Raw genomic sequence first — 288,358 nt, 5'->3', positions numbered from 1 at the left:
ACTAATGTCATATGTGATATGAATACACCACAGTTACACTTTTCTATGGTGTTATGAATCGAAGCCCATACGAACTTCTATCCGATCAGGCAGTGAACATCATACTTATATACTGTATCATTCAGGTTAAAATCATGATATATATTTCCAAACAAGGTAACCATCCACAACATATTACTGTTAGTTGATTTGACTTGGTTATGCATCTCAACTTTGTGGTATATCTCTGACTGTTGAAGTGGTGACATCTACTCCCACTTGAGTGATTACCCCAAATAAGTCTGGATTTACACGCCAACACAGAACTAAAGAAGCATCGTATTATCAAAGATGCCATCTTTCAGCTAAGACATGGAACTGAAAACCTATCTATCCTCTCAGGTCAACATAAAGAAGGTCATGTCATTATTTTTAAAAGAGCAAGTAAGTTCTTTTGATGTCCTTGTCTATATATATCCTTCAAAAACATCACTACACCAAACATCACTGATGTTTAAGTGACAATTTGTAGTGTTTAGTTATTATTTCCAAATCTTGGAAGCTTGTCATGCACAGATTGGTGGTAAACTAATGGGGCTAAAGATCAATAAGTCCCCTGGACCTGAAGGGTTGCATGCTAGGATTTTAAACTAAATAGCTACAGAGATAGTAATGCACTGGTAGTAATCTTTCATGAATGTTTTGATTCTGGAAGAGCTCAGAGAATTGGAAGATTGCTGATGTAATGCCATTATTCAAAAAGGAAGCCAAAAAACAAGTAACTATTGACCAGTTTGTTTAATATCTGTCATTGGAAAAATATTAGTCTATTATTGAGGATGCGGTAGCAGAGAATTTTGAAATACATAATATGATCAAGAAGAGTCAGCATGGTTTCGCAAATGGGAAATCACACCTGACAAGTTTATTAGAATTCTCCACAGATGCAAAAATCAGGGTAGATAAATGGGAAGGAGCAGATGTAACATATTTAGATTTTCATTTTGTGTTTGAAAAAGGTTCTACAGGTAAGGTTACTGAATAAGTTAAGAGCCCATGGTGTTGGGTATAGTATAGTAGCTTGGGTAAAAGATTGGAGTCAAAAAGTGAGGTACTGGAAAAGCACAACTGGTCAGGCAGCATCTGAGGAGCAGTAGAGTCAACATTGTGAGCATAAGCTCTTCATCATTCCTGATGAAAAGCTTACTCTCAAAACGTCAACTCTCTTGCTCCTTGGACGCTGCCTGACCAACTGTGCTCTTCCTGTGCCCCACTTTTTGACTCAGATCTCCAGCATCTGCAATCCTCACTTTCTTCTGGATAGAAGCTTGGCTAACTAATAGAAGATCGAATTTAGGTAAAGGAAGCATTTTCAGGATGGCAATCCCTGTAACCAGTGGATTGCCACAAGGATGAGTATATATTAGTGACTTGGATGAGGAAAGGAGGAATATGCCATCACCAAATTTGCAGATGACACAAAAATAGGTGAAAAGGCAAGTTGTGGGAATGAGAGTGGAGAGAGATACAGACAGCTTAAGTGAGTGGGCAATAACCTGCCGCTTGGAAAATAACATGGGAAAATATGATGTTATGCACTTTGGCAGAAAGAAGAGATGGATATTATATAATCGGGAAAGACTGCAGAAAGCTACAGTGTAGTGGGATTTAAGAGCCCTCATCCATGAACAAGTAGTCCTCTGGACCAGGAGGCTTGCACTTAAGTCTCATCTAGTTCCAGACAAGTGTCATATATGTCTGAACAGGCTGATTAGAATATCCAGTAACAACTAGTCAATCAAAACAAGTTAATGAGAATTAGAACAAACTGGAAGGATTGTCAGAATTTTTTATAGTTTTTGCATTTCAACTGAAAAATGAAAAGTGAGGACAGGATACCAGGACGGTTGATTATTTCCAATTGTTGTAACAAACAGAAGGAACATATAATGATGTTATGGACCAAGCCAGACCCCTTAAAACATTTCACCAAGGTAGCCCAGACCCTAACTTTGCTATTTGGTTTAAGCAAGTGTACAGGGGATATTCCAGGAGATAATCAGCTGGTCAAACTACTTAGTTTTAAACAAAACAGAATTTATTTACAACATTATGGATGGATCACAAAGAACTGAAAACAGAATACTGAAGAACTTATCCTATCCAAAAACCCCAACAGACTATCCCAACTTAATGATGCTGTTCCAAAATACTTGCCACAATCCCTATAAACAAAAGGAAAAATCAAACAAGTTCTTACAGGAGAGAAGTCAGAGAGAGCGAAAAGGTCCAGTTGCCTTTCTTCTCTCTCTCTCTCTCTCTCACACACACACACACACACTGCTGCATTAAAACCAAACCAGAGATAAACTGAGCTGGGAGAACCAGCCACGCCCCTCTTATTATACAAGTGTTTTTTTAAAAAAATCTTCTGCTCAAGGCAGTATCTGTTAGTTGTAAAGAAATTAGCCCTAAAATCTGGGCAGCATGGTGGCTCAATGGTTAACTATGCTGCCTCACAGCGCCAGGGACCTGGGTTCAATTCCTATCTCAGGTGACTGTGTGGAGTTTGCACATTCTCCCCATTTAGCTGATTTGGCCATGCTAAATTGCCCATAGTGTTAGGTGCATTAGTCAGGGGCAAATGTAGGTGGGTGGGTTACTCTTTGGAGGGTCGGTGTGGACTTGTTGGGCCAAATGGCTTGTTTCCACATTGTAGGGAATCTAATCTAATATTTAAAATTCATTGAAACTCAGACTTTTCGGAACTGGTGTCATTTGCAACCTCTCTGAAAAAAACAAGAACAACATAACCTTGTTAAAGGAGTAGCTTATTCACAATGTCCAAAGGTTTTCTGGCCAAGGAGTACTCAATTGCGTGCTCCCAAAAAACAAGTCATTACTTGAAAAGAATCATAGATAGGAGTGTCAAAGGTTCAAGTTGGCGGATAAAACAACTCTGGACCTTATTGCCAGCTGGCTGATCTTTATGTTCTTCCTCAGTGCAATACAGCAATGTAGCAATCTTTTGTTGTAATTTCCTTCAGCAGTTATACCTTGCCTTCAAGGAATAGGGAGGAAGATGGTTCTTGTACTTTACTTGACAGTCTTAAAAGCTGTAAGAGTTTTTTTCACTCTAATCTTTCCCAAGTTACCATGGCAAATTGCAGTACTTAAACGAAAGGTCTCAACTTTCCAGTGTCTGCAGAATGTGGTTGTGTAAAGTAGGAATTGGGCCCCCAGGCATTTCAACAGAAAGCAACACATTTTTGAGCAACAAGTTGCAGATTCAACAGCGAACATCACTCCTACTGAACCACTGACAAAATAATCCCAGGTAAATGTTTGCATTTTGTACTGGAAAGGACTGTTGAATTGAGCGTCATTTAGGCTTAATGTAAATTATTACTGACAGCGTGCTTGCTCAAATTAAAGGTGGCCCAGATTGTGTTAACAATCAAAATATAGATTTTAAGCATTGTTCCATAATTTTAAAAGTTCCACAAACCACGAATCAGAATTGTTTCATTGGTATTCGGAGGAACCAGAGGTGGACTTGTTGCCAACATGTTTCATTTTTACTTAGACCTCCATTTTGTTTACTTTGCTAGCAATAAGGAACAGAGCTGTTTACTCCTATCTATGTCAGAAGTCACAGTTAAACCTATTGGACTATAACCTGGTTTCATGTAACTTCAGACCTTGTTTACCCCAGTCCAACACTGGCACCTCCACATCATTCCAATCTGTGATTCTTTCCAAAATAATTAGTTTTTTCAGGGGGTCGGGGGTGGAGCAAGCAGAAAAAAAAAGCAATTATTTTGAGTACTGTTTGGTCAGAAAATCTTTGGCCATTATGTCTGTTCCTTCTGTTTGTTTGAACAATTGAAAATAATTTTAACCATCCTGCCATCTTCAGAGCCTTCTTGTCCTCACTTTTTTTTGTCGAATTAAAAAGCCATAGAAAATTCTGACAATCATTAGTTTGTCTTAATTCTCATTTACTTGTTTTAATTGACCAATTGTTACTAGTTAAGTTTGGGATAGCTGGTCAGCTTGGTCAAGTTGGACCAAAGGGTCTGTTTCCATGTTGTATGACTCCATGACTCTATAAATCACAAAAAGCCATCATACAAATTCTGTGGATAATTGGGAAGCAAATAGACTATTGGCCTCTACTTCAAAAGAAACTGAGTATAAAATAGGAAAGTCTTGCAAACCTCATCAAGACACTAGTCAGAACACATCTGGAAGAAGGTGAACAGTTTGGTCCCCTTATTAAAGGCAAAACGTACTGGTATTGGAGGTAGTCCAGAGAAGGCTCACTAAGTTGACTCCAGGTTGAAAGGGTTTTATAATGGGGAGATGTTCAGTACGTTGTCTGTACTCATTGAGAGTTCAGAGGTATGAGAGAAGAATGAAGCAGCATAGTGGCTCAATGGATAGCCACTGCATGATGCCAGAGACTGGGGTCCAATTCCAGCCTTGGACAACTGTCTGTGTGGTGTTTGCACATTCTCCCCGTGTCAGCATATATTTCCGCCAGATGCTCTGGTTTCCTCCCACCATCCAAAGATATACAGGTTCGGTGGATTAGCCACGCTAAATTCTCTGTAGTATCCAGGGATGTAAAGGCTAGGTGGATTAGCCATGGTAAAATTGGGGATAGGGTAGGGGTCTGGGTTTAAATGGGATGTTCATTAGAGGGTTGGTGCTAACTTGAAGGAATCTGAGTAATCCAATATTAAGGACAGAAACAAATTGTAGCTGTAAGAACTGCTCCTTTTTTTGAGGTATTTTCCCAAAATGCAGCGCCTCACGTTTATCGAAATTAAACTCCATCTGCCACTTCTCAGCCCATTGGCCCATCTGATCAAGACATTACTGTAATCTGAGGTAACCTTCTTCACTGTTCGCTACACCTTCAATTTTGGTGTCATCTCCAAACTTACTAACTATACTTCCTACGTTCACATCCAAAGCACTTATATAAATGACAAAAAACAGTGAACCCAGCACCGATCCTTACGACACTCCACTGGTCACTGGTCTCCAGTCTGAAAAGCAACCCTCCATCGCCATCCTCCATTTTCTATAAGATTCTAAGGGTGCTTGACAGGTAGATGTGGATAGGTTGTTTTCCCTTGTGGGAGAGTCTAGGACCAGATGGCATAATTTCAGGAGGAATTTCTTCTGTCAGAGGACAGTGAATCTGTGGATTTTTTTACGACCAAGTGCTGTAGAGGCTGGTTTGTTAAGTAGATTCAAGGCTGAGAAAAACAGATTTTTAATCAGTAAGGGAATCTAAGGGCTATGAGGATGAAGCAGGATAAGAAAGATGACAATTATCAGACCAACCATGATCTTGTTGATTTGTCTATTTCTACTCCTATGTCTTATGCATTTATGGCTGCCCACAAAAGCATGTTATTGGCTGTAAAGTAATATTAAAATACAATTTCATTTGGGCAGAATTTGTGAACAATAAATAATAAGTTTCACATGAATAATTTAATATCTTTGTAGCTCCTCCCACTGTTTTTAAACTCAAATTCTGATAAAACTTTATCACTGTGAAATTCCTCAGTAATTCTATAGAATCAGTTGTTGTGCCTTAAAAGGAACTTGGGATACACCATGCTAATGGTATTTCATCCATCCAATAGGGAATTTGTCCAGCTGATTGAAACAAGTCTCAAGCAAATTCTGGCCATACAAGGTGAAAAGCTTCATTGGAACCTGCAGCTTGGATAGACAATAGATGCTGAGTCAGCCAATAACGCACAGATTCAGTAATGAATACATTGGAAGTACAGTACTGAAACAGGCCATTCAGCGCAATAGGTCAATGTCACAATTGGTCTTCTCCTATAAACACAGGATGTGCACATGGTGTGGAGGGGGGAGGGTAGGTCAGAGGACCTCCTCATGGGTCTGCTCCTGAGCCTGGCCAAACTGGTCCAGGCAGCGGGCCGTGGAGAGGGACTTTATGACTGATTGTCTGCCCCTCTTCCATGGTTAGATTCGAGCCCGGGTGTCCCTGGAGAAGGAGAACGTGATGTCTACCAACACCCTCGAGGTTTTCAGGGAGAGATGGGCACCACAGGGAGTGGAATATTTATTTCCCCTCCAACTGTATTTTAATTTAATCCCTGCCCTCCCCTTCATTGTTTTGATCACCCTTTGATGAGAAGGGCATTGCTAGTCACTGGCCACCCTGGTGTTTCCTTTCTTCCTGCTGGTGGAAAATGAATAAAGATGTATACACCTGTTGTCTTTCACTGTGTCTCACACCTGCACACACACACTGTGGAAAATATAAGCACTACCGCTGTTAGGCGGTACAATTTAAAAAAACAGGATGTGTTTATTCATAATGTCATCACCAGGTGGAGCACTGAAAAAACACGAGAAGCAGCATTGTGTTCTGGACAGTTGACATCATCAGTTTTGGCTGCATGGGAAGTGGCCACTTGAGCATCTGGGTGGGGAGTTAGATCTGGGCAAGGGGAAGTAGCAGGGGCACTAAACCAGTACACCAGCAGTGGTCTTGACCACTAAGTATGCCTAATCAACCTCAATGTCCCCAGCATCCCCAACCTGGTGACATCAATGGTACATGCACGATCAACTGCACCCTGTGGCCTGCAGCAGCCATCAGTCTGGGTACATGGGGTGTAGAGTTCTTTTAATCCTTTATTGATAATAACTTTGATAAAGATATCTTTCTTTTGGTTCACCTTCATGTGTATATCTAGCTTCCTCTTAAGTAGATCCATGATACTTGCTTCATCCAACTGAAATGCTAACGATTCCACATTTCCACCACAAAAAGAGATCCAACTCTTCACAGAAGTAGCCTGGCCTGTTTTGTATTAACAGAATATCCTATTTTTACATCAGAGTTCCAGCATTTACAGAGCTCCTTGTTTATTCTACCATCAAAGGATAAGTTATTTCTACTATTTAAGAATGCAGGACGTGACCTGCAGTCGCTTGGTTGTTTGTACCACCATTGTATGCAGTTGTCATTTCCTACAATTAAAAGTAGTCTAAATGGTCTGGTGTGAGCCTGTAAGTTTGCAAACACTGATATTTCAGGGACAAGTTGAATTCTGATACAATTAATTTATTAGTCTGCATAATCTCATAATGGAAACCTGAACATATCTAGAGAATTTTAGGTTTTTTTTCTCTCTAACCACAACAAGACAACAGAAGCTAACATTTAGATCATATGAAAGTCTGCATATAAAGAGGGGAATTTATTCCTTTTCTAGGCACAATGAAGTCATAGTGTGACTAAATATTAAACAATTCTACAGACATGTTTGTGTATTTTTAATACCTTCAGTATTTGCAACATCCTCCCTGCACCCACCACTCTTCCACTTTTTAGGTGCATGTACCACCCCCAGAAGCAGCCTGTCTATTGGTCATTAGAAGATTAGCCCATGTGACTTCATCACTGATTCGCTTTTTCTTTCTTTTGTGACAAAGCACCTGATACCCAGGCAGCGTAGTAGAGATTAGGAATTAGCTGTGAGGAAATAATGGACTGAAACCTGAGTCATTCCATTCTGTAACATCGGTTTATCTTACTCATGTGTTCCCCCCTTTATCAATTGTTAATTACTTTAGCTAAGAATTGCCTTAGATCAATAAACCAATTGTTTTGTTCAAATGGTTACTTTGTCTTTGCATTCTTGAAAAATAAAGGAAATAGCTTAGAATGGGACTGAATAAATGAACAGCTGAGAAATCACAATGCAATACTACACTGAAGAACCTCCTGTCTAGTCTTATATTCATTTTAGATGGAACAATTGAGACATTGAAATCGTAACAAAGAAAAACACATTAACAGAAGGTAATGCTTCATAGCATTTCCAATTAAGCATTAATAAAAAGGCTCTAAAGATATTACCTGACAAATTCTTACTGAAGTGACATGCAAAGCAAATGCAGCATTTTAAATTTGATCAAAGGAAATTAAGTATACTGCCCTTTACAAAAAACAAAACATGCTAAGCCATAAAATTATTCTTTAGCCATTCAAGCTTCCAATTCTGATTTACAAAGGTAAGTATTACAAAGTTTCAAGTAAAGAAACCTATCCTACACATCACAGTTATTTCCAAAGGTGAAATATAGATCTGTTAGATAGTTAGTACTCAGAAATCTTGCTGAAACCATTTGCAAAAAGTAAGTATTGGTGTAGTGTTTTTATATTATAAAGGCTAAATAGTTTTCCAAAAAAAAAATTATATCTTTTACTAGTTTGGTCCTGGGCTATACAATCTTTCCTTAATCAGGAAAACAAATATTCAAAACTGGGAATGAAAGAAAAATCCTACTTTCAATGTGACCCATGTGAAAGGTGGTTATTTGTTGATATATTCAGTAATATACTATTATTCCTATGGTTGCAGTTTTTTTACAGTATGACTGGCCTTACAAGAGGCAACATTAACAGAAACCTTTGACCTTTACAAATCAAGTCCTTACTATGATTCTGAGAGCTTAAAAAAAACTAGTTAATGGTCAAACCAGTGGGGGAGGGTAACCTTCCCTTGATACAGCTACAACTCCAGCACATGTTAATCTCTTTCTTTCCTAAATCCCCTCAAATTGTATCAACTCCCTGGGATAATATTATCTTGCTCTTTCACAAAGCAGTTATATCTTATTCAAATAAAAGTGAAGACTGCAGATGCTAGAGATTTGAAATAAAAACACAAATGCTGGAGAAACTCAGCAGGTCCAGCAGCATCTGGAAAGAAGGAGACAGTGTTTTGAGTCCTTCAAAGTAGAATCATATCAGACCTGAAGCATTAATTCTGCTTCCCTTTAAACAGATGCTGCCAGACCTCCTGGATTTCTCCAGCAGTACTTCAGATCTTATTTACCCATGTTTAGCATTAACTAAGAAATCAAAACTGAGTCATTAGTCAATCCACACAGAATTCCTAATGCAGGTCTCAGAGCACAGTTAAAAATAACTACTATTACTTAATTTTAATTTCATTTAAAATTAAATGAACCCAACGCAATTTGATACAGTGTCCTGTTAAACTAACACAATAAATATTTTAATCTAGAAAGTTTCACATTGACAATTTAAAAGTGCTATCAAGTTTGAAGTTCCATTTAACAGTATGATTACGCATCCTTCCTGAGATGAACTGAGTTCCTGTAGAGGGCGCACACTGTAAATATTTTTCGATATACAGATTCTATGTGGTTTACATTTCTTTGTCTGCACAAAATTTCATTTGTCTTTAGGTCAGCATTTGTTCCTTATCCCTAAGTGCACTTGAACTGAGCAGCTTGTGATCTGGTGTCACAAAGAGGTCAGACCAGATAATGATAACAGATTTCCATCCCTGAAAGACATTAGTGAACCAAATGGATTTATGGCACGGTTACTGAGAAGTTTTTTTTTCCTTACAAATGAATTGAACTTAAATTCCACCAGCTGCCATCGTGGGATGTGGGCCAATACCAACTCTCACATCTTCGACTGACTCTCTAGATAACGAGTATACTGATATGACCCCTATGCTACCTTTACAGGCAGGCATCTCTCTTATATTCCAAATAACTTGGCAGGAATTCGGTGTGGCATGAGTCTGCAAACATGTAAAATATGATTTTAAATTAATATAAATTGTGAGAAGAAATTCAACAACTGAAACAAGGTAAAACATTTTGGAATAATATTAAATAAATGTTCAGATTTGCAAAATTTCTTTACTAATATCTTAAAACAAAAAATATACAGCAAGTCACGATCTGCAAATAAAACAGCTAGTATTTTGGAACTGAATAAAAGTATAATATTGTCCTGACCAATTTGCAACCCTCAAACACCATTTAAGAATAGATGATCTGGTTTTTAGCGTATTGCTGCTTGGTGAGCTTGCTCAGTACAAATTGGCTGTTGAATGTCTGGATGCAAACAATAACTAAAATTTAAGAACAGTTAGTTGCAATATGCCTTAGGGCATTACATATAGTGAAAGACCCTATACAAATGGAAATCTTACTGACCAAATCAAAATGTTACATTCTTTCTGTTTTCAGATATTGTATTTTTGTATGTTTCTACAATTTTCTGTACTTATTTGTAGGTATGCAGAAATGTCTGAAAATTGCATATATTGCTGCTGCAGTTATTATCTGGTGTTTGCACATCAGGTACCCTGACAAAGTCCCATCTATCCCCTTCTGTATATTGAATGGAGAATTCACTCATTGAAGTAACACAGAAATTCCTTCCCCTTGATCCATTTAAACTGCTTTTCAATTAGTTTTGTACTGTTGGTCATCTTATGTTGTGATATGTTCTTCTCCCTTCACATGAAACAGTATTTGACTGTCAGGTGTTCTGCTTCCAGGTGTTAGAGCGTGCAGTTCTTCACATAGCCAGTAGGAAGTGCCTAGATGCAGTTTGGAGTATGCCCGCAACTTTTAAATTCAGTGGTGCAACAAGAAGTTTTGACCCCTGTTCAAATGTCACTCTTTGAATTTTAGAAATAATTAATAACTCACTCCAAGGCTCACAATGAACTTTTGAAAAACAATGAGCCTCAGTGTCCTGGGGGAAAGGAAAAAAGACCAGCTCAAGTTTCTGCCTCCAGTTGACATCAGTTACCCTCAGTAGAAAGTACTATGTGAATGGACATGAGTGACAGCAGGATTAGGCTCAGTTGTAATGCCCCCCCAGGGTGAAATAACTTCCCAGCACCCAATGTCCAGGATAATGCATGATGAATGTTCACAAAGACAAGGGACTGTGAAGTTATTAGTAGCCACGTAAGTGCAACTCAGCACAACTGATCACATTTGTGAGATTCATGACTATGAAAATAGGAACTAAGTAGCTATCTGATTCAAAGCTTCTGTCAACTAACTTAACTGTAATCTTTATCATGCATTTTTTTACATTTGGCATGCAGCAAAAAACTTGTCCATAAATTAGATGTTGATGAATGTGGAAATGTGAAGAACTTCTTTTTCATTATTTTCCATATAAATTTTAATTAAAACAAATTCTTCCATTCATTTATAAGTATAAGTATTTTATAATTGTAATGTAATTTTCTCTGGCTTATTTTGGCTAATAAATGTGAATTCATGCGGGTTCGCCCATAATCACATTCTGCAAATGCAGAAATTAAATTTACTACCTAATCAAAACCTTTGTACTTCAATGACCTGCTGTCCTGTGTTATTGTGATAGACAAAATGTATTATTTCTGAATTTAAAATTACCAGACACAAAACTTGTTTTTGCAAACAGCAATATAATCAAGCAATTACAATTGGCCCAACTTACAGCAACAGTGTAAATAATTGATACTGTTAAGTCAATATAAAATGGAATGTAATCAAGGTTCCTATCCTTATTAGTGTTCAGCATCCTTAAGTAGGTGTGTTCTGTGCAGTATAAATTTGCAATGCATGTGAATATTTCAGTTGATATCACATCTGGTGCAACTATGCAAAAAAGATCTTCAGTTAGGATATACTAGTGGAGTTTCTCATTAGAAAGCAAACACAGAACCCAACTTTTCCTCTGTTCTTAAATACAAATTTGATAGGTGACAATTGTATTGTTCCCTTTTCACCCTTAAATATTTCCACTGGCACCATTAATGTTTGTAATCTCCTGAAATGTAACTTTCAGTGAAGCTGTGCACTTTGTTTCCCAGGTTCACCTAAACAATCAACACTATGTAGTCTTAGAAGAGAAAGACTGGAGGCTATAATTTAGTATCTAAGCTGCCTTTCAGATTTTTCAAAAGCAACATTTGTCCTCAGGCTCCCAACCCCACAGTTGCAGTACAGCAGCATTTCTTTGCCAGTTACTCCAAGAACTAGTCAGAAAAAGCAATTATATTTTAAGAATGTATTTTCCAAGTATCTGTGACTTAATACTAAGAGCTAAATTGAAAATGTCAAACTTAAGATGACTGTGTGATCTTATGACATTCAAGCCAAATTGCATTTTCAAATATGATTTCAACTTATGATGAATGTTTACCACAGAGGCAAAAGTTGCCAATTGAGCCTATTAATGAAGTAAATCTAATTAAGTTGAATAAGATGCCTTTTTATTAACATTACAAAGCTTTTAGAGTACAAACAATTCAGAATTAAACTTGAATCTAAATGTTTAGTACTAATATATGGCTATCGACCTTCAGTTAGTTTGTAACAATATAAAATATTAAGTAAATAATGTTTACATTTTGCTGCCAGAGGAACAGTATGAATGGACACTGACAATGATAAATGAGAAGACACAATATTAGATCTTATCCTTTTGAAAAGATATACTCGTCATTCCACAATTACTTAGATGCAACAGATGACCAATGCCTCTGGAGATTCAAGCTGAGTAGCATGTTAACAGCTATGTAACTTGGTGCCACCTGAGTTGGATAGATCTTTTGCTCTTTCAGTTGCTCCTTCTTTGAAAAACAAGTTACCAACAGCCTTTTATTCCTTTGCATTAGATTTATTTCAAGCAAAATAGAACAATTGCTCAGGTATTAGGTAAGTATAATATACACCTATATTCAAATGTGAGAGACGCATAAATACAAAGACACAATTACCATACAGCACTTAACTCTGTCTTCCACAGAGTTGGCATCAATTCTGAAGCACAAGATTTGTATCTGCATAAATGGTAACACAAACTAAACTGAAAAATCCTAAATTAAGCAGAGATTCGGGTGCCTGAGTTAATCATATATGAACCATTTGTGCAATTCTTTCTTGTATGTTACATGTCACATAGACTCACTATTGTGAAGGGCATCCAGCTGTACATCACAGAACAAATCTATTCTCTGACCTTTTGAGAGGCAGCTCCAGAAGCCTATATTTATATGAAACTACGTTTTCTAAGCAGCTGTTAATAAGGTGGTTTACTTTAAAACAAATATTCAAGTATAAGTCTACAAATGTAAGAAGCATATCTTTTTGTTGACAGAAAATGCATTATCAATTATACCTTTAAATTTCCTTCATGGCTAACTGCATGAAATTTGTTCGGTTACAATAATATCTATCCCTTTACTTGTGAGATGGAATTAAAATAAAATTCTGGTTTAGGTTAACGTTGTTGGTCACTCAATATAAGAAGGGCTTATGCCCGAAACGCCGATTCTCCTGCTCCTTGGATGCTGCCTGACCTGCTGCACTTTTCCAGCAACACATTTTTCAGCTCTGATCTCCAGTATCTGCAGTCCTCACTTTCTCCCACTCAATAACAGAATCTTTTTCATGAAAGAGATGTAAAATATTTACATTTCCCCACATACGCCATGCTTTATGTCATATGAGCTTACACAGAACTTTTTTAAACCACTAAAATCATTTGTAATGTCTCCCATAAAGAAGATTGCCAAGTTGATGGTTTTCTGTACAGTATGAAAAAAGTTAGATAAACACCATATGCAGTAAAGCAACACAATTATCTTGAAAACATTTTTTCAAAAATTGCTTTAAGAGTTCCACATATTCAACAATATTACATTTATTCTTTCATATAAAGGCATGTTTATGAAGTAGAATAAGGATTTCATTACAAAAATCCTAAAAGGTTTGGAAACAGCAATAATGTAGCACAAGCCTGCTTCAGAGGGTGCAGGGTGGCGTGAGGAAGTAATATGAGTTTGTAACCATTTCTTGACTCACCAATCTCAACTACATTTTTGTGGTTAAATGTTGAGCAGAAGTTATGTACTTCTCACAGGAACAAAATATACACAAAAGAATCATGCCCAGCCAACATTGATAGACTCCTAACAATCAGTCTCAAGCAGTTTTAGTGAAGGCCACAGGAAAGATCCACATTCAATCTTCTGAAGCAAGAAAAGGTAGTCCAGAAAAAAAACTTGCAAAAAAAAAAGACAGACTTTGACTTATGTCTCACAGACTAAAATCATTATTATTTCTCTGTTAGGACATATCTAATGTGAGAAAGCAAATTACATGATCTGGATTGTCTGACCAAGAACATTCAAGACTTGTTTAAAATTCCCCTCTGGGGAAGTCATGACATACTGAGTTGATTCATGAATATCTATACTGACTTGACTAGAGAATCAGTCCACAAATTATTGTTTGTTATTATTTGTTTGTTATTAGTTTAGGAATGAGATTAGCTTTGTTTAATATACAGGACCCTGTTCTTTGTAATGAGAAAGATTATAAACACACCTTGTTTATATTAATGTAACAGAATAGGTGACAACCATTCCCTAGTTAATTTCTCAGGCTAATGCCTTGATCATTCAGAGTCTAGCTGTCTTGTTTAAAATGTAACAAGGCTTAGCAGTTGACTGTCAGTTATCATTAACTAGTGCATTCTCCATGGCTATCCCTCCAACAATCATAGTCAATTTGCAAATCAGCACTCTACTGTCATGTAGTATAAATGGTGTAATCCTTTTACTTTAGTCACTTTCATGGTTGTCTTTATTCAAGATAAACAGCTTTGATAAGATATATCACCTTTCATCAAAATAATTAATAAGGAGAGCATGACAGAAGGCTATCTAAAATATTAAAAGAGATAGTAAGATTTCTTAAGTATTTTTAAAAAGAAATTTTAACAAAGTGAGTATGGGTCCTGCATAAAGTGAGTTTGGGGACTTAATAATGGAAAATAAGGTCATGACAGGTGAATAAAACAGTTATGTGCATTGATCTTCATAACAAAGAATTCAATTAGCATCCAAGAAACAGCTGTAAATCAAGAAGTGAAACAGAACAAGGAAGGACACAGAAAAATACAATCATGAGGGAAGTGATTATTGAGATAAATGTGGAAACTCGAAACAGAAGTCCTTGAATCCTGATGAACTTCATCCTATGGACTTAAAAAAATGGTAAGCAAGATAATTGACGTATTGGCTTTAATTTTTCAACATTTCCAAGATTCAGGAAGATTTCATTACATTGGAAATAGTAAATGTAACTCCTTTACTCAAAATGGCAGGGAGACAGAAAGAAAGAAACTGTGGGCGAGTTATTTAAATGCCTATTTCAGTGAAAATACAATCATAGAGATGTACAGCATGGAAACAGACCCTTTGGTCCAACTCGTCCATGCCGACCAGATATTCTAATCTAATCTAGTCCCATTTGCCAGCACTTGGCCCATATCCCTCTAAACCTGTCCTATTCATATGCCCATCCAGAAGCCTTTTAAATTTTGCAATCTTACTAGCCTTCAACACTTCCTCTGGCAGCTCATTCCATACTCTGCATGAAAAGGTTGCCCCTTAGGTCTCTTTTATTCCCCTCTCACCCTAAGTCTATGCCCTCTAGCTCTGGAATCCCCCACCTGAAAGAAGTGACTTTGTCTATTTACCCTATCCATGCCCCTCATGATTTTATAAACCTTTATAAGATCGCCCCATAGCCTCCAATGCTCCAGGGAAAATAGCCCCAGCCTATTCAACCTCTCCCTATGGCTCCAACACTGGTAACATCCTTGAAAATCTTTTCTGAACCCTTTCAAGTTTCACAACATCTTTCCGATAGGGAGGAAATCAAAATTGCATGCAATATTCCAAAAGTAGCCTCACCAATGTCCTGTACAGCCACATGACCTCCCAACTCCTGTGCTCAATACGCTGACCAAAAAGGAAACCATACCAGATGCCTTCTTCACTATCCTATCGACCTGCAACTCTACTTTCCAGGAGGTATGAACCTGCCTCCAAGGTCTCTTTGTTCAGTAAAACTCCCCAGGACCTTACCATTATTTTAATAAGTCCTACTAAGATTTGCTTTCCCAAAATCCCTCACGTTTATCTAAATTCAACTCCATATGCCACTTCTCAGCCCATTGGCCCATCTGATCAAGGTCCCACTGTAATCTGAGGTAACCTTCTTCACTGTTCACTACACCTTCAATTTTGGTGTCATCTCCAAACTTACGAACTATACCTCCTATGTTCACATCCAAATCATTTATATAAATGATGAAAAACAGTGGACCCAGCACCGACCCTTGCGAAACTCCACTGGTCACTGGTCTCCAATCTGAAAAGCAACTCTCCACCACCATCCTCCTTTGAGCCAGTTCTGTGTCCAAATGGCTAGTTCTCCCTGTATTCCATGAGATCTAACATTGCTAACTAGTGTCCAACGAGGACCCTTGTCAAATACCTTACTGAAATCCATATAGATCAGGTCACAAAAATGTTAGAAACTATTCCAAAAGATATTATAACAGGGCACTCAGATAATTTTAATTTTAAGTGAATTGAGCAGATTCAAAATGGTTTTGTGAAAGGGAAATATGGTTTAACTAATTTATTGGAGTCTTTGAAAAAGTAACATATGCAGTGAATGAAGAGGAAATAGTGGATGTATAGTACTTAGATTTCCAGAAGGCGCTTGTTAGGGTGCCAGATTATTGCAGAATATAAAGACTCATGGTACCATGGGTGTTATAGAAGATGGTGTTAAAGAAGATTGGCTAGCTGACAGGAAACAGAGAGTAGGCATAAATGTGTCATTTTCTGGTTGGCAAGATGTTACGAGTGGCATACCACAGGGATTAGTACTTTACTGCTTTAAAAGTCACATGAATAAGGTGAAGGCATGAAATGTATTGATGTTTAATTTTCTGGTAACATAAAGGTACATAGGAAAAAGATAGGCAGAGACAACAAACAAATATAGATAGGTTAAGTGGGTGGGCAATGGTGTTTTACATGGAATGTAATGTAGAAAAATATGGAACTGACTATTTTGGTAGAAAAACAAACAAAGCACCATATTATCCAAATATTCACATTTTGCATAGCTCTGAGATGTAGAGGGATACAGTGACAGCAAGTATTAAGAAAGCTGATTGAATGTTATTATATAGTGCTAGAAGAATTAAATACTATGATAGGGAAGTTATGCTTCAGTTATAAAAGACATTGGTGACACCATATCTGAAGTATTGTGCATAGTGCTGGTCTCATCCAAGATGAGTGTAGAGTTGGCATAAAGTATTTACAAATGTCCTTAAATAAAAAGACCAATACTATATATAATACTCCAGATGTAGTCTCTTTATTCAATGAATGATATGACTGTGTTAGAAGCAGTTCAGAGATGGTTTACTGGCCAAATACAGGAATGTGCAGATTGTCTACTAACAAAGGTTGGATAAGTTATCCTTGTACCAATTGAAGTTTAAAAGTATTAAAGATGACATTTGAAACCCTGAGGAATCTTGACAGAATGAATATGGATAGGACTTGCCTCTTGGGGTAGAATCTGAACTAGGATCATAGTTTAAATATGGGGTAATTTATTTTGACAAAAATTAGGTACACTTTATTCTCTTGGAGGGTTTTGAGTCTCTAGCACGGTCTTCCTCAAAAGCCAGAGGAAACAGCATACAAGAATATTTTTAAGGAGATAGATTCATGATAAGCAAGAAACTGAAAAGTTATCAAAGGTAACTGGAAATGTGGAGTTGAGATTGCAACATATGAGCCAATATATTGAATGGCGAAGCAGGTTTGAGGTGCTAAATGGTCTATTACTGCTCCTCGTCCAAATGTTTATATGCTTGTAGGTATGATTACTTAACAGATTTTATTTGTATCATTTGTTCTAATGATGATTCGGTAGCTGTCCTTTTAAACCCAGTTATTACGAACCAGCCAAAATCAAAAGAAGCTTGGAGAGTCTCTTGAGATGCAGTGGTCATGTCCCTATCTCTGAGCTAAGAAGCCTCGGTTCAAGTTCCACGCTGCCCCAATGACCTCTTTAGACAGGTTTATTTTAAAAAACACTTCAAATTTTCTGATATAATGTTCCTTCCATCCGTTTTGCTCATTTGAAATCATTATCTATTGAACTCAGGACGACATTAAACTTTCTAAACTTGTGGTCAGGTCAAAGGATTTGTCCTTAATTTGATCATAACTGTATAAATATCAAACAAGAACAGAAATTGATGGAGATACTCAGCAAATCTGGTAGTATTTGTGGAGAGAAAGCAGTTAACATTTTGGGTCCAGTGACCCTTCTTCAATACAGCAAAGAAAGCAGAGTTAAAAATATCAGACCTGGCATAGAGTGATATTGGACTTGAAACACTAACTCTAATTCTCTCTCCACAGAAGCTACCAGATATATGGAGTTTCTGCTTTTCTTTAAAATTTTCAGCATCTGGAATATTTTGCTTTTCTTTGTTCTTCTAGCATGGTAGTATTGGTAGAGTGGGAGATATGTCAGGCTATGAGGTTGCAGGTTATGATTGAATCCACTTCTGCTGCTTCTAATGACTGACAACCCCTCATGTGTTGGATGCCCAGTTTGTGCTGCTAGATATTTTTGAAATCTGTGAGAGGGGACTTCATCTCCACAAGCACTGTGCAGCGATAACTCCTACTAGTGTCATCATGAATATGCACTTTAAAGGTAGATCGAGGAACAAGTTTGGTCAGTAGTAATGCTGTTGAGCACAGTTGGCAATTAACATTGAAGTCCCCCAGCCAAAGTATATCCTATGCTCTCTGTTCATCGATACCCTTCAGTGCATTTCTATTTAGCAATTGTTTCACTCTTTATTTTTGTCTTCCAAAATGAATTACTCCCAACACAAAGCCAAAATACTAAAAGTCTGAAATATAAGCAAAAATTGCTTGAATATTGGGAAATTGAATATTCCTCCCATTTGTCTTTTTGTCTCTATCTTTCTGAGATCTTTAATTGTGCCCCTCCTGGCCAAACATCAACCATGTGTATTCAGTAAATTCAAATACAATGTTCTGAGACCAAATTATCAAACAAGTCAGAAGACAGTGAAGGCTGAGTCTTTAAATTTATTCAGGAATGAGTTACATAGATTTTCAATAGATTTAGATTTTAAATTTAGATGTTATTGTTACAGGACAAGGGAGTCAAAGCTTATAGGATTGAGATGGGAAAGTGGAGCTCACAGTCTGATCAGCAATGATCATGAGTTTGTCATACATATGGAACTCTAATCTTCCAACGAGAACAACAAAAACTTTACAAATGAGCGATAAAACAGTCTTTAGCATGGACACTGTCTCAATTGTTTTTATTAGGAAGCAAGGTGGTTAATCTTTGCTGACCATGTGATGTAAGTACATCCACAGCACTGCTAAAAACCGCATCATAGTAATTTCAAGTCAGAAGAACTGCCATTATTAGGGACTAGTTGAAATTTTCTTTTCACTTTTAAACAGATTAATCAGCAGTACGCCGTTTAAGTTGATAAATAGAGTAGGTGGAATTATTATTAAATTGTTTTATATTTAAACATTAATTACTGATAACATAATCAAAAGAATTGTCTTGGAATTAGTTAGCTTGAAAATAAAAGAGCTTTAGATTAGTGTGCACAATTGAAGCTTAAAAGGAGTCAATTATGTTGTCTCCATTAATGTTAATTTTGTTCCCTCACTTTGCTCCAGGCTAGTTATTTAGTTAATGTTACTGTTAAAATTAAAATATAATTAAGGGAATAAAGAACTGAAAATGAATCAAGGAAGCATCACATCCCCACCAGCTGCCCAAGTGCCATGAAATGCCTGAAGAAACATCATTGATGCTCACACTGAATGAACATGCACTGCTTTCCATCTGCACAGCCTACAGCTATCTACCAAGAATCAGTATCATCTCTAAACATAGGATGTTTGTCTTCTTTATGCATCTGTGCATTACGCCTTCAAATGCTATAGGATTTCATGTGTACACTTTGTCATTCGTTTAAATAAATCATCGTTTTTGATCAATGAACACCAAAAAAAGTGGTTAAAGTTTAAGCGCTGGCTAAATCCAAAACACAATCATGAAATTTTCTTAAGACTATTTTTGTCTATGTAGTCATTTTCAAAATTTACTTTCCACAGAAAGATATTTTGACAGCACTATCGCTGCAGCTACCAGTCTGAGATGAGTAGTTATTGTTACAGTGCATGCACAAAGCTCTCCAAAAGTTACAAATGAAGGATTTTAATGTTACTCTTACTGCTTAAGGTCAGGTAGATTTACAAAATGTCAATGAAGTCCAACAAACCCGCTGTACTTTGCAAACAGATTTAATAATTGCACAAGAGTCTGACACAAAATGGACTCAAACCCAAGCAAAATAAGTCTGACCTGTTCCAAGAAGCCATACTTCACTTTCCCCCTATATGTAGATAGTAATAGTTCCTTTCAGATTGATGAAAAGCTAAAATTGTTTCACGCTAATATTAAACTTGTATAAGCATAAATGTCGCTCCAGCTGATAAATACAATATAATTATTTTAAAGATGTGTAAGACTTTATAATATATTTCAATTATAAACATGTTTTACTATTTTCTGATTTTGCTACATGATTAAAGTCAGCCATTGGTCATCTGATAAGTCAGTTCTAGTGTCCTAAAAGATAAACACAAAACTACTTCAGAAATGTTACTTGTCCTTCAGTATCTATAAACTAGACAACATAGGAAGCATAACATTTTGCTTTGCATTACTGTCTTTGCAATTTTTGTGAATGTGAGTACAGTGCATTACCTCTCCTTGACCTCTGCAATGTTCTGTGTGGTTGACCATGACAACAACTTCCACTACCCCCAAGATCCTACTCTTCATTGCTCCAGTCCTTTCTTTTCTAACAAAACCAGTACATATTGTATAAATATTTCCATTTCTGCATCTGCACTGCCACCTCCAGTGTCCTCAAAGTATAGGGCAACTTTCACGATTTTGCAAATGATATCCAGCTAAACTTTCTCGACAATCATCCTTCTTGATTCAGTGAATTGTGATTTGCTCTGATACATGGTATGGGAAATAGAACTTCTTGCAGGTCAGTAACAGATTGGAATCTTTTCAATCAGCTGCATCACGAATTTTGTACCCCATTCCCATATACCGCTTTGAACATAACTCACACCACTCAACCTCAGTGGTAGTCAAATTAAGCATTATTTATTCATCCAGTTAATCACCCAAGACTACTTACTTACATCCTAGAAATATTGAAAATTCTATCCATTTCAGTTACACCACTGCCACAAAATCTTTCATTATTTTACACACTAGAGTCTTGAAAAGGTCAATTTAAAATGGAACTAAAGTTGTACCTTTACCACTATATTATATTCCAGCAGGTATCAATCCTATAACAGCAGCTGTTTGCTGGATCCCGGATTCTCCTAATTTTGATTTCAAAATCAACTTCAGAAGTCTCCATCCTCCCTAACTTTCCATCTACAACCCCACCCCCTCACCCATCTTTGTTTTTCCCTCTTTGTCCTTATTCATACTTTCTGCTTTTCGAAGTTCTGCTCCCTCTGTTTCTTGCCCCTTCTGAAACTATGTATGACAGCTATCCTGGCTCCCACAACTCACATTACAAACCTATCCTCTATCTGGTAGCCCATTATATACACTATTCATTATTACACATCCCCAGAAAAATCTATCTCCTTAACAGTTAGCTGTTGGCTATCTCCAATCTGAACTTCAAATGTAAAGCTATTGAGAAGGTTTTCTACATTAAGAATGCTATTACTGTGCTATTTATTGTCATTAACAAGTTGTATGTTTTAACAGTTGTGCTTATATGTGAAACCCCTCAACAAACAAAATACGTTTAGAGGTTTTTGTTTATAAATTCTACACCTTTCAAAGTTACTGACAAAATACAGAATTCCATTTTCTTTATACTTTGTATTCCTTAGTTTAATTTCCTTCACATGGCACTGATTTTGCAGTGGCAAGCACAGACAAGTACAAAAGTCTATTTCTAGTTTAAAGGTTTTACCTCACAAGCTAGTGAGCATTTACGTCATGAAAAAGACAAACTGTTGTTCCCTCTAAAATACAGCCCTTCCCCCACAGGGCAAAGGTCACAGCAGCCAAACCCTCTTAGAACAAACAAATCAAACTCAAAGTAGTTTTCTGCACCCTTCCCGCTTTCTTCCCTAACAGCAGGATTTTATTTTTGCAATTACTTCTACCTTAATGATATCAGGAGCATTGAGAGCTAATTTAACTAGTCAATAGACAAATGGCAGAAGTAGAAGGAATCAACAAAAGATATAACATAAAGCAGTGCATAATTAGTAGTCAAATAAATCATCCTAAATAAATCATAGCTTAAATATTTGTCTTTTGTTTTTAGATTGTCTTTTTTGAAAAGTTTGATTGCTCCTGTGTGGCATGCCACTACTGATAGAATTAAATATTATAAAATATTTAACCAAAGCAAATGATTATTTTGTTAAGTGGGTAAAGTGGAAGGTTGGAGAATGTTGTTGAGATTCATTTCAGAGAGCCCTCATTTACACTTTTCATTCTGTCATTTTAAAATGTAATTTTATTTTCATGGATGTGCTTTTCATCTTGGTGGATCATTGATGCAAACCAGCCAGTTGCTTATCCACATAGGGCAAGAAGGTACCAGGTTTGATCACCAATCTGTACAGAGCTTGTGGATCTCAACTGGAGAAATGTGAGGGTATTACAATTGCTCAGTTTGTTAAAAAAAATTGGCCAAGTTTGCCATTGGTGATTGTTATCAAATGACTCCTTCTGGAAGTGTGCTTATGCAGATGTGAAATGAATACTGGATTGTTGCATTTATAGTGTCACTATGTACATGCAAATTAATAACCTCCAGCTATCATGTCCTACATTCTTATTTTATCCATAATATATTCATTTGAAAACATTTTTGAATAATTTCACTGCAGTTTTGCAAAGCTAAACTGCTTACAGAATATCTGCAGAAGGGTTTCATCAACGCATAACAAGGTTAGAAAGCATGCAGTAAAAAAATTCTAATGCTGAGTCTCTCCAGAACTTAAAAGGTGAAATGTTAGTATGGAAAATATCATTTAAAATTACAGTTAGATAATTGAAATGTTAAAATGTTAAATTTGCTGTAGTAACGTCTGATATTTTACAATGTAAACAACAATCACCAATGAAAAATTCAACTTTATTCATTCCCATGCACAAACTTGTGTATAAACTTACTTTAACTGAATTGTCACCACACTTGTCAATATATGAGGTTTTGTATGTTCCCTTTGATTTTTTTCCCCAGCTTATTTAAAGTTATTAGTGGAATTGAGCTATAGTTGATTATGGTTTGAAAACACAAATAATTTTCCTGTTGATTTTTCTCTCATTATCAGGATTCACCATGATATTACCTTCTATCTTATATTCCAGCTAAGGATTTCCAATCTGCATCTCCAGATGATAACCAAAACTAAATATAGTCCAGACTGATGTTCGAATTGTGATATTCTGTATATGAATGGACCATTGTGATATTCTGTATGGGAATGGAACATCCTTCACAAAAAAGCACAAAATTGTGATTTTGCAGTTGTTAAATACATAACTAATACCACATTCAATTTCCACCATGCAGTGGGTAAATTGATCTTTAGTGAGAGAAAGGGTGCTGAAAAGGCTCCTGCACCCATCAGATGGGGTTGAGGTTTGGGGGGAGTGTGGAGAAGTGGTACAACTCAATTTGCTCTCCAATTACCTTCACTAGAAAGTGCACTTTTTTGGGTGCAGTGACATTGGACCTGATGTAATTATCTCACTTTTCATAACCTCCCCCACCTTCCACATGCCCCAGGATTGGACAGGCTTGCCAATCTACTGTCTAAATTAACACACAAAAAGGATTTGGTATTGGGCAGAGGAGAAATAGATATTAATAGAAATAAACTCTTGTTATATAATTACCAACAGGAGGACAAAATTTGAAATGGATTTATGGAATATGGTAACATTCTTTGAGCACAACATGTTTTGCCATTCTCTGAAGTAACTCATCATGAAGTTTGCTTAATTTGCAAAATGAATATCGGGAAACCTTCTCCAACAAATACTTTTGTGCCTCATTTTTAAAAGAAAACTACCTTTATAGCTTTTGAATTCTTGTAGGCAGTCTCAAAAATGATTTTAGTAACAAGAATGGTGCATTACAGTTTAGGAAAGTTAATGTTGGAAATTACAAGTGAATTCCTGGGGCATGATAAGTTCACAAACTTGTGCATCTTTTTATGACAAAAGTTTCTAACCTTTGGGATTTTATTATAAGAGATGAAAATTATTTGACAGAACCAAAAATTGAATATGAATTGCAAAGCCAAGATTTCACTAATATCCTAAATAAATTCAATATAATATTTTACAATAAATATTCCTCAGTAGGTTCTATATCTTTAGTCACAATTTTCCATCTGATTTAAATATGACCTTGAATCCACATATTTAAGCTAATTTCTCAAAGTTGTAAAACATGTAGTCTAGTACTAAATGAAACATTTTAAAAGCAGTGTTGAATTTATATTTATTCTTGTTGCTTCATTAGCAGTCAATTCAAAAGAAAAATAGTTCAAGATAATTGCAAAAGTAAATATGTTCTATATGTAGATTTGTTTTAAATTTTTGATGCAACTCAGCTACTTGTTGATAATTGATAGCTGTGTTTTATGAAGCTATATTTGGAAAGTATTGTACATGAAAGTTTTTTTTGATGCAGTTAAGTCTTCACGACAGATAAAGAGTTATTTTATGCTGCTGGGTTCCCATAACAAACAAATCTAATTTTTTTTTAAATTGCCAAGAAAAAGGAACTGTTTACTCTTCATTAAATAGTTTCACTTGTCCTTCCTTTCTAACCTATGTTTGTTAACCTGTTTGATTTTTAACAAAAATTAACTTGAAAGCTTCTCACATCCCATTTTTGTGCTGCAAATTTTTAATTGTGCTTTCCTCACGTTCAATTCTCAACCCTATTTTTGCTTTCACTCCAGAGAAAACAGTTATTTCACAGCTCATGTACTATGTATTCCTTACATCCCAAGCGTAATTGGTAAAGACTGTGTAAACAAAAAAAAATCACTTCCGCGAATAAACTCATTCAATACACTCGCGTCCATAACTACCACAATTGCCGAGTATCACGATGCTTCATCTGTGCTTTGTTTTTGCACAATGCCTTTACTTTCCATTGTGTACTGCACGTTTTTTTGTTTGCTTGTGTAGAGGTCATATAGAAATTATATTAAGTTTAACGAAGAGAATCGTTATTATTGGATTTCGATTTTTGAAAAAAAAATGCACTAGTTGCAACGCTTATTTAGATCACAATTTACATACAAAAATAAAACGAGTAATTCTGGAATAATTCCAGAGAGGTAACGGGATTTTAAATACAATTCATACGTAGAATTAGCAATTCGAAAGCGAGAGTGAATCAAGATTGAACAGAAGTGCACTGGTCTATGCAGCGAGCCAAACTTTGAGAGGGTTAAAGAGAAGTGCGGTTTTGGGTGGATTTGAAGGAGGAGGGGTGTTTGCATTTGCGAAAGTGTAAAAATATCTGGACAGCATTGCGTTGCACAAGCAGCAGGGCTCGCCCTTGCACGGCTGGTGACGGGGAAAGCCCCTGTCAAAGCTGCATGACGTGTGAGGCAGGGCGAAGTGTGTGTGATCAGGAGTTGGGGATTCCCTCTCGGGTTGCACGGTTTCCAGGTTGTTGGGCAGCTCGGCCAAGTTTCATCCTCAACATTGCCTCTTTCCGCCCTGAACGCGGCACTGCCTCTTCAACAGCAAGGAACATTTGGGCAGGAAGTGAAATAAGTCTCGAAAAAAAAATGACGCATGTAAGGTAAGGATAGAATTATGTGACCCTCCAGTTTTATTGGCAGTCTCTAAACGTGATCTTGTCCAACCCATTCGCTGCGACGCGAGAAGCGCTAAATTGTTAACCTAAATAAAGCCCGTCTATTCCAGCGGACAAAGCGTTCCCTGTTGCAGCGTCGGGCTATCCAGAATTGCAGGAGATGAATGTTCTTCCGGGTTCACTCTTTTCGCTGTGTGTATATATTTTCTCTCTCTTTCTCTATCTCATTACTTAAAGAGACAGTAATATTTTAAAAAAATAAGAAAAACTGAACGCGTCGTAGAAATTCACCTTTTCAGGTAAAACTGAAGGTGCCAAAAACACACACAAAAAGACGAAATCCCATGTAAGTAGTTTGTGGGATTTTTAAAAATGCGAGTTAACACGTGCAAGTCGTTTGGTGGCAAAAGGGGAGGGGTGGAAAAGTTTTGTAGGTCTGTTGTTTATTTTTCTCCCTTCCAGTCTCTCTCTCTCTTTACGTGTTGTTTTGGAAGGTGGCCCCGTTGCTGGAGACTCCAGTCTCTTGCTCTTCCCTGATTGCTGAAGGGGGGTGTGTGTGAGAGAGAGCGAGCACGAGGGAGCCCGGGACTCGCTGCTCATTGTCACCTGGGGCACGAGGGGGCGTCGCGTGGACTCGGGCCACTCCGAAAGGAGGCTCAGCTCTCACCCCGGGGATGGAGATGATGCTAATGCTATTGTTGCTGCAGCCTTCATACTCGCAAAGCCAAACCCCATTCGCTGCCTTGCAGCAATTTCCCCTCTCTCCTCTCCTCCCCTCCCCGCCCATCTTCGATGCATCCTTACTTAGTGCATTCTCCTTTTTCTGGGTAATGAAGAGCTCATTTAGGCATTAAAATGCACAAGAAGGTGCATGTGCTCACTATTTTTAAAATGTATGTTTCTCGTTCACTCTCTTTTACTCACGGTACGGTGCTTGGATGCTTACAGCGGCGTGGTGCTTATGACGGAAAAGTGCATTTTCTTATGATCAGTTAGAATTAGTTGCGTTTGTACGAAGCGACTGAGCACGATTTGTTCACTTATTTTGTTTGAAATCGCCGGTGAACTTTGCTGTTGCTATGTGATCTGAAAGAGTAAATGATTTCCTTCCGCTCGACTTTAAGTGGATCAGGGAATAGAAAGTCGCCATTTTGATTCGTTGTCATTGGCAGTTTTACACGTCCGAGGTATTTAAAAATAAAGCAAGCACTTCGAGGGCATCTGTTTCCTCAATCCTTCATGTTTTTCCACATCTGTTGTTACGTGTACCGATGTAAATCGATGCATGGGCCTTTTAGAAAGAAGTTGGACGATGAGAAGTTATGTATGTTTCTTCTGCCTTCAGTGGAAAAAAAACAATTGAAATTTGTAGAGTCTGAGGGATTTTTTTTTAATTTCCCCAACAGTAAATTTGAACGTATTTGCATCCAATTGATTTCTCTTTACTCCTATTGTTTAAGGAGTTTCCGCTTCGCAGATAATTGTTCTGAGTGAGATGTCATTAAAAATACGTTCATTGAGTGTTTTTTAACTGCAAGATTAGAGGATTTGTTTTATCTTTTTAGAAAGGATTTGTGAAAGCAGTGATATGATTGCTGAAAATAGACTGCAATAATGAAGTTCTTAACTATCAAACGAATGTTATATTCATTGTAACTGTAAATATTGATCCATCACCTCATGCAAGACTTCTAGAGAAGTGTATCTCCCATTATAAAATGTAAAATTTTAAGACAATTTATTCATCGAAGCTATGGAGAAGATTTATTCTCATCTTTGTCCACCACTACCCCTCCCCAACCTCTTCACAATTTAAGACAACACACCTTCATTAGAGGTCAAATTGAAGTGTGGTTTGTGATCTGAAGTTATGGGCTACTAGTCTTGCACTCTGATTCTTTGTTTTGTGACCATCATGACTGCACTTACTATAGTAAGTTTTTATGTGCAGGATATTGAGTTCATATAGAAATGAGAAGTGCTAATAAATTCAAGCAACATTATCATACCAAATATAAAGCCAAATGTAATGCATCAGGGTAATATAGAATGTTTCAGACAATTTGAATTTGTTTGAAAACTTGGGGTTCCAAAAGCTAGAAAATAATCTGCAGTGTTTGAGGAAAAGGTGAATCAATATGTTGCAGCTTTGACACTTGATCATCAAATAGTAATCTCTCCAGGTACTTCCATTAATGTATTTTTTGAAAATATGCTAACTACTTCTCTTGCATCAAAAAGGTTCTCAGTGGCTTTGGGTATAGTGTGTATTGTTTAAAATCTCAACCAAAGTGTAGCTAATGCTTTAGCATCAGTTGAACATACATTTGTGTAATGTGTGTTTAATTAACCTTTTGCTTAATTGACATTGTATAGTATTATATTTGTTTCCTGCACTGTGTAACCAACTAAACGATTTAAAACATTTGTTTATAAATACTATATTTCCCAATTTTTAAACAATCATATGTCTTCACAGAGATTTGGTTCATAATATTTAAGTACGCATGGCAGTTTTTGTTGGTTTTCGGAAGGAAAAATTTAGAGATTTGTTTCAAGTTTGTTTTTCATGTATTGGTAGAAATTTTTTATTTTGACTTAATGTTTTTAAAAGAAACACACCATTAATCTATCTCCTAATAAAAGTCATTTTCAGTAAAAGTTATAATTTGAAAGAGACATTTAAACATAGAAATAAATGTGAAAAGATGGAAAATGTGGTCCACGGGTTTAAACACATTCGACAGGCAAAGTAAATACTAAAAACGTTTTTAAAAATATATTTTTAAAAGGAAAATGAATATAATATAACTTAGTTTTTGAAATGCAAACCATTTTGGAAATGTTTGAAGATGGAGTTGGGGGAAATAACATCAGGGTAGTTATTTTTGCAAAAAAAAACTTAAGCTTCACATATCTAATAAGCGAGTCAAATTGCAATTATGTTTTCTATCTAAGAACCCTTTTAAGTTTGTACTGCTCTATAACTTAAAAAAAAGATTTTGAAAATGAATATTTTGCCACTTAAGTATAAATCTTAAGTTGGGGATATGAAATATACATGTTAGAATAAGATTTTTTTTAACAAATATTCAATTGTATGGCGTGAAAGAGTGATCCTCTGTCAACTTTAGGACAACTTGGTGTGGCAGTTATGTTACCTCTGACTAGTAAGAATATTTTTTTTCTCAATATAAACATGCTTCAGTATTGTTAAGGTACTTGCATCTAACATACATTATTGCTATAGATTATATTTAAGCAGACAAGTTCTAATACGTTTTGACACTTGAATTCAGTAACTAATTCATTAACAAATCTCAGTAACCATGTGATTAGGTGTTACTGAAGTAAACTTCCCATTGATTGGTTTGAGGTGACCAGCTGTCACATGTACTAAACCTGCCATTTTATAATAAATGAATATTGGACCTATTAACAATGCATGCAATTAAACCTGGTATTTCAGTTCTCATTTGATAGAAATCTTAATTTCTAAAAATCTGCAGAATATGAAATTAACTCTTGGTGTATATTGTATACTCTAATAACTTTCATTTCATGGACATGGAAATACTGTACCTTTTGAGTGCAGCATTGCTTAAAAAGTGGCTGGTTTATTAAGAAAGATTCACTGTTTAAAGGGCAGTTAGGGTTGGGCAATAAATCTTGGCACAGTCAGCAATGCCCATATGCCATGACTGAATTTAAAAATAAATTGAATAGTATAAAAATTTGAAAATTAAGGTGGCTGTTTATTAAAAATAGGATTTAATTGTATTGACGATGTTTATTTGAAAAACTAAATTAATTCATAGCAATCCTGATTCAATAATATACACAGTGGGGAAATATAATAAATCAGAATTTGTCTAAGTTTGTTCTATGACTCATAAATGATCTGTTAAGTTTAGGGGCAAATGTGATGTGACTATTTAATGAAAATGTTTTTATGAAGTTTTAAAAAAAAGTTGTTGATTCACAGATCATACTCCATTGAAGTCCACACAGCAAAGCAGGTTTATTTAAGAATTACTTTGTAATAACAATATTCATAGGTTTCTTAGCATAGTCTATCAAAGTTTCAAAATGTTAATTCACTGCTGTCATTTGCAATGGTAATAGAGTGGTCATACAAATGCTGTATTTTACTACATATCAGGAAGCTGAAAAGGTTTCCTTCAAAGCATTAAATAAAGGAAAATATTTAAGTAGGAAAAAATGATGCACTTCTTTTAAAAATCCAAAATGCTTTCTCTAATGATGCAGATATTATTCCTTGGTTACAGTTGTACAATAAAACTATGGTCTCTATTAATCTATTTTTAAACGTTAACATATTACCTGAAACAATAGATTTTCTTAATTTCATAAACTGAAGAACCAGGTCCCCAGGAAGGTTTCCATGTAATATAAAATGTTGCTCTGCAAATGCATGAGGTGGGATCTGATTTGATGAATGGTCTTTGGTGTCTGTGGGTCATGTCTTTTTTTTTCCCCCTGAGGTGGAAAGGAAATGGTACAGCTTATGAGTATGGCATCTTGCAGACTGGCACTGCCATATTAATTTTGAGCATTTTGGTTATCTTAGATGTGATTCATAAAAGTGCATTAAATGCTCCATATTAATTAAATATGTAGTCTTTATTTAAATCACAGCAGTTTGTTTATTGTCAGGCATGCAATGCAAAGCATGAACATATACTGGAGTGTTTAAAAGCCCCAGCTGGCAACCAGTCCATTGATGTAACACTGTCTTTTCACTGTGACCCTGCATATCATTGATCTCCTTGCACATGTTTGATCAAATCAATCCAAGTGTTGAATATAAAGCCTTCCAGGAACTTAAATTAAGCTTATTCATAGATGTAAACAAATAGCTTTGGAATAGGACAATTTGCAAAAGTAAGATGATATCATGGAAGTGTACTTACAATGACATAATGATTTTGTATGAAGTCGCTGACCGGAGTGCTGAATCAAGGCAGCAAAATTGATCATTACTGAAACTTGTTTATTAATCCATATTTAGAAATACTACCTGGCTTCTGAGCAGTTAAAAGTTTTTTTTCCCAAGTAAGCAGTTTATTGTTTAAAAAAAAAATTGCAGTTGATTTTTAAAATAGTCAAAAATCGTCTTCAATGTTGAAGACCACCCCACAACAGTGATTTTATTTTGGGGTGGGGGGGGTGCATGCAGGAAGCCTGAGTGAGGCAACAGAACAGCAAAAAACTTGCATTTTTACAATATCTTAAGTTTTTTTAAAAAAAGTGATCATGTTAATTTGCAATATAAAAGGATTACCACCAATTCTAACTTACAGTAAAATATCCTATGAAATCATAAGTGATCAAATTACATAATTTTAATAAATTGTTTTCAAAGTTTTGAAAATGTTGCTAAAAATACAAACAGATACATTAACATTCAAATCACAAGTAGGCCATCAAGCCCCTCTAGTTTGCTCTGCCATTTTAGAAGATCGTGATTAATCAAATTATGGCCTCCTATCTTTGCAGCTCCCACCAATTAAAAATAATTCTGTATTGTTTAGGATAACATTCACAGATCATGAAGAAAATCATCTTTACTGTACTTTTCTCAGTATCAGCAATATTCTAACATGCATCTCATAATTGGGGGGAAAAAATCATGAAATGTGATTGTACCATAAGAGATGTCTAATTTTATATTGTAATATGTTATTAATCTGAATTAATTGCATTGATTTTGCTTTAAATGTTTAGATTCACCGCATTTAAAAATTGAAAAACAAACCTTGTCTGTTCAAACAGGTTATGTTCCTTGATATGTTAACTTACAATTGCATGAAATACAGGAATAATCTCATTCAAGTCAAATACATTAAATGTCATTGTGCCACTGTTATGGGTATTAGTTTAGCATGATTACATCAAATTAGAACTTAAATGGTAGGGGAATCCCATTACTTAAAAACTGGAGACTATATTTATAAATCACACAATGATTTAGGGTTAGCATAGTTACTTACATGCTGATGCAAATTGTTATTGAAAATCAAATAAAGTGGCTTACTGACATTCTACCTCTAAAAATAGTCTGTGGATATACGGGATCATCAAATTAAAGGGCATAGGTGACAAACCAGGTGGAAGGTCACTGAGCTCATTTTGAACAGGCCAGTACCAGTTTTCCTTTAGCTGAATAATTAAGCCTTTGTTCAGCTTCAAAGCCTGTGATGACCAGTTACTATGGTCAGTCCAGATTGAACTGGCAGGATGTATTTCTGCTGGGAACTAACTAATTGATGTCTTAATCTCTCCCTACGTTTCCAAGCACGTACACATTTAAAGCAATAAAAATCTTAACACTGAAAACAGGTTTGTTAAAAGAATGGCTTTAAAATGTTGTAGTTTACAACATCTCTTTGCATTTTAGTTTATTATTCATGCATATAAGATCATCTTTTACTTGCCTTACAATTTTAACACTAAATAAAAAGAAGAACGAACAAATTGTTCAGAAAGCTATGAAATGTGTTTATTTCAATGCCATTGGAGGAAATTGATAATTAAATACAACAATGAATTTCCTAAAAATGTTAATGTTAAAATTCTGATCCTGTGTATAGCAAATGTTCAGTCTTTTGGATTTGGCTTGTATTGAATCGAAAACTGACAGGCAAATAAACCATCACCACTTAAACTTTAATAGCATTTACAAGCTAATATCAACAATGCACATACCAAGTGTTTCATCTTTAGTGGTAATTAATAATTAGCATGTTACACACTTGAATTGCTTACAAAAGTGCATTGTTTTATAATTAAGACAACATGGGCAACTCTTCAGTCATTCAAACTTGATCCTTAAGAAAAAACATGTCAAAACAGTTAAACCTTAGCACTGGATAGACAATTAGTTATTCAATAATACTACAAATGAATGAATATTGTACTATGAGGTGATGTCTAAAATGCATAAAACAGAAAATCAATAATTATATTTCTGTATAATTAAAAAATATTAAATTTCTGTTTGGGTATCAATTGTTACAACTTCAATTGTTGACATTTTCAAATATTTTTGCAGTTCAATTTAAAAAGAAACTAGTCACATAGGAAGTAAATGTTATAATTTGAGATCTGGTTATCAAATGATGATACTTAGTCACGAATGTATATTAGCTATTCATCTTGATAGCTTGACCTCCCTTCTGTTCTCTCTTGCTGCTCAGTGCATGCTTTAGAAACATTGTCTCTTTCAGAGCAAATATGTTGCTGTATTAGCAAAATGAACTGCCATAATCCGTAGACACCAATAAGTTTTGACAGATTAACTTTTGTTTTTTAATTTATCATTCTGGAGATGTTTTTGTACCAACTGTCCTTTGTTTTTGGACATGAATTGTTCACTTTCTAAACCAGAGTCTGAGAAACAGTGTGTAAATATTAACATGTTACTCTGAATTGCCAGATTGTTTCTATGCAGTTATCAAAAATCAACTTCAGCAGTAGCATGAAATCAGTTAAATATTGTTGTGGCTTGCAAAAATATGACTGCTGATCAAAACTTAGGAAGTGCTTCTGCATAAAACATTGAATGAATGAGTAAGGAAAATAATATTAAAGGTTCAAGTCTTAAGATTTTCGTTTGGGTAAAACAAAAAATGATATTATTGGATACTTAAATCCATGGTACTTGTAAATTAATCTCACTTAAACATGGTAAAGTTCTTGTGACTACCATTCCAACATCTTGCTTTTAAGTACCAATCATCCTCTTGTAGTTTTAAGATAACCTCCTGTAATTATTTAATGCTCTCTCTGTTGGAATAACTTACAAAAATGATGTTTGTGAGCTCTTAAACATATTCAGCTTCAATTTCCTGAAATTAAATAGTTTTCTGTTTTACAGTTTGTCCTTTTGGACATTAATTCTCCTTTATACAAAATATATTTCCTGTAAAGATACATCTCTATAATAATTTAATTGTCCTTCTAATTTGCCTTTTATTAAAACTTGACTCCTGCAAGCTGGCTTAATACTCAGTATTGATTATGGGCAATTTAAATTTCAGATTGTTTTACTATTCATATTTTTAAATTCAGTTTGTCTTTAAGCTTTTCAAATTTAATTGCTTCCTTGTAAGTTTCTGGTTGAAAAATGTTTGCTTACTGACAATTATTGCATTTTCTATGTAATCAGTCTCGCACACACTCCCAAAACTAAATCAAGTTCAAATAACTTCGTGCATATAGAAGATCTATTTTATGTAACTAATTTTTGGTCACTGACAGTAGTTAGCAGCAAAATAAGCCTTATTATCTTATGAAATAAAACAAGCAGAGGTACATTTAAGCAGTATATTCTGTTCTAATTAAGTTTCTGACATCAGCAATGTGTTTCAAAATGTTGAACAAGCAGATAAAATGCACAATGAGGTATTTTGCAAATAAGTCTAATCATTAGGGCAAGATTCTATGCCAAATATTCTCACAATGTAATATTACTTGGATAGATAGGATTTAAATTATATCCTTTTTTAAATTCACTTGAGTGCCTACTATTCACTTAGTTTCATGCTTAAAAAGCTATATCCAAGTTTATGGAGACAGGAGAAAGCAATGAAGCCACGTCAAGATGCTTGGTTTTTTTTGCAGAATGTAATCTAATTGGCAGGATATAACTTCTGGTAGGAAATAATACACTTGTGTAATTTCTCACATACCAGCAAAGCAATATGATGCCAACAGTGTTGGTTCAATGCCTATCACCATTTTGAAGTTACCACTAAGGGCTTTCCTTCTCAACCTCTTCCCTCACCGGAGGTCTGGTGGCCCTTAGATTGAATCACCACTAGTCACTTTTCTCTAATAAGGGCTCAGCCCCAATGGTCTGGTAAGACTATGGTGACACAACAACGTGGTATACCTTTTTTCATTATTAGCAACTCTAGGATTGGTACTTTTGTCAGCAACTTATCAACTTTCCTATTTTAATCCAGGAAACATTATTCTAGTTTCTGAACCAATGAAACTGATAGTTTACCATTTTTAGATTTGCTGTTCATTGTTTAGCACCAATGAATATACACAATTTGGTTTTAACTGTCAGGTCCAGTGAACCTTCTCAATGGACCCAAAATGTTAACTCTGCTTTCTCAGTGCTGCCAGACATGTTGAGTTTTTTTTCCAGCGTCTGTAGTTTTTTTTTTCATTTTAACTGTCAGTTCTTTTCCTCTCAGATACTGAAACCATACCACATCTACAATTCAAAACTTTTGCCTATACAATTGTTACCATTCAATTACTTTCCAAATGTATGTTTTTGCCATAATTTATACCTGTACATGATTTAATCATATACTGTAATGTCACCCAATCAAATCTGATACTTCCCAAGTAGCATCAAATATTATGTTTGAAGTGTTCAAACTAGTCAAGATTTGACCTCAATTTGTGTTATTAATAGATCTCAAAGAAATTTTTTAATGTTGGCCATAGTGTCCTAGTTTTGAATAAAGAAAACCAAAGTTGCTACTGCAGAGCACTACTCAGTGCCTACTGTTGAAAGTGAAGATGCCACATAATTGTAATCATTCCCTGGCTGTTGTGCCCAAGTAGTCTACCTACACTTAGGTGATAGTTCCGAAACTAAGTGATCATCACATGAAATGCAGAAGTCTGACAATCCTCAGTGGGACCACACACTTCCTAAAAGTCAATCTCTTTAAAACTGGAAGGAAATTTAGTGGGATGGGAAGAAGACTGCTACCAAAAAAATGCTTCAGGTTTATTTTTAATAAATTATGTTTAGTTAAAACGGTGTGTTTGCAAAGCAAAATTTAGAATGAAACCATTTTGTCTTTAATTACAGCTGTTATTTGCCTTTAGTGCTTGTTTCAACATAGAAAATGTTGAACTTGGTCATTATGCCTTTCAAATCAAATTGCAGCAAGATTCCATGGATGACAGAAGGCATAATAGTTAAAAAAAACTCCCTAAAATGAGGTTGCATTCAGTTTTGTTATAACAAATGATCAACGTTCTTCACTGGCTACTTAAAATCCCAGATTCCACCACTACTTCAACTATCTTTAAAGCTAGCAGTCGCTAATTTCTCATCATATGGTCTTTTTGGGAGCGAATGGAGAAAAACTCTGTCATTCAGGCTAACATTGCAAAGTCTACTTGAAAGTATGTTACATTTTGACTATTACCTGGAGTTCTGACTCTAATAATATTCAGTAGTAAACGAGTATATAAAATCAGACTGACAGCATTTTACGTGTAAACCATTGTACTGAACCTGCCCTCTAGTATGTTTCCATGGGGGCTTTTATTTTGCAAGATTTGGAACTTGAACGGCATCTATTGAGTTGCACTGAAGTAAGCATGTATATACAGCATATCTACCAAATAACCCAAAAAAAGCCTTTTCTCAAACGATCTGCTTCATTATTGAAGGTTGTTTTGACATGAACATTTTTTTTTAAATGACCTTTTTGATTTATTTAAGTAGCAGTTTCTCTTGGCTTGTCTATTGTTCAGTTATCACTTTTGGTCTGAATGTATGTTGAGGGCAGTTGCACGTCAACATGTTATGTAGAAAACGGGCAAGCGCAGTAAAACCACCCTTACAAGTTTTCCCGCCCACAGTACAATACTTGTGTATTTATCGACTTTAATCGAATGGGTAAACGTCGCCATAGAAACATGAGCACAAGAATGTTAAAGGGGCAATATATTTTACATTAAGTTATTTGGTTTTTAAAAGTAAATTAGTTCTTTAGGCACCGTTCTGCAATAGATTCATAATGAATTACTTTAAGCTTTTCTGCACTTGAAAGGACTGGTTATATTTGCACAGTAATGTTTTGACAAGGATACAATCTACCATTCGGGGTTAGTCTGGGAAACGCAGATGGAAGCATGGTCCTGGGAACTATTAAGGTGACTACGTAATATTAACAATAGATTTTTTTTTAAAAACTCGCGCGTCTTTCAATTAAAACGCCAGTTAGAACCAACAATCTTCGCTCTGTCCTCACTTTCACAAAATAACATATTACACCCCCACCCTTTACTTCATTCAAAGATCAACTCCGTGTTTTTTTTTCAAGCTCTTCAAGTCCTATCTACTATTGATGGAGCTATTAAAGACCATCATTGTCACCTCAGATTTAATCTTTTTGGGGAAAATGTGGGTTAGACGGAGGATTAAAAACAGCTGGACTACCGTACAAAAATTACCCCTTTACCCCCACGTGTACCGTGGGGTCCTGAGGAAATCGTCGGTTTTTAACAAGTGGTGTTTAAATCTTTCCAAGCAAAATTATCACTCACGAAAGAATGCTGCAACACGTTTCAAACTGCGTTTGAAATAGGGTTGTCCATCCATCTGTTGCGAATTTACTGTGCAGCATGTTTCCTTACAGATCGTATGTAGGCTGGCTGATTTTATTTCAAGACGAGAGAGCTATTGTATCTAATGTTATAAACGAGCTCGGCCGTAAGCATGCAAGCGATGGCTGCTCACTGCACAGCGTTCGTTTACCTGGTTATGATCTGTGACGAGATCATTCTCGTTCGAGCATTCCATATGCCGGCAGTCGCCTCGCTACTCCTTGTCTTACATTCTCACTTAACCCGCACCGTCTGTTTCGAGTACTGTGTGCGGGTACAGATGGAGAACATCCCCCTAAATCACTGTCAGGAGTTCATGTGTATGTTGGGACGGGAGAGAGGCGGGTGTGGGTAGGAAAGATAACTTCCGAACGTACCTGACGAGATGACTTTGTTTTACCGGGCTGATCGATTGGCTGTAGACAAGCAGGCGAGACATCACGAGTTACCAGGTGCGATCCTGCGTACAGCGTTCTTTAAATAGCCCCGCAGAAACTTGAGCCTGCTCACAGCGCCGTCTACCTGGTCAATTACAGACACAGAATTGAACCGTTGGCTTAGATCTACCTCTCCCAATATAAACACCACCCTGGTCTTGAAACGTGTGCTGACGTGTAATAATGCTCAGGTCGTTACAAGTGATCGCCATAGGAAAATCTAATTATTAACGTATCGGACTTTAAAAAATACATTTTGGAAAACCAAATGAAATGTTATTCTTCCAATATTTAATAATAAGGGTTTAAAGTGAGTGCATTTTAGAAAGAAATATGAAATTTGTGTAAGGTGGTGAGGGCAAACACCCGCAAACTGATTACTAAACTTAGTGATCTGAACTAAGCCCCACTCCCTGCAACTGGATCCTCAGTTTCCCGACCCACAGGCCACAATTAGTGAAGATTGGAGATAATATTTCATCCTCACTAACACTCAACACTGGAGCTCCCCAGGGGTGGGTACTCAGCCTCCCACTGTATTTGCTGTATACCCATGACTGCATCACCAGCAAGTTGGCTCAGTGGTTAGCACTGCAGCCTCAGGGTCCCAGGTTCATTCCAGCTTTGGGTGACTGTCTCTGTGGAGTTTGCACATTCTCCCCGTGTCTGTGTGAGTTGCCTCTGGGTTCTCTGGTTTCCTCCCACCGTCCAAAGATGTGCAGGTCAGGTGAATTGGCCATTCTAAATTGTCCATAGTGTTAGTTGCATTAATCAGAGGGAGATGAGACTAAGTGGGCTAGTCTTCGGAGGGTCGATGTGGACTTGTTGAGCCAAAGGGCCTGTTTCCACACTGTAGGGAATCTAATCTTTAAAAAACAGACTAATGCCACTTAAGTTTGCTGATGACACTACAATAGTCAGTCAAATCTCAGATGGGGACGAAACAGATGGGGTGTGGAAGATCCGGAAAGATGGTGCACCGAGAACAACCTAGCTCTCATTATTGACTTTTGGCGGTATGTTACTCATGCCCCCCATACACATTAAGAGCACAGAGGTGGAAGGGGAGTGGTCATCCACAACAAGCTTTCTTGGACTCTTCACGTGGATGCACTGGTTACAAAAGCCCAACAACATCTCTTCTTCCTCAAGCAGCTGAGGAAATTTTGGCACGATCGCGAATACCCTTGCCAACCTTTATAGGTGCACCATTGCGAGCATTCTGTCAGGATGTATCACTACTTGGTATGGCAACTATACCATTCAAAATCAGAGATGGTTACAGAGAGTGTCTGTGCCGAGTTCACCACTCTCAATGGCCAACCTCCCATCTATAGAATTCATCTACCAGGCCTGTTGCCAAAGAAATGCTGCCAGTATTGTCAAAGTTCCATCCCACCCTGGCAATGTTTTCCTATAACCTCTACCATAGGGGAAACAGTTCAGAAGCCTGAACACACACCAGCGGGTTTCAAAACCGTTTCTATCCTACTGTTAGAATACTGAATGGACTGTCAAACTCTTAACATTCGCCTGTAACTGTTTTTGTGTTTCACTGTTTACCTATTACTTACCTAACTATGTGCTCTGCCTGTATTGCTCGCAAGACAAAGCTTTTCACTGTGCTTCCGTACACGTGACAATAAATTAAATTCAATACACTGGTTGGAACGAATGAATAGACTTTAATATGCACGAGCTTTGCGAATGCAAGTGCTATCTCTATGCGTGAAATACTGCAGTAAGTTGAATGGGATCAACAGGCTAATCATTGGTTTTCATTGCAAACATGAGCTCCAGAGTATGTTTGCAGAGAAGAATCGACTTAAGTCCAGGAACGCAGGGAGTTCTTGTGTTACATTCTGCTGGTAAAATATAATCCATTATTAATAGACTTGAAAGAATATACACTGCTTTATCAGTCGGGAAGCAAATCCGTATTGTGACTGGAATGTTCCGGTCGCGATGGTGTGAAACCGTCCAAGAGACGGTTAAAGTTTGAACTAATTAAGAAAACGCCTGACTGTACTAGAGAGTGGAATAGTGTCTGTGAATACTTCCACGAGAAGATTGATTTTTCACTGAACATTTGTTTTTGTGTACAGTTTGTCTGGAGAGCAAGGTAATCGAAATAGTCAAATATTCGGGATGCAATGAGATAAGATTCCATCTCTGGACACATTTTTATCGCATTTTTTCATTAACCGTAAAAGTTGTGAACTGTGTGCAAGTATTTATTGTCCTTTTTAATGTCAAACTGAGCAAACGTGTTAATTTCCAGGTCTCTCCGAAGAGGATGAGCTCATCCCAGATGGTTTCCTGTCCTGATGCAGGTTGGTCGTTCTCTTAAAACTTGCGAAATTTGTCCGTTCACTTGTGACGATATGAAGCATGGTCTAAACTGCGCTCTTAATTCTCCAGGTTTGTAAAGATGATGATATGCAATGAGTCAATTTTCTGACTGTCCAATGCCTCACGATTAGAGGCTAAAAGTACCGGTTGTCCGAAAATGTAATTGGAAACTAATAAATTACGCTAATGTATGTCGGCAAGGCGATAAATAAAATGAAACGGTTATCATAGACCATCCAGGCGATTACTAATTCACAATGAGTCATCGTTTGCCGACTCACTTAAAAACTGAAAACTCTCGTTTTCTCCAGACAGCATAGCTTTGTAAAAATGTTGTCGGTTGACCCACTTTTTGGGTTGGGTTGGGTGGGGTGGGTGGGAGAGTGACGGTGGACGTTGGGAAGAGAAGCTAAGAAGCCGAGTGTAAAACTTCAACTAATATGACAGTGCGACAGTTAACAAATTGATTTGTGAGCCGGTGACTTTTGGGGGAGGGTCGTAAGGGAATGGGAAGAGGAATTGCTCGATGTAGTCGAACGAGTGCCGAGGGTCGAGTGCTGACATCGACAGGGAATAGAGACACTGCGCCGCTCTCTCTCTCTCTCACTGAGAAGCGTGTTCTCGGTTCCATGGACGTGTCTGGGCAGAGGCTGAGCGCGATATCAACTCTCACCCACTAGAGGCGATAACGCGCTTGATTTTTCAAACCTTAAACTGGGTGAAAACCCATTTCGGTTCTTAAAATAAATCGATCGTAAGTTAGTGCCCTCAGACCGGAGTACAGTCAGTAAATGAACATGTTGGAGTGATACTGGTTGGCTTGCCTCGTTTCTTATTCAACTATTTTAAAAAAAGACTCCACCCTGGAAAACGACCGACAGCAGAGTTACATGGGGATTGCTTCATTCCCGCGGCTCACAATCCACTGGACTCATCTGGTAGCCAGAATTGAGGAAAAAATAACTTTCTCCAACTCCTTTATTTAAACAAAATCCAATTAGCTCATTTATTGAGGGATTAGTATAGAGCACGGAAACAAATCTTTTGGTCTAACCAGTCATGCTGATCACAATCCCAAACCAAACTAGTCCCACCTGCCTGCCTTTGGTCCGTATCCATTCAAATCTTTTCTATTCATGTACTTATCCAAATGTCTTTTAACTGCACCCGCATCCACCACTTCGTCTGAAAATTAATTCTGCGCGCACCTTTTTCTAAAAGCAAAAGTTGTTGTCCCCACTTCTTTTACAAATCTTACCCCCTCACCTTTTTTTTAAAAAGCCCCAGTATGCACCAAACAATTCAGAGACCCCTCCATGATCAAACGGAGGGAATTACCTGATACTGGGCCTTTTAAAAGATTTCAGGGTTCTGAAGACAGAAAAGCTTTCATTTTCATCACCACCCAGATCACAACTTGCATCATAATACAATGCACATTATAGATTTATTTGAGGAATCAAGTTGATGGATGTATAATAAAATGTAGTATAGGAAAATGCAGTATAATAAAATAATCAGCATAGTTTCAGAAGGAGAAAATCATGTGACAAATCTTATTCGAGCTGTTTTGAGGAGGTAACAAGCGGGTTATACAGAGTGGAACCAGAAGATTCCCAAAAGGCATTCAATAAGTAGCCGTGTGTGATTACTTACTAAGATAAAAACCCATGGTGCTGGTTGAAAATTGGAGGTGTAGTGGACAGTGAAGAAGGCTACCTCCAGAGTACAATGAGATTTTGATCAGATGGGCTAATGGGCAGAGGAGTGGCAGTTGGATTTTAATGTCTATAAATGCGTGATGCTGCATTTTGGAAAGAGAAATCTGTGTAGGACTTGTGTGTCTTTAATGGTAAGGTCCTGGGGAGTGTTGCTGAACAGAGACCTTGGAGAGCAGGTTCAAAGTTCCTTGAAAACGGAGTTGTCGGGAGATAGGATAGTGACTAAGGTGTTTAGTATGCTTTCCTTTATTGGTCAGTATAGGAGTTGGGAGGTTGTGTTGCAGCTATAAAGGACATTGATTAGACCACATTTGGAATATTGTGTTTCTGGTGTAGGCAGGATGTTGTGAAATTTGAAAGGGTTCAGAAAAGACTTGCAAGGATGTTGCCAGGGTATGAGCTATAGGGGGAGGCTGAATAGGCTGGGGCTATCTTCCCTGAAGCTCCAGAAGTTGAGGAATGACCTTACAGCGGTTTTGAAAATCATGAGGGACATGGGTGATCTTTCTCTCAGGGTAGGTGAGTCCAAAATTACAGGGCATAGAATGGAAATAAAATAGTGTGGAATCTAGTAATCTGGAATATAAACATGAAAGGGCAGGGACAAATGTGAAATGCTGCATTTTGGAAATGTAAATCAGGACATGGCTAATACACTTAATAGTAAGGTCTTGAGTGTTACTGAACAATGAGACCTTGTGGTGCAGGTTCATATTTCCTTGAAAGTGGAGTCAGTTATAGGACAGTGAAGTTGATTGGTATACTTGCCTTTATCAGTCAGAGCCTAAAGTATAGGAGTTGGGAGGCCATGTTGTGGCTGTACAGGAAATTGGTTAGGCTACTATTGGAATAGTGTGTGCAATTTTGGTCTCTCTGCTATAGGAAGGGCACTGTGAAGGATTTTGGAAAGATTTACAAGAATGTTACCAGGGTTGGAAGGCTGGAGTATAGGTAGAGGCTAAATAGGGTGGGGCCATTTTCTCTGGAGTGTCTGAGGCTGAGAGGTGACCTGCAGAGGTTCATAAAATCATGAGGGGCATGGATAGAATAAATAGACAAGGTTTTTTTTCCCCCAGGGCAGGGGATGTCTAGAGCGAGAGGGGAAAGAATATACAAGGGGCAATCTTTTTCATGCAGAGAGTGGTGTGTGTATGGAATGAGCTACCAGTGGAAGTGGTGGAAGCTGGTACAATGCCAACATTTGAAGGGTGTCTGGATGGGTATATGAAAAAAGAAAATGGTTTCAAGGGATATGGGCCAAATGCTGGCAATTGGGACTAGATTGATTTCAGATTTCTAGTTTGTGTTGACTAGTTGGACCAAAGGGTCTGTTTCTGTGTTGTACATCTTTGATTCTACGACTCTAGCATTGATACCAAAATCACTAACTAAAGAAGGAGAGTTGGAATAAAGGAGGCATTTTCATCATGTCTATCTGTAACTAGTGTATCAATGGGATCAGTTCTGGGGCTACAATTATTTACTACTTATATTAAATATTTGAATGATTCAAGTGAATGTACTATCACCAAGTTTGTGAACGGCACAAAGAAAGATGGGAAGCTAAATAGTGTGGATGACTGAGTCCACAGTGGGATATAGAAAGGTTAATTGAGTAGGCAAAATAGATTATGTAATTTGGACAGAATAGAGGTGAATATTAAATCTGATAAAACCGCAGAAAACTGAAGCACAGTGATTTTGGTCCTTGTGCACAAATCACAAACAGTTACCATATAAATGCATTTGTCTTCCCTATTACCCATTAAAATGAAAAGAAACATTTCAAAGGGAATAGAATATAAAAGTAGGGAGATCTTGCTAAAACTATACAGACCAGACCTGGATTACTGTGAATAGTTTTGATCCTGTTTGTCTTAGGAAGATATACTGGCATTGGAGGCAGTGTAGAAAGGTTCACCTGTTTGAGTATGGAGGGATTGTCTTATGAAGAGAAGGTGAGTAAGCTTGGTTTGTACTCATTCAAGATCAGAAGAATGAGGGGGAAAAAATTATTTTATTATTATTAATAATACTGGATGTGGAGAGATTGTTTGTTTGCCTTTTGTTGACAAGCCTAGAATCTGAGGTCATAATGTGAAAGTAAGGGATCACCTGGTTAGGACAGAGATTAGGAAGAATTTTCACTGATGCTAGTGAATCAATGGAATTTATTAACACAAAGGCCTGCTGAGACTGGGTCATCAAGTACATTCAACGCTGAGGTAGACATTTTTTTTAATCAGTCAGGAAACCAAGGGCAATGAATGAAAAGGCTGAAAAGTGGGGTTGAAGGTAAACAGCCATGATCTTGTTGTGAAGCAGACTTCATGTGCAAATGGTTTCTAAATGATCCCTGCCATTATTTGGTCTTTATTAGAAACCATTAATACACTGCATCCCTCTTGCCTCACCCAGAAATTGAGGTCATTTGGTGAGGCTTTTACCAAAGGGAACAAATATACTTTTGCAGAGTATGTTAGGGGTACCTTCCCACCCTACTGTTATAAATGTCAAGTATCAAAATCTGGGCTCAATCGCTGGTGGATTTATAACCCAGCAAAAGTGTTGGTTCAAACTCTGCATGAAAAATTCTGAATTCAGTATTCTAATTTCATAATTTGATTTTTTTTTCAAAAAGCTCACTGGTTTGTAGTATAAATTTATGCATGAGCATTCTCAAGGCTCAATTTGTAGCAGTTGTACAAAAATGGTGTTGAAAAGAGTTGTTAAATATTTGTTACTCTGAAGTACGGTTTCATGAATGCTACATGTTTGCCTAATGCCAAAATGATATTAAATATATACACTGTGATAATTTACAAGGCATAAGTAATATTGATCATCTATCAAAAGTTATAATTACAGTTTGCAATTTAATGAGTGCAGGCAGCTACTTAATATATTACATGTATATATTAAATGGCCTGCAAGGAATATTGTTGAGGTGAAACAGAGTTTTACTTTTATTTCTACTTCTACCACTACTTGAAAATGGACATACCAACTGTGATTAAGAATGCATATATGTGATAGTATTTGCTATTTTATGAATGTACTTATGTTATCAATGAAACTCCACTTGATATTTCAAAAGCAGATCAAATTTATTTAAATAGGTGTGTGTACAAGAGTGTGTAAATATGTCTAAGTATGATGCTCACGTTCTGATGCATAGTCCATTAAGCTCACATAACTGTGTGTATCTGTGTTTTGTGGAATTTTTCTGTCCATCAGAATCGCCCTTTTTTTTTTCTTTTTGTTCAATTTGTAATCTCTCTTTGTAGTGAAATAATCAATCAGTTTTGTAGCTGACTCTAGGTATCTTAATTGGCATTCAAGTCTCAAATATGCATGGTTTGGGTCATGTTAACATTTGCTAAGTTTTTTTGAGGGTGGTAGTGGGAATAGCTGCAATGATATTTACATTTGAAATCAATTTCAGTGTACTTTAATACATTTCCAGATAAAGTTGGATATTTTTGTTGCCATGTTTGTTTTATGTAATATTAACCACACATTGAACATGTATAATTGCCTCCCTTTTCCCTTCCACATCACTCTGAAACTGCTATCTTTTCCTACACTTTGCAAGCGTATTATGAAGCCTCCTGTCTGGTACTTTCTAAACATTAAATTCCATATTCTTCTATCAGCTTAAGCAATCATATCAGCAAAAGAATATCACTGATATCCACAATCATTCACCTGATTAATGATCACATCCACATGCTTGCATGGTTTATTATCACACCAGGAGAGCTGTATTTATCCAAAAGGTGAATTTCAAGATACTCTTTCACAACTTTCATTTATATTGTAGGGGTACTTTTTTTGATTTACCACCTATGTTCAATCCTGCTCTGTACTTTGGTTTTCCCAGGGACAAACTAAGTATTCAAGAACTGCCACTTGTTCAGGATTAAAAACAATCCAGGACTTCAACTCCAGATAATTGAGTATTGATTCCTAATAGAAATTTTCTGTGTATGTATATCATAGACTGCACGGAAACAGACCCTTTGGTCCAACTCAGCCATGCTGACCAGAAGTCCCAACCTGATGTGTTTGTATTAGCCAACACTTGGCTCATATCACTTTAAATGCTTACTATTCATATACCCATCCAAATGCCTATTAAATGTTGCAATTGTACCAGCTTCTTCCACTCCCTCTGGCAGCTCATTTCATACGTACACCACTACCCTGTGTGAAAACGTTGCCCCTTAGGTTGCTTTTATATCTTTTTCCCCCCCCCTCCCCCCTCCCCCCTCCATTCCTAAACCAATGCCATCTAGTTCTGGACTCCCCCCACCCCAGGGAAGAGACTTTGTCTATTTACTCTATTTATGTCTCTCATGGTTTCTAGAGGACCTCCCTCTAGAAGGTCAACCCTCCGCCTCTGATGCTCCAGTGAAAGTAGCCCCAGCCTATTCAGCCTCTCCCCCAAATCCTCCAACCCTGATAACATCCTTGTTAATCTTTTCTGAACCCTTTCAAATTTCACAACATCCTTCTGATAGGAAGGAGATCATAATTGCATGCAATATTCCAAAAGTGCCCTAACCAATGTCCTGTATAGCCGCAACATGACCTCCTAACTCCTATACGCAATGCTCTGACCAATAAAGGAAAGCATAATGAACACTTATTCACTATCCATCTATCAATGACTCTATTTCAAGGAGCTATTAACCTGCACTTCAAGATCTTTGTTCAGGAACACTCCCTAGGACCTTACCATTAAGTGTATAAGTCCTGCTAAGGTTTGCTTTCACAAAATGCAGCACTTGCATTTATCTAAATTAAACCCCATCTGCCACTCACCACATTGGCCCATCTGGTCAAGATCCCATTGTAATCCGAGGTAGCCATCTTCATTATCCACTACACCTCCAATTTTGGTATTATCTGCAAACTTACTAACTATACGCCTCCTATGTTCACATCCAAATCATTTTGTATAAATGACAAAAAGCAGTGGACCCAGACTCTTCCTTGTGGTACTCCACTGGTCACAGGCCTCCAATCTGAAAAAGAACCCTCCACCAACATCCTCTGCCTTCTACCTTTTGAGCCAGTTCTGTATCCAAATGGCTAGCTCTCCCTGTATTCTGTGAGAACTAACCTTGCTAATCGGTCTCCCATGAGGAACCTTTCGAATGCCTGACTGAAGTCCATGCAGATCACCTCTATTGCTCTGTCCTCATCAATTCTCTTTGACACTTTTTAAAAAAAAACTCAATCAAGTTTGTGAAACATGATTTCCCACACACACAACCATGTTGACTATACCTAACCAGTTCTTGCCTTTTACAAATACATGTACATCCTGTCCTTCAGGATTCCCTCCAACAACTTGGCCATCACTGACATCAGGCTCACCAGTCTATAGTTCCCTGGCTTGTCCTTACCAACTCCATTTTTGGTTTTAATTATTGAACAGGTTACTAATGACACCCCTGTTGCCCAATTTTTAATTGGCAGAATATAATTAGGTTAATTGCTGTTAATGTCCAGGTTTAGTGTCTACTTTGACATGTTCACTGAGATGGCCCAAGGGAAGGAAAGGAAATTAACTGTTTTCTCTCTCCTGCTTGCTATTCTATAACCTCTGGTGCAAAGTGTGGATAACAAGTTAGAAAAACAAATGGTTTGACTGTGATCTGTGATTTTACAAAAAAATTGTTGGGACTTACCAGTTTGCTGTATATGTCACAAACTTGGGCAAGATACTGGAGGCATGGTGTATTATGTTTCAAAACAGGTCAGTGTCTTTTTTAGGAGAGAACTGAATTAGAAATCTTACAACAAAAATGCTGCTGATGTACACTGCTTGGGAACAAATCTGAAGAATAGCTACTTTGAGGTATTCGAAGGATATCTTTGGAAATCTATTACAGGAAGTACTAGCACCTTTTTGATAGAGGAAAAAGAATTGAGATGCTGTTCCTGTGTACACAATGCTCTGCTCATAAACTCCAATGTTCTTGGAGGCAGCTCTAATCGGCAAAAAACTGCAGAAAATCTAAACCTAACAAATGAAACATGTTAGAAATACCCAGCAAATCGATCAACATCTGCAAGGTGAGAAAAAGGGTGATAACAACATTTCAAGGGTTCCCTTCTTTAGAATTATTTCAGTTTTGATTTTGAAGATATGTGGGAGACAGGAATGTAATGGCAGGTAGTTACTCTGGGGAGACCGATTTTAAATCCTGGCATGATAGCTAGTAAAACTTTCATTCTAATTGTAACAAATTTAAATTATGCCTGTTGTGGTAACGTCCCATCTCTGACCTGAGAGGCCCTAGTTCAAGTCCCACCTGGTCCAGAAGTATATAATAACATCCCTGTACAAGTTGATTATTTTCTTAAAGAAAATGAATCAACAGTTGACAGCTAGTCTGTCATGTTGATGAAGTAACTGCAATTGATAATTGTAAAAAGTTGTGTGATTTGTAGTGATTCAGGGAAGGAAATCTGCCAACTTTAGCTGACCTGGCTGATGTGAGACTCTAGAGCCTTGGCACTCTTAACTGCCCTCAGGAATGGTTTAGGAAGCCTCCCAATTCAAGGAAAATTAAAGATCATCCAAAAATGCTGATCTAGCATGTGATGCCCAATCCCATGAAATAATGCATTGTGTTGGGAGGAAATTGATAAACTAATCAAACTTAACAGGAAAAAATTCATTGGTTCAGATAAATTTCATCTGTGTATAGATTTTAAAAAAAAACTCTAAGGCAGAAGTAGTAGAGATATTTTAAATGTTTAAACAAAAACTACGCTCAGAAAAACTTATGCTGGACACAGCTAATGTTATTTATTTTTAATTGTAAAGGGAGAACCAGTTCAGGGAATTATAAAAAGTTAACTCAATAGTAAGGATAGCAAAAATAATGGATTCTTCATGCAATCTAGAAATAATATTATAATTGTATTTCAAAGGGGAAATGGAATTAGAAAATTCTGTAAATACCCAGCAGATCAGGCTGTATTTATGGAGAAACAGAGTTGGTGAACTTGCTGTGTCGTTTCATCCAAAGCTCATCAGTTTTGAATTTTAAGGGTTTTAACATAGACTCATGAGTATGACCATAAAGTTTCAGACCGACAGAGAGCTTACTTCTACCTAATATCTTAAAAAGAAAAGTCAAAAGGTTCTCAGACTTACAGGTTCTGCTTAAACAGATTTTGCTTGCTTTTTGTGTATATATAAAAATAATATATAATATATTTCAACTAGTGTCTTATGGGTGTTGGTTTTGTGAAGTTCAAAAATTAACTTTCTGAAATCATTTTTTTTAAAACCATTATACACCTCCTGGAGTGTTAATGGAAACTTGTTTATACTGTAGGGATTTGGGATCATAGAGAGAAGACATTTAAACCATTTAGTTGAACAGCAGCAGGAACGAGCAAGATTTAATGTTAAATTTGGATCAAAAGCTTTAGGGCAGTTCAAAGGAGATCTGATGGGGGTCAGAAGCAAATATATTCTCTTTTAGAAAAGAATATTGCTTGGAAAAGTTCAAGGAATATATTACCTCTGGGAAGGAGTGTAGTTGTAAAATTTCCAGATGAGGAGAGGTTGGTTAAACTCTGCAGATTATTAGAATACCAAAAAAGACTAAGCTCTCAGTTGTGTAAGTGATTTAAGGTGAAAGGCTATGCAGCCCACAGGACAGGAACTGAGAAGACTCAGTTAAGCCAAACCTACAGCTTTTAAAGGGAAGAAATGTATCTCTGGAATTTCCTTGTGCAAAACGAGGATGTTTGGGTGTAGATGAGACCTCCATTTACTATGTTTTTCAAAATTTTTTTCAAACTCTGTATATTAAACATTTTTTTAATTCTTAAAACCAAATCTAAGCTGTGTACACTTAATTGAAAGACTACCACATGCAGGGAGAAAAAAAAATGATCTCTCAAGCCAGATTTCATTGTGGGAGTTGACTTGTCCAAAAATAACATCAGCTGAGTCCATAACCAAGACAAACTGCATTTTTTTTTAATCAGTGCAAACTTTCTGATTAGTGATATTTTGTTTAAGAGAAATAAATACAATTAAATGTTTGGACAGATTGTGAATTTCTATGTCCAGAATCTGAAAAGCAAACATGATTCTTTAGTTTGTGATCTCTTCGCATCCTACAAATCAGTGCTTCCAGCCTCAAGTGGCCTGGCACCAGTGTTGCCCAATCTGTGTCTCCTGACACCATAAAGACCACTTTACAACTCCAGATTCTGCAGTCATAAAAGTTATTTAATACCAAATAAGAGTAACTGCTCTTACTAATATTTCCCAATTCCACTCCAAACACAATCCTCTTAAGTTCTGGGTAGCCAAACTTCATTCAGTCAAAACACAGAATTTCTTTCTGCAGAAGTTTAAGGTCATTCCCATTATTACAAAGTGTCAGCTCTGCCCTATGATGCACCCAAACCTATCCTCAATCTTCTGTACTGCTAAACTTAGTGGGCGGCACGGTGGCACAGTGGTTAGCGCTGCTGCCTCACAGCGCCAGGGACCTGGGTTCAATTCCTGCCTCAGGCGACTGACTGTGTGGAGTTTGCACGTTCTCCCCGTGTCTGCGTGGGTTTCCTCCGGGTGCTCTGGTTTCCTCCCGCAGTCACAAAGATGTGTGGGTCAGGTGAATTGGCCATGCTAAATTGCCCATAGTGTTAGTAAGGGGTAAATGTAGGGGTATGGGTGGGTGGCGCTTCGGCGGGTCGGTGTGGACTTGTTGGGCCGAAGGGCCTGTTTCCACACTGTAAGTAATCTAATCTAAATGCCAAATATCTACTTCCAACGAATAAGTTCTGTACATCATCTTGCTGTGAAACCCTGGATTCTGAAAAGAATATGGGGAACTCTGTTATGAAGATAAAATAAGATGTCTTCTGATTCAGTGAGAAATGTCGCAAGAAGTGTGCTTGTTTGTGCATTTTTTTTTCTAAGCTACAATGAGTTTAGTATTAGTCTTCCACTTAGCACATATCCTTCACAGATCATATTGTCACCTGATGCAAAACAACTTTCAAAGAGGAAGAAAGCAAGGCATTTTGTGCTGGACATTTACAAGCTTTATTGAACTCTAATTGACCAGAGGAATTTTACAAGCACCTATAATTACCTAGATTCCCACTGGGAGTCTTTATGCCATTGCCTTGATGGGACAGGCCAGGATGGCAGTTAAATCACTACCATGCTCTAGGACTCAAGACTGCTACCTTTTGAAACAACATGATTGGAAACCTGCAGAGCATTGCTCTAATACTTCATTTCAGCAGAATATCTGTTGGTTGTATTGTTGATGTGTGTGTATATGAATGTGTGTGTGTACATATGCATCATATAAACTACATAACATAGAAATATATCATAGCAATATATTGCTAACATGTGAGTAATTAGAGTTTAGGTTTAAGTGTTTGTGAATTCAGAAACTGCTGCAAAAGTTCAGCTAGTCTGGCAGCATCTGTGGAGAGAGGTTTAGTCAACATTTTTCTGGTCTAGTGACCCTTCCTGAGAACTGATGGTAGTGAGGCAAAAGTGGTTTTATTTTCTATATCCAGAAGATAAGGTGGAGAGAAGTGGGTAAGGAGTAAACAATAGGTGGAAGCAGAGTCAAAAGAGACCGATGATGAGTTGGACAGACAAAAGGGCCAGCCTGGGAGAATGAACAGCTATTATTAAGGACAATTAATGGTTAACAATTGGTTGTGTGTATTAGCAGACCATATGATAACAAGACTTGGTGTGTGGGGGATGGGGGAAGGATATGGTAGAAGGTGCCTCAAACCCTAAAATTATTGAATTTCAATATGGAGTCCAGAAGACTGTCGAGTTCCCAAGCAGAAAAATGTGTTTGTTCTTTCAGCTTGTGCTGAGCTTCACTACAGCAAGTCTGAGACAGACATTGCCAGGGAACAAGGTGTGTTGAAATGGCAGGCAACTGGATGCTCAGGGTCTTTTTTTTTGTAGACAGAATGTAAGTATTCTGTAAATTGGTCACTCAGTCTATGCTTCAGTTCCCAATGTAGAGGAGATCACATGAGCAACAAATGCAGTAGTCAAGGTTGAGTGGAGTGCATGTAAAGTGTTGCCTCATCTGGAAGGTGTGTTGGGCCCTTGGATACTGAGGAGGGATGAAGTAAATGGCAGGTGTTGCACATTCTACAGTTGGGTTTCAGTTTTTTTTAAGAAAGTAGGTTAAATGTTTTTATGTTTGAAGATGAAACAAGATCAGTCACTATTATTGTGGCAGATCTGGCTTGCTCTTTCCAGTGCGAAGGGTTTGAATCTTCGAACTTTAAATTAAGAAACTGTGTTGGCATCTGTAATTGGATAGTTGGAGGTTGCTCCCACAGATGGATAAATAGATCACCAGGACATTGAAACAAAAAAAAACTTTCTGTTCCTACTAATTCTGTGGTTATGGCATTTGCTGATTTGCCTGGACCCATTTGACAGAACAGCAGTTTATTTCTGAATGCCTTTTCCCTTGTGTTTCCCTTTTGGCTGAGAAGCCTATCTTAGTGTTTCAGAGTTCTTCTTGGGAATCTGCCTTACACAGATTAATGCTTAAAACATTTGCTCTCCCAAAATTGTTGCATCATGCTTCATTTATTAGATATTGAGTTAGTCTGGTTTAGGCACAGTCCTACCCATTCTATATAATTAAATGTTTGTTTTAGCCAGTCGCGCTCATTGTTGGGGTTTTTTGGTGAGCTAGGAAGTTCGAAACACTTTTTTTTGTTTTGATCAGAATTTGGGAAATTCCAGTTTTTCCTTGGAAATATTCATTTGAAATTTAAAAGTATGTTTTAATTTCCCCTGAGGGATGTGTTGTCTAGTCCTAATACCACCTGAATTTCCCAAGGGCAGAATTGTGACTTCTGAATGTTTCCATTTAGATTCTCAGTTTTAAGGAGATATTAGGTTTTTTTGTGATTATAACATAGATTTTATAAAGCCAATGGTTGATCTTACATGAGGTCCTTTCATACTCCCCAAATGGTCTATCTATGGTTCTTTTGAGATGTAATTTTTGAGGTGAAATTCACAGGGCAGGCAGTGTAATGGTACTAATATAACTGATCTAAGCAATCCATTCCCTAGGCTAATGTTCTGGGAACTTGGGTTTGATTCCCACTATAGCAAATGATGAAATTAGAATTCAATAAAATTTGGAAATAAAAATTTGTCAAATAGAGATCATGATCGATTCTTGTAAAACAAAAAAGATGTAGCTATGTCCTTTTTAGGGAAGGAAATCTACCCTCCTTTTCTGCTCTGGCCTAAAGGTGACTCCATACCTACAACAAGTTTTGTGATTCAAAACTTTGACTCAAGTTTTCTGATCATTTCAGTCTTTACAAGGGCAACTGGGGACAGGCAACATTTGCTGATCTTGCCAGTGACACCACATCCCATGCAATAATAAGCTTTAGAAAAACTGTTGCCACAGGTTGCTTTCATCACCCTAGTCACTGAAGTTATTAGTGTTTTTATTTTCCTTTTTAATATCATTTTTTTTGGTATAATTTCTTTTGCAAATAGTTTTAAATATAGTAAGCCTAATTGACTAGTGATGGGCAAATAAAAATGTGATGGTTTAGTTTTGAATCGGAATGCATTAAACACAAACCACAGTTTGCAAAGACTGATCTGATTGGCACTGGTATGATTGTGGATGTTACAATCTATTTAGCTACACCATTTATATGATTAGCATAGTGAAGAACAATTTTTAAAACTGCTGATGTAGCTATGGTTGGCACATTTAGGTATTTCCACAGATGTAAACTGTCAAAACTATGTTGGTGATACAACTTGCAGGAATAATGCAACAACAGCAGAGTTGGTGCAATTGAAATATTTTGTGCAACATCAACAGATGGGATATCTTTTCATAAACAGAACCTTTTAAAAGCTGCCTCTAGCAATTTATTGCACTGATTTGGGATTCAAAAACATTGCTCATTTTATATCTTGATCAGCTGTTGTCACCACAAAGATGAAGTTGTAAGTATTGAATCAAGCCTGCTTTTAAGCTACAGATATGGAGTTACTAACACCGTTTTGATACTTAAATTATTACATGGAAGATCAGGATTGCTCAGAATGCAGTCTGATCTAGTCATAACTGGGCAGTATTTTGGTTTTCTAATTGGGTTCATGAAATTTTTTTTTTGGCATCATTTTGTGCTTTAAACAGAAAGCCCTTGTGTTTTTTTTATATCTCCACCTGATTTGTTTCTCTCTTTGTCCAGGACATACCTCGTAATGGTAGGGTTGATTTTGAGTTAATTAGCACCATATGTGCCCTCAACCTCTGTTTTCCCTATGGCCATAGTTCAACATCAGAGAGCTGGTTCTGGCTATTCATGCCCAACCCCCCACTTTTCTCTGGCTTCTACCTCAATGCTTATTTCATGCCATTTAAAAAAAATGCATGTTTTTAGGCTGCTATGTTTTTGTTAGTTACATTCACTTTGTCGGTATGTTCTGTGCCAGCCTGTGCTACTCTTTCTGTATTAAAGAGTAAATTCATATGCTTATCCAAGGGTGTTTATTATATTCCTTCCTTTCAAATCTCCACCCCTCCCCCATGTTCTTTCCCTCTTTCCTGCTGAGATACAGTTTCACAGGTGCTGGCAGTCCTCTGTTTCACCCAAATGGCTACTCTTCATGGTGAGCACAGACAACTGTTGGGAAGCTATCCAACGATAAGCAGAGTCACAGTCGAACTCCAGTTTGTCTTTACCACATCTCCAGGCAAGCATTTTGCTGAGGATAAATTGCTAGATTCTGTCGACCAATGAGAATTCCAATTTATTTTCTCCAGTATCCAGGTCTAGTGCAACCATTGATTTCCTTTCTGAGACCATCAAATTTTGTATAGATCAAAGACTGGAATCTGGGACCTTCCTATAGCGTGATTCAGTATTACATCCTGTGATATATTTTAACAATAAGATCCTGGGTCAGTCCCTATTCAAGTTTCTAAAATTTTCATGAGCAAAAGGAAGAAAGCAAAGACCCCTCTTTTTTTTCCCCCACCCACCCCGTAACTGAATACATGGTCAACAAAAATGAAATCTTTAGAATCTGGGAACAGTCCAGAAGAAACAGGCAATAAAAGAACATAAATATTGGGGGATTAGAGATTGAGAAGGAAATAAAAGAAAGATGAAAATTTTAAAATCAAGATGTTGTTTGACCAGGAGCCAACATGTGTCAGTGATTCCCAAGGCAACAGATTATGAGACTTTGTGATTTAAGACAGGGCCTTAAAGTTTACCAAGGGTTGAATATTGGAGACCAACCAGGAATAGTGGAACAATCAAATTCAGAGGTAACAAAGGCATAAAGAAGTCCCGTCTCAATAGTTTAATCATGTTGCAGAGTTGGCATTGAGTGTTTACTCTGCTTTTAGATTGGAGCAATTTAATCTAAACAAGTATTTCCAGGACAGTACTGAGAAAATACTCCATTGTTTGAATTTTTTAAAAAGTTCTAAAACTCAGCAAATCTGGCAGCAAATGTGGAGACCGAAACAGTTGATGTTTGAGTTCAACAATTCTCCAATTCTGTTATTAGAGGTGCCTTCTTTCAGATGAAGTATTAATTTGAACTGCAGTCAACCTATGTTTAAATTTCAATTGGTATTTAAAGGTACTATTTTAACAAGATTTAGATGAATACATACAAATGGACTGCAGATTAGGCATCATTTTAGTAACATGGAACTGGCTCGAGGGGCTAAATTGTTCACTATTGTTCCTCTATTTTCCCATTGTTCTGGCTAATAGTCTTCCCTTAACACATTAGACCAAAGAATCAGATTAACTGGTATTCGTTCCCTTCTCTGGGTCCATGTTATACATGAAGTGACTGCCATTCATTACGGTTTCAAATAAACAAATTGCCTCTATTTTCAAACCACGCTGCAATAGTTTTGAAATAGACTTGCTAAATAGTATGTGCAGCTATTCCATCATGGATAGCATCATGGCCAAGCCTAATCCTTTGGTTGTGAAACACTCTCGCATGCCTCCAATAGTATTGTAATCAGTAGCCTGAGTGTAGATCACCCATTCTTTGTTTCCCTCCTTTTCACAGGATACTGGTGTCATATGAAGTATCTTTGCCACAGGCTGAGATCAAATAACCTGCAGAATTCAGGAATTGAACTCTGTCACATCGGCAGGATTAATGTTCACCGCAAAACCAATTCTATTTTGCACACATTATTTTAAAGTTCGACAAATGTAGAATTGTCAAATGAGGTTAACTGCCAGGAAACTGTGACTTTAAACAAGAATTTATATTAACATCTTGGCATTCACAGCTAATTAAATACTTGTGAAGTGAGTAATATTGCAACAGTAAAGGGAAAGTGGCCAATTAAACAAATGCAATAAACCAACACTGTTTTTTGAGTAAGGGTGATTTTGGGGTAACAACTGGCCAGGACATTGAGGAAAATTCCTGTTTTCATACTTGTATGTCCACCCGAGAGCAGAGATGAGGAATTAGGGACTGAAGGGACAACTTTTTCATGCAGAGGGTGGTGCATGTATGGAATGAGCTACCAAAAGATGTTGTGGAGGCTGGTACAATTACAACATTTTAAAAGGCGCATAGACGGGTGCATGAAGAGGGAAGGATTAGAGAGATATGGGCCAAATGCTGACAAATGGTACTAGATTTAATTAGAATATTTGGTTGGCATGGACAAGTTGGACCAAAGGGTGTGTTTCTGTGTTGTACATCTCTAACTCTAAGAAAACGTTTTCAGCAGTGCAGCACTCCCTTTGTGTCAACTTAGATTATGTATTCATCTCACAAGTAGTTCTTGGAAATGTCAAGATTCTGAGTTGGAGGCAAATGTTTACACTGAACCATGACTGACAAATAAAGCTAATATTTATATGCAACGTGGAATCAGTTAGTTAGATAACCACAGTCTGGTGGAGAATGATGCAACAGTAGTTCATGGAGGCTGCTCTTCTCACCTTGTACTGTGCTAGATATGGATTGGTCCCAATCATGCTATATAATCACTCTAATAGATGTCTTAATAGATTATGGTTAAGTACCTAATGCACTATATAAATAGCTACTGTATAAATTATCTGAATCTAATAAATAATAATACCATCAAGATTCTGATCGAAAGTATGTTGCCTTTAGACAGAAACAGCAATATTACCATTATGGGCGAGAAGAATCCTGAAGTAGTAGAATAATCAAAACACTCCAATTGCCTGTTCTCCAGGAATTGGGCACTATCTGTGTTTGTTGTCAATGATGTCATCAAACTGAAATGATGCAATATATCTTTGAAAAGTATTTACTGCTGTGGCTGCAGGTAAAATGTGGTGCACAATCCCATCCCCACCCAAATAGAATGAATAAAACAAAAGTGAAAAGTCACACAATAGGCTAGAAATAAAACTCTTGGTAGTTTCCTCAGCCCCTCCCCAGTGGTATAGTGGGTCTACCACACCAATGGACTGCAGTGATTCCAGAAGGCAGCTTGCTCAGCACCACCATCGTCTTCCAGGGTAACCAGGGATATGCAATTAATAGTGGTCCAGCCAGTGATGCCCACATTACATTAGTGAATGGCAAAAAAAACAAACACATTTCCTGCTTTATAACACTAATAAACCCCAAACCTTCCGTTATAAAGCGACTTGGGATTTAGTGAGGTAACTGCAAGGTTTGTTTTGATTAGGATACAGGTTTCTTGCAAGAAAATTTATGTCGTAAAAAGTATTATTCTTCTGGACAGCTACCTTGTACTTGGAAAATTCAATGAAAAAGTGGGAGTGCTTTTGAGAGGGTTGTTTCTCCGCACTCGCTGGGAAATCGTAGAGTAGGAAACAGTGGAAAAGGGATATTTTTAGAAGTGCTTTAAATTAAAGCGAATTAAAAGTATGCAAGCTATAAAAGTAGTTAATTTGAAATGTTAAGACTTACAAGATAAGTTAGAAATCGTTTTGGTGTCAAGTGCTATATACAATTATTTTTCATCTGTAGTAAAGTTCCTAAGTTATTTTGAGACAATTAGAAAGTTTGTTTCGTCAAAGTTCAAGTAAAGCATGAAAGGTTTTGAGATTAGATTAGGGGATCCTGTGAAGCAAAGGGTTACTAAAGTTTGGACAGACCAAACGGTCTGGTTCTGCGCTATCACCTTTTGGCCTTTCTGCAATAAATCCGCTTTGACTAAAACAATGTAAAATATCGCAATTGAATTTTCCGGCCGCTGCTCACTGTTTCGCAATATTGGTAAATAGGAATACAAAATATCTCCTAACTGAGAAGGTGTCAGTTAACAACCGACTCCCGGTTCTTTAGTATCGTTCTTTACAAGATATCGTCAGATTCTCTGAAGAATGCTGAGACTATTATTTTGCATTGACTTTCTACGCTGCGTGTATTTACATAAAACGGCAAGGTCCAAAACCCGGGGGCAAGCTGCCGCGCCGGGCCACTTCCTGATCCATCGTGTGGAAGGACGTGCTGAGGTTGCTCACAGGGACTTGAAACATAACAACCATACAATACAATCAAACTGCAAACCGCGAAGACGCTGAGGGGGAAAAAATATACTTAATCGACTTCGATCTCAACGCCAAGAACGGCAGGATGTATTTTTAATCTGCACCGAGTTAGCGAATACCTGAGGCAAGGGCGGCGCGGCGGCTCGGTTGTTAGCACTACTACTTCCCAGCGCCCCGGACTGGGTTCGAGCCCATCGTCGTGTGACCGTGCAGGTTCGGTGGACTGGCCATGTGTACCTCGGTAAATGAGGGTTACGTGGAAGGAAATGGGTCTGGATGGGGAGTCAATGCCCTCGATTCGCTGAATAGCTTCTCCCTGCACTAGGGATTCAATGGAAATCCTGGATTCCATCATTTAAAGCTAGAATATAGGGAAGGAGGCGACCTTGCTCCGGATTGCCTTCCAGGTGAGGGAAGCCCCCGCCAATGTTGATTGTCCATACTCGTCAACACCAACCTGAAGGCTGCAGGATTCCTGCCACTCTGAGAACGAACAAGCAAACACGTTGTGAGGGCAAGTTTTCTGTCATAGAACCAGGAATATCCTTTGCGTCACTTCCTGATTCCCGAATAAATAACGAAAACTATTCTCTAAGAAATCCTACTTGTGCTCTTTATTCCCAACGCTTCAGGCACAAATCATTAAAGATACCCGCAAACTCGTTCGCTTCTGAACTTCTGCTGTCACCAAACCCGAGAGTGAAATGCAATTTCTGACGCATGCAGTTAGGCTTCTTTAAAACAAAAACGATTACAACAAATACCGCTGTTTTTGTTCTCCCCGTTATAGCTCTGTCTATCTCGACAGTTAGACATAAACATGGCAGATATTGTTGGTCTAAGTATGCCCTCACTCAAGGATCTCGTAACCATCACCCGGTTTTATGAATGAATATGGCTCCAAGTCACTCATTCTCACAACCACTTAGTAGCATCTTACTACTTCACATCAGATCAACCTTGATCTGAAACTAGATCTCCCAAGTCTCTGCTAGAGGACTGTTGTAGCGCAGGGATAGTGTCCCTACTTCAGAGCCAGGGGATCTGCGTTCCAGTTCCACCTGCTCAAGAGGTGTGTAATTTGGAGGTAGTGAGGACTGCAGATGCTGGAAAGTCAGGTCGATAAAATGTGCAGCTGGAAAAAGCCTGATGAACGGTTCTGGCCGAAATGTCGAATGTCCTGCTTTTCTGATGCTGCTGGACTTGCTGTGCGTTTTCCATTTTTATCGACGCCACCCCCCCCCCCCCCAAGAGGTGTGTAATATATCTCTGAACAAGCTGATTTAGAGAAATTCTAAGTCTCGCCTAAATCTTCCTTCATAATTCATATCAATCACTATCCTTTTTATTGGTAGGTACATGTATATGGGTTTGTTTTGTGGACAAAAGGGATCGTACAGAAAACATTTCCATGACCATTGCCATAAGAATGAACCAGACCATTGGGCTGTTCTTTCATTAGAGAGATGCAACTGGTGTCAGGTTAATATGAAAATCCAAGTCACTCATTCTCAAAGCCTCTTATTGACCTGTGAAGAAATCAGATCTTTGAACTGAAACTAGATTTCCAAATCCCTCTTAGTGGGTTCTTGGGCACAGAGAGGGGAATAGTTGAGGAGGGAATCCTTACTAGTAACCTCAGGTACAGTGGGAATTGAACCCAGGCTGTTTTGTGTTACTCTATCACAAATCAGTCATTGAGCTAACCTATCCTTTACTACGAGACCAAAGATATCCAACTCAACTGTGCCAATTCTGAACTAGAGCTTCTAGCTATTTGCTTGATCAGAATCCTAGGATCTAAGACATTGGTTTGGAACTCTGCTTTGGTTTTCTAATTCATCCCATGTTGTCACTATAGCTGCTGATTTGTAATGCACCATCCACCACTTTTTCCTGACCTTATCCCATCCTTATCTAATATCTTCATAATCTTCAATATTCTTACTATTTTCATGTGCCATTGTACACCCATTTCTCACCACCCAACACATTTCATTTTCCAATTCACTAAAGAACATGACTATGGAGACTGCATTTGTTGCTCAGTCCCAAATACCTTAGAAAAGTGATCAGACTTCTCTTGATTTTGTTTGGATTCTCACATAATGAGAAATGAGTGGGAATCGATTTAAGCAATGATTATGACTAATTATATAAGGAAAGATACTGAGTAGGTTAGAAATTTGAAAGCAGTCATGGGATATAACATTCTCTGATATTTTTATAATTATTCCTAATTGAAATTGAAGGGGGGGGGGGGGAGATGGATTTAATGGAACTTGGTTGAGTCTCTATAATCTACCCTGCAACCACAATTCAATGATGATGAATATGGTGATTCTATTGATCAATGGAGAAGCTCAACTAGCATTATTTTCCAAAGATCCTCTAAATCTGGTGACATGAAACATTAATCCAACAGCAATGTCTTCTCCTATGTCAGCATGCCTAGCACTGAGGCACTAATGCTTGATGCCAGATTCTCAAACCAATCATTCCATTCAGAATATCGTTATCGAAGAAAACTCGCAACAGAAAAGCTTTCAGACTGACCTCAAAGCATTCCTAAAGGGGTTAAACATCCTTACTGTCCATCTGGCTAATGGAGCCCTGACTTCTGACAAACTATAGTGGGGTAAAAAGTTGGTTAGACAAGAATTGGATTAGAACACAGTTCTGCTTTGTGCATTTGTAGAAAGGGTGTGATTGTACTAGAGTGTGCAGAGGAAGTTTATTAGGATGCTGATTAAGCTCAAGTGATTGAACTATGAGGAAAAATAAGGTAGGCTGGGGTTGTATACCTTTTTTGAGAAGTGAAGTTGAGGGTGAACCTAATGGAGGTGTATAAGATTTGAGGGGCATCAATGGGTTGGATAGGAAGACACTTGTTCCATTCGTAGAGGGGTCAAAACCAGATGGCATAGATTTAAAATTAGAGGTAGAAGGCTAAGAGTGGAGAATTTTTTTTCATCCAGTGTGTGATGGGAGTCTATCGCTCGTTGAAAAGGTGGATGACTCAAATTCTTGTAACAACATTTTAAGAAACATTTAAAAGACAATTGAAAAATTTAAATATCTAGATACTACACAGACCTGAAATTTTAAAATAAGTCAGTCATCACCTTGGTATGCTTTCAGTTGGTACAGGAGAATTGACAATGGTGGCACCTTTTGTGAAGGCTGGAAAACAAGTTTGATAGTTTGGTGTTCCCCTTTTTTTTTGAGAGAACCAGATTTAGAATGCAACATGAGTTTTGGCTTTGCCATCTTCCAATAGTTCTCCATCTCTGAGCAAACTCAGAACAAAGTTGATCCTACAACATTTCAACATATTCAACCTTTTCTTCCAGTTCATGTTGTTCTGCATTCATCCCCCTCTAAACCTCTGCTTCTTGCTTTCAGTGGTTCAAATCTTCCTCATTTTGCTCTTAAATGCTGGAGCTCTCAGCCCATGTTTCTACACCTGGATACCTCTTTCCATACTTTGTAAATATTCCTCAGAACCTTTAGTTGTCCTTATTTATCTAGTCATAGCCAGTGAATCACTTAAATTACCAACTCTTCCTCCTCCAGTACTTCACTATTGGAACACTTGTCAGTTCCTGGCTCCATCCTATTTCTCATCAGAATGTTGCCCTTCCATAACATCATCCAAATATGTTGTCAGCTTACTCAAATTGATACTGCTGAAAATGTGTTGCTGGAAAAGCACAGCAGGTCAGGCAGCATCCAAGGAGCAGGAGAATCAACATTTCGGGCATGAGTCCTTCTTCAGAAATTCCTGAAGAAGGGCTCATGCCTAAAATGTCGATTCTCCTTCTCCTTGGATGCTGCCTGACCTGCTGTGTTTTTCCAGCAACACATTTTTCAGCTCTGATCTCCAGCATCTGCAGTCCTCACTTTTTCTCCCACATCAAATTGATAACCCAGCCTTATCTCGCCACCAGCTTTCCAAATTCCTCTAAGTGAGCACACGTTTTTATATCATAGAATTCCTACAGTACAAATAGAGGCCATTTGGACCATTCAGTCTGCTCCAGCCTAGGAAAGAGCATCCCCCACCCCCACTGTTCTCCATCTCCATGGCTAATCTGCATAGCTTGCACAACTTTGGACTGTGGGAGGAAACCAGAGCACCCAGCAGAAACCCACACAAGTAGAACATGCGAACTCCACAGACAGGTGCCCATGCTTAGAATCAAACTTGGCTCCCTAGCACTATGAGGCACCAGTGCTCATCACTGTGCCACCTACTTATGTAAAGAAGATCAAAGTTAATGTATTTGATCTCTGCTACCGAGATACAAAATATATCCCTCCCCTCAGAAACATTTGATGTTTGCTTAGCCAAGATGAGTATCTGATCATATGGCATGCACTAACTAAAATCCAGCTTATTTCCACAATCATAATATCATCAATTCCATCTCCTGCCTCTGCTAATCTGCTGTTGAAACTCTAATCCATGCTCTTGCAATCTTTCAACTTCCACCGAGGAGTCATCAACAGAACGGGAGTCGCGTCTATCACATTGTATGATGGAAGAATGAGGAAAGAAAGGAAGCAAAGTTCTGCTTCACATCCCCTTGCTCACATCAAGTTCCACTCACCCATTTTGCCTGTGCTCACTGAGCTACAGCGCTTCGTGCTTTTAAAATTTCCATCTATTTCAAAATCCTACAAGCCCCATCTTGATGATCTCCTGCATCTTCACGATCCCTCAAAATATCTTCCTCTCTCTAACTCTGGCCTCGTGAGCATATGAGTTTGAATGCTCCACTATTTGATGGTAATGCCTTACACAAATGGGCCCAACATCTGGAGTTTCCCCCATTCAGCCTTTTTTTAACCTCCTGTGCTTTCCTTTTTTTTAAGACACTTCTTGAAAACACCTTTTTTGGGCATGTTTTTGTTAAATGGTCGTAATAGCTCAATGTGGCTTGCTGTACTCTATTTTTAAAAAAAGCACAAATAACCTTGATGTTTTCATACATTAGTGTTGTTAATGTAAATGCAGGTTGTTTATGTTTAGCATACCCAACATTGAAGTTCATGTCTAGGGATACTAAGAATGAGAGCAAAGAAGTTCTATTGAATGTCGCAGTATTGTCCCATTCTGTCCACTAGACTTAAGAAGGCAAGAGAATCATTACCAGAGAAGAGGATGGTGTCTCAAACTGTTTTGAACAAATGAAGCTAGCATTCTCGTGTTGCTACTTTGCCTCTCTGCTTTCCCTTCACAAAAACCACTGATGAAATCACTGTAATCTGATTTGAAATATTCAACATTATGAAACATTTCTATGCCTGAAAGGATCAATAACAAGAGGACGCACTTGTTTAGATTAGATTCCCTACCATGTGGAAACAGACCCTTTTGGCCCAACCAGTCCATACAGACCCCTCCGAGTAACCCATCCAGACCTAATTTCCCCTCTGATAACATTATGGGTAATTTAGCATGGCTAATTCACCTGCCCTGCACATCTTTGGACTGTGGGAGGAAACCCACACAGGCACAGGGAGAATGTGCAAACTCCACACACAGTCACCCGAAGCTGCAATTGAACCTGGTGCTGTGAGGCAGCAGTGCTAACCACAGAGCCACTGTGCTGCCCTAATTAATCAAAGAAGTGATATGACAAAGTAATTCTAGTGGTTCAGGTCTGGAATGTACTACCTGAAAATGCCATGGAGTCAGATACTTTTGAGACAAAAGATTGCAGATGCTGGCATCCAAGGTAGACAGACAGGCAGGACCCTGAAAGAATCCAGCAAGGCAGGCAGCATCAGGAAGTAGAGAAGTCAATGTTTGAGGTGTAATCCTTCTTCAGGACTGGGGGTGGGTCTAAGGCGAGCAAAATGTGGGGGGTGGTGTGGTGAGATAGGGATAAGTGAACTCCGGGAATGGGTACAATCTGGTCAGTCGATGGAGGGAGTGACTCTGGTTGGTAAACAGAAGGGAGTCAGGATGTGGGAAAGGAGGTTATTTGAAATTGAGTCCTCTAATGTTGAGTCCTCTGCAGTGTAGGCTGCCCAGGTGAAAGATGAGATGTTGCTCCTGCTGGTACACCACCCCCCTCACCTCCATCTAGGGCCCCAAATAGTCCTTCCAGGTACAACAGGGGTTCACCTGCCTCTCCTCTAACCTAGTTTACTGCATCCGGAGGTCCCAATGTGCTCTTCACTATCAGTGAGACCAAAGATAAACTCAGCATGTTTCGCTAAGCATCTTGGCGGGGCTTGCAAGGGCTAACCTGTCCTCCTGGTCCCCACCCATTTGAACTGTCCTTCCTATTCCTTCTCCGACATGACCATCCTTGGCCTTGTCTGTTGTCACAGTGGCTCAGACTGCAAGTTGGAGGAACAACACCTCCTCTTCTGACCTGGGCAACCTACAGCCCAGAGGACCGAACATTGGAGTTTTTCAATTTCCAACACCCTCCCTTCCCATCCCCCGACTCCCTTCCCAGCCCCTCCACCTTCCTTCCATCCCCCTTCCACTTCTCAACCGGTTTCATTTCCTCCCATCAACCAACGAGGTCGTACCCCTCTACCTGTGTTCTCTTAACCCTACCTCACCAGCCAGCGCTCTCTCTCTCTCTCTCTCTCTCCTCTTTTCCCCACCCCCCCCACCCCCCAAGAAAATTTTCTATCCGAAACATTTACTTCTCCGCCTCCTGATTGGAGATACTTTTTGAGACATTCAATCGGAAATCAGAAAGTTATTTGCAAAGGAAGAGTTACAGGCAGTTACATGGTTACGGGAAAAAGATAGGAGAGTGGGCGCCACACAGACGATGGCCCGAGCGGCCGCCAATAATTGCGCTTTCACGATGTGCTGTTGTATCTACTACGTTATTGTTTACATAAACGGAGGGTGTACTGCTTTATTAATAGATGATTAAAAAATCGTGCAGTGTGGTTGTGATAATAAGATGCTTAGCAAAATAGATCACGGCCTGTGCAACAGTCTAGATCGAACATTTTAACCGCGGAAAAAAGGCTCTCGGTATCAGATAACAGTGATTGCTTATATAAAAAAAATCAAAATATAACGCAATTTCTAGGTAACCTCAGGAATACTGTGCTTCTGAACTTTTCATTTGACACCGTGGTAAACAGAAGACGATAATTACGGACAAAATGATGAGCCCTGCGCTGCAAGGGAAGGAGGTGCGGGGTTAAGGACCGGTAATTGGGCAGCTCCACTTACACGTTCACGGAATTCCAACAGGGACACGGTCGCGAAGTTTATTCTGGCGTCGGGATCAACTGGGATCATGTTCAAGACTGAAGCAATCGCCAATCCATGGCCTGGCTGTTGGCGGCTCGGGCGCTGAATGAACCGTGTGCAAGAGCCCGCCCACAATGCGTGCTTTCCATTGGCGGTGGATCTGTTGCACACACCGATATCCCCACCAGGGTTCGGGTACAGACGGGCCCATCAATTTCACACAACGGTCCGTTAACGAGAGGGCTGCGGCATATTAACATTACCTCCTCCAGTCGATTATATTAAAATCCACTTGGAACCCATTAAATGTGGTCATTCGTTGCAAGAAAATGTGAAATCCGTTCCTCGGTTAACTGTAAATGGTCATTCATAAATTGTTGCATTAATTGCAATTGTTGCTAATCCCATAGGCAGCCTTGGGTGGTGTTAGAAACGTTTTCTCAAGTATCAGCGAACGTGAAATCGATGTGAAGGAAGGGCAGAGATGACATGTCTAACGTTTCTTACTCAAAAACAGCGTCTTATTTGTTCCTGGGGCCGAGAATTTGGAAGGAGTCACTTTTACAGGCTCTAGGCTGGTGCACGGCTCCTTTCCTCGGAATCGGGACAGTGAGAAAGCAGCGACAACCAAAGTCCCCTCGGTGTTAAGGGGTAACTTTTGCGGGTCAGCCTTCCAGTTTCTTGTCTCCTCCCCCCAGCAGGTAACCGAGGGGGCTGGGCTCTGGGCAGATGTTACTCTGCGACAATCCCTGCGTCTGGCATTCGCTGACCGTTTCACACAAATAATCTCATCCCTGTGAAAGTGGCGTAAGGAGAGGAAGCGAGCGAGAAGCTCTCTAATCGTCAAACGGACGAGCTGTCAGCCACGTCGCTCTCCATTTCCCGTTCACCCGTCCCAGAAACTGGCTCCCTGCGTGAAGGTCATGGGCGCTGTTTTCCCGCGTCGGAACGGTTCCGTTAACACCATGAGATGAAGGAGCAGCTCCCGACTGCTGCCAGCCGCAGGACCAGCCAAGGTGAACTGATACTTCCGAGACGGAGCACCTAAATTACTTCAACTTCAATCTCTGGGCAACTTGTCCCATTCTAATGACAAATGTGCGGCTCAACCCGGGACTCCCGCAGATTGTGTCGGGGGGAGGGAATGAGGGTTTGAGAAACATTTCAGACGCAAATCGTTTCAAAGCACTATCCTAGCGTCTCTGAGAGATCCTGGCTTTGAGGGGAGCTGGCCGTCTGCGGGTGGGAGGATGGTGCTGAGCACAGAGACGCCTTGAGATTGCAGCAGGGCGTCCCTCGGGGGCGGATATCCTGCTCCGATGTGCTTTACCTGCAGGCAACAGCATCACAGGCACAGAAGGCGACCATTCGACCCATCATCTCGATGCTGGCCTTGATAGGGTGCATTTCGTCTCCTGCTGCTCCTTCCCCTGGAGGGAATTTCGAAACCGAATGAAAAAAAACTTTTTTATCCGGTAAAGTGGTTGCTTGACGGACAGTCGGGGATCCACACTTTGCGTTTTCTTTACATCTCCCTCCCATTGATTCCAATAAATTCGAGTATTTCCCATCGCCTATCCTTGTGATTTTTTTCCCCCTTCTGATTCCCAACCGCTTCCTCCCGTTTCCTTTAGCTTGGAAGTTTCCCGGTGCCTGGTCTTGTCTGCGGGCTTTAGCTATCCTGAAGTTTAGCCTCCGTTTCCGAAGTGTGATGTTGCACCGGAAGACGGGGGTTACACTGCAGGTTCCTCTGTGCAGATGACAGAACGGCCACCCGCACAGTCGGAAGAATGCTTTCCCCCGGGGGTGAGCTATCCTTTTCCTCCGCATACTCGCTCAGGGTGCGCTCCTGGATCAACGATGGGAGAAACCAGCAGGCTCATTCTTCCAAGTTTCCATCCAGACATTGGCCCAAAATGTTGTTATTCCTGCTTCCGTTAATGCTGGGTGCACACATCGGAATTGTCGGTAGAAGGACCGTTGCTTGCAATAAAACTGCTGTATATTTTCGAGGCTTTTGCCCGAAACGGCGATTACGCTGCACTTTGGATGCTCCCTGAACTGCTGTGCTCTTCCAGCACCACTGATCCAGAATGCTGTATATTTTAGCTGCTTCATGTACTTGTGTAAGCCATGTATTGCCATTGATGGGTGTTCTACACGGTGGGTCACTGAGGCGGTGGAAACGACCAGTCATGATTTGGAGCTGTCGGGGTTGGACTGGGGTGTACAAAGCTAAAAATCACACAACACCAGGTAGAACCTCGGTCGCGCTGAAACTAAAGGGATCCGCCGCTGTTCTGACCCTCGCCCGCTTTCCCCAGTCCTCAGATCAGCTCCTCCCCAGTTTCTCATTTCAGGTCCAACACCAGCTCAGGCAGTACGGAAACTAGGCTCGAACACGCATTTGTGGAAGGGTTTTTTTTAATGCGATTGAGTTTCTGTTCCGTTGTTTTAATTGCGATGTGTTTTGCTGAAGTTGCTCAATGAGGCGGAGGTGCCGGTGCTGGGGAAGTGGGGTGTACAAAACTCTGCACAGCTGAACTGACCTGACCTGACCGCTCTGTGGGTGCTTCCGCTGGTTTTAAAGATCGGCATTTTCCAGGGGGTTTTCTGCTCCAGGGAGCCTGGTGTAAAATAGCAGTCAGTGGAATTTAAAAGGACTGAGCCGGACGCTCGGATGAAACCAGACCGGTAGCGAATAAAACAGATACGCTATGGATAGGAAAGAACCATGGCTGCTGGCAATCAGAAACCAAACAAATCCGAAAAGTCCAGTGTCTGTAAAGAACACTTCGGAAGAAGGGTCACTGGATCCGAAGCATTAACTCTGATTCTCCTCCTAGATCTGCTGAGTTTATGGATTCATATTAAGTCTACCAAACGACTCAAAGAATAGTTTAGATTAGATTAGATTAGACTTACAGTGTGGAAACAGGCCCTTCGGCCCAACAAGTCCACACCGACCCGCCGAAGCGAAACCCACCCATACCCCTACATTTACCCCTTACCTAACACTACGGGCAATTTAGCATGGCCAATTCACCTGACCCGCACATCTTTGTGACTGTGGGAGGAAGCCGGAGCAGCCGGAGGAAACCCACGCAGACACGGGGAGAACGTGCAAACTCCACACAGTCAGTCGCCTGAGGTGGGAATTGAACCCAGGTCCCTGGCGCTGTGAGGCAGCAGTGCTAACCACTGTGCCACCGTGCCGCCCACCCTGTGCCACCGTGCCGCCCACCAATTGATTCCTAATTTTAACGGGATGAACACAGTATGGCTACAACAAGTTGTATTTATTTCCTTTTTCCCTGTGGTAGTTGTGACTACTCACAAACATAAAAATCACCAAACCCGCAGCGGAAAATCCAGCATACTCCCAACGAGCTCACGGCTGGAGTGAATCATCTCCATCACGCTTCACTCCAACGGCAGCGAGTCGCGTCTATTTCGATTTAACGAATAATTCCGCCTTAATCCCAGGAATGTCGTGGCCAGTCCACTGCGTGGGACGTTCGCTTTTCCGCTCGGGGAGGAACTACCGAATGTCACCGAATCGCAACCGCAGTGATGTGGGCTAGCGCCGCTCCCATTCTGGGTCACGACACCGAGAGAGGAGTCTGGCGGAAAACAAGTGAGGGTGGAGCGAAGTTCCGTCGGCGCTTCGATATCAGGAACGGTCCATCGGGTCGCCTCCTGCCCACTCCAACCACCTTCCTCCCCCAGAGCGTTCTCAAAAAGGCACCCAACCGCCACCCTGTCAGTCTGTCTGTCTGTGTCTCGCCTCCCTCCAGTGCGGAGTCTGAATCCGCTTCACCGAAGCCGCTCGAGGTGGGGCTGGGGGTGGGGGAGACCTGGGCCAATTCCGACACAAGCGCTCAGGTTTCCTCCCTTGGCTGAGATTTCCGATTTGGCGTTCAGTACCGAGCTGGCAGCTGTGACAGAATCCGATCATCCTTCCTGCTTTTTCTTTATAAAAATAAAGTAATCGGATCTATACGGCCCAGTTAAAGATGGGGGGGGGGGGACTTGCTGAAAAAATTCAAACTTAAGTTCTCTGCATCAAAGGCATTGCTTTGAGGAGGCAGGCAATGGTGGCGATAGGTTGGGGACTGCTGCTCAAAGTGTCTCAACTGTGCTGCATTTGCTGAGATTGAACATTTGCAAGTGGGGCTGGATTAATTTGAGATGGCCGGTTGCATGGGCAAGTTGGACCGAAGGGTCTGTTTCCGTGCTGTCCGTTCATTTTTTCCCTGCAACTTCCGCTGAAAATATCTGGATATTCAGATAGCTGGTTATCAGCCAGGTATGGGAAGGGAGGGAGGTGCTGTATACAGTAAGGATCCTCCAGTTTTGCAGCCGAGGCGGCCCATGGTCTCTCTCTATTCCCCGGGGCCGCCCACCGCGAGATTCGGGTATGGGCCCCACCAAAGCAAGGAGGAGAGGGCGGAGTGTCTTTGAGGATGTTTTGTCTTTAGGGTGGGAGTGATGGAATAGAATCCTGAATGTCACCAGGTGGGTCTTACTTCTTCGGAAGGTAACAGTCCCTGGATCAAACTATCCAGTTCCCTAAGGCGCCTCCCCCTCCCCCTGCCCCTGCCCCCTCCCAGGGAGTAGGATTGAGTCGTGGGGACAGTTCGCGGAAGTTAATTTTCTAACTCCCAGGTCCAGTCCTTCCCAGGTAAGGTCAGCTCGGTGTAGTGGGAAGTTTACAGCGAGGATTTCAAAGGAGCAGGGGGAGTTGCTAGAACAGCTCATTCTCTGTATGTATGTGTGTGTGTGTGTGTGTGTTTCACACATTAGTGAAATAGGGGTCAGGCTGAAGGGAACGCACTGTCCGTCACACTCCCCGTCAGTGTCACGGGGGGTGGAAGAAAGTAAAGTCTTGCTCCCACGTCAAGCACTGAACTGATCTTCAGGCTTTGAAAGGACGCGTTCCGGTTTAATTGAACAGCACGCCTGAGATCTCCGGATCTCTAGTACATACCCACCTCCCAGGCAGTGCCGCGCATTGCGATTTCATTTTCATTCATTCATTCGTGTTTGAGTTAATTTCGAAAAGAACTTTACTTACATCGTAGCAATTAACCTGTTGAAACAAACCCCCCCCCCCGCGTGTACTTTGACCAACGAAGCTTTTTTTTAAATTGCAGATCGGAAACTAATATTTCCACTTATATTTGTTCTTATAAACGTTTCTTTCAAACGCTCACATGAACTGAAATGTACCAATCCTAACGAAATGTATGCAAGACAGAATAGATGTTGGATATTGGCAGCGACTGTACTCACAAAAACGAAACGATTATTCTGCCCAACTTCAGAAAAGACATGATTCCATGTGCTGTGGTACCTGAGCCGTATTAAGAGTTTCCGTTGTTAATACTTGCACCAATTTCACACATGTGGCTGGGGCTCTAGTTTGGCTCACCCGCCGCAGAATCATGAGGTTTCCTGTATGTCCCCCGGGCAGCCCGAGTCACGCGGGTCGGTGCAGCGCTGAGGGAGTGCTACACTATCGGAACAGCCTTCCGCTGAGTGAGACAAGAATTCGAGGCGCTGCCTACCCTGCCGGGAGGGGACCCTTCGGAGAAGAGCAGGAACATTCCTGGACCAATAGCCGTGAGAATAGGATCCGGTCATTGTCTCCATAACTGTTTGTAGGCACTTGCTGCGCAGGCCTGTGCCTCCTCAGGAACCACACTTCAGTTGGGCTGGGCTGGGGGCATCCTGGGGACACTGGCTGTGTTTTCTAAATACACCTTACTGGGTTATGTGTGGGTGCTGGCAAGCCCACCTTGTTCAGTAGGAATTAAATAGGTAAAACTGAAGAGGGGCTGAATAGCTATATTTCGCGCGACAAAACCCAAATCACATCTGGCGAATTGCATTTCGGACTTTTAAATTCGCCACAATATTAAACGTGTGTGTGTGTGAGAGAGAGAGGCGGGGAATAGGCGTTGACCCATAAGAGAAGCTCACTTTAACAGCACTTTTGGGGGCAAAAAAAACGCAGGCCACGTAAAATTGCGATGGTGCAATATTAAGTTTTCGCTGCGTTCCTGTTTTAGCCCGAATCAAATTTAGGTGAAAGTGAGGACTGCAGATGCTGGAGATTAGTGGCAAGATTGAGGTGCTGGAAAAGCACAGCAGGTCAGGCAGCATCCGAGGAGCAGGAAAGTCGACGTTTCGGGGCATTTCTGACCAAGGGCTTTTGCCCGAAACATCGATTTTTCTGCGAATCGAATTTGCCCTCCACCAGAAAGGCACTAGCACATGAGAGCTGGGGAATAAAGACACAAAAAAATACTTCGAGTGAACACCAATGTTTACTGGCAACTAGGTATTAAATTCGCCGAGGTTTTTTTTGTATTTTTATATTAAAACAAAAAAAGTCGCTTTCTTTGTTTTTTAAAAAAAACAGCGCCGCTGATCTTGCCGAAGCGATCTCTAGCTGGAATGTGTGCTGACCAGTTATACCTTTGCATGACTTGAAAGGCGGGTGTCCTCCCACAGGAAATGAATGACTCGATAATATCTGACACCAGTGACCACTCCGGCTGCCCCGACCCTAATTCTCCTAATCGCCAGAAACAGCCACTTCTATGGACCGGAGTCAGGGAGCATCAAATATTTTTTTTAAAAAAAGGCAAAACTGAAAATGTTCGGGGTTGTTTGCGGTCATTTGATTTTTCTTGATCCATATCTGGGTATTGAGGCCCACGTGCGTACGTTTTGGAAAGCAAACAAAAAACCCCACCCCTTTTCAAACGTTTTTAAATGGGGTGGGGGCGGGAACCTGGCCGCTGGTTCTGCAGACGGAGATATTTCAGGAATTTGGAAGAACGCTGAGCTCGCGCGTCGCGTTTTCGAAGCAGCTCACGTTGTTGGTAAAGGAATAAAATAATTAAAACTGAATCCAACAGAACTCATCATCCCCCCCCCTCCTCCCCATTATTTACTGGACGCCCGCAAATCAACAGCTGCCCTCCCCTTGCTGTTCATTTATTGATTGTAAATGAATACACCACAATCCCTGGAGAAGTCAGCTATAGATGGTAACAAGGGGGAGTTTAGGCTTCTATCGGATGTATGTGATTTCGAACGACAATAATCTCAGCAAAACAAACGAGTATTTGTAAAACACGTAAAAGACGACCGGAGCTAGTTTTCGTTTTGTTAAGGTTCGACGTTTTTCTCTCGTACAGAGCAGCTCGGCCTGAGAGAAGCCAACAAACTCAACTCTCTCTCTTAGGTCGAGTAGGAGTTGGGCCTCAGCTCACGCTCTGTTAAAATAACCTATAGGAAATTTATGGTTGAAGACTTCAAAGGAATTTCAGGACTGAGAGCTCCTACTTTACTGAATCGTCTCTCTTCTCCAAACCATTTACATTTATTGAAAAAAACACACCAGTAGCTAATGTTTGACCAACAACTTGGGAGACAAAAGTGTGTCTTGTGCGAAAACAAATAGTGATTTTTTTAAAAAAAAGAGACGTTGATGTTAAAGCGGCAAAACAAGTTATTTAAGTGCAAACTGCCCCTTACAATTGGTCAGACAAGTTGGCGCCGACACGTCAGGCCAGTTTTTTTGGAGTAAAACCGCACGGTAATAGACAATGCATGGCCAGCGCGTTCTGATACCAAAAATCCCACGTTTTATCAGCGCGCCTTTGCCCTTTTTCCCCCCCAAGCGCGCTCTGCAGCGAGCTCCCAAAGTAAAGGTATTTCAAAATCACAACAGGGGCAGTGAAGCAAATGCTTGACCTTTGAACCCTTTTCGGAGGGGAATTTCCTTTCGAACAAAAAAAGGACTGAGGGAATGTGGCAGGCGGGTGATCATCTTTGGGGTCGATATGTATTTTTGTTTCCAAACTCTGCCGTCCCCAGGTACGCGCGCCCTGAAGGCAACAGGGTTAAAATGCTGGAAAAGGGACGTTGCTGTCCCTCATTGCTTCCTACGGGGTCGTGGCATCCTGCTTCAGAAATGAAGGCATCATGTCCGGCTTGTGTGATTGACGAACCGTTTTATAGTTGAAACAGAGACCATTTGAAAATGGCATAACAAATCCAAATCATATCACCTTTTTTTTGGGGGGGGGTGATGAAACTGTTCACTTGGTGAAACCTATTGATTTCTCTTATCTTTTAATGCCAATGTCTCTATCTGAGCGTGATTTAATAAAACTAGGTAGACGGCGGTGTGTGTGTGTGTGTTTTGGGCACGATGTTTAAATCTTCCCTCCCTGCGTTTAGCCTATGGCTATCCTCCTCCACCTAGGATCAGGAGCTGGACGCCGGTCGTGAGGAACATTGGGCGCCAGGCCATGCAAATGTTTTTGGCGGCGAGTGCTCGCTGTCGTTGTCCCCTGAAGGGACTGTGACCCGGCGTGACCAGATTATATGGTGTGTTTATCACGAGAGGCGATCCGTTTTGTGCGGGTTGCGTGCGTTGACGTTTCCTTGAACGTGAGGAGAGAGAGAGAGAGAGACCCTGCAGCTTTAACGCTACGGAACTGACCGACCCATCAAACATGTCGGACAATTAGCCAGATGGAAGAATCCGGAGGGTTTGAGTTTTGGTGGGGCGGGTGGGGGGGGATGGGGACTGGGTGGTGTTGGTATGGCACCCTCATACTTGCTGCCTGCCGTGCCAGTTTCGAGCGGAGGTCGCTGCTCCGCCTGTGCAAAGGCTGCGATGTGTAATTAGCAGCAAGAAGGCATGTAATTGAGGAGTCACGTGTGTGCCAGGCCAGGAAGGGAAGGGACCTGGGGAGGGGGGAGGTGAACGTTAGACCATGCGGGCATTGGCGATCGCTACATTTTTCATCCCTGAATCCTATGACTCTAGATTGATGCAGAAGATTACCCACTCCGAGGAAAAAGTTCTCATCAGGCGGGTTTGGACACAGGGGCCTGTGTGACAACATGGCCGAAGGTTACTTTTCTTTTCCCTCTCTTTTCTATATATAAATATGTGTGGTTGTTTTTTTTGAGGGAAAAGGCCCTTTTTTTATTTGCATACTGTTCAGAGAGATCGCAGGTTGGCTTTTCCCGAACCTATTGTTGTAGATCTTCCAAAATGCGTGTACCCGCCCCCATTTATTCACCAGTTCAAAAGCTTGCTGAGGGCTATTGTGTGGAGTGTTTGTGTCCGATTTAGCACAGTTTTTTTTTCTCCCCACCCCCCGCTCACCACAACCCCAGTCCGTATGTGGAAGGCAACACTACACCTGCCCCTTAAGTTTGATTGGAGTATAGTTATAGCACGCTGGATGCGACCGTAGTCTCCTCAGTATTACACGAAGCTTATTTGAGTGGACAGTTTTTTTTCCACCTTTTTTTTCCCTCTCTGTCGCGATCGACGCTGTTGAATGTTGATTCCGATTCGCGAGAAGAGAGGAGGAAGAGCAGCTAGGCTTGTGTGATAGTGCGGGAGATGGGATCCGTTTTAAACCAGGCGCATTCCAGTTACGTACGGTTTGCTCATCTTAATTTGCTGTCTCAAACATGGAGTAACCAGACCATGGGTTACAATCGATATTATAGCCAAAGCGATGCGAAGTGTTTTCTTTCCTGCCAGAAGCTTAGACATACATATATGTATATTTTAAATGTACTTTATTCATGATTTACCCCCCCCCTCCTTTTTTGCATCAAATATATTAAACTCTCATTTTCCCCCCTCTCTCCTGTGTGTGTTGCAATTGTCCAGGAGGGGCGGGTAAAGGTGGTGGAGACGAGAAAGGAAAACAGACTGAGAAGGAAGAGTCTCCAATCCGGCAGGGAGCAGGCCACTGTAAATGGTTCAACGTTAGAATGGGTTTCGGGTTTATCTCCATGACTTCCCGAGAAGGCACTCCGTTGGAAACGCCAGTGGACGTTTTCGTACACCAAGTAAGTTTGCATAATTCCGCCTGTTTAGTTCATTTATTTCCCCCCCCCCCCGCTGAAGAGGGGGCTGGGTGTGGGGGTAGGCGGCGTGTGTGGAGCACTCACGGATTATTGTGTGTGTGTGTGTGTGTGTGTAGAGAGAGAGAGAGAGAAAACATAAAGTTCCTTTGTAAAGTGGCTGCCACGACACCCGCATTGAGGAGCTGGATTGAGTCCAGCATGAACCGTGAATATTCGTGGCTTGGTTTTTTTTCGCGCTGCACTCATTTCCATGACGATCACGGCTTTCGCCCGGCTCCAGTGTTGACTCTTAATAGCGGCATACTCTTGCCCAAAAACTGCCCCTTCCCTGCGCCCGGATTGTAAGCGGTGGGTTGTTTCAAACGGCATGTGTGTGCAATGAACAAAGTTGAAGGCAAAATGCGCACTTTGGCCATTGGTCGTTCTCCTCCGGTGTAAATATCAAACTAGCGATCTGCTTGTCAAGGTCAGAGGTGAAACCCGGAAATGCTGGGCTCAGCCTGTTGCAGGTTTTGTACAGGGAACAATTGAGGGGACGCCTATGCTGCAACGTGCTGTCTCTGAAAGCACACCTCCTCCACTGTTGGTTTAAAGACAGAAATCTTGGAAAGTAGAAGAGAAATGTTGCCTGTAATTGTATGAGGATTCATTCGCCACTGAAGATTTCTGGAGAAGCAGTTAGTTTATTAAAGGATTCTTGATCAGTGCAGCACCATGTGAAGTGTGCGAGGTGTGTCCCCTGTTGTTCAACGCTTGCTTTCTCTCAATGCTTACAATTAGATCCACAGGAAGATACATCCGTAAAACGAGATCGACTTTACTGTCATCTTCCACCCATAATCGGCAGAAAAGCGACCCAAAGATGTGACCTATCCTGGTTCCGCAGGGGGTTTCCAGGGGGATCCACTTGTACTCTGGCTTGTTGGCCATGCTGTTTTTAGCCGCCCCTGTCCACGCTTTTCCTTTTCATACATTTGGCTGTATTCGCAAGTTCGAATTTCACCTCCCCCCTCCTCCCTCTCTTCTATCTGCCTCTCTCTCTCTAAACCTTTCTTGGGTCGTTAAGTAGGGGGGTTTACGACCTCGTTAGATGGCTTTATAGAGGAACACAGCGACAAGGCAGAGGGACAGGGTTTTCGCGGTGAGGCAGCGGCACCCTCGTGTTCCTGACTGGCCAGCACTGCCACTACTGAGATACGCCGACTCGGATCTCGATTATATCTCTTTTATATCGGTTAATGCTTTTTTTCGTCATTTTAATCACAGCGCGTCCAATGAACATTTATTAAAACAAAATCTTTTTGGTTCTGCCCCAAGCAGAGCGTGTGTTTTGAGTTTACTGGAATAGTTTCAACCCGTTTTGATTGGTGAACTCATGGCTATTAAGACAGCAAAATCGCTTTTGCAGGAATTTAATTATGGGCAATATTTTTAATCATTATTATAAACTTTAAAGTAGTTTTGGATACTGCTTAGTTGTGACTCTGGTTATGCTGCTCGTGTGTTTTAAGCTTTGCGTTACCCTCGCCATGTGTTCCAGTGAACTTCAGATGAAAAGTGTTGCAGGCGTTTAGCAAATTAAAAGAGGTCCTTTTTAACGATAGTGTTCTGTAAATTACATATTTATCTGATCATTCTATGAGATGGGCAACATTTTTAATCAACACCATGACATATGCATTTTTCAAGCTTATTAAGACCATTTACGACAATCACCAGCAATTTTGGGTTGGTGCTTTTTAACACAAAAACCACCTTACATCGTTTTATCAGTTCTGTGGTAATTGTTGCTGTAAGTCTTCTGTCAGTCTATATTTATTTACTCCATTTTATAGTGCCTGAATGGCACTTTTAAGGCATAGTTGCGTTTTCGAGTTGTGAATTGTTAATTCACTTAAATAGTTTCAGAGGAACAATCACATTTAATTCTTTTAAAAAAATCTCAATTTACAAATGTCAATGCTTCTTCATGAAAATTAAATAATTCATTGTTCTTAACATCTATTTATTTGCAACTTCCTGAATGTACAGCCACGAAATTAGTTGTACTGAAGATATTATGTTGTATGCTTTAAAATTGGTGGATTAAACAAAATGCATCGAGTTTCTCAGTAAGTTGCCATATAAACAAGGGGATAAGGAATAGCATCACTGAATTGAACATCGCCTGTTACACAAAACTATGTTTTAAAGTACAAATTGTTTTATAACCTGTGCGTTGTGTTGAAAAAAATACACTATAAGAGCCAAAAATACTTAATTTATTAAGATATAAATAAGGCTATTGAAAATAATTTTCATTTTGGCTAATGCCTGATTACTGTAGTCTCAAATACAAATTAGTTTCAAATAATTCATGTAAACTTTCTTTTTCTTATATTCATTCTCAATTAAGTTGTGCAGATGAATTAGATTTTTCTTTTAAGTAGCCAGCATTGTACACTTGTCCTGCTCTTGCTCAAGATTTTATTTTCACTTATTTTTGAAAGCATTTAATTTTGGTCACAGCTGTCTTTTAAAGCATGTCAGGATATTTGACAATTTTGGCCACAGTAAACGTTTAAAATGTTTTCGTGAATTGGTGTTACAGCATAAAGAATGATTTGAAGTTTAGATGTCCATTGAATAAGTCTGCTCAACTATAACTAAATGAAACCTACAGAATTAAGCTTCCAAGAAACAGTCAAATACAAAGATATGTGGCTTAATTATAAGTTGCTAATATGTCTTTCAGCTTTGAAATATTTGGAAGTTTTCAACATTTCAATTCCACGCTTCAAGGTTATTAATCCTTCTTAAAGGATACTGTCATAATGTCACAATAGTACACAAAAATAACAAGATCCACAATGTAAAATAAAAGCAAGAAGTAAGATTGATTACAAAACAGCACCTCATACGTGTTATTTCTACAAAAGTTAATATTAAGAATACAAACATTTTGTTTAAATTATAATAATGGGAATCTCCATTCCAGATATCTATTTTTTTCTCTTGCTAATCTACTGTGCAATTTTTCTTCCTACCCCTCATCAGCTCCTGAAGGCATTGATCTCTTGCTGTCCTAAGGATTCAATAGTGAAAAGCACCAAGATAACTATTGCATTGATTTAGACATTGAGTGCCAGTAGGCTATCCAATAGTGGAGATATCCTAACCAATGCCACAGTTATCCTCCAAAAAAAATCAAACTCCTATTGGATACTGATAAAGAATTAGATATTTTTCCTACCAGCACCTTTCAACCAAGAGGTCTTATAGGCTACTTTCATCATTATGCTGGTTCACGTCCAGCACAAGCCAATAAAAAGGTTTCTAAAAATGAATTTAGATATTTTGAAGAATTCTGCAGCGGATTACAAAATAATATTTGAAGTAAATACTGATAATTTAGCCTATTTAAAAAAACTAGGAATGCATAATCAAAGTTGAATAAAGGTTGCTATTATTGTTTATGTGATCTGATTGCGTAAACACCTCTTTTGTTTATTTTTTAAGAGAGAAGTGGGATTTGAACTGCCAAAATATGAAATTGACTTGAATTAATTAGTGTATTTAGAATTTCGTCCTGATTGAAGATGAGATGGTTAAAAACATTATCTGACTAATAACAGCATGTTCACAACATGAATTGTTGAATTGTTTGTGATGCAGTGTGGCTGCAGAGAGATGTGAATTGAATTTGATGCTTTGAATTTAATTCAAATTTAGTTTGAAACTTGTGATTGACCTGCATAAATAATATAGATAAGCAGGGATCATGATCCATTTAATCTGATCTAAAGCCAATCATGTGCACAAAATCAAAGAATGTAGAGACCCATAAAAGTGTCATTGATTGCCACCATTTCATACATTGCTTCACAATCACTAATTTTCACTTTGCAGCTTGTGACTGCGAAATTTGAATGTATTGTTTAAACCTCACATGTGGCTATTCTACACTCTTAAATATACCAAAATTGCTTTTACTTTCAAAAAGCGGAAACTGCATCATGCATGATCATTATTTACCTTGAATGTTTAAAGAGAATTTTATTGATTAGAAGGATTGACTTTGCATTTCAATGTGTAAAAATAAAACATTGATTAATGGTTTTAAAATATCTGGAAGAATTACTTCTCTTAATTTGCTTACTTATTTTCTTTAAAATTTGCTAAGAAGTGGACAGTTGAATAGAGACTTCACAGTAGTGATGCTGAGTGTGCAGTACTATTGGTATAGGTCAGCAGAAAACACAAGGAAAAGACTGCAGTTAGAATATAATCCTGACATGTTGATTTCAAATGAGGTGAAACATATCATCAAGATGGTTGAACGTGCTGTAAAAATATACATGTGGTCAGTTGCAATAGTCAGTCTATCCAATCTATTGATTTTTTTCTGTGGAGAACATTGGTTCTTCTGTGTTGCCTCAAAACCACTGGTTTTTGTAAGATAAACTACAGGAAACTGTAAATCATAATTTAATTTGTAGATTTGACATAGTCAGCTCATAAAATGTCATATTTTGCATTGACATTTTGATAACTGTTATTTGATCAGCACAGTCAGCTGTTTGAATATGTGTAAATTACCAAGCTTCTGAAATATCAGGTTGTTTCTATTTTGGTACAATGCAGAAATTTCTTTGTCCCTTAGTTGTCATATTTCAAGCATTTAAATTCTTGAAAAGTACTATTACTGCAAAGACATGGTCTTAAATGTATTATGTTAAACACAAAAGTAATGGAATTAAATATGATGGGCAGAAGAGGAAGAGCATTATAACTGATACACCAATGTAGAGGCCATAAGTTAAATTAAGTGTATATGTTTAAGAACTTTAAATAATATGATCTGGCAAAATACGGTGCTTAGTTTTGAATATCATTTGCGAACAATCTAATGGCTTTAGAAATAGGGTTATAAGTCATTGTCTAAAAATGCAATAATGCTACAGACAGAATGTTTAGTGCCTGCATGGCTCTCATGTTTGAATCAAATTCACATGTTGTTGTATTGCTTAAAATTGTTCCTTATTTCTCTTTTTCATTAAAGACATTTGTGTATTCTCTCTGTGAGAACTTCTTTTTGCCTGTAAATGTTATGTGGTAATTGTTCCTTTTTAGTTAAAACTTGGTTTTCCTGGGGGTTTTAACAAATGAAGCTTTGATTTGTTGCACATAAAACCAGGTGGGGAAGATGCTGTGAATACTAAAAAAAGAAACTTACTTTTAGTGTAATAGCATACTTTGTTACTTTTTAATTTTTTGAGATGGACAATTTTATCTAAAATGTATACCAAGCTCTTGAAAACCTAACTTGGCTCTCCTAAAAGCTGCAACTATTTGGGGAATGCCATTTTTTTTAAGAATGTATGTTTAACTGATCCTGGATCAGATCTGGTTGACACTATCACTCTTTGAAGATCTGGGCATTTGGCTTCCCACCGAGCATCCAACTAAACTGTCAGTCCCCTTTGATGAGATAAAATGGATAAAGCTCCCATGCTGATAAGACATTTGGAGCTGTTCCTGTCATAAAACGATTTAAATATTTGTTCTACATTTTGTCAAAGGTCTAGTTTCATTGATTATTTGCATATGCTAATTGTGTCCTAGTAACACAGGCCCTGCAGCACGTCTTCAACCCTGTCTTTGTTCAAGGTCCTTTGCCTTCAAGTTATTCATTATTTAAGTGCCCTTGTTCATAGGTAGTCACATTCTTGGGAAAAAGATCCATTTAAGTTCAGACAATGTGGAACATTTCATGATCAAATTCTTGAATTTGTTGAGTAAATCGTTGAGCACCTTAAACTCTGTCACAACATCATTAGCAAGCTTTGTTTGTCCTTTAAAGTATTTTTTTTTGCCAGTTCTTCTTTAAATGTGCCGTACTATTTAAAAGTAAACTGCTGCAACTTGGACTAGACGACCTGAGCCTTTCAGTGTACTATTAAAATTGTCCCTCAAAAGGCAACATAAAGAATGATACCTTGATGTAAACCTTGTAGCCAATGGTATAGGTGGTTCTATACTTGTGAAAAGGTCCAAAATTCTAGTTTACAGCTGTAGTAGCAAATAACAAACCATTTTCTATAAGGCTCATCATTTTAAGAATAACTTAATAATAAAACCTTTCTTTCTGAGGCTCTCTGTCTAATTCATATTTTAGGGTAATGAAGCTAATTATTGATTTTCTGTGTTGTGTTATTTGTTAAGTTAAGGGTCATTCACAATAACATGCTTCATGATGTACCAGGTATAAATAGTCAGCTCCTACAGAGCATTTTATAATTAAGGAGAACTGTTTTTATTATGGTTATGGTTGATTTGCCTTTGTGCGCAAGGTTTTAAATTGGGTTCTGGATATTCTTTGTTGGTATCATAGAATATCAAAGATAGTTTCAAGATTTACTGTTTGCTGCCCCAAACATGGCTCCCCCTTGAAGCTTGAAATTACTGAATTGTTTGTTTTAATGAAAACTGCAGAAATAAGATTGAGTACAAAATGTGGAGATGTCATTAGTGATGTTAGTAGCTCGTCTGCATACAACAGGTCTATGCTGCGGTAGCTTGCTAATAGTACATTACTTTGACTGTTTTTTTGGTGTGCAGAGTAATGTAACCAGTAACTACCTCTGGAAGTACACTGAGCTGGCATAGGAGTGCTGTTCAAGTGGACAGTAAACACTGACAAGAATGGACTGGGTTACAGAACCTAGTTTTGTGTTGTAATTTCTGTGTGTGGAGTATAGGTGAGGAGGGCCCAGTTGGTCGTGGTTGTGATTCCCGAGTGATCTAATAATCAATATATTCTTATGGTTTGTGGGTGAATAATGGTGATTGGATGAAGTTTTAACAGGAAACCCATGACAAGTTTGTGGTACTCCAGTATATCAATGTGAAGAAATTACCAAGAGCAGAGGTTTATAAAATCATGAAGGGCATGGATAGGTCTTTTCCCTGGGGTGGGGTAGTCCAGAACTAGAGGGCATAGGTTTAAGGTGAGAGGGGAAAGATATAAAAGAGACCTAAGGGGCAACTATTTCACACGGAGGGTGGTACATGTGTGGAATGAGCTGCCAGAGGAAGTGGTAGAGACTGGTACAATTGCAACATTTAAAAGGCATGTGGATGGGTATATGAATAGGAAGGGTTTGGAGGGATATGGGCCAGGTGCTGGCAGGTGGGACTAGATTAGGTTAGGATATCTGGTTGGCAAGTTGGACCAAAGGGTCTGTCTATTTCCATGCTGTACATCTCTATGACTCTATAATTATTTTAAAAATTGAACAAATGGTGGCGGAGGGAGTAAAATTAATAAGATTTTCTACAGGATGGAGGTGAAAATAGTTAGGTTCTGCAAGGGAGATTCAATGTATGTTTGCCTTAATTAAACAAGACTTGGAAGCAGGTGTTGGCCATATATACTGGAGGGGCCTGTTTTCCTTATCAATAAGATCTGACTAATCGGAAAGCAGACCTTAAATCAAGGTCCAGTGTGCTCCCCATAATCTCTGCCTTCCTTATTAAATTTTTAACTGCACTACCTCCACATCTCTCTTCCAAAAACTCATGACCCATTTGGAAAAAAAATTCCCTCTCATAAATAAGAGCCCCCAGACCCTGAAACTATGCTGTCTAGTTCAGACTGCCCCATGAGCAGAAGCATCCCAAACTCTGTTGGAATCTTATATTTCAATAAGATTACCTCTAATTTTTGCAATTTCAAATGAGTTTAAGGCTAATCCAGTTAACCTTTGCATTTGTGGTAATTCCTGAATCCCAGTAATCAACCTAGTGAATCTTCTCTGAACCGCCTCCAATATAAATATATTCAGTGCAACAAAGATTTACACTGTACATTGTGAAGTGGTCTCAATGTTAGTAACATTTTCCCACTATTAAATTATGGCGCTAGCAATAAGGGCCAATGTTCTGTTTACCTTGCTATATTGGCACAGTAATGTATTGTGCTTTGTATATGAGGACAAACAGATCACACTGTAACACATTCTGTAGTCTAATTATATTGAAATAATATTTGACTGTTCTACTTCTCCCCTCAGAGTGGATACCTTCACTCTTTCCCACATCATATTATATATGCCAAAGTTTAGCCCACTGTTAATCTTGTTACATTTCTTTGCAAACTATTTGTATCCTTCTCAGAACTTGCCTGTATTTTCAGCAACTTTGACTGGAATACATTCAATCTCTTCAATAGGATCATTAATATATATATATTGGAATGTGATGCCATGGAGTCATTTACATCACAGAAGGAGGCTATTCAACCCGTCAAGCTCAGTGCAGTTCTCCATTGAATGATCCAGTCAATCCTACTTTCCACAGTCTTGCAGGGTGCCCAGCAAATTTCCTTTAGAAATAATGAATTGTTTCCACTTGCCCCACCCTGTGGGCAGAGAGGTTCTGGTCATGACTACTCATTAACAAGTTCTTCCTCAAATTGTCGATGCAGTTCTTGCCCAAAACCTTAAATCTCTGTTCTCTATTTCTTGCGCTGTTAATTTGTGGCAACGGTTTTTCCTTGTCTTCCTTATCCGTACCCGTCATAATTTTATACAATTTTTTAACAACTCATCTTGGTCTCTGTTCCAAGAAAGTCATCCCTCAGCAGTAATTTCTGTGGAACGTTACTCATTACAGATTGCCAATCTGAAAATGATCCATTTTTCTGTCAGTTAGCTAGTCCTCAATCCATGTTAATACCTATCAAAACAACATGACCTTTTGATCCTGTGTAGTAATCTTTCATGCATCAAATCCTTTTCGGATTTACTACATTTACCAGTTCCTTCTGTACACCCTGCTCATGAAAAATACTCATAATTTTTTTAAAAACAATTTCACATTTGAAATAACGTTTTTTCAACATTTTCATTCATGGGATGTGGATTTTTCTGGCTAGGACAGAATTATTGTCTATTCATATTTGCCCCTGAGAAAATGGTAGTCAGCTACCTTCTTGAACCACTGCAGACCTTGGTTCTTCCCGATGGAATATGACTTTCCAAATGTCCTGCTACGACTTCCTTTTTCATGGATCCACAATTTTCCCAATGCTTGATGTTAGACCAGCTGGCCTACAGTTTCCTGCTTACATAGAAACAGCATCTTTGGAGAAACAAAATTAATATTTCAGGTGGATTACTTTTCAGCAGAGCTTTTGAGTTTGTTCAGTATTTTATGGTTTTGATTTCAGATTCTCAACATTGCTTTATTTTGATTCTGCACCATTTACTGCTGTCTCCCTCTCTCAAAAAAAAAGGATATTGCATTTGTGGTTTTCCAATCTGCTGGGATCTTTCCAGAATCTAAATAATTTGGAAGATGCTCAGGTTCACAGCCCCTTCTCAGTCAGCTGTCTTCATGTGCCAAAGGACTGGGCAGATGGAACCCGATAGAAGCCTGTGCATGACTTTGTTTAACCTGCGAACCTTGGGCAACCATCAATTTCTGCATGATCTTGATAGGTTGGTTGTTAGGTTTTGCTAATAATTCAAAGAGCTTTGCTGCTGAAATTTTTATCCATCTTATGGCCTCTTGAGGTGAATAATACTGTTTTGTCTGTTCTGCTGTGAGGACTCTCAGGGTCACAGTTTAGGTGGAACCTCCCCCTAATTTTGTTGCAAGGAGTTCCTGTCAGCATCAGTGACACACACCTTCTTCACAAATCAGATTGCTGATTCACAGAATGCCTTGCAATTGGTTAAATTTCAGGCTGCATTAATACAATTTTCATTATCAGTAGCAACTCATATGTTGTAATTTAAATGCTATTCCATAAGACATAGGCCAGAAATTAGGCCAATTAGCCCATCAAGTCTGCTCCGCCATTTGATCATGGCTGATAGGTTTTTCAACCCTATTTTCTCTCTTTCTCCCCTTAACCTTTGATCCCCAGGCAATCAAAAACTTATCTATCTCTGTTTTAAATATACTCAATGACCTAGCCTCCATCACCTTCTGTGGCAATGAATTCCACACATTCACCACTCTCCTGGCTAAAGACATTTCTCCTTATCTCCATTCTAAAGAGTCTTCTGTTTATTCAAAGGCTATGCCCTCAGGTCCTTGTCCCTCTCGGCCATGGAAGCATTTTCCCAATGTCCACTCTGTCCAAGCTTTTCAGCATTCTGTAAGTTTCAATTAGATTCCTCCCTCCCCCACCCCACCCTTTCTCTCCAGAACAATGAATACAGTTAGTGGCAAACAACTTTCTTATTAGACAAGCATTATGGCTTTGGCCCATAATGCAAAACATCATATTAAGGCTGAGAGGAGTAAAGAGAAACCGAATGAAATAGGATGAAGAAATTGGGTTGATGGCAAGATTGGAGGAAAACGGTTGGACTGAAAGATAGCAGAAGTTCCTTAATTTTGAGTTTATGGAAAAGAATCAGACCCATAACTTGATTTCAACACAAATTTTTATGTATACATGGGAGGCTGGCATTGCTGGCTATGCCAGCATTTATTAACATTACTTAATACCCTTGAACTGAATGACTTGCTATGAAGCTTCTGAGGGTAGTCAAGAGTCTACCAGATTGTGTACCGGAGACATATTATAGGCCAGATCAGATAAGAATGGCAGATTTCCTTTCTTAAAGAGACACAAATGAGCCAGATGAGTATTTATGGTAATTACATGGTCATCATCAGACTGGCTTTTAATTCAAGATTTTTATTGAATTCAAATTTCACTATCAGTCTTGGTGGAATTTGAATCCATGGATTCTGGATTATTAGACCTATGCCATTAAAAATACTCCACAACCATCTCTTAATGAAGAATGGCATTCAAGGAAAACAGAAATATGAAAGACAGTACCTTTTAGAAGGAGCTTGGGATGAATATGAGTGGCTTACATACGGAAGCACACCGGCCACAGTGATATTGACTTGAATGACATAATACTTAAGGTGTCAAGTGCTTTATATAGAGCGTTAGGAGACATTGAGAGGAAAACATGTAGGACAAAAACAAACAAAATCTTCTTGGAGAACATCGAACAAAGTTACCTTGGCAGAAAAAATGTCCCTTAACACAGGAAATTCATCAATAAACCTGAATAGTCAAAAGATAAAAGAGTCATTGTACTTGAAAATAAGTTGGAACATTAAGCATTTATTTTCTTTCTCTCGTGGTTCATAGAAATCTTTAGTCCCTAAGGAACTTAAGAGAATTGAAGACTTATGATTTTGTCATACGCAAAATGATGGTTTCCCCAATAGCTCAGTGTAGAATTAAGGTTCATGTACTCCTGGCTGGTATGATCCAGGTCCTTCTGAAGAGAAAACTACCTTATCTCTCTTGAGATTGTGGCTGCTATTCACGATAAAAATGTGAGGGTTAAAAGATTTTCCAAAGTAAATTTGGTTATTTCTCAATAGGTAAATGTATGGTTGGTAAGTACCTTTCTCTTTTAAATTCCAGGAAATTTATTGGTAATTGGAAGGTTACGTCAGTTCTAGTAAAATTTATGAGCAGTAAAGAATCTTATTGGAGTAGGAGCATTTTCTCAAATTTAAACCAATAAAAGTAAATTATGAAGATGGAAAGGCTGGGTGCTATGTTGTGACAGCAGGATGTTGGTACTCCTGGATGCCAGATACAGGGTAGACATGTCTGAAACTTGGTAGGAAATTCATTTAGCCATTTGTAGGAGGGGAAGATCCAATCACCATAATTCATGAAGGTACCTTTGACATAGACTGGACAAAGAAGGAGATTCTGCATAGGTAGATACCAAATTATAAAGCAAAATCTCCAAGTTAAAGAATCTCTGTGTTATTACCAGAGCCATGCCCAAATTGGCCAAGGTCAAATACGAAATGAATCCAGAGCTCAAAAACCAGTGAGGTTTCCTGTTCATGAGTTACTGCTACTATTACTGGGTAAAGTGGGATTTGCACTGATGGAATAGTCCACAGCCGAATCATGCTGATGCCAGTATTCTCATAAGCCATGTAGCAGGGAAATAGGGAGGGATTTAAACTAAATGTTGGGGTTAGGGATCTCAGGTATTAATATGGGAAATTATAAATAGACCAAAGGGTCTGTTTCCTTGCAGTATATCTCTGTGACTCTGTGGCTCTATATGACTGGAAGGAATAGAGGAAAAAAAAGGAGTAAGCAATAGGTAAGGCCAGAGTTACCAAAATAATAAAAAGACAAAGCAAAAGGCTTCCCTAAATGGGCACAGCATTTAGAATAAAACCAATGAATTGACAGCACAAGAGGTGGTTTTTAATTATTGATGGCATTAGCACAATAGAGTGCGATGAGCTAAGTTCAGGAACTATGATGTAAATGTGGTTTGGGTTGAGGTGAGAAATGATTAAGGCAATAATTCATTTGTGGGAGAGGTACATAGACCTGCTAATGGTAGTCACACGAGTTTTAGAATAAAGGAAGGAATAATGGGAGCTTTCCAGCCCCGTCTCCTCCCTTCCATCCCTCTGACTGACCCCTCCTTCCAGCGACCAACCGAATTCATTCCTCCTATCGACCTATAGGGTCATATCTACCATCTGTATTCACATATCATCACCCCACCTCTCTGTCATTCTCCCCACCCATAACTCTTCCCCCCCCGCCCCCACCGACTTCATTTGCGACTCTCCCTACCCCCACCCCCACTCCTGAAGAAGGGTTATATCCGAAACTTTGGACTTCTCCATTTCCTGATGGTGCCTGGCTTGCTGTGCTGTTCCAGCCTCCTGCTTGTCTACGTCAGATAGGTTCAGCAAAATTCACGGGGTTGGGAGAGTCTTTTTTTGGGGGATTTGAATCCAACCACAAAGGAGACTGCAATAGACCTGGCATTGTGCAATAAGCTATAATAAATTCATGATCATAACAAAGTGCACTTCGCCATGCAGTTTGAGGAAGAGTGGAATGAATCCAAGTCAAGTATTGTAAACTAAAATAAAGCCAATTATGAGGGCATGACAGTCGAACTAGCTAAGGGATCAGTCAATAGAAATGTAGTGGCAGACATTTAAGAGGATACTTTAGAATAGATGGAATAGCTACTTCCACTGAAAGAGGAAAATTCCAAGGAGAGAATCTAGCACCTATGGTTAGGTGAAGATAGTATCAAACAGAATGAAAAGCATCTGATTGTGAGAGTATGAGTGGCAGGCCAAAACTAAACAAAAAGCAAAGCTTGACAAGAAGATGGGAATAATTTTGAGTGAGAGAAAGCTCATTAGAAATACAAAAAATAGATAGTAAGTTTTCTTTCGCTGTTATTTTAGAGAAACAGTTTGCAAAGTAAATCTTGGTCCTTTAGAAAGTGAGTCTGGGAAATAAATATTGGAAAGTAAGAAGGTGACAGAAAAATTGAGCATGTATTTTACATCTTGAGAGTCACAGAAATGTATAGCACAGAAACAGACCCTTCAGTCCAACCCGTCCATGCCAACCAGATATCCCAACCCAATCTAGTTCCACCTGCCAGCACCTGGCCCATATCCCTCTAAACCCTTCCTATTCGTATACCCATCCAGATGCCTTTTAAGCGTTGTAATTTTACTCACCTCCATCTCTTCCTCTGGTAGCTCATTCCATACGTGCACCACTTTCTGCATGAAAAAGTTGCCCATTAAGTCCCTTTTTAAAATTTTGCCCCTCTCATCTTAAACCTATGCCTTCTAGTTTTGAACTTGCCCAACCCAGAGAAAATACTTTGCCTATTTTCCCTATCCATGTCCCTCATGATTTTATAAACCTCTATAAGGTCACCCCTCAGCCTCCGATGCTCCAGGGAAAACAGCCCGAGTCTAATGAGCCTCTCCCTATAGATCAAATCCTCCAACCCTGGCAATGTCCTTGTAATTCTTTTCTGAACCTTTTCAAGTTTTACAACTTCCTTCTATTAGGAGGGAGACCAGAATTGTACACAATTAAAATTTAGTCACTAGGGAAGTAGGGACTTTGAGCAAATCTTTGAAACTACAGATTGACGAGTGCCTGTGTGCTGATAGGTACATTCCTAAGGTCTGAAAAGAAGTCATGATGTGGAGGTGCCGGCATTGAACTGGGGTGGACAAAGTCAGAAGTCACACAGCACCAGGTTATAGTCCAAAAGGTTTATTTGAAATCACTTAAATTTTGGTTATTATATATTTAAGATTTAATTGTACATCAATGTTTGTACTTGAGAGTTTTGTTTATTTTTGTAAACTTGTGAAAATGTTAAATTTCTAATAAAAATATCTATATATTAAAAAAAATTACAAGCTTTTGAAGCATATCCCCTTCGTCAGGTGAAGTGAGAGGGAAGCGCACAGAACACAGAACTTACGGGCAGAGAGATCAAAAGATCATACAAATGATGTGAATGGAATGTTGAATAATAATTCTCTGCACGTGATCAAAAGTGTCAGATGGAGTGAGTAAAGTGTCAATAACAACTGAAGGGCTAACCTACAATATGATTAAATGAGCAAAGAGATACTTACAAAAATTTAAGATCAGGTGGTGCTCGAGACACAAACCGAAGCTGGAAAAGCCCAGCAGGTCTGGCAGCGTCTGTGAAGAAAAACCAGAGGAAGGGTCACCAGACCCGAAATGTTAACTCTGATTTATCTTCACAAATGCTGCCTGACCTGCTGAACAACCACCCCCCCCCCCCCCCCCCCATGATAGGTATAACAGTTGCATGCCTAGGGTCTAACAAAAGTAATAAGTACTCCAAAACTTTACAAACTAAAAGGTTCGGGGAAGGTTTCCTTGGAATGGAAAATAGCAAATGTAGCACTTTTCAATTAGCATACCATCTATCAAGGATAAATTTTTTGTAAGTTATTATTAAAGCCACTATTGCAAGGCATTTAGAAATGTTCAAGGTCAACGTGGTTTTGTGAAAAGGAAATCAAGTTTAACCAATTTATTGGAATCCATTGAAGAAATAAAATGAATAAAGGGGTGAGTGTATTACATTTGCATTTCCAGACAGCAATTTATGTGGCGCCACATTGAAAATTATCATGGAAAGTAAGAATGAGTGTTAATATATTGGCAAATTGGTGGGTTGTGAGGAACCAGAGCAGTCATTTCTGGTTAGCAAGATGGAATGAGTGGTGTTCCATAGGGGTACTTGTGATTTCAACAAAATGTCTCAGATGAAGGGACTGATGATATGTTTGCCAAATTGGCTGATGGCACAGAGTTCACTAGGAATGTAAGTCTAAGAGGACATAAGGAATCTACAAGTCTGTATCGCTAGGTTAAGTGAGTATGTAAAGAGCTGGAAATGGAATATAACATTGGAAAATTTGGAAATAATACATTTGGCAGGAAAAATAAAAGAGAAGCAGACTGTCTGAATGATAAGAGCTTTCAGAGTTCTGAGATGCAGAGGAATCTGTGTGTCCCAGTACATGAAGTGCAGAGCATTAATATGGACATCCATTAGGCAATTAGGAAAGCTAATGGAATGTTTATTGTGAAGAGAATTGTAGCAAGGAGATTTTGCATTACTTATCCAGGATATTGTTGAGACTGTGTAGAATATTGGTTTTCTTATTTAAGGAACAATGTAAATGCATTAGAAGCACTACAGAGAAGATTTATATTTGGAATAGGTTGGTTTTCATAACAAGGGGAGTGTCAACAGGATAGACTTAGCTCCACTAGAATTCAAAAGAGAAAGAGACAACTTGATTGAAACATGTAAGATCCTGAAGGGTTCTGAAATGGTGGATGTGGAGAGGATGTTTCTTCTTGTGGAACAATCTAGAACAAGGGGTCGCTGTTTAAAAATAATGGGTAGCCATTTAAGACACAGATAAAGAACCTTTTCTAATAGAAGATTGCTTCCACAGCCTTCTGAGAAAGCCAAGTCTTTGAATATTTTTAAAGTAGATTTATACAGATTCCTAGGAGAAAGTGGGGACTGCAGATGCTGGAGATCAGAATCAAAAAATATGGTGCTGGAAAAACACAACAGGTCAGACAGCATACAAGGAGCAGGAGAGTCAACGTTTTGAGCATAAGCTCTTCATCAGGAATATGAGGAAGGCCCAAGGGGACTCTCAGCCTCCTTGTCCCTGCACCCCCAACCCCACCCCCCCACATTCAAAATGAAGAGCTTATGCTCAAAACATCGACTCTCCTGCTCCTCAGATGCTCCCTGACTGGCTATGCTAGTCTAATGCCACACTTTTTGACTTCCTTTCTGATAAGGAAGAGCATGAAAGCTGACTGAGGATCATCGGATCTATGAAATAATCAGATCAGTAATGCTACTAATTTGCACATATGTATGTATGTTTCCATTTGAAATAACGAGTAGCTGAAGTTTGTCATCTTAGAAGTGACTAGAATAAATCTCTAGTCTGTACTGAAATAGCTGATCCGATCTGTGATACCCTCCTGTATTATTCTGAATTAGCAGTGAGCCCGGACAATAAGTTTCAGTTGAATATTCAGTCACACCAGGGTGTTATCTGATCTTGTCATTTGCACTGATGTCCACACAGTTTCACCACCATCAGGATTACTGAATTGCAATTGCGAGCATGAACACAGGCACAAGAGCATGCTGGTCACAAACTCGGACAAGGCTCAGGCAAGGTGCCAAATCCAGATCCTTCCTGGTGTTAAAGGCCTGGCTGTTCATAATCTTGGCTTGCTGTATTATCAAAGGTACTGTGTTGTCTTGTGTATTGAGGGGCTTCAGTGCCTTTTATTCCCAGAGAATTTACCCAAGAATATGCATTAATCAATACTTAAAATGCATCACAGTAAACCTGTATCAAGTTGTGTTTCTAAAAATAGAAACTGTAGTATCTCGAAGACACAACAACTTGAAACAATTTTATTTTAAACCATTTGGTTCCTATGTCAGGTACTGAAGAAATGGATCAGATCATGAATAGTCGAAGTGTCTATATAAAAGAAAAGTAATTTAGTTGAAAGAGAAAAAAAATAAAGCCAGGCAGCTGACTAGATTTCATAGAAAAGGATATATTTAGTCAAACTGTTTGTGTAAGTTATGATGTACCTGTGTGATAACGTACCTTTGTGGTGGAACTTAAACCTGATTTTATGGACCAGAGGTCAAGGCAGCACCACTGCACCACAGGAGCCCTCAGCTGCGGTAGAACATTGACTTAATATTAAAAATCTTTATTGCCAATAAAATGATGATTGGATAGATTGGGCTTGTTGGTTTTCTTCTAACAGAGGAGCCTATGGAGAGATTTGATCATTGTTTTGAAGAGCCTGAATAGACTCAATAGGAAGCCCCTATTTCCCTCAGTAGGGGGGGTCAGTGACAATCAGAAATTGATGTGAAGTGATCAGTTGAAGGATAAGAGGAGAAATGAGGAAAGACGTTTCTCAATCAGAACATTGTAAATGACTGGAATTCACTGCCTGAAAGGATACAGGAGGCAGAACCTTACACTCAATTTAAAAGCTTTTTGGAAATGCACCTGAAGTCCCTTAATCCAGGGCCAGGACCAAGTGCCAGAAAATGGCTGAATGATTTGTTTCCCAGTGGGCAGAGTGGCCTCCTTTTATGTGTTTTTTTTCGCATTTTCTAAATATTCTAAATATCTGAAGAGGAAAGATATGGGAGAGGACAGCCGAGTGGCAATAAATGAATTATTCCTGAGTAAAGTCAGCACAGACAGGAAGGGTCAAATAGCTGCCTTCTGTGCTTCAATACTTCAACAGTTTAATGTTACAAATGCTGTAACAATTGAGTATGTATATCTACATATTCCTGTTGTGATTCAGAACAACTGAAGACTGGGTAAAGATTAGGACATCGGGATAAGAACTAGTAGGCTTTTGTGACTCAGTCACAATTTCCATACTTCTGGACTAGAAAGTCTGGATTCAAATCCCACTTAGATGTGATGGCCACAACAGTGTGTGAAAACATTTCCAAACAGGTTGATTAAAAATAATTTTCTTTTAAAAGCCAGTTTCCATCTGGGCTGAGCTTGTAAGGAGTCTGTGCTCATGCTCTACAGGATGTTGTGAATAAGTGGAAATTAGATCAGCATCTATCCTTTGTCGGGAGTATGTTTACCAAATTAACATAATCAAGAATGCATATACAGTAGAAAGTCATGATAATAAAACTAATTCCAGTAAATGCTTTCATCAGTGATGCAGGTGTCGATCTGGGGAAAGAGTTTATCAAACTCCATCTAGTGGTGACTGTATATGACAGCAAATTAATTACAATTGAAATATCTACGTAAGGAATCTACAATATTATTTAAATTTTCAACACTTTTAACATAAAGATTTTGTAACATTTATGTTAGAGTCCCATTAAATCTGATGTTTCTAGGTTATGTTTGATAGGAATACAATTAAGAGTGTACATTGAAAATCATAATTTGATGTAAGCCCCTTTTAAAATATTTTGATGGATTTTATACAAATTTATGGAAATCCACTGCTCATAATGAATTGATATCAAAAGATAATTCTGCAGCATTAACAAAGAAAGTGTAGAACTCATTGGAGGCCTGATCATAAAAATCCAGACTGACATTTCGGTACAGTGCAATAATAGTGCTGTATTGTTGCATAAATCTTTCAGATGAGCTAGGGACCCACTTGTGCTCTCAGATGGATGCCCAAGTTTCTGCTGAATAAAAATTAATGTAATTCTTGTAAATCCTGTGGATCCTACATTGCTTTTCAGTACAGTCAATGTTGTACCTGAGTGGGCTTAAAGTGCTTCGGGACATTCATTGCCAAAGGTGCTGTATATAGTTGGAAGTTCTTTCTCTTCATTTGTTATTAATAGGGAGACAAATGCATTGTCAGCTGCAGTAGATCTTAGTTTTTTTTAAGATTTCAAATTCTAAGACTTTTTTTTGAATGCTTCTTTCTTTAAAATCCTTATTGCTAATACTTCTCCCTGTCCCTGCACCCGCATCCTCCCCCCCCCTCCAATAGCATTGACTGATTTACGGATCTTTTATTACACAGGCACCAGTTACCCTACAGTATCTATTGAGACTTGAGAGGAGGTGGGCTGATTGACTACAAGCAGCATCACAGCTGAAGCTGCTCCTGCTGGTGATAGTGTCCCATGATTTCTTCTCTATTTTAGATATTCATGATTGAAAATAAAGGAAATTTCTGCCAACTAGGGGAAATATAATGCTAACAATACATTACCAATCAGAAAAGAGAGCGCATTTTAGAGCATGATTATTTCACACATGGAAAATAATTTATAAAAAATGGCAATGGTATATGAAATGAAGAAACTGAGCCAAATCATTTCTTATCATATCCAATACCATTCAACATACCAAATGTTATTTTTCTCACTTAGAAAGTACAAAACTCAGCAGCTTTAAAAGTCTTGGTTATGTAAAAATTAAAGTCATGCAAAATTTATTTAATGGAAACCTAACTAGTCTTTCAAAAACTTGTACTTCATTATGTAACTCTGTTCACCTAAACTGGTCTCCATTATCCATAATGTATCAACTCTGCTACATTAGAAATAATGAAGTGCTGATGATATACATAAAATCAGGTCCAGATGATGGTCTCTTTCATCTTTAGTTTAAGCTTTTTAGGATAATTTCCAACTCTAATTTTCCATTCAAAGATATGTGGGAAATTGCAGTTATCTGTGATCTTTATATTCTATAAGCAAGAAAGAAATACTGCACTTAGTGTCAAAGTGTTTTCATAAGCTTTGATGTGCACCTTTTTAGTTTGCTGGCTGTAGAAGTACTTAACCTTATTCCTCCTGCCAATGTGCACTTAATTTTCAATATTGTTTTATGTTAAGGAACACCCAATTAAATAAAAATCTCATCCTTGTTTTAAAATCTCTCTGCTCTGCTTCCACCGTATTTCAGTAATCTCCTTGAGTCTTGTGACACTCCCAAAATGTTGGTACTCCTTTTAATTCTGGTCTCTAAGCATTGGTTGTTTCTTTAACTGCTTAGTTCCAAAGTTCTGGGATTCCCTTTCTAAACTTCTCTGTGGCTCTACATGGCTTTGTTTCTTTCAGACACTAAAAACCATTGCAACTTAAAAAAAATTACGATAATCCCTTTAGTAATATTTCCTTAAAAGTGGTTAGGTGTCTTGTTTATTTTTTATAATTCTCCTATGAAATGCCTTGGGAAAGTTTAATTGCATTAAGAAACTTTAATGAGGCCGTTGTTCTTGTGATCCAAGTAACAGCCCTGAGAACTATTTTGAAAGTGTTCAGATAAGATTTTGAAAATTCTTCAAATCAAAGATTGACACAGTAAATTCCAGTCATTCGGGAGAAAAAAAGTGGTTACGTTTAGCAATGTATATTTTTTGTCCTGAATTACAAATCATTAATCATTATTGTGTGTGTTTTTGATTATGTTTGAAACTAGAAATAATTTGAAAATCCCATGGTTTTGAGGGTCATTTTGTTGATCTGAAAGTGCTATCTCAAGATTTGAACAAAAAGATCTAGTTGTGTTTCTTTTGTTCTTAGTGGTTTTAGAAAACAACTAAATGTGTTTTATTTGTATTCTTTCCTAGCTTACCTCCAACTAAATATGTTAGGAGATGGAAAATTACAAATTTGGCAAGAGTTGTTTGTGGCAAAAAAAAAGCTTTATTAATGTCTTTCTAAATGCAAGATTTAGTGTGGAGGTGAAAGATGCTTTCCATTAGTAATATAGAACCTAACAATTATAGTTTAGTCGAAGCATATACATGTTAGAAATGGACTTTGCTGTACAGTGAATATTTAAATAATTTTGATATCCACTTTTTTAATCAAAGACATTTTAATAGTTTTCTTAATCACTATTTTAGAATTTAGAAATGGCTAATGAACATTTATTGCACGTGTATTCTATTTTATTTCTTAGCTTTTCAAACTGTTTTTGAGGAAAGCTTTCTTTTAGATTTTTTTTCCTATCCCTTTTGTTTTCTTAAACCATGTAACTTGCCTAGTCAAGCGAGGCAGACAGGAAACCTGCTTCCCAGCTTTCCATTTTTGTTACTTAGAAACTAGTCTCAAGAATGAGAGTGTTAGGGCAGGTATAAAATACTACATATTTGGTGTTTTGTCAGTTAAATATTGGAAGCAAAATCGGTCATTTATGACTGCTGAAGCTTGATATTTGTATCCCTTATATATCAGTAGACCATCTCCGTGGACAAATAGCACTGTCAACCCATAATTTGTGGATATTTCACTTTTGGTGTTATGTGTCATAAATATAAAGTTCAAAATGAACCAGCCTGTTCTGAGGTAATTTTGAATGTAAAAATGGTTTATTATACAACATGGATCTCCCAAGTCTAAATTCAGCATCTTTGCGTGAGGGCACTCAGGACATAGTTGAAAAGTAAGCAATAGATGGAGATAGACTGGGATAGAATGACTTTTAGGATGGTATTTTTATTGTGTATTCCAAAAGGTTATGCTAGCTGTATTTCTTCTTTTTAATTTTGGTTTTAAATTCTGACATAAGACGATTATTAATTCAATAGATGATTGTAGTGTTGTGCTTCAAATGATAAAAGGATTAAATTCAATACAAAAATGTATTATAGAATGGAATAGAATTAAGAAATGGATCATCGTGGTTTAGTTGAATAATGGATAGATTCGAGACACTGAATGGTCTACCCTTGTTTCTGTGCTCTTGATTGTGCAAATATTGTACAAATCAAATTTGGAACAACATTCTGAATAAAACTTATCAATTCCCTACGTATATTTAAAGTGCAGTCATTTAAGATGTGAATGAATATATTTTTTAAAAATGAAAATTTATATCTTTTGTTTCATAAGTGTCTTTGCAACAGCACTTCATGGGCATGATTAAGTATTCTCTATATGACATAAGGTCTGGAAAAACAATTGCCATTCTATCACCAAGTCAAAAAGTGCTTCCTCACTGCAGAACTTCTCTTTTACAATTATTTAAACTGAGTTAGTAATTAAAATTAAACTGAGATGCACAATTGTGCATAACAGGTAAAGGTAATATTAAGCTCCAAGAGCTACTTTATTTAAAGGACAAGCTCAAGCATAAGGTTATGAATTATTGTTGGTTTAGTCTAATGCCCACCCCTTTAATTATTTCCTCTTCGTTCTCCTAGTCAAGGAATTCTGAACGAAGAAGCATTTTGCACCCTACAGATCAGGTTGCAAGCCGCCTTCATCAAACGAAGGAACTGGAGGCCAGGGAAAATCATTGCCAGAGTCACTGTTTTAAGGTGACCGAATAAGTCATTCTGCTTCTATTATATAGGAATTTGAGATTTTCACTGTTGTGTTTGGTAGCTCTATTGATTTTGCTGTAAAATCTTCACCTTGCTAATTACCCAGTGCCTTATTTAGATCACAAATGGCTGTTTTTTCTTTTATTTGCCTATTAATAGTCTCAGTACGGTACATTTAAAAACTTGAATGCTACTCGACCTTTGCTACCTTAGTTAACTGCCTGCCCATGAATGACTAATTTAGAATGCTGACCCATAATTCTCAACTGATGGGAGTAAGGAGATGAGACCAAGATTATTAAGTACTTCAACTTCGTGAAATTTACGAAGGATACAATACAAATTGGTAATTTTTTAAAAAATTACCTACAAATTGGTTTTGCAGATCGTTGGATGAAATTTAATAAGTCAAAAACTGCATGTGAAAGAAAATAGAAAATGATGAAAATAGTTTTGTGAAGAGAAAAGAGATACTTCTATACGTGTCTGTTTGAATGTTCTGTACTTCCAACGTGTGCTTTTTATAATTTCAATGGATATAGTTAATTGCTGCGGTTGATTTCTTCCCTTCCCCCCACTTGCCTGGTGTATCTCTGATCACGATCCACATGCCAGCCGACACTTTGTTCTTATCTCCTTGGCCCAAACATAGTGCAACTTTGGCTGGAGCCCGTTAGACCACCCATTACCCGGGTCACCCGATACTCCTATTTATTTAAGAAGCTTGCAGTAGAATATAGTTCAGGGTGGGGGAGGGGTGGGGCAGATCCCTTAAAGCAGAGGTTACAGTCAAGCAAGAGTTGACTGTTAAAGCGAAGCGCTTTGCATTATGAAAGGGCCGTTGTGTCGAATTCTTGAAAGTAAAGAAATGCCACACTAGAATTCTTCCTGTTGGAATTCTTCTTCAAAATGCAATCTGTGCGGTAAATGTAGGTAGCAGTACAATAGTCCTGGGGCAAAAAACAATTCTCGTATTTTTGATGTATTCAGGAGGTTAAAGTGGGCCCCCATTAAGATTAACCTCAGCCCATTATTGCTTTTTTTTCATTTGGCATTCAGACCCACCCTTGAATAGCTGTGGACAGCTAATACCAGGCTTTTGTTTCTTGCAGAGAAAGGTCTTTTTTTTAAAAAAAAGCAAGCAACACTGTTCTCAGTCACATTCTCTGGTCTGATCACATGACTTCCTTTTCAGTGAGTCACACGTAGGTTCAGGGTGAATCAGGGAATGAATTGCCTTCCTGCAATTTCCTTCTGAATTTGTCAATATCCTCAGCAAAATGAAATGTAACCGCAGCCACTTTTCAAAAATCACACACGCAATAGGCATGGGCCCAATTGTAGGTTTTCTTTTTCTCTCTGAGGGGGAATGTTTTGAAAAACACACAACTGATCAATAAGCTGCCGGTTATCTATCGACTGAAAAAAAATAATTGGGACACCGACGCGCACAAATCATTTTTTCTTTCACCTTTTATGAGGTTTGTTAACAGAAGAGCTGCTAAATGATAGGAGTAGATGGGTGGAGTGACCCGCAACCTCCCTCCTGCTTCTTTACAGTCCCCCTCCCTAGTAATGAAATTAAAAATAACCTATATCAATCTCCAGCACCCCATCTTGCTCCCCACCCCCCCCAAAAAAGAGAAAATGTGATTGTGAAGTTCTTTACATTGGTCAGTGCCTTGAAGAGTGTGGCTCCCCAGGATGACTTCATTTAAAAACAATTCGGGGAGTCAGGAACCACTTAGTGGTGGATGCATGATGACTGGGCTTGGTTGGTTTGATGCTATTGAATGAAAATTGTGGCTCAGTGCTGAGGCTCAAACGGCTTGTTAACTTTCAGGCTGCAGTTTAGATCACACTGATGCGTCTCAGTCACAAGACACAGAAAAGCAGCAATGGAGTTAGCTTCACTACAGCTTGGCATGTTGCTTCATCATCGAAGGATACACCGCGTGCGCGGAAAGATGTTTCCCAATCCGGTCAATTTATAACGCTTTGAAAGTATAGGTGGAAAGTGTCCATTTGTTGTTACATTCTCTTTTTTTTTGTTTCCGAAGGTACTTAGTTTTCTAAAATACGCAGGAGTTGTCAAACGTTCAATTGTAAGCATGTCGCGTTGCTAGGATTTAGTTCTGGGTTGAGATTGCTGGTGGGCGGCTACAACGGGGTTAGCCTGGTACAGTCAGGTCTTCATTGTAAATGGCCGGAGACGGTGGAAATTCGATCAGGCGGTCTTTGGCATTTTTTTTTAACCAAACGGCAATCACAGTTTGTAGAAAGGCTATGGATCGACTTTATGGTTGGGAATATCTGCCCTTTTTTTCAATACTGCATCAATTTTATTGAAGTCTTGAGTAACTGCAGGAAAAGGAAAGGGGACATTTTGTAAAGAAGGTTGGCCGGTCTATCTGATCGAGGATTCAGCTTTCTGAACTATGCAGCCTTCGCCGTTTCTTTCATTTAAAATTCTCTCCGGTAGGAATTGAGGAACATACATTTAATGCAAGTTTATTTACCTGTCAAGATATTTTTAATTTTTACAAATTTTTGGGAGCAACCAGCTGAATTTTGAACTCACTTCAGTAACGTTTTTTTTGTAAAAACGCGAATTAGTATGCATCAACAGAAACCCATCCTTAGGTTAGCCTCGAGTACTTCACAACCGGGTTGGTTCCCCTTTTTAAATATAAATGCCCTAATATAGGTGAACACAACAGTCAGTTCCTGCCCTTTGCAAGCAAAAAGCAATGCATACGGTGCCTTTATCAATATTGGTGATATTCATTGAAGGCTGAATATCTGGTGGAATGCCAGGAAACCACCTCATTATTCTTCAAGTAGTGCCAGGTTATCAATTGCATTCACCTGAATGAGTGTCCTGAACATTGCTCTTAAAAGACAATGTTGTAGTGTTCCCTGTCTAGATTATTGTGTCAACTATTTTTGGGGTGTATTGAAGTTAAGGGTGCAAATCTTTCTTGTTTCATCTTAACTTGCATCATGGCTTATTCAAGATTATGATTAAAAATGTTTTCCACTTAATTAATATCTCCTCAATCATGGCTCCATCCCATGCAACTTCTTCACCTTAGTGCACTGCACCTGTTAACATGTTGACAATGAATTGTGATTGACAAAAGACAGCTATAAATTATCTAAATAAAATATTAATTTTCAGAAACACTTGTGCTTGGTTGTACATTTCATAATGTAAATATGATGATATTTTTGACTAATTGATTGTATTAACTCTACTTTTCCCTGGTTCATGACTGCAGCAGAACACATGAGAAAGGTTTGCTTGCTGCTTTTGGCAGTGCTATTTTCGAACTAGCCACAAGGATAAGGACAGGACTTTAATCACAACTTGATTTACACTGGAAACCTAGAAGGTTCAAATGCTGATGACTCTTCCTAGAAATATATTTCTTGCTGTGAGATATGTATGCTTAAAACCTGGTGCTTTTCTTATATTGGCAGAGCTGAGATTAAATAATCAAGCATTACAAAGCTATGGAATAGCACTGTACAGAAGGAGGCCATTTGGTCTGCTGAGTCTGTGTAGCTCAATTGGAGAACGTCTAGCTTTGTGGGACAATATGCACAAAACTATGGGTAATGACAGTGCTTCACCAGAGGTGTCAGACTGTTCAAGTAATCAGCACTAAAATCCCTGAAGAACCTTGATCTGTGAAGAGCACTCTGCAATTAGTATATTTTTAAATAGTATTAAACAATGTCAATTTAAGACTAAGATGAGAAGGAATTTATTCTCATGGTTGAGAGAACTGTTTGCCCCAGAGAGCTGTGGGGACAGAGTCCTTGTGTATACCTAAGGCTGAGAAAGATTCTTGGTCAGTAGGGGAATCAAAGGAGCTGCAAAAATGTCAGGAAAGTGGATCTGAGGAGGTTTAGATCAGCCATGATCTTAAATGGCCTACTCATGTCCTATCTCTAATGGTTTTATGGTCTTATAAAACTGTTTTCATGGCACAGTAATGCCATTTTTTTTGTAATCTTCAGTCTTTATTATGTTGATAATGGTATTTATTAGCTCATACACTTTCACTCATACAGTCTCATTACAATGAAAAGCAGCTTCCACAAATTTTGCAAATAAAAATTTGTAAGACATTTTTGGATATTTTGTGTAAAGGATAGCCAATTTTTTTCTAAAATATGCATTTGCTTTTTATTCAAGTTTAAATAGCATTGAAAATTTGCAATACATTAAGCAAAGGGGAAGCACTGTAAACATCATAAAAAGTATCCTTTGTGTGAAGAGAAAAGTGATATGGAGGAAAAGAATTGCAAAAGTCTACACATTGGAAAAAGTAGACCAAAACTATATTTATGTTGCACTTCTCACAGTCTGAGGATATCAAATTAAGGATCGTTCTCTTCATACCAAGAAAGGACAGTAGGTATCTAGAACACTCTCTCAAAGAAGACTAGGAATGCCAAATCAATTGTAAATTTTGAAGCTTCGATTTATTCATTAGTGAAGAGAATGAGAGATACAGAGAAAAAAATGGATCTATGAAGTGGATGTACAGATTGCCTATGATGTAATCAAATATTGGAACATCCTCTGGAGGTTGAATTAACTCCTACTTTTATGCCCCTATGTAACTATTGTAATGAAGTCATTCACAGCAGCCAATTTACAAATGGTAATGAGGTATGTGAACAAATGTTGTGTTAGTGCTGTTGGTTGAGGGATTAATGTTGACCAGAGCATTCTACTTTTTGAATGATGCCATTCAATCTGTTGCATCCACCTGAACTGGTTGACATCTCAAATTTAAAGCTGGCATCTTTGGCTGAGTAGTGCATCAAAAGTTGAAACCACTGCAAACTCCCAATTTGCCCCACAAAGGGTTTTTTTTAATTGAATGTGTCATGTGTGGACCCTTCTTGAATCTGCCATTTGTTTGCAACAAGTTGTGATTCTTAACCCCAAATTTCTAGCATATGAAATATTTTGCTTTTTATAACCCTTTGGAAACAAGATGCATGTAAATTTACCATTTTCTGTGCACACATTCAGGGAAAGTTAATGCATAATAGGCGACATGGTTTAAATAATGCCGATTGCTAATACAGATAACTAATTGAGTGCAGCAGTACATGAGACAGATAATCAAAGATACTTACACATCTAACTTCAAGGTAGGGGGCAAGTTATTTTTACTAGTAATATGGCACAGGAGCATGCTGGCAGCACCAGGATTCAGACCATGATAGCTAATGCTGGGCATTGTATTTAGAAGATTGGTAACTAAAATTGACAACAAAAGACATCACAAAGTTGTTCTGAATACTTACTCCCAGCGGTGCAACTTAGCCGTTTGTTCTGGTGGATCTGTGGCCACCAGCAAATAGCAAAAATAAGCTGAGGAGACAAAGCAAAGGGTTTTGAGAAAATGTTGAATTAGTGTAGAGGGAGAAAGAAGTAAAAGTCCCCCAGAAATGTGTTTTACTGTTTTTAGGAGGAATTGTTTCATAATGGCTGTCATAATCATCAACTCACCCATGAATGCATGCTTCCTGTTTTGCTGTCATGGTCATCCTTGGGTATGAGTGACATACTATTGCTAGCATGCAAAGTAGTTGTGATTGATAACATGTAGACATGTTGTATCTCAATGCAACTTGATTGTTGGTTGGTGCTCTGAAGTGAGGGTAAATATTTGTTCCTTTTATTTCTGGACACTGATTGTGGTGCCGATTATTTAGTTACCATCACTAATTCAGTTTGAGGTCTTCAGTTACGTGCTCTTGTTTGGGGGAAGTAAGAACTGTTTTCAATTTTCTGTATCATTTTCCAGGGGGTTTCTTGTTTGCATTTCCACTGGAGTGGTGTCAGTAAGTCTGCTTGGGTAGTGGAGGCTGTTAGAAATGGGCAGAAGCTTAAGCTCTGCTTTGTGTAACTTGTTAACATGAAATTGAGATGAGCCAGAATTTAAGCAAACTCCTAAACCATTTCCATTCATGGATTCCTTTTTTTTTGATAAATTTGAAATAGATCATTCATTCATTTAATTTTGAATGATGACTTTCTAAAATAAAATTTGTACTTTGTGTTGGTTTGAGATCCTTGGTTTTAAAACCAGAAACAAACATCAAGAAAGCATTTTAACGACAAAACTACAGAACATTTTTTTTAAGTTTCCCTTATTTTCTGTAGAATGTTTTGAGTTGTTTCTGTTTGCCTTCTGCAACTGGCATAAATAGCCATTTTTCGATCTGAGCTTAGCAATTGTGTTCGATTATGTGTCACAATTCCAAGGTTTATGTTTGGTTTAGCTTGGATCTTTGGATTCTACAGTTGTGTATCTGATGAATTAAAAAGCAACTAGCATAGGGTCCTTTGCAGCTCAGTGACTAAATGCTTGGCCAGTTGTGGTATCTAGCTGAGGCTAGACTGAAATGGTTTCAGATTCAGTCCATAACGAGAGCTGACTGATCTGATTTGAATGAGATAAATGTTGGAAGCATGAAATTGAGACAGTTTACGAATGATTAAAAGAAGGACGAGCTGCAACCAGATTTTGTGCTCTTTTTAACCATGTGTTGAACCATGAATATGTTTGATTCTTAGATGAAGACAAATTGGATTTGGCCATGAAGCTTTTATGGGTGTACTGTTGACAGTCACTGTTTAGGCTCACTCATGATAAAGCAGGATGGAATATTCAAGGGAACAGAAAGCACTGACTGGCAAATCAAGACTGGCAACATTCCACACTTGTAATGCCCCACAGTGATCACTGGAAAATGTGAAGTTAATTGGTTCAGATTGTATCGATTGAATTGGCCTGGGCACTGAGAGAAGTCATTGATTATCTTTGAGTTGTTCTGTGGAATTTTAACATTGAGCAGGCAGACAACATCTTTATTTTGACATTTCACTAAGACAGTAGTGCCAACAACACAGCCAATTCTTCGTAATGCTTCATCCCTAATGAAGAGTTCAATCCCCAGTTTCCCATCCTTGATGAAAATGTGCTATCAACCAAGCCAAGCTAGCATTTATAAATTGAATTGCAAGTACATATTCCCATTTCCAGGGAAAATGGATATAATCAAATGACAAAAATATTACAAATAAAATGATTTATGATTCTAATGTCTTAAATCATGCTGACTTCACTGAACTGTATTATGTCAAAATACATAGAAGTGACAACATTACAGTGTTTTTTTGTTCTGTCATGTTGGTGCTTACCTTGCTGATGAGCAGGAATTTCAACCTGCATTGCCCCCACATTGCTTCATTTTTATATCCCATTATTTCCTATTCCTTCAGCCACATATTTAACTTATAACTATTTGGCAGTCTCTGTTTCAATCACTAATTGTACATTCCATTGTGTCTTTACTCAGAATTTTAAAAAAAACATTGCTTTCATGGTAGCAAACTTCTTGAGTAATGTACTCACAAGAGGCTGATGTAAGATGAAGAGCCACGGTCTTTTTCCCTGGTAGGGGAGTCTTAAACAAGAGGGCATAAATTTAAAATTAGAGGGGAAAGATTTAAAAGGGATTTGAAGGCAGATCTTTCACACAGGGTGGTACGTGTATGGAATGAGCTGCCAGAGGAAGTGGTAGAGACAGTTACAATTACAACATTTAAAAGACATTCAATTGGAAAGGTTTAAAGGGATATGGGCCAAGCACAGGCAAATGGGACTAGTTCAGTTTAGGATACCTCGTTGGCATAGATAAGCTGAATGGTCTGCTTGTATGCTGTATGACTCTATGCTTCTATTAATGCGAAGTGCTGCATTTCATAGAATCACAGATTGATATTGCTCATAGCAAAGGCATTTATCCCATCATACCTGTGACTATGCAGGCAGATGAATGAGGACAGGCCTTATCAGCTAATTATTGCAATTTTAAAGGATGTGCAAGAGCAAAGAGATTTGGAAGTTTACACATATCTCTGGAAGTGGTTGGATAATTTAATAAAGCTGTTTAAAAGTCTTGTAAGAAGGTATAATTTACAAAAACAAAGAAGTTTTACTCTTAAACCTGGCAAATTGTGGAATTTTAGTCTGAAAACTGGGATGTTTGAAACATTCATAAATTGCCTCTAAAAATAATGGAGAATATTTTACATTGTGTTCTGCAGTGAAAAATCCACCCCTGTCGTTGATGCACTGCCAAATGTATGGTGGGAAGAGATCTGTGGCATACCTTTGAATTCATCAGTTTATTTATTTTAATGTGCAGACTTTGAAACAAAAGATAGGCAGATATAACTTAGAGCATTATATCTGTGATAATGTATGTTCTTTGCATAGCTGTTGTAGAGCCTAACTTCCTTCATTACAATAGTAAACATTTTGGCTATTGAAATATTGATTGATTAGACATATCTAATTTGGAAGGAAAAGAAATTTCAAGTTTGGAATTCATCCCAGTTTTGTCACTATGAGCTGCTCTGCTGATGCTCATTTATCTGCTGTACATTAAGAATGTTTAAAACATAATGAATGTATAGTACAAATGTTTAGCTGTGACTGGTGAAGCTTGTTTGTAGTGCCAACCTCAATGTAAAAACATATCTAAGTAACAGAGCCAACAGTTTCAGCTGAAATGGAGTGAAAAACAGACTCCTATCGCCAGGAAACAAAAATCATTAGACTCAACATTTTTCCACAACATATTCCATCTGCCATGTTATTGCTGAATCATGGAGTCTAGCCAGAACCTCCTGAAAGTATTTTATATTTTCCTCAAAACGTGCATTCTTACTTCGTATCATCTACGGAGTTGGACATATTACATTTGATACCCAAGCTCAAATTATTGATCTATCTTGAGAAACATCACCCGACTCATCACATTCTGCCAACATGAGGATGACCCATTTCTTCTTACTTTCTGTTTTCTGTCTGCTAGCCATTCCTTAATCTATGCCAGTGCCATGGTATCTCCTATACCATGTGCTTTACTTTTGCTAATCAACTTCCTCTAGGGACATTATCAACACCCTTCTGAAAATCCAAATAATGCTACAGTCACCAACTTCCCTTTATGAAATTTGTTGGTAACATCCTCAAAAACATCAGCAAATTTGTCAGATATATTTATGCTGAAATGTACAATTGGATCATTTTTATCCAAGGGTCCATTTATCATATTCTTTATGATAGATTCCAGTAATTTGCCTGTTATTGATGTGAGGCTGATGGGTATGAAGTTGCCTGTTATCTTTTTATTCCTGTTCCTCCTCTTAACTATTGGATGAAATACGTTAGCTTCCAAACTCTAGGCATTTTTCCAAAATCTATCGAGTTTTGAAAGATGGTTTGTATTGTTTACTATAATTTACTGAGCTCTAGGATGTTAAATGGTTAAATCAAATAAAAGGACTTGTACTTCTGAAAGGTTTCTTAATTATTCTTAAGTTTGCAAAGTTGTGTGATAACTTCTTAAAATCTTCATGTTTAAGAAAGTTCATTTCAGTAACAAGCAAATAATTGACTTTTTAGCTTCTGCTGGGCACAATAGAAATTCCGTAATTTACCCAAGCGTGCTTTTAATTGAGATGCCAAACTTTGACAAAGTGGACACAGGCTTAGTAAAACCAACCTTCTAGTTACTATTATTGCCACTGATAAATTCTATACCAATAGAAGCCTTGGTTTTCAACATATAGCTGGTCAAAGCACTTGACAGTAGCCTGCTAGTCCAGAGTGTATATGTTAAGAACCATGTCCCAGTGACCCCTTGGTCTCACTTTCTGGTGCTGTGGCCAACATTGAGCTAGTGCCTTTTTCTTTTTGGGTGTATGCCCTATTGTAATTCCATTGTTTCTTTCGTGGGTTGAAACTTTTTTTCCATTTCGATCAAATTAGACTTGACTCTGAATCGCTTCCCTCCTTCTCAAGACTAACCTACTCACCACCACCGCGCCCCCTTTTCTTCAGCATTTTAAATGACAGTTGATAGGACATTACGTGGACAGTCTTTCTTCTTAGCTTTCTGGACTGAGAGTGAATGAGTATTTTGTCTTTTTTAAAATTCTTCCAATAGATGTCTGTGTTGCACAGAAGGTTACATTTGTTTTTACATCCTCAATTATTGTGAACTGAGTGACTTGTGGGACCATTTCACTGGGCAGTCATAAATCAGCCACCTTCATATGTAACTGGAGTCATATTGCAAATTTCCATCCTTAAAGTGCATTAGTGAAATAGAGGGCCTTTTACAACAATTGGTGTAGTCCCCTAGTCATGTAATCCAAATCTAATGGTAGTGCCCTGATCCTTAGGTCTTATTTATTTCTCCACATCAAACATTTCTACAAAAGCACAGGTTTTCACTTTCTACAACATTGTACCAAGTTTTGAGAAGATTTGCATCTCAAGTTGAGGTTCTGGATGTAGGTTTGCTCGCTGAGCAGGGAGGTTCATTTTCAGATGTTTTTTCACCGTACTAGGTAAGATCTTCAGTGGGCCTCTGGACAAAGCTCTGATGGAGTAGCCTGCTTTGTATTTATATGTTTGAGTTTCCTGGGATTGGTGATGTCATTTCTGTGGTAACAGCATTTCCTATGGTGATGTCATTTCTGGTTCTTTTTCTCAGGGGTGGTAAATAGGATCCAAGTCAATGTGTTTGTTAATAGTTGAAATGCCATGCTTCTAGGAATTCTCGTGCATGTCTGGCTTGTCCTAGGATGGACGTATTGTCAAAGTCGAAGTGGTGTCCTTCCTCATCTGTATGTAAGGATACTCGTGAGAGTGGGTTATGTTGTTTTGTGGCTAATTGATTTTCATGTATCCTGGTGGCTGGTTTTCTGCCTGTTTGTCCAATGTAGTGTTTGTTACATTTCTTGCAAGGTATTTTGTAAATGACATTAGTTTTGCTTGTTGTCTATATAGGGTCTTTCAAGTTCATTAGCTGCTGTTTTAGTGTGTTGGTGGGTTTTGTGGGCTACCATGATGCCAAGGGTTGAACATAGTCCATCGATTTCTGAGCAACAAACCCAAACAAGCAGACAAAACATGTCCAGAAACTCTAACCACTCTCCCCTACATCAAAGGCATCTTGGAAATGACTGCCAGACTACTCGGGCCCCTTGGCATCATGATCACCCACAAACCCATTCTTCTAAACCTCAGTTGATATTGACATAAGTCATCCAGTCTGTCCTCATACATCAGTCCTGCTATTCCAGGAATCAGTTTGATAACTCACTCCATAGCCATAATATCCTTCCTCATGTAAGGAGACCAAAGCTGACTACAAAACTCCAGGTGTGGTCTCATCAAGGCTCTTCATATGCAGCAAGACTTCCTTACTCCTATACTCAAATTATCTCTCTATGAAAGGCAGAACACCATTTGCCACTTGCTGCACCTGTATGCTTACTTTCAGCAACTGATATACAATGACAAACAAATCTAATTGCACCTCCCCCTTATTCACATTATAGAGTTGAGAGTGTATGGTGCTGGAAAAGCACAGCAGGTCAGGCATAGGGCTTTTCCCTGAAATGCCAATTTTCCTGCTCCTAGGATGCTGCCTGACCTGCTGTGCATCACATTCTCAACTCTAATCTCCAGCATCTGCAGTCCTCACTTTCGCCTATTCACATTATATACTCCACCTACCATGCATTTCCACTTACTCAACATGTTCAAATCACACTGAAGTATCTTTGCATCCTCTTCATAATTCACCTTCCCACCCATCTGCAAACCTGGAGATATTACATTGAGTTCTCAAATCTAAATAACTTAATATATATCATAAATAGCTGGGTTCTTAGCACTGATCCCTGCTGTGTCCCTTTAGTAAACGGTTGCCACTTAGTAAAAGACCATTTTATTCCTATGAACAAACAAAGACAGAAACAACTAGAGAAACTGAGCAGACCTGGTAGCACTTGTAGAGAAAGGATAGTGCTAATGTTGCAAGTCCGTGACACTTCTTCAGAACTGTAAGTCTTAAGTTAGGTCAAAGTTCTGAAGAAGAGTCACTGGACTCAAAATATTAACTCTATCTTTCTCTCTGCAGATGCTGCTAGATCTGCTGAGTTTCTCCAGCTGCAGTTTATTCCTTATCTTTGATTCCCCTCTGCCAACCATTCTCTATCCATGTCATTACCCCCAATCCCATCCATTTTAATTTTACATACTAATTTCTTATGTAGAATCAAACAAACACCTTCTGAAAGTCCAAGTAAACCAGATCCATAGGCTCCCCTTATCAACCTGATTTTATATGCTCAAAAACTTCCAGTATATTTACCAAGCATGATGGTAAACTTAACACTGTTAAACCTATGGTAAATCCATGCTGATTCTGGTTTTTGAGCATTCAATTTTCCACATGCTCTGCTGTTAAACCTTTAATATTGGACTCTAACTTTTTCCCATTGTTAATGTCAGGCTAACCAGTCTATAATGATCTGTTTTCTCTCTACCTCCTTTTTGAAACAGAGGGGTTACATTACCTATTCTCTAATCCATAGGAACTGTTTCAAAGTCTATATAATGTTGCAAGTTGACCACCAATGCATCCACTATTCTGAGAACCACTTCCTTAGGTTTTCTGGGATGTAGATTATCAGGCCCTGGGGATTTATAGACCTTTAATCTCATGAGTTTTCCCAAACACAATTACCCTAATTCGTATTCATAACTTTCGTTTTGTTCCTCTCTCTCAAGAGACCATATGTTCTCCACATTTTTGGAATGTTATTTGTGAAGTCAGAACCAATATATGTACTTGTCACACTTCATGGGTCTCAAAATGTTAACTCTGCTTCCTCTGCACAGAATGCTGCCAGTCCTGCTGACTTTCTCCAGCAATTTGTGTTTTTGTTACGTGTTTATTTGGTCTGCCATTTCTTTGTACCCTGTCATAACTTCCCCTGTTTCTGACTGTAAGGGACCTTCACTAATCTTTTTCCCTTTGCATAGGTATTGAAGCTTTAACAATCAGTTTGGATGTCCTCTGCAAGCTGACTCTCACACTGTATTTTTCCCTTCTTAACCCATTCTTTGTTGCCCTTTGCTGAAAACTACAATGCTCCCAAATCTCCAGTTTGCTGCCTTTTTGGACCAGTTTGTATGCCCCTTTCTTGAATCTAATATTATCTGTGAATTCCCTCACTAGCTGTGGTTGGGTCACTTTTCCTATTCTCTTTTAATGCCAGACATAAATGAATAATTGTTGCAGTTCCATCATATTCTCTTTAAAAGTTTGCCAATGCTTATTCGCCATCATCACTTCACTTTAAGAAACATTCCCCAGTTTTTATAGCCAGAGAATGGCTGAAAAATGCACATGAGCACTTAAAAATATAATTTTGAAAAGAATGGCATTGGTACCTTCTGCTGTACGTCTTCCTCCTAAGGTTCTTATTAAAAGCCATAGTTCCGTTCTTCTACTCCATTTTCAGTCATTAGAGAAAAAAAAACTACCTTAGAGAAGGTTAAGAGTATGATTGTGTAACCTGTTTTGGAGACCTGAGTAAAAGTATATTTTCCACTATGTATAAAATACCTGCCTGCAACATTAACACAGAATGTCAAACGTAAATGCTGCTGGTAATACTAGTGGAGGGCCCACTTCCTACGAAGGAGATGGTAGTCATTTGCACTGTATGAGATTTGTCTGGTTCAGCTGTTGTAAGTACACTGGTGAGGAAAGGTTAACTGGATATAACAAGTGACCTAACCTGTTTTAATTTAGCTAATAATCCTTTTGAATTTAGGCATGAATCACTTTGTTTGTTTCAACATGTGCCATTAAATATTAATGCCAACATGTTTAGTCTGGAATAAAAACAAAGTTAATTCTTCCACACAACAGGAATTTTAAACTGTTTCTCTCTATGCTCATGCTGTTGAGTTTCTCTGGCACTTTCTTTTTCAATTTTATATTTCCAATTCTTTGCTTTCATATGATGGTTTCCCTGAATCTAAGTGTTTCTCGGTCAGACAGAATTTTGTAGAGTACCTTCTGCAACATCTTTCAGGCGTATTATTACATCAAAGCTGATCTGTCGCCTTGGGCAGATGTAAAAGATCCCATGGCACTATTGGAAACTTGCAAAACTATCCGGAAAAGCAATGTGTTAATGAATGATGGGGCTTGTTTTGCCTTCCTTCCATCCTTCTTATGTCAGTTGGCCACACAATGAACAGTTGTTCTTCCCAGAGTTCTATTTGACGCTGCCCTCATTGCTCCTTCCACTTATGCTATTCCATGTTGTTCATTGTGTCATCTACGGCCTTATTTTACACATTTCTAAACACCCTTCCTGTTTGCACTGCATGCCTTAACGGTGGTTGATGGCCAAACAACAGAAGAGTTTTGGCAGGCAACGGAAACCATGCTTCTGCATGTTCCAAAGGAAGCAAAGGAATTTGCCTGTGAGGTGGAAAGGCTAGGTATCTGATGGGACCTTTAATCTCATTGAAGCAAGCATTCCCTGAGGAACTGCATTTGCTTATCATTGCTCTGTTTCCTGTCTTTTAGTCAAGTTTGCATCCATGTTGCTACTGTCCCTATTATTCCATGAGCCACCATTTTGCTGTCAAGCCTGCTGCCTCTACAAAAATTTCCGCGATAGCCACAATTTTCTCTTGTGGAATCCACATTTGCTTTCTTTAATTAACTCGTTTTATCCATGTGACTATTAATTTTTTTTCTGGAATTGCTAATTCTCAAAGTTTCCACATCACTAATGTTAAACCTAGTGTCCAGTATTTGCTAGGGTTATCAGTCCAGTCAAATCTGAACATGGTATACCATTTGCAATTTTCCTTTCCTTGGTACCACCCTGTCAGTTCTAAGGAAGATTGAAAATTCATGGTCACTGACTCTGCAATTTGCTCTCTCACTTCTCTCTGCCTCCTTGCTTTTGTCTCATCTGACCTTGATATCTTGTCCATGCTTTTAATTCCTGATGAAGGGCTTTTGCCCGAAACATCGATTTTCCTGCTAATCAGATGCTGCCTGACCTGCTGCGCTTTTCCAGTACCACTCTAATCAAAACTCTGGTTTGCAGCATCTGCAGTCCTCGCTTTTGCCATGTTTTTAATGCAGACAGGCCATCCAGTACCACCTGGTTTATTAATTTTAAAGCCTTCCCGTATGTGAATTCCTTCCTCTGTCACCATGGCCAAAGTAGGATCTTCTTGCTTCATAAATACAGATGCAAAGTATTCATGTAATTATCAGCTGTGCCCTCTGTTTTCATGCATTTAAGAAAAGACATTCCCCAGTTCCTCTTATTACAAGAAGAGATATTTTCTTTTCCCCACTATACGTAATGTTGCTTCCTTCTGTTAATTTTGTGACTTGTTTATAAAGTATTGGATCTTACAATGCACAATGGCTAAGGGAGTTCAACAGAAAGTGATAGGACAGGATAGAACATTACCCATATTCCATGAATGGAGAAAAGATGTGCTGTTTATAGTTGTAATAACTCAAAGTCACGCCCTCGAGGTGGAATATGTCATTCATATCCCTGACACTTACTTCTGAGTCAGTTGTTCTGTTTGGAACGTGAGCATGGCAGGTAATTTGCAGGAAGGATAGATATGGTTGAAGCATCCCTAAAGAGATCAACCATTCCTATCAACTAATGGGAGATACTGTTTTTTTGACTGACCAAGATGAAAAATGATCATGCAGGAAAACACTGAACACATTTTGAGACTGGACTAGGAACATGTAAAGACAAATAGGAGAAGTGACAGAGAGCACACCGACCTCCAAACATTTCACCTATTTGATGCTTCCAACACCAAATGCACTGCACATATCTGAAAATCATTCAGTGGAGCTAGGAACCATCTCAGAACCCATCTTCCTGGAAGTGGAAGAAAGTTGTCCTCGATCTGTGGATGTAGGAGGTACAGCTAGAAAGTTTGCAAATGACACCAAAATTGGAGGTGGAGTGGACAGTGAAGAAGATTATCTCAGCTTAAAACGGGATCTTGATCAGATGGACCAATGGGCTGAGGAGTGGCAGATGGAGTTTAATTTAGATAAATGCGAGGTGCTGCATTTTGAAAAAGCAAATCAGAACAGGACCTATACATGTAATTGTAAGGTCCTAGTGAGTGTTGCTAAACAAAGACCTTGGATGCAGGTTCATAGCTCCTTGAAAGTAGAGTTGCAGGTATATAGTATAGTCAAAAAGGCATTTGGTATGCATTCCTTTATTAGTCAATGTATTGAGGATAATAGTTGGGAGGTCATATTGCAGCTGTGCAGGAAGTTGGTTAGGCCACTTTTGGAATACTTATGCAATTCTGGTCCCCTTTCTATCGGAAGGATGTTGTGAAACTTGAAAGGTTTCAGAAAAGATTTATAAGGATGTTGTCAGGTTTGAAGAGTTTTGAGCTATAGGGAGCTGTTGAATAGACCTGATCTGTTTTCCCTGGAGCATCAGAGGCTGAGGGGTGACATGGATAGGATAAGTTAGGATAAATAGACAAAGTCTTTTCCCTGGGGTGGAGGAGTCCAGAACTAGAGGGATTAGGTTTAGGGTGAGCAGGGAAAGATATTCAAGGGATCTAAGGGCCAACATTTTCATGCAGAGGGTGGTGTGTGTATGGAATGAGCTGCTAGAGGCAGTGGTGGAGGCTGGTACAACTGCAATATTTAAAAGGAATCTGGATGGGTATATAAATTGGAAGGGTTTGGAGGGGTATGGGCTGGGGGCAGGCAAATGGGACTAGATTAGGTTGGGATATCTGGTCGGCATGGACAAGTTGGACAGACGGGTCTGTTTCTGTGCGGTACATCTCTGTGACTCCATGATGCTATTTCAGTAAACAACTTAAGAAAGTAGACATGGGTAATTTATTTGGGGTAACCAGTGAAATGCTTATATTTTAGTGTTGTTAATCGGAGTCAGGGGCAAACATAATCTTGGGGTTAAGCAGGTTTGGGGATGTGGTTAATAGTTGTATTAAAAATAGTCAGATGTAATTTTAGTCCCAGTCACATTTTTATTATTCTTCCATCATACATTCCTAATAGTGGAATGCACCTTTGTAATTTTGTGAATACCGATGTAATTTCATAATAAAATATTTTGGGAGGAGTTTTTTGAGTAAAACCCAATGTTTTGAAGTGAAAATTCAAGTTTAAGTTGAAATAACTCCTATAATTGTTGGAAATGGGAACTAACGTAAGAATATGTTGTTGGGTTTATTCGTAATTGGTCCCTGATTCTCAGTTGATTTTGAAGAATGGATCCATTATGTGAAATTTTAAATGGTGAACAAGGTATGGTTCTTATCTCTTAGCTAGCGAGTAAAATACTTGTGAGTTCCATGCCTTCTGTTCTCTCTGAAGCTGCCAAGGCTGATTAATAATCAGATCCATAAGAAATCTCAAATTTGATTTTATTTTGAGTTGTCCACATTCAGAGTTTATAGAAAGTTTACCAAAATCATATCATATACTGCTATCAGTTTTGGTCCCTGAAATTGTCCAGACTACTTCACATTATCCGGAAAAGGTTAAGGGATGTCAACAAACTTGAAGATGATGAAATTATCTGTTTTACACTGCTTCTATACTGTATCAATATCAGGTGTTAGTGTCCAGTCAAAAGGATGTTCTGCCTATCACATAAATGACTAATGTGGCATATGAATTTTTGGTGACTTATGAATGTAGGTATGAAGGCCTAATGTCCCAGAGACTAGCAGATCATATCAAAGTAATATATTCTTTGGCTATTTACAATGAGCAATGTACTGATCATACCCAAAAATGAAAGCTTGCATAACTGGCAATATAATTTCCAAGAATAAATGTAATTCAGTAATTGGACAAACTTGATACGTAATCCTTATTGCATTGAGAAGTACGCTGACAACAAATGTTGGACTGTCACCTGGACTCACTGTGCAGCACATTTGCATGTTCTGGAGGCTACATACATCAACATGCAGAGCCCTGTTCTTTGCAGATACGAAGAACATTTGGTGAAAGATGTGTGATTTTTATGAACTTTAGTGTTCATGGATCAGAAACTGAAATTAATTAGTTACTTGGAACTAAAACAATGCAGTAGAGGGGTCATTCAATCATATTTGAATCTCTGTAATACAGTGTCAGGCAAGAGTTTGAAACATTGCTGTGTATTTACAAAAATCTCTCTAATCATATTTCACACTTAATTTGGTTTTTATTTATTTATTTTGTGTAATCAATTTTTCTTCTATTGTTAAAGAAACTCTGAAACAAAAAGTGACGAAGTTTTAGTGACTGCTCACCACATTAAAAGTAAAGATCTGTCAAGGCGAGTTTCATTGCAAGGTCTGACTTGTCCAATAGTACCATCAACTGGGATCATTGCAACGTACACAAACTGTACTCATTTCAATGCAACAAAATAGGTGCCTGCCATTTTCTACTTCCTTTTTCAGGGCAATACATTGCCTAATCAAAGTCAACCTGCCTTGTTTAAAATTTCAATAAAATCTGGTAACTGTCAGTCATCATTTCTCAGCCACATTAGGGAGATTTAAACAATCCTTGGATAAGCACATAGATGGTACTGGGATAGTGGAGGGGCGCGAGCTGAGAATTGTTCACAGGTCAGTGCAACATCGAGGGCCGAAGGCCTGTTCTGCGCTGTATTGTTCTATGTTCTATCATTAACTGGTGCTTTCTCCATGATGACATCTCTTCCAATCAGAATCCACTTGCAAATAAATCAGTACTCTCTTTTCAATCCTTATGAATGTTGTTTTCACTTTATTTGTTATTTCTTGCAAATTGTCACAATATGTGTAAGGCAAAAAGTCTTTGTCATTGTATACCAGAACTGAAGTTTAATATGGCAAATAATAAATGTCTGTCTGTAATCCCAACATTTCTGTCATAATATGCCTGACATTTAAAGGGGATAATGATTTAAACAAACATAACTCCGGTTTTTGTTAATCATTAATGGTATTCTTTTAAAATGAATATTCTAATTAACCTTCAAAAATAATCCCACCATTAAAGCATTTTCACTTTGTTGAAATGGTATTAAGCACAAACTTTGTTGCAATTTCCTATTAGTGGATGATATCATGTCACAATTAAATGAATTTCCCTTTCATAATTCAGCCTCTTTAATATTATCATATTGAATATTTACATATAGTATGTGAAGTTTTCTGCAGTTTAGTTTGTATTGTGTATTTTGCAAGGCACCTTGCTTGATGATACAGAGCAGACAATTGGGTGGAGGGGTCAGCATTCCCAATTTGTTAATCTCGACCTTCTTTGAACAAAGCTCTTATTTCAGGAAGCTTGCCTTATGAAGTTTCACTTGCACAGAACATCAAATTTTAGACTTTTCAGGCTTAGTTGAAGTCAACAATAATTGTTTTGTCACTTATCTCAACTGGCAAAATATCTAGTGACATGTTTATAATCTTCAGTTATAAAGATTCACACGACAATTATTCCTATTTCACATAATCACATTACCTCTCTTCCATCCTCCCTTTAATCATTTTCTGAAAATTAAGACGTTTTTTATGCCTTCAATATTTTGATTTTAGAATTTTTTCTTTCCAATGCAAATATGATCTAACACCGGGAACTGACCAGATGCTAGATTATATCAAATTCTACACAGATTCAGAATCCTGCAATTATAAGATGTCAAATTACAATCTGTAGATTTTTGTACCTTCTAATAATATCATTGTACTTTGTCAGTAGTCCTGACTGTAGAGTTGGCTTATTTTAAAAAATAAGATGCATTGGCAGAGCTCTTGCAGTTAGACCAATTAAGCCTTGATTGCTAATGCAATGAGTGGTGGAAAGGGAGATTTATCCTTGCACCTTTCACTGATTTTTTTTAACGGAAGGTACAGAAGATAGTAAGAGTTTTATTTGAATAAATTTTGTAGTAAAACAACCTATAAATTAAATCAAATTTGCTTCCTTTTGTGATATCAAAAGCAACCTATTTAACTGAGTCAAATGCTGCAAATGGAAGGTTCCTTTGTGCCACCATTATCTGCATGCCTGTATTTTTAACAGTTGAAAAATTATCTTTGTCAATTTGCATTCCACACTGAATTACATAAAAAAGTAACACAGGACCTTGCTTATTCAGTCCAATCAATCTGTGTTTTGTTATCCTCCTTATAACGAGTCACCCTAATCTCATTTACCTATTCTGTTCCTATCTCCCTTCATTCCCCTTTGTCTCGGTCACCTATCTGACTAATTTATAAATGTTTACCTGGTCTTTACTGCCACTGCTAACTGACCGGTAGTACATTCCATAGTCTCATCATTTAAAGAACTTCTGCCCTCTGCTTTAAATTTCATACATTTAATCTTGTATCTTAATCTAGTCCTTCTTAGTGGATTCAAAAGTGTATACATTTTAGTTAAATCTTCCAACTATTTTCAAAAGTAATGCAGCCATTGTACCTTTTTAAAATAGCCATAGGGAGATTTGGTTGGGTGTGGTTACAAGAAGTGTTAGCGTCTCTGTGCTGGGAGAAGAGGAATGTAATAATTCAGTTGTGTAAAATGAAGGTAAATAGACAAAAATGAGCTATCTGGTTTACCCCACCTTGTTCAATCGGCAAACATAACAGATGTTAAACAATGATACATAGAAACTCTCTTTAAGGATTTGTTATGCAAAGTTTAAGACCAATTTAGTCTTCGGGGAAAGTTCTAAAAGAAAATGGAATAGTAGCCTTGGGCTCAACTGTTAATGAAAAGTGCTATCCATTTTAAAAAAAATGTCGACAATCTAAAAATAAGATTAGATTTTTTTCACCTATTTTCATACATACAAATAGCATTTTCCCAATTAGAGTTTCCATTTCTGGTCAAAGCGGAAAGACTGACATATACACCATGTCTTTCAGATCCACAGGGTTTTTCCAAAGTGCTTCATGATCAATGAGTGCAGTCAGTCATTTAGTGTAACACAGAAAATGCAATAGTTGCTTTGTACCCAGAATGGTTATCCAAACAACAACATGATGATAACTAGGTAATTTTTCTTACTCTGACAGAGAGAAAAATATTGGCCAGGAATTCCCCTGCTGTTCTTCAAAATAGTCCTATAAGATCTTCAGAATTTCAGAATTGTTACAGTGGAGAGGAAGGCCATTCAGCCCATTGTGCCTGCACCAACTATTCAAATGAATGTCATTAACTAGTGCCATTACCTGACCTTTCCATGTAACCTTGTGCAATATTTCTAGTTTAAAAAAATTCTTCTAATGCCCTCTTGAATGCCTCCATTGAACTTGCCTTCACCGCACTTCCATGCAGTGCATTCCAGACTGGAATTGTTAACTTAAAAAAAAATTTTCACTTTTTTTACAACTCACTTTAAATATAGAGAACTGTGAGGACTGCAGATGCTGGAGAACAGAGTCAAAGTGTGGTGTTGGAAAAGCACAGCCAGTCAGGCTGCATTTGAGGAGCAGGAGAGTCGACATTTCAGCATGACCTCTTCATCGTCGTTGACTCTACTGCTCCTCGGATGCTGCCTGACTGGCTATGCTTTGCCAGCATCACAGTATTTTTTGCAGAATTAGAATCTCTACAGTGTGGCAACAGGCCCTTCAGCCCAACAAGTCCACATCGACCCTCTGGAGAGTAACCCACCTAGATCTATGCCCTATATTTACTCCTGACTATGGGCAATTTAGCATGGCCAATTCACCTAACCTGCACGTTTTTGGTTTGTGGGAGGAAACAAGAGCACCCAGAGGAAATCCACGCAGACATGGGGAGAATGTGCAAACTCCACACAGACAGTTGCCCGAGGCTGGAATCGAACCCAGGTCCCTGTGAGGCAGCAGTGCTAACCACTGAGCCATTGTGCCACCCCCAATCATTCACCTGACCTTTTCCTGGAATCTTGTGCATTATTTCTATTTTCAAAAAATTCTTCTAATGCCCTCTTGAATGCTTCCATTGAACCTGCCTTCACTACACTTCCTTGCAGTGCATACCTGACCCAAATTTTTGACTCACTTTTTAAGTATGTACTATCTGACTCTTGAACCTTTTATGACCAAGATCAGCTCTTCCATGCCTACATGGTCGAAACCTCTCATGTTTTCAAAAACTTAAAATTAAATGACGTCTTAGCCTTCTCCTCTCTGAGGGGAAAAAAAGAGACTGTCCCAAATGCTCCAAACTATTTTCATAACTGAAGTTTCTCATTCCTGGAACCATTCTCATAAACTTCTTCTGCATTCTACCCATTGCATTCACATTCTTTATGAAGTGTGGTGCCCAGAACTGCACACGTTACTTCAGCTGAGATCTAATCAGTGTCTTTTACTATAATCTGCTTGCTGTTGTACTCTGTGTCCCTCTTAATAAAGCCTAGAAATGCTGTTTCCATCTGACTTGTACCTTTAATGACTTGTGCACAAACATGTTCAGGTCTCTCTGAACCTGCATACCAATTAGGATAGCACTCTTTAGTTTACCTAGTATTACCATATTCTTTTTAATGAAATGCATCACCTCAGACCTCTTCACATTTACCTTCACCTGCCACATACCCATCCATTCCAATGTCCAATTATCAATGCCCGTTTAAAGTTTTACACCATCCCATCCTTAGTTCACAAATGCTTCCAAGTTTTGTGTCATCTGAAAACTTTAAATTGTCTCTGCACTCCATCCTTAATATATATTAGAAAAGGCAAGGGTCCCAGCACTGACCACAAAAAAGGGAAGTTCAAATCACACCTTCCAGCCTGGAAAAATATGCATTAACAATCCCTGTCTACTTCACATTACTCGAGTAGGTTTGTATCCATGTTGCTATTGTTCACTTTATTCCAACAGCTTTAACATTTTTTGCAAGTATGTTGTGTGTATTGAAATCTGTATTAAATGGCTTTTGGAAGTCCATGTACACCACACCAACTTTCTCCAGCAAGTTAGCTAGACCCTTAGTTAACTTTTCTTAAGAAGTCCATGTTTTGCGATCCCTAATCAAGACACGTGATTATTAATTCTATCTTGAATTATTATTTTGAGGGGTTTTCCCTTTAGCAAAGTTAAAGTGACTGTCCTGAAATTACTGGTCATATCCTCTCCAACCTTTCTGAGCAAAGATGTAACCTGCCTGAAACCAATGAAGGTTTAAATGAAGGTCTGCAATTTCTACTCTCGATTCCTTTAGTAATCTTTGTATCTCATCCAGTCCAGGTACCTTCTCAGATTTCAAATACCAACTGCTTATTCAATGCTGATACTTCTCAATTCTGAACCTTTCAAATATCTAGATTTACAGCTCTGACAACATGGCTTGGGTGAGATCTGCCTCCTTAGCGAAATATAATGGTAAGAAAAAGTTGAGACTTATGATTTATGTAATGATTAAATGAAATGGAATCCCCAAACGAGGGATATCAGGTGAATTGTCCACCGCACCCTTCTCTAACCTTCCTCACACTCTCCCCAATTCACTCTCCAGTCACTTCATTGTGGTATTCTGCAACCTTAGCCAAGTTCATTGATTTGAACCAGGATTGGTCTTAGTCTACAATAAAAACAGGAAGTGGTGGAGATACTCAGCAGGTCTAGAAGTATTTGTAGAGAGAGAAACAGAGCTAACAGAGAATCTTTGAGTCTTGCTTAATGCCTTCTCAGAAGCAGAAGAATTGGTCTTGGCCTCAATCTCCAGAAGATTCAAATGCTTTGCCAAATGTGTCCCAGGTCAAGTTTGAGTCCATCCCTCCATTAAGATCAGTGGAGAAATCCTCCCAAATATGGAAGACATCCATTACTTGGGAAGCTACCACTCATCCAAGGCTGACATCAATGTGGAGATTTGACATCAACTCTGAGCGCCATCTTCAGACGCCAAAGGGTGAGAGTATTTGATTACCATGACATCTGTGCTGATAGCAAGTTCCTTGTATATAAGATGACTTCCGACTCTTCTATCTGGTTCAGAAACCTGGACTATGTAGCGATACCACCTCAAGACCTTTTGAGGTACCATCAAGGCTGTTTGAAGTGGGCTTTCTGCCTCAGCTGGGAGGACAGGGCATACCAACATCAGAGTCCTGAAAACAGCTAATAGCACCAGTATCAAGGCCATGATCACCTGAAACCAATTCCGCTGGGCCAGCTACGTGCTTAGTATGCCTGAGTTCCGACATCTTGCAAAATGTCCAGATTATAGAGGAGGAAGTGCTGGATGTCTTGAAATGGTTAAAAGTGGATAAATCCCCAGGACCCAGAAAATGGGACGGGGTAGGTTACTCTTCGGAGGGTCGGTGTGGACTGGTTGGGCCGAAGGGCCTGTTTCTACACTGTAGGGAAGCTCATCTAATCTAAAAGGTGTACCCGAGAACTCTGTGAGAAGCTAGAAAAGTGATTGGTGGGCCTCTTGCTGAGATATTTTTATCATCGATAGGTGAGGTGCCGGAAGACTGAAGGTTGGTAAACGTGGTGCCACTGTTTACGAAGGGTGGTAAAGACAAGTCAGGGAACTATAGACCAGTGAGCCTGACCTCTGTGGTGGGCAAGCTGTTGGAGGGAATCCTGAGGTTCAGGATGTATATGTATTTGGAAATGCAAGGACTGATTCTGGATAGTCAACATGGCTTTATGCGTGGGAAATCATGTTTCACAAACTTGATTCAGTTTTTTGAAGAAGTAACAAAGAAGATTGATGAGGGCAGAGCAGTAGGTGTGATCTATATGGACTTCAGTAAGGCGTTCGACAAGGTTCCCCATGGGAGACTGATTAGCAAGGTTAGATCTCATGGAATACAGGGAGAACTAGCCATTTGGATACAGAACTGGCTCAAAGATAGAAGACAGAGGGTGGTGGCGGAGGGTTGTTTTTCAGACTGGAGGCCTGTGACCAGTGGAGTGCCACAAGGATTGGTGCTGGGTCCTCTACTTTTTGTCATTTACATAAATGATTTGGATGCGAGCATAAGAGATTAGTACGTTTGCAGATGACACCAAAATTGGAGGTATAGTGGACAGCAAAGAGGGTTACCTCAGATTACAACAGGATCTGGACCAGATGGGCCAATGGGCTGAGAAGTGGCAGATGGAGTTTAATTCAGATAAATGCGAGGTGCTGCATTTTGGGAAAGCAAATCTTAGCAGGACTTATACACTTAATGGTAAGGTCCGAGGGAGTGTTGCTGAACAAAGAGACCTTGGAGTGCAGGTTCATAGCTCCTTGAAAGTGGAGTTTCAGGTAGATAGGATAGTGAAGGCAGCATTTGGTATGCTTTCCTTTATTGGTCAGAGTATTGAGTACAGGACATTGGTTAGGCCACTGTTGGACTATTGCGTGCAATCCTGGTCTCCTTCCTATCAGAAAGATGTTGTGAAACTTGAAAGGGTTCGTTGGGGTTATTTTCCCTGGAGGGTCAGAGGCTGAGGGGTGACCTTATAGTGGTTTACAAAACTATGAGGGGCATGGATAGGATAAATAGACGAAATCTTTTCCCTGGGATCGGGGAGTCCAGAACTAGAGGGCATAGGTTTAGGGTGAGAGGGGAAAGATATAAAAGAGACCTAAGGGGCAACGTTTTCACACAGAGGGTAGTGCGTGTATGGAATGAGCTGCCAGATGATGTGGTGGAGGCTCATACAACTGCAACATTCAAGAGGCATTTGAATGGGTATATGAATCAGAAGGGTTTAGAGGGAAATAGGCCGGGTGCTGGCAGGTGGGACTAGGTTGAGTTGGGATATCTGGTCGGCATGGACAGGTTGACCAAAGGGTCTGTTTCCATGCTGTACATCTCTATGACTCTATGCCAAAGCAAAACACCTTCACCCAGCTCAAGGAAGGTTCTCGAATGAAAGGAGGACAAAGGAAGAATTTCAAAGACTCCCTGAAAGCTTTCCTCAAGCAATGCAACATAGGTATAAAGGCATGGGAGACCATTGTTCAGAAGAAACTGACTTGGGCAAATAGGACTAGATTAGGATATCTGGTCAGCATTGATGAGTTGGAAGTCTCTATGACTCTTTTGGAAACTCCTATACAAAGGGGTACAATTCTTCAAGAGTATCTGGTTGCAAGAGAAATTACAGAAAAGGAACCAAAGTAAGGAATGCAAGTGGTCTCAAGACCAGGTACAATTCCACCTGCTGGAAAACCTCCTGAAGGTGTGATAAGAGATGTAGTTCTAGGATTGTGTTCATCAGCTACGCAAGGACCCACAGAACTGGCAACGTACTCATTATGTCATTATGGGGCCTAGATGTATGTAGATTGGCTCACATTTCTCAATACTTCAGTGATATCCCATTAAAAGTACTTAATTGGCCAGCCAAAGGTTGTATTATATAATATTATATTATATTATTATATCATAAATGCACTTGTTTATATCTTCTTCACTATTTATTCTCCAACTTAGTTTTGTGTCAATGAAAGTAGCATCATTGCTCCTTTCGTCCAAATGTTGGTCCTTTCTACAAAGTAGTTCATGTAGATTTTAAATATTGAGTCCCCAATACACCTCACTGGTCACATTTGGCAACCCAAAGATTACCAATTTATTCAAACTCAGTTTCCAGTTAGCTTGCCAATCCTTCATCCATGGTCTTCTGTTAACCCTTGCACCATGAGTTATTATGTGGTGCAGAATGTTGTTAAATGCCTTTGGAAATCTAAATACATCACATGCACCCCTTTATCCATGTTGAATGCTACTTTCTTAAAGAACAAACAATTTCCCTTTCACATAGCCATGCAGACCCTGCTTGGTTGCATTCACCTTTTCAAAGTGCCCTCATAAGACTTCCTTAATAGTAGATTCAAGCAATTTCCCTACGTCAGATGTTAGACAAACTGGCCAATAGTTTTCTGGTTTTTGTCTCTCTTATTGAATAATGGAATTACATTCACAGAATTTTCTGATTGGGTCATTTTTCCAATGCATCTGTTAATTCAGCAGCCACTTACTTTAAGAACCTAAGAATGCACCCATCAGAACCTCAGAATGTGTCAGATTTCAATTTTAATAATTGTCTTCAGTACCGTACCCTCTTCCTGGTGTTTGTATTTGTTTTAAGTGCTTTCTTCCCTTTCACTTCTTGATTTTCACTTATTTCTTAAGATTTTATTTCTGCCTTCTCTAATGTATACAACAACCCTGAGAAAGGTAACTCAAACTAAAATGTTAACTCTGATTTCTCTTCACAGATGTTGCTAGACCTGCTGAGCTTTTCGAGCAATTTCTGTTTTTGTTTCAGATTTACAGCATCCACGGTTCTTTCAGTTTTATTTAGATGGATGTAATTATTTATTTAGTGCACCTGTCATTTGATTGTTGGATCATTTACAAAAGAAGCAACACTAACATTTTGGTTACTCTTCCTATTTAAATTCTTGTAAAATCTATTACAGGTCGTTCTGTTATAATGCGTGTTTGTTAATGCGAATTCGCTGTCGTGCGATTGATGAATTGGGGAAATTGTTTCTAAAGTGCAAACTTTTAAAATTTGTGTAGGCTGTAACATGATTTTTCTGTAATGCGGGGTTGCATAAGAACACAATCATCATGTTATAGAACTACCTGTACGTTTTAAAAATATTTCTGTTAGTTATTCTTTCATACTCTATCTTCGCCCTTTTTTATCATTCTTTGGTGATTTTTATATTCTGTGCAAACTTCTGACCTGCCACCAATCTTAAGGAATTGTAATACTTTACTTTCAGTTTGAGATCATCTTTAAATTTCTTAGTTAGCCATGAATGTTGCATATTTCTAGTGGAGTCTTTCTTTAACACAGGAATGAATCTTTGCTGAGTAGTTATGCAATGTCTCCTTAAGGATCTTCCCACTGCATCTCTACTGACCCATCCCTTAACTTGCCAGTTCAATTTTCCCAACTTTTAGACCTGATCGTCTTTATTTAAGTCTAAATTGCTAGTCACAGACCTGCATTTCACTCCTTCAAATTGAATGTGAAATGCAGTCTTATGGTCGTTATGACATTTATTATGAAGTCATTAATTAATATTCATTCAATGCACATTATTAAATCTGGAATAGCTTGCTCTCTCATTGGCTTCTAGAACACACTTCTTTTAGGAACAGTGTTCTTGACTGCCAAAAACACTTTATAAATTCATCTTTCAGGATGCCTTTGCCAATTATTCATCCAGTGGTAAATTAAAATCACCCATGATTAAGACCATACCTTCCTCACAATGCTCCCATTATTTCTTCCAGCCTTTTCAATCTTCTACTGCAGTTACTGTCTATGTAGCTATAAATTACTCTCACAATGTTTTTGCCATTGCTGTTCCTTATCTCTACCCAAACTAATTCTTTATTTTTGTCTTTAGATTTAAGGTCACCTCTCACTATTATACTAATCCAACCTATCACTAACCTAGCTGCCTCAGTACCTTTCCTAGCTTTTTATCATTCCAAAAGATTAAATAATCTTGAATGTTCAGATCCCACTAACCTTTGTGTCTCATTGCAACTGTTTTTCTGGAATGGAAATCAGATCATAAAAACACTTGATTTCTAAGTCAGCTGACAATTCATCTGTTTGGTCAAAATATTCCAGGACTCTTTTGGACTCTTTGGAAGAGTTTCAGCCAATTGAAAAATCATTAATGTGACACCCCTTTTCAAGAGTGAGCAGCAGAGACAGCAGGAAACTACAGGCCAGTTAGCAAAAAGTCTGTCACTGGGAAAGTTAAACTAGAAAATAGCAGGGCTTTTAGATAAGCAACTCAACATGGTTTTCTGGAAGAGATATCATGTTTGACAAATCTTTGAGGGTATGAGAAGCATAGATGTAGTGTATTTGAATTTCTAGAAGGCATTCAGTAAGGTTCCACATAATATTGCACAGGCTAAGAGCTAATGGGTTTTGGGTAATGTGTTAATATGGATTGAGAATTGGTTAACACACAGTAGGTGGAGAGTTAGAATAAATAGATTTCTTTTTGCAGGTTGGAAATACGTGACTAACGGAATGCCACAAGGATCAGTCTTAAAACCTCAATTATTTACTTTCTACACTAGTGACTTGGAGTGGAGCACAGCATGATTCCTGAAGATATTTACTGATCTGTGTCTAAATTTGCTGACAATATGCAAACAGCTGGGAGGATATCTTAGAATGAGGGCATAAGGGGAATCAGCAAAGGGATATAGATATGTTGAGTCTCTTGGCAAAACATGGCAGATTGTGTTTAACGGAGGAAAGTGTTCATGAAATTTGATAAGAAGAATGCAAAAGGAGGGGGGGGGGGGAGAGCGGTGATTGCAGTTGTAAAGTATGGAGGTCTTGTTACCATTGTACAGGATGAGACCACATCTAGAGCAGGCCCCAAGCCCATATTTCAGAATGTAGTGGCATGGGAGGTTCCACTGTTACATGTGTTTCATTATCATGACTTTGCTGTAACACGATTGACGGATTGTGGACACTGTTTCTAAAGCATGAATTTTTAAAGCGTGTATTAGTTATAATGTGATTCCAGCCCAATTAGTTGAAATGGTGCTGCTATTATGCAATTTTCTTATAACATGGAATTGTACGAGAGTGGAACGTTATAGCAGAACTGACTGATTCAGAGTGTTCACTTGGCTGATTCCTGGGATGAAGAGGTTGACTTATTGAAAATGGCTAAACAGACTCGGTCTTTACAGTTTAGATGCATGAGATGTGATTTTTGTGAAACATGTCAAGGCCCCACAGAATCGTGTTATATTGAGAAGATGTTTTTACTAGTGGGGGAATCTCAAACTAGGAGACATAGTTAACAAGTAAAGGAGATACTTATTTGAAACTGAGATACAAAAGAATTTCATCCAGAGGGTAGTTAATATTTGGTAGCCTTTATCACAAGGAAATGTGGAGCTGGATCACTGAAGGTATTTCCTGAAATGGTGAGTGGATTTGGGAAATGTTGTGGAGTTGAGGGCTGGCCTGAAAGAGGAATTGAGGTCTGGGGAAGTTCAATCATGCTGGAAAAGCGCAGCAGGTCAGGCAGCATTCAAGGAGCAGGAGAATCAACGTTTCGGGCATGAGCCCTTCTTCAGGAATTCCTGAAGAAGGGCTCATGCCCGACATGTCGATTCTCCTGCTCCTTGGATGCTGCCTGACCTGCTGCACTTTTCCAGCAACACATTTTCAGCTCTGATCTCCAGAATCTGCAGTCCTCACTTTCTCCTAGAAGTTCAATCATGATCTTGTTGAATGGCGGAAAAGACTTAATGGCCCAAAAGACCCCTTCCTGCACTTATTCCTTTAATTCTTATGGTTTTCTCTTATTATGAGTACCATGGGCACTGAGATACAAAGCTTTGATATGTCTTTTTTACAATTTTTTAAACCACTGGGCTTATCTGCCTGTGCACTGTAAAGTGATTTGCTCTCTTCCTCTTCCTTTAATTTATCACTTTTTGCTTCATTGGTTGATTGTCCCACTACCTTGTTTAAAGCCCTGTCTCCTGGTTTAGTTATATAACTCATCAGATCACTGGTCCCAGCACAGTTTACGTGAAGAATGTCCCAAAGGTCCAGCTCACTCCCCAGGTTCAAAGCATCGTGGACCAGTGGTTAGCTGCCTCACATTGCCAGGGATGCAGGTTCGATTCCAGCCTCGGGCGACTGTCTGTGTGGCGCTTGCACATTCTCCCCGTGTCTGCGTGGGTTTCCTCCAGGTGCTCCAATTTCCTCCCACAGTCCAAAGACGTGCTGGTCAGGTGAATTGGCCATGCTAAATTGCCCACAGTGTTAGGTGCATTAGTCAGAGGAAAATGGGTCTGAGTGGGTTACTCTTCGGAGGGTCATTGTGGACTGGTAGGGCCAAAGAACCTTTTTCCACACTGTAGGCAATCTAATAATCGGACTTGAGACAATGACACAGAAAGAAAGTCACAATCTGTATTGGAGGGAAGGCTGCACTGAGAAACGGGACAAACCACAATCCACAGTCAGTTTAATTTGGCTACAGTTTCAACTAGTTTTTCTCTAAATTTCATTGTCATTTCTTTCCAATCCCTCGGATTTCAAACTCAGCTCCCAACTTTTAATTATTTTTTGTACCACACAACACCCTCAGTTATTGCTTCAGGGCTTTCGTGCCTGTGAAGAGACACATATACAAACCTATCCATAAACAGTTGTTTTGAATTTGAGAATTTCTTGTTTATGTTGTACCTTCTCATTGAGCATTAAGGTTTTGTTCACAGTCGAGTAGGGAGCATTTTGGATGAACTACTTCCAACACTTTTTCCGATCAGTATTGGCAGACACTAAGAAATGGACTTGTGTTTATATAGCTGTTTTCATGAAGTCTCACAGACTTCACAGCCAATGAAATACTTTTGAAATGTCCTCTCTGTTGTAGTAGAGGTAACACCAAAGCCAACTTCTGCACAGCATCCACAGCAACAGGGATTTTGTGAATGGCCAGATCATATGTTTGTCTGGTTGATGAGTTTATAAAAACTGGCCATGGATAACTCTCCTGATTTTCTTCAAAACAGTGTCATGGAACTTCCTACATTGACTTGAGAAGGCAGGCAGAGCTTCATTAACATGACCCTTCAGTGTGGAACTCTCTTAAACCTGCACAGGAGTGTCTGCATTTTGCGTACAAATCCTGAAGAGAAACTTGAACCTTTGAACATTCTGGCTCAGAGGGTTGAGAGAGCCATATTTCTATTTCTGTAAGATAAAGCAATTATACTTGTCTATTAATCTTTTCTGCAATAATATTTTAAGATGTACCTGGATCTGCACCTGTAGTGCTATAATTTGCAAGGTTGTGATCGAGGTGCTGGAAGTTGGGATTACAGTGGTTGCCAAGTGGCTTTTGTTTTGGGCCAGTGCAGATACATGAGGATGAATGGCCTCGTTCTGTATCAGAACATTCCCACAGTACTTTTTAACTTTCTCTTCCAACTTCTCTGTCAACTTCTTTGCATCATGAATTCCAATTCAGATTTCAAATGGAAACCACTTATGTAATTTTGTCAACTTGACCCAAAACTTTGAGGATTTGTGCCGTTATTGATATCATTCCATAATTTGCAACTTAATTATAATGTCGCTCCTATTTTCTCTGCTGAAAAGAATTGTGCTTCCATACTTCTGTCCTCCCAACATTCATGGTAAAATTCAGTGGACTGGATCGGTGTCATTGTGATCTCCTTTAGTACTTATAGAGTCATAGAGATGTACAGCACAGAATCAGACCCTTCGGTCCAACTCATCCATGCTGACCAGATATCCTAAATTAATGTAATCCAATTTACCACCACTTGTTCTATATCCTTCTAAAACCTTCCTATTCATATACCCACCCAGATGCCCATTGTACCAGTCTCCACCACTTCCTCTAGTAGCTCATTCCATACATACACCACCCTTTGCATGAAAAATTTGCCCCTTAGATCCCTTTTAAATCTTCCCCTCTCAACATAAACCTATGCCCTCTAGTTCTGGACTCCCACACCCCAGGGAAAAGACCTTGTCTATTTGCACCATCATGCTCCTCATAATTTAATAAACCTCGACAAGGCCACCCCTCAGCCTCTGACACTCCAGGGAAAACAGCCCTAGCCTATTAAGCCTCTCCCTTTGGCTTAAACTCTCCAACCCTGGCAACATCCTTGTAAATCTTTTTGAAACCCTTTCATGTTTCACAATATACTTGCTATAGGAGGGATTACATATAAAATCTACCATTGGAGAATGATTATGGCGTCTTGGTCATGAAGTGAGTTAATGAGGCTGAGCATGTTAAATACAAATAATTAAAATAAAATCATAGCACAGGTTAAATCTGATTCATCTGGGATTATGTGGACCAACCTACATTAGAAGAGGGTTCCAATCACTTATTTTGATGATTGTCAGGTATTTATATCAAGCAAATGGCACCAGCCTTTTGTTGGTATCTGATAAATTAAGAAAGTGTCACTGCTGATAGTATGAATGCTGGCTATTTAACATACTTTCTGTGGGCTAACAGTTGTATTGAAGTCTCGGAGGCAGTGGATCAACTTGAGGAAATGGTCTGCTGGCAAAATTGGTCCATTGACTTAATAATTAGGTTCTAGCTGATCAGGCACTGTAGCAACTAAACTCTTTCTTTGTAGTCATTGTTGCTTAGCAATTGCAACCCAATCAATGACTTGCTCCAGTCACAGACTGTAATGAAGACCAAATGGTGAAATTATCAAGCATTGCTGTATATCTGCTGAATAGTGAGCAGGCTTTGTAAGCTCCGAGGAGTGTACTTGGCAATATATTCTACCAATTTATTTATCAGTTCTGATATCCACTGCTTTTTCTTCAGGCAAATTCCATCAGCACCAATCTGTCTGCTCTTAGTGGCAGGTATGTATGTTCCAGCCAATTGTGTTTCTTCCCAAACTACTGTCAATGTTATAAAAACAAAATGTGCAGATGCCAGAAATCTCAAATTAAATGAGAACGTGCTGAAGAAACTCAGCAGGCCTGGCAGCCTTGGGGCAGAGAGAAACGGTCATGGTTTTGTGTCCGATGACACTTCTTCAGAAGTGATTCAGCATTTTCTATCCCTATTTCTGTCAACATTGTTGTTTAACCTTGAGTTTCCATCGGCAATCCTGCAAGGGAATGGATGATATGTTTTTATTTGTAAGCTCAACTAAATTGATTGAATTTCTGTGCATCCTCTTTCTTTTCATTTTTGCTTTATTGAATCGTTTGAAGAATTTGCAACTGCATACCAGAGACTTATGGATCATTATTTTTCATCATTTGATTCATACCATCTCTGGCTTGTTTGTGTAAAATCGTTCTGTAAATCGATTTGAGACTGTCTATTAATTGGACCTGTGGCTCCATTCGTAGACAAAACATAAGGTTGAGAACAGTAGTGCCTTTGCAAAAAACAATTTGAACCATGTATGTTAAATGCTTTTAAAACATTTTTTTTCTCATTTTTAACTGGGAGGATTCTGAGAATGCAACTTTGTTAATGGGAATGATGCAAGTAACTGTCAGTCCCAGCATATCTGCAGTGGTGACCAATCCAACATTTTCCAGGCAGCTAACAAGCCATTTAAGCACTGCAAGAGTGTACAAAGGAATATAGTTAAAATGCAGGATGATTTTATTTGACAGTGTGGTTCTGTTGTACTTCTAAACTGGAGAAATGGAAAAACTGATTTTTTAATATGAAAGGATGATTTAAACAAAGTTTCAAAGTTTTCAAGTGTGCTATTGTTAGAGTGCCTATTGCAAGTTCAGGAAAATGTTGCACGAATAAGATAGTTGTAAGACATTGAAATTAATGTGAGGTATTAGCATAAAAGAATGATCACTATCTTTGCCTTAATGCTGCAGGTTTATGGAAGATGCATTAGCAATAACATAACATGGTATTAAAAAAGGCTCAAAAGATTAGACTAATATTCATGGCCTGGGTTTGGTTTTCTTTCCTCCTTGCCCTGTTCCTGAGAGTAGAAAGCAAAGGCATAATATCAATGATAAAAACTACCAAGAAAATGGCTCAGGATGAGTCAAGGCCCTGCCTTTGGGCATAACATGATGTGATTTCAGACCTAATTACCCCGATATACAGCTGCATAATTATCTCATGTTCTCCCTACCTAAAGCTGAGGTGTGTTCTAACTCTCACCAACTCTCACATGCAGACATATGTTTTCTGACCTGCATTACCTCATTTCATCCCCACTTTCAGCTCCCCTTATATTTTTTTCTAATCACTAATCTTCTCCAGCTATATCTGTATTTTTCCAAGTTACCTGCCACTTCAGCAGACCTGATTTTAATTGTTTCAGCATGGTTTGCTATATCTTCAGTTACCTAGTCCCTCAGCTCTTGAATTCTTCCCCTATCTCTACACCTCAACCCCTCTCTTCTCTTACACTTTAAAGCTTGTCTTTTTGACCAAGATTTTCACCGTCAACACTTATCTCTCCTTATGTGGCTTGGTGTCAAATGTTGTTTCCTTCTGCTCCTATGAAGCACCATGGGGTGCTTTACTGAGTGAAAAGCAGTATATAAGTACAGCTGCAAATGTGTTGCTGGTCAAAGCACAGCAGGCCAGGCAGCATCTCAGGAATAGAGAATTCGACGTTTCGAGCATAAGCCCTTCATCAGGAATACTAGGTTTGTTTGTAACTGTTTAAGGTCAGGCAAAAGACATTACACTGACAGAGAGAGTTTATGATTTGGAGATGCCAGTGTTGGACTGGGGTGTACAAAGTTAAAAATCAAACAACACCAGGTTATAGTCCAACAGGTTTATTGGAAAGCATTAGCTTTCAGAGCGCTGCTCCTTCATCAGGTGATTGTGGAGTACATTATTGTAAGACACAGAATTTATAGCAAAAGTTTACAATGTGATGTAACTGAAATTATACATTGAAAAATACCTTGATTGTTTGTTAAGTTTATCATCTATTAGAATGACCATGATAGTTTCACTTCTTTCATAGGTAAATTGCAAAACTTTTTTTCACAGTTACATTCTCAAGTTCACTACATCAAAGATATCTCTGAAATGACTGCCAGACTACCCAGACCCCTTGGCATCATGGTAGCCGACAAACCTACCAACACTCTAAAACGGCAGCTAATGAACTTGAAAGACCCTATACAGACAATAAGCAAAACTAATGTCATTTACAAAATACCATGCAAGGACTATAACAAACACTACATTGGACAAACAAGCAGAAATCTAGACACCAGGATACATGAACATCAACTAGCCACAAAAAGACATGACACTCTCTCACTAGTATCCTCACATATGGATGAGGAAGGATACCACTTTGACTGGGACAACACATCCATCCTAGGACAAGCCATATAAAGACACACACGAGAATTCCTAGAAGCATGGCATTCCAACCGGAACTCTATCAACAAACACATTAAGTTCAACCCCATCTACCACCCCCTGAGAAAGGGAACAGGAAGTGACACCACCACAGGAAATGACATCACCAACCCAAAGATATAAATAGAAAGCAGGAATTATCAGCAGTGCTTCGCCTGAGGCCCACTGAAGATGTTACCTAGTAGGATAATGTAAGCAAACCTACATCTGAAACCTCAACCTGAGCTACAAATCTTCTCAAAATTCACTTAAAAGTTTTGCAATTTAGATAGGAAAGAAGTGAAACTAACATGGTCTTTCTATCAGTTGAGAGACTTAACAAACAATCAAAGTATTTTTCAATGTATAATTTCAGTTACATCACATTGTAACCTTTTGCTATAAATTCTGTGTCTTACAATCATGTCCTCCACAATCATCTGATGAAGGAGGAGCGCTCTGAAAACTAGTGCTTCCAGTTAAACCTGTTGGATTATAACCTGTGTGATTTTTAAGAGAGAATTTAGAAATCAAAGTGGTTGAACTGATAACAATTGTGCTCTTCCTTAATTCTTTCATTTCTTTCCTCCTCCTTTGCTTTTTCTTCAGTCTTATTGCTCCCGAATACACTCTTCAACTAATTTCAGTTGAGATTTGCTGTAAATTAGCAACGTTAACCGCCAAACTGGTTTTCTAGTTGGAACATTATACTAACAAAAGCATAAGGCTGAATTACCACAGAGATTCTTGTTTGGTTTGCTGGAATTCCGTTACCTGAAGTTAGAGTTGATGAAAAGATTAGGAGCCCTTCCAATGGAAATTCATCTAATGTGACTTGAATTCAACCATTTCATATTTGTTTTACAAGTAAGCAAATTTGTTTTTTTGCTCCTGTATTATACCAGATTTTTAAAAAAATTCATCTTCATGGCCTGCTATTTTCAATAAGGTGACAACCTTTCTACAGATAGCAGTTTTTAGAAGATATCTTTTTCCATTCTCTGACCAGAAGTATTACAGCTCATTTTCTCCCACTGTTTCTTTGTTGCCCTCGCCTTCCCATTACAATTCCCATTCAGATTTTCCCAGATGTCCAGCTATCTCGGTGTGACCCTTGTAACATCCTGAAAGAAACACATGAGCTCCAAGCAACGGTTGAAATGTCATTTCTTCCACTCCATTTGCTTGATCTAAGTTTCCCTGTTGCATTTGATATCGTGAGGATGGCCAAGCTGATCTTTATCTGACCTGGCTGTGTGGCAAAAAGTTCACATACTGCCACTCCATGGCATAAATGCATCAGTACACTTTTAACACTGTGTGTTTTAGGACTTATGGTTAACCTCAGAAGGATGTTACATCAATTTCAAAGTTTCTGGTCACATTTTTCTTGTCTCCTTCCTATTGGAAGGATGTTATGAAACTTGAAAAGGTTCAGAAAAGATTTACAAGGATGTTGCCAGGGTTGGAGGGTTTGAGCTATAGGGAGAGGCTGAACAGGCTGGGACTGTTTGCCTGGAACGCCGGAGGCTGAGGGGTGACCTTCTAGAGGTTTATAAAATCATGAGCGGTATGGATAGACAAGATCTTTTCTCTGGGGTGGGGGAGTCCAGAACTAGGCGGCATAGGTTAAGGGTGAGAGGGGAAAGATATAAAAGTGATCTAAGGGGCAACGTTTTCACACAGAGGGTGAAGCATGTATGGAATGAGTTGCCAGATGAAGTGGTGGAGGCTGGTACAATGACAACATTTAAAAGGCATCTGGATGGGTATCTGAATAGAAAAGGTTGAGAGGGATATGGGCCAAGTGCTGGCAAATGGAACTAGATTAGGTTAAGATATCTGATCGGCATGGATGAGTTGGAGTAAAGGATCTGTTTCCATGCTGTACATCTCTATGACTCTATGTCATTGATCAAGTATCTCATTCTGTTTAGGAAATCACACCAGTGAGTGCACTTCAAACTAGATGTTGCAAAGATCTTAAGATATTTGAGATATGTGGTATCATCTCAAATCATCATGAAATCATTATTTCTTATCTTCTAATGTAATGTGGGTGTGAGCAGAGACCTTGAATATTTTAAGGTACAGGTGCATATACACTTGGCAGGCAGCGGGGTGAAACATTATCAGGGCAGGTGCCTGGAATCAAATAATTGCTTGAGGAGTTCCTCTTGAAATTTTTGCAAGTTGTACTTTTTAATTTTCAGGGTTTCTTTTTTGGTTTTCAGGGGCTTTTTTTTCCCACATTCTCACAGGCTCCATTTTTGGATAATATCATCACATAGTGACGTTACTTTCTGTATTTGTGTTGACATATAGGGTGCCTAACCTTGGACAGAAACAGAATTAGATGGATTCAACAGTAACCCCAGTAATCATCAACACTCTATTAGTAATAATTTCACAACTCAAGGAAAGCATGAATTTCTGGTCACCGTGATACTTAAAGTGGCATGAAATAACAAGATTTTGAATTTGGAAGGAACAGACACACAGTCCAAGAAACACATCACCACCACCTTCTCAAGGGGTAATGAGGAAGGAGCAACAACTGCTGACTAAACCTGCAAAACCCACATTTTGTGAATTAATAAAAGAAATGCCATCACTGTAAACATGCTGCCCGCAAAGGTAGTCACAGCCAAATGATTGCAGTTTTGTCTATAATGTGGTAACATTTACTGCACTTAAAGTAATTTACAGTATGTGAACCCTCTGAGATGTGATAATCAATTTTTTAAAATGAAACAGAAGTTCAGTATAAAATACTCCAGTCTACAATGTTCGTTGCTATAGTGATGTTCGTATAATATCTGTTCCTTTGTTAAAAGGTCCAAAATTGCTCTAACACCTTTGTAGCCACAATGCCTGCTGTTATATACCTCCTCAGCAGCTCCTCTCTTCTTCCTTTTCTGCTTTTCTTGCACCCTTTCTTTGCAATTCCTCTTCCTCACCCTTGCTGTTCTCCTTCCACCCCATTGAAAACTGACTTTGCCCTTGCCTCCTGGTGGTGTAGGCTTCATTTCCTGCTTGCTGTAATCCTGCCTGCTCTACCCTCAATGATCTTGTTCACATTGTTCTTCACAAGCTGCTTCTCTCATACATTTGCTGCTGATCGATTCATAGTTGTACAAGTTCAAGCAGAAAGAATCAGCCTGACTGGATAAACAGCTCCTCCCAGATCTGTGAGTGAGGGGAGTCACGTTTCCCTCATTGGCTGCTCCTGTGGTTGAATTTTCCTGCGCAATTTTGGAGGCAATTTTGACTGCCACATGCTCCTGTATTTTGAGGTTGGAGTTGGAGTTGAGGCTATAACTAAATCAGTTGCAACCTTATCGAAGAACAGAGCAGTTTTGAGGACCCAAATTGCAAAATAAAAACTAGGAGCAGGATTAGTCCATTCTGCCCCTTGAGCTTGCCTTGCTATTCAGTATGTTCATGGCTGATCCTCTATCTCAACACCATATTCCTACTTTCTGTCCATACCCCTTGATGCCTTTCATGTCTAAAACTTTGTCTATCTCTTTGGTGGATACAATCAGTGACTGCCTTCACAGCTTTCTGTGAATTGAATTCCAAACGTTGATCTCCCTTTTTTGTGGAAAAGTGCTTCCTTAACTCTGTCTGAAATTGCTTCCAGCATATCCTGAGATTTTGACCCCTGGTTCAGGACTCTCCAATCAGGGAGACATCCTCGCTGATTCCAGTCTGTCCAGCCTTGTTAGAATTTTATACATTTCATTCAGATCCCTGCTCATTCTTCTGAACTCTAGTGAATACATGCTCAGTTGTAACTATCCTGCCTCGCAGGACAATGCTGCCATCCCTGGTATCAACCTAGCAAACTTCTGCTGCACTCTCCCTACATTTGGTATATCCTCTTTTGGATATCAAGACCAGATTTGCATACAGTACTACAGCTATGGTCTCGCCAAGGCTCCGTGTAACTGCAGTAAGATATCCCTACTTCAGAACTCAAATTCAGAAATTGAAATGAAGCCTACTATACAATTTGTTTTCCTAACTGCTTGTTTACTTTCATTGACTGATATGAAAGACACCCAGATCCCTTTGTGCATCTGTATTTCCCAATATATCACCATTTTAAATAATACTCTGCCTTTTGTTATTCTACACCTGCCAGGCGTTTGCTTGTCCATATGTCATGTGTCTAGTTCACCCTGAAGCTTCCTCACAACTGTCATCCCCACCTGGCTTTGTGTTGTCACCACTCTTGGAAATATTGCATTTGGTTCTCTCATCTGAAATAATTTATAAATATCGTGAATAGTTGGAGTCCAAACACTGAGCCTTGTGATACACCAATAGTTACTGTATGCCACCTAGTAAAAATTTCATTTATTCACACTCCTGTTTTTGGTCTATCCACCAATTCACAGTCGATGCCAGTATATTATCCCCAATCCTGTGTGCTTTAATATTGTCCACAAGCCTGATATGTGCTACTGAATCAAAAGTCTTCTGGAAATCCAAACACATCACGTCCACTGGTTTTGTCTCATCCATTCTACTTGTTACATCCTCAAAAAACACCAGCATATTATTTAGGCAGGATTTTCCTTCTATAAATCCATGTTGACTTTGTCTAAGCTCATTAGTGCTTTCCAAGTGTTCTGTTATCAAGTCTTTTATAATATTTTATAAACTAATCTCTAAATTCTGATGTATTTTCTCTCCCTTCTCTTTAAATAGTGAGGTTACATTTGCCACACTCCAACTGAACAGGAATCTATTGAGTTTGGGAAGATGAATTATTAATATTTCCAGGCCCATTTTTAGTTTAGTATTCTGGAATGTAGGTCATTAGGCCCTAGTAGATAGTTTCCCTCGAGTATGGAAGCAGGCTATTTGGCCCATGAAGTCCACACCAACCCTCCGAAGGTCATCTCACCCAGATCCATCCCCGTATCTTATCCCCTGTAATGCTCCATTTCCCATAGCTAATCCACCTAATTTAAACACCCCTGAGCAATTTAGCATGCCAATCCACCTAACCTACACATCTTTGGACTGTGAGAGGAAACCAGAGCACCTGAAGGAAATCCACATAGACACAGAGAATGGGCAAACTCCATACACACAGTCGCCTAAGGGTGGAATCGAACCTGGGACCTTGGCACCGTGAGGCAGCAGTGCTAGCCACAGTGCTGCCCCAAATTTGTAACTTGCTACCCTTTGATCCATTAATTTGTCAAGCATCATTTTCTTACAAGTGCTAATTTTCTTCAGTTTATCCCCCATCAGGCTAACTCCTGTCCTAATTCATGTGTCAATTCATTTACCACTCCATTCAACAAAAATGCATTTTAAACAACAATAGTGATACATGGTACTTATGTTTGTAAATCATAAATCGAATTCTACACATTTTAGAAAGCTCCAGTTCTACAGATATAGTTAAAACCTAATTTATATTGTGAGATTATTGACAAAACAGTTTTTTTTTGTCTTCTTTTATATTTTTTTCTTCCCAGTGAAGCATTTTGACCCTCAGGAATTAACCTTGATTCAAGGGTCAGCTGAGAGAATAATTGATTAAAAGGGGATTCTTGTTTCTGGAAGTGTATGTAATTAATTAGAGGGACTAATTTAAATTGTTTATTGTTCTCTTTATTACCATTCATTAGCATCATTCTAATTCTCAGCTGTTTTCTAATTGAGTTCTTCATTAAATGCTCAAGAATTCATGAATAGTTATTTTGTTCAAGCAGATAATTTTTCTGATGAATCTCTTGCTTTATCAAAGCTTCAAAGTGTGACGAGTTTGATGTTCTTTTTGAGCTTCAATTTGTTCCCTAGAGGTGATATGGAAATATTACATCAGTGGTTGATCAAATATAATTTAAACACAGTTCAACTGGCTGCCATTATCTTATCATTGTACACCCCTCCCCCTTTGTTCTTCTCTATTTTGTTTACTTTCTCACAAGTCTGCTAAGTTGTGCCCTCTTTTCACCAGCACATGTGAACCTAAATTATGTAAGATATCAGTAGGGTCAAATGATGCCAGTTCAAGATTAAAACTTCAATTCATAAGCTGGAAAAGAAAGATACAAGGCCAGTGGGAATGGAGGAATTAGATTATGATGCTTTTAGAAGAGTAGTCTAGTGTTGGGTTAGTGCTGAGAACTTTATTTATAATTACTTATAACAGTGTTTAGCTGTTCATTGTGCAAGCTAAGACGGGATGAAGCAATTGACACTCCTTAATATCAAGATGACTTGATTTAGAGCTGTTATGGACCAGGTCAAACCCCCACGAAATAAATTAAGAAGATAGCCTAGACCCCAATTTTTTCTTATTTTAAAAGTAAGTGTAAGATGATATGTTCATCTTATAAAATTGCATGTTTGAGATGCAATTTGTCCAACCAAGCGACTTTAAACAAATCACACTTTTATTTTTACACTCCTGTTAAAAGGGCCGAGGAGTGGCAGATGGAATGTAATTTAGATAAAATGCGAGGTCCTGTATTTTGGAAAAGTCAATCAGAGCATCACGTATACACTGAATGGTAAGTTCCTAGGGAGTGTTGCTGAACAAAGAGACCTTGGAGTGCAGGTTCATAGCTCCTTGAAAGTGGAGTCTCAGATAGATAGGATAGTGAAGAAGGCGTTTGGTATGCTTTCCTTAATTGGTCAAAGCATTGAGTAAAGGGGTTTGGAGGTCATGTTGCGACTGGTTAGGCCATTTTTGGAATATTGTGTGCAATTCTGGCCTCCTTCCTATTGGAAGGATGTTGTGAAACTTGAAAGGATTCAGAAAGGATTTGCAAGGATGTTGCCAGGATTGGAGGATTTGAGCTGTAGGGAGAGACTGAACAAGCTGGGGCTGTTTTACCTGGAGCATCGGAGGCTGAGGGGTGACCTTATAGAAGTTTATAAAATCATGAGGGGCATGGATACAATAAATAGACAAAGTCTACTTCCTGGGGTGGGGGGAATCCAGAACTAGAGGGTATAGGTTTAGGGTGAGAAGGGAAAGATATAAAAAGGACCCAAGGGGAAACCTTTTTACACAAAGGAATGTGTATGGATGGAAAGAGCTGCCAGAGGAAATGGTAGAGGCTAGTACAATTATAACATTTAAAAGGTGTCTGCATGGGTGTATGAATAGGAAGGGATTAGAGGGATAAGGGCCAAGTGTTGGCAAATGGGACTTGATTAGATTAGGATATCTGGTCAGTATGGGCGATTTGGACCGAAGGCTCTATTTCCATGCTGTACTTCTCTATGATTCTATAAAAAAAATAAAAATAAAAGAATTGGCTTAACTCTTATCAAAATTCTTAACAAAATAATATATAAAAATTAAGTATGAATAATTAACTGTTCTAATGTAATAACATTCTATAAACACCCTTGGCAAAGGCAAATTCAGTAAAATTGTATCACATGCAATTCTAGCGGCAAGAAGAGAACCCCCTTTTTTTAGGTGTAACAGATAGGGTAAGAAGAGCTTCCACATCCAGCTTCAAGGCCCCAGTATCTGCAGAAAGCTAAAGCTAACAATCCTGGTTCTGTAGAAGCTTGACCCCACACATTCAGGCTGCTTCTACTGTTCCCATTATAAAAAACAAACCATAAGGCCTCACAAGCTGCAGATGTTATTGGCTTTGAGCAGACAACTCGTTACCTTTGCCTGAACCCTTCTTCAATAAAAAAAAACACAAAATACACCTCTTAAAGCCATAGTACTGACACACCACCTTCCCCTTTAAAAAAAGGAACCATCAATATACAAAGATTGCTTCACTTTTAGAAATGTTTAGCATTAAGGTATTAGGACATGACAGTATGTATACATTACATTGACTCTTGCCTTCATCAAAGTCATGACATCGCGTCAGCAATTACGTTCTCTCATCCTGCCACATATGTAACTTCCAAATTAAATGTCTGCAATAATAAACTCCACCTTAAAAATCTGGAATTTTAATCCTTAATTTTTTCCAAAAGCTCCATGGGGTTATGATCAGTATATATAATTATGTCAGATACATTTCGGCAATTGAAATGTTGCAATGCCGACACCAGGCTCGAGGTCTTCTTCTCAATTATGGAATATTTCTGAATGATTTTTCAATTTTCTGGAAAAGTACCTAACAGATCATTCTATCTTCTTGTTGTCGTCTTGCAAGAGTACAGCACTGACATCCACATCACTCACTTCAATAACCATTTTGAGTGGATTTGCGTAATTAGGTGCGGCTAGCAAATGTCATCTTGACATTCCTCCATCCATTGAAATTTTCTGCATTTCCTCAGCAAGTCAGTCAGTGGAGCACCCACACTGCTAAACTTCAGTCCATCTTCTGATAAAAACCACTCACTCCCAGGAATCGTAGTACTTCTCTTTGCTGACGGTATGGGAAACATTCCATGCGGTCATTTGACCATGTCCAATGACATGGCACAGGGACGTGACATGGGCTTTTTGCAAACTCACTCTTAGCGAGGCTTATCATGAAGCCTTCTTGCTGAAGTTGATTGAACAATCCTGATAGATACTCCAAACGTTCCTTCCATGTGTGACTAAAAGCTTCCAGATCGTGATTGTGCACCTTACAATTGGGTAACCTGAAATAGATTAGATTAGATTAGATTACTTACAGTGTGGAAACAGGCCCTTCGGCCCAACAAGTCCACACCGACCCGCCGAACCGCAACCCACCCATACCCCTACATTTACTCCTTACCTAACACTACGGGCAATTCACCTGACCCGCACATCTTTGGACTGTGGGAGGAAACCGGAGCACCCGGAGGAAACCCACGCAGACACAGGGAGAACGTGCAAACCCCACACAGTCAGTGGCCTGAGGCGGGAATTGAACCCGGGTCTCTGGCGCTGTGAGGCAGCAGTGCTAACCACTGTGCCACCGTGCCGCCCAAATACTTTTTTGGTTAGTCTTTAAAATGTGGCTGGCACATTTTTCATATCGAATGATATGACTTTAAATTGGTATAGTCCATTCGGTGTCACAAAAGCTGAAATTTCCTTCCTTTTCGGATAAAGGTACCTGCCAATATCCTCTGAGTATGTCCAGCTTAGTTGCTTGTCTCACTTCAATTGAGTCTTCCAAACATGGAATAGGATATGAATCAGATCTTGTAACTGTATTGACTTTGCAATAGTCCACACATAATTGTTGGGTATCATCTGATTTTGGCACCATTACTGTAGCTGATCTCCATTCACTGTAACTCACTTTGCCTGCTCAAAGATGATAAAATCAATCAAACTCTTTTTGAACCTGTGTCAACTTTAGAGCATTAAGTCCATTAGAATGTTGCTTAATTGGAATAGCATTTCCTATATTTACATCATGCATAATGAGATTAGCATTTCCCAGCTTATTCCCATACATCTCCACAGGTGATTGTAATTCATCTTTCAGGTCATTAAGGTTTTCCTCTGGAAGACAACTCAATAATTTACTCCAATTTTTGATAACTTCCTCATTGTCCTTTTTAATCTGAGGAATGTCAAACTTAGATCATCTGAATTTGGCTTTTCAGTCTGTGTTATGGCCAGTACCACATTCTCCTTTTGCTTTCTTTCTCCTATCAAAATACTTTTTGAGCATAATCACATGAAACACTCTGAGATTGCTTTCCATCTGGCAATCTCATTTGATAATGTACCTTGACTCAATTTCCTTTCAATTCGGTAAGGCACACAATCCCTTTAAATGATCACCTACCACTAGAGGGTAACCGTAACACTGTATTTCCACTTGCAAAATTACAAATTTTTGATCTCTTGTCTGCTTCCTGTTTCATCATATACTGTGCTGCTTTCAACTGCTGTCTAGCCACATCACCCTCTGTGTTTAATCTTTCCCTAAAATTTGACACATAGTCCAAATATGTTGTCTCTGAACTCTTGCCTCACCAATTTCTCCTTGCTTAATCTCAATGATCCTGTCACCTATACCCAGAATCTATTTAAAATGGACTGAATTTAGTTGATTCATTAGGTGCATTCCTAATTACAAAAAAAGTACAAATGGAATTTGTTTATTCCTATTCTCTGGATAATCTTGACCATAAGTCCTCAACATGCTCTTTGCATGTTCTAATGCTCCTTGTCATCCTGGATAGTATACAATGTATTTGAATTGTTTTATTCCTAAGCTTTCCATAGCTTCCTTGAATAATTTGGATATAAAATTTGACCCTTGATCCAATTGTATTTCTGTGGTTAGTCTGTATCTTGCAAAACATTTGAGTAATTCTTCTCCAATACTTTTAATCATGATACTGCATAATGGAATTGCCTCTGGAAATCTAGTAGACATATCTATTATTTTCAACAAATACTAATTCCCACTTTTTTGTTTTAGGTAGAGGTCCTGTGCAAACAATTAAGATGCTCATAAAAGGTTCCTCAACAGTAGAAATGGATACTATGTGACCTGGTTTTATCACTGTGTGAGGTTTTCCAGTTATCTGGCATGTATGACATATCTGGCATGTATTACATGTCTGGCAAAATTCAACTACAGCCTTATGCAATTCAGGCCTATAAAAACGTTCTTGTACTTTGGCTTGAGTTTTCCATGCTCCCAAATTACCTCTATTGGTAATTCATGTAACACTGCCATTCTCTAACCCACTGGTAAGACAACTTGGTGAGCTTCTGCCAATTTTTCATCTGCCTGAATATATGATAGTCTCCATTTTCTCATCCAGACTTCACTTTTAAGATAGTAGCATTCAGGGATGCGCTCAGATTCTCTTCTGTATATGCTTTTTTTGATACAACTGCTTTAGTTTTTCAACTTACTGTAGAAATTCAGTCAATTTCTCTGAACTAAAGATATTCACACTGTCCTCCACCTGTTCATGCTTTTTGTCAACCACCTGATAATTGAACTTCAAATTCATTATCTTCATTTTTTGATTTCTCCTCCAGTTTCCACCAATGGCTTTGTGACCTTGTTATCTCACAGTCTGCAAAATTCCCAGGATATATTTCCTGTAATACCTTAATTGCCTGTTTTTTCACTGACCTTTCAACCACAGTACGCATCACTCACCTTTGATCCTGCTGTATCATTACCAATGATTATCTGTACATCTGGAGCTGAGAGTTTCTCTTACTGTACTCCAATTACCACTTCATCACTATTCACTGGCCTCTCCAATCTCATTTTATATAATGGAACACTACATTTCTCACCATGAATTCCACATATTACTATCTTTTTTTCTGGCAATACTCCTCATGTATTACATATTCCCTCATCACTCCCCAGTAAAGATTGACTTGCTCCCATAGCTCTCAAAACCTTGAATATACCTTACATGCGAGTATATTCTTCAAAGAAGTCTGGCAATGTTTTTCTTAACTAACTCCTGACCAGGTTGTATTTTTTTTGCACCTTTTTAGCTTCCACTATGCTTTCTTGTACCACTTCAACAAAACTGATTGGTTTGTCCTGTTTTCCCACATCCATCTACCCATTTCTTTTTCTAAATCACCAAAACTGAAACTTCATGGGGCCTACTTTATTATAGTGAAAACACCTGAACTTCTTTATTCTCTTTCTCCCTCATGGGTTGCTTTGTTACCCTGTGGTAAACTATGTTTATGATTTTCAATGAGACCTCCTTTTCTCATGCCACCTGAGAATTTCTCTTTTCCCCAATTTCTATCCCTCTCAAACTTAAATTGATGTTAGAAGTCAAACTTTGATTTATAGACCACCTCATAATCATCTGCCATTTCCACCATTAATCTTGTGGTTTCAACCCCTGGACTTTCACATGAGTTCTCACTACTTCAGGAAGTGAATTTTTGAGCTCCTCCAAAATATAATATTGGGTAACGACAATGGCAAATGAAATGTTAGTCTTTATTTTTAGGGAAATGACGTGTAAAAATAGGGAAGTCATGCTAAAACCATACAAAGTACTATTCAGACCACAGCTGAAAAATTGAACAGTTTTGGGCCTCTTATCCAATGAAAGGTATACTGGCATTGGAGGCATTCCAGAGAAGGTTCGCTCAGAGAAGGTTCATTCCAGAGAAGGTTCACTCAGTTGTTCCCGAGAATGATGGGACTGTTTTACAAAAGAGAAGTTGGGCCTGAATTCAGAGGAGTTTAGAAGAATGAGAGACAAATTTATTGAAGCAAACAATACTCTTAGGCCACTTGACAGGATAGATGTAGAAAGGTTGTTTCCCCTTATGGGAGAGTCTCTAGGACCAGAGGGCATATTCTCAGATAAGGGGGGGAAAGACATTTCAGACCGAGATAAGAAGGAATTTCTTAGCTAGGGGTGGTGAATTTGTGGAATTTGTTTAACACAGAGGGCTTAAGTGCTGTTAAATATACTCAGGGCAGAGACTGATAGGTTTTTAATCATAAAAGGAATGAAATGTTAATGGGAATAGGCAGGAAAGTGGATTTGAGGATTATCAGATCAGCCATGATCTAATTGAATAGTGGAGCAGACTTGATGAGCTGGATAGTCTGCTTCTGCTCCTATGTCTTATGACCTTAGGTGACACTGGATTCCGATAAGAATTACATGTTTGAATTAACCCTAATAACATTTAAGGAATATTTAGCCATATAGTTGTGATTCCCAGGCATAAAAGGCCATGGGCAGAGTGATGGAAAATGGGATTGAAGTAGTTAGGTGATTGTTTTGACTGGTGCAGACTTGATGGGCTGAAGGGCACAGTGGTTAGCACTGTTGTCTCACAGCGCCAGAGACCCAGGTTCAATTCCCACCTCAGGTGACTGACTGTGCGGAGTTTGCACATTCTCCCCGTGTCTGCGTGGGTTTCCTCTGGGTTCTCCGGTTTCCTCCCACAGTCCAATGATGTGCAGATCAGGTGAATTGGCCATGCTAAATTGCCCGTAGTGTTAGGTGAAGGGGTAAATGAATGGGTGGGTTGCGCTTCGGCAGGTCGGTGTGGACTTGTTGGGCCAAAGTGCCTGTTTTCACACTGTCAGTAATCTAATCTTCTCTGCTGTAGATCTTTGTGAATCTATGGCTAATAAATACAACAACATTTGGTCAGCCATAATAGCTAGTACCTTCGGGAGCTGGCTTAGCTACTGCTCTCTCTCTCTCTAAAAAATAGAGCAGAATTCCTTGTCTCCACCTACAGACATTAGAATAGATGGAGTCAATGTAACCTGAATATTAACCCCATCAGAATCATTAACCTGTACTACAGTTAGTAAATAACACATTCTCCTCTTAAGTTAGTGGACCAAAGAAATTCATGAAAATTTGCATACTAATATTGGGTAACATACTATCAATTTTGGCTTTCCTAAGAAAGTGATCTTGAACTCTCATGTTCCTGTGAGTTCTATCTTACATTCTCATATTTACAAACAAAGAATTCATGAATAAAAGTAAATAAGCTAATGTGTACAGGTTGAGGAATTTGTTGGAATAAAGACTGAAGCAACTGACAGTATAGACTAATAAACTGTATAATGTAGTTCTAATATTCTTGATATCTTTGTGATAGCAGAATAAAACAAAAAAACCTGTGCTTGTCTTCTGGGGGTGGGAGGGTGAAATACCATTGCATTCAATCAACAGTCTGGAGCATTGAATAAAAATAACTACCTATGTGAAAACTGATGAAGGCCAATTATGTTTTTGTAGATTCTGTTTTTGAGCAATGAAAACTCAGTATAATTTGAATTACAGTTTGCCTCATCATACATTGTTTGTCATGGAAATGTGTTAGTTTCTTATGTTGAATATTACATTTTGAGTGCCCCAGCAGTAAGGGGAACAATATAAGTGAATATGCATCCAATTGCAAGCCTGTGAGATGATTGAGCATGGAGTAAACTCCTGAAAACTCCACTTGAATTCACTTTTTAATGCCTGAAGTATATTACATTACTCAGCAGAGGCATGACCAGTTATGGAGCCATCAAGGGCACTCTTCAGGTTGGAACACGCATGAGAAAAGGTCACTATGTTTTGCACCCAACACACTGGAGACCATGCATACAGTCTTCCTCTGGTGTCAGTCAGGTTTATTTTACTTAGAGGAGAAAAGGTTGAGAAGAGCATTGACAGAATTGTTCCAAAACATAGAGTCTGGACCGGGGAGCTGAGACAAACTGTTCTCATTAGCGAACTGGGTCATGGAGCCCTTGTAGTGACTTCACATCAAGTCACTGGGAATCGAGGAAAGAGAGAGTGATTGTGATGGAGTTGAGGTTGGGGGGTGGGGGGCAGTGGGATGATGTACAGTTGCTGAAGTCATATTGAGTACAATGGAAGTTGGTTCTAGTTGCTGACAGCCAATCATCTCAGTGCCAGGACTTCAAGGTTGTTATCTAAGCCCAACCATCTTCAGTTCTTCATCAATTATCATTTCCATCATCAAGGCAGAAATGGGAGTATTCACTCATTATTGAACAATGTTGTGTACCACTCACAACTCTTCAGTTACTGAAGCAACCCATGCCTATACACACAGACAAACTTCTGGCTTGAGTTAGCAAGTGCTCAATAACATTCACACAACACAGAACCAACAAGCAATGACCATCTTCAAAAGAAGAAAATCTCCCTTGAAGGTTGACAGCATTGCTATCACTGAATCCCCCACTATCAGTGTCCTGGGAGTTACCCTTTACTAGAGGCAGAACTGAGACTGGAGCAACCATAGCTGAGGTTAGAAAAGTTCAGAAAGTGTAAATGATGTGGTGATTAACCGTTCTCTTGAGACCACAAAACCTGTCCACCATCTACAAGGCATAAGCCAAGTTTGTGATAGAATACTTTCCACCTGCATGGATCAGTGCAGCACCAGCAAAATTCGAGAAGTTCAACACCATCCAGGTCAAAATAGCTCACTTGACTAGTTCCAAAACCACCGCCTTAAATATACACTTCCTTCACCATTGGTGCACAACTCACCAAGCCTCCTTCAAACCCACACCTAGAAAGACAGGGCAGCAGTGACATTGGGACATCAGCATCACCTGCATCCCATGAATAACTTCAAACCAAAATGGCAATTAGGGTGGAGAATTAGGATACCAGTTTAAAGTGGTTGGCAAAAGAACCAACAGGTTTTTTTAAATGCAGCAAATGGTTAGAATCTGAAATGTGCTATCCTGAGAGTGTGATGGGAGGCAAATTCATTCATAACTCTTAAAAGGGAATTGGATAATTACATGAAGCTTAAAATAAATCATGTATCTGCAAGGAAAATGTGGGGGAGGGGGATTGCATGATTAGTTCCAGTGGATAAAGAAGTGATTTGCCCTTTATTTGGGCTGTAACCATTCTAGATTTTGGGAAATAAGGTAATTGTCTTGCTACTTCAACTTGGATTTACTAAACAAAAAAACAATTGATTCCGGCTCCGAATTAGTTAGATGGTGATTTTTAAAAGGCTTATCAAAAGAAATGTCTTTGGCTGATTAATTGATATTCCTTGGTATTACAACAAATTCTTATATTGTTCACTGACAATATAAGAATCAGAAATTAAGTGAAAGATTACAAGGGAATCTTCTGGACATTAGATCAAAATACCTGGAACTCCTTCCCTAACTGCATTTTGGATACCTATAGCACATGGAGTGCAGAGGTTGAACAGGGTGGCTCACACTCACTTCTCCAAGGTTGGGAAACAAATGCTGACTTTTCCAGCAATATTTGCATCCCATAAATAATTTTTTTTTAAAAAATGGCAACTAGGGTTGAGCGTTCAGATACCAATTTAAAGTGGTTTGTAAGTGTTTGATAAGAATTAAAGAAAGCACAGGAATATGCATATAGCTTGTAGCTGAAACCAATAGGTAACCAACTTAAGACAGAAAATGACAAAAGTTAAAAAGATTTCAGTTGCCCAGCTTCCCTCTCTGTCTAAATTGTCAATTGACTGACACTATGACCTTTGACCTTTGAACCTCATGACCCAGAAGCTTTTAGAAGTTGGAGTAAATGCTTGGAAATGTTGTGACATCCCCATTACATGTTTTAATGAGGAGGGATGAAGTTGCTGTTGGCAAATGTGTATAGAGATGAATCTCAGAGTAATTTTCTGATTTTCTCTAATTTAAGATTATTTTAATTAGCAGCTGAGATTCCTAATGAAGATCTATAACATTATGGGATTTAATGATGTGATCATACATGAAATGCAGTCTATAGAGACACAAAATATCTCTATGAACCTGTTCATTGCTAGTAAGCAAATTCTGGACAAACTATTTTACCTTTTAAAAGAAATGAGCATCTTTATTATGATGACAAGCCTCACCACTACACTGTTGTGTTTAGTTTATGGTAGAGTTTGCAACACTTCAAACCCCTTTATCATTTATCATTCTATTTTGTTGTCTCACTTAAAGACCCTTTGTTCTCTAGTATGCTGCTGTTATGTTACCCTTAATCATGTGAAGCATTTTAACAGAAACTCTCATAAAATTGTCACAATTACAAACTTAACATGGTGCAGAAAGATTTCAGTGCTAGAATTCAAGAAGTCAGGTGCTCTCTTTAATGTTGGTGGCAGTTGTCATTCAAGAAATAGCAAGTGGCTTCACAATGACTGACCGGTAAGTAAATTAATTGCAAATAATTATTAGATTAATGTAGTTGCACTCATTCTTTCTTTAGAATTTAGCAATGATGAAGCACTAGCCCAGTCTTGGAAGCAGGGCAGGGTATAATCAAATTTCCTGATGGTACAAAAACATGGGAGGGTGTGCTGTGATGAGGGCATAAGGATTTTGAGAGGAAATATCAATAGACTGAGTTGGCAGATGGAGTTTAATGTCAAAAAGTGTGAAGTCATGCAATTTTGTAGGAAGACTCAATGGCAGTCTATTATTTAAATGGAGAGAGTACAAAGTGGTGCAGCACAGAACGATCTGGGTCTTCTTGAACATGGAGCACAGTATATTGGCATTTAGGTACTGCAAGTAATTAAGAACACCAATGGATTTTTGGCCTTATTTGTTAGCGGACTGGAGTTTTAAAATAGGCAAGTCCTGTTACAACTGTACAGGGTGTTGGTGAGGCTGCACCTGGAATCCTGTATAACATTTTAGTCAGAATATTTGTGAAAAAAAATGAAGCTGTTCTAAATAGATTCACTAGACTATTTCCTGAGATGAAGAGGTTGACTTATCAAGAACAGCTAAATTGTTTTTTGTCTTTTATTTATTTAGAATTTAGAAGAATGAGGAGTGATCTTCTTGCAACATACATGGTTCTGAGGGAGCTTCAGAGGGTAGATGTTGACAAGATGTTTCCACTAATGTGAAAATCTCAAACTTAGGGGACAGTTACAGAATAAAGAGGTACTCCTTTAAAACAGAGATGTGAAGGAATTTCTCCCAGAGGATAGTCTGGAAGTTTGTACCCCAAAGAAATGCAGAGACCGAATAATTGAAAGTATTTGAAGAGGACATTGATGGATTTGTGAAAATTGTGGAAATGAGAGCTGTGCTGTCTTGGCATGAAGGAGTATTTAAAGCTTGGGGCAGATCAGCCATCATCTTGTTGAATGGCAGGATAGGTTTAAGGGGCCAAATGGCCAATTTCTGCTCCTATTGCTTATGATATGATCTGTCCAGCGTCATGGAAAACTTTATTTGACAGCTATTGCTTAACTAATGTGGAGATTTCTCTGAAGAGCCTGCCATGTGCTTATTAATAAAAAAAATAGACTGCCTGATGTCAAAGTTGGTCGATGGACGACAGCTAAAAAAGTATTTGCAACACTGGCAGATTTGATGTGTGTTTGAGAATTGTGCATATGTTCTCTTTAATTGATTGATAATAAAATAAGAGTTGATTGCAGGAATTAGGCAAGGCTCGGTAATCAAGTCCACCTACATTCTGGATGACCATACATTCAGACCATATTCCCTCACTTGTTAAACTGTGGTCTGAAAGCTGGTCATTATTCTGACTGCATGCATACATGGCTAAAATTGACTTTGTAGAGAGAGTGGCTACTTTGTCGAACTTTTGTAACATAACATTCATTTAAGGTTCTTTTCATAAGATACATAGTCAACAGCATATTCTAAATGGACTGAAACATATGGTTACAGAACTTTGAAACAAATTGTCTAAAACGTACTATAAAAGGTTTTTTTTGCAATCGTGCCAGGTGTGACCTTGCTGAGTAACAAATGTTTCATTCACATAAGAACATATGACTTAGGATCATGAATGGGCCACTTGGCTCCTTGCACTCAGGCATTTTAAGGTATTAAGGAAAATCTTTATACCATGACAATTCCTTGTATCTTTAGTCTTCCATGACAAAAACATGTCCTTTTGCATGGTGACTTACCATTAAACGTTTTAGAAGAACATAAGGAAAGAACATATGAATGTTGAGTAGGCCATTCAGCCCTCCAGCCTGTTCCAGCATTCATTAGATCATCTGATCTATACCTTAACTTCAGATGTCTGCAACCCTTGTCCAACATTTTCTTTCCTCTGTCTATTAAAATGTATGGCTGAAGATGTAATTCTGCTCCAGTTGTTTCACTGGTTAAACTACCACTTGTCTAGCATCATTATTTTTAATAAAGTCTTGGAGAATTAGGATTGATTTGAGCTTTTTAACTGTCTTTTTGTTTTGTATCTCTTAAGGTTGGCTGGTTAATCTTGAATAATTGGATTTGCCTCACTCACTATGGCGTCGTATTACATAAAATTGCAACATAGAAAGCAAACCATTCAACCCAACACATTTGTGTTGATCGAATGTCTTCTGCACTATGATCATTTCAAATATCCTGTTGAGTCATCCCATAATCTCTCCTGTTGTAACAGTAACAGCTCCAATTTTTCCAAACTTCCAGTATATTCTATTTCCTCATGAGTGGCAGCATCCTAGTGAATCTGCACCCTCACCCTACAAGCTCTCTATATTGTGAAGCACAACACTGCACACAGCTCGCCAACTGTGGTCTTACAACAAAGTTGCATTCTAACCGCATGCTTCAGTAGCTATGTTGTGCCGAATGATGCAAGGACAAGATGGGAAAGGAGTTAGGCACCGGTCTCAATCCAGGCTACACATTGTGCTACATCAGCAAATCTCTTTCCAATTCACCTTGGAATTCACTGTGTAATGGGAGTTTAAATTCTCCAATTCAAGTTACATGCGAGCAAGGAAAAATGGTGGGCCACTGGTTCCTTGAGTTTGCTCCACCATTCAGTAAGATCATAACTGATCTGATTTTAACCTCAACTCTACATTCCTGCATATCCCTGATAGTCTTTCATCCCCTTAATCATCAATAATCTATCTACCTCTGCCTTAAAAATAATAAAGATTCTGCATCCACTGCCTTTTGAAGGAGGGAATTCTAAAGCCTAGCAACCCTGTGAGACAAGTTTTTTACCCTCACCTCTGTCCTAAATGAGCAGTCTATACTTTTAAACGATGTCCATATTTCTAGATTCTGACATAAGAAGAAACACCTTTTCCATAGCAACTAGTCAATACCCATCCGACTCTTATAAACTTGAAAATACAGGGCCTAGCCATTTAAGAGTTTACTCATAAGGCAATCTGCTCATTCCAAATATTAGTCCAGAGTCATAGAGATGTACAGCGCGGAAACAGATCCTGTGGTCCAATTCGTTTATGTCAACCAGATATCCTAATCTGATCTATCCCCATTTGCCAGCACTTGGCCCATATGTTTCTCAACCCTTCCTATTCATATACCCATTGAGATGCCTTTTAAATGTTCTAATTGTACAGGCCTCCACACCACTTCCTCTCGCAGCTCATTCCATACATGCACCACTCTCTGCGTGAAAGTGTGCTCCTTAGGTCCCTTTTAAATTTTCCGCTCTCAACCTAAACCTCTGCTCTCTAGTTCTGGACTCCTCCACCCCTTTGAAATGACCTTGTCTATTGACCCTCTCCATGCTCCTCATAATTTTACAAACCTCTATAAGGTCACCCTTCAGTGTCTAACCCTCCAGGGAAAACAGCCTCAGCCTATACAGCCTCTCCCTGTAGCTCAAATCCTCCAACCATGGCAAAGTCCTTGCAAATCTTTTCTGAACTCTTTTCAAGTTTCACAACATCCTTCCAATAGAAGGGAGACCAGAATTGCACATAATATTCCAAAAGGGGCCGAACCAATGTCCTGTGCAGCTGTACCATGACCTCCCAACTCCTATACTCATTGCTCTGACCAATAAAGGAAAGCATACTAAACACCTTCTTCACTATCCTATCTATCTGCGACTCAACTTTCAAGGAACTATGAACTTGCATTCATAGAACAATACAGCACAGAACCGGCTATTCGGCCCTCAATGTTACATCAACTTGTGAACTCATCTAAGCTCATCCCCCTGCACTATCCCATCATCATCCTTGTGCTTATCAAAGGATTGTTTAAATCTCCCTAATGTGGCTGAATTGACTACATTGGTAGGCAGGGCATTCCATGCCCTTCCTATTCTGAGTAAAGAACCTGCCTCTGACATGTGTCTTAAATCTATCACCCCTCAATTTGTAGTTCTGCCACCTTGTACAAGCTGACATCGTCATCCTAGGAAAAAGACTTCCACTGTGTATCCTATCTAATCCTCTGATCATCTTGTATGTCTCTATCAAATCCCCTCTTTGCCTTCTCTTTGTCCAAGATCTCTTTGTTTAGCAACACTCCCCTGACCTTATCATTAAGTGTACAAGTCCTGCTCTGATTTGCCTTTCCAAAATTTAACACCTCACATTTATCAAAATTAAACTCCATTTGCCACTCCTTAGCCCATTGGCCCATTCGATCAAGATCCTGTTATATTCTGAGGTAACCCTCTTCTCTGTCCATGACACCTTCAACTTTAATGTCATCTGCAGACTTAATAACTTCTCTCCTTTAAACTGTTATGAAAACTTCAGTCATGTTATGGTCATTGATACCTAGGGACACTTTCATTATGAGGTCAATAATTCATCCTACCTCATTGACCAAAGCCAGTTAAAGTATAAACTGCTCCCTGGTTATTGCCATAACATATTAGGTCTAAGAAATAATCCCAAAAACATGCCATTTATTCTCTCATCTTGACCTTTCTTATTTTTCCAGCTAATATGCAAGTTAAAATTCCCCATGAGAGTAGGAAAGGGGATTGAAAGTTTAGAGTGAGTAATGGGTCATAGAGTCATAGGGTCATGGAGATGTACAGCATGGAAAAAGACCCTTCAGTCCAACCCATCCATGCCAACCAGATATCCCAACCCAATCTAGTTACACCTGCCAGCACCCGGCCCATATCCCTCCAAACCCTTCCTATTCATATACCCATCCAAATGCCTCTTAAATGTTGCAATTGTACAAGCCTCCACCACATCCTCTGGCAGCTCATTCCATACTTATACCACCCTCTGCGTGAAAAGAGTTGCCCCTTAGGTCTCTTTTATATCTTTCACCACTCACCCTAAACCTATGCTCTCTAGTTCTGGACTCCCTGAACCCAGGGAAAAGACTTTGTCTATTTATCCTATCCATGCCCCTCATAATTTTGTAAACTCTATAAGGTCTCCCCTCAGCCTCCGACGCTCTAGGGAAAACAGCCCCAGCCTGTTCAGCCTCTGCTTGTACCTTGATCCTCCAACCCTGGCAACATCCTTGTAAATCTTTTCTGAACCCTTTCAACTTTCACAACATCTTTCTGATAGGAAGGAGACCAGAATTGCACGCGATATTCCAATAGTGGCCTTAAAGAAATGGAAACATCAATGAATGGAGTTTCTAAAATTAAAAGGGCAACTGAAAAATCTGCCACCACTGGGAGGATAAAGGGAATTAGAGGTGCACAGAAGTGATAGGATTATTGTACAGTAACATTCATATTATTTCTCACCATATAACAAACTGGAAAACTCCACTAAACTGGAGTCTAAAATTCCCTTACCAATGGACACGCACACTTCACCAGGCAGAAGCTACACCAATGATAACTGGTACCTGATTGCTGTCATGACAGCAAGACAAGCTTCAGCTCACCATTGTGAAGTCTAATAACAACACAGCTAGGAGCAACAAATGTTCTTTATATATGATCACTCGCTGCTGCAGTACTCATTCACCCATACTTTTGATTTCAAATACCATGAAAGTGCTCTCTAGGCCACTTAACTACTAACAGGACTCAAATAATTAAATGTTCTAAGGTTTCTGCCAAAGTCAGTATTCCTTCTTTTACCTGGTGCTTTTTTGTTTTGCCACCACCATCCATCCCCACCCTGTGTCAGATAAGGTAAATTGGATAAGCTTCTGTCGAGGATATAGGATTGATAACTATTGTCGAAAAAGTGCTGCAGCAAGGCTCTGAAGGGATTTGTAGTCAAATGGCAAGGATTTTTAACTGGTTGATGGAGCCAGTGTAGCTCAATTTGAGAAAATCCACAATGAATAAATAGCACTTATTAACCCCTACCAGTGTCACATCCTTTATAATAGATTCCAGTGTTTTCCAAATGACTGATGTTAGTCTAATTCCCTGTTTTTTTTCTCTTTTTTTTAAACAGTAGGGTTGTATTTCCCACCCTCCAATCTGCTCGGGCCGATCCAGAATCACCAGAAATTTGGAAGATGCTACATCATCAGTGCTGGCCCCAATGGGTTATGGTGTGGCATAATAGTATTTGAAAAGTTTCTGGGGTTCTTCATTGCCTTGAGTAACATTCCTCTTTTTATCAAGAATGATAGAACGAAAATGATCATAAATGTTTTGCCATTTGTGGGACATTGCTCTGCATGTTCCATGACTGTCATGTGTTTACCTATGGAATACTAGACAATACACGAAAATGACTCATTCTATCAAAACAGATTGCTTTTATTGAAATGCTGCAATGTCAAATGCAAGTAATATTTTACTATTGGCATAATCATTGTCAAAATTGTCAATGTTGACCTTCTTCAAACAATATGTACCTAACTGCAACTTTTAATAGCACTGCTGCTCTCCTTGAGCTGATCTGTAGAAGAAAAGGCTGCAAGGTCAGTGGAACTATAGATGCCACTTTAAAGATGCTGTGATCCAGTTGAATTTTGGAGCAAATTTGAGGGTTGATGTCCACTCTTGGCCCAGTGCTCCAATTTACATTTGCCCCAGAGACTGTGGAAATTATCATGAGCGTTTTGTCAATTGAAGCGTTTCCACCAGCAGCAATTAAAGGGGTTCATCCAGCCACAGCTGGAATTCATCCAGTGGGGGATGGGAGGGTGAGTGACTTGCTCCACAGGGAGGATAGGCAAAGCCTGCTGAAAACCACACTGCTGCCCTTTCTTTCACTGAAACTGGTGACAATTGGCTGACAGCTCTTACTTGAGTCCCTGCCATCGTAAATCTTGGATAAGACCCACTGCTGGATATTGAATTGCCCAACAGACATTTAATTCTGCCAACCTTTATCAGTGCAGGCAATGGAGGACACTCCTTACAGGATGCAGAGTCTATCTTTGATTTCTGTCTGAAAGATAACTCTTATCATTAATAAATAAAAATAATTACTGAAATTTTTAACAGCTCCGAGTGATTCCTTTGTTTATTTCTTTGCAATTGTATTCCAGCTAATAACAATTGTCAAGCACTGCTTCTACACAGATGTTGATAATCTAGGTCAAAGAGTTGTCCTTATTTAGGATAAGTTGATAACCATTTTTATTTGCTAACAAATCCTAAATATCCCCAAAATACAATGGTCTTATTTATAATAATATCAGTACAGCAATATATTGGTTACGATGATGCTTTTAACTTGCTACCTGGATGGAGAAAGAACTTTTAGCAATGAAATTAAATATGGATTGTATATTTATGAACTGAATTTTTACATAGCATTATTTTGCTATTGTTAGAACTTATGAAAATTTCCCTCAGGAATTGTACTTAAGAATACATTGAGATGTGAAATTTTAATCCTCATTTATGTTTGGAATTCAGTTATCCTTACTTTCAATAATGTTTGTATCCTTCAAGTGTCTTGAATGGATGCTATGTTTATCTGCAATCTTAAATTTGCTATTGTGCAGAGACTTTTCACATTGAAACTTCTGTAAGATCAAAGTTGAAGTGGTTTTATTGTTTTGTATATATTTTATGAATAAAGTATACTTTTGGGGAAATTGAATTTACAACATTTATTCCCTTCACAAGCACAGTTTGCATTTCTATTCAAAATCTCCCTTTAATTCAATGACTGTATTAAAGGTTCCAATTGCCATTCATCTTGTGAAATCAGGTTGGGGGTGGGATGATACTTTATTGTTTTAAAATTGGCCTGATGATGGCTCATTATTCCTGCTTTCAGTACATTGGCTTTGTAAGATATGAGATAATGATCCAAAGGAGGGTCCACGGTTGATTTTCCCCTCTCTCTTTGCAAGTCACCAAACCAAAGGTGCCAATGCCAGATGTGGCTGCCTTATTACTGTCCCAGCTTGAATGAAGCTCATTTGGGAAAGGGATTCAAACCTGGTGCCTTAGAATCCAATACTCAGACGGTGTAATGGGGGTGATGGGGCAAACTCATAAAGAAATAAACTATTGTGAAACCACAAGAGAAATTAATAATATTCAAAAGGGATTTAAAACTTCATAATTGCATCTGAATTTTGTGAAAGTTTGAGTTTGTGCATCCATATCTTGTGCATCCGTTAGCTTTGTTACAGTTTTGTTTCTAGTTCACAGTCATCATCCTGTCACTTGAATGGTCAGGGGAGGAAATGAAGGTTGTGGCACAGGACAAAAGGTTAAGCTGATCTCCTGTGACCAGAAATTACACTGCAATTTTTTTTACATGTCATTTGGCATATTCACTGAATTCCTGCAGATATGCGAAGGAAACCGGATTTTAAAAGGAATCCTGTCAGGTTTTTAAAACTGGCTTTCTAACTGCAGTGATAATAATGATAGCACTGATGACATATAAAAGTCAAAATATAGGAGAAAAATGCATATGAAAAGAGTATGATGAAAGATGACATCTCTTGTAGACAAATACGGAGCTCCTAAAGGTTTGCTGTAATGAGGTTCTTTGGGCAGATTAGTGTAAAACTAACCAATGAAGCAAAAGCACATCATCACATTTGCAAAAACTGAATTGATTTACAAATTAACAGATTTTAAAGCTTTATTCTAAAATTGCTACTTAGATTGGTAGCATGCTTTCATTTACTTTTTTTAAATTATGCAGGCAGACCTCCATTCAGTTATAGTTATGTAGATTACTTCCTGTCAAGCCATCTGTTTGAAAAAAGGTCTCGGAGTAAAATTTTCATTAACCGGCCAGTGCTGCATGGCCTGTGGAATTTAAGGGTGGGGGAAGGGCTTACAACTTGAAGGACACCTCTAAGGAATTGGTCACCATTTTCCTACAAACCCTTGACCCTTGAGTGCCTCGGGCATGGAGACAATTAGGCATTTTTTTAAAAGAAGGAAAGCTGCATCTTGTACGACTTCAAACATTGTTTTTAAAACTGTCGTTTTAAACAACTTCCTACAGAATCTTTCCTTCATTTGGAAAGCCTCCAGTTAAAATTCAATAATATCACTCATAATTTAAAGATGAGGTTTGTGCATATACACGAGTGAATCTTCAGATTTGTTTTGAGTGATAATCCAAGTGAATTTATCACAACTATGAAATAGAAATGAGATTGTTCTTGAACAAGCTGACACTGTTATAGGTTTTAGGTTGATCTTGCTGTCTTTGGTTTTACTCATCCTGAAGTATCAGCTTGGAGAAAGGGAGGGCTGCAAATACTGGAGATCAGAGTCAAAAAGTGAGTTGCTGGTAAAGCATAGCAGGTCAGGCAGCATCCAAGGAGCTGGAGAGTCAACAATTCTGGCATACGCTCTTCACCGGTGCATCACTTTTTGACTCAAGTATCAGCTATTAACATTACAGAAAATTCCCAGCACTAGTGTCTTGGACTCTGGTCACAAATGAAATTATCTAAAATTTTGCTGAGCAATGTTGATACCATTCTAGAGTTAGAGTTTTCAATGCAGTAGCCTTCTTTTCATAATGTAGATGGACAACTATATTGACAGTGTGTTTGCTGTTGGTCCTCTTGCTTCACCATCTCATGAGAGAGAAATAAAAGCCAGGTTAGCATCAGCCGAGTGTGAACTTTTGCCACTGGTTCTCATGTGTCGCATGTGGCCTGGCAGCACCCAAATCACCAACTGATCGGCAACTCAATTGCCAGTTCTTTGGAGCACATAAGGCTTGCAAGCAATAAGGAGTTCTTAAAACGAGGTGTCTCTTCTTTTGCTGAAATTTCACTTAATTTACTTTTTTAGGCCACCTAGCAGGCTTTTGAAGTATTCACCATCGAATTTGATTATCTTAAAAATAAGAGAGGTGTGACAAGGGAAACAAATAAGGGCCAGGTTACCTATTGTGGGCTGGGGTCTGTGCAGCTGGGTAGTCTGTTCTGCTGTTTTTTTAAATTAAGGAAGACCTTAGAAGTGTCATCTTGTACCTTTCAAAGAGTGCCATAATTCTGAACTCTACATGTGTCTGATAATTCATTAAACCTGAGGGAGTCAGGTTCTTAAAAGTGGGCTTCAACTGATTCTGAACTTAGGTCTTGGACAGTCAGCGATTTTGGATTCCCAACTCTCTGATTGTCAGCTGCTTTATTGTAATTGTTGTAACGTTTTTACACTGGACAATACATCCTGTAAATAATGCCAATGATGTGTTTAACATGTATTTTAAAAATGCTAAATTTCATCTAAATTGCCTTCCTCTTGATCTTCCCAAACTTTCAACAATTAAAATATGAGGCATGCAAATGAAGAATGTTTGAATGTCAAATGATTGGAAGTTATGTTTGTGATAGAATAGAAATAACTATATTGAGTAAGCTGAATCAGGACTGTGGCTGAATTTGCAAATATTGCGAATGATTAGTACTCTATCTGAACGTATAAAGGTTTCTGGAAGGCAGGTGGGATTAAAAGAAAGCTGAAAAATATTTTCATCAGGGTATGAGATTGATATAAAGTTGGTTTTTACAATGCCATGGTGTTCTGGAGAATAGAAACTTTAAAGGAACTGTCATAATCTGCAGTGAGAAAGTATCTGTTCTGGCCAACTTTAGGATTTTTTTGAAACTACGTTTTAAATTCTCAAGGAAACTTTTTCTCATCCAGTTTAGCAATACAATGGAAATTCAGCAACAATGAAGCAGAAATTTGAGATGCAGATAAACTTGCATAATATGTAATCTAGGTTGAGACCTATCTATATTTTTATTTTGTTTCAGTGTTGGTATTCATTTCTTGTAATTGCTAAACTTACTACATTGTGGTTTTTTTACAGTTAATTTTTTTAAAAGGATGCATCTCATTAGTTTAATGTTCACCCGGGCAATAGCTTACTCTGAAAATGATGTCTGTTCTAGTCACTGTTGTGTTTGTTGATGTTACATAACTTGGTTCTACAAATGATGCTTTTTAATCTGTTCATTGTGGTTGGTGGATGTGAGACAGAAGGATACAGTTCATGTTTGTGACAATGCTTGAAGACATTTGAGCTTATCTGAACACAGGAACCATAAATAGAAGTAAACTAACTGCTGTGACTACTTTGAAGTTAGTTTGGAAGAACGAGTCATCTTCCCACTGAGAACCAAATGGTCAAGACTCTTATGCCACTTATAAACAGGATAAGCATTATCCACCTCAGAAATGATAATAGGTCCAAGCATTTGATTCTGATCAAACAATGGCTCTTAAGTCTCGACCAGAATTAAGAATGTTTCTTGTTGACTTGATGTTCATTTTGCCAGGTTATCAATTAATAACTATGTTGCCTGCTAATATGTTTACTTGAAAGGCAGTTAGGACAGCAATTCTTTATTGTCAGAATGTTTATAATTGCTAATAGTTATAATTTTTGCCCACTGGATTAATTTAGCAACGAGTATATGTTATTGCCCTATAACCTAAATAACTAGCTTAATACAGCATTATATTCTGTTATTTGCTGCTGACCCGTGTTGCCGTGTGGTTACACAAGTAGCACCTTCCCTCAGTATTTCACCAAAGTGACTCAAGACTCATCTCTCCTTTCTTCCTATTAGCCTATCTAGCCGTACTTCCTTTTAATGAGCCCCTTTCCCTTAGCCTGGAGTTTCTCTTCTATCATCCCTCACTATGACCTCACCTAGTCCACAAGATCCACCCCCTGGATCTTAGAGTCTTATAGCACGGAAGCAGACTCTCAGTCCAACCGGTCCATGCTGATCAAGTTTTCTAAGCTAGTCCCATTTGCCTGTCCGAATGTCTTTTAAATATTGTAACTGTACATGCGTCTACTACTTCCTCTGGAAGTTCATTCCACATATGAAACACCCTCTGCATGAAACATTTGCCCATTCAATCCCTGTTCCCTAGCTCCTGTTTTCACCAATTTGCTAGTCTCACAAATTTCCATCTTGGCCACAGGCTATCTGATATTTTGAATGTTCTCTTCAGATGTTATCCTTCTTCCCTTCAGCTCTGCTGACACTATCTCTTTCCACACAATTCAAATTATGACCCCAGTGTCCCTGAAAACCACTGTCCTACTTCCAAACCACTACACTTTTTAAAAGCATTTAACAGTGTTGTCACCTCCCTCCATCTTTTGTAGAACTTAGAATCTTATCAAAATTTATATAAAGGTAAAACTCTCCCCACCTTTGACTTTTCAACCAGCCTGCAACTTCTAACACAGAAGATCACCACAGCATCCTTCTCCAAAGCCTCTCCCTGTTGACAAGTTGGGTGGGACTGCTCTCACATGGTTCCATTCTCACGAGCTAATAAAAAGCAGAGGCACCTCCCCACTCAGCTGATGGACCATCCAGACTGAACAGCAGTGCAAGAGAACAAGATATAATCTGGGTGGGGGGATTTCAATGCACATCACAAAAAGTGGCTCAGCAGTACCACTCCTGATGTGTTGGCTGAGACCTAGATGCATCATTGCTAACCGGATCTACAGCAAGTGCTGAGGGGCCAACCAGAGGTTAAAACATGCCTGACTTGGTCATCACCAAACTACCTGACACAGACACATCTGTCAATGACTGACAGTGTTGTAGAAATCACTGCTGCACATTGGAGTCAATTATGGAGTCAACTGAGATACCCTACATCATGTTGTTGACATTACCGGTATGCCAAATATGATAGATTTTGAACAGATTTAGCAACTCAGAATGGGTTTCCATGAAGCTTTGTTGGCCATCAACAGCAACAGAATTGTATTCCACCACAATTTATAAACTCATGGCCTGACTTATCGCACCCTGATATTACTATCAATTCAGGGCATCAACCCTGGTTCACTAAAGAGTGCAGGAGAGCATGCTGGGAACATCAACTTGGTGAAGCTACTGAACAGGACTATTTGCATGCCAAACTGCATAAGCAAGAAGTGACAGACAGATCTAAGAGATCCCACAGTCAACGGATTAGATCTCAGCTCTATAGTCCTGCCACATCCAGTTGTGAATGGTGGTGGACAATTAAACAACACTCACTGGAGGAGAAGGCTCCACAAATAGGTTCCTCACCCTCACTGAACAGGATATGAGCACATCAGTGCAAATGGTAGACTGTAGCATTTGCACAAGTTGAGTGGATGATCCATCTTGGCCTCTTCCAGTTGTTCCTGGCATTGCAGATTCTAGTCCTGAGCCACATCCCTTTGCTCTGAGCAACAGCAAGAAACAGGTGAAGGCACTGGATACCGGAAAGGCTGTGGCATAGTTTCTGAAAGTAGGGTTAGAAGCTTAAACATTTGAGGTTGCAAGATCCAAGACTGTGATGACCACTGCGAAGCTCTGACCAATTTACAACACATCTACACTTTTATACTTCAGATGACTTTCAATCTCTCTTCTCCCTGGGAGTTGGGTGAACTTTCAAGCCTCAAAGTGAGGTCAGAGTGGGAAAATTGTCAGGAGCACTGGGCTGTGGGCTTTTGACAATATTCTGGGAATAGTACTAAAGATTTGTGCTCTATAATTATTTGCAATTTGTTGTTCTGATGCAGCAAAGAGGAAAATGCATAAATGTGCTCAGGACACAGAAAGGAGGACAAATCCAACCTAGTCAATTATTGGCCCATCAGTATAAAACGATGGAAAGGATCACCAACAGTGCTATCAAAAGGCACTTGATCAGCAATGATCTGATTACTGGTGCCCAGTCTGTGTTGTGCCAGGGCCACTTGGTTCCTGACCAAACGTAGCCAAATTTACTGAGCTCCAGCAGTGAGGTGGGAATGACTGCCTTGACATCAGGGCAACATTTGAACAAACATTTGAACAAATAGAGCCCAATAGAGCCCAAACACAACATAACAAATCTGAAGCCAATGGGAATTTGAGGGTTGGGGAGAAGGAGTGAAACTCTCCACTGATTACAGATTGTAGTACAAAGAAAGATGCTGGTGGTTGTTGGAAGTGAATTATTTCAGCCACAGGACATCACGCTAGGAGTTCCTCAGGATCGTCTTCGAGGACCAACTGTGTTTATTACTTCATCAATGAGATTCCCTCCACCAAAAAGTCACGAGTGGGGGTTACAGATGAGAATGTTCATTGATGATTGCAGTGTTAAGTTCCATTTGCCATTTCTCAGATCCTGAAGCAATTTGTGATTATTTCCATTTATGTTTTTTTACTTAGCGCACATTTGTTGCAAATCAGGTCACACAGGGACTTCCTCAGTTATCTCAAAGCTCCGCTTGGGACATATTTGTGGGAACTTCTGCAATTCAACTTATTGCAATTTTATTTGTTGCAATATAAAATTCACTGCACATCAATAACATTTGCTAAAGACCAGGAATACCAGGGAGTTAACTACCAAGTTCCTTATCATGAACTAGAAAGGCACAGATGTCCTATTTGAATTTGGGCCATTTAAACAAAGGATTCAGTTGTACTTTTTGGATTGTGCCATTGTAGAACTGAATAAATGAATAGTGAATATAAGGTAACCATTGGAAACAGTGGTCAGGGGTTATATAGTTGTGACACTTAAGACCTTGCTGAATCAAACCATAGGGATCCTGCTAAGCTATGGGAAATGCTTAGGGGTCAGTACCATCTAAAATTCAACTTCACAATTAATTGTTAGAGTTGATAACTTCACGCCACTTGCCAAAGAATCAGGTGATTAATTTTTCAGTGGGATTCATGCCAAGCTGTGCCTTTCCAAGAGGCTAAAGTTTTTGAGCATATAATAGAGCAATTTATAGCTTCCACATCTATTGAAACTTTCCAAAATGACCTCTTGGAGAAAAAGAAAAAATCATGGCATTAATACACTTCTAAAAGATTGCTGGAAATATGAACCTATTTTAGCCAGGCAACATAATCTGCACAGATAAAGTGTCAGTACTGGTTTCGGTGCAGTAGCTAGAATGTAGAAAGCAAGCCAGCAATCTGGTTGGGAAGTGTGGTCTGTTGCATCCAGCATGAAAATCTCCAAGATCTCTGCAAGTTACGCATTATGAAATGGAATCAGTGGACTGAACTCACCAATATGAAGAATTGTTTTTCAAAGATGCATCCAGAGGCTACAATGGGCCATAACCAAGATGTATGTGCATTAAATGGGCAGCAATAATGAGGAGTATGCCAAGGATTTGCATAAACAGATACACAAGGTTTACAGCAAGCAAAACCAGGGTCAAGATTCATTGGGGAAGAACCTTCAATCAGAAAGCTGACAGGCTTGCCACATGGTGTGTGTAACACATTGTGCAGACTAAGTCAAAAGGTTAGAAATTTTTGCCATTGTGTATATTATATACCCAAAGAAAATTGGTAAATATAGATCAAGGCAAAGTTGACATGGCACCCAGTGTAAACATCCTGCCATCCTATGGAGGACATATGCCGAGATAATTAAAAGTCAATGACACAACACACAACAAAATTAACTGCAGAAAATGTGTCTTCTTTTTGTTGCATTGTTACTTTCATAATTAAATAAGGCAAGGTAATTCTGCATGACATCAGCATTTACCTGGCGGGCACTCAGACTTTGTTTGCCAAACTGAACATTGTGACAAATCACAAGATCATCACAATACCAATTTTAAAAGCACAGGTATATCGGACTTGTGTATCATCAATATAGTCCTTACAATGAATATAATTGACATTCAACCCTGCCAGACATTGCAATATTAACATAGAACAAAAATAATTTGGAATTTATTGTTATTGTTCATTTTGTATATCAGCACACAAACTGAAGTTCCATCAAATGCATGCTAAAGCAAGATGACACAATCTGGCTATGTGGTGGACCCAAGAAGCTATATATTTATGTAAAGAAATGACTGCATAAAATTTCAACTTTAGAGGAATTGAATCCCAAATCCACAGGAGATGAACAGTTTCCAAGCTTGATGCTAAGTATGGATTTTGGTCGATTTACTTGGCAGAGAAATCTCAAGAAATCATTACTTTCAGAACACAATTTGAAAAATATTGCTTCCAGACCACTTTTTGGTTTATCTATCCATCAGGATCTGTTTCAGCATCACATGGGCAAAATCACAGAATGTATTCTAGGATGTTGATATATTATTGATGATATTACAATGATGGAGAAAAATGAACAAGAGCACAAATGGAATCTATATTCACTAGTAATGCGAGCCCATGGTGAAGGACATGCTTTCAACAGCATGAACTGCTACGTGAATGTAGGTCAGATCAACCATTTAATCTCCGTCTGTTCAGCTTGTAGAATCTGTCCTGACCCAGACAGAGCTAAAGATGTGCAATAAACATCTTCTCCTCATGACAAAGACCTGGACAGATATTTTCAGATTTTTAAGCTTCTGAGCACCATATATACTAAACATTTCCAGCATTGCATTATCGTAAAGAGAGCTGTTAAGGAAAGACATCTTATATGTGTGACAGGAAGACCATCAACACATGATTCACTCAAACAAGCATTGTTAGCTGAAGCTTGTATCCTTCAGTATCATGATCCAAGGAAGAAGACAACCTGTAGGTCAAAATATTTGAGGAAAGGAAAGGAAAGGAAAGCAACATGGCAAACCAATTGCATTTGGGTCCAAAAGTTTATTGTAAGCACAATCCAATTATTCCAACATAGAATGTGAAATATTTGCTTTCGTATTCATTCTTGAAGATCACATATGTACCTGTTTGGTTCCTGCAATGAATTCCTTCCCAATCACAAAGTATTGAAAATGATTTGGAGCTAACCAGTGACAAATGCACCACTGCCTTCCACTAAGAGTACAGGGTAACAACTTTGACAGCTGCTGCAAAACTGGTACCAAAATGTTACTTCAGTCAACATTGAGCAAATGACCAAATCTGAACAAGAATTCAGAAATTGCATGATTCCTACTCACTCCATAGCAGTGAATTCCATATTCTAAATACTCTGTCAGATAAATACGTTCTTCTGAATTATTTATTGGAATTTATTAGTGGCAGTCATACATTTATAGATCCTAGTACTGGTCTCTCATGCAAGTGGAAACATCATCCCAATGTCTACCGTCATCATCTTTAAGATTTTTAGCAGGCTGATTAGTTCTCTATTTTCTAAAGCTCCAGTCACATGCAGTTTTTCTTGGCAGGTATTTCTCTTCTGTTAAAGAATTCTATTAAGTATTTTTTACACACATTGTCAGCTGTGGCTCATTTGGTAGCACTCTTTCTTCTAAGATAGTATGTTGTGATGTTTAACACAAAAATCAATATTGATGCATCAGTGTAGTACTTGAGAATTTTGATGTTTGAGGTGTCATGTTTCAGTTGAGGCTTGTTCTCATGTGAAGAGGAGTGAATCAGATCCACTCTTTTCAATCCACCTGATTGGTTATAAAAATGTTTTATGTTATTTTTAGTATCCATCTGTACCGTTCTTCAATTTAAGTGTTGAAGGTGGTTTTCACCAGAAGCAAAAAGGTACCAATTATAAGGTTTCTTTGAGTGAAAGAGCAGTTTTATTAGCTGATAGACCCTGAGGAAAATGATAAAGATGGAGACGTCACACGCACATCCTCTGTGAAATCATGAGCACATTCATGCAAAAACACGCACACACACACACTCAGACAAAGTTAAAAGGGAATTGTGCCTTTGCTCAATGGTTGAGAATACCCTTGTGTTCTGATCTTTCTTTCTTATTGGTATTGCCACTAGACACTCTTTCTTCCTGAGAGACACACGAGAGAGTTCTTACTGTGTTCAACTGCATTCAAAAATCCATCTCTCTCTTTCTCTCTCTCTCTGTATCAAAAGCAACTCCTTGAAATAGCAATTTTTTTGTGTATTTTGTTTTTTTGTAGGTGAGGTACCATCTGCAATGTGTGAACATTCTCATAAAGGTGTTGTAAATCAAAATTGGAGATGAAGGCCTTTTTATGCCTCAGGATGGAGTGAAGGGTGTTCTTGCTGATTTGTATAATTGTTTTTGAATAAAAATGGATTTAAGTGAATATGTCTGTTGTCTAATTACTTTGGTTTCTGATTCCACTGACCATTTTAAGTCAATGTTTTTAGTAATTTTTGAAAAAGAATTTCAGGCATTGCAAGTTTCACATATTGATTCAAAGAGTGGAATTCAAAAATAAACAATTCTTATTTTATATCTTAATGACAGACTAAGGCTCAGTCTCCCTCTCAGGTGGATGTAAAAGGTTCCTTTGCAGTATCCCTGTGGCTTTTAAGTAACATTGAAATGGATTGGTCTTTGACAAGGTTCCACATGGTTGACTAATTGGTAAAGTTAGATATCATAGGATTCAGAGGGAGTTTGCCTATTGGATACAAAATTGGCTTAACGGCAGGAGACAGAGAGTGATGGTGGAAGATTGGCTTTCAGACTAGAGGACTGTGAACAGCGGAGTTCCACAGGGACCAGCACTGGATCCACTTTTGTTTATCATTTATCTAAATGACCTAGATGAGAATATAGAAGGCACAGTCAATAAATTTGTGGATGACACCAGAATTGGTAGTAAAGTTAAGACAGTGAAGAAAGTTAACTAAGATTACAAAGAGATCTTGATCAGCAAGTTTTGAGAAGATTTGTAGCTCAGGTTGAGGTTCTGGATGCAGGTTTGCTCGCTGAGCTGTAAGGTTTATTTCCAGATGTTTTGTAACCCTACTAGGTAACATCTTCAGTGGGCCTCCAGGCAAAGCACTGCTGATAATTCCTGCTTTCTATTCATATGTTTGGGTTTCTTTGGGTTGGTGATGTCATTTCCTGTGAAGTCATTTTCTCAGGGGGTGTTAGATGGGGTCTAACTCGATATGTTTGTTGATAGAGTTCCGGTTGGAATGCCATACTTTTAGGAATTCTAGTGCATGTCTCTGTTTGGCTTGTCCTAGGATGGATGTGTTGTCCCAGTCGAAGTGGTGTCCTTCCTTATCTGTAGTGAGAGAGGGTCATGTCGTTTTGTGGCTAGTTGATGTTCATGTGTCCTCGTGGCAAGTTTTCTGCCTGTTTGTCCAATGTAGTGTTTGTTACAGTTCTTGCAAGGTATTTTGTAAATGATATTAGTTTTGCTTGTTGTCTGTATTGGGTCTTTCAAGTTCATTAGCTGCTGTTTTAGTGTTTTGGCGGGTTTGTGGGCTACCATGATGCCAAGGTGGGGGTGGGGTAGCTGGAAATGAACCTTCTAGCTCAGCGAGCAAACCTGCATCCAGATCTTGGTCGGTTGGGTCAATGGGCTCAGGAGTGATAGGTGGAGTTTAATTTGGCTAAATGCATTTTGGTAAAATGAAGAAGACCTGCATACGTAAAAGGCCTTGGGTAGTGTTGTGCAACAGAGAGACCTTGGGAGTTTAGGTACATAATTCTTTAAAGTTTGCATCACATATGGATAGAGTGGTTAAGAAGGTGTTTAGAATGCTTGCCTCCATTGATCAGACCTTTAAGTATTGGAGTTAGAATGTTATGTTGAGGTTGTAGAAGATGGTGGTAAAACCTCTTCTGAAATACTGTGTCCAGTTCTGGTCACCCTGTTATAGGAAGGATATCATTAAACTGGAGAGAGTTCAGAAGAGATTTACCAAGATGTTGCGGGAATGCAGAGTTTGAGTTATGGGGAGAAGCTAGATATTCTGGGACTTTTCTTATTGGAGTGTAGGAGGTTGAGGAGTGACCTTCTAAAGGTTTGTAGAACCATGAGGGATATGAATAAGGTGAATGGCAGGTGTCCTTTCCCTAGGGTAGAGGATTTCAAGATTAGAGGCATATTTTTAAGGTGAGAGGAGAAAGATTTAAAAAAGATATGAGGGTCAACTTTGTTTGTGTGTGGAATGAACGTCCAGAGTAAGTGATGGATGGATGGATGGGGGTACAGTTAGAACATTTAAAAGGCATTTTGATAAGTATACAAATAAGAAATGTTTGGAAGGATATGGGCCAAGCGCAGGCAGGTGGGATTAGTTTGGTTTGTGATTATGGTTGGCATGGACTAGTTGGACCAAAGGGTGTGTTTCCGTGCTGTATGACTCTATGATTTTATAGAAGACCAGGGAGATAACCTCAGCATCCTGGCCAATATTTATTCTTTAATTAACATTACAAAAACCGAGTATCAGCCATGTTCACATGGATATTTGTGGGAGTTTGCTGTGTGAATTCTCAGTGTGCTGCTTACCATATTATGAAAGTGACCGCACTGCAAAAGTACTTCATTGGTTGTAAAAGTTGTGAAAGGTGCTATATAAATGCATTTCTTTTCAAAAGAATCTTAGTTATTTCCCTTTTTTTCTCTCCAGGGTCTCTATATTGCTTTTACATTGAAGACCATAAGTGTCCACAATCCTCCCAAATGTGATCAAACCATGGGGTTCTGTACACATTTTGTAAAGTTGCTCTGTTTTTCAATCCAGCTTATTGAGAAATGACTATTTTTGGTTTGTTTGCTGTTTTTAATTGGTTTTGTTAACTACTATCACTACCTTTCATGATCTGTCTGTCCGTACCCCAAGGTCATTCAGTTCTTTTACCTGATTTTTGACATTTGGAGCCTAAATTTAACTCTGTGTAAGAGGATGGGTTTTTGATGAGTTAAAATCTCATTTTAACATTCAGGGATTATATGACCTCCTTATTCTTCCCATCAAAATATGTTATCTTGTTTACTAATACAAAGTTCATTTGTTTTCAAGAAGGAGCCAGACATAGTTCTTAAGGCTAAAGTGACGCAATGGCCTAGTAATATTATCGCTGAACTATTAATCTAGAAACTCCGCTAATGTTCTGTGGACCTGAGTTCGAATTCCACCACAGCAGATGGTGGAATTTGGGTTCAATTAAGAAAACCTGAAACTAAGAATCTACAGATGACCACGAAAGCATTGTTGATTGTTGGAAAAACCTATCTGGCTCTCTAGTGGCCATTCTCACTTGGTCTGGGTTACATGTGACTCCAGACACATAGCAATGTGGTTGACTCTCAATTGCCTTATGAAATGGCCCAGCAAGCCTTTCACTTGTATCAATCACTACAAAGACTGAACAAAGAAATGCAATTGGATAGATGACCTAGCCTCGACCTAGGCACCAGAAAACACCCAATGGCAGAAAAAGCCCTGTTGGCCCTGGGGGCTAGTTCCAAAATTGTGAAAGTTATCTCACAGACTAGGCAAGCATAGTCATTCTCACAGAATCATACCCGACAGAAAATGTCTCAAACACCACTATTACCATCCCTACACTTGTCCTTCCCACCAACAGGAAGGACCCAGTGGAGATGGCGCTGCAATGGTATACAGTTGAAAGGGAGCTGCCTCTGGAATCCTCAACATTGTCTCTGGAAGTCTCATGGCTTCAGATTAAACGTGGACAAACAAGGAATGCTCGTATTGTCCTCCCTCATCTGAATGAATGCTCCTCCTTGTTAACCAACACTTGGAGAAAGCACTAAGCGAGGCAAGGATGCAGAATGTGCTCTAGGTGGGGAACTTCAATGTGCACCACCAAGAGTGGCTTGGCAGTGACACTACTGATCGAGCTGGTCAGGTTCGAAAGGACATGGCTGCTGGATTGGATCTACGGAAGGTGGTGAGGGAACCAACGAGAGAGAAAACATACTCAACTTCATCCTTACTAATCTGCTGGCTGCCGAAACATCTGTCCACGACAGTATTTGTAGGAGTGTATTGTGGAGACGAAATCCTGCCTTCGTGTTGAGAATAACTTCCATCTTAGCACTATCATGATGCTAAGTGAGACAGATTTTGTACAAATCTAGCAACTGAAGACTGGGTATTCAGCACGAACTATAACTTCAAATCCCGCCATATCCCCTATTCAACCATTATCATCAAGCAAGGGGAGCAACCCTGTTCAATGGAGAGTGCAGGAGGGCATGCCAAACGCAGCTCCTGGCATGAAATATAAAACTGATGAAGTAATCCAACACCTTTGCATGCTAAACAGCATAAGCAGCAAGTGTTAGAGCTAAGTGATCCCACAACCATCGAATCAGATCTAAGTTCTACAGTCCTGCCACATCCAGTCATGAATAGTGGTGGGTAATTAAACGGTTCACTGGAGTTGACGACTCCACAAATATCAGCCAGAAGTGGTGAGTGGATGATCCATCTCAACCTCCTGCAGCAGTCCCCAGCATCACTGATGCTTGTCCTCAGCCAATTCAATACACTCCACATCAAGAAATAGTTGAAGGCACTGAATACTGCAATGTATGGGCCGTGACAAGATTCCAGCAATAGTACTGAAGGCTCCTGCTCCACTGCTTGCTGCTACCCTTGCCAATTTCTTCAAGTACAGTTATAACACTGACATCTACCCAACAGTGTGGAGAATTGCCTAAGTATGTTCTATAAACAGAAAACAGGACAAATCCAAACCAGCCAATTACCACCCCATCAGTCTCCTCTAGATAATCAGGACAGTGATGGAAGATGTCATCAACAGTGTTATCAAGCTGAGCAATAACATGCTCAGCATCACCCAGTTTGGGTTCTGCCAGGGCCACTTAGCACCTGACCTCATTACAATCTTGGTTCAAACATGGACAAAGAGTTAAATTTCAGATGTGAGGTGAGAGTGAAGCCCTTGACATCAAGGTTGCATTTGACTAAGTGTGGTTCAAGGAGCCCTTGCAAAACTGGAATCAGTGGATATGCGGGGCAAATTATACCTGGCATATAAGAAGATGGTTGTGGTTGTTGGAGGTCAGTCATCTCAGCTCCAGGACATCTCTGCAGGAGTTCCTCCTGGTAGTGTCCTAGCCCCAACCATCTTCAGCTGCTTCCTCAATGACATTCCATTATTTTAAGATCAGAAATAGGAATGTTCACTGATGATTGCACAATGTGCAACACCATTTGCAACTCCCCAAATACTGAAGCAGTCCGTCTTCAAATGCAACAAGATCTGGACAATATTCATGCTTGGGCTGACAAGTAGTAAGTAACATTTGCGCCACAGGACTATCAGGCAATGACCATCTCCAATAAGAGACAATATAACCACTACTGTTGATGTTTAATGGTGTTGCCCACACTGAATCCCCATTATCAACATCATTGGGATTGCCGTTGGGAAGATATTTCAAGGGAATTACCATATAAACACGTTGGCTATAAGAGGAGGTCAGGAGGTAGGAGTACTATGGCAAATAATTCAGCTCCTGACTCCTCAAATCCTGTCTATCATCTACAAAGCACAATTCAGGAGTGTGATGGAATAATTCCCACTTGACTGAATGGGTGCTGCTCCAATTACACTCAAGAACCTTAACATCATCCAGGACAAAGCAGCCTGCTTATTTGGCACCACATTTGCAAATGTCCACTCCCTCCATCACAAATGCTCAGTAGCAGCAGTGTCTACTATTACAAGATGCACTGGAGAAATTCACCAAAGATCCTTAGGCAGTACCTTCCAAACATGTGACCACTTCTACCGAGAAGGACAAGGGCAGGAGACACACGGAAACAGTATTACTTGCAAGTTCCTCTCCAAGCCACACACCATCCTGACCTGGAAATATATACAACTTATGGACTGCAGCACATCAAGAAAACAGCTCCTCAAGAGCAACTAAGGATGGGCAATAATGGCCAACCTGTGACACCTACATGCCTTTATTGAATAAAACATAGTATTGAGCAAAAGTGGATACAGTGAGTTGCGTGACCAGCATGATCATATTGATTATTGGAACAGCTCGAAGGGCCAACTGGCCTACTCCTGCTCCTATTTTCTTTGTGTTTTTGTCTTTCTATGTGAAGAAAAGTGCATGCCTAATAAAGTCTTTGTGTACTTGGTCAGTAACTCCCAAATTAGTATGATCGGCAAATGTTTGAAAATTCGCTTTAATTTTTGAGTCCAAATTGTTCATGTAAATGGTAAACAACAGTGGTCCCAGCATTGAACATTATGAACCAACACTTCCGACCATTTCTCAGTCAAGAGATCTGCTTTTATCCCTGTATATCCAACAGTCTATCCAACTGTCCTTCTCTCTGTTTGGGCTTTATCTCCACCTATCGTTGACCCCGTCCCCCAGCCTAAAATCTCCACTAAAGAAAACCTTTTTCTCGCTATCGTCCGTTCAGAGGAAGAGTCACTTGACCTGAAACATTAACTCTGATTTCTCTCCACAGATGCTCCAGACCTGCTGACCCTTTCCAGTAATTTCTCTTTTTCTGTGTCTTTATCCCTACTCTTGTTCACTATTATATTGCTAGAATGTAGAATATTGAACAGTGCAGCACTGTACAGGCCTTTCAGCCCTTGATGTTGTGCCAACCTTTTATCCTACTGTAAGATCAGACTAACCTCCATACACTTCATTGTACCATCTTCCATGTGCCTCTCCTGTCACTTAAATGTCCCTAATATATCTAACTCTACTCCTACTGCTGGCAATGCATTCCTCGCACCCACCACTCTCTGAGTAAAGAGCCTACCTCTGACATCTCCCTTAAACTTTTCTCCATTTACCTTATGAGTATGCCCCCTCATGATAGGCATTTCCGCCACGGGAAAAAGTCTCTGTCTATCCACTCTGTCTATAACTCTCAACATCTTGTAAACCTCTATCAAGTCACTTCTCATCCTTCTTTGCTCCAATGAGAAAAGCCCTAGCTCCCTCAACTTTTATCATTAGACATGCCCTCCCATCCAGGTAGCATCCTGGTAAATCTCCTGTGCACCTTCTCTAAAGCTTTCATGTCTTTCCAATAATGAGGCAACCAGAACTGAACACAATATTCCAAGTGTGTTGAACCAAGACTCGGTAGAGCTACAGCATAACCTAGCAGTTCTTAAACTCAGTCCCCCGCTAATGAAAGCCAACACATCATATGCTTTCTTAACAACCCTTTCAAACAGGGTAGCAACTTTGAGAGATCTATGGACATGGACCCTGAAATCCCTCTATTGCACCACACTTCCAAGATTCCTGCCTTTAACCTGTATTCTGCATTCAAATTCGACCTTCCAAAGTGAATCACTTCACACTTTTTCCAGGTTGAACTACATCTGCCACTCGTCAGCCCAGTTCTGCATCCTGTCAATATCCCGATACAACCTACAACAGCCCTCAACACGATCCACAACTCCTCCAACCTTCGTGTCATCAGCAAACGTATAAACCCACCCTTCCACTTCCTCCTCATTGGTTAGGCAACTTTTGGAAATCTGCATTCAATTCTGGCTTTCCTGCTATAGGAAGCATGTTGCAAAACCTGAAAGAGGTCAGAAAATCCATTCTGCTACATGTTCATTACCTCACGTTTTATGATCACTGTCATGAATCAACTAAGTGGTAGTTATCAAAGACTTTTTTGGAATACAATTGATTTACATAAACTTGAAAGGATTCAGAAAAGACTTAAAAGGACATTACCAGAGTTGGACGGTTTGAACTATAGAGAGAGGCAGAATAGGCTGGGGCTGTTTTCCCTGAATTATCAGAGGCTGAGGGGTGACCTTGTAGAGGTTTATAAAATCATGAAAGGCATGGATAGAGTAAATACACAAGGTCTTTTCCTTGGGGTGGAAGCAGTCCAGAGCTAGAGGGCACATGTTTAGGGTGAGAAGGGAAGGATATAAAAGGGACCTAAAGTGCAACCTTTTTACACAGAGGGTGGTGCATGTTTGGAATGAGCTGCCAGAGGAAGTAGTGGAGGCTGGTATAATTACAGCATTTGAAACGCATCTGGATGAATTTATGAATAGGAAGGATCTAGAGGTATTTGGGCCAAATGCTGGCAAATAGGAGTAGACTAGGATATCTGGTGGGCATGGGTGAGTTAGACTGAAGGGTCTCTTTCTGTGCTGTACGTCTCTATGACTCTGTGCATTGCGCTTATTTTTTTTTCAGTTACTTCCAATTCAATTGGGTTGATCAAGCCATGGCCTTCACTTCTTATACCTATGTTAACCAATCTTATTTGTCTTATTTCATTTTCGAAGTGTTTTAATCAGTGATTCCATGATGTAGTTATCAGTTATCAAACTGATTAGTCAATAGTTTCCAGAGCTTTTCATACGAGCGGACTGCATTGAAGTCAGTTTTACCTGATTTTCCCTCAGTTTTATCAATTTTCTCCACAATTATTATCTTAATTCTGTCAGATTGTTGAAAGAAAGGCACATTTTCTCAAAACTTTTAATATACAGGGTCCTTCTTTGCAGACAGAAATAAAAATATGTAGACCATACCTCTTTTTACACAACAAATTATGTGGCATTCATTGTCACTGTAACCTCTTGGCCAATCAAGAGTCAGTCTACCTGGTTTAAAATTTAATCAAAGGTCAGCAGTTAACTGTCACTCATCTTTGAACTGGTGCATTCTCCATGGCATTACTTATATCAATCAGAGTTCTTTTGCTAACCAATTAGTCCTCACTTTTATACAGTAGAAATGTTGCAATTTCTTTATATGACCATTCTGATGAATTTCCTTGATGAGTGCATGTTGAAGAGCTTTGACAATTTTTTTTTTCTTCAGTAATGCTCCAGTTCTATACTGCCAATGACTATTTAATGACCATATTTGTTTTGATCTTGTTTTTTAATGTCATGTGTCATGTTCACCGTGCTATCATCTACTGAACAGCAAGGCAAAATAATTATGTCATTGCCTGTGAGCTAATTGTCTGTAGTATTAAATGATCTTATTGATATCCCAATTTTTCTTCTGTTGTTCAACCTTTTGTAGAATTCTTTTCTATGATAATTTATTGTTTCTCTTTGCCTTCCTCATTGATTTTTCTGAAAAAAATTGATTTATAATCAAAGCATATTTCTTTTGTCATCTTGTTCTATGTGTATTTTGTGATATATATTTCTTCAGTTTCAATTTTCTCCTCCTTTATCTGTGTGTGTCATTACCATCTAATTTTATTTGTTTAATTGATGCATATTTATTCTGGATTAAATTGATCAATTGTTTAAATGTTTTCCATTGATGGTTTGATTCATTGTTTGTCAGTAAATGTTTCAATGTTCTTTCCATAGTTTTATTCTTGTTTTTTCTTTGCCCTAATTTATTACTAAGGTTTTTTTGTCTTGCACATATCCATATGAATTATTTTCTTAAATCTTGTAATTGCTATTGCATAGCTGTACCCCAACACTTATTTCTGTTATCTATTCTGGTTCATTTCCAATTTGTACATGTTTACAATTTGTAGATATGCCTTTCAATTAACAGATAATTATGATTCATTTTAAAACAAATTGCAGTTTTCTTTCAAAATAAGATTCCTGTACATGGGTTCCTTTTGATGGTAAAAGTTCCTTGAAATGTGCATTTTGATAAAACATCATGCTATCAGTCTCCAGAACATAGAGTCATAGAGATGTACAGCATGGAAACAGACCCTTCGGTCCAACCCATCCATGCCGACCAAATATCCCAAACCCATCAAGTCCCACCTGCCAGCACCCGGCACATATCCCTCCAAACCCTTCCTATTCATATACCTATTCAAAGTGTTGCAATTGTACCAGCCTCCACCACTTCCTCTGGCAGCTCATTCCATACACGTACCACCCTCTGTGTGAAAATGTTGCCCCATAGGTCTCTTTTATATCTTTCCCCTCTCACCCTATACCTATGCCCTCTAGTTCTGTACTCCCCGACCCCAGGGAAAAGACTTTGCCTATTTACCTATCCATGCCCCTCATAGTTTTGTAAACCTCTATAAGGTCACTCCTCAGCCTCCGATGCTCCAGGGAAAACAGCCCCAGCCTGTTCAGCCTCTCCCTATAGCTCAAATCCTCCAACCCTGGCAACATCCTTGTAAATCTTTTCTGAACCCTTTCAAGTTCCACAACATCTTTCCAATAGGAAGGAGACCAGAATTGCATGCAATATTCCAACCGTGGCATAACCAATGTCCTGTACATTCGCAACATGACCTCCCAACTCCTGTACTCAATAATCTGACCAATAAAGGAAAGCATACTAAACACCTTCTTCACTATCCTATCTACCTGTGACTCCACTTTCAAGGACCTATGAACCTGCACTCCAAGGTCTCTTTGTTCAGCAACATTCCCTAGGACTTTGCCATTAAGTGGCATAAGTCCTGCTAAGATTTGCTTTCCCAAAATGCAGCACATTGCATTTATCTGAATTAAACTCCATCTGCCATTTCTCAGCCCATTGGCCCATCTGGTCAAGATCCTATTGTAATCTGAGGTAACCCACTTAGCTGTCCGCTACACCTTCAATTTTGGTGTCATCTGCAAACTTACTAACTGTACCTCTTATACTCGCATCCAAATCATTTATGTAAATGACACATGCAGAAGCACCTTTTACAATTTAAACAATATGTTGGTAAAGTATTCTAAATTTAATATGAAGATTTGTCTGGCTTTCATTATACTTTATGCTGTTGTCTAATGGTACACAGAAAATCTGTTATACTGTAATTGATCTGAAACCATTAGTAGCCCATTTTTCCAGCAATCCCATTTTTAAATATTGTCTGAATGGATTAATTTAAAATAACTTTTAAACTGCTGTAACTTGGTGGATAAAGAGGCCGTGACCAAGCACAGTCCCTTAAAGACACATCTTTGTGCAACACTCTCAAAGAATGCAGTTCAAGCAAAAGGCTGTACACAGTGCAGGAAAATTAAAGGGAATGTGGTTGGCACTACCTCATATGTGTTAAAATGCTTTTCAATATGGCATGCAGAAACAAACAATGGATTTTAGAAGTGATCCAAAACTGCATAGACATAGGTATTTGCTATTGGTGGCTTTTGGTTGTGAAATAAAGTCTTAAGATCAGCACAAGAAGCTTTCTTTTTTGTTGGGAAGACCAGATACAATTAACAGAGAGTTCTCATGAAAATGAATAAACTGCATGTAATGAGATAAATGTGTGTCACTCCTTGTCTGACTAATTATTTGTGAATTGGCATTATAATGTCACAACAAAATGAGTTTGCCATTCAGAGACCATTCACTTCCTCCACGTCCTTTTTTATGAAGAGTTATTAGCCAATTATGATTTTTTCATTGCATTTAAGTTGTACTTTAATATTTATTAAATGCATTATATCTATTTAATTGTGACTGAATTTATTTGCTGTTTAAATCTATAAATTAAATTAGTTAATGCTCCTGTTATAAAGACAGTGTTATTTTGTTGTGTCTGAAGTGTTTTTTCAGTGCTGTTACCAACTAGGGTTTACTCTATAAAATTTATTTCAGCTTAAAATCTGCCAACTTTTCATGAATAAAATAAAACACAATCTTTAATCTAATAATTAGACAGTAATCCATAAATATTGTCAATCTTTGCAACCTAGAGCTTTTTGAATGGTTAGCTGTTTTTTACATTCAAATAAATTTCAAATATTAGGGGACTAGACCACTTGTACCACTTCATATCAGATCACTGATTAAAGGAAAATTATATGTCCTTTCCTGATCCTGCTACTACATATCTTTTCTGCATTCTTCCCTTCCCTTTCCTCTCTGCTTCCTTTCCATCATTGTTAGACTTGCTTCTCTTCTTTTTATTTTCCTCTCCAATTTCTGATTTAACATTGTCCCTTTTCCCTTTTCATTCTTCTATTCATTCTTCCCCCCTTTGCCCTCTTTCTTCACCCCTTACTCCTTCCACCCTCTCACAATATCCACCATGAAGCTTTCATCTCTCTGACCAACTTTCACACCTCTTTCATCTTTATACTTATTCCAGCATCACTCTTCTGCTCGTCCCTCTCAATCTTGCCTTTCCTTCATTCTTTCACTCGCTCTGTCTCACAATGTCACTTCTCTCGACAGATAATTGTAGTTTTCTCCCTTTAGAAAAGTTTGCTGCCCATAGCTATATTAGTACTGAATATCAGAGCTTTGATATTTGCCAAATGCCTGCTGGAATTTTAGATTCATTCCATCTATCCAGCATGTTGCTTTATCAAAGAGGTCAAGGATTTTAGTTGGAGAGGAATGGACTTGAAGGGCTGAATGGCTTTGTCCCAACATGTTCCCACATTCCCCACCTGAATGTTCACTTCTGTCAATAGTTAATCCAACTACCTATTGTGCAGTATAATCTGGATGTTTTCATTGATTTTGCACAGAATGGAAGTAGAACTGGCAGGAAGGTCCATTCTTCCATGAGTCTCCTTTGTCATCCTTTTTAAACATAGTCACCACATTGATCTGTGTTTGCTCCATTAGGAAATCGCTGGACACTGATTGAGTTACTTTAGTAATCTGAAATAAATAATATCTATTCATGGTTTCCCTAGTAAATAAAAAAAGAAAATGCTCATTTAGAATATTTATTCTCTTTTGCTCACTCTCTGTTCAAAGACATTTTGCATCTTTTAGGATTCTTTCTTCTTCTTCTTTGACTGTCCTATTGTTGATTAATACTGCAAGAACTTAATTGTTCCTCACATTGACAAGTATTATTTTCTAATTCTCTTTCCCTTATGATTACTCTTTGAATGTATTTCTGCCTGCTCGATATTATTTCCAATAAATGCCATTCCCCTTCTTCCTCTAGAATTGGCAGCAGCCAGAGTTTGCCCTTTATTTTGGTTTTGATTAGTAAATCCGTGCATGTTTAATCTTTTTTAATAGCCTCAAGTATGTATTTAAAGGAATTCTAGATGTTCTATATTGAAGTGTTGAATAGCCTATAGTTAGGTTAGAAGAGATAGATTCTTCCCTATTTTCATTGTAATTAGCCCTTCAAATTCTTTTTAAATTCATCCACAGGATGAAGTGTCACTGATCAGGCCAGCATTTATTGCCCATCCCTAATTTGCCCAGGTAGCTGTTTTAAGAGTCAACCATATTGCCGTGGGTCCAGAGTCACATGTAGGTCAAGACCAGGTAATGATGGCAGATTTCTTTGCCAAAAGGGCAATCGTGAGCCCGATGGGCATTCCTGACAATTGAGTCACAGTCATCATTTAAACTCTTCATTCCAAACTTTTATTTAGTTCAAATTCTGCCTTGGCGGAATTTGAACCCAGGACATTACCTGGGTCTCTGGATTAATAGTCTAGCAATAGTGCCACCAGGCCATTGTTTCCCAGCAATATTGTGCCTCAATTCTAATGTTTCTGTTGTGTTTCCAAGGGTGAATTAGATCCATATAATAATTTAATGGAGTCTCTAGGTTCCTATTGTCACTAAAAACTGGTGTGTCTCTACAATCCACATTTGAGTTACTCACTTTCTGGATGAATGGATCTAAATTTGCACTGGACAAAGTCTTGTAGCAACGAAGCATTCTGTTATTGCATCAGTTTTTAAAACAATTTATATTTCATGGTACACGGCAGACGACAACCTGTGCAATAAAGCCTTCAGTGCTTCTAAAATTCTAACACATCTCCGAAGACCATTAGTGCACACAGATGTAATGTTGATGTTTAGGATTAAGAAGTGGTCAAGTCAGAAAATGTGGAGCATCTTCAGCAAGGTACATAAAATGTCTTTGTTTTCTGTTCACTTCCATCTTTCCTCCACCATTGCTGTTGAAGGCTTTACATTCTGTCATTCTCAAGATGGACCAGGATGTTTGATTTTGATCTGCATTGTGGGATTCCCTGAATGTCGGCACCAGAACAAAGGTGAAGGCACTGAGGCAATTGTATCGGCACGGAGGCAGTTGTTTCAGCACTGACACTGTGTTGAAAGTGAATTTTAAAAATTATAATAGAATTGAAAACAGTCTTCCAGCTCTCACCCCTCTCATGCCATTGGGACAATAAGATATAGGAACTGAAGTAGTCATTCAGCTCATTAAGTTTGCTCTACCATTTAATGAGATCAGAGCCATTTTTCTGCCTTTTTATCATATCCTTGATTCCCTCACTAATTAAAAATGTGTCTGACTCAGCCTTGAATACAGTAAATGACTCAGCCTCAACAGATCTTGTGGTAAAGAATTCCACAGATTCACAAACCTCTAAGAGAAGAAATTTCTCCTCATCAGTGTCTTATCTAGGTGACCCCTTATTCTGAGATTGAAGTGTATAAGATCCTGACATGTCTAGACAGGATCTTGATGGATGTGGAAATAATATTTCCTGTTATTGGTCAATCCTGAACTAGGGAGCTCTGTTTGAACAATAGGGGCTGCCATTTTAGATCAGAAATAGGCATATCTTGGAGAGTTTCACAACTTTGGAACTCTGCCTCAGAAAGTAGTGGAAAAAGGGTTATTACGTTTTTTAAGACTGATGTGGATAGATTCTTGCTAAGCGAAGGAATCAAGGTTTTCAGGGATAAATGGAAATGTGGAATTAAAAACACACAGATCAGCCATGATCATGTTGAATTGAAAGGCTGAAAAGTCTACTGCCCAGATGATTAGATTAGATTACCTACAGTGTGGGAACAGACCCTTCGGCCCAACCAGTCCACACCAACCCTCCAAAGAGTAACCCACCCAAACCCATTTCCCTCTGACAAATGCACCTAACAGTATGGGTAATTTAGCATAGCCAATTCACCAGGCTTGCACATTTTTGGACTGTGGGAGGAAACCGGAACACCCGGAGGAAACCCACACAGACACAGGGAGAATGTGCAAACTCCACACAGACAGTCACCCGAGGCTGGAATCGAATCTGGGACCCTGTTGCTGTGAGGCAACAGTGCTAACCACTGAGCCACCGTGTTCATGTTCATGCAATGATTGTAACAAGATTGTAACAGATGGACCTCATGGAATACGAGTTCCTTGATTCACGCAGTTAATCCTGCCCAATCAGAGAGCCCTGGCTGACAGATATAGACAGGCGTGTCAGAGGTTCTGTTCACTCTTGAGAGCTGGCTCTGAATGAACTGGATCAGTGTCAAGGATTCTCCACATGTAAATAAAGCATGACTTGGTGATGGGATGCTGGCCTCTGTGGAATTATTTCAGTTTATATATGCAAGCTACACTCCTGTCCACAAAATTGGGATTTGCTATGATGGAAGCAAGACCTATGATTTTCAGCCACTTCCACCGTTGACGCCATGTATTCACAAAACTCTGAACCAAAGTCTGATTAAGCTACGCAGCATTTCTAAATACTTCAGTGGATTTAAGCATCACTGGCAAGGTGGTGTCTATTCCTAATTTTCTTGAAGGTGGTGATCTGCCTTCTTGAACCAATTCTGTTACGTCATGTAGAATGGGAGCTCCAGAATTTTAACACTGTGACAGTGACGGAATAGTGATATAGCTCCATATCAGGATGACATATGATTAGAAAGGAATTTGAAGACAATGGCATTCCTATTCATTCACTACTCTTGTCCTCTGATGTTGCAGAAGGCCTATTTTGGAATGTGCTGTCCAAGGAAGCTTGACAAGTTACTGCAGTGCAACTTGTATGAGTTACAATCTGCTGGCATTGTTTGCCAATAATGGAGGGAGTGAATATTTAAGGTCTGGATGGGTTTGTCCTCAATTGCATTGATCTTCTCGAATGTTAGTACAGCTGTGGGTAGTGGTATGACAGCAGATAATAATCCTATACTTTCCACTTTTGGAACATCTTACTGGAAGATCTACATGACTACAGCTTTATTTGAAATCGGACTAAAGATCAAGCCTGGTTCTTTATACCTCTCCAAACTATTATGGACAAGATAAAAAAAGAACTTAATCTTTTCATGACACCAAAATGTATTATCTCACTTTATTAATATCCAAGCACATTTGCAGCATTGTCATTGGTCTAGTATTATTTTGTTAAACTTTTCAAATCACTTCATTTGGGTTTTTTGTTTTACAAACCCTGCGAAATAAGGAATTATATATTTAATCAATTATGCTTATTACCAAAAGCTTAATTTGCACCCTACTCAATTTTCTTTTTCCCAGCATCAGACTTGAAGTGGCAGAGATAAATATGTGAGAATGGAAAATGTATAATTTATTACCATTTTTAGAGTTCATGTTTCAAAATATTGGTGTACACGTGTTTATTGTTTTTTGAAGGATTTTCTCTTAAACAAGGTCAGAGTGCCTTTCTGGAACAGTGATCTAATTCCCTATATATCAGAGAGGAGATAATAGCAAATGTCTGTAGTGTTAATGAAAAGACGCTTATATTAAGTGATGTTTAGAACCAGTAGAATGACCATGCAATTTTGTTTTCGGTTTAGATGCATTTTAGATGAGCAAATGTTTTTGCATTTCAGAGTTTTCATTTGAGTTCAGAAGAACCCAATATTGAATTTAGAAACCAGTTCAGTTTCTCCAAAACAGCGAATTCAGAGAAAAGGTTAGCTTAGCAGAAGGACAGTTATGGAACTTCTAAACCAGAAGAGTTTGATTAGAAATCTCCACATTTTTAGAACTAAGGACTAAGAAATTGTAAGCTTTTAGATTTGTGAAAAGTTCACGTTGGAAAGGACTTGTGAATTGTTTCCACAGTCTGATGAAAAGAACCCAAAAGGAGTCAATTAAGTAGAGTGCTGAGTTTTTGAGATATACAGTGTAATTTCTCAAGATATGAGTCTTTGTAATTGATCAGGTCAGGAAATGGATTGAAACATTGCTTTGCTGTGTGCTTTGGGATTGTACTAAATGCCATTAATATTTAGGTCAGTTTTTGTTTATAAACCCTTGTTCTAATGTTAAAGATGCATTTACTGTCTTGAGTCAGTATGACTCAGTGATGAGCCACCATGTTAACTACTTAAACAAAAAAAGAATCAAGGCCAGATTTCAGTCTGTGATCGGATTTGTCCAGTACTATCATCGCCCTGTTAATTTATACCTCGTTTGTATTCTAATCCACAGAGCAAACTTTACATGGATGGATTCAGGAGTTTAAAAGAAGGAGAGCCTGTAGAATTCACCTTTAAAAAATCTTCCAAAGGCCTGGAGTCAATACGGGTAACAGGTCCAGGAGGTACCCCTTGTTCAGGCAGTGAGAGGCGGCCAAAGGGGAAGACTGTACAAAAACGAAAGCCAAAGGGAGACCGGTAAAATTATTATTTGTGTTGAATGTGATATATTTTCTAAACTGTTGCAAAATTAAATTAGAAGTGTTCATTATAGCAATCCGCCGACATTTCCGCCACCTCCAAAAAGACCCCACCACCAGGAAATATTTCCCACCCCACCCCGTTCCGCCTTCCGCAAAGACTGTTCCCTCCGTGACTACCTGGTCGAGTCCACACACCCCTACAACCCACCCTCCCATCCTGGCACCTTCCCCTGTCACCACAGGAATTGTAAAACCTGCGCCCACACCTCCTCCCTCACCTCCATCCAAGGCCCTAAAGGAGCCTTCCACATCCATCAACGTTTTGCCTGCACATCCACCAATATCATTTATTGTATCCGTTGCTCCTGATGCGGTCTCCTCTACATTGGGGAGACTGGACACCTCCTAGCAGAGCGCATCAGGGAACATCTCCGGGACACCCGCACCAATCAACCACACCGCCCTGTGGCCCAACATTTCAACTCCCCCTTCCCACTCTGCCGAGGACATGGAGGTCCTGGGCCTCCTTCACCGCTGCTCCCTCACCACCAGACGCCTGGAGGAAGAACGCCTCATCTTCCACCTCGGAACACTTCAACCCCAGGGCATCAATGTGGACTTCAACAGTTTCCTCATTTCCCCTTCCCCCACCTCACTCTAGTTCCAGACTTCCAGCTCAGCACCATCCCCATGACTTGTTCTACCTGCCTATCTTCTTTTCCACCTATCCACTCCATCCTCTTCCCTGACCTATCACCTTCATCCCTTCCCCCTCTCACCTATTGTACTCTATGCTACTTTCTCCCCAACCTCACCCTCCTCTAGCTCATCTCTCCACCCTTCAGGCTGTCTGCCTTTATTCCTGATGAAGGGCTTTTACCCGAAACATCGATTTTACTGCTCCTCGGATGCTGCCTGAACTGCTGTGCTCTTTCAGCACCACTAATCCAGAATCCTCCTCTTTTGCTGAACTGTTTGCATACAAGTAGGATATTCCCAATTTTCTCTCATGGTCTGAGGATTCTCCTGCAACACCAAGAAACTTGCACTATAATGCTGCTTTCATCATTAAATAATACTTCTAACTATTCTGCGCAGGAATTAATGCCATTTTTATTCAGCTGATGTTTGCTCCGTTTTGACACCCAGTGAATTCTGTTTGTTCCATTTCGGTCTAGTCAATTTCAATTTCTGGTTTTAAAATTTGCATGGAAAATTTGACACGCCAGCTTTAGTGATTTGTCTGTATTTGGCTGCAATGTGCCTTCTCCATGTCTCAGTGAAAATTCTTCAATTTGACGTCATAAAACAAAGCCTTTGTTGCTGATTTACCTGTTCATAGACAGCACAGACCCCGCACACAGAAAACCACACAGGATCAATTGTGAAATTAGTAGAAGTCTCCACTGACATACTTGGCAAATGTATGTGAATGAAACAGAGAAAGGTGTTCCTCTATCAGAGGAAATTCTAGACCACTATCCTCCTGGATTGTAACATTATATTTATGTGTTGATCTGGCCGATTGATCTTTACAGGTTGTTCTGGTATGACACGTGGTTATAGTGCAATTGATGAATTGTGAATGCTGTTTGGATAACGTGAACTTCCTACTGAACGGGTATAGCGATTTTCTATAGTGATCCTCTCTAGCGCAATTTTCTGTAGTGTAAGGTCACAGAGGAATGCAACTGTTACATTATAGTAGAACAAACTGTATTCCAAATGCTCTGGTCCCTAATAATAATCTGATAATAGTACTGAACACTTGTGCACCTGCTGTTCTAGTATAATTACAACAGTGGCATCTACCCAACAATGTGGAAGATTATCCAGATATGTCGTCCATACAAAAGCAGGACAAATCCACACCAGCCAATTACTACCTCATCTGTCGACTCTTGATCATCAGTAAAGTGATGGAAATTGTCATCAACAAAGTTAGCAAGTAGCACATGCTCAGTGATGCCCAGTTTGGGTTCTGCCAGAGACACTCAGCTCCTGATCTCATTCCAGCCTTGGTTCAAACCAGGACAAAAGAGCTGAATTCCAGACGTGAGGTGAGAGTGATAGGCCTTGTAATCAAGGCCCTATTTGACTGAGTGTGGCATCAAGTTACCCGAGCAAAACATGAACCAATAGGGATCAGGAGGCAAACTCTCTGCTGGTTGGAGCCATTCATTAGAAGATAATTGTGGTTGTTGCAGGTCAGTCATCACAGCTCAATGACATCTCTACAGGAGTTCCTCAGGGTAGTGTCTTAGCCCCAACCAGCTGTAGCTGCTTCATCAATTCTCTTCATCGTAAGGTCAGAATTGGGATGCTTATTGATGATTGCACAATGTTTAGCAGCATTCACAACACCTCAGATACTGAAGCAGTCCCTGTCCCATTGCAATAAGACCTGGACAATATCCATGCTTGGGCTGACAAATGGCAAGTAACATTTACACTATATAATGCTAGGCAATGACCACCTTTAATAAGAGGCGGTCTAACCACCATTCATTTACATTCAATGGCGTTACCCTAATATCAACATCCTGGGCAGTTACCATTGAAACTCAACTGAACTCACTATTAAAGCAATGACAACAAGAATAGGTCAGAGGCTAGGAATGCTGCAGTGAGTAGCTCCCTTCTGACTCATCTAAGCCTGACCATCATCTACGTGGCACAAGTCAGGAGTGTGATGGAATACTCCCCACCTGCCTGACTGAGTGCAGCTTCAACAACACTCAAGATGGCTTGACACCATTCAGATCAAACAGTCTGCTTGATTGGCACCACATCCACAAACATTCATTCCCTCCACCACCAATTAGTATCTAAATGATGCACTATAAGATTTAACCAAGGATTCTTTGCAGCACCTTGCAAACTCACGACCACTTTGATCTAGAAGGACAAGGGCAGCAGATAAGTGGGATCACCACCACCTGTAAGTTACCCTCCAAGCCACTCACCGTCCTGACTTGGAAATATATCACCGTTTCTTCACTGTTATTGGGTAAAAGTCCTAAGGACATTGTAGGTCAACCTACAGGACATGGGCTCCAGCGGTTCAAGAAGGCAGCTCACAACCACCTTCTTAAGGACAACCCCAATGCTGGCCAGTCAGCAACGCCCATAGCCAGTGAATTAATACAAAAATATTACTGTCCTTTTAGGCTTTTGTAAAATCTAGAGCTGGTTGTTACATGTCAATGTCATCAATATTTTATCCAGAATTATAAGCTAGCCTGTAACCATTATCAATAGTCATAAAAACTCACCAGGTTCACTAATGTGCTTCAGGGAAGCAAATCCACTGTCCTCACCTGATCTGGTCTACATGTGACTCCAGATTCACAATAACATTGTTGACCAGTGGCTGCCCTCTAATATGTCTTAGAGAGCCAATGAGTTCGAGGGCATTTGTGGATGTGCAATCTGGCTACTGCACATCCCATGTTAAAACAGAAAAATAACCTCATGATTATTAGACTGAATGTCCCTGAAACAGCATGACAGTTCACCTGTTTTTATGGATTCTATCATGGATTTTAAAAACAAATCTTGAGACCTGGCCATATTCTTACTTTGATTCAAGGCCTTAAAAGTGTTGGAAATTAGGACATAATTGCCTCAATGTTTTACACAACTTTATACATCTTGTAGGAATATTGCTTTTTAGTTACATTTTATTTTTCTTTCTTGTATCAATATTTAATCTTTTGCTTCCAGTGCTATAGTTCACTCTGCTTTTCCAGGCTAAGATTCTGCCCAAGTGGATCTAATAGAAACAACAAACCTTTAAATGCAGAAATTTGCACAGTTGTTGTCGCAGTTTTGTTATATCAATCCACTTGTTCTCCAAAGCTTCTGTTGACTTTATGGCAGGAGGTTAGAGAATGATCTATTGAAATTACACTGCCAAATGATTCTAATGGTTGTTATGTGAACCCTTCAAATCAAATTGGAATAGTTTAAGAGGTGTCCAGGAGAACCGACTAATGCTGATGAAATTTTAAAACTTGTATCGTAGTTCCTTGTGTTGTTAAACTTGGAAAGTAAATCTGCCTCCTTAGAGGAGCCCTGCGCTGTTTATTTCCAGAGTCCAGTCTAATCCCCATATTGTGTTTAAGCTGCAATTTTCAGGAGTTCCAGAATTTTGCCTCAATGGCACTAACTAAACTGTGATTTATTGCCAAGTCAGGATGCTAAATGGCTTGGAGGGGAATTTACATGTAGAAACAAGTTTCAGGGAAACTCAAGTTGCAACATTGGACCTGGGGGATATCTATATCTACTCCAAAAAACGAAATGAGTCAGGTAAAGAATGTAGTAGGACCTCTTGCAAATGAACTGGACTTCTGTGAAAGACAGCAATTTTGACCTCTACAATTTGGAAAATTGAGTAATTAAGCCATGCCAATCAAGCACTGGCAAATAAGAAGGTATACTGAGCCAGTTAGGATCCAAGTTATTATCTTGTTACAAGAAACTCTGACAATTCCTCGTCAGAGGAATTATTTATGGAATTATTTATTTATGGAAAATAAATATCTTGCAGAGTTCTGTGAGAAATGCAAGAACAGCCTTTTTCTTCTTGTAGGTTAGGCTGCCAGAAATGATTGTATTGTGTCAGGATAACATAAGCAAAAAAATGAAATCAAAAATTCCTGTACCATATTTGTCGAGAGCTGTGGATCGTGAAGATGGAGGGGAAAAGATACTTTTTCCAAGAAGCAAATGCTTGAGTCTTGATGCCCAACCTAAGAACACTGCCCAAACACTGTTGAGTTTATGAAAGAAAGAAATTACTTGCATTCATACAGCCACAGCCACACAATGTCTACAGCCAGTGAAATAGTTTAGACTTAAAGGAGAAAAAAAGTCATGATTTGGCAGAGCTGGGTGTTGGATTCGGGTGGACAAAGTTTAAAAATCCACAACACTGGGTTATAGTCCAAAAGGTTTATTTGGAAACACTGGTTTTCGGAGAGCTGTTCCTTTGTCAGGTGGTTGTCACAATCACCAGACGAAGGAGCAAAGCTCCGAAAGCTAGTGCTTCCAAATAATCCTGTTGGACTATAACCTGATGTTGTGTGATTTTTAACTGAGAAAAAAAAAGGCACCCCATTTGGAGCTGCCCAAAATAGATTATTTGTCTCGGATAAACATTGGCCAAGAAACCAGGGAGAACTCCACTGTTCTTTTTGAACTAGTTTGGGGCATTGTTTTAGGTTTACCTGAGGGGGATGCAGGGAGTCTTAGTTTAGCATCTTATTACCCTGGTACATTCATACTAATACATGGGAGAGGCAAACTGGATTATATCTTCTCAAATAATCACTTAAACCCACAAGTACTTGATTTAGAAGCAAGTAAAGAATGTTACCACTGAGTCAAAGCTTGAGCTTGAGCTTGCTAACCAATGAACCATTGTGTGCTCTTTTGTGGAATAAGTTCTTACTATTATGTGAGAGCAATGGGATAGATGGTATTTAATTTAGAATTAGAACACAGTATGAAAAGCTTGTGGGGAATAATATGAATATTGGCACATCCAATGGTTTGTAATAGTTATAATATGTAATAGCATCGTAACATTGTGCAGGAGATTCACCCAATTCAATCAAAAAAATTATCTAATGCAGGAGAGATGGAAATACCTCACCTTTTTCCACTCTTTCTATTCATCCTATTTAGAACTGAGAGTAGCTCAATTGCTTTTTTCTCCCCTTCACCGTCAAGATGCTTGCTCATGTTTTAACTCGTCTTGCCCTTGCATCTCAGCCACTGACCAAGGCAATTCATGCCTCGACTCACAACAGTGGTTCCTCATACCCTCCATGCTAGATTGTGTCTCTCCCTATCTCCTTCCCTACCCCAGCCCATCTCCAAACAACCATTCCCAACAGCATCTCAAAACTTCCTTGCTAACTCATGGCACATGGATATCCACTCACCTACTACGCAGCTTCTACACAGCTAATGAGCACTATAGTATCGATACAGGTGTGCTTTAAAAAAGCATGTTAATCATTCGCTCAATGTTTATTTACACCAGAACGAGATATTAAGTGCTTATAACTTGTGTTATTGATACTTTACAAGTCTGGATATTTGATATTTGCACAGCAACAATCTTTTTAAAGAAGCATTACAGATGTGTTTTTAATTGTTCCACACATGCCATTGTTATTGTAGTGTTTGTTGGTGTGTGTACAGAGTGTATAATGGATGAATGTGCATGGGAATCTTGGCTTGGAGTGTAAGAAGTGCCATTCTGGTTAAGGAGAGGGCACAAGTTGATATGGTAGGGACATGTAAAGCATTACCTTGCAAAAGATTCCCAAATCCAGACTATAGTACACATCTGTTCTGAGGAAGCCATGAAATGGGCCCAACACTATGAAAAAGTAGGGTTCTATAAAATGCAATGGATTGTATAAGGTCAGGAGTGGTCCAGGTCAAGGATGCAGGGTGTAGGCTCATGACTTAGACCTTTATCCTATCAAAAATTTGGAGTCTCGGTGAATAGGGCCTTGAGTCCTGGAATCTGGTCACGCCCAGCATTTTTCAATGGCTTCAAAGTCATTATGACTGCATGACAATGTGGCCCAACATTTCTGATTGCTGATCTGTCATCAGGACTTTATGATACTGCTCAGTCTATCTAAGGTGCCAACTTTCAGATGAGAGTTTAAACCTCTCAGTTGAAATAAAGGATTGCATGATGAAGTGCAGTAAAGTCATCCCAGATATCCTAACCAATATTCATTCCTCACCTTGCTGTTTGTGGGAGCTTGCTGTTTGTAATTTGGATCCTGTGTTTCAGGCATTGCAACACTGACATTTCCCCACTCTTAATGTTAGAAGTGTCTATGTTTACAGCGTTTGATGTAACTTGATTTTCCCTCCGTAAACTGCATGTAAAGTGTTTTTGATTCCTGGGTGTGATTTTCCCAATGGGATTCTAAACTCTGCAGTCAAGTTCAAATGGGAGACAATGGTTGCCCTGTTTGGAAAACGGTCACACATCTGCCATTTTTGCTGAAATGGCCAACAATTTGCTTACCATCCAAATGAGGAGAATGGTTGGGCTCTGCAGAGAGTGGGGCCAATCTGATACATTTCAGCTGGAAAGCATCTACAGGATTATCAGGGCAGGCAAGTGAGGCAGAAGGGTCTGAAAACTTCTGCCATTCACCCTAGCTTATGTCTGAAACTCAAAATAATCCTGATAGCAGATCACTTCTTGTCGGTGGTCTTTGGCTGCTACTGAATCCAGGCAGACACTGATGGTTCTTCCGCTTGTTTGAAGTGCAACTGAGGATTCATGGCCTTCTGGAGATAAAAACTTTTCCTAATCTTGGTTTTAAATGAGTAGACTCCCATAAGGGGAAACTTCTCCTCCATAGCTAGTCTGTCAAGACTCCCACAGGATCTTTAATAGTTCAATGAAGTTCCATCTTTATTTTTGAAAATCCAGATATAAGCCTAGCCTGCCCAACAAATCTCCATAGACATCCCTTTCATTCCCTGTATTAGTTTGATAAACCTCTCTGAGTTGTTTCCAAAACATTTACATTCTTCCTTTAAGTAAGGTGATCAGTACCATGCGTGCTACTCCAGGTGCAGTCTGACCAGGGCCCTTATGGTTGAAGTATAATCTCTTACTTTTGTATTTACTTCCCCTGGCGATAAATTGCAGATTCTATTTGCTTTCCTTATTATTTGCTGTACCAGTTTATTAACGCTTTACAATTCTTGCACAAGATGATCCAGCTCTGCAATCTCTCACCATTTAGATAATGCTTATTCTAATTCTTCCTGTCAAAATAGACAATATTTTCCCCCATTATATTCCGTATGCCACATGTTGCCCACTTGCTTATCAATATCTTTTTGTGGTTCCATGTGCCTTTTTCACAATTTGCTTTCCTACCAATCTTTGTGCCACCAGGAAATTTGACAATCACACTCTGTCTCTTCATCTAAGTCTAAATTGTAAATAGTTGAGATTGCAGCGCCAATCCCTTTGGCACATCACTTGTTACATTTTGCCAACCTGAAAAAGGATGCAATTATGCCTATTCTCTATTCATGCCATTATGATACCCTGTATGCTTATGAGTTTTTATTTCCTGCAATAGCCTTTTTATGTGGCACCTTACTCAATGGCTTGGAAACTGCAAGGCATAGTACCTCTATCTACTGTTTCCCCTTTATTCGCAAAACATGTTACCCATTTCACCAATGCTAATAGATTGGTCAAACATGATTTCCAATTCAAAAATATAATCTGAATTAACCTTGAACTTGCCGAATGAACTTCCTTAAAAATACCATCTTACATTTTCCTATATTGGATCTAAGCTACCTGACCTGTAACTTTGTGCTTTCTGACTCCTTTTTTGAAAGAAAATTACATTCACTATCTTTTGAGCTCACCTCAAATCAAAGGAGTTTTGAAAACTGAAACAATGCTTCAGCTAGCTCATGAGGCACTTCTTTTATGGCCTTTGGATAAAGTCTATCTGAACCCAAGCACTTCTCAGTCTGCAGCTCCAACATTTTACCTAATACCACCTTTTTCGTGATTGTGATTTTCCTGAATTCCTTCGTCCCACTTCCTGATTTATGTCACTTCTACCATGTTAGGAGTATCTGCTTTCATGAAGACTGATGTAAAATATCTGTTAATTTCATCTGCCATTTTCTTACTTTCCATTATTACCTCCCCAGTGTCACTTTCTATTGGACCATTGCTCAGTTATTATTTCTTTATATTTTTAAAATCTTACTTTCCTATTATAACTTGCCGATTGACTTTAGCTAGCTTTGCTTTCATGCCTTTTGATACTTTCTATGTAAATTTTTAAGAATTCTTGCATCCAAACTCTCTCTCTCTCTCTCTCATACTGGATGTAAAATGCAATGATATATTATCGTCACTGCTACCTCAGGCCACCTTCACTATGGAATCTTAGGATTAATCCTATCTCTCAGTGTAATTCCATGGCATTTTAAAGTGGTTTTCATTTCACCTATCTAAACTTGAAAATTATTTTTTTCGCCTATCAAAAGAAAAATCCATTAATTTATTTGAAAGAGCTGATTTGCCTAGTGATCTGATAAAAGTGTTGAGATTGACAACCTGATCTTCATTCCTGATGAAGGGCTTTTGCCCGAAACGTCGATTTTGCTGCTCCTCAGATGCTGCCTGAACTGCTGCGCTCTTCCAGCACCACTAATTGAAAATCTGGTTTTCAGCATCTGCAGTCATTGTTTTTACCCAAATGGAAAAGATTCCCTTCCTCTCCTAGGCTATTCAGAGATATACAAAAAATTCAGACCTGCTCTTACCAGGTCTATTTGTGTACAGTCCTCACACTCATGAGCTACCAACCTCACACAAGTAGAGGCAGCCAATTCTGGCAGCAGCAAGCTGCACTGTGCACCATGCTTTACAAATCACGACCTGACGTCATTCCCACACTTGCAAAAATGGGAAATGCTATGCGCTGGACTGGATCTTGCAATTTCCAGAGTAATTTGTTGTTTTCTTCATTCATTGCAAAAATACTCAACACAGGTCCATATCAAACAATAAAACAAAAACAGAAAGTGCTGGAGAAACTCAGCAGGTGTGGTGGCATCGGTAAACAGAGAAACAGAGTCAACCTTTCTTGTCTAATGTCACTGCTTAGATTTCAGATTTCCAGTATTTTGCTTTTATCAGAGTAAATGCCAAAGAGCTGAATTTAAAGAGCACTGGAAGATTGCTGTGATTCTTAGGAGTGCCAATTGTTTCCGAAACACTGATGAATTCTATGATGAATTATGCATCTATGACTCTGAATTCTTTGGGGTAATTGATTGGCATGGCAACAATCGTGGGACCATTATGGAGAACGTGGTTTAAAAATCTGTGCCGCTAAAGAAGTTATTCATGCAATCCCAATCATTTGTTAGCCTTTTGTTGCACTTTTATCTGAATCATTTATCAAAAAAAAATTGGCGTACGCCAATAGCATATAACTCAATAGCATTTGAGAGTTGCAATTAAGTTGTCACTTGGCAGAGTTGGTGCTGAGTTTTAAGAGTAGTTGTCACAGTAACATGGTGCAAATCTTTTCCTGTCTCAGGTAGATCTAAAGAGACTATATGCTGACATTTTAAAAGATACTACTGCGCAAAATTGAGAGAGACAGTGCTTTCAGGAGAAAAGGTCTACCTTTAAATGCTTTTAAGACATCAGTCAGCCATCATGAGATGATGGAACTGAACCTTACAGACCAGGAATGTCACTGTTTGCCAGCCTACAGCTCGTTTCCTAGATTTGAAAGAAGCCAAATGTCTCTGATGTCAGAATGGGCAGTTGACAAGCTCCCAAAAATTGAAACATTTAAAACTGGCAAATTTGGTTTGACCTATTCCTGGAAATCCCATCATGGGATATCCTACACATGATGTCCCAGGCACAGATTGTTCAGCACAGCCACCCTCCCAATGTACTGCCTTACCATATACCTTCCTACTAAATCCATGGAGAGTTCATCCTTGGCATCTGAGTGCTAAACCACATCTTGGCAATAAAAGTCATGTGTTTAGCATGTTCAGTGTAGCTAATGGGCTCCTTCGTAATACCTTCCCAAGAGAACCTTTAGACAATAGATATTGGAGCAGAATAAGCTTTCGGGCCTATTGAGTCTGCTCTGCCATTCAATCATGGCTCATAAGTTTCTCAACCCAACTCTCCATTCTACCCTTACTCATCAAGAACCTATCTCTGTCTTAAACACAATTAATGATTTGTCTTCATAGCCTTCTGTGGCAGTGTTTTCCACAAAATCACCACCCTTTTGCTGAATAAATTCCTCCTCATCTCAGTTCTAAGTAGTCGTCCCATCACTCTGAGGCTGTGTCCTCAGGTCCTAGTCTCTCCTTCTAGTGGAAACATCTTCTCCACACCCACTCTATCCAGCCTTAATTGTAAGTTTGAATGGGATTCCCCCTCAACCTTCTAAACTCCATCAAGTACAGACCCCATATAAGGTTACACCTCAGCCTCTGACACTCTAGGGAAATATTCCCAGCCTATCCAGCAAAAGACAGCCCTGAGTTCCCTTAAGTAGGTTCAATCAATTCAATAGAACCTTCTTTAACCACTCCTCATATGACAAGCTCTTCATCGCTAGAATCATACCTACAAACCTCCTCTGGACCCCCTCCATCACCATCACACCGTTCCATAGATAAGGGGCCCAAACCTGTTCACAATATTCCAAATGCAGTCTGACCACAGTCTTATATAGTCTCAATAGTATGTCTCTGCTCTTGTATTCTAGCCCTCTTGAATGCTAAAATCAGAAACGAGGCTAGGGATGCATGTAATCCCCTCCTGCAGTGAGTCGGGCAGTGAATAGTTAACTTAGTGATACTCCACGTCACCTCCAAGGACTTCATAAGGGGCTAACCACCACCTTTACTGGACATCACAGCCCAGAGACCACACACTAGAAATCAGTCTATTAATGGTCGTATTAGGTCATTGTTGAGCAGACTTTTAATATCATTTCTATTATTATTTTAGTAAATAGTTTTTTTAAAATACATGGCCGAGTCCTGGAGATTAATCTTTTATGTCTGTCGCCTCCAGGACAAACTCCAGGTGGTTGCCAATTCTAATTCCACTGTTTTTCCGAGTGAAGAAAATGGGGATGAGTAGATAAACTTGGTATCTGGAGAAGTGGAAAAGAAATGTTGGCCAAAACAGACCTGACTATAATGTGGTCACTTCCTGTTCAACCTTCCCAACCCACTCAGCCAAACCCATCAACCAACTATCTCTCCCTCTTTATAGACGATGGCAGTGGTCTGGATGCTTCGAGTAGATTCTATTGAATTGATTGAACCTACTTAAGGGAACTCAGGGCTGTCTTTTGCTGGATAGGCTGGAAATATTTCCCTAGAGTGTCAGAGGCTGAGGTGTAACCTTATATGGGGTTTATAAAATCATGAGGGGCATTGATAAAAGTGAATTGCAAAGGTCTTTCTCCAAGGGTTGGTGAGTTCAAAACTAGGGGACATAGGTCGAAGGTGAGAGGGCAGATATTTAAAAGGGGCCTGAAGGGCAATTGTTTCAGTCAGAGGGTGGTGCATGTATGGAATGAGCTGCCAGAGGAAGTGGTAGAGACAGATACAATTCCAACATTTAAAAGACATTTGGACTGGTTCATGGATAGGAAAGGTTTGGAGGGATATGGGCCAAATGCAGACAAACGGGACTGTTTAGGATTCCTAATCAGCATGGATGAGTTAGGTCAAACTGCTGTTTCATGCGGTATAACTCTATGACTGTGTATAAATGGTGCTAGGTACAAGCTTGAATTAAAAAGGATGAAGAACTAATTGGTAATGGAGAATGAATACCTTAAATAAAACCCACCAACTATTGGAACAAAGCGCATTTTTAGTTTGAATAGCCTGCTGAGAGAGTACTTTGGACTGAAAAGGATCCATCTGAGCCGTTGATTTTGCAACTATTTTGTGTGGGGTTGCTCATAAATATTCATGTACTCCAAGAAACAAATCCCATCCCGCCCCACACCCTCACCCAGTTCCATCCCCAACTATCAAATATCATGTTTCCCTTTTGATAACTGACAATGTTATCATTGGAGAACACATTTTTACTAACATCCAGGAACAGACATAATGTGCCAGTAATCAACAGAAGCAGAGTGATACAATCATCTGATAATACTGCTCTTACCATGCCGCTTTTTTGTCCTTCACTACTATCAGATTTGTCTTTTAACAGTCATCTTCTCTTTACTTAATCTCCTTAAAACTCATTGGATTTATGTGGTATGTCTGTCTGTCTGTCTCTCTTTTTCTCTCCCTCTCTCTCCTCAACCACTGCCCACCATGCAACCACCTGCACTTGTTCTACTTTCTAAATTATTTATTGTGATGATATCTGTAATAATTTCAGTTCTGATCAAGATGCTGCCTGACCTGCTGAATATTTTTCAGAATCTTTTTCTCCTTAGATTTTCAAGATCTACAGGAATTTTCTTTTTACACAGTAGATAGGCAAATGAGTACATACTCTCTGGATATGCTCTTGGCAACTTCAAGAAATACGGACTGCATTTGAAAACTTATTTTGCAGTTTAAAACATGGCTTCGCTTTACTTCCAGCCTTTATGATTAAACAGATGTCCTGAAAATCAGACACCTTGGATTATTTTTAATGACGCTAGTTTAGAAATCACGCTTAGTCTGATGCCGTTTTAACCACTTTTCTGTACTCAACGTAACCAGTGGTACTAGACTTTGAAGGGGGTCTGTTTGGAAATTCTGCTGGTTATTAACCTTTCAGAGGGTTATTAACATTTCAGAGGGCCTGCAAGTTAATGTGATTACTAGTGATTTGGACAGAACAAAAGTAAATCATAAATATGGAAAGAAAGACCGATTCAAGTGACCTTTAGTCACTGAAGCTAAGATCATTTATTTTGACTGGAAACCATGACAGAAGTAAGCTATTTGGTCTAAGGACATTTGACCATTCTTTGGAGTAATGTGAAATGTTTATTAATCATTGTTTATTAACTCTGTTTCATGTGTGATTTCTGATCGTCAATACAATATCTCATGTTCCAGCTTATTGTTGACAGTGAAGTACCTGGGAGAGACTTTATATGTATTTTTAGGTTATATGTCAATAAATGTCATACTTAGCAAATGATCTCACCCATCAGATGGGAGCATGGTGAGAATTTGAGCACCTCAACTAGCTAGATTTCTTTCAGATTGGGAAAATGGAGACATAACATCTAATCATCCACCAGCCTAGACTAAAGCTCTGGGACATAGGTTCAGATTATACTGTGGCAGTTGCTGAAATTGTAGCTAATTTAATAAGATCTAGAATTGATTGTTATCGTGGTTAGAATCACTGAACTGTCATCGATTGTTGTGAAGATCCACCTGGTTCACTAATACCCTGGAAATTTGCCTTTCTTACTTGGTGTGATCTACACGTGACTTCAGATCCACAGCTATGTCTTTGTTAACTTCGCTCTGAAATGACTAAGTTAGCCTCTCAGTTCAGGGGTAGTTAGGGATTGGAAATAAATGCTGACCTTGCCATGACTCCAAATGGTGAAAAAAAATTAAAAATGACTATGGGATTATCTTAACCTGCGTTATAAAAGTGACCTAAGGATTTTGTTTGTATTGTGGGCATTTCCTGCAGAAGTTGAATGAGGAGCCATTTGGATGCTCCAGTGTTGAGCAGGAGAAAATAATATACTTGAAATGAAAGACAAATGCACTGTTTGCTGATTATCTCCAACTATCCCATTCTGGAGTAATCAAGACCCTGAAGTTCCTAAGCAAAAATGTTTTCATGCTTCAGTAGCCCAAAATACACAAGTTATCTTTAATACTGTCCATGTAGTTTGATTTTGTCTCTTTTATATGTTTCAAAAGAATGCAGACTTTTTGTTACGATTTGGAGATGCTGGTGTTGGACTGGGGTGTACAAAGTTAAAAATCACACAACGCCAGGTTATAGTCCAACAGCTTTAATTGGAAGCACTGGCTTTTGGAGCGCTGCTCCTTCATCAGGTGGTTGTGGAGAATAAGATTCTTAAGACACAGAATTTATAGCAAAAGTTTACTGTGTGATGTAACTGAAATTATATATTGAAAAAGACCTGGATTGTTTGTTAAGTCTCTCATCTTTTAGAATGGCCATGTTGGTTTCAGTTCTTTCATATGTAAATCATAAACTTTTTTAAAAGGTTACATTCTCAAGCGAAATTTAACAATTGGTGTCGTGTCAGCCCAGATAATGTATTGAAGGTACACCTTAACATACATTCCAGGTCTTTTTCAATATTCAATTTTAGTTACATCACACTGTAAACTTTTGTTATAAATTCTGTGTCTTACAATCTTACACTCCACAGCCACCTGATGAAGGAGCAGCGCTCCGAAAGCTAGTGCTTCCATATAAACCTGTTGGCCTATAACTTGGTGTGTGATTTTAGGCATTTTATCAGTAGTTTGCTTTAGCTGAAATGCACTAAAAACCACTGATGGAAATCCATGGAAATCCATCTGAACAAACTAAATCAAGAACCTTATTAGTTATAATGGAAGCAAAATACTGTGGAATACAGAAATCTGAAATAAAAACACAATAGGGCAGGGAAAATCTGAGATGTTGCATTTTGGAAAGGCATATCAGGGCAGGACTTATACATTTACTGGTAAGGTCCTAGGGAGTGTTACTGAACAAAGAGACCTTGGAGTGCAGGTTCATAGCTCCTTGAAAGTGGAGTCGCAAATAGATAGGATAGTGAAGAATGCGTTTGGTATGCTTTCCTTTATTGGTCAGAGTATTGAATAAAGGAGATGGGAGGTCATCTTGCGGCTGTATAGGACATTGGTTAGGCCGTTATCGGAATATTGCAATTCTGGTCTCCAGCTGTAGAAAGGATGTTGTGAAGTGTAAAAGGGCTCAGAAAAGATTTACAAGGAATGTTGCCAGGGTTGGATGGTTTGAGCTATAAGGAGAGACTGAATAGGCTGGGGCTGTTTTCCCTGGTGCATCAGAGGCTGAGGGGTGATCTTATAAAGGTTTATAAAATCATGAGAGGCATGGATAGGGTAAATAGGCAAGGTCTATCCCCGAAGATTGGAGAGACCAAAACTAGAGGGTATACATTTAAGGTGAGGGGGAAAGATTTAAAAGAGACCTCACAGGCAACTTTTTCATGAAGAGGTGGGTACGTGTATGGAATGAGCTGCCAGAGGAAGTGGTAGAGGCTGGTACAATTACATTTAAAAGGCATCTGGATGGATATATGAATAGGAAGGATTTAGAGGGGTATGGGCCAAATGCAGGCAAATGGGACTAGATTAGGTTGGGATATCTGGTGGCATGGACAAGTTGGACCAAAGGGTCTGTTTCCGTGCTGTATATCTCTATGACTCCGTGACTATCCGTGGAAAATTGGCTTTACCCATTCAATGGTTGGGAACTGAAATCAAGTGCTTGAGTGAGATGGACTCTGATCCAATCATGGCTTTTAAAAGGGAATTAGATAATTATTTACAGGACTTGAGGTAAAAGGCAGGGGAGTGTAACTGAGTTACTTGCACTGGCAGACAGCACAGGCACAGTTGCTTGAATGGTTTCCTTCTGTGTTGTGACCATTCTATAATTGCAAGATTCTGAATCTCTTTCTTCCAGCACAGTCTGCATTTATTCTTTTTGCTGTTTTTCTCAGTCACACTTATTTGTTATTAAAGATGCTTTTTCATTTTTTCTGATGATTATGTGTCTCCAAAGCCATTGTATTGTAACAAATGTATGTTGCTGTATTGTTTGCATGACAGCTTTCCTTCTTTTTCCACCTCTAGCTGGTCCTCATTTGAACTTGTGCTTAAAAATTTTATATAATTGTCCAGAAAGACATAACCTGTCACGATTCAACAAATCTGACTGGATCAGTCCTGTAAATGCCAAGGCTACTAAAGCAGGTCAGAGGTTGCTGGCAGACAGCACAGGCACAGTTGCAGTTCTCGTCTTCCTGCTATAGGAAGGGTATTGTGAAAGTTGAAAGGGTTCAGAAAAGATTTGCATGGATGTTGCCAGGGTTGAAAGGTTTAAGCTACAGGGAGAGGCTATTTTTCCCTGGAGCATCAGAGGCTGAGGAGTAATCTCACAGATGTTGATTAAATCATGAGGGGCATGGATAGGGTAAATAAACACCCCTTTCCCCAGGGTGCGGAGTCCAAAATTACAGGGCATAGATTTAAGGTGAGAGGGGCAAAATTTAAAAGGGACTTAAGTGGCAGCTTTTCATGCAGAGAATGGTGTGTGCATGTAATGAGTAAGTGGTGGAGGCTGGTACAATTGCAACATTTACAAGGGATTTCAATGCATATATGAATAGGAAGGGTTGTGAGGGATATGGGTCAAATGCTTGCAAATGGAACCAGATTAATTAGGATATCTGGTTGGCATGGACGAGTTGGATCTAATTGTCTGTTTCCGTGCTGTACATCTCTATGACTCTATGACTGTAAGTCCTCAGCCAGGCTGGCAGTGACTGTGCAGAGTGAAACAGAGAATGCAATCTCCCCTCCCTGGCGATGGTAATTTCGAGGGAGATGGAGAGAAACCTATCCACATCATGCCACCTAGACAATTAAATGCTTGGCGGGAGCAAAGTTGTCCATTGACTACCTTCTCATTTCACCTGCAATTAAGGACCTTTATGTTTTCAATTAACAGACCTGAATAGGTCCTCACCTATTTGCTGGTCACCTGTCTGTATCCTGAGTCAGAGAAGTGGTTAATTTCCCTACTGAAAAAGCCATGATGACCTGCCTGCCCTGTCTGGAAGGGGGTGGGGCTCCAGTTGCCTTACTCAGGTGGCAGTCACAGGCCTGGTGGGGGAACAAGTAGGTGGTCTCTGAAACCACTCCCATTTTTTTGCCTCTGACCCACCCTTCCCTATAGCCCCCATCCTGCAATAAGGCGATGTAAAGGACTTGTGTTCTCGCTGCTAGATTTCCCCATGGATTAGGTATTGACTATCACTAACTCTACCTATACTTCCCATTATTTTGCAAACTTTGATCAGATCACCTCTCAACCTCCTACACTCCAGTGAAAAAAGTCCCAGCCTACCCAGGCTTTCTTGATAACTCAAGCCTCTCATACCTGGCAACATCCTGTTAAATCACCTCTTGTAGCTGAAAGTTAGCTTGGCTGAAATGAGTTGTAATTCTTCTGTCTCAGATGTAAGATTACGGGTTAAGGCTGTTTTAAAGAACAATGGAATGTTTTTTTAAAGGACAATGATATATTTCCCTTGAAATAATTGCAATCCTGGAAAGTTTAATATTTAACCTACTTGTTCTGAGCGATCCAACTCTAGTTAGATGAGCATCAATTTATAATAGACTTACATTTACACGGCGATACATCAAGTGATTGAAATATCTTAAGTTTCACACAATGAAATACTTCTGGATTGCAATGACTTATTATGCAAGCAAATCATTTTATTTTAGTAAATTTATTTTATTTTATTTTAATTAATGACTATCTTCTCTCATTAAATCAGGGAGTACTAATTATACAAAGAGAAATGGAATATAAAAGTTGAGAAGTTTTGCTGAACTTATTTAGGGCTTTATTGAGACCACATCTGGAGCATTTTTTGTATAGCTTTTGTCCCTCATTTGATAAAAAGATATGATTGCATTAGAAAGATGTTTCACAAATAACTTCATCTTCTATTATGCAAGAGTATGCACCAAATCAGTACCAAAGAAATGCTGAAGTGTTGGAATTCATTTTCAGTCTGAAATGCTAAAGCAATAATCTATCATGATCTCCTCCACAGGTTCCCCTGTATCATAAGATATTAATCTTCAGCCAATTCGATCCATTCCAAGTGTCATCTGCAAACTAGCAATAATGTCTTCAGTTCCTTTATCCAGATTGTTAATGTATAATATGAATAGTCCCCTGCGGAACTCCACTAGTCACTGGCTATCATCCTGGAATTGGAATTCATTAGAGTGCAGAGAAATAAGTTATGAGCTTTTTGAAACATATAAGGTCCTGAAGGGTTTTGAATGGGTGAATTCCCCTTGTGAGGGAAGACTAGTTTAAAAATAAGTGAGTCTCCCTTCATGCAATGAAATGAGAAGTTTTTTTTGTCACTGAGGAATATTAGAATATTGAATTTGCTTCCCAAGAAAGCAGTACGTTGTGTCATTGAAGTTATTCCAGGATGTTTGATGAATTTTTTCATAAACAAAGGAGTTGACGGTTATGGAGTGCAGACAGGAACCCCAACCAGGTCTGCCATGACTGCATTAAATGGCTTGAATGATCCAATGCCCAATCCAATGTCGAGAAGTCCTATGTTCCTCGAATTTAGAAACAAAGAGCCACGGACCACAGTTACTTCACTCTCTTAGATCAGCCCGGTACCTGACTTCCATCAATAAGGATCAGCCAGGCATTTTATTTTCTCCAATGGGGATCAGTCTGGTGTCTGACCTTCTCCAATCGACCCCCTCCAATGGGAATCGGTCTGAAGTTTGACTTCAATATCTTGCTGCTGAAGCCCTTACCCCATTCCAATCTCCAAGTTTTTTTTGGGAAACTGCCATAACTGCACTCTGAAACATGAGCATTAAACCATTTGTCTCTACCTTTTGTTTCCCTAGCTTCCTATCTTTATTCAAAAGCTAGCCCTCAACTCTTCACTGTCTGAATCCTCCACATTTGATTGTACTCCTTGCAGTAAGATTGAAACTGTCTTGGTCAAAGTCACCATGCCATGCATGTGCTCAATGGCACTATCTTCCCTTATTCTCATCAACAGTTTTGCCGTATTTGCCAGGTTCTGACTCTGGAATACTCTGCCATGTCCTCTCTTGATATTTTGAAATTTAAGGAAATTCTGCAACAAAACGAGATACTTTTTCCTTCTATTTGGAAATTTACAGCATCACTCAGTAGCTTCTCTAAACACAGGGGAAAGCAATCCATTAGCAGTCACAACTGGAAGTACTTGGTACTACTTTCTATAAATGATTAATCACTTTGAAGTCATTTGTTAGCATAATACATACAGATTAAAAGGTCAGAACATTTTAAAAATTTATTGAAAGGGATGTGGGTTTCATTGGCAGAGCCATCCATATTGGCCAGCCCTAATTGCCCTTTAGAAGATGAGCTGCCTTCTTGAACTGCTGCAGTTCTTTAGGTATAGGGACCCCCACAGTGATGGGGAGTTCCTGGACTTTGATCCGGTGACACTCAGTAGTGTGGGAGTATAGCAGTGAATCTGAATGCTTCCATTGAGGCAAAATTCAAATTTTCTGTTCAGTCGGTGCAAACATAATTTGACATTCCTTTAATGTTTGGTATATAGTTACAGATTTCAAGTTCTATCAATTGTTGGTAAAACTCTGTGTAAAGAAGTTATGAAACAATTATGCACTATTTATATATCTTAAGGAGTTTAATCACAGCTATCAAAAATTTGCATCTCTTTAGAAATCAATTTTAATCAACTTTGCACTGAGATACAGGTGGAATTATCTTTTCTGCATCAAAGGTCATTCAGTCTCCAGTCATTCACAAGATTGACTTCCGAGATCCTTTTAACTGTCTTAACCTTTTAAAATGCCACTCAGTTCATCTTGCTGTTAGAAGGTCCTCCAAGTGTTTTGATCAAGATATTGATCATCCCCTGTAACAAAATACTTCCTGGTGTCAGTTCTAATTTTACCTTTTACAATCCTGACCCTCTTACCATTTCATTTAGGGTTTATTTCTCTATCCAATTAAGTATTTCCGTGATCCCGGTGGAGTCTCAACAAACCAAAAGATATGTATTTTATCAAAGAACACCAATGGTCAAAATGGATTCTGGGAAATCCAAGATGGAGAATCGGAAAAAAATTGTGGCTGCAAGAGCTGCTCCTTTTTTGGGGTATTTCAGATGTTGGAGGTGATTTCCTCCAATTTCAGGAGCAGCAATTACTGTTTTATATGCCGTTACATTGCTTTGGAACTTTGGGAGAAAAAAAATCAAAACAATGCACTTTAAAAAAGAGGAAGACAGACAAAGGCAGTGACCACATGGTAGAGAAAGAAACCTATACTGCTGTCTGACATAGCAGTGAATCTGCACAATTACTATCTTTTGCTATTTGAGTTCATGTATCTCTAGACATGGGAGTGAGTCTTATAAAGATTAACAAACAACAAAATTCTCAGCTGACCCCTTGGAGGAACATGTGTGGGAGAGCTCACAGCACAGGAACAGACAAGTGCAGAGTTTTTAATGTGTAGCCTTGCTGTAAATCTACAATAATGAGTAGAGTGGGTTCTTTCTTGATGACATGTTTTTTTGAGATCTATTTCTTGATTACATTTAAATGTTAGAAACCGTAAGTGTTAAATTAGCTTGGAGCAGTATTTCTTTTAGAGCAATAAGACGGTGCTATTTTCTGCGTCTGCAGATTGTGAAGGGTGAGGTGGATGGGGGTGGTGAGGAAAGAGATCAATCTGAGACTGGTTCAGTTTGGGAAAGGAGCAAGTCAGACAATCGGTGCAGGCAGGTGCAAAACAAAAAACAAAGTAGGACTGATAAATTAAACTGCATTTACTTCAATGCAAGAGGACAAACAGGGAAGGCAGATGAATTCAGGACATGGTTAGGAACATGGGACTGGGATATCATAGCAATTACAGATACATGACTCCGGGATGACAGGATTGGCAGCTTAATGGTCCAGGATACAAATGCTCTAGGAAGGATAGAAACTCTGGTCTCCAGCATCTGCAGTCCTCACCTTCTCCCAGGATAGAAAGGGAGGCAAGACAGGAAGGGGAGTGGCGTTTTTGCTAAGGGATAGCACTATGGCTGTACTTAAGGAGGATATTCCCAGAAATACATCCAGGGAAGTTATTTAGGTGGAACTGAAAAATAAGAAATCGAAGATCACTTTATTAGGATTGTATTATAGACCCCCTAATAGTCAGAGGGAAATTGCGAAACAAATTGTAAGGAGATTTCAGTTATCTGTTAGAGTAAGAGGGTGGTTATGGTAGGGGATTTTGCCTTCCAAACATAAACTTGGACTGCTGTAGTGTTAAAAGTTTAGATGGAGATGAATTTGTTAAGTGTGTACAAGAAAATTTTCTGATTCGGTATCTGGATGTACCTACTAGAGAAAATACAAAACTTGACCTACGCTTGGGAAATAAGGCTATGCAGGTGACTGAGGTGTCAGTGGGTGTGCACTTTGGGGCCAGTGACCATCGTTCTGTTAGGTTCTAAATAGTGATGGAAAAGGATAGACAGGATCTAAAAGTTGAAGTTCTAAATTGAAGGAAGGCCAATTTTGACAGTATTAGGCAAGAACTTTCAAAAGTTGATTGGGTGTGGATGTTCACAAGTAAAGGGTCAGCTGGAAAATGGGAATCCTTCAAAAATTACAGTATATTCCTGTTAGGTGAAAGGCAAGGTTGATAAGTGTAGGGGACGTGGGATGACTGAAGCGATTGAGGTATTGCTTAAGAAAAAGAAGTAAGCATATGTCAGGGATAGACAGCAGATATCGACTGAATCCTTGGAGTGTAAAGGCACGAGGAGTACACTTAAGAGGGGAATCAGCAAGGCAAAAAGGGGACATGAGGTAGCTTTGGCAAATAAGATTAAGGAGAATCCAAAGGATTTTATAAATACATAAAGGACAAAAGTGTTACGAGGGAGAAAATAGGACCCCCGAAGGTCAGCAAGGCAGCCAATTGAGGAAGTGCAGCAGATAGGAGAGATACTAAATGAGTATTTAGCATCAGTGTTTACTGTGGAGAAGAACATGTAGGATATAGAATGTGGGGAAATAGATCATGACATCTTGAAAAATGTCCATACTACAGAAAATGAGGAGCTGGATTGCTTAAAATGCATAGAATTGGATAAATCCCTGGGACCTGAGCAGTTGTTCCCTAGAACTCTATGGAAAGCTAGGGAAGTGATTGCTGGACCACTTGCTAAGATATTTGTATCATTGTTAGTCACAGGTGAGGTACCGGAAGACTGGAGATTGACTAACATGGTGCTACTATTTAAGAATGATGTTAAGGAAAAGCCAGAGAAGTATAGACCAGTGAACCTGACATCAGTAGTGGACAAGTTGTTGGAGGGAATTCTGAGGGACAGAACTTTCATGTTTTGGAAAGGCAAGGACTAATGAGGGATAGTCAACATGGCTTTGTGCATGGGAAATCATGTCTCACGAACTTGATTGAGTTTTTTGAAGAAGTAACAAAGATGATTGATAAGGGTAGTGTGGTGGATGTGATCTCGATGGACTTCAGTAAGGCATTCGAGAAGATTCCTCATAGTAGATTGGTTAGCAAGCTTAGATCTCTTGAAATACAGGGAGAACTAGCTACTTGGATGCAGATACTGGCTTGAAGGTAGAAGACAGAGGGTGGTGGTGGAGGGTTGTCTTTCAGACTGAAGGCCTGTGGCCAGTGAAGTGTCACAAGGATCGGTGCTGAGTCCACTGCTTTTTGTTATTTATATAAATGATTGGATTGAGCATAGGGGGTATAGTTAGTAAGTTTGCTGATGACACCAAAATTGGAGGTGTAGTGGACAGTAAAGAAGGTTACCGCAGAGAATAACAGGATCTTGATCAGATGAGCCAATGGGCTGAGGAGTGGCAGATGGAGTTTAATGTGTGGTGCTGCACTTTGGAAAAGCAAATCAGGGCAGGACTTATACACTTAATGGTAAGGTCGTGGAGAGTGTTGCTGAACAAAGAGACCTTGGAGTGCAAGTTCATATCTCCTTGAAAGTAGAGTTGCAGGTAGCTAACGAAGAAGGTGTTTGGTATGCTTTCGCTTATTAATTAGAGCATTGAGTACAGGAGTTGGGAGGTCATGTTGCGGCAGTACAGGACATTGGTTCAGCTACTTTTGAAATATTGTGTGCAATTCTGGTCTCCTTCCTATCAGAAAGATGTTGTGAAACTTGTAAGAGTTCGGAAAAGATTTACAAGGATGTTGCCAAGGTTGGAGGATTTGAGCTATAGGGAGAGGTTGAATTGGCTGGGGCTGTTTTCCCTGGAGCTTCGGAGGCTGAGGGCTGATCTTATTGAGATCTATAAAATCATGAGGGGCATGGATAGGATAACTAGGCAAGGTCTTTTCACTGGGTTGGGGGGAGTCCAGAACTGGAGGGCATAAGTTTAGGGTGAGAGGTGAAAAATTAAAAAAGACCTAAGGGGCAACCTTTTTATGCATAGGGTTGTGCATGTATGGAATGAGCTGCCAGAGAAAGTGGTGAAGGCTGGTACAATTATTTAAGAGTCATCTGGATAGGTTTAGAGGGATATGGCCCAAGTGCTGGCAAATGGGATTAGGTTAGGTTAGGACATCTGGTTGAAATAGATCCTTTGTACTGAAGGGTCTGTTTCCATGCTGTACATCTCTCTGACTATATGATGAAATTTCACATTTTATACCTATTAATAATCAATTCAAAATCAACATAAACTAACCCTGAATTAACAGACAAATCCTGGTCTCAACATATGAAATATGCACGATGAATTACACAGTTAAAAACCAGAGCTCACAGATTTTACTGGGCAGGTCCGTCAGGCATATGTGGCAACAATTTCAGGCACAAAATCCTTTAAAGCTGTAATTCACCTCAGATAGAATTCCTGTTTTTTTTTAACAAACATTTGGTTACCAATTTTGATCCATTCAACTAGAGTTATCGAAACAGGATCTTCAGCAAAATGACGAACATTTTCAGAACCTACTTAGCTCAGCTCATGATAGTCTTGATAGCGCACGGGCCCCATATAAAGTGTTTCTGGTATATGAACCCTCAGTGACAACCCTGTGCTGTCTCTGGTCAAGTCTAGTTACTTAATTCTTATAAGTAACGAAAACACCTGCAGCAACTTTGCATTTGTCCATTGCTAACTCTTGGATTGATCTTCATTTTCTGTCTGCTTGCACTGCAGGGCTGGCCACTCTGAACTGGGATGGCTCTACGTCATTTATCTGTCTTTAGTTTGTTTCTCTGGAAACATGAAGTCTTGGCTTTCCATCAGTTCTAAGGAAGGATCTCTCAACCTGAAATGTTAACTCTTGTTTCTGTCCACAAATGCTGCCAGACTTGCTGAACTTTTCCAGCAATTTCTGTTTAAGCCTGAATTTCCCTTTCAATGAAGGGTCTGGCACCTTTGTAAGATAGATCAGAGCTCTGGTCAGAGCATTGAACGAGTCTTCTGTTTAGATAATACTTCGCACTCGTACCACCACCACACTCCCCGCCCCAGAAACCACAAATTTCATTGGCATCCTTTACTTATCTTTCGAAGGTCGCAGCTCTCTTTGACAACTACTTGTTGTCATTTAGTGGTACTGTTGTTTCATAAAGAGAATTTCACTGGCACTGTTTGAAGGCTAATTGAATCTGAGGAACCAAGTACATGAGAAGAAAGAAATTGATGCCATAATTGCTGGAATAATGGTGTTACTTTTGTAAGTGATGCACTTGAAAATGATCTTGGAATATAGTTAGATGTGAAGCTTGCTGTGTCCTTAGCATTGTAACAGGGCAACACTCACCAAAGTAAATATAATGTTCGATTATGCAGCGCAAATCAGAAGGAGTATGGTTAGTTGTCATATAAAGCACGGCAGCGTAATTTGGCTAAAATGCCGCTGAAGAATTAAGGAACGGTATTTTCGAGAACGCTACCTTTGTTTGCAATAGCGTGGCTCCAGCGGTGATTGTTTTGCACGCTTTGTTCTGCATATGCGCCAATGCCAGCTGCTGTCTGAACGTGTGAGAGGTACAGTGCTGTACGTTGAACAGCTTCATCTCAAAAATTATACTAATGAATGTTCACTGCTCTCCTCAAGACAAGAATATTCTTGTATAATTCCTATGTAAGCCCTGTATAATTCCTGCAGGACTGCAATACTTTTATACATACCATTCGCCTTTCTAATTTGTTCTTGTTCCTGCATATCACATAATCTAAACCAACCATCAATAAATAGTCAGAAGACAATCAACCACAGCCATCCACTTCTGCAACCGCAACTGCACCTGAAGGTGGTGAGGATGATGATCCTCTGTCCCTGCATTAACAATACTTGTTTCAATGTGTTAAGTTTATTTTTGTTCATTAATAAATATGATTTAAACCATCATTCAGCTGCGCTACACTTTGTGTTAGGCTTTTGAGTGATGTTTGAATGTTCTTGAGTGATATTATTTGCTTAGGTCTGCCCCAACCCCATTTCTTCCATTGGCCCCATTATTTTCTAGTAAGCAATTTTTAATCAAGCGAGGTTTCGCTGGAATGCAATAATGGCATTATAGTAGCTAGGATCTGAATGAGCAAGTCAGCATTCTAGCCAGACCATGCCTTGAATACTGCTGCAGGTCTGGTCACCAAGGTTTGGCCGTTATTATTGGGGGATGGTTGTGAAGAAAGACTAGCAAAATCTGAACTTTTCAGCCATGAAAGGAAGCACTGAAAGGTGACTTTATTGATATATTCAAAGTCATAAACTGTGGAGAAGGATAAATATATAAGACAGTATGTCAAATTAAAAATGGTATAGCTGTTTGGAATCAAACTAGCCAAACAAACATTTTTCACATAAAGATGTGGAATGATGCTGCTTAGATTGTAAATTCTTAGAAGCATTTTGGCAACGTTTGGCTGATTGTTGTGGCAGATGGGCTATTTAGGCCAAATCAATCTCCTCATCAGTATGTGCCTCCCAAGGGCAACGCATACAGATCCAGGCCCCCTACACTATCCCTGTAACCCTGCATTTCCTATGGCTAATCCACCAAGCTTGTACATCCCTGGATACTATGGATTATTTAGCATGGCCAATGCACCTAAATTGCACATGTTGGGACTGTGAGAGAAAACCAGAGCACCCAGAAGAAACCCACACAGACGCGGGGAGAATGTGCAAACCCACAGTCTCGCCCGACGGTGGTGCTCCGAAGCGTGGGTTTATACCAGCCTTTTGACGCTCACTTGAGAAACTCTTTACAGCGCCTCTTGGATCTTCTGGAGTTTTGAGCACTGTTGTAATATTCAGCCACTAACCTTGCCTGTTCCTTAAAGGCTGCTGTTCAAATATTTATTTTCGGAAGGTGGGAGAAATATTGACATTGGCGGATGGTTATTCTCCCCAGAGCGTTTATCGAAGGCTGGTTTTAATCACTTATAAATTTCTGGTTTCATGTCAGAATAATCCATCATGAAGTTAGTTTCTCTTTAGAACAAAGTGAGACACCTGGAAAGTAAAAATCAACTAGGCGAAAGTGAGTATTGCAGATGCTGGAGATTAGAGTCAAGAATGTAGTGCTGGAAAAGCACAGCAGATAAGGCAGTATCAGTGCTTAACCTCATCTTTGTGATTCTGATGATTCCACTTCATTATTTTAGCTCGGCACATTTCAGTGTATTCACCTTTCATGTACGGTTACTAAATGAAGGCAGTGATGAATGTTACTTTGTAGAACTAGAGTTGCACTGGTGGTACAGTATATCTGAAATTAACTTTCTCCCTCATTAAGTTAAAGACCTTATGATGTCATTTTCCATCTATATAAAGTGCTGTTAACTTCCTCAGAACCTGATTATTCCTGAACCTGCAGACTGATTATTTGTTACTGCAACTCCAGTAAAACAAAGGACGATTTCCTCCAGGCTCCTGCTGTGTTTGTGTGTAGGATGTTTGTAACTGAAGAGACATGAGGACTTTTTTGAACTTTGCTTTCCCTGGATGAAACATCACTTTGTCTCTTGGAGACAGCAGCTGAAAAGCAATAGGCAACAGCTGGACAAGAGTGGTCATTGTGAATGCCAGCTGTCCCCAGTTCATGCTACCTTTTCATCTATAAATCCTAATCCTCAATACTGAGAGACTGCTTAAGAGAGATCTATCATAAGATGTTGCTTGATCACTGGCCTTTTTTGAGGCTGCTCAGTTCCATGCTTATGTAACCTTTGCCAATCACACTTCTGACATTACTGGTAATGAAGCCATGCCCTGATGGTGTTCCCCTTTATGAAGGATGCCTCCAAAACCTGGGCTATGAATCTGGCTGACTGCAAGTTTGTTTTAATCTTATTTATAGATTTTCAGATATTCAGATATTTTCTTCACTCGTTACTGTTATTTTATTAATCTTGATTCAGGCACACCGGTTAAATCTATTCATCATTCCCATGTGGACACACACAATAGAATACCCTTCCTTTTGCTGAAGATTTCATCTGAATCTCCCATTATGTTAGGGAGGGAAGAAAACAAGGACAATGTTTTATCTGCCATCTCACATTTCTTCCACTTGTCAGGAAGCTGATGTGATGCTTATTTGCATTAAAATAGAAAAAATGAATGTTAAAAATCACACAACACCAGGTTATAGTCCAACAGGTTTAATTGGAAGCACACTAGCTTTCAGAGCGACGCTCCTTCATCAGGTGATTGTGGAGGGCTCGATCGTAACACAGAATTTATAGCAAAAATTTGCAGTGTGACGTAACTGAAATTATACATTGAAAAATTGATTGTCTGTTCAGTCTTTAATCTGTTAGAATATAGTGATAGTTTCACTTCTTTCATGTGTAAATCACAAAACCCTTCTTTTTAAAGTTGCATTCTTGGGTTAGCTGCTAACAATGGTGATAGCTAGACAACATATTGTCTAGCTATCACCATTGTTAGCAGCTAACCCGAGAATGCAACTTTAAAAAGAAGGGTTTTGTGATTTACACATGAAAGAAGTGAAACTATCACTGTCTTCTTACAGATGAAAGACTGAACAGACAATCAATTTTTCAATGTATAATTTCAGTTACATCACACTGCAAATTTTTGCTATAAATTCTGTGTTACGATCGAGCCGTCCACAATCACCTGATGAAGGAGCGTCGCTCTGAAAGCTAGTGTGCTTCCAATTAAACCTGTTGGACTATAACCTGGTGTTGTGTGATTTTTAACTTTGTACACCCCAGTCCAACACCGGCATCTCCAAATCATAAAGAATGAATGAGTTTTGTCACTCCAGGCAGATGACAGAAGGTGAAAATGATAAAAGGCAGTTTGAAACAGCACTCAGCAGAAGGAATAGTCTGTCTGTCCACAGCATCCAAATAGTGTTTGGAAACTCCCCAATTACTCCATGTGTCTGTTTCCATATCTTCCCATTACTCATCCTTCATTGTTTGTTCTCTCTGATTTTCTCCGTTCTTCTCTCTTGAAGGGATACACTGGGACACCATCTGTTAACCTGCTTCCAGGTAATTATCAGTAAGTCTTGAAAGTGATTTGACATCAAACTATTCCTCTGCAAACTGCATCACAGCCACCTTCAGAGAATGTAATACCTGAAGGCGGGTAAACCTAAAGCAATGCTGTTGTTTGACGGTTTACAGCCACATGCCTGTGTGTTAAAAGAGCAATAGGAAAATTGAGATTAGTATGTCTGGTGTTGTGTTTACTAACTGAGCAACAAAAAAAGATTGCCCTTCTCTAGATGACTCATTTATAATATTTAATTTTATTATCTGATCTTTGACTGGCAAACACCATAGAAAAAGCACATGATATTCAAAATTCAGCATTGTGATCTAATTGTTGTTTGCTTTTGGATTTTAAACTGCAGTTTACTTAAACTATCAGACTTACTGGCAATGGAATGTTAGTGTATTTGAAAACATACCATTGCTCTTGACATCTCTCAGATATATTAGTTTATGGGATACTGACACATGAGTGCCATAGTAATTTGTTTCAGCAAAGTTTGCTTTCTAAGATCATGTGCCATATGGAGGATGGTCTCAATGCTGTGATAAGATAGTACTTGATGTGATTGCCTCCTTGAATAGAATGGAATTTCAGACCTACAACACACTGATTATGACCTTTCCTCTTTTTGTTCTCTTGAAAAGATTAATTATGTTTAAAGACATCAATGAGAAGTTGCTTCAACTGCCCCAAATAAAATTTTATTTATTCATTTGTGCCCACTAAAATAAGAGATGTCAATTTTTAGGAATGCTGTATTGTTTTCTAACTTTTGACATCCTGAGTTTACTATCCAGTCAGATATGACAGGAGTGAGATGTGGAGAAAAGCACTTTATTTTTAACCCAACTTTACATATTAATCCAGGTTTGGGTGAACATTTGTAATTTTAAGAGTGTTGACTTTTGCAATTCACATCAGTTTTTTTTTGTAGCCCCACTGTTCGTGGCAATTGAGGGAGAAAACTTAATATAACTCCAAATTATATGGCTATCAATTTCTGACTTTAAAGCCTACAGCAGGCAAAGAATGGGAAATGAAGAAAAAAACTATTTTCTTGAACAAACATTTTGCACTTTTTTCAATTTTGTGCATTACCATTCAATAGAGAAATATACCTTCCTTTTTCAGTATCTGACTAACAATTTGAATAGGTATACGTTTTGATAGAAATGTTGAACAACTCTGTAAAAAAGGTATATTAAGTGAAATTTGTCAAATGTCTCTCTTCAAATACTCCTGGAGAACAGGAGTTTCAGATTAACCTTAAATCAATAGGAGGTCTTGGATTATGCTTCAATTCGATCAGTAGAAAGAAGGTTATAGAGGAACCGGAATCCCAGCTCAGACCAGCCATCGTATGGTAGGCAGTCAATGGATAGGTATCAGGTTTGTACAGATAAGTAAAAATCAAAAACTAAGAGCTCAGAAATAGATATGTGGTGGGGAACAAATCATCGGTGAGTGTGTAAGTGTTTTTTATATATAGATGTGGTTTTTAAAAAAATATGTTTGTATATTTCAAAATGGGCACATAGAGATGCTGGAAGCTTTATAAACAAAATACTAAGCCTGAAGATTGCTATGGCAATTGCAGTAGGAGTATCACAGATAGAATTTAATTTAGCAGTTGATGATGAATAGAATATTCTGGTTTTTGGAATGTTTAAGGCAGAAGTAGATTAAAAAACAGGTGCGTGCACCTATGTGAAAAAGGTTCCTTGAATTAGGGCTGTTGCAAGAATATTAGGTACGTGCATTGAACTTCCTGCCTTGCGATCACCGTGAGCCAATTCCCTAATTCAGCTAACCTTCAAAAATAATTGTTGTGTTAATCAAGAAAAATTGATTTTAATTACCAGTTTATTTTACATGAAAAGAGAGAGTAGTGTGACCACAATTGTACATTCTCATTGTTCTATGCTTTTCAAGGTTATGTACTAGATGAAGTGCACATTGTATTTGTGTGTTAAATGACTGAAATGATGCAATTCTGTGTTCCTATAACAGGTATGTTATTTTATGTACAGTTTATGCAATCAGTAATAACAATTATTTTAAAGTTGACTGGATTAAATTATATTCTTTGATATTGTTTACTGCTTGCAGTTTTGGAATCGTCATGTAGATATACCAATTTGAAAAAACAGAATGAGGAATTTTAAAATGAAATTTTGAGAAAGACTAAAATGTAAATTTGTGAACATCTGTTTATGAGAGTACATGGTACATTGGATGTTTATCAGTAAATCTAGACCTTTCCTTCTCATTGCTGATGCTGTTTGTTTACTTAATATAGTTCCATTAATTCTGAAGTTAATTCTGTTTATTGCACATGCGCACATATTGCTACTCTGGGCAATCACTTAATTTGCCTCATGGCTGCTCTAACTCTGCTTAGAAGTAAAGCAATGTGATCCTGCAGGAAGTCGAAAACTACAAAATTAACTCCACAGGTTAGATATCTCTAATGCAGAAGAAAAGATCGTAGCTAACAATAGGAGCTATCAGGTCAGTAATAGATGAATGAGCCAAGAGTTAAAAATGATATATGAGAACAGGGTAGTTATTTTAATGAGAGGCTTCAGTCAAACTAATATGAAGTGAGAAATCCCAAGTGGTTTAGAGTCATTGTTGGTAATTATAATGCATGACTGTTCCTTGATCCAGTGCATCAAGGACGCCACAAGAGAAAATTTTCAAGTTGATCTGGTGAATGTCAAAAAAAAACACAGAAAATGTACAAGAAACAGAAGTTTAATACCAAATCAGCAGAGACTGGATTCAGATGACAGAACTCCGAACTTACAGAGTGAATGAGTTGGTCAAGATAGTGGACAGAACAATGGCAGATGAAATTTAATGCAAGTGAGAGTGAAGTGCTATGCATAGGAAGGTAAAATACAGATAAAAAAATGCATGTACCCCATGAATCATGTTGAAGATGAAGCTAAAAGAATCCAGTGTCTCAGTTGATAAAACTGCAATTGTGCTTTGGCTGGACAATCGATGAAGCAATTAGCTTATCGAGCTAACTACGGTAACCAGTAAAATTTAAACAGTACTGTTTTAGTCACACTGCACCTTGGATATTGTGTCACTCACAGTCACCAAAATTGTTCAAACTTTAGAGACAGTCTTGCAAAGCAATGCCAGGATGAATCTGAATATCACCGGTTTGAGCAATGAATGAACACAGGAGAAATTTGAGCTTTTTATCTCTGATGGAAGATGTTTGAAAGATTAAGATAGTGAATAAAAATGGAAAGAAGTGCAGATGCTGTCCATCAGAAACAGAAACAGAAAATGCTGAACCCCTGTTCTGAGGAATGTCATACAACCTGAAACGTTAACTCTGGTTTTTCTCCCCAGATGCTGCCAGACCAGCTGCACTTTTCCAGCAATTTCTGTTTTTGTTGTTGTATGTCAAGTAGTTGTGGTTATATAAGTGCATGCTACAGTTATACAAAACGTTTGCATAAATTTAAATTGAGTTGTGGCAGTAAAATTAAGGAATAATGAAAGAAAGATATATTTAGAACAGATATTTTTCTTCACTTAAAAAAATGATTAATATCTGCAATAAACTTTCAGACAGAGAAGTGGAGGCAAAAGAAAAATTGAAATCACTTAATGAAATAGTAGAATGCTACAAGAGAATGATGTCAGAATGATGCATGAATTAATGTTGTTGATAAAATTGTTTATCATGCCTTCCTTTCCTGTCTCCCATTAAACCATCTCTCATGTTAGAACAAAGTGATGCGATCTTAAATTGACCCAAAGCAAATTAAATAGTCCAATTGAAGACTGAAAATGTAAAACTTATGATGTGTAGTATTTGTACAATGGATAAAAATAGTCCTCATTATAAAAGAACTGATCAGCAGGATTGAATGTATCTAAAAATTCGATGCAATACTTCTGTATCGAAGCAATACAGAATTTTGGAAAAAATTGTTTTGTTCTTTTGTTAAATTAACAGTTACTAAATGACATTAAATGTTAGCCAAATTATGTAACTGCAAAGGTTTGATTTTTTAAAACAAAATTTCTTTCATACATTAAAGAACGTGGACATAGCGCACACTTCCTTTAACACATCATCCAGGCCTTCACATCTATTTTCTAAAGAGCCTTTTAGAAGTCAGTGAGCACAAGCTAAAGGAGTTAGACAGTCCCAAACTAAGATGTAAAATTCAATTCTTTCTTTCAGATGAAGAGTGATCTTAAAATGCTGTGTTTCACCTTCCTCTTTCTAAGAATATATTGGTTCCACAACATCTACAACTTAATTGACTGTTAATCAAGCAAAACTAGATTTCTCAACCGTAACCTCCCCTTCATTAAGAAACAGAACAATTACACCCTCTAACCTCATTAATGTTTTAGAGAAAGAAACTAATAGTACGACTGAAAAGGGATTACCATCTTATTCTTGAGCTTTTGTTTGATTTTTAAAAAATTCTCAGTTGCTGCTCTATTTACACAAAGATGCATATAGATATCATTTAATCCTGGAACGCTGTTCAAATTGTTATCTTTTTGTTACTCAGGTTTCTAAATTAAAATTTGATCTAATGGAAGTGCAAATATGGCTCCCACAGAAAAAAGTAATGTACATGTAAATAAATTGGTGAGGCAAGAATTACTGTTCCTTTGGGCTGTGAAGCGATTAAGAAAATTAATTGCAATTAATCTCATGTTTAAAATGTTTTAATCTTGGTTAATCATGTTTTTAGTTGTGACAACATTTGCAGGCTGTGTTTAGCAACCGTGGAGTAGTGAGCTTTTTGGGATCGACGGCTGATGGAGGGGCAGCTGTCCTGTAGGTTCTATAATGAACAATACTGACAGATAGAGCTGCATTCACACTCTGGTAACCCTGGCAACTACATACATGCTCAGAGGACATAATGGCCACACATACACAGAGCACAATGTCTGCACACGCAGAGACAAGGCATTGTTCATGTATCCACAGGACATAATAGCCACACGTGCGAAAGAGATGAGTTTTGCATATGCACATAAACTTCGGGTAACGAATTGTACTAAATGCTGCAGGAAGACACATTTACCATGACAACTGCAACTTTAAAATAAACAACCATAATAAAAAATATATTAATCTCAGAAGTTAACAATAGTTAATCAGTAATCTTAATATTTTTGCTACTATTAAATTGAAAAATTTTCAAAGGAAGATTCTTTAAAAAATTATTATAAAAACAAGCATTAAAACAGATATTGTACATTTTTGATTGTCTTTCTTCTTAAATTGGGCAGCCCTTTTGGCAAAGGTACTTTTATGTTGCTGCTAAGCAGGGAGTTCAGAATTTTGACCCAGTGACAACAAAGAAATGGGTTAATGATCATGTAAGAATATGTGGGACTTGCAAGTAATGGTCCTATGGACCTGCAGTTTGTCACTCAACCTGGTAGAGGTTACAGGTTTGGGAAGTGTGGAGAAAAAAGCTTCAGTCAATGGTTACAATGTATCCTGCAGATAGGATGGCATTGGTAGATGCAGTGAATGTGGCTTGGCTACTGATCAAGCAGGCTACCTTAGCCTGGATGGGATTCTTATATGTTGTTGCATTTTTAGTGAGGCATTGGGGCTTCAATATGTGAGCTATTCACAGCAAAATAAGCAACCTCTGACCTGCTTTAGTAGCCTTGGCATTTACAGGGCTGAGGTAAAAACAATGACTGCAGATGCTGGAAACCAGATTCTGGATTAGAAGGGTGCTGGAAAAGCACAGCAGTTCAGTCAGCATCAAGATGAAGGGCTTTTGCCCAAAACATCGATTTTCCTGCTCCTCAGATGCTGCCTGAACTGCTGTGCTTTTCTAGCTCCGTTTACAGGGTTGATCCAGTTAGATTTGTTGAATCGTGACAGGTTGTGTCTTTCTGGACAATTATATAAAATTTTTAAGCACAAGTTCGAACAAGGAGCAGCTAGAGGTGGAAAAAGAAGGAAAGCTGTCACTAAAAATGTTCACATGCAAACAATAAAGCAACATACATTTGTTACAATACGATGGCTTTAGAGACACATAGTCATCAGAAAAAGTGAAAAAGCATCTTTAATAACAAACAAGTGTGACTGAGAAAAACAGCAAAAGGAATAAATGCAGACTGTGCTGGAAGAAAGAGATTCAGAATCTTGCAATTATAGAATGGTCACAACACAGAGGGAAACCATTCAAGCAACTGTGCCTCTGCTGTCTGCCAGTGCAAGTAACTCAGTTGCACTCCCCTGCCTTTTACCTCAAGTCCTGTAAATAATTATCTAATTCCCTTCCATTGCTCTCAAGCAGTGGATTTCAGATCCCAATCACTGAATGGGTAAAGCCAATTTTCCACACACAGGGTCATAGAGATATACAGCATGGAAACAGACCCTTTGGTCCAACTTGCCCATGCCAACCAGATATCCCAACCTAATCTAGTCCCATTTGCCTGCATTTGGCCCATACCCCTCTAAACCCTTCCTATTCATACACCCATCCAGATGTCTTTTAAATGTTGCAATTGTACCAGCCTCTACCACTTCCTCTGGCAGCTCATTCCATACACACACCACCCCCTGCATGAAAAGGTTGCCTGTTAGGTGTCTTTTAAACTTTTTCCCTCTCACTTTAACTGTATACCTTTTAGTTTTGGACTCCCCACTCTTGGGGAAAAGACCTTGTTTATTTACCCTATCCATGCCCCTCATGAATTTATAAACCTCTGTAAGGTCACCTCTCAGCCTTCAACACTCCAGGGAAACCAGCCCCAGCCTGTTCAGCCTCTCCTTATAGCTTAAACCATCCAACCCTGGCAACATCCTTGGAAATCTTTTCTGAGCCCTTTCAAGTTTCACAACATCCTTAGTGGGCGGCACGGTGGCACAGTGGTTAGCACTGCTGTCTCACAGCGCCTGAGACCCGGGTTCAATTCCCGACTCAGGCGACTGACTGTGTGGAGTTTGCACGTTCTCCCCGTGTCTGCGTGGGTTTACTCCAGGTGCTCCGGTTTCCTCCCACAGTCCAAAGATGTGCGGGTCAGGTGAATTGGCCATGCTAAATTGCCCGTAGTGTTGGGTAAGGGGTAAATGTAGGGGTATGGGTGGGTTGCGCTTCGGCGGGTCGGTGTGGACTTGTTGGACCGAAGGGCCTGTTTCCACAGTGTAAGTAATCTTCCTATAGACGAGACCGGAATTGCATGCATTATTCCAACAGTGGTCTAACCAATGTCCTGTACAGCCGCAGCTTGACCTCCCAACTCCTGTACTCAATGCTCTGACCAATAAAGGAAAGCATACCAAATGTCGTCTTCAATATCCTATCCACCTGTGACTCCACTTTCAAGGAATTATGAACTTGCACTCCATGGTCTCTTTGTTCAGTGACATTCTCCAGGACCTTACCGTTAAGTGTATGAGCCCCGTCTCAATTTGTCTTCCAAAATGCAGCACCTCACAATTATCTAAATGAAACTCCATTTGTCACTCCTTGACCATTGGTCCATCTGATCAAGATCCCGTTGTAATCTGAGGTAACCTTCTTCGCTGTCCACTACACCTCCAATATTGGTGTCATCAGTAAAATTACTAACTATATCTCCTATGTTCACATCCAAATCATTTATATAAATGACAAAAAGCAGCAGACTCTGCGCCGATCCTTGCAGCATACAGCTGGTCACAGGCCTCCAGTCTGAAAAGCAGCCCTCCACAACCACCCTCCTGAGATAATAAAAACTGTTTATAGCACAGAAATAGCCACAATGAAGTTTGTTCTCGATGAATCTCCCCCACACCCACCTTTCTCAATCTAATCCCATCAACATCTTTGTTCCTTCAATATATTTAATTCTTCCATATATATTTATAGAGATGTACAGCATTGAAACAAACCCTTCAGTCCAACCCGTCCATACCGACCATATATCCCAACCCAATCTAGTCCCACCTGCTAGCACCCAGCCCATATCGCTCAAAACTCTTCCTATTCATATGCCCATCCAAATGCCTTTTAAATGTTGCAATTGTACCAGCCTCCACCACATCCTCTGGCCGCTCATTCCATACACGTATTACTCTCTGTGTGAAAAGGTTGCCCCTTAGGTCTCTTTTATATCTTTCCCCTCTCACCCTATATCGATACCCTCTAGTTCTGGACTCCCCGACCCTAGGGAAAAGACTTTGCCTATTCACCCTATCCATGCCCCTCATAATTTTGTAAATGTCTATAAGGTCACCCCTCAGCCTCCAACGCTCCAGGGAAAACAGCCCTGGCCTGTTCAGCCTCTCCCTACAGCTCAAATCCTCCAACCCTGGCAACATCCTTGTAAATCTTTTCTGAACCCTTTCAAGTTTCACAATATCTTTCCAGTAGGAAGGAGACCAGAATTGCATGCAATATTCCAACAGTGGCCTAACCAATGCCCTGTACAGCTGCAACATGACCTCCCAACTCCTGTACTCAATACTCTGACCAATAAAGGAAAGTATACCAAATATCATCTTCACTATCCTATCTACCTGCGACTCCACTTTCAAGGAGCTATGAACCTGCACTCCAAGGTCTCTTTGTTCAGCAACACTCCCTAGGACCTTACCATTAAGTGTGTATACATCCTGCTAAGATTTGCTTTCCCAACATGCAGCACCTCGCATTTATCTGAATTAAACTCTATCTGCCACTTCCACGCCAACAATGTTCCCAAACTAAACTAGTCCCATTTGCCTGTGTTTGGCCCCTATACCCCCAGACTTTTCCAATTCATGTAATTATCCAAATGTCTTAAATGTTGTAACTCTACCTGCATCCACCGCTTTCTCTGGTGGTTCATTCCACACATGAACCACCTTTGGTGTTTTAAAAAAATGTGTCCCTCTTGTCTTTTTTGAAAACTTTCTCCTTTCACCTTAAAAATACGCCACCTGGTTTGAACTCCCCCACCCTTGGGAAAAGACCGTTGCTATTAATCTTATCTATGCCCCTCATTATTCCATAAACCTCTTTAATGTCACCTCTCAACCTCCTATGCTCTAGTGAAAAAAGATCCAGCCTATTTTTATAACTGAAATCTGAATACTCCTCTAAATTCATCTATGCTTTTATTTCAACTGCCTTTTGGCACTGAATTCCACATTCTAACAACTGTCTGCAAAAGAAACTTATCCAGCATTTCCTGTTGGTTTTATTAGTTACTATATTATGGCCCTGGTTTGGATCTTGGCCACATGAGGACCATCTTCTCTATGTCTACCCTAACAAACTCTGTCAATGCCTTAAAGACCTCTATCTGATTTTTTTAGATGAAAAACAATAGATTGTTTAATCCTTCTCGATGAATATAACCTCTTAACTCTGATAGCTGTCCAGTAAATCTTACTTGCACACTCTTAAGTGATTCTATGTCATTGTTATAATATGGAGACCTGTAATTGGTCTGTGAAGTTCTAAATAAAATTTTCTTCCCCTTGTTGTCGGTCGGGATTTAATAAGATTTCCTCATTTTTTTTTCAGTTTTATTTGTGCTCGAGACCCCTTGGGTAATTTCTGCCTCACTCCACGGCACATTGCAAATCTTTTACTTTCATGTGCTGTTGAATCATGCTTGGGATGCATGGGTCTTAGCTTGGCAAAGTGAAACAAACATCTTATGTAGGATGCAGATTTTAGCAGAGTAAATCCATAATTTAACACATAGTTTGTTCAGGACCCTGCTTTCAACATAAAGTGGCTTCCACCTTAGGATTCTGCTGTCTTGACTTTTTATTTTTTTTTTACAATTTTTTCCTGTGAGTGTAAATCATGTTTATAAAACAGAAAATCTTGTGTTCGTATCACAGAATCATTGTTTAACAATTTTACCTTCTGAGTACATTCTGGAAGATCAATGATCAAACTGATATCCTCAGCCTTTGTGAACTGCTCCTCATGATTTATATGAGCACGCACATTTATTTGAACACACAGCACAGAAACAAGGCCAGTCAGCCCATCGCACCTGCCCTATCAACGTCACACCAATCATCATTAACCACCCTTCTCTGCCTTGCACTTGCAAGAAGGGACAGAGTTGACTATTGGGATAGGAAAAGCCAGTTGTTCAGCTTTGAAAAGAGCCTGTGAAATCCATAAGTCCATAAGACATAGGAGTGGAAGTAAGGCCATTCGGCCCACCGAGTCCACTCCGCCATTCGATCATGGCTGATGGGCATTTTAACTCCACTTACCAGCATTCTCCCCGTAGCCCTTAATTCCTTGTGACATCAAGAACTTATCAATCTCTGCCTTGAAGACATTTAGCATCCCGGCCTCCACTGCACTCTGCGGCAATGAATTCCACAGGCCCACCACTCTCTGGCTGAAGAAGTATCTCTGCATTTCTGTTCTGAATTTACCCCCTCTAATTCTAAGGCTGTGTCCACGGGTCCTAGTCTCCTCGCCTAACGGAAACAATTTCCTAGCGTCCACCTTTCCAAGCCATGTATTACCTTGTAAGTTTCTATTAGATCTCCCCTTAATCTTCTAAACTCCAATGAATACAATCCCAGGATCCTCAGCCGTTCCTCGTATGTTAGACCTACCATTCCAGGGATCATCCGTGTGAATCTCCACTGGACACGCTCCAGTGCCAGTATGTCCTTCCTGAGGTGTGGGGACCAAAACTGGACACATTACTCCAAATGGGGCCTAACCAGAGCTTTATAAAGTCTCAGTAGCACAACGGTGCTTTTATATTCTAACCCTCTTGAGATAAATGACAACATTGCATTCGCTTTCTTAATCACGGACTCACCCTGCATGTTTACCTTTAGAGAATCCTCGACGAGCACTCCCAGATCCCTTTGTACTTTGGATCATCTCAGGATGATCCCCAAAGAGGCCAAGGCTCCACAAGATCCCTGTGATTTGGTATTGCAATGGCCCATCCATCCATCTTCTCTTCATTAGAGTTGAAAGAGAATGAGGTAACAATTAAGTGGAAAAACAGCAATTCTGTTACATTTAGGGCAGGGACAAAGAGAAGGCCAAACATCACTTATTTGATATTTAAGTCAATAAGAATACTTGTAACTGGTATTTATAGTGATGCCAGCACAGGAAACGTCAGTGATGTGCACTTCCTTTAGGATGCGGGGTTTCAAGGAGCAAATGATAACGCAAGACAAACACATGCAGGAAGTGACTCCACCTGAGACTATTTAAGTTCAAAAGCGTTTAGAACCTCTGAGATAGTTGAAGATAATCTGAAAGACCGTGGCCAAATGGCAAGTCATCGAGTCATAGGGATGTACAGCATGGAAACAGACCCTTCAGTCCAACCCGTCCATGCCAACCAGATATCTCAACCCAATCTAGTCCCACATGCCAACACCAGGCCCATATCCCTCCAAACCCTTCCTATTCATATACCTGTCCAAATGCCTCTTAAATGTTGCAATTGTACCAGCTTCCACCACATCCTGTGGCAGCTCATTCCATACACGTATACTCTTTGTGTGAAAATGTTGCCCCTTAGGTCTCTTATATATCTTTCCCCTCTCACCCTAAACCTATGCCCTCTATTTCTGGACTCCCTGAACCCAGGTGAAAAACTTTGCCTATTTACCCTCTCCATGCCCCTCATAATTTTGTAAACCTCTATAAGGTCACCCCTCAGCCTCTGACGCTCCAGGGAAAACAGCCCCAGCCTGTTCAGCCTCTCCCTACAGCTCAAATCCTCCAACCCTGGCAACATCCTTGTAAATCTTTTCTGAACCCTTTCAAGTTTCACAACATCTTTCCAATAGGAAGAAGACCAGAATTGCACACAATATTCCAACAGTGGCCTAACCAATATCCTGTACAGCCGCAACATGACCTCCCAACTCCTGTACACAATACTCTAACCAATAAAGGAAAGCATACCAAATGCTGCCTTCACTATCCTAACTACATGCGACTCCATTTTCAAGGAGCAATGAACCTGCACTCCAAGGTCACTTTGTTCAACAACACTCCCTAGGATCTTACCATTAAGTGTATATAAGTCCTGCTAAGATTTGTTTTCCCAACACGCAGCACTTCGCATTTATCTGAATTAAATTCCATCTGCCACTTTTCAGCCCATTGGCCCATCTTGTCAAGATCCTGATGTAATCTGAGGTAACCGTCTTCCCTGTCCACTACACCTCCAATTTTGGTGCCATCTGCAAACTTACGAACTGTACCTCTTATGCACGCATTCAATCATTCATGCAAATGACAAAAAGTAGAGGACCTAGCACCAATCCTTGTGGCACTCCACTGGTCACAGGCCTCCAGTCTGAAAAACAACCCTCCACCACCACCCTCTGTATTCTACCTTTGAGCCAGTTCTGTATCCAAATGGCTGGTTCTCCCTGTATTCCGTGAGATCTAACCTTGCTCATCGGTCTCCCATGGGGAACCTTGTCGAACACCTTACTGAAGTCCATATAGATCACATCTACCACTCTGCCCTCATCAATCCTCTTTGTTACTTGCTCAAAAAATTCAATCAAGTTTGTGAGACATGATTTCCCAAGCACAAAACCATGTTGACTATCCCTAATCAGTTCTTGCCGTTCCAAATACATGTACATCCTGTTCCCTAAGGATTCCCTCCAACAACTTGCCCACCACTGATGTCAGGCTCACTGGTCTATAGTTCCCTGGCTTATCCTTACCACCCTTGTTAAACAGTGGTACAACGTTAACCACCCTCCAGTCTCCAGCACCTCATCTGTGTCTATCGGTGATGCAAATATCTGAGCAAGAGGCCCAGCAATCACTTCTCTAGCTTCCCACAGAGTTCTCGGGGACACCTGATCAGGTCCTGGAATTTATCCACCTTTACCCATTTCAAGACATCCAGCACTTCCTCCTCTGTAAACTGGACATTTAGCAAGATGTCACCTTCCAATTTCCTACAGTTTATATCTTACATATTCTTTTCCACAGTAAATATTGATGTAAAACACTTATTTAGTATCTCCTCCATTTTCTGCAGCTCCATACAAAGGCCACCTTGCTGATCTTTGAGGGGTCCTATCCTCTCCCTTGTTACCCTTTTGTCCTTAATGTATTTGTAAAAGCTCCTAGGATTCTCCTTAATTCTGTTTGCCAAAGCTATCTCATGTCCCCTTTTTGCCCTCCTGATTTCCCTCTTAAGTATACTCCTACTTCCTTTATACTCTTCTAAGGATTCACTCGCTCTATCCTGTCTATTCCTTACATATGCTTCCTTCTTCTTCTTAACCAACCCCAAGTGTTTCAGAGAGTTATGACTTCACTGCGAGATGAGGATGTGAGAGGGGAGGTGAGGTTATGGTGAGAATGCTTCCCTTTGACATGTGGTTAGTCATTTACTGCCCTGTTCCTAATTTCTGAGATCTGGAGTCACATGGAAGGCAGAACAGGTACAGATAAGGACATTAGTAAACTAGATGGGCTTTTCCAAAAATTGACAATGGTTTCATCCCATTTTCATTCCAGATCTTTAGTAAATTCAATATCAATCATTTGCCAGGGCTGGATTTAAACCCAGGTCCCCCGTATATTACCTGCGCCTCTGGATTGATACTAATTAAGAGCCGATAAAACTGCATGCTGTAACTCAGAGACAAAGACAGAAATTGCTGGACAAACTCAGCAGGTCTGGTAGCATCTGCAGAGAGAAAGCACAGTTAACATTTCGGTTCAAGTGATTCTCTCCACAGAACTGAGAAAGGGTCACTCGAACTGAAACGTTAACACTGATTTCTATCTATGGATGCTGCCAGGCTTGCTAAACTAGTCTCTGGATTAATAGTCTAGCAATAATGTCACTCGGCCATCCCCTCCCCAAGGCACTTGTCACAAATATTAAATTCTGCCTAGTGTGAGACTCTTGAAAGACTTTTCAATATAATACTATAAAATTTTCATAAAATATATTGGCTTTGTTAATAGCTAATTCAAGTGCAGACAGTGCACAAACTGTAACATCTTGAAGACAGGCAGAATATTTTCTTTAAATCTGTACTGTTACTTTGAGGCTAGAAATAGAAGGAAATGAGACAATAAAGGAACAGCAATATAATTTCACATCAGGATGGTGTATGGCTTGGAGGGAAATTAGCAGTGAGTGGTGTTACTGTACACCTGTTATTCTTGACTTTTTAGGTGTGCAGATGTCACTGGTTTGGAAGGTGTTGTCAGAGAAACCTCCATGAGTTGCTGCAGTGCATCTTGTTGATGGTACACATTACTGTCACTGCGTGCTGGCGGTGGAAGAAATGAATGTTGAAGGTGGTGAATAGGATGCCAGTCAAGCTTTGTCCTGGATGATGTTGAGCTTCTTGAATATTGTTGAAGCTACACTCTTTCAGACCTGGAAGAGTATTCCAACATACTCTTGACTGGTGTTATATCCAGGCTAGTCTAGTCCAGATTTGGGTCGATGTAATTCCAAGATGTTGATTTTGCTCCACATCTGCCCCTAACAATTATTGTGTACCCTGGATTGCGATTTTCGAAGCCTACATATCTGCACCCATTTCACCCCACCCTGCCTGTGATTAAAAATCTGGTCCATCAACTGTTTCTCACTCCACAGCTGATCCCCAAGTGTTTCTGACATTTTCTGTTATCATTTCTGTTATCCAGAGTCCATAATATTCTGCTTTTTGCATTGGAGGTGTGAAATATTTTCTCCTCGGAGTTGGGAAAGGTTTGCAATATCAGTAATGGAAAAAACAAACTCATTCTTTCCGTCATTTCGAACTCTTGATGTATTGTGACCAAAGTTAGAGTTTAGTGTTTTGCAGTGACTTGATCAGCTGCTGCTGCTGCATCAAACTAAAACTAGCATCAATTGCTTAACTTCATCAAGAAGTCTATCTTACATTTTAGATTGTAATGTATGGTGGTCATTCAAAGCTAAAAATTGAATGGAAGCATAATTGTCTTGTTTAACAACAATGACCAGAAGAATGCATTGATAATCAAGTCCTACCATTCCATCAGATCCATCATTTAAGATAAATCTGTTGATTCAATTACTTAGATGACCAGTTCCTTCCCTTTTGCCTATTATCCAGATGAAAAGAAATGTCTACCAGGCTTCTTTAATTAACTCAAATTATCCATTTATTATGAACAACATCAGTTCTTAAAGCATGTTGGCAAAATCTGTGAACAGCTGAGCTGCAATCTGGAACTAAAACAATTTCCCCTTAATGTCACAGAAACATCCATGCAACACAAAAAAAGGCAAAGGGAAGCAAAAACAACTCCTTGTGAGCCAGTAGTCTGGAAGCAAAAGATAAAATTTGATGATTTCTTGTATCCAGAGGATTTCCCGTTGATGAAACTGAATGCTGAAAGTTGTAATTTGATGGTAAACGTTCAGCTTTGATTGCAATGAGTTGGTTTTGAGTCATTGGTGTTTGGAAACAACCCATCCCTTCAGGTTTTTCACGTAGATAACAATATTTGTATTTGGAAACTTTATCAGATTCTCAGGAACTTCTGTGAAACATGTAGCTAGGGCTATAAAACATAGCTTCCCAAAAGTTAGGGCAATAAAACTTATCTCTGAGCTTCTTGAAAGCTTTCCTTAACTAATTTCTCCAAAGTTATTTGATTACTAGTAAACAGCAGTTCAGCAACAGAACATTTTAAACTATTGACTTCATTTCCAATAATATTTTGGTAAAGTCCTTTTCAATCCAGAAAATGTCCAAAGTCTTTCAAGTCTTTCAGTATTTTCCAGATAATTCTCAAGTGTGAAAATGTATTCCCAACATGCCCCCTCCCTTGGGACATAAATTGTCAGTATCAAATGGATATGATTACAATATAGACATAGAAACATGAAACAACAGAATTAAGTGCAGAAAACACTAATGTACATTCACTTGTTATGAAATCTGTTTGATGGTTCTTGTCACCTTTTTAATGTCTCCAAATCTTTTCACATTATTACATTCCCGACTCAGGCGACTGACTGTGTGGCGTTTGCACGTTCTCCCCGTGTCTGCGTGGGTTTCCTCCGGGTGCTCCAGTTTCCTCCCACAATCCAAAGATGTGCGGATCAGGTGAATTGGCCATGCTAAATTGCCCGTAGTGTTAGGTAAGGGGTAAATGTAGGGGTATGGGTGGGTTGCGCTTCGGCGGGTCGGTGTGGACTTGTTGGGCCGAAGGGCCTGTTTCCACAGTGTAAGTAATCTAATCTAATCTAAAATACTTGGTAGTGCATCAGTGACAGTATTATCTTTTCTGCTATTTGAACAATGTTTGTTGTAAGATTTCCTAGTTTATTACGTGTTCCTCGCAGGTGTTTGCATGCAATATTACATTATCCAATTGTAGAGTCATACAGCACAGAAACAGACCTGTCGTTTCAACTCATTTATACTGCCCAGGTTTCCCTAAACTGAACTGGTCTCACCTGCCTGTATGTGGCCCATATCCATCTAAACTTTTCCTTTCCATGTACCTGTCTAGATCACTTTTGATTTCTGGAATTGTACTCACCTCTATGCTTGTACCATATATGCATCATCTTCGGTGTAAAAAATTAAATCTTTTCCTACTCACCTTAAACCTATGCCCTCTATTTTTGGGCACCCCTACTCTGGCAAAAAGAATTTGGCTACTCACCTTATCTGTGTCCCTCATGATTTTAGAAACCTCTATAAAGCTACCCCTCAAACTCCTATGCTCCGTGGAAAATCACCCCAGCCTATCCAGCCTCTTCTCCAGTCTCAGTAACATCCTTGTAAATCTTTTTTGCACCTTTTCCAGTTAAGTAACATCTTTCCAATAGCAGAGTGTCCAAAATTGCATGCAGAATTCCCAAAAATGGTCTTGTACAGCTGTAACATGATATCCGAATTCCTGTACTCAATGCTCTGACTGATGAATGTTAAGCGTGCCAAATGCCTTCTTCACCGCCCTGTTGACCATGTCACCACTTTCAAGGAGCTATCTACCAGCACCCCTAGGGCTCTCTGTTCAGCATCACTCCCCAAGGCCCTGGTAAGTCCTGCCCTGGTTTGTCTTACCAAAATGCAGCATCTTACATTTATCTAAATTAAACTCCTGAGCTTTTTCTCAGCTCAGTTGATCAAGAACCCATTGTACTCTTAGATAACCTTCTTCACTATCCACCAGTCTTGGTGTCATCTGCAAACTTATTGACTATGCCCCCTATTTCTCATCCAGATCTTTCACATAAATGTTGAACAACAATGGACACACCACCAACCCTTGCTACAGACCACTGGTCACAGGTCTGAGCAAAACCCTCTACCACCACCCTCTATCTTTGAATGTCAAGTCAATTTTGTATCCAATTGGCTAGTTCTTCCTGGATCCCATGTAATCTAGCCTTATGAACCAATCCACAGTTGTCTTGTTGAGGGTCTTGCTAAAGTAGATTAAATTACACAATTAGGTACACTCATTACAACCTAGTTCATAAGTCTTTGGAAAGTAGCTCAAGCATTTTTAAACCTAAATCTCACAACTTAACATTGATGTAACCCATTTGGAGGAATAGAAGCTGATATCTTCTTGGTTCTTGTCATCATTGGCACATGCCAGTAATTTTTCAATAAATTAATCTTTGTCAGGAATTAGACATTGGCAGTCGACTGATACAATCCACAAACCACATAATTGGCAATGAATCTGTTATATCACTCATTTACTTTTCTGTAATCTATATAGAGTCTCATCAACCCATCAGGTTTAGGTACTAATACACTGGCCAATTCCCAATTGCTGTGGCTAGCTTCAAGTAAACAAATGTGCGTTCATCTGAGATTGTCTGTTGGACGTAAATGATAAGATATTGTTTTATTGCTATAGAACCCCTTACATCTTTTTTTTCATATCTGGCTAAAGTTGTACTCCTGTCTTTATATCTATAGACTTGCTTGAATGTTTTAAGTAACTTTATGAATTGTCCTAATTTTGCACCACAAAATGTGAGAACTTAGTGATTAACTGTCCAGTTTTTCAATATTGGCTAATCAGGTAGTAGATGATTAAATTGTCCATTTCTCCTACTTCAATCTCAGTGGCTCTGTCAACTTTCATTGTTCTTACAATCGGACGTACTTGCTCCTTCTTGTCTTCCCTTTGCAGAATGATAGTGTTTTAACATGTTAATATGACAAACTGACTTTTCTCCCTGAAACCTTGAGTGTCTGCCAGAGAGTTCACTTTACTAGCCTTCCAACCTACCTTGCGTGAATCCCTGAATCCTGATTTCAGACAGTTCCCTTTTCTTCTATTTGGAATGTTCTAGTTTCAGTATGCTTCTCTGCCCACTCTTTCGTCTTTGCCTCTAAAGTTTTTAAATGCTCCTGAGCTGCTTTGCATAAACTTGTCAGTCTCCCCAGCAACACTGACACAATCCAACTTTGAGGATTCATCTCTCAATCCTGAAAAGTTTTCCATCATCAATTTTAATGGACCTTTTATATCGTAACCATACACTAATTTTAATGGACTGGTAGATTAATTGACCAGCAAATAAATCTTCAGCTTTGTCCCAATCAAAGGGAAATTCATGACAATATACTTTAATCATTGTCTAGAATGTCTGATGGTATCTCTGTGAAGCTCCCTATGTTTATTTTTTGTTCCCAAGTTTCACTTTGTGTCTAAAAGTTTTCAAGACATAACGTTGGAATCTTGGTTCAAGTCTTTTCCTAATGGCAGTCCACAGCAAGCGAAAAAATTGAGTTACGTTTTCTGTCTCTATTATGCCTGCGATTGTCCTTGAAGGAAGGGACTCTGGGAACCAAATTGTCACATCCTTAAAAGTAGGGGTGTCCTGCTTTCATTTTTCGGTAATGGTCCTACTTACACTTGACTGAGTGGTTCCTCAAAAACTGGTATGGGGATTAAAGGTACTGGTTTGTTGAGGTTTTCCCACTAATTGGCATGTAAGATGTATTTTACAGAATTGCACTATATTCTATTAACACCCAGTCAGTAAAAATGCCAATTTGTCAATGCTCAAGTTTTCTATAGTTGTACATGTCCTGACAAAAAAAATTCATAGTAGGCATAAGAATGCCTACCATATCTCTTTATGATATCTACCTGACAAACAACTAACCCACTATTTGTCTGCAGGTCCATGACCAGATCATTATTTTCTCATCCAAACCTCATTCTTAATGTCATAACACTCTGGAATTCCCTCAGCCTCAGTTTCAGGATGGGCGAATTGTGCTAATATGCTTAATTCTGAATCTGCTTCCTGAGCTCCAATTTAAAAAAAGACTTGCTGTACTCTTCTTCCGCATAATCCACACCTTTAAAGAACATTTGGATTACTCTCAAATCTGCTTATATCAATGTGGCACCTGGTGATGAACTTTGTCTAGTCTTTGCTCTGGTCTGAAAATGTGTTGCTGGAAAAGTGCAGCAGGTCAGGCAGCATCCAAAGAGCAGGAAAATCGACATTTCGGGCATGAGCCCTTCTTCAGGAATGAGGAAAGTTGTCCAGCAGGCAAAGCTAAAAGGGAGGGAAGAGGGACTTGGGGGAAGGGCGTTGCTCTGGTCTCCCAATAGCAAAGGAAAAATATCTGGGACTTGCCCTTTGAACTGTTCCAACTTCTTTAACTTCACTCAGTTACTCTGTATGATTATAGGTGATCTAGTAAGGAAAATCTCAGCCCTACCTACAGATAATTTCTGAACAAGGCCTACTGTCACTGGTCTGGACTTTGAGTTGCATTCAAAATGCACTTTGAACAAAAGAGCTGGTATATACTATCTGCTAATTCCATTTGTTAAAACTTTCGCTTTCACTGCAATTTCTGGAGGAACATTATGTTTTAGCAAAAGAGTTTGAGTAGTTCCTGTTTCCTTTAATAAGTTGTGAGTTGAGCTGTATCATTTGCTCCATGACTCTATTTGAGGAATTAAATCCTCTTGGCAAAATTATTTTTTTTAGTCTCTTAACTCTACCTGTTCACCTGTCTTTTGAAGTTTCTCACCCAGAGTAGAATCTTCTCAGTGCTACTTCCAACTGGTGTTCAACATAAAGTATTGATTCTTCAGCAGAAGGGAGGATTGGAAGTGGCAGGAAGTGCTAATCATCAGGAGATTTCCTTTTCCATGATTTAACTAGTGGAATGAAACACAACTGGGTTCTGAGGCCATATTAAAAACTTACAGGGCACTCCTGCTGTGAAACCACCACCTCTGCTGGGTCTGGCCAGACCTATGGACAGCAATGATGTTGGTTTTTTATACCTGTTCATGAGATCTAAGTTTCGCTGAGTAGGCCAACATTAATTGTCCATCACTCAACCATATTTCTGTGAGTCTGGAATGACATGTAGACCAGTTCTGGTAGGGATGGTGGAGTTCCTCCCCTAAAAGGCATTGGGGAAACATATTTCTTTTTTAATAACAATTGTTACATGGTCACATTACGCTAATTCCTTGTTCCACAATTTTTAATGAATTCAGATTTCACCTTTTGCATTTGTGAGAGTCGAACAGAGAACACTAGCCTGCTGTACTGCATTACAAACCATTATAATTGCAACTGCACCACTGCTTCCCCATATACTGTGAGGTACAAAGAAGTGACTACATTGGCTGTTACCTGACTCATCTATGAGATAGCTGTCCTGGTTTTAGTATATGACCCCAGATGTTAGTAAGGAGCACATTAAGATTGGTGGAGGGCAGGTGGTGAAGGGAACTGTCAGAGAATACAGCAGAATATAGATAGATTGGAGAGTTGGGCAGAGAAATGGCAGATGGAGTTCAGTTCAGAGAAAAGCGATGGACACATTTTGGAAAATGCAATTCCAGAGTGAACAGTACAGTAAATGGAAAAGTCCTGGGGAAAATTGACGTACAGAGAGATCTGGGTGTTCAGGTCCGTTGTTCCCTGAAGGTGGCGACGCAAGTCAATAGACTGGCCAAGAAGGTATACAGCATGCTTTACTTCATCGAATGGGATATTGAGTACAAGAGTTGGCAGTTTATGTTACAGCTGTATAAGACTTTGGTTTGGCTGCATTTGGAATACAGTGTACAATTCCGGTCGCCATATTACCAAAAGAACTTGGATGCTTTGGAGAGGGTGCAGAGGAAGTTCACCAGGATGTTACCTGATATGGAGGTTGAAGGGCTTATGCTCGAAACGTCGAATTCTCTATTCCTGAGATGCTGCCTGGCCTGCTGTGCTTTGACCAGCAACACATTTTCAGCTGTGATCTCCAGCATCTGCAGACCTCATTTTTTACAGCTACGAGGAGAGTTGAGTAGATTACGATTATTTTCATTGGAAAGAAGGAGGTTGAGGGAGGACCTGATTGAGGCCTACAAAATCATGGGAGGTATGGACAGAATGGATAGCAAGAAACTTTTTCCCAGAGTGGAGGACACAATTTCTAGGGGTCACGAGTTTAAAGTGAGAGGGCAAAAGTTTAGGGGAGATATATGTGGGAAGTTCTTCATGCAGAGGTTGGTGGGTGCCTGGAATGCATTTCCAACAGAGGTTGTAGAGGCGTGAACGATAGCGTCATTTAAGATGTATCTAGACAGGTACATGAATCGGTAGAGAGCAAAGGGATACAGATATATGCAGCAAATTTGGATAGAGGATATGGATCGGCATAGGCTTGGAGGGCCGACAGCCTGTTTCTGTGCTGTAATGTTCTTTCTTTGTTTTTTGTTCTAGGACAGGGCTGAGTTTGCTCAGTTTGGCAATCCATCTTGTTTAGCATTTTTTTTTGACTTAGTAGATGTTCTGAAACAATTTGAAATCTAACATGGCCTGCATAGCTGAGTTGGTAACACTCACAACTGAGTCAGCAGGTTTTGAGTTCATGTCCTGAAACAGAAATCACAGCTATCACTCCAGTGAAGTACTGGTCGATTGCTACAATGTCAAAGGGGTTGTTTTTCAAATGAGATGTTGAACTGAGATACCAAAAGCCCTATCAGGAGGATGTTGTAAAATCCCACTGCACTATTTTGAAGAGCAGAGCCCTCACCAATATTTAATCTCTTGATGAACAAAACAAAATAAGATTAGGTGGTCATTATGTTGCAGAGTGTGGGAGCTTGCTGTGTGTAAATTGACTGCCACATTTCCCATTCCGTAATACAAGAGCGCATTACTACACCTCAAAAATGCATCATTGCCTGTAAAATACTTTGAAACGCCCTTTGGTTGTGAAAAGCATGATTTTAAAAACAACTCTGTCTTTCTAATAACTCTTTGGCATAATAAAGGATGAGTAAAGTTAAATTTAGAACTGTTTGTTGGCTGCAAGGTCACTTTTACTGGTTCAATATTGTCCAACAAAGTAATGCTACTGGCTCTAGAAGCTGCTGCAACCTGTCTTCACTGTTGAAAAGCAGTCATGTTACTAAAAGGACAGAACTTTTCTTCTTGTAAGCATTTCCTGTGGTTGGCAGGAAGCCCTGTTGTTATCTTTAAATGTAAATTTGATCAATAAAGCTATTTATATACCTCTATGCATCACTAAATGAATAATATTTGTAGCAGTATCAGGTGAACGATCTAATGGCACCAGAGATGATATGTAAAAGAAAGGTATGAGATATTGAATAACTTAATATTGAATAAAATATACTTTTATATTTTAACATGCCTATATAAGAGTTGTAAAAGGCATGTCTGCCTCTCTTTCTTGTTCAAGTCCCAAGTTCTTTAGGTAATCCTTTGCACATGGTGCACTGCAGTATGTACAGAACTGTTCCTACAGTACAGTAGGGGATGTGCAGAGACCAAAGATACCTGCTTTGGAGGTTGAGGGGTGACCTTATAGAGGTTTACAAAATTATGAGGAGCATGGATAGGGTAAATAGGCAAAGGCTTTTCCCTGGAGTTGGGGAGTCCTGAACTAGAGGGCATAGGTTTAGGGTGAGAAGGGAAAGATATAAAAGAGACCTAAGGGGCAACTTTTCACACAGAAGGTGGTACATGTATGGAATGAGCTGCCAGAGGAAGTAGTGGAGGCTGGTACAATTGCAACATTTAAGAGGCATTTGGATGGGTATACGAATAGGAACGGTTTAGAGGGATATGGGCCAGGTGCTGGCAGGTGGGAGTAGATTGGGTTGGGATATCTGGTCAGCATGGACGGGTTGGACCAAAAGGTCTGTTTCTATGCTATGCATCTCTCTGACTATATGATTCTAAGATTGTCAGATGATTATAAGTTCTAAGGTATGAAAAATAAAGGCGGCTCATCAACTGAGAGACTAGTGAGATAGATAAGCCTGAAATGAGGTTCCCCATTCATGCCAGAATAATGATTTCCATTGATCATCTATAACTTTGGAATAAAGTATGAGGAATGCAATGACGTTTTGACTGCAAGGATATTGAAACCAAGTCAGGAAGAGAATTATATGTTGGTGTTGAGAGTGTTTTCCCCCTTTTAAAATCCTGTGATCGGCCTGGTTAACAGTCTGCAGCAAAACAGAGAGAAGTAAGAACAGAGAAAATGGTAAAAGAGGGGTGGTGGAGTGACACTGTTATCAAGGACAGTATTATGGTTGCAGAAAGAATGTTTGAGGACTCATCTACTAAGGTAGTATGGATTGAGATTAGAAACAGGAAAGGAGCTCCTGTTGGGAGCTTTCTATTGGCCTCCAAATAGTTCCCGAGATGTAGAGGATAGGATAGCAAAGGTGATCTTCGAGAGGAGCGAGAGTGATAGGGTAGTTATTATCGGGTCTTTAACTTCCCAAATGTTGACTGGAAATACTACAGTTCGAGTACTTTAGATGCATCAGTTTTTGTCTAATGTGTTTCATGACGCAGAATGTAGACAGTCCAGGAAAGGGCGAGGCCACATTTGGTACAGGGTAATGCACTCAGCCGGGTGTTAGATTTGGAGGTAGGCGAGCACTTTGGTGATATTGACCACAATTCGGTTATGTTTACTTTAGTGATGGAAAGGGATAAGTATATACCTCAGGGCAAAGTTATAGCTGGGGGAAAGACAATTCCAATATTATTAGGCAAGATTTAGGATGCATAGGATGGGGAAGGAAACTGCAGGAGATGTGCACACTTGAAATATGGAGCTTATTCAAGGACCAGCTACCGCGGATCCTTGATAAGTAATGTACCTGTCAGGCAGGGAGGAAGTTGTTGAGCGCAGGAGCCATGGTTTACTAAGGAAGTTGACTCTCTTGTCAAGAGGAAGAAGACTTATGTGAGGCTGAGATGTGATGGCTCGGTTAGGGTGCTTGAGAGTTACAAGTTAGCCAGAAAAGACCTAAAAAGAGAACTAAGAAGAGCCAGAAGGGGACACGAGAAGTCATTGGCAAATCGGATCAAGGAAAACCCTAAGAAATAAAAGAATGACTACAATAAGATTAGGACCAATCAAACATAGTAGTGAGAAGTTGTGCATGGAGTCAGAGGAGATAGGGATCAGTATTCACACTAGAAAAAGACAATGTGGTCGAGGAGAATACTTGTGATACAGGCTACTAGACTAGATGGGATTGAGGTGCATAAGGAGGAGGTGTTAGCAATTCTGGAAAGTATAAAGAACAGATAAGTCCCCTGACCAGATGAGAAGCCAAGGAGGAGATTGCCGAGTCTTTGGTTTTGATCTTTACGTCATCACTGTCTACAGGAATAGTGCCAGAAGACTGGAGGATAGCAAATGTTGTTCCCTTGTCCAATAAGGGGAGTGGAGACAACCCTGGAAATTATAGACCTGTGAGCCTTACTTCATCTAGAAAAGAATAATTTGATCAGGGATAGTCAACATGGTTTTGTGAAGGGTAGGTCATGCCTCACAAATCTTATTGAGTTCTTTCAGAAGATGACCAAACAGTTGGATGAGGGTAAAGCAGTTGATGTGGTGTATATGGATTTCAGTAAGGCTTTTGATAAGGTTCCCCACGGCAAGCTATTGCACAAAATACAAGCATGGGATTGAGGGTGATTTAACGGTTTGAATCCAAAATTGACTAGCTGAAAGAAGACAGAGGGTGGTGGTTGATGGAAAATATTCATCTTGGAGTTCAGTTACTAGTGGGGTACTGCAAGGATCTGTTTTGGGTCCACTGTTGTTTGTCGTTTTTATAAATGACCTGGATTAGGGCATAGGATGGGTTAGTAAATTTGCGGATGACACTAAGGTCAGTAGAGTTGTGGGTAGTGATGAAGGATGTTGTGGATTACAGAGAGACATTGATAAGTTGCAGATCTGGGCTGAGAGTTGATAAATGTAGTTTAATGCAGAAAAGTGTGAGGTGATTCGCTTTGGAAGGAGTAACAGGAATGCAGTGTACTGGGCTAATGGTGAGATTCTTGGTAGTGCCGATGAGCAGAGAGATCTTGTGCCCAGGTACATAGATCCCTGAAAGTTGCCACCCAGGCTGATAAGGTTGTTAAGAAGGCATACAGTGTATTAGCTTTTCTTGGTAGAGGGATTGAGTTTTGGAACCATGAGATCATGCTGTAGCTGTACAAACTCTGGTGCGGCCACATTTGGAGTATTGTGTACAGTTCTGATCACCGCATTATAGGAAGGATGTGGAAGCTTCGAAAAGGATTCAGAGGAGATTTACTAGGATGTTGCCTGGTATGGAAGGGAGATCTTACAAGGAAAGGCTGAAGGACTTGAGGCCGTTTTCGTTAGAGATAAGAAGGTTGAGAGATGGCGTAATTGAGACATATCAGATAATCAGGGGTTAGATCAATTAGACAATGAGAGCCTTTTTCCTCCGATGGCGATGGTTAGCACGAGGGAACATAGCTTTAAATTGAGGGGTGATAGATATAGGACAGATATCAGAGGTAGTTTCTTTACTCAGAGTAGTAGGGGCGTGGAACGCACTGCCTGCATCAGTAGTAGACTCACCAACTTTAAGGGCATTTAAATGGTCATTGGATATGAATATGGGCGAGAATGGAACAGTGTAGGTGGGATGGGTTTCAGATTGGTTCCACAGGTCGGCGCAATATCGAGGGCCAAAGGGTCTGTACTGCGCTGTAATGTTCTGTATTCTAAAACCAGAATGTTCTCCCCAAGCCAAAACCTGGAAAACATTTATGGGGACATTGGGCTGTCCAAATGTCAGGGCCTTTCTCTGTCTGGCTGAGTCCACAGGGATCCAGAAAGCTACGCTTGATACCGGTTTGATTCTAGGAATTGCCAGAAAAGTAAAATATTTACATATCAGTATGCCATTGGGCTGTACTCCATATTTGTTTGTCAGGGTTTAATCCCTCAATTTTCAATTCCTAGCAGTATTTGTCTATTGTTGGGAGTTTGATTCCAGAGTACTTGTGTACAACCACAGATTCAGAGTCCTGCACACTGCATCACTGGGGGGGCAAACCACTTCCTCTGAATCTTGAGCCTTAGACGTGATGGATTCAGTTTCTATGTATCACCATGAGGAGAGGGAGAGACAATCTCATATTCTTGCACAATGTGCTCCTATTTGCTAAATTTTCACCTAGTCTCTTGGCATTTTCATCTATCTTTGTATTATCACTAAATTTCGTTGCAATTCACTTCCGATCTTCATCCAGTTCTTTATTATATATTGTAAATAGTTGAGTCCCTGACACTGATTCCTGTAAAAGCATACTAGTTCCTGTTTGTCAACTATAAAATAACCCATTTATCCAGACTTTCCATTTTTTTTGTTAGTTAGCCAATTTGCAAGGTGTGCAAATACATTAACCTGGGAATTTAGTTCTTACCTTGTGTAGTAGCTTTCTGTATAGGAAATGTTGAATGTCCCTTTGAAATCTAAATGCTCAATATTACTTTATCCAAAATCTTCACTACATCCTCAACGAACTCCAGTAAATTTGTCAACACTATTTGCCTTTCACAAAACTGTGTTGACTCTGCCTGATTGTATCATCATTTTCTCAATGTTTTTAATCATAAATTCTGGCATTTTCCTGGCGTTAGGTTAATGAATCTATTGTTTTCTACATTATCTTTCTCCTGTCTTGAATAAAATAAATTGTGCATTCACAGTTTGTCAATGCATTTAGACTTCTGCAGCATATAGATATTTTTTGAAGATTGCATCCATTATTTCTGCAGCCACTTGTAAGACTCTAGGATGCAGACCATCAGGTTTGAAAGGACTGATGAAGGGCTTATGCCGGAAGCGTTAATTCTCCTGCTCCTCGAATGCTGCCTGACCTGCTGTGCTTTTCCAGCAACACACTCTCAACTCTGATCTCCCGCATCTGCAGTCCACACTTCCTCCTGGTCTGAGAGACTTCTCAGTCTTTAGTTCTACCAATTTCCGTCATGCACTTCCTTTAGTCATGATGATTGTTTGAAGTTCTTCCCTTGGATTTTCTACTGGTCTGCTTTTAGTATTGTTGCAGTGAAGACAATTTCAAAATATTTTTTCTATGACTCTTCTGTTTCCCTGGCCAAAATTTTTCATGGTGGAATTAACCATGCTCCTTGGCTGAGAAGTAACAATCAGACTTTATGGACATTGCTGTGTTAAGTGGCTACATCTGAGGTTTTTGTCCCCTTCTTGGAGGATGTCCTGTTCAAGAGAGCTCCTGGCCAGTCAAATGACTAGTACCTCTTCACTGTTAGCAGTGCCACTGAGAGTGCTTGGAAATGCTGCAATCTCCCAAATTGTTCCAAGACTACATCTTATATACCATGTGCAGTTTTTGTGGCCTTATTTAAAGAAGGATGTAAATGTATTGGCAGCAGTTCAGAGGAGGTTATGAGATTGATACCTGGAATGAATGAGTTGTCTTTGTGGATAAGTTGATCAGACTGGGCTTGTCTTCACTGGTGTTTCGAAGAGGGATTGAAGTTTACCCAATCCTGAAAGCTCTTGACAGCTGCAAATGAAAAGGTTGCTACCCCTTGTCCAGATGTAGGGGGCATGGTTTTAAAACTTGCATCACCTTTTCCGCACAGGGATGAAGATGATTGTTTTCTCTCAGTACATTGTGACTCTGTCTCCAAAGGCAGTGGAGGCAGGGTAATCAAATATTTTTGAGACAGACGTGTATTCTTCTTAGAGAAAGGAATCAAAGGATATTGGGGGATAAAGGAGATGGAAATATGGATTTAAAACACAAACAGATCAACCATGATCTTACTGAATGACTGAGGAGTCTGAGAGCCAATTAGTTTATTTCGGCTCTGATCTCATGTCATTGCAATAAACATCATAGTTACTGAAGGTTGATAGGCCACCACCTTTTAACTTTAGCCTACGTCATAGAGATGTACAGCATGGAAACAGGCCCTTTGGTCCAACTTGTCCATGCTGACTTGATATCCCAACCTAATCTAGTCCATTTGCCAGCGCTTGGCCCATATGCCTCTAAACCCTTCCTATTCACATACCCACCCAAATGCCTTATAATTGTACCAGCCTCCACCACTTCCTCTGGCAGCTCATTCCATACACGCACCAGCCTCTGCGTGAAAAAGTTGCCCCTTGGATCTCTTTTATATCTTTCCCCTCTCACCCTAAACCTTTGCCATCTGGTTCTGGACACCCCACCCCAGAGAAAAGATCATGTCTATTTACCTTATCCATACGCCCCCTGATTTTATAATCCTGTATAAGATCACCCATCAGCCTCTGGCGCTCCAGGGAAAACTGTCCCAGCCTGTTTAGTTTCTTGCTGTAGCTCAAATCCTCCAATTCTGGCAACATCCTTATAAATCTTTTCTTAATCCTTTCAAGCTCCACAACATCCTTCTGATTGGAGGAAGACCAGAATTTCACAATATGCCCAAAGTGGCCGAACTAATGTCTCGTACAGCAGCAATATGACCTCCCAACTCCTACACTCAATTCTCTGTTCAATAAAGGAAAGCATACCGAATGCCTTCTTTGCTATCCTATCTACCTGGGACTCCAATTTTAAGGAATTATGAACCTGCACTCCAAGGTTCAGCAAAACTTCCCAGGACCTTACTATGAAATGTATAAGTCCTGCTGTGACTTGTCTCGTCTCTCTTGCCTCCGCCCACCGCGCCACCCGATCTATTCCAGGGATAACAATTGCGGTCCTTTACCCCATTGGTGATTCTCCAGTCTCACCCCAAACACCAACTTTACTTCAGTTACTGTCATCTTCTCCATGAACTTGTGGAATATTTTACTATCTTTTCAAATTTTTTCTTGTTAGTTTGCTCTAATGTTCAGTTTTCTTCCTGTTTATTTTTCTTGTCATCTTTTGCTAGTTTCTGAATTCTATCCAATGATCTGACCAACGTTTGGTCTGCATAACATTATTTCCCTTTTCTTTCCATTTTGATGCCAGCCTTAAGTTCTTTGTTTAGTTCTTTAATATGGCTCATTCTTCCCAAAGCCTTTCTGATTGGATTTTTTTTACTGAGAATTATACAATACCTGTTTAAATGTCTACCATTGCTTATTAACTGTATTTTGTTTTCCAGACCACTTTCTTTTTCTTACTTTATGCTTGTGCAGCAAACTTGATGATGCTGTAACAAAAGACTACTTCCTTGCTAAACAGTGCATGCCAGAGACTGAGCTAAATAATTCCAAAGCATCAGATCAATGCATTACACCCCTGCTATGTCCAGTTGTGAATGATGCTGGAAAATTAAACAACTGAAGGAATCAGGAACTTCCATAAACATTCTTCCTCAATGATGGGAGGATCAAAAAGCAAGGCTAAAACATTTTGCAACCATTTCAGTCAGTAGTTTTAAGTGAATGATCCACCTCTGCTTCCTCCTTATGGCCACAGCATCATAGAAACCAGACAATTCACATCATCCATGTGATATTAAAAAAGGACTGCGTACACTAGGCATTACAAAGACTCTAGGCCCAACATCCCTGTTATGGTGCTAAAGACTTCTGCCCCGAATTATGCCGTCAGTTTAGCTACTGCAATATACCTACAACAATAGCATCCATCTAACAGTAGAAAAATACTGAGAATTGCTCTATCCTGTCTACAGCTAGCAGGACAAGTCCAAGCACAAATCTAAGCCAGTCTGCTCTCGATCATCAGCAAAATGATAGAAGGGGTCATCAACATTGTTACAAAGGAACACTTGCACACAAATAACTTGCTTACCATTTGGATTGCGGCAGGGTCAGTCAAAAGGAATTTGATCATATGTTGCTCATTTTCAATTCAACAAAAGCTTGGTGCATTTTCCATCAAATGTCTCAACTTTGCAGATTCTGGATAGGTGGTGCTGGAAGGGCACAGCAGTTCAGGCAGCATCCGAGGAGCAGCAAAATCGACATTTTGGGCAAAAGCCCTTTCTCAGGAATACAGTTTGATTTTTGAATTTCCACGAAAGTCTTTGTGGTAATTTTGCAATGTTTTGGTCAATCTGAGTTCCCGAATGCAGCATAAATTTGTTGTTCCCTTTGAAATTTGGTATTCTGGTGATTCTATCCTGATGACTACAAGAATAAAACTTTATATAATGCTTCTTCCATAATATTCAAGTTCCACTTAGCTGGTTGATTATTACATTATTGGATAGATTGCTGAACAATGATGGGGTGTCTATGTCCTGTGCTTCCTGTCTATTGTTGGTCAAGCCATCTTTCCTTTTGTAATCTTTATGTTAAAAGGAACTTAGAATATACTTCACTATTATTTGTTAATTCAGCGTTGATTTAAATAAAGCATGTATTTTAAATATTTATATCTCAGCTCAACAACCTTTCTACCTGCAAGTTACATATTCATGCTAACTAGCTGATTTAATGATCTACATATACCTATACATAGACAGCAATATTTTTGCCTCTGAAGTTCAGCCCTCTCCAATCTAATCAGTAACTGTGAAGGGAAACTGTGGAATTTACTAGAGCGCGATTCGAACCAATTCATCCAAATGAGATCCTGTAGTTTTGTTCTCTACTAGAATAACAGAAAAACATGTCTATAATCATACATGAAGCCTCAAAATAAATGCAATAGTCTGCATTGGATCTAACTGAGTTGCTTGAGATAGAATTAACATTCCATTGGTCCATTTAATGATATTTACAAACTTGTGCATTTTGCACCGACGTTCTGATATTTGTGAAGCTGAACACTTAAATCCATTTACTCTTCAATATTACCTGGTTTCTTTCATAAAGAAAATTTTATTTTTAGGTCGAAAGTGGATGACCGTACCACTTCCCACATTAAACTCCACCTGCAGTAGTTTTGAATACTAGCTGAACTTTCCTCTTCATAAATTCCAACTCCTATCCACAAAGCTTACAGTCCCTCCAACCTTAGTCCCAGCTACAATCTAGGCATACTGAGGAACATGAAATGGTATCATTTAAGATCACTGGAGAACTAAATGCTATCTGTGTTCTCTGGTCACACAGTGAAGATAATCAGCACCATATTTTATATTACCCACATTGTGTGAAACTATTGCTGTACGCTTGAAAGAGTGGCATACTCTGATTTGTGAGGTGATCCTTTGTGGTTCCAATGAATTGTATGCACACTACATTATTAATGGATCTTTATTGTCCAAACAAGTTTCTTTTTAATGAACTATGTACTGTAAATTTTTCTGTTAACCACAGTGAACCTTGTCAGCCGATGTGTAAGGGAATGCTGACAATGTTGTACCTTTCTTTCTTCAAATGCATTTCATCGAGGTCAACGAGGTTGTACTGTAAGTTTTTGAAAAAAAATTGCTGTGGTTTCATATCAGACAAAAGAACTTGACGAGGAATGTTGAGGGAGATTGGGTGGGGGGAGGTGGGGGTGGAGGCTGTTGGAGAGTTTCTGCGGCTGGCTCCTACAGACTGGTGATTCAACCCAAATTCCTCCTGCCCTTCCCCCTTTGCTTGCACTAATTTAAGATGCCACCATGCATGACCCCATGCAGACTTCTTGACTATTCGAGCAGAACTTGTTTCTATTTTGTTTCCTTTGCTCTTAACAAATATTCTAAAGCAGCATCCTTCCCCCACTCTTTGTTTGTTGGTCTTTACTTTCCTTTAAAGTTGAACCTCGTGTTTAGTTTAACACTTTGAATGTAGGTTTATGGGGTGAGTGTTGAAATATGTGTCATTGCTTCAAATAGTTAATTCCTTTCACCTTTCTTCATGAGACGTAGGAAAAAGCCAGAATGAAGAATACAAATGTTCAGAAAAAAATTCAATCAGTTATGAGAATTGCAACTTTAATGATGAACTATGCGTCATCAGGATGACAATTGTAGTTATGCATGTTATGTTTGGCATGAAATGTGGTTTTGTTATATGTCAGGACAAGAGAAGGGGGCAAAAAAATCAAAAGACTTCAGCTGACTGTAGGAAATCACTAGTGACACATTAAGGTTTCAAATGCATAGGCTGAAAGATTTAATCTCTATGTTGACAATTATCAATATCCTTCACATATTCACTTCCAGATTCAAAACAAGATGTACAACTACATTTTTAACACATGTGAAACTTGGGCTGGAAAGGAAATGTAAAATCTGAAATGTTTTATCAGTCACTTTTTCATATCCTAATTATCTGTTGCTTATCACTCCAGTTTGCAAAGAGGGAGAAGTCAAAATGGATAAATGAAGATTGCATTCTCTGTACAAAATGAAATTGCACACATGGTACACTTCCCAACCATAAGTAATGGGGATTGCTGCTGAAAAGTCTTTGCTTACACAGTGATGGACAACCAAGGGCACCTTATTGACCGGACTTGTCCTGATGTAGTGACCTTGGATACCTCTCATCATAGTATTTGGGTCAACAGAGAATTGGATGCAGAGTTGTGACATTGATCTCAACCCTTCCTGTTCCTCGAATGTTACCAGGACAGAAATATCATTTGCCTGCAAGCTGCTTTGTGCCTTCACATTGGGGTTCCTTTTATTTCACTTTCGATGGTCACATCTTTGTTCTCTAGTCTTGGTATAGCTTGTCACTGGTTGAAATTACACTATTCACTTAAGTGATCTAATCTACTGAATGCTTAAATGCCACTTCTTCCCACAAGTCAGCTGAGACCTTCACTGATTCCCAGTTCCCATAAGTAATCAGTGACATTTAGGCAATAATGTGGTAAATTTCATGGAAAATCAAAGCTACTTGGTGGAAGTTCTAGAAAAGAGTTGGAGTGACTTTCACTCAATGAACAGTCATGAACTGGAATGCATTTCCTAAAAGGGTGCAACAAACAGATTCAATAATAACCTTCTAAGGGGAATTGGATCAATAGATGAAAGGGAATATTTGCATAACAATGGGTAAAATGCAGGAACATTAGATAAATTAGAAAGTTCCTTCAAACATCCAGTACAGGTATAATGATTTGAATGCTGTTTCTTTGGTATCATGATTAAAATGCAGTTGGCTTCTCAGATAATTCATATGGTGACCTTGTGGTTTGTAACTGTTATCTAAGTCATTAGTAGTATTTATTGTCTGGCAATAAGTGCAGTATGTTCTTTAGTTATTTTTACATTTTGACGACAGGTCCCATTGCAGATGACAGCCACAGTCAGCAGTCATCAATATGTCATATGCTAACATTCACATCAAAAGATTGACCAATGGGAAATCATTTCTGATGTTTATTGAAAGCTAATTGGCAGTTGATTATCATGGAATTTGGTGTCTAGAAAATTCCACAAAGTGTAATGGAAATCTGGGAATGATTAGGAAAACAATGATCTCATTGAGAAGCTCAGGTGACATCATAAACCACAACTATGAAGTTTCAACATTTTCTAACCATCAAACAAAAGGCCAGAAGAAATGAATATCTTCTGAGCATTTCTGGACATCCATTATTTTAATATAGTCTGTCTTGGAATTTACACTGGCCTTTTTCTTTTTCTTTTAATTAACGTGTTTGAAGAACAACTTAAGCACACAAAAATGTGCAATAAAATAAGATTAAAAGAGTGAACAGTTCATGTCAAGAAGCCTGCATGACACAAAGTGATCCCACATGATGATGAAGTTTTATTTTTCATTTTTGTCATAATTAAATAATACTGAAATCGGAACCTATCAAAATTGGTGCATTAAAGATGGATCTCAGTGTTTCAAACCTATTTTGACTTTATCCATTATCAGTCACAAAAGATAATCATGCTGCGACCATTGCTGTTGTTCTGTTTTCCATCATAGTGTTCACAGTCAAGCATTGCTTGTACTCTGGTTGCCAAGGCCAAAGTGCAAGGAAACCTGTTCAGTTTGTGGTATGTTGGCTCTCACCAGATCAGGCCAAGTCAAATCTCCTTGCTCAAATTATGCATCTCCACCAGCAGTAAAATTGGACTTCATCATTGAATTCAGTGGATGCTGCAAAGGTATCCTGTCTCCAAGCGATATTGTTGCTTCACTATGCACCAGTGTATGATGATGCATCAGTAAATGATAAGGTGTAAGAATTCAATTACACTGCACTGTTTGGCTCCTTCAGTCCAACCAGTTCCAAATGCTCCTGGATCTTACTTTCTACTACTTCAGTCCCTGTAAACATGTTCAGCTGCAAATAAATTATTCATAAGAGCACACTTCCGCCATGTTGTCTCCAACAGGTCCCCTACTCTAGTTTGAAGAACAGTTCATAAGCACAATTGGTGCTGGTGCATTTCCTGTCTTCTTTTCCAGCACAATTCTAATATCAACTCTTCTACGCCAGTACGAGCTGAGATGGAAGGCTTGACATGTACATTACTAACTGTGATGTTGACAGGTATTGTTGATGAGTATTAAATGAGGAAGTATCTTTCTTTAGTTCAATTGACTCTTGTTATTCTGTTAAATTTGCCTTTCTGTTTGGAGACCTCCACAACAGTTTTTGCTGTACAGAAAACGTGCACAGTGTTGAATTTATTTTGTCGCTTAATGTCATATTTATTAATGAAAAAAAGCGTCAAGAGTATAAACATTTTTTTGGGGCAGAAATCTTATCGTCTGGATCATCATTAACCATTGTTTGGGTATAATGTCACCTTGGGGCAAACAGGATGTATTAGTGGATATTTTCAAAATATCACATATTCACTTTAGAAATGTGAACTTCTCTGCCAAAGAAAAGTACACTTTCTAACGGTAAATCCAGGAATAGGAAGCAAATCTTCATTTGTGACTATAGTTTATGATGACAACTGACAAACTATATTGTTTAATAAATAATTTATCGGCCTGTGAGGTTTACCATGCACTATTTTGGATTTTATTGAATATTAGTCAACAAATACATTTGTTACTTTGTTGGGAGTTGTCCAGTTTAGCTTAAGGGTGCCACAACTCTGCAGGAATGATTGATATGTTACATTTGCTGCTATGATGATGGAGTAGCAAGTATTTTATAGTTGGTTCCCTTCCTATTGAAAAGATGTTGTGAAGCTTCAAAGGGTTCAGAAAAGATTTACAAGGATGTTGCCAGGGTTGGAGGATTTGAGCTATAGGGAGAGGCTGAACAAGCTGGGGCTGTTTTCCCTGGAGCGTCGGAAGCTGAGAGGTGACCTTATAGAGGTTTACAAAATTATGAGGAACATGGATAGAATAAATAGACAAAGTCTTTTCCCTGGGGTCGGGGAGTCCAGAACTAGAGGACATAGGTTTAGGGTGAGAGGGGAAAGATATGAAAGAGACCTAAGGGGCAACTTTTTCACGCAGAGTGTGGTATGTGTATGGAATGAGCTGCCAGGGGATGTGGTGGAGGCTGGTACAATTGCAATATTTAAGAGGCATTGGATGGGTATATGAATAGGAAGGGTTTGGAGGGATATGGGCCGGGTGCTGGCAGGAGGGACTAGATTGGGTTGGGATATCTGATCGGCATGTACAGGTTGGACCGAAGGGTCTGTTTCCATGCTGTACATCTCTTTGACTCTATGACTCTAAGTTATTTATTTGTGATTGATAAATAATAGTGTCTTTGATTTTGCGATTAGTTCTATGTGCATCAATTGAAATGACAGAAGAGTTTCAAACTAGTTCTACGAACAGTTTCACTTTTTCTGCGGTTGCATTGCTAGGCAGAGATCAAATCACAATGAAAATTGACCACTAGCTAACCCATGGAATGCAACACCTCCTCACAGATTCCAGCTGCCTGACCAGTCTCCCAATATGAAATGAGATGCCCTCATTTTGGCTCTACGTCAAGCTTGTATAAGTGGGATCACAGCAAAAATTCATGTTTCAAATTTACAACAACTGGATCCTGATTATGCGACCAGTTTACAAGAGTAGCTGATATCGATCTATCAGAATACAAACTTGAGTTAAAAAGGTGCAGTGCAGTTAGATTTCTTCTTAAACTGCGGATTTTACTTTCCACAAGCTGCTGTTGAAGCAGAGCTCATGGTCGTCTTTCAAAAGAAAGCTGGATTTCTGCCTTAAAAATTATGAAATATTGCAAGTGTAGGCCACTGCTACCATGGAAAAAACATTACTGTGATGAGTCAAATAGTCTGTTTCTATGCTGTTGTCTGTCTATGACCCATTCTTTGCTTCTCCAGTATGCCTTTATTGAAAGGAAATGTTAAAGCAGCTGAAATGATGCATGATTTGCAGCTGTCAGCTGAACTAAGAGCTTCCCTTCTAATGGCCTTTTCACTTTTTCCCAGCTATTATTTTGTGTAATGGATTCAATAAAATCAAAATGACACTGATGAGAATGAGAAAAACGTGCCAAAACTGTATTGACAGAATATAGAGAGACTTTTCCCATTCCAGAATTACAGAATTGTTATGGTGCACAAGGAGGCCATTTGGCCCATCATGTTTGCATGAGCTCTCTGAGCATTTTGACTTCATGTCAAACTCCTATCTTTTCTCTATAACTTGACACATTATTTTTATTCAAATGCCCTCTTGCATGCCTAATTTCCTTTGTTGTGGAACAGCATTAGACTTGTCAATCCTCTGGAATGACTGGATGTCTCTGGAATTGAAACATGCATGCTATGGACAGTACTACTTAGAACCTACAAGATGAGTAAAACCTTGCCCTTTAAATTTTTCATTAGTCACACCAGATCTTGTTTCTTCACCCATTGCTGTTTGGGAGATGGTGGTAGAACAGGGTCATTTTTTTGTCGATTTACGTGGCTCCTCAAAGCTGAATTAGCTACTAGTTAAGAGATCTTCCACTCAAATGGGTGGCAGCTGAGGCCGACCAGGCACTGCTGGTCTGGAGGATTCATTTTCCACTTGTTTTTCAGTGGAGTGCCCATATCACACCTGTCTCAGGTCATCTGACACTGTTAACAATGTCAAGGCCACATCGTGGCAAATTTGAGTCTTTCTGTACCTGCACCTTCTCTCCTTGACTACTGCCCCCCCCGCCCCGAGCACTCAGCACAACAATGGCATCAGTGAAACATTTAAGTTGGTTGTAAATACGTGAGATGATTAAGAGACAACTAAGGAGGAGGTGAACACGATTAACTTTGTCATCTCATAAACTGCTCAGCCATAACCGGAGATGTTTGATCTACAAGAGAGTCAAGGATTATGGGGGACAGGCAGGAAAGTGGGATTAGCCATGATTTTACTGAATTATAGAGCAGGCTTGAGGGACCAAATGTCCTGCTTGTGCTCCTCGTTCTTGCATGCTCATGTTGAGTTTATTGGAGGTTTTCCAGGAGATTACACCAGGTGTTGAGAGTATGTTGACACTTGATGCCTCAGTCACTGTCATGCTACAGATCTGCTCATGATACCAATTCAGTAAGTCTAATGTTATTCACAGCACAACCCTTCATGTTGACACCACTACTCCCAAAAAAAGTTCTGGGTTTATAAAGAGACTGTCAGACTGGAAGATGATTTTTTTTTTCTGGGCACCACTGGCAAACTCGGTGGAAAGTCAAGCCTGCACTTTCATTCACAGTCTGCGCCCATGGTTTGTGCTTGTGTACATTCTTTGCCTGCTGGCTCTTTGGTTCTTTGAACTTCTCACACATGGATGCCCGATGCTCAATGTCTTATGAAGCTAAGATTCTCAACAGGTATCTGGACCTCTTTAAGTATAGTAACATTAGAATGTGTCATGTGAGCAGATGTCAATATGCTCATACATCATTTGATATTTGCTTCAGAATTGCCTTAAACTATGTTACCATAAACTAGGAAATTTTGCAACATTGCATCTAATGCATCTACTATCACTGCAGTCTCTTCCTTTAAAACCCAGAATGAAACCCACCAGGCCTGGGGAGTTCCATTAGTTTTCTGAGAACTTTCTCTCTGGTGTTTGTGGTAGCTCTAAGTTCCTATTTTTGTTGGATTGCTTTCTGTGTACCATGAAGCCAGGTCCAGAGCACTTGGTTGAATATCACTCCATTTCCTTGTTTCCCTTTTACTATTTTTTGGTGTTATACTAGAGGGACTGACACTGACTTGGCTGCTCACTTCCTTAATTAACTAAGCTTGGTGCATCTTATTTGTAGGCTCTTTCTTTTTCAATGGAATTTATTTTTGTTGAGCATTGTGAAGTAACTCCTTAAGTGTCGGGCATTGTTTCAGTACCATCTTACTGATTTTCTCAGGCTGGTTAGGTAAAGTTGAATGCCTTTAGTTAATTTTAAAACCTTAATTTCAAACCAAATTTTTTCACTGTCAAACTGAAGGTGCAATTCTTTACATATAGGGTCCTTTAACTAATTGTTTTTCTTTGTTATTTCTTGACTCAATGTTGTTCCACTTCTTAAGAAAGGTGGGAGAGAGAAAACAGGAAATTATAGACCAGTTAGTCTGACCTCAGTGGTGGGAAAGATGCTGGAGTGTATTATAAAGGATGAAATTATGACACATCTGGATAGTAGTAACAGGATAGGTCAGAGTCATCATGGATTTATGAAGGGGAAATCATGCTTGACTAATCTTCTGGAATTTTTTGAGGTTGTAACTCTGAAGATGGACGAGGGAGATCCAGTAGATGAAGTGTACCTGGACTTTCAGAAAGCTTTTGATAAAGTCCCACATAGGAGGTTTTTGAGCAAAATTAGGACGCATGGTATTGGGGGCAAAGTACTAACTTGGATTGAAAGTTGGTTGGCTGACAGGAAACAAAGAGTAGTGATAAACGGCTCAATTTCAGAATGGCAGACGGTGACCAGTGGGGTACCGCAGAGATCAGTACTGGGACCGCAGCTTTTTACAATATATATTAATGATATAGAAGATGGTATTAATAATAACATTAGCAAATTTGCTGATGATACTAAGCTTGGTGGCAGGGTGAAATGTGATGAGGATGTTAGGAGATTACAGGGTGACCTGGACAGGTTAGGTGAGTGGTCAGATGCATGGCAGATGCAGTTTAATGTGGATAAATGTATGGTTATCCACTTTGGTAGCAAGAACAGGAAGGCAGATTACTACCTATATGGAATCAATTTAGGTAAAGGGGCAGTACAGAGAGATCGGGGTGTTCTTGTACACCAGTCAATGAAGGTAAGCATGCAGGTACAGCAGGTAGTGAAGAAGGCTAATAGCATGCTGGCCTTCATAACAAGAGAGATTGAGTATAGAAGCAAAGAGGTTCTTTTGCAGCTGTACAGGGCCCTGGTGAGACCACACCTGGAGTACTGTGTGCAGTTCTGGTCTCCAAATTTGAGGAAAGACATTCTGGCTATTGAGGGAGTGCAGCGTAGGTTCATGAGGTCAATTCCTGGAATGTCGGGATTATCTTAGACTGAAAGACTGGAGCGACTGGGCTTGTATACCCTTGAGTTTAGAAGACTGAGAGGGGATCTGATTGAGACGTATAAGATTATTAAAGGATTGGACACTCTGGCAGCAGGAAACATGTTTCTGCTGATGGGTGAGTGCCGAACCAGAGGATGCGGCTTAAAAATATGGGGTAGACCATTTAGGACAGAGATGAGGAGAAACTTCTTCACCCAGAGAGTGGTGGCTGTGTGGAATGCTCTGCCCCAGAGGGCAGTGGAGGCCCAGTCTCTGGATTCATTTAAGAAAGAGTTGGATAGAGCTCTCAAGAATAGTGGAATCAAGGGTTATAGAGATAAGGCAGGAACAGGATACTGATTAAGGATGATCAGCCATGATCATATTGAACGGTGGTGCAGGCTCGAAGGGCAGAATGGCCTACTCCTGCACCTATTGTCTATTGACTCCATCCAACTGATTCCACATTTTGATCCTTCAAGCGAAGATCATTTTTCCTGATTGTAAACTATTTAAGAGAATATTTGTTGCAAAGAGGAAAGGGAATAAAAACAAGTGGCGGGAGTGAGGAAAGTGTGTGACAGAATGCTGTGTAATTGTCTGTCAAAGGACCTGACTGATGAGAGGGAATTGCTGCATGTGACAAGACTGAGGGATAGAGGAGTGAAACAAGGTGCCATCGACAAAGGTGGAGAGGCTAAGAGCTGTTCCCACTTTGAAGTCATTGTTCCTCTTTCCACATTCACTCAGGGCTCTGGGATGACCCTGGCCTTTAGACCATAAGATATAGGAGCAGAATTAGGCCAGTCAGCCCATCGAGTTTACTCCACCTTGCTGATCAACCCTAGGATTTGAGACCAACTGGCAGCACATGGAAAGTAGTTGCACTTACCTTGCCTCATTCCTTCACTAAGACCTTCAGTGATGTTTGAGAAAAGCAAGGAGCTGCCATTACACTTGTGTCTTTTGGTGAAAATTCCTCCTAGCTTTTACAATGAGAAATCCAACCTACCCCCACAGGATTCTCTCCAGAGAGTCAGGCAAGCTGACTGAATTGTTGCAGAATCCAGAGGGCAGCCCATGAATTGTATTTAAATTCCCCAGTCTCACACTCAAGGCCTCACTGGAGAATTTACACCTGTCCCCAACATCTCACTTCCTTCAGTGCTGCCCCATTATCCTGTCCAATGCCACTTCCAATAATTTACTTGTCATAATGGGTGCTGATAGAATTTCAAATATGCTCAATAATCTGGGGTTAAAATATTTGGCAGAGTGGAATACACAGCTATCTCAAAAGAAAAGTTACTTGGGAAAGTAAAGGGACTAAAGGCTGCTAGGCCTGTTGGACCTTGGGGATAACATCCTATGTCTGTAAAAGACATAGCTGCAGTGAGAGTAGATGTAGAAATCTTCCAAGAATCCTGACGTTCTGGAAAAAGTCTCAGGATCAGAAAACTAGCACCGATATAACCTTATTCAAAAAGGGAGGGAGAGAGGGAAAAAAGAGACAACTATAGACCAGTTAGCTTAATATCTGTCATTCGGAAAATGTTAGTGAATCTATTATAAAGAGTGTAATAGAAACGCATTTAGAAATCCAAACTATCCAAGCAGAGTCAGCATGATTTCATGCCTGACTAATTTACCAGAATTCTTTGAGGAGGCAACGAGCTTGATAGATAAAGGGGAAGGAGTGGATGTAATATATTTGGATTTTCAGAAGGTGTTTAGTAAGCTTCCACACATTAGGCTATTTAATAAGATGACTAGGGTGGTATAGTAGCATGGATAGAGGATTAACTAACCAAAGAAGACAGGGAACTAAAAAAAAGTTGTGTACGCTGGAAATCTGAAACAACATGGATAGGATAAATAGGCAAAGGCTTTTCCCTGGGATGGGGGAGTCCAGAACTAGAGGGCATAGGTTTAGGGAGGAAGGGGAAAGATATAAAAGAGACCTAAGGGGTAACTTTTTCACGCAGAGGGTGGTACGTGTATGGAATGAGCTGCCAGAGAAAGTTTTGGAGGCTGGTACAATTGCAGCATTTAAAAGGCATCTGGATGGGTATATAAATAGGAAGGGTTTACAGGGATATGGGCCAGGTGCTGGCAAATAGGACTAGATTAGGTTGGGATATCTGATCGGCATGGACGAGTTGAACCGAAGAGTCTGTTTCTGTGCTGTACATCTCTATGAATCTATGACTCTAAAAAGAGAAATTGCTGGAGAAACTCAGCATGTCTGGCAGCATCTATGGAGAGAAAGTAGAGGGAATGTTTTAGCTTTGAAAAAGGGCCGCTGGACCAGAAACAGTGACTCCGTTTTCTGTCCAGTCCAGTTCACACTGTAAGAGTCCAAACTCCTTCTATGGTTCCAAGTCTCACTGTAACTTCTCCTTAGCTTGAAATGAGAAATCTTGGCAGTACTTTCCAGTCATTGAAATGTCACATGCAATGAATTGATGTGGCTGAAGGCTGGCAGCTCATAGACGTCAGGGTAAACCATCCACTCGGCACTTCTGGTTGAAGATGGATGCAAGTGCTTCCTTTCTTTTGCACTTATGTGCTGGGCTCCCATGGTTGAGGATGGACATTTTTGTGGACCGCCAACTCCTGTTCAGTACTTAGTTGTCTCTCACCATTCACAGCTGGATGTGGCAGGACCACAGAGCATGAATCTGATTTGTTGGTTGTGGGATTGGTTAAAACTATATATTCCATGCATTGGCTCAGCTTGATACTGAGCTCACTATCCACTTCACAGAATCAATGCAGATCTATTCCTGTAATATGACCAACCCTTGGTCTATATCACCCATGTCTCTAATCACTTGAATCGATTTCAGGCACATCCTTGGTCCCAGAGTCACCAATTTACAGAAAATGTACATGTAGTGCACATACCTGACTAATATTGGATGCGTCTGTTTCTTGAAGAATGGCTGAGAATTTTATGCACTATTTCCACTGTTCAGTCATTTTTCGGTGAGCAAGTGTAAATGGGATAATGTGATGTAGAAGTTAGAAGGAGGACTGAGATCTCCAGAAGTAATTTTGCAAAGATGTGTTAACATCAAGAAAACTCAAGCTTGTAGCAAGGGAAAACTCAGAATATGCTGCATCTGTATCAGTTTCCTGCACACCTCAGAAACTTGAATAATAAGTAAAGATCACTGGAATAAAAATGAGGCCTACGAAATAAGGATGTTAAGATATAAGAAACTGCATGCAGTCCATAAGATAAATGAATTTGAAAAATCAAAGAATTCTAAAACGTGACATCCTGAAAAGAACATCAGTATTTCAGCCATTTGATCAGGGTTGAAATGCTACAAAGATCTTATCTAGAGGCAAAATGGAGGGCAGCACGAAAAGGGGGCAACCTCAGCATAATTGGATAACAGATGTCACAGAGAGTGCTTGCAGATGAGCTATGGTGGATACATAAGGATGGCACAAGGCAAACAAGTCACAATGTGTGACAATAGAATTCCCAGCTGGAGCAGCGACAAGCAGCAGTGTCATAGAGAGAAGCGTGAATTCCCTACTCACTCTCATTGGGCCTGCTAATAACACCATCTTATCTACATATACATCTGTCTTCTGCCCATTATAATGGATTATGGGCTAGGAAAAGGATTATGCATTATGGTGTAGCAATAGACACAGGGTTTATTGTGCATGTGGTAAATATATAACACAAACAACAAATGGAAACAAACATATGCTATTTAATTACGTATTGTATCAGTCAACTCTAATTCAGGTTGAATTGTTAGCTTATATTTAATTTGCGGTCAACTTTATGCATGTCATACCCAGTGCATGGTCTATTTCATTATGAGTCTTGCTGAACATGCTGTGAGATTTGTTGCTTTTTACAGCTAATGTAAGTGGCTTTACCTGGTTAAAGTATGTGAGGCTTTAAATTATGTCATTGTGGAGATGAGAGTACAACAGTTATGTTGCCTCAGTTGGAGGAATCATAGTGAATAAAAAGACTGTCCAAACCCTCCTAGTGACTTAGTTGGTCATTGTCCACTGAATGGTCTGACACTGACACTGATTAGACTGACTCTTCAGATTTAACTATCGTTGTACGTTTAGCCTTGCTTGGGAAATTCCAAAGCTTTGACCAATGTCAGCATGTGTTTATGTTCTTGATATCCAGAAGTGAGATGTAACCCAACAAAGAGAAAGTATGTGCTCCATTTGGAGAAAACAGGAGATATCCGTCTGGATTTTTAAGTAGTTAAGTTGAGAGAGGTGTCCAGTCTCTCTCCACCTCTACACCCCTCCTGGATTGTCTGAGGATTTCCAATAAAACCTCCTATATTTGTGATGCTACAAGTGAAAGCTAAGGTCTATTGCAAATCTGAACAATGGAAACCTTGAAAGAAGTATGTACAAAGTATGTAGCAAAAGTAAGATGGTATTTAACATAACCTGAAAACAACAAATGCTGGAGATCACAGCATGCCAGACAGCATCCATGGAGAGAGAGCAAGCTAATGTTTCAAGTCTAGATGAATCTTCATCTGACTCTACTGTTTGAACTTATTTGTCTAAATTTGAAACTGCTGTGATTCATGGATTCTGATTCGCCTCTACATTCCTGTGTTGCCTTCCCTTCTTGTCCCACTGTAATACACAATAATCTCTGTGTCTGCCCTATTTGTGTTTATGCTGGTACTGGAAGTTCTCTTTGTTCAACTCATTATTACACTGGAACTGGGTAGTAAGTCTGTAATCGATTCACTTTTAGGTCTTACTGTGTAGCTAGCTAGGCACCAATGTTCAGGTTCCTTAATAATAGTCCGAGGCAAGAATCTGTTGTGGACCAGAACAATACAGCAGAGAAACAGACTCTTCAGCCCACTAAATCTATGCTGATCGTAATGTTATTGTACTCTAAACCCGTCTGCCTACACATGATCTGTAAGCCTCTGTTGCCTGTTCCTGTTCATGTGTTCTGTCTCTTCAATGTTGCTTTTGTATCTGCTTCTACTGTCTTCCCTGGAAGTGGGTTCCCTCTGTGTAAAAACATTGCCCCCCCCCACATACAATTACAACATTTAAAAGCATCTGGATGGGTACATGAATAGCAATGGTTTCGTGGGATATGGGCCAAATGCTGGCAAATGGGACGGGATGGATGAGCTGAACTAAAAGGTCCTGTTTCCCTGCTGTATATCTCTATGACTCTATCTCCTTTAAACTTGCCCCCTTTAATCTTAAGCCTACACCTGCTAGTATTTAATATTTCCACTCTGGGAAGAAAAGACGCAGAGTATTCAACTTTTTCTTGCCTCTCAAAGTTTTAGATCCTTCTATCAGATTGCACTGAACTTTCTTGATACCTTTAATGAAATCGTCAGAATCCTAGAACAGGTCCAAATGCCAATAAATTATTTATTTTCTCACAACAATAAACAAATGTTTACTTGTAATACTTTACAATACAAATCTGGAGAGAAGTATTCATTTAGTTACTGTAATATCAATGCAGTAAACTGTATTACACACCCTAATAAGAACTTTAAGAAATAAGAACAGGAGTAGGCCATTCAGCCCCTTGAGCCTGTTCCATCATTCAATCAGATCATGGCAGATTCCTCATGTCCACTTTTCTGCGTTTTTCCCTGTAACCCTTGATTCCCCTACTGACAATGCCAACATTTCTCATGAATTTTAAGCTTTAATTTTGACTGCAATGACCTGGGCAATACAATAATGGTTAAAGCTTGAGATAATAATGTGACGATTCAATTACTAGAGTCATCTTCTGTCTTCACATTTGGAGATTCAGAAATGTAATTGGTGAGTGGATATATTTTATGTCCTGAACTTGGGCAAGGCTTTGGTGATGTAAACTTTCAATCTTTAGTTTCAAAATGATGTAAATGTTTTCACTTTTGTGATATGGCGTGAGAAAAGTATACGTGTTCATATTAGAGAGAGAGAACTAGGGGCAGGGGGGATTGAATTGGTGAAATGGATTTGCAAGATGCCTGAATTGTTTTACAGTATATCTAAGTCATCACATGCATTATTTTCTACCTGGTGTGTTCTGTTCATTTTTCTGATCATCTTTAACTTGACTACAACATGTTGCTATTCTGGCTTAAAATTCTTAGCCCAAGAATGCCAGACAGCCTGATTTTATAAAGAAGAGCTGAAAGTGGATAATACACATCTGAAATAATCTAACATAAGATAAACTTGATGAAGAGTATAATTCCCAGGCACAAATATGCATTCCTTTGCTTTTGCAATGGTCATTGCACCTAAAATATATATCATAACTTAAAGGACCTTGAGCCATTTTGGCATAAGGTGCAACATGAATTCATATATTACTAACAGCAAGTCCCATTTGCCTTGGTTTTATTTATTAAAGAATTTCCATGTCTTCGTCATTATTTTAAGATCTCTTGTTGGTGTTCCCTCTCCCTATCACTGTAACCTCAAGACCCAGAGCCCTTTGAACTTTCAGCATTCTTCCAATTCTGGCCTCTTGTGCATTCTCAATCTTCATCATTCCACCACAAACTGTGTTTTCACCTATCTCAGCTCAACAGTAAACACCCCTCCCTAAACATCTTTATATGTCATCTTTTAAATGTTTCCTGATGAAGGGCTTATGCTCGAAACGTCGAATTCTCTATTCCTGAGATGCTGCCTAACCTGCTGTGCTTTGACCAGCAACACATTTGCAGCTGTGATCTCCAGCATCTGCAGACCTCATTTTTTACTTTAAAATGCTGATTAAACTCTGCCTTTTGGACCCCGCTTTTAGTCACCTACTGAAGTTGTAAGATGGTGTCGGATTTTGTTGATGATCTCTCTTATAAAACATCTTACTGTATGTAACATATTACTATGTTAAAGGCACTACAAATTATAGTTGTTGATAATGAAGGAAGATCAGCAGAAGCTTGTATAGATCATGAACACCAGTACCAGCATGTTGGGCAGAATGGTCTGTCAATGTTTTAAAATGTATAATAATGCTTGTAGAAGCTGTATCAGTATCATTAATTCTTAGTGGTGATAGCTGGTCAGAGGATTTGAGCTGTAAAGTTATAAGCCTAGTGGTGACTTGTTTGTACATCTTACGAAAATTGACATCAAATGTGAAGAGACTTTTTATAAAACATTACCATTGTTTAATTGACAAGGAGCAAAATATGAAGACATTTCTTTCACAAAATTGTATTAGAAGATCTTTTGATCATCTTGAATTGAAGATATACTCCAAGTAGTTGATGCATGGAGATGTGACATCTGTGACTGACACAGAATAAATAAATATTGAGACAAGCAAAACGGTAACTTGCCCCTCCTGCTTCAATGTATGTGTACTACAAGCTTTTGATACTGAAAACTTAGGAAATAAATTAATTTTGGCAGAGGAAAAACAACCTTTCTTGAAAAATATAGACTTCGTTCATCTTTTTGAAATGCGTTGATTTACGTTATGTTGTCAATGAAACTAAAAATGGAAGGGAAGCTAATTTAAAAATGCAAACCAAATGTATACCATGGAATGGTGCTGAGACCCTGACTATAAGTGGGAGACCTGACAGCAGGTTGATTGTCAATTGGTAAGGTGAAATGCTTCAGTGAATTGAGACTAACATAGTGCATACCATAGTGACTGATTAAATTGATTGGTTTGTGGCTGTTGCTTACTCTGGTTTTGAGGCCCTTTAACCTGCTTCTGAACCCTTCCAAAAAAAAACTGGCATTTTTGGGGATTTAGAACCAAGTAGAAAGAAGTGACCCAAGTGTTTGGTGGTTTTAAACCTCAATCAGCAATGTGGGTACCTTGTTATGCAAAGTTTAAAAATGTTATTTTCCTGTAATTCGTATTACTTCAGTCTGCTTTTGTTTAATAACATGATATGATAAAACACTTGAGGAATATTTAGAATCTGCATGTCATAGAGTCATAGAGATGTACAGCATGGAAACAGACCCTTCAGTCCAACCCGTCCATGCCAACCAGATTAAAACAATTGGCTTGTGCACATGGAAATCTTACGTTAGGTTTTGACCGAAACACTAGCTTGACAACATTTGTTAACAATTTACATGATTTAAATTGGCACCTTTTCCAAAGCTTATTATAGGATGCCCACATTTGCACACTCTTGAAATGTAATTTTCAGCTTTTTGAATAGTTTAATTCATTTTAATATACTCACTTATTCCTCCCATAAATTTCAAATTATTCTCCATTGAACAAAATACCCAGTTCAGTCCTAGTCACTGCATTTTTGATCAACTCCTCCTTCGTGTGGGGAAGACTGATTTGTCTTGACCTCCCATTGGACACACAGGTTGAGATCGGGATTTTGCCGTAAGGTGAATGTCATTCAACTCTACGGTCACATCAGTAGTTCCATTAGCATCAAGCAGCGTTTCAAAAATTATTTAGGTTTTCTCATTTTGGAAGAAAAAGAAAAGTCACTTTAAAATTTTTGTCTTTTTTTGTAATTGAAGTCAAGAAATAACCAAAGTTATGTGACATATACAAGGCATGGTTCTTTGAATTAAATTGTTGTCGATGGTCCACTAATGCTCAGCCTGCCACAGTTTTGTTGTTTCTCGTTCAACACTTCATCAGGCCTTGTCAGCCAAAATGAATTCAGCAGCAGATGGATGACGGGTCAAAGGTCAATGTGCATTCCAATGAGGTTTCTTTAGCCATTTTGTTGTATCTTAAAAAACTGCACGCAAATCTTTTTTTTTAAATCCCCTTTTTGAATGGTTAGCACAGAAATGTTGCTTTTATGTTGACAAGGTATTTTCTGTTAGTTTTTCCACATTATTAAAAAAAATTCTCTTGGGTATTAGTATTTTCAGAATGAGCGTGTTTCCCTTCAAAATTGAAAGTTAGGTGTTTCTCGTGGATAAAACAGCAGGAATATAATTCAAGCTCTGTCGCTTTTATGTCGCTTTTATTATATCCTAATAGGAATAAAATCTAAACGTATACAACAACAATTATTTTGCAGACCATGATCAAAGATGTAGTATTACTATTTTCTAAAACATTGCTGATTTCTGTGCTCCTCAATTGATCCCAAAGTGAGAAGCTAAATGTTTGTGAAGGCGGAACTTGTAATGTAGAAAGCAGCCTTTGTGCATGTTTGCTGTTCTTACACAGACATCGGGCGATATAAAATAAATGTGTCACTGTCTGAGGGGGATGAACTTGTGTGCACAAAGAAGTAGTGGAAGTTGAGTAATCACTTGTGTTGATGAGAAATTCTACTCTGAGGTGAAGTGGGCTTTATGTTTGCCATGTAAAAGTAATTCTCTCCTGCCTTTTTTCCATTCTCCTTGCAATGGTACGTAGCCATTCCTAATCAGCAAAACAAGTGTCCAAAGTGTCTGCTTTATATGGGAGTTTTCACATCTTTGAAACATAGTACTGGGACACTGAGTAACTTTATGGAGGAGCTAGTCAGATTATTAATTAGTAATGAGTTGAAGGGTTATGGAGAGTGAGCAGGAAAGTGGAGCTGAGGCCAAGATGAGATCAGCCATGGTCATATCAAATGGCTGAGCAGGCTCAAGAGGATGAATTGCTTACTCCTGCTGCTAGTTCTTATGTTCTTCGTTAGCAAAGCCATCCACAACCATTGAATTATACAGGAATCACAACTACTACCCACTTCTTGACATGTTTTGACATGTATTGAGCAATATGATTTCATGTAAACAGATATATTTTGTGCAGTGGCTTGTGCCAGGGAATGTCCAACTGTGTACAGTTCTGCAGGATTTTCCATGAGTGAACCATAAGGCGAAAAGACAGAGGAACAGATGTAGGCCATTCAGATCACAAAGTTGCTGTGCCACACAACGAGATTATGGCTGATTTGTTAATCCTGAATTCCGCAGTCCACATCATGCTTGATTCCCTTACTGATTAAAAGTAAGAATATACCTTGAATATACTTAACAACTGAGCCTTAAAAGTCTTTTTTTGGTAAAGAATTCCACAGATTCCCAATCCTCTGAGAGAGAAACTTTCCTCCTCCTTTCTGCTCTATGTGGATGTCTGTTTGTGCCCTCTAGCCCTCACCTCTCACACAAGGGGTAATAACCTGGTCTGCCAATACCTTGTCAAGTCCCCTAAGAATTTTATAAGTTTCAATAAGGTCACCTCTCATTCTTCTAAACTGTAGTGAGAACAAGACCAACCTCCTGAGCCTCTATCAGAAGAAAACGCCTCCATACCCTCAGTTAACCCATTGAAACTTCACTGCACTGATTTCAATGCCAGAATATATTTCCTTGAATAAAGTGACCAGAACTGTTCACAGAATTCCAGCTGTGATCTATCTAATGCTTTGAATAGTTTTAGCAAGACCTCCCTATTTTTATACTCTGCTCCAGGGTGGAGGAGACTCAGTGGGCTGAATTGCCTACTCCTATGTCTTAAGGTTATGGTCTTACCTCCACTGCTGCTCCTTTATCTATCCTGCTTGTAAACTCCTCAAGGAATTTAATAAATCTTCACACATGACTTACTCTTCATGACTCTGCTTGATCATATTGTGCATTTGTAAATGCTCCAAAGTTACATCTTTTTCTAAAAGTCTCTTAACATTCTCCCAATAGCAAATGTTAAGCTAATTTGCCTTGAGTTTCCTGTTCTTTTGTCCCCTCTCTTTTTTGAATAGTGATGCACATTGGCAGTTTTCCAATCCTCTGGCCCTTTTCCAGAATCTAAGGATTCTTGGAAAATTATGACTAGTGCAGCCACTTCCTCTGTAGCTATTACGTTTAGTATCTAGGATGCATCCCATCAGATCCAGGTGACTCATCAGTCTTGCGCCTCAATAATTTACCTGGTACTTTATCCCTCGTGATAGTTATTGTATTTGTTTGCTCTCCTCCTTTTGCCATCTGAATTATTTCATATTTTTAGAATGCTATTAGTGTCTTCTATTGTGAATATTGATGCAAAGTATTCATTCAGCTCCTCTGCCATTTTCTAGTTTTCCATTGTTAACTTCTTTCTTCCTTTTCATGTATTTAAAAAAGCCTTTCCTGTACTTCTTAACACTACTTGCAAGTTTATCATCAACATTTATTTCCTCCCTCATTATTGTTATGTTCATATTTTTTGGCTTTTAAAACTTTCCCAATTATCTTCTTACCATGAATCTTCGTCACTATGTATATTTTCCCTTTCAATTTGATGCTTTTCTTAACTTCACTTGTTAACCATAGTTGGCTTATCACCTTCGAGATATATCTTTATTGTGAGCTGTGAACTATTTTCTCAACTGTCTGCCATTATTCCACAACTGTTTTTGCTTCTGAACTCCTTTATCCTTCTACTCCAGCTGGCTCTGCCCTCATTTCTTTTGTAATAATCCCTATTTAAGCCTAACACCATTCTTTCTGATCCAGGTTTCTCCTTCTCAAACTGAATGCTGAAGTCTACCATCCCATTCTAATTTGCTCATGTTTGAATTTTTAACTAATTGTGCCAATCTGATTAACTCCAATTAAAAATGTGATTTGTGGCTCATTGCTAATGCACATTAAGTCTGTTCTTTATTGTAGCATTTAGAAATTACATCAGAAAATGTTTTTTGATTAGCACAGATTAAAGTATCAAAAAAGCCATGTTAAAAATAATCCAATTGGTGCACAAAAATGTGAGGGAGTGTGTCCTCTGCATGGCCCAGGAGAACAGACTGCAATTTTCATACTTTTGCAGATAGTACATTCTGTCAGTATAAATCTCAGAATGTTGTATTGTGATAAACCCACATTGACTAGCAGAGATGAAATTGATAAAGGCAAGTAACAAATGTAATAGATTTTATAAAATCAATACTTCCACCTTCTCACTTGTGGGTTCTCCTGCCTTTTTAACCTTTACATCATGTTGTTTGTCATCACGCTAGGAGGAAATCATACTTATGTTGATGGTACTTGCTTGTATTTTTCCTATTTAATGTGAAAATAACTTGCCTCCTATCTGTTGCTTCTAGATACTTCCCCAAGATTTAGGTAGTAAATGAATGGGGAAAATTGTACGTTTGCACAACACATCATCTATCAGAACACAGTCCTGTAATTAAATGGGGGTGGGGGAGAAGATATCTTCCAATTACAATAGTTCCTTGAATTCAACTTTATTCCCTGTATCACTTTATTGTCTTTTCACTCAAATCGGCATTATGCTCACACAGCCCAGCTGCTCACTTCATCTTTGTCACCACATGAAATCCTTGAAGTACGTGCCTGATAAAACAGGTAGTCAGTCGTCTTCTTCCTGTCCTAATTATTTTGGGCATCTGTTTGCCTCTGTTCTGTGGCCCTCCCAGCTGTCCAATGTAGTGTGATGTATAGAAGAGTCCTTTTTATCTTTGCTGTGGAGGTTGGGATAACCTACCACGTAATAGTGACCTTGCTTTCTCTTGCTGCAGGAAAGAAAAGCAGCAGGGCTACATCTGACAAACAGCCAGAGGGCAAGTAAACAAAAGCAAATAGAAACATTGAGCAGGCTGGCTGAGATAGGCGTAAATCAATTGAGAAGAATGTAATATCACTTTTAAAAAACTATTTTGTCAAAGATTTTAGTCTTTCCCACATCAGGTAAATTGACAAGAAAGACCAACATAAAGGGAAAACAACAGTTAGCCCAGAGTTGTGATGCCAGGTATGTAGAAATGCATCCCAAAGACTGGTGGATCATATCAAACAGCAAGTTGCTTTAGCTGTTCACAAAAAGCGAGGTACTAAGGGTACCCAACCAAACTGCACATGGAAAAATTCACAATGCAGCATCCAATGTTAGATATGACTTTGTGATTGAACATAATTTGCCAAATTAGCCTGAACATGCAAATAATTTAACAAATTTAGAATTGTTAGTTGAGCTCACAGTGTGACATGTACTAAAAGCAATATATATATAATAATATACAGGAGCCTGTTCTTTGAATCACAGAACAGTTGCAGTTTGGCCCATCAAATCTCGGAAAATGTGTTACGACTTAGTGCCATTTTCCTGCCCTATTCCCATACCAATTTAGATAATCATCTCATGGTACATTGAATGCCTCAATTGACCCTAACCCCATGGACACTGTCAAGCAGTACAGTCCTGACCCGAATCGTTTGCTCCAAGATGTAATATGTCAGCTTTTCGATGTAAAAGCAAGATGTGTGGTAGTATGGTTAGTAGAAGACAGGCAACCACTGGAGGTTAAAAATGAAAAGCAGGTGCAGTTGGCATAACAGGCGACATAGCTGAGGTGAAAAAATTTGTCTGTCTGGATCTTTAACACTCAATGCAATCATAGGACTCATCCGCTACCTGCCTTCTCAGAAGATACAGCATAGTGCTGCAAAGCTTTTCCACAAAATTTAACCTTCTTCAATCATAAGGGAAAGATTTAAATATAAAACTTGAATCAAATTTTCACATTTTTCAACAAGTTCTTGATTTGTTCTCCTGGTGATGTTACTCTGCTGCAAAATCTATGTGAGATTTCCAAATTTTGCCCCTCACAACTTAATGCATCAGAGATACACAGGACAGTGTAATGGCTCAGGTGATCTTTTGCCATCCAGAACACTTACTGAAACAGATGTTAGTTTCCTTAAACTACAAATTAAAGCAGGAGGAGCACAAATGTAAAATTCAGCTCCAGAACGGCCCTTCAGCCCACTGTGTCTGTGCTGACCATGATGCTATTCTAATGTAATTCCATCTGCCTGTACATGATTTATATTCCTCTACTCCCTGGGAGTTGGCCCTTGTGTGTACCAAGCATTAGCTGATCTAGTCAGTGGTCTTTAGAGAAGTTCTCTAGGAGCAGCTGTTCAAGAAATTTAAAGTGTTTATTTTTGATGCCCAAGAAAAGCAGTACTGCACCTATACCCACAAAAGTTCAATCCTTCCACCTCCTTCTGCTTACAGCCTCTAAGGCATTGTGTGTGAGGCCCTAAAGCCAGACTTGGCTCATGCCTCCAGCTGGCACCACTAGCACATGTAAACTCATTCAATGAGCAACTATGGCACCAGGCAAATTTCTTGGTTATTGTTCCCAGTAACAAAATTAATCTGATATATTCCTCATTTCCTGTCTTTAAGAATACTAATTCAGTTAAAGAAGGTTGGCAATGTTTTGACCAACAGTGTAGCGAACAAATTCCATCTGATACATTTCTTATGCTGCCGTAAAAATTAACTTATGCTTCGAGAGTGAATGGACTCTTTATAACTTTAAATATCCTCAGGTAAGTAGGGATGAGCAATAAAAACTGATGTCTCCTATATCCCAGGAAACTCAATTAAATCACTGCCGGTCTTGAATACTCTGCCACTGCTTCTTGACTAGGCACATATGTCAAGAATGGCTACCTGGACAATTTCACAGAAAGAGTGGTGCATGGACTGGAAACTTCCTCAAGTAAGAGCTTTTAGGTAAAGGACAAGGAACACTTGTGTGGTGGGGGAAAATCTTCCTTAAACTACATTTATTTTGCTTAAACGGCCAAAAGCCAGATTTTGCTGAAGGCTATTATCCTTTGGTTTCTTTCACATTAGCTCACAGCTATTTTGCCCTACCTCCTCCTTGACCCGATAACCTTAATTATGCTTTGATACATTTCTCTATGAGATGACTCACTGGTGTTTCAAAGTGCTAAATTGTCACAAATGTAATTAGTCGGTAAAGTAAATAGAGTTTGAATTTGGAGCTTGTTGCTTTGGAAATTTCAAAATATGAACCTGCGCCTTTTGCACTCCCACTGAATGTTTCTTTTGCCCAGTGAATATATTTCCACATCAGCACTCACCCTGGTCTGCTTTCAACACACAAGATCCATAAAAATAGCAAAATGTTGGCAAACACAGCCTCGGTCATATCGCCAAGGGTTCCATGTGTCTTCTGCCAAGATCGGAATGTCTATTCCTCAAAAGAGTGATGTCTGCTGTTACTGTAAAGTTTTGCATTCAAATTGATCTTTGGCAATGAGTTATATTTAGAAAAGCTAAGCACTGAGTGTCTCCTCATCATCATCAGCAGTCCCTCACAGACGAGGATGACTCTCTTCCACTCTCAGGGTGAGTCCATATGTAGCTGTACAGACTGATTTGGCTACCCCAGGCTCTGTTACACTTGGGGCAGAAGGTGGCCGCAACAAGGACTGGGTGGAGCATTGGTGTGACAGCACGCTCCTTTCACTGTTTTCACCCAGCTTCTGCATTTTCCTCGACAGTAAGTCTCGAGGTGTTCAATACCTTCCCAGATGCTCCTCCTCCACTTTGGATGGTCTTGGGGCAGTGATTCCTGGTTGTCTGTGGAAAGGTCACGCTTCCCAAGTGAGGCCTTGAGGGTATCACTGAAGCATCTAGAAGTTTCTAGAACAGAATGACTGATCGAGCCGAATTAGTGTTTCAATGCTATTTATCCGATATCCTAGTCAACCAATTTTGTGCAGCAAAATTCCTTTGGGCTTTTCTCAATTTCCTGCCCTAAAGCAATTTATAATGACCAAACAATCCTGTTATGATGAGAGATTTTACCATCTGGAAGAGGGATCTCATCTCTAACAGTGCAGCACTCCTGCAGTATGGTACTTGCTGGAGCTTCTGATGAACCGGTGCTAACAACTCTTTGTATCGCATTTCCGGGCGTGAGCCAAATCTATGAACCTCTGACAGAAAAAAACACCAGTGTGCTCTTCCCTTCATTCTCAGTGGCTTTGCGCTAATTTCCATCAGAATAATCTCCCAATCATCTCTCACAAATTTAATGGAAGAGCGACTACATTCTAGATAAGTGGCTGTTCTTCTGGCATTTTCATTAGTTTTGCATAACATGGCAACTAAAAACCCTGTGAAAATTGAACCCCAAGTCATTGGCACGTCAATCTGGGATATCTTATTTTCATCTCCTGTAAAAATTCTGAGGACACTTCATGCCTTCACATGCATTTTAGCATCAAGTTCATTCCTGATGAATTGCTAACAAGATACTCATTATGGAACAAAACAACTTGGTAATAGTTTAGCATGTCATTTATATCATTCCTGATGAATTGCTAACAAGATACTCATTATGGAACAAAACAATTTGGTAATAGTTTAGCATTGTCATTTATAAATCTGAAGTGTTGATCCATTTACATGCTTAATTAATTAAGCATTTCTAATATGTCACATTAATAATTTTGAGATTAATAACTTGTGAACTAATTTAAGTTTTTTATATTGTGTACATTGGCATACATTTTGATGTACAAATTCTAATTAATCTTGATGTTACAAGTGGTAGATTGACATTTGAAGTTTGTGAGAATGATCACAATATTTGTTTCCAAACACTCTAACACAAACTCAATCATTTCAACAAACATTGGATCAAAATTTACCATAGCAGACCTCCACTGCAATCAAGGGGAACATTAGAAATACAAATTACAGGATTAGATCTTGCAATGCAATAAACCAATCTATTTTAATAAATTAAAAAGTAGTTATTCTTCAGTTATTAACTCAAAAATGAATACCTCCCATGACTTCACATCCTTCACCATTTTGTCAAAATGTGCCCAATGCACTGTCAGCAACATATTAGGATTACCCACTCATCCCTTTTTGTTAATGAAAACCATCCAAAACAGTGCAACTTTTCATGAGAGTAATCACGATGCCCTTTTAGTTTTACACACTTGTTGGTCAGTTCCTATAATAAATAGCTGAGTATTGTGCACTGATCCTAATTAATCCAAGTTTTAATATTTTTCTCCCTTTCCATACATTTGCTTTCTTTCTAAATATAAGATTTTTTGTAGCCCTGTTAATGCTGAGTTACTTTATCCATCAACTCTTCCATTTCCAGTGGTTAGCACTGCTGCCTCACAGCGCCAGGGGCCCGAGTTCGTTTCCAGCCTCGGGCAATTGTCTGTGTGGAGTTTGCACAGTCTCCCCGTGTCTGCATGGGTTTCCTCTGGGTGCTCCGGTTTCCTCCCATAGTCCAAGAATGTTTTGATGAGGTGCATTGGTCAAGGGTTAATGGTCTGGGTGGTTTGCTCTGCGGGAGGTTGGTGTGGACTTGTTGGGCTGAAGGGCCTGTCTCCATACCGTAGGGATCCTATGATTCCATGATAAAAAGAATTTCTACCCTCTGTAGTATAATTTTTCCAATTTATGTGATTTATATTTGCTATTGATGTGGCTCTGACCACTGTTAATTGTTCAGACCTGAACAAAAAAATGACATTTCCATTGAATCTGGGTACTTTTTCCTGTGGAAGAATTAGAGACACGAACATTGAATTGTTGTTGTAACTTGCACAGCATTAGTTCACTTTGTGCTTATGGTGCACCTCATCTATGAGCTTAACTAGTTGCTTACAAACACTCCACGTGTGCTTTGATGCCCTCAGACATTTCAATGCTGGACAATGCTATTATAATATATATTATTAGAAAGAAAGACACAGATTTATTTTAGTGTTGTTTGTGTCCACTGGACATCTTGAGCTGTCCTTTTGAAAAATTGTTCTTGTTGTAATATTGTAAAAGTGGCAATTTGCAAGCTCCTACATACAACAACGTCACAATGACCAGATAGTTCCATTACCATGAGGTATTTTACATCCATCTGCAAGGGCTGATGCGGCTTTGTAAAAAACTCAACGGAGAATTAGTCCCTCCAGCAGCGCAGCACTCCTGCAGTCTGGCACTTGAATGCATGCATGGAGTTTGGTGCTTGAGCCCTGGCGTGGGACCTGAATTTCGAACCTTGTGAGTCGGAGGCAATTGAGGCAAAGCTAACATTGCAATTTTGAGAGAAACTTCAGAAACTCACTGCACACCTCCACCTATTGGCCAGTGACTGCCACTACATCATTGCAGCAACGGTTGCATTCAAAATATTTACATTGACCTTTTCAAAGTTAAAACTTGGCATTGGAGTGTGACCAGAAGTCCTGATGCTTTGGATAGAAAGTCCAAGAATGCACTGACTTTTAACAATAAACTACTTAACTCCTGTGGTGTTGCATATGAGGACAAGGTTATCAAAGAGTTTGATAAGTAGACAAAGAAAAAATGTGTACACTTTCAGGAGAGGCCAAAACAAGGGGCCATAAATATAATGTAGTGACTAATAAATCCAGTGGAGACCTTGGGAGAAAGCCTTTTAGCTCAGATCAAGCTTAGAACATGGAGCTCACTCTCACAACGAGTGGTTGTGGTAAATAATGTAGATGGTTGAAAGGTAAATAAACTAATGAGGAAGGAAAGGAGATATTTTGGAATTCAGTGAAGAGGTGTTGGAGGCAGTTTTGAAGAGCATAAAAATTATTGTGATAGTATTGGTCTGAACAATTTTTTATATTCAGTTAATACTGTATATATAGTCTCCAAGAATAATCAGGTCAGGGTGCTGTGAATTATTGTACCAGAGTCAACAAAACACTTAATTCTGTTTCCATTTTAGACTTTTAGAAGGTTTCCATTACAAATATAATGGATACAATGCAAGCTGCCTACATAAATTTGCTACACAGAAAAAATGCTTCTCTGAAAGCATTCCGCCCCACCCCCCACCACCACCTTCTCTCATGTACTCTGTTGCTCTATGACTATTAACACAATTTTATAAATATAGACAGGCAAGCATCTTCCAGGACTATGTCATTACTGTTCTGAACCTGCCTCTGGGGAGATGCACAAAAGCAGTCCAAAGACAACTTTTCTTTCTTATAATGTGCTGGTACTCTTACAATTCATATTTATATAATGTTTTTCACGTCCTTATGATATAATCTAGTTATAATTTTACTTTTAAATAATTAAAACTTCAAAAGAAGTAATGGCATTTGACAGTCATCAGTGGATTTTTACAATCTCCTAACTGAGTCCCACTGAAGTGAAAATACCTTGTTTTTGCAATCAATGACTGTTAAGATTAAAAACATTACAACCTGTCCATTTTATGAATGCGTCTTATTGAAGTGTTAACTAAATATGCGACACTAGGAGTAAGGCAGGCAGCATGAGAGTGAGATATACATACCTAAAGTCCACTTTCATAAAGTAGAAAAGTTGAAATTGTTGTTTGAGATTTTGACCTTCAATGCTCTTTTCAGTATGTAAAACCAACATTACATTTTAATGAGATTCAAAAATGGGGTGTAATGGGAATGTATTAATTGTTGTTAAGTGTCAATATTTACGTTGCAGAGCTTAAGCTGAATCACAATTATTATCAAATACAAAATGTACCTCAACATTTTGACTGTTTTCTGATTCAGCTTCTGAAGAAGAGTATCACGAGTTTAGTTTCTCCCCATATCATTTGTACACTTTCAATCCTCACATCTTCAAATACATTTGCTTAGAATTGTAATGCTACAATGGTTCTGGATGCATAGTATTGCTTTGTGTGGTTTTTAATATTATGATGTTAAGTTTGTGCATAATTCAGTGGTTTCATTTTTGTTGTCCACTTTCTATTACATTGCACCCACAATTCCAAGCTGCATTTAGGAAACCAGCAGAATTGTAGATTTAGAGGTAAAGGTCTATAAAGTGTAATTGAGATTTAGATTCACAAAAATGAATAAGAGGGGGCTGGCCTTTCACATTTCCATTGAAGGAAATTCTGTAGCTGAGCCAAGCACTTTTGTAACAGTGCAAACATAGACAAAGCCATGCACTTATGTAACAGGAGGAGGATTGACAAAGCAATAATGATAAAGTATTTGATAGTAGAGCAGAAATCTGTGAGGAAAATAAAGAATTATTTGTTGTCTCCCTGATGCCAGATCAAGGATATCACCAGCAAACGAGGGGAAAGGTCAAATGAAGCTAATGCTCCCTGGATGACTGAGATAGAGAATAAGATGAAGCAGAAAATATGCATACAACAAATAATATTGATTCTATGAACTACAAACTAGTCTGATAACAGCAGTGCTAGGAAGAAAACAGAAATAATTCAGTATAAAATGAAGAGTCACTTGGATAATTGTGGATTCATTCAGGAAAGCCAGAATGGATTGGACAAGTCATACTTAGCCAGCATGTTTGAGTTTTTTGTATTGTAACAGAGGAAAAGAGTTGTTAATGATAAATGTGGTTGATGTGGCATTCAAAGACTTTAAAAAGCATGTAATAGATATAAACAGTAATGTTAATATCCACATCATTTGTCACGTGCATTTGTTTTGCGTCATCATATTTTTAATCTCTTCTGTTATCCAAAGAAATCTGGATTTTCTTGCTCTTTCCCCTCTAATATGAACGTACCTTGACTGCACACAAACTAGATCTTTATCTGTTCATCTTTCCACCTTAAGCTTCCTTCATGATATCCTTGACCCAGGTATCAGAGAGGCAACAAACAGTTCTAGATTTACTTCATAGGTTTCTGTTCTTTGATATTGCTTTCCCAATCTTCATCCTGTTATGTAAGTTCACAAAAGGAGTTTATGCTGGAGTTGTGGGTGTAGAGTAATGTAACGGGTTATGTGTTTGCTGATTTGAGTTTTAGAATCCAGGTTGTGGTATTTTGGAGTGTGGCGTGTCAAAAACCGGCTCAGTCAAAGAGAAGAAATCAATATCAGCCGAAGTGCTGATATTATCAGTAATCAAAATAGTCAGGGCAAGGTAAGACTAATAAGAAGTCCTGACTTGCTTAGAGAGAATCTCTTGGAACAGAAGACTGTGGAGATATCAGACAGGAAGACATCCTACAAGGCATTTGAAGCCATGAGTTTTAAGGAACCCATGTTCAGTCATAACGATGAGTTTGGTAGCAGCTTGTTTTAAGGTCTTAGGGATAGACATTAATTGAAAAGGATAGCATCAAGTGAATGCGCAGAAATGAGACTTGATTTAAGCCATGGGATATACAATGAGCTTTAACATAGGGAAAGGAGATTAGCTTCACCAATAGCGCAAAAGAGTTGAATCTTTTGAGATTTGTATTGAGTTAGTTTCAAATAGCTCTTGTAGAGTGTAATGTTTCTTCCGGTGAACCAACTTTGATGTCCTTTTGATAAAAGTACATTGGCAGCCTCTTATGAATGGGTTCAGCAATTCAGTTCTTTGAAAGAACAGACCATTTTTTTTCAAGAACATTACTTTGAACCTGGTGAATATATGAACAAATATTAGGATTTGTAGCTTTTGTTCCTCTTATCTTTTAATTAGCCTTCATCAAAGTGCCAGAAATAACAGTTTTAGCTCTGTTTAATACATAATTTGGCTTGAATTTCACTCTAATCCAGTGTGGACTTTATATGTTATATGCATTTCAACCATTTCAGTTAAAGGGACCACTGTCATATTTCTCATAGGCTTCAGTGCCATCTAGTGGTAACTAAAATATTTTAGTACTTTTGGTGGAATAAATGATCATAGAATTAAAACAAAATTATTTTATGCTACCTGATTGCAACAATGCATTTGAAAGTCATGGGTTGAATTTTCCACTCCTTGATAGTGCACTAGCAGTGGCAAAAAGGGTAAGAAAATATAGTGAGAGTGAAAATAATCAGCATTTTGATGGCAAGAGAACTTTTTTATTCACTCATGGGGTGTTGGCATCGCTGTCCTTAGTTGGCTGGAGAAAGTGGTTGTGAGTTGCAGTTTGCAGATTTTCACTTTAAACCTTACAAAAAGCACCAATGTTTCTCCGTTGAGAAGCATCTTATTTCCATGCACCTGCATGTTGCTAAAGCCCTAGCTCACCTTATTTATATGTCAATTCCAATTGTTCTTTCCTAAGAAACTAGACGGTTCAAATTCCAGCATTTAAACCAGCCTGGTGGCTGCAGCTCTCCAAATGTCTCTCTAGAAATCGTACAACTGTTCACCACAATAGCCCTACATGTTCCATGGCCACCAGCTTCACTACACCATCATACCAGCTCTGGGACCAACTCTCGCACTCCTTTACTTTACAGCTCAGGGATATGTACAACTTGCATGCTTCTGCCCAGTTACCTTGAATGTGGAGAGACGCTTGCATCTCCTGCATCTGCACAAGATCCATCTTTTAGCTGTCAACTTGCTTCATGAGTGCTCACTCACATTGCACTTACTTGGAGGCTGCCAGCCTCTGTATGCCACTTAGCACTGTGGTTAAACTACTGGTATCTTGAGTTTGATTCATGTTTGAGAGGACTTAATAGCTTCTTGTCAATCTTTCTGAAGCCATGGTTTTTAAATCAGTATATCTGAGACAGCAGGTCATAGGGGACTGACAGCAATCTTCTGAGGATGGGGATAAGGATAAGGATCAGGACACTGTCGGAGGGACTGTCCAAGAGAGCATGACAAAACAATGCTTCATCATGTCTGAGAAGCCAGAAATAGCCTTGTGGAAAACCGCCTCCAGGATCAGTGAGGACTGTCTTTCATTTTGTAACTTTCTGTGAGTTATCTGGGAGGCAGACCACATGTACAAATGTTTACAATCCTTGACCTTCAGTACTGCTGAAAAAATAACTCATTGTCCATCTGATTATGGATATTTTCCAATCACTCTCAGCAAAGGTGTTATGACACACTGCTGGAATGGGTGAGACTTGAAGCGATGTCTCCTGGCTCAAAGGAAAGGACACTACCACTCCCGCATAAGAACCCCCTACGATATTTCTTAACCAACCTGCTCAAGCATGTTATGACACACTGCTGGAGCAACGAGAATTTGAACCAGGCTTTCTGGCCCAGATACAGAGACACTGCCACTGACCATAAGAACCCATCCATCTAATAATACACTTGATGTCTCCACATTACATGTCCCACTGATGGTTAGAGAAAAAGCAGCAGTCAGTGAAACAGTGCAGCTCTTTAAAGCTTACATCGGAAGATCATATCAGGCACCCATGCAGTGAAGTCTCTCACAATAGTCAGAAGGTTAAGAAGAACCTTGAGGAATTGTTTTACAGTTCTTCCATCATCAGACACACAGCAATGCTTGTAGAGCGTATGTGTCGATTGCTAAGTTTGCCTGAAATGTTTAAGTGATCCCCAGGGCAGTTTTGAACCTGCGAGAGGCAGGACTTTGGCCTGGTGAGAATAGCTACATGCTGTACTGTGAGGGAGAGAGGGCATATGAACTGCACCAAGCACTTCTGGGAGCATCCTGACAGGAAGCTTCTAGGGATTGTGTGCATGTGGATCCTCCTCCTTGTTGGTAGCTGCCAGCACCACTGTGTCACTCTTAGAGGAAGGAGCGCCTTGCATGAGATCGAGATCCCTCAACTCTCTCGGCCTGTCATTGACACTGAGCACCAACGGCCACAGCAATGGGGGACAGGGTGGTGTGCATGACCTGAAAACAGTGAGTGCACTGGGTCTGCCGATTCCTGGGAAGTCACCAACCTGTTCATATGCAAACATACTGGAGCCAGCAGGGTACTGATGACAATCCTCCATCCTTTGATCCAGTTTACTGAAGGTCTCAGACAAAGCTGCCTCCTGTTTTTATACTTGTCTGTATGCTCGGTGCAGTCATTGGTGGTGGAGATCATGGGATTGTCATCTGATAGAGACTGAGCAAGTGCCTGATTTCCAACTCTCTTCTTAAGTGCCACCAACTGAAGGCATTCCTTCCTCAACCAACTGCAAAGACATGTCAGTGTTGTATTCATCAAAATGTTCCCCTGAGTCTCATCCAGACAGAGTACTCACGGACGTTGAAGTCTCTGAACTGGTGCAGGGTGCAGCTGCAAGCCTTCCTATCGTATCCTGTGAGGGTTCTGTGTCTTCCTCCTCAGCGGTAAAGGTGGTGCTGAAGGTCTCTGGCTCTGGCCTCATTGCGGTTATTTGTTGGGTGGCTGGTCAAAGGTCAGTGTGCATTCCAATGAGGCTTCTTTAGCCATTTTGTTGTATCTTAAAAACTGCACAAATCTTTTTTTCAAAAATCCCCTTTTTGAATGGTGAAAGTGCTTGGTCAACAATCTAGCAGGTGAAGTATAATGTGGGAGAATGTGAATAGGTTTCCCTTGGCAGGAAGAATAAAGAAAAATCAGTGTATTATTTAACTGAGGCGAGGTTGTAAATTTCTGAGGTATGGCAGGGTTTCATCATATTGGTACATGAATGCGTATCCTTATTCTTTCTCAGGATATGGGCGTGGCTGGTAAGGTCAGAATTATTGCCTGGGCCTAGTTGTCTTGGAGAAGAGCTGCCTTCTTGAATCACTTTGATTCATGTGGTGTAGGTAGACCCACAATACTGCCAGACAGGGAGAGAAGGAATGACAATATACTTCCAGATGAGAACCAAATAGTTAATGTGCAGGCACAGCAAGTAGTTAGAAGTGCAATGACCTGTTGTCATTTACTGTAAGGTGAATGGAATCGTAAAGATAAGATGTGAATGATTCAATTCAAAGAAGTTTCCCTCGACTGAGATTTAGGGTTTTAGGTTCTCTGATAAGGAAAGCTTGGGTAGGCTGGTTTCTGTGTCCATTTGAGTTGCATAGAATTAGCGGTGAGTTTATTTCCACATTTAAGATAATGGGAGAACTTGACAAGGGTGGATGCTGAAAGGAAGTTTCCCGTTGAGGAGAGAGCAGAGCTAAAGGACTGTTTCACATTCAAGATGGATATGAGGTGGATTTATTTTCTCAGAGGGTTGATTTTGGAACTCTCTTCCACAGAGAGCAGTGGAGGCATGATCTTTCAATTATTTAAGGACAGAAATCGATGGCTTTTGACTAACAAATGATGCAAGTGTTATCTGAGGTAGGTGGACTTGAGGAGTTAAGGACACAATCAGCTCAGCTATGATCTTATTGAATGCCAGAGCCAGTTAGAAAGGATGAATAGTCTATTTACTGCTCCTAATCTATATGTTCAAAGGGCACTCTTCAGGTTCACAGTATTGCTGTTCTGCTCACATATGTGTATGGTACTTGGGTGACTGCACCAATTGACATTATCCAATGACACAGAACAGAAACAGTGTGATTAAGTGTGTGGTCCCAACTCTTCAATCTGTATTTTATCCCCAACATAGTTGTTCACTTTCAGCTGCTTACTTTATTTCTTTCACCGAGAACATCAATGCAGCAGTATTTTATAGTCTTATAATTCAGTATCCAGCCTCTGATCTGTTATAAAACACACCTTTACTTGTGCCTCCTTACCCCTCACCAAATTTGCCAAGTCTCACCCACCTCAAAATTATCTTCAAAACTGAACCTCTCCGATAAACATCCACAGTTGTGGCTCATTCAGTGACCATTTAAATCCTTACAAAATACCTTGGAATATTTTATGATGTGAAAGACTCAATGTAAATGTAAATTGTTGAGTCATGCTCACGCTCACATGATTTAAGCTGCGAAAAATCTTAATTTACGCTTTATGGTTCAAATGTTAAGATTATAATTTTATTTGCAAATACATGGTTGTGGTTAGTTTTGCAAATTGTGCATCTCATCAAAAATGTACCCGTATTTACATCCAACTAGAATTAGTCTCCTTGACTTAAGTAGCTCTTTATTTGTAGATTGACTATTCCATAACTCATAACTGTTATATTTGTTGGAAATCTTGCCCAAATTCATCAAGTGACTGTAACTTTACTTGAATTTGTATTATGCCCATTTAAAAAGTAGCTGTAACCATCACTATTTAGAAATTTAGATTGAAGCTAACTGGTTGTCAGAGAACATCAAAACACATAAATCAGATACTATGAAAACTATGAATCTTTATTTGTCCTCTGAAGATATTGTGATGAATCAAACAAAAGTTTCAAGCTCACAAACCACACTGGCAAAATGTGACCCTGCCATTGTTGAATTGAGGTGCCACTGTTGAAAATAAATCTGTGAACTATGAGAACTGCAAAAACAGTAAAGAAATGGAAACTGTGGAAGAAAATGGGTAATATTTTGACCTTTCACCTAGGAAGTGTATGGTGTTAGCTTTAGTCATGGTTGATTTTCAATTTGAATATCTGGGAAGCTCTGAAAGTGGCAGCTCTATAAGGATTTCCTCATAGGTGCTTGTGCTTTACCACTATGTAAGGAGTCATAGTCCACAATGGACCATCTCTTTCCTTTACAAGTCAAATCAGTTATGTATAACTTGAAGGGAACCACTCCACAAGCATGAGGTAAGGTGAGGAACCACCTCACCCAGTGCAAGGACTAAAACTGTGCTCTTGGCTTTACTGTACATCACACTAATTTCTAGTAAACTGGGCTAACTGAATCCCTTCTTATCCACATTCTACCATATATCTTACAATTGTGAACCGAATATTCTCTTCTGAAATGATGAGTGAATGAACTGATGTATGTTGTGACTATGTGAATTTTATCATAACGTAAGTTGCCAATTACATAATTACAGTACTTATAGAAGTCATAATCTGCTGAGTTTCTAATATAAAACTTGTAGTTGTTATTAGAGTGTAAGTTAAATATCTATTTTCCATTTTGTTGTTCAAGTGCTGTCACGCTCCCAATGTAGAAACATCTACCTATGCATCGAAATACAAAAGATTATAATATCTCTCCTTTTATTTCAATGCAGATGCTACAACTGTGGCGGCCTTGATCATCATGCTAAGGAATGTAATCTACCTCCTCAGCCAAAAAAGTGCCATTATTGCCAGAGCATCATGCACATGGTAGCTAACTGCCCCCTCAAAACTGTTCCGACACAGCCCCTCATTTCTCAGGGAAGATACGAAGCAGATCCTCAACCTTCCACTTCTGCGTATGCTGCTTTCCCTAGAGAAACAGGAGGGGTCCAAGGCTACCCAGCTTTGCCTCACTATCAGGAGGGAAAACCAGAGACTGAGCACTCTGGTAAGTCACCCCATGAGGCTTCTTCAAGCAAGTTGTCTGCATCACCTGAAGAATTGAGCAGGAAAGGGCCTTCCATTCAGAAACGGAAAAAAACATAAAACAAGTTGTGCGATCGCTTTTGAGGTTTTTTTTTAGAAAAATAGGATCCCAAACTACCTCATACTTGCAAAAGTACAGGGGACGTAAATACACATACTGCAGCTCCCTTTTTGAGGAAAAAGAAAGACTTGGTGAATCAACAAACTTTGAACTGGTCAATTCACTCCATGGAAAGAATGATTACTGGATTAAGTTCATGCACATCCACTGTGCTCCACTTTTAACTTTATATGCAGAAACTCCAGTGGCACATGTGTTTCAGTATCAATTTACCGTGTTTAATTCCCTTGGCTTTTCTTATCTTTTATGACAAATACTGTTCACAGTCTCTTTGGTATCCTCCTGAAATTGCAAAGCAATACACAACACTACAGTCAACCCAAGAACACCTTTCAGAGACTCCGTTCCATTCAGTGGGCAGCTGAAGCATTGCTGTTTAAGCAAAGTGGTAAACCAAAGGAAATCAACACGTGGATGCTACCAGAGCAGAGGTACCAGAAATCAACAGACATATAATTAATAAAGCATGGCAGTGTCTTTCTTCTGTTGGCAATATTCAACATTGAGATACTAGCCACTACCATGAATATTAGCATAAGGGGAATTGAAGCTTCAGATAATGTGAATGTGTTTGTGTTGCAAGTGCTTTTTGGTTGTTTTTGTTAATTGTGTCTTAAACTCAAACCTGTGAACACTGTAGTATTCATTCATCAATATCTATAGATATATAAATATATATATATCTATATATATGTGCACAGATATATAGATTTACATACAAAAGAGTAAAAAGTGTGCAGAAGATTTGAATGTCATGCCATTTCTGCTAATGTTCTGCAGTAAACACCTAAGCAGCAGTTGGTGTGTATGATATACATATATAATATGCAATATATTTGTATGTGTATATAAACACATTTTAGTATCAGTAAGTTGCCGATTCCACGAAATGTCTTTGGGCCAACCTACAAAAAGTTGACTCTTGATTGGATCTTTGACAGGTAAAGCAAAGATAGAGTTTGAGGTTTAAAAAATAACCTGAATGTAATGTGTTACTTCATTTTCTAATGCCATGCACCCATGTAGTAAAATTCATATTGAAGACTTTGGGATGGGCTGCACTTTGATATGCTCTTGTCTTTGATATGAATTGCATAGCCCACTCTGCAGTGCAAAAAAATTGTACATCCTTCTTGACAGTTTAGTCATTTTTAATCCTTTCAGGACTGGTTTTGGAACTTGTGCATCTATTGAGAATTTAGGTATTGTAAATGAGTAGTACAGCATTTTAGCAAAACATCCTTTCAGCGTTAGGCAGTTGCTGACATGAAAGTTATTTACAATGTAAGTAAAGTCATCATGGTGACCTGCAGGTAGATTACCAAGGGGAACTTCTAAGGAAATACACACATTTGATTTTAAAGGAGAAGAAGCACAGAAATGGTTCTGTTCTTACAAGCTATGGAGTTTTGTATGGGAAATTTCACAAGACATGAGTTGAGTGTTTTGCCAATTGACTTCAAATGGGTAAAAACACTACCCCATAGACAATGAGGAATTTTGGGAAGGGACCTTTTGAAATATCCTAGAACATACAGCTGGTTATCCAAAAAGTGTCTGTGTTTGAGAGGATGTTTCTTGAAAGCACACTAGTAAGTTGGTATCATACCCTGTCATGCCTTAGATGATCTTGTAGACAAGCAACATTGATTCAGAGTGAATATATTGTATTTTATTTTAAGTTCCTTCATAGAGTTATCTTAATTGGCTTATTCATTTTCTATTCTAACCACATTTTTATTTGATTTGAAGAAGCCAAGTATCTAATTAAATGCAAATTAATGCTGTTTCATGAAAAGTGTCAGCAGGGATTGGTCAAACCAGCAACATCAAAGAGAATTTCCAGTTGTAGAAGCTTGTAGTCCAGATGAAGACTAGTTGATCCATCTTGACTTTAACATCGATTTGAAAGTACTATGTATCCAATTTGTCTTATTCCCTTGCTTTTTCCATAGACTCACAAGTAGAATGTTCATCTTTCCCAAAATTAAACAGTTCGTGATTTTAGAGGATATTCAATAAAATAAATACCTCAAGGATCTTCCCACTGAAGTTAGCAGATACCTGAACTGGTTGTTACATAGATAAGAAAAGCACTATCAAAAGGATAAGTAGGAAGTAAATGACTCAGCAATGAATTTTAGGGCGAGAATTCCAAAGTATGCTGGCTGAGATCATTGCTGTAGTCCCAACAAACACCCTAAGGTAGAACCATTATTCTTTCTGAACACTTACATAACTAAGAATTCCACTCCGAGTACTTACATTCTCAGGTGACCTTAACTGGTACCCCATTTCAGTGCATGCTTCCCCTCTTGAACACTAGTTTGTGTAATATTGTACTAGGTCTGTGATTCATTTGATCCAGTCATAACGTTTTTATATACCTGAGCTACTAACTGACAGACAATTTAATGTATTCCCTACCCCTCTGATTTATAAAGCTGTATGAGTTGCCCTATGTCGACACTTTGAAATGATGCCTTCCAGTAGGCACTTACTGGTCCAAGATTTCGCAGCTATAGGCATGGCCATGATGTAGGACAGGCCAGCTATTTCTTTGGCCTTTTTACACATTGGCAATATTAAATAAATAAAAAAATCACTTCTTGGCACAATTTGTGAAATAAAGTGGGGGAAAGCTCATTTTGAATCACTGATCCCAATTCACAGTGGCTGACGAAGTTAGAAATTCAGAGGCTAATACATCATCTGATACATAGACTTCATCAATTCCTGGAAGGTTTAGTCATTTAGTTAAATGTAAATGGGTATGCGTGGTCTTTAACAATCCTTACATATTGATGCTGAATGCTCTGAGGGTTTATTTTAAAATGTCATGTTTTACTTCCCACTATTAATCAAGCTACTAATTTCATTAGATGTACTTCTTTGGAAAAAGGGAAAGAATGTGCAACAACCTGAGGTCAGGAACTAATATGACCTTGGCATCTCATTATAGTTAATGGGAATGGGATGCCTGTTGCTCCTTTGAACTCCTGTTTAGATGGCATTTCCACACATTCAAAATAATGTTGCTAAGAATTCTCAAATGTCTTTGCAAATTGCACAGCGATAAATATGTCTCAGTGCAAGGCTGTATCACTGAAAAAGAAGGCTTGAATCACTATCTCTGTACTAAATATTAAACTGGGAGGATAACTTTTACAAAGCTGAGCTTGCAATTGGAATTAGATTAGAGAGGGGGGAGAGGAAGAAAGATGAGCCATAACAAGTCTTTTAAGACAAAATGGATTTTTGAATGGCAACTACACAGCAGTCAGGTCATGTTCCATTATGTGACTATATATTTTCTATAGGCAGATTGTTTGTACAAGTTCCGGGAAAACAAAAATCATTCAGCTTAATCCTTCAAAAATAACCCTGGAGGCATCAGTTCATGTGAAAGCTGATACTGCAGGAAACTTCAAAGTGTACGTTTGTTGGTCAGATTGGAATCTGGTAGGCATTAACTGGACAATACAAGGGTCATAAATTAGGTGTGGCTAACATTTTGGCTCTTTATCATGGTTAAGGGATTGTTGGTTTCCATATCCTGAGTGTGAGGAATAATACTGCTGCTCAGTGTGTATATTACAGACAAGTATAAACTGCCTAAATGTGATGAGATAGTTTATTTGAAACACTTGAATCCCATAAAGAAAAGTGTTTGTAATTGAAGAGATGCAGGTTGTACCGATGCTGTCTTGATGTCATACACAGCAAGCCTTCCCGTAATCTGAAACATGACGATATTGAATGTGTTGTACCTATCGAGAAATGTGTGCTTACATAATGTAAGGATTATTTCTTTATTTAAAAGTGTATAGACAAATCAGAGTGGCATTGCTTAATCTACAATATATATGTCTTTTTATATTAAAATAAGATTAGGCAAGAAACAATGAAGAAAATGCAAGCTGCAAGTCACTTTGACATGCTAAACCAAAGTTTCTTGACCTTATTGAATGAAGAAAACATGAATATTTCCTTAGTTGGACATTCCCTGTTTACAATGGAAAAGTTCAGAGCTGAGATCAGACTTTCAGTAACCCAATCCTGAAACCCAAAAGTTTTGCAGGTGCATTTTTAAAAGCGTTGACAAGATTGTGAAGCTTTTCAGTGCAGGATTCTGTTAGTGCACCACACTGAACTTCTAAGAGCACAGACCAAACATATCAGAGAGACAAAAGATTGGTTTTGTATTTTTGTATATTATGATGTTGTGATCATTATTACTCCAAAGTGTATCTCAGGACAAAGAACTTTACTCAGGGAATATACCAAGTAGGTTTATTTTTATTTGCAGATTAAGACATACTAGAAAGTACTCTGAACAAACCAAATAGTTTTCGAGCTTGGTATCTACATCTATATTTACATACTGCTATTATTAGTAACTACCTCTGAGCTTTACATAGTCCTACATTTCTGATAATCAGATTTATGATGTCTTTTTTGTATTTTGTTATTTTTGTATAAAAATGATAATGGTAGAGTTGTTTTATTGTACCCATGCCTTATGTACCCATGATAATCCATTTGTTTTGGTTGTGAAGTTAGCACATGCAATGATATATGGTATGTTTGATATCGTAAAACAGACCAGATTTTGTTTTTCTGTTTACAGCAAAAGGCTACCTCATCCCTTTTCTGTATATTTCTACCTTTTTGTTGCTTTAGTCTTGAAATCAGCTGTCAATCATTTGTTCGTATTCATAAAGTAGAATAATTTTTCTGTCGCTGAGTAACAGACATAAAGGTACTATCAAATTCCAGTTGCAGGCATATATTAATTTATAGGGTTATTAATTTACTTTTTTTAAAAATGGTTTTAAAGACTGAGATAATTTTTACACAAGCCCAAACATTTATGTTTTCAAGCAAAAGCAACTGCTGTGACTGGGATGTTTTAACTTTATTCACCTGTTTGATGGTGTATTCCATCAGAAGGTTGATGATTGGCCAGTATTGATCCAGTGAACAACTGAGAAGTGTATGCAATTTGTTATCCAATGTTTTATAACAAATGTAAAGCCAACAAAAAACTCTATCGATTAGCTTAATTTCCAAATGGTGACAACAACCGCTTTGCATACATATATACTTGACAGCCCTTTTAAGACTACAACAAGATTGGCTTGGTCATCTAAAGTGCATATTTATTGATGAGTAGTAAACCACGAATTTCACAGATATTCTTTCTTGAAATTGGAGCTTTCTTTGTAGTTGTGTATGTCATGTGCTTAGATAATGGTTGATAGTTTGATTTTTAAGGGTGTGCAGGTATTCTGTTAAAAATGGGATGACTCAATCATGCTGCTCTGGAAAGAGCAGACAAGATTTAAAGTTCATATTTGGTTGTTATTTCAAGCAACCTAACCAAAAGAAGGTGCAGTTTTTTTTTAATCAGACTCGTCACTATTGATGTTTTTCACTTAAGATCTGTCAGAACATCTCTGTTCTTGTGGTGCAGACACCAGTTCCTTTTCACTTAACAACACTGTCAATCGGTTCTTAGTGGGACTGCACACCCTGTACCGTCTGTTATGAAAATGTGTCTTGGGCACTTGAAAGATGAAAAAAAAATTCTCTCAAGTAAACCAGTCGTTGAATATAGAATATGACTTGAATGTATATGCGTGTCTCTTTGCTAGTCCAGAAAGCAAAAAAAAACAACTACTGATTCCTCCTCATGTTCCTTGAGTTGTGACAGCCTATGGTTCTTTAAAATGTATGTTGCCTCTGAGGGCAGTCAAAAATTTGAAGCTACCAGTTGTGTACTAAACTAGGTCTACCTCTTATCACATTACTTTCATCGAGCAGTGTTAATTTGCCAATGTTATGGTAAACTGCACAGCTGCTAAACTAGTCCGTATTTCAAATTGTGGCTGTTTGTGTATTATTATAACGTTTTTTTTCTGTGTACTGAAGACCAAAGTAAACACTGTTACATTTTTTTGTATTTTTTAAATCTTGACTTTATATAATATCTTTAAATTATCTTTTCATACTTTTAAAATACCTTAGCTACCATCTTTGATTCACATTATGCATTGTTTACAATATTCCAACGTGTTATTTGATTGTTGGTATTTAAGAGCTTTGGGTATTTAACCACTATTTCTGTGGCTCATACCTTTATTGAGGTCAACCATCGCTGTCAAAATATTGGATGATAGCACCAATTGCCTTGTTTTGCCTAACTTAGTTCTTTTTCAATACTTAATTCATACATGATTTTTTTTAGTTCTGTGAAACACAGGTGTTATGCTGCCTGAAAATTATTTTACTTGACTTAAAAAAAATAAAGAGTATAAGTGGCATTTAATATCTGATTCTATTCCTTTATTTCTGAAGTGTTGTTTGCTTTCATAACTAAACATTATTAAATGAATGTTAGATTTTCTGTTTTAACTTAGCTTTGGAAATATTGTTCACTATTAATCAAGATATATTTCGACCTTTAACCTACTACACTGAGAGAAGTTCATAATTTCAGTTCCATTTAATAATCCACAACAAACAAGTGGCAGAACTAAGATACATATACAGTGTATGGATATGAATTTGTATCAGTGAACTGTCATATTCTTCTGAAAAGTTGGTTGCAGTGAAATTGAAATGCTAGGAATCTGAAACAAACATCCAAAGAATAATAATGGTGCACAATAGGTTAGTCAGCATCTGTAAAGAGGAAAGAAAATTAAGGTTTAATTCAAGAAGTTTTCCCTTCTCTTCCCAACCCAACCCATCCCAGTTGCTTTCTCATGCAACTGATAATTATTCCCCAGCCCCTGACAATCAATATCCCAATAGCCTCAATCTCCTTTCTTAAAAGATGTTGGTCCCACTCTTTTCAGGGTATCGTTTAGGCCTGATATCAGCTACTACCCAGCTCAAATGGGTGAGTGTTTTCTTTCCCTAACTTTTTAGTCATGCTTTGATTTTCTTTTTGTGTCAAGTTTTGTATCATTACTGTGCAGTTTGTTTGTTCACTTCAATCTTATGCCTACCTTCATTCTGTTACTGTTTCCCATGGCCAGTCTCAGTCCTTCCCTTTCCAGTGCAAGTAAGTATGTGGCAACTCTGTCAATCATTATCACTTTAACATTCATTGGGATGAGGTATGAAGGGTAAAATGTTCTGTGACATGTTGGGTCATATCTCTGACAACACAACTGCTGTCATATTGAGCAATGAGCAACTTTGCTTCCCTCTGCCCATTCCTTTTCACTTGATATTTTCCATTCTCCAGAATCCTTATGTCAACCAATCTATTGAAATTGGAATATGACTGTCAAATATCTGAACATATTATTTTACGTTGACAATTCTTATAGTCATGGAAACCTGAGCATTTACTGTTAGTCTCAGAATAGTTACTGATTATCACTTCGTAATGTATATAAAATTGGATGGCAAGCTATCTTGTAATTGGATCCAATGGTACAATGAGATCAATTTCCTCTTGCTAAATAAATCAGGATGTTGTCAGTGCAGGAAGTCCCAACATCCTTTGGATGGTTTTTGGATTTCATAGTTAAGAAGTCAGTTTCGACTTCAAAACTGCACAAAGATCATATGCATCTTGTCTACCTTCGCATTTCACATAATCATTTACAGCACACTCATGTTTTAGTTCATTTAACCATTAACTTTTAACTTAGTAGCCAAGCCTCCTTGGAATTGCTTACTTTGAGGATTCTGGTGAGACAGCCTGCATTTATGCCAAATGTAAAG

The 288,358-nt window shown here is 39.0% G+C and overlaps 1 protein-coding gene across 1 annotated transcript; it reads left to right on the top strand.

The window, feature by feature from the left end:
• The first annotated feature begins 74,361 nt into the window (after positions 1-74,361).
• Positions 74,362-280,554, top strand: LOC132836984 (protein lin-28 homolog B-like). The gene is made up of 4 exons (XM_060856593.1): positions 74,362-74,371; positions 75,149-75,330; positions 184,811-184,995; positions 280,179-280,554. Exons 1-4 carry the CDS (start codon positions 74,362-74,364, stop codon positions 280,552-280,554), a joined length of 753 nt encoding a protein of 250 aa, XP_060712576.1.
• Positions 280,555-288,358: the final 7,804 nt, after the last annotated feature.

Source organism: Hemiscyllium ocellatum, chromosome 3 (assembly GCF_020745735.1).
Source record: "Hemiscyllium ocellatum isolate sHemOce1 chromosome 3, sHemOce1.pat.X.cur, whole genome shotgun sequence".
NCBI lineage: Eukaryota > Metazoa > Chordata > Chondrichthyes > Orectolobiformes > Hemiscylliidae > Hemiscyllium > Hemiscyllium ocellatum.
This window is presented reverse-complemented; position numbering and strand designations above follow the sequence as displayed.

Excerpts from the sequence above, each read along its gene's own strand:
- LOC132836984 (XM_060856593.1), top strand. Across the intron at positions 75,331-184,810 it reads TGGACGTTTTCGTACACCAA|AGCAAACTTTACATGGATGG; the intron begins GTAAGTTTGCAT and ends TCTAATCCACAG. Across the intron at positions 184,996-280,178 it reads CGAAAGCCAAAGGGAGACCG|ATGCTACAACTGTGGCGGCC; the intron begins GTAAAATTATTA and ends ATTTCAATGCAG.